This window comes from Anastrepha ludens, chromosome 3 (genome assembly GCF_028408465.1).
Source record: "Anastrepha ludens isolate Willacy chromosome 3, idAnaLude1.1, whole genome shotgun sequence".
In the NCBI taxonomy this organism is placed as follows: Eukaryota; Metazoa; Arthropoda; class Insecta; order Diptera; family Tephritidae; genus Anastrepha; species Anastrepha ludens.
In genome coordinates, this window is record NC_071499.1 from 115,887,975 (window position 1) to 116,176,332 (window position 288,358).

At 36.5% G+C, this 288,358-nt stretch overlaps 1 protein-coding gene across 1 annotated transcript; it reads right to left on the bottom strand.

Annotated features, from left to right (window-relative positions):
* Positions 1-16,526: 16,526 nt before the first annotated feature.
* On the bottom strand, positions 16,527-182,953 carry LOC128857694 (uncharacterized). Its single transcript, XM_054093440.1, has 8 exons — positions 182,901-182,953; positions 146,120-146,677; positions 105,366-105,563; positions 102,892-103,012; positions 91,684-91,831; positions 81,313-81,806; positions 76,194-76,517; positions 16,527-18,149 (listed from the first exon to the last, which is right to left on the bottom strand). The coding sequence occupies exons 1-8, from the start codon at positions 182,951-182,953 to the stop codon at positions 17,007-17,009; spliced, it is 3,039 nt and encodes a 1,012-aa protein (XP_053949415.1). The 3' UTR covers positions 16,527-17,006.
* Positions 182,954-288,358: the final 105,405 nt, after the last annotated feature.

A 288,358-nucleotide genomic window follows, 5' to 3' on the forward strand; every position in this document is an offset into this window, starting at 1 on the left:
TTTCCAAAGTTCTAAATCGTCAAGAACGCATAGTACAGAATTTTTGGCATCTAAAGCAGGGCAAGGATTTTGGTACTCCACCCAGAGCTGTTTATATGAATCATAAATCTGAAGTCCTGTGATTCAAAAAATAAAGATTTAAAGAAGGCTCCAAATGAGGAAAAGGACCCTCCTGCTAAATAAGAACGTTCGAATAATCTCAGATAAAAATAAACCAGATCACTTCCAATAGATCGCTGGCTCAGAGTCATTTTTCCAGAAGATTGGTTTGTTACTTTCAATATGTGTAGAAAGACAAAAGTTTGATGGTTTTCGCTTCGACCTTTGTTGCTGCAGGAAGACACCTCCTAGCTAAGAGAGTACCTATCCGATTTGATTGAACTTTCCTGAAAAGACCTGTGGCTACTTTTTCGGGAATGTATGAATCAGATCAGTCCAAGCAGATTACCAAGTCGACGTTGCAAAATGTTGTGCTAGCACCAGACCCGGAGCACCTGTCCCTCGAAGGACAAGCGGGTTCGATGAATGGTACAATGGCAAAGACTTCACAAAAATATGTTTATGGTTCGCTCAAGACGAAGACAGTGGCTGACCCTACACCACAGTAGTCGAGTACCCACGACAGTTCGTTCTACATTACTGGCACGGACAGGGGCTGTCACTCCAGCAGCATTCCCCAAACATTTAGTGTAGGCATCTGTTGAAGCAACAACAACAACTCTTGTCGAGTGAGCTTGTGCATGGCTACCATTCTGCTGGTCACAGTTTCGATGCCTATTGTAGGCATGGAACATAAAATGACCCTCGGCAGTAAATATTAAATTCCATTTCTGATATGACATAACTTCCAATAAAAACAATATACCAGACGGAGGCGGCATAAAAGTGGACTCCACATATCCATTCATAGAAACGAATGCTAAGCTGCTCATCCCAAATCAGAGCCGAAGCTCGTCTAATCACTTATTGAATATACTTTCCATGGAGCTCCTAGTTTCACTTTTAAATGAGAAGCTGAGAAATATGTAAGCCTTTAGGTCGGACTCTGGCTGCCTTTTGCGCCTACCTGCCGCGTATTACAGTAACTTATGAGTGATTGACTTACGAGTATTTCATAGATAAGAGGCTCTCTCTCTTTTTTGAACGGAAGGGAGGTATCCCTCTATCTTAAAAGGGATAAATTTTCAGTAAATTAGTAAATATGGGCTTTGACTTCTTTTGGAACTCGTTTCTGGGCTCTGAACTCTGGCTCTTTTTCGAACGGCTGGGAAGTAGTTTCCAAGTATCTTATGAAGGATAGACATTCAAGAATTCGGTAAATATGTACAACTTAGAGATCTTAGTTCGGACTTTGACTACTTTTGGTTGGGAAGTATCCAAGTTTCTCATGAAGTATGGACCTTCGAGAATTCAGTAAACATGTAAAAGAGAGATCTTAGTTCGTTTCTAGGACTTTATAGTTATAGTTCAGTACCATATGTTCTGGCCAGTTTGTCTATCATTTGCGTAATTTGAAACAAGGCATCCCAAATAGAACTTCGAGTAATTTTTTCGAAATAAATTTCGGGGAAACTTAGCATGTACATATAGGTGTATTATTCAAATTCTTGATTTTGAGGAATCTTGCGGATTTTGTAACCACACGAGGTGCTATTTTCGGTAAATCCACAATAGGACGAGTTCTCACGAGTTCTCATTTTCCAATACGGCTTTCTCAAGAGTTGAACCATCATTCACGCTTTTCATGAGTGGTAAGCAGAGCTACCTGCGACATAAGACCTTTCAAGTCGGATGTCAGATTTAACCTTATTGAGGATGCAGAATCGTATCACCTCAGTGGATTGCGTTTCTTTATTAGCAAACAAAAGAACTCAATTTTATTATTTGTCAATTAATTATTTAAAATTCAAATCATGATTGATTATTCGTTTGTTTAATTATTTAATTTCACAGAAAAAACTAAAGTTTCTAAACAACCGAAATCTTCGAAATGTTTCGCCTTTGGTTTTATAATCAACGAAAATATCTCCTCAACACAACTTCCTTAAAATTTGTAGATTTTTTCTAGTGTATTTATAAGACTAAACCTTAATGTTAAAGCAAAATATTACAAATGATTACTTAAAACACCAATTTTGCATAAATTAATTATATTGTAAATTCAAATCAAAGAATATTTAAATGTAATATATCTTAATTTTCACTAAAATAATATAAAAAATATATAAAAAAATTATATTTCAAGCGAAAACATTCGCGCTGTGTAATAAAAAAAAAAAATTGTAGCTTAAATTAAAAAAAAAGTATGACTCTTGAAAATGGCAGCAAATGTTTTTGGTAACGAGAAAATTAAAGTTAAAAAAAATTGAAGTTTAACACCGAAAATATTACAAAGAATTTGTTTTAGATTGTAGTGCCTTTTTTGCCCACTTAAATACCCTTAAAAATCAAGCCACTTGTTAAACATACCTATTTACATAAATAAAAAATAATAATAAGTTAAAAAATACTCTTACTTTATTTAAAAAAATTAAAAAAAAATGGTTTACAAATATTTCGCTAATTTGATTTAAATTTGTATTAAAAACTTATCTATTCATATGGCAGCACTTTTATTTAATGATGGATTTTTATAATACTTGACAAGACAAAAGGGGAGTGGGAATAAATATTTTGGATTTCTTGAGAGTTTTGAAATGTTGATAATAAAAAGAGTAAGGATATAAATGAATGAGTTAAAAATTGTGTTTTTTATTCAACAGTAAAATGGTGAAAGGGAGTAATAAAAGTATAGTAAGAGAAAGTTTATAAATCAAATCATAAAAAAACTACGTAATGTAAAAAAATTTAATAAAAGAAAATATTTATTAAAAAAAAATTAATTTTTTTGATTAAAAAAAAATTTATTTAAATAAAAAAAAAATTATTTTTAACATTTTTATATTCAAATTCTTATTTGTTATTTGTTATATTTTTATTTATTATTATTTAAATTTTTTATTAATCTTTTTTTTATTTATATCTTTTTTTTAATTTTTTATTTCAATTTTTTATTGTATTAAAAATTATTTTTTCTTTTAATTTATTAAAAAAAATGTAAATAAAAAAATTGTATGAAAAAATTATTTTATTATTTTATTTTCTTAATTTAATTAATTTAAGAATTTAACTGATATCTTCCATAAAAAAATGTGAATAAAACTATTTGGTATCGGACGAGTGGTAGTTAAGATTCCTATTCGAAATATTGAATTATATGATTTAGAATATTTATTTTCTTAAGTGGTTTGCTGCTAAGCAATAGTTGCGTAGGCGCACTATGCACCCAGTGATCGGCGCGATAGCAAATAATTGTTATCTTACTCAATAGCTGCCCAGAACTATATTTTCATTTATAAATTGGCCTACACGGTTTTCGTCATGTATTTCGTCGTAAATTGGAAAGTAATTTTTTTTCGCACCAATGCATTGCAGTGCCTTGAAAAATTGTGGGAATCAACAAAAATATATTCCGCCGTTTTTCCTTAAAAATATGGTACTAAGTGTTTTATATATAATACTATATTATTTTTATTAGTTTTTTCGTATTTAAAAATCTCTAAGATTCTGTAGAAAAATGGTTTGTTTCGTAGTTTTCATAATATTACAATAAAATATATATTTTTTGAATAGGCATATTTTTTGAGTTCAAATATCTTAAAGATTTTAACTAAATTTTAAAAATTTTTGCTTCTCCTTCTGGCTTGTCGAGTATGCAGTGAAATTCATCATGAAACTAAGACATCATCACCAAGAATGCTTACCTTGTTTCGCCTTGTATAGGTATATTAAAAAAAATTTGTATGAAACTATAAAATTTTGAAAATTATCATAATGGCTGACAAAGTTTAAAATTAATAGAAATCGAGGAAAACGAACTATGTTTAAATAAAAAAATTAATTTAAATTTAATAATAAAAACATTCGAGGAAAACGAACTATGTTTAAATAAAAAAATTAATTTAAATTTAATAATAAAAAACTTATATTAAATTATAAAAAATAACAACAATAAAAAATAAAGCAAACATAATATTAAAAAAACATTATAATAACAAACAAGCAATGGAGAACTTTTAGATAAAATTATTCTTGCAAAATTCGGGAAACAAAAAAATGTAAGTTAAAAAAAATATATTGTAATAAAATTCATAAATAATGGGCAAGAAAAAGTTTTAGTTCAAAAAGATATTTTAATGGAAAAGAAGAGTAAAAGAAGACGCAAAAGTTTACTGCATTAGTAACAGAAAAAAAAACTATGACAGATGAAGTGAAATAGAGAAATTTTCATGTAGTGATAATGATGATGAATTAAATTTATATATTGTATATTTTTTTGTAACACTTGGTTTTTAATGTTTAACAATATTCTTATTGTTAACTCAAAGTATAACTCCAGTCAATTAATTTTTTTTATCAAAAAGAAATTTACACAAACGTAAAACATTTAGCCTTATTAGTTTTTCAACGATGAAGAAAGAAAGAAGAAAAAGATATTAACCCGTAAAAGAAAGTTATGAAATTATACCATGTTTCTACAAATGTAGGTATACGAAGCCACACTAATTTTTGACAATTCTGTATTTGAATAAAAAACACGCGAGGAACAAATAAATTGCTGCAAAAAGAAAAATAATAATAAAAATCGTTCCATATAAAAAAATTAGGAACCAAAAAGTAAAAGCTTTAAACATTTATTTATTATATTTTTAAATTTGTTTTATTTTTTGTTTATTTCGTTAATTTTTTTTTTTCCAATAGAACAGAGTTACTAAGACCAATTGGAAGCTGAGTTACATTTTTTTTCACAATTTTTGTATTTTTCATTTATGGGTTTTTGCTATTTTTTTTGTAATAATTTTAAAAAGCTATGCATTTTAAAGAATCACTAACGAAAACATTTTAGCACAATAGGAAAAGTCAGGTTATTAAGGGGGGGCTAGGGTTAATTCCACTAAAAATATGCACTTATTTATGAATTTTTTTTGGAAAGATGATTCATGTAAATTTATTTATCCAATTAGTATACTGTAAACTCATATTTCAAAAATATTTGCAAACATTTTCACAAGAAAATATACAAAATTGAGCCGTTGACAGCAGATCTATGCAGACGTCTCGAAAAAAAGGCAATTTGCCGTGGACAGTTTTTCTCAGCATTGGATCATCTGAAATCAAAAAATCAAATAGTTTTCATTAGGTAATCAATTGTCCGAGGTAACCCTGTCGAGTTTTTATTAAAAAAAAATTTGTTTTCAATTTTTTTTAACATTTGAAGTAGAAGTGCGATTTTTAGACGATAAATCGCACAATATTGTTTATTGTAAAATAAATAAAAATTGAAAAAAAAACCTCCCAGAGTTACCTCGGTAATTATGTAGAGAAAGTGTGTACAAAATTTCAGGAAGATCGGTGGAGTAGATTCAGAGAAAAAGTGTCCACCGACTTGAAAAACGTCGTTTTCCAGAAAATCGATTTAAAGTTTTCTATAGGAAACACGTGGTGTTCGACCATAGCAGGTAGCCGAGTCGGAGCGGCCAACGGTTATAATGCTCTAACTTTGTGAGTTTTGCACCGATTGACTTAAAATTTGGACACAGCATTCTTGAGATTATGTACATTCATTTTCTCAAATAAACCAAAATCGATTTTTTTTTACCCTAAAAACCCTAGCCCCCCCTTAAGTTAGTTAATGGGCCTGTAGGCAAGGGTAGTGAATGAAGTAAATCGGAGGTTCTAAGTGAGCTCGTGAGCTCATGAAATCTAAAAAATCAGTGATCCCGAAAAATCTCGTTAGTCCCGAAAAATTTTGTTACAATAAAATAAGTGGGGTACTGGGAATAAGCTCGGAAGTGCTCATGCTATATAGTTTGAGTGAGCTCGTGTGCTTATTATTATTAATTTAAAAATGTCAGGCTGATCCCGATAAAATCCCGCTAGTTCCGAAAAATTCAGTGCCAATCGAAACTCGCGAGGATAATGGAACAAGACCAAAAGTGCTCGCAACACTTTTATTTTAATGAGTTCGTTTGTTATTATCATGAATTCTAAAAAATCAGTGATCCCGAAAAATGTCGTTAGTCCCAAAAAAATTTTGTTACAATAGAAATAAGTGGAGTGCAGAGAATAACCTCGGAAGTGCTCATAGAATACAATTTGAGTGAACTCGTGTGCTTATTATTATTCATTTAAAAATATCAGGCTAATCCCGAAAAATTTAGTAGCAATAGAAACTCGCGGATGAATGATTTGAATAAGCTCGAATGTTTATTATTATGAATTGAAAAAAATCACACCGGGCCCGACAAATCCCTTTAGTCCCGAAAAATTCCATCCATATTTGAGCTATTATTAAGACACTAAGAATAAAAAGTAATTTATTACACCCAAAGAGATATCTGGTCTTTCCACAAGCAAACGAAAAATCCGAAAAATAATAGCGGGATCGGGCTGGATCATCACACCTTGTGAGCTAATGGGTTTTAAGGCGATCCTGATGCATTCAAATTGAAGATAGCGCAATCGAGCACATAATTTTGTCTCAGGCTCATTCCATAGGAGTGATAGGAGACGATATAAGAAATATTGGACGAAGAGAATCAGCGCAGGAAATGGGTGTAATATTTAAATTATCTCGCGCCCGTCGCTAATTGTAGGTAGTTCTGGCTTCAAAAGCAAAACGCACGTAATAAGCAGGCAAAAAACAAGAATTCCGTTACTTCTTTCCAGGGCTTAAATATTTTTTTTTTTTAATTTAGTTTTTAATAAATGGTTTCCTTTTATTTATTTCCATCAAACAACATATATGCATACATATATACATACATATAAGACGAAAGAATTTCACTATAAAAACATTTAGTAAAAATCAGTACACACTGACGGTATACTATTAAACAGTGAGTTTAGAAATTAAAGTAAAGTCATAAACTATAATACAGAGCGTTTAGAAATGTGTGAAGTAACAACAACAGAAACTACAATACAAAAACCAAAACAAAAAAAAAAACTAAAAATTAAGAAAAAAAATGAGTAAGCATTACAAAAATCGAAAACAATATTTATGAAAAAACGTACATATTTACAAATAGTAATTATAAATTACCTATGGATGAATAATAAAAATTATAACAATTGAATTTCAACTAAAAAAATTTTACTTTCGATTATTTGGATAAATGAAGAATTTCAGAAATATTGCAGTTAGAGGATGCGATACCCTTTTATGTCATCAGCCTCAAGTGCTTGGAATGAATTTTTGTTAGTATGTTTTCGAAATTGAGCAGATTGTTTCTAGTCGAGTGTACCGAGTCTGTCGAGGAAGAATGTATTTTGAGGAAACTCTCCTCTACGGCTCTCTCACACTTTTGGTTATGGTGCTCTGGATACGGGTTGGTGAGGCTTTGATACTTTGAAACCTTCACATCACTTTCAGTACCTTTTCGCGCAATTTCTAGTTTCGTCGTCTGGAAATACTTCTACTTGAAGATTATCGCATTCATAAATACCTAACTAACAAATTGGTGGATTACAGCAACCTCTTTGCTAACAGCAGAGCGACGACCATTGTGAAAAATATTTCGTAACGCTTCACTGAGCCAGGCTGTAGATGGCAGTTTTAGAGGATGAATAGGCCACATGCTGGATAACAGAATTGTTCAGGCAACTAATGGGACGAGTCTTTTAACTTCCTACAGGGCAAAAACAGACACTCCTCGTGCAGGTGTCCCATTCTCGCTATAATGCATAATCATACTCTAAAAACTAAAAAGAAAGAGGTTAAAGTAGTGATCGATTACCGAAGACTTCTGGCTTTTGAAATATATAAGTAGTAAGTGACGCCCACTTCAAAACGAGCATGTAACTTTTCTCAGATGGTGAATCTCTCGTGTCTTTCACATCCGAATCCGAACTGGTTAAACAACACAGAACTAACATTTGCAACCCGATTGCCGTAGACCCAATTTTGGATCTTGGGATCTGGGAAGAAAGTCGCCGATTAGTGAGCCAGATATGATTCTTTGATGACCTTAAACCAGGATCGATCAGCGCAAGAGCTTTTCCCCATCACACTCAGGCGGCATTGCAATGGACCGTATTTTGGCTTATTTGTGCTTCTTTGCGTGCCGCAGAAAACGACAGCTTCCGAAACCAAAACTACCCAATCATTTTCAGAAATTGGCGTTCCTGCTTGGAGCATTAAGCTCTTAGCCGCCAGTGTGACTTAGTCGAACCTAGCACTTACAAGAAAATTTACCTCCACTATCAGCTAAATTTTATGCGGAGCACGAGTTGGAGCTTTTGTAAGTAGCCTAAAGGAGTTGCTACTATTCACAAATGCACTTAGAGACAAGATATCGTATTCAAGATTCCGCTTTGGACGGTAACTCGATTTTTTCCTAACACGAATTAAGCAGTGGTCTTGTTGGGGAGTTCGCTAAGTAGAGTCATTGTGGTCGAGAAATGTAAAGAGAGAGCTCATATCAACTAAATTATTTGTAACAGAACTTGTCGACTCTGGGATGAGACGACAAACATCAGGTAGGCAGAGAACGTCTCGGTCAAAGGCCGATTATTAATAGTTTACAGACATCGAATAAAGCTAAAGATGTTAAGGTATAAAGTATAAGCTGAAATTTGCTGAGACTGCAAATGTAAGTGAGATCAGCTATCATGATATCACTAAATTCATCAAATTCGCATATAAGTTCAGAATTGAACTGGACGACAAGTTAAACTGGAGTAGACCTGCATTTGAAAGGAAATTCCAGCAGTGTACCCTGCGTCGGTACACAGATTGCTCAATATATGGAATATATAGCGTCAGAACCAAGCATTCTAGGTCGATGGGTAGTTTTGCAAGAAGCTTCCAAGTGAGATGTATATCTGTCTATGGGCAGAGATAAACCTAGACAGAAATTTCCGAAATGAGCGAATTGCCATTCTGAGTGACAGTCAGATGGCACACAAGGCACTGTCGTCCTGTGAGGTTAAGTTCTCACTGGTCCTTGAGTGTATCGAGAAACTGAATCTGTTAGGAACGCACAATCGCATCCAGCTAATTTGGATTCCAGGACACAGGGGTATAACTGGGAGCGAAGCAGCGGATGCAAAAGAGGCTGCGGCTTCGTTATTAATAGGATCGGAGCTCTTCCTAGCTATGGAACAACATACTATTAAGGAGAAACTTAGGAGCAAAGAGCTAAGGCTAAGGGTTGGTTATGAAAACGATAAGAGGTTTAGGAAACTCATAACCCTCTCAGAAGATAAATTGAGAATACTCACGAGAATTCTCGCAGGCTTTGAAGACTGCGCAGTCATCTGCACATGATCGGGATATGGCCTACTGATTCTTGTTATTTCTGCGACCAATCCTAGGAGACTGAAATTCACCTTTTCCTTAAATGCAGCGCCATAGCGCAGAGAAGATTGCGACATCTCGGCCACTTGCAGCCAAAAGAAAGGCACATACGCTCAGTCCAACCGTGATCTATCTTAAGTTTAATAAGAGAACGTGGTCAGGATGAGGTACTGTGATGAGTAGAGGGCATAAAAAATAATGAGGTCGAAGTGCAAACCTCAGATAAAACTAATCTAATCGAATTATCTTATCTCAGACATTCATTACATATTCACACTTATATTTCTCTTGCAGTATGGACTGAAGCAGTGGTTCAACCACAGAACAGCTCGAATTATTCATTGAGTTTGGTCGAAATATTTTATTTTTCTTGCAAGGCAAATAAAATTGTCGAATCGGGTGATCGGAAAAGCTGCACGTAATTATTAGGAATATATGTATATACAGGAACCGACGCTTTCATGCCAATTTTGGAGGAGTGGCATTAGTGGCCCATTCTTAAAACAAAAAATTCTGAGTACGTGATTTTAATCATCAATGGACTTCTAGATATGAATATATGTAGGCGAGGCTTGATTTCAGCGGACAGACACTCCGCCGCACAGCTTATCGAACAACGGATTTTCCTACGAATTTTTGTTCTAACATTCCAAACAATACTTCATTCGACTGGAATGTCTTCTATCTCATTTTTAAGTTATTTAACTATAACTGCATATTTGAATGTTGAGCCTCTTTACGAACCTTTATAGAGCTTTTTACGCATTCAGTCAGGACAGTTATATTGAAACGAAGGCTTGCAACTAAATTTACTCAGAAAGTGCTTTAGAGCTTTTACGTGGGCTTTTCGGAGCTTTCTACTACTTGCCCACTTTAAAGCGTCTTTTTAAGCTTTTGAAGTTTAAAGCTACTTAAATCCTCTTCTTTTATTTATATAGTTTCTCAAATAATATCTTCCCTTTTAGCTTCCATGTTGCTTGCTGAATGCTGACCGGCACTGTGCTTAGAGTTCTGCTGAAATAATTTTTTGTTTTGATACTCATCCGTTTCGGCCAGAATGCATTAAAAATTCGGGAACCTTTTTTTCGCTTATTTATTGATTTATTTCATATTCACACACATTTGTTGTTATTTTTATTTTATTTATACACCTTTTTACTTTATTTGTAAACACAAGTTTCACATTAAGCTATCATTTACACTTGAAATTGGCCTCTCGTTAATAGTCACTTCCTTTTATCCATTAATTTAATTATTTTTCACAAGCTGCTTATAAAAAATGAAACTCATCGTTAATTCTAAAACATTTCAAACATCAATAAATATTTATTAGTGCCTGCACAGCTTTGTGTTTAATGTTCTTATCAGCTGTATGCCTGCTGTAAGAGTTGTTGGAGTAAGACACCTCAAAAGTATGCTACACTTTTTGATTAGTACAATCCAGCTATCTGCAGCTTGTATGTATGTATATGGTATATGTATAACGTTGGTTTTGGTTTTCATGCAGCTTAAGCTAATTGCATTTTGGGGGCTTGAATTTAAAAGTTGCTTTTGCATTACTTGAATAAATTCTATTGTACTGAGTGTCTTAACTAATAATTTCTACTACCTTTTAATCTTCTTTTCAAACTTTGATATCTTTTTTAGTTTTAATATTAAAAATCCCATATCCAGTGTAACTAGACTTACAACAAATCTTCAGAAGACCAGCTTCTTGTGTTAACAAATACATTTCTATACAAATCACTTACATAATAGGACTCTATATACAAATATGTACATATATGTATAAATATATGTATATAGTTTATTCCAGTACATTTAAGCTTGCAAGTAATCCTAACACATACAGGTAAAATACTAGGCATTTATATTTAATTCTTGTATTTATGTATAGTTTTCTCTTTGATTTTGCATTTTATTTCATCATTATTTTTAATTTTGTGGTTTTTATTTTCCAATTTAAAGTTTTTAACTTTTAACTTTTAAATTTTGATTTTTAATTTGAAATTTTTTAGTTTTGAATTTTAATTTCCAATTTTTAATTTTCAGTTTTTAATTTTAGGCCCTTAATTTTTTAGTTTTTATTTTGAAATTTAATTTTTAATTTTCCACTTTTAACTTTTAATTTAAAATTAAGAATTTTTATTTTTTAATTTTTATTATAGGTTATTTCTTAATTTTAAATTTAAAATTTTTAGTTTTTAAATTTCAGCTTTTAATTTAAAATTTTTAGGTTTTAATTTTTACTTTCTAATTTTAAATTTTTTAGGTTTAATGTATAATTTTTAATTTTTAACTTTTAGTTTCAGTAACATTTTTTATATCATATTTTTAGTCTTTAGTCGTTAGTTTGTAGTTTTTAAGTTTTAGTTTAGAGCTTTTAGTTTTTGGTAAAATTTTTTAGTCTTTTCTTTTTAACTTGTAGTTGTTAGCTTTTAATTATTAGTTTTTAGTTTTTAATTTGTAATTTTTAATTTTTGGTTTTCAATTTTTAATTTTAGTTTTTAATTAACATTTTTTTATTATTCATTTCATGATTTTTATTTTAAATTTTTAATTTTTATTTCTCAATTTTAATTTTTGATTGTTAATTTTTATCTTTTATTCAAATATATAGTTCTTAATTTTTATTTTTGGCTATATTTTTATGTGATTGATTTTTAGTTTTTATTTTTATTTTTATCTTATAATTTAATTTTTATTTTTGGATAAAATTTTATGTTTTTAAATTTTAGCTTTTAAGTTTCAAATTTATGTTAGTTTTAAAGTTTTCTCTTTTACTTTAATTATAACTTTTAGTTTTTAATTTTTAATTTCTGATATTTAATTTTTTATTTTAGTTTTTTGTAATTTTATTTTTTTTTCCTTTCATGATTTTAATTTTTAAATTTTTGGGTTTTAATTTTTAATTTATAGCTTTTATTTTTAATTTATAGTTTTTACTTTGTAGCTTTTAGTTTTTTATTTTTTAATTTTTATTTTCATTTTTAAATATTTGTTTTTTAATTTCATTTCTAAATTTATAGTTTTGTAATTTTTAATTTATAGTTTTTGATTTTTAATTTATAGTTTTTACTTTGTAGATTTAGTTTTTAATTATTAATTTTTGATATTAGTTTTTAATTTAATTTCTTTTATTTTTCATTTCATTTCAAATTTTGGGCTTTTAATTTTTAATTTATAATATTTATATTTATAGTTTTATTTTATAATTTCTAGTTCTTAATTTTTTTAGTTTTAATTTTAAATATTTAATTCTTATAATTTTTTTTTATTTATTATAATTTTTCATTTTTCAAATAATAGTTTTTCATTTTTTAGTTATTATTTCTTAATTTTTCAATCATAATATTCATTTTTCAATTTTAAGGTACTGTTTTTAAGTTACAGTTTTTTAATTACTTCTTTAAAATTTTAACATTAATTCTTAATTTTTTTTTTTCCTCTTAATACTTAGTGCCAAATTTCCTAGACTTTTGATATATGCATATAAAAAAACATCTTTATATATTATGTTCCACGAAGCGAAAACCTAAACAAGCATTTTTAGTTTTGTGTCTACCTGTTTGCCCTTCTGTGAGTTTGTCAGGATTAATTTTAGAAATCGCTGAACTGGTTTTCATGGAACTTTAACTGACTGATTGATGATTTTCTTCTGACTTGATCAGACTGAAACTGAGTATATACAGTAAATATAATATAACTCCAGGTAAAGTGGGACTAAGGAATTACTAAAATTTGCTGTTGCGAAGATCCGAAATAAGCAAAACATCAAGGACCTCATTTGAAAACTGCGTACCACATGATGTGATCAGATGAACATCCAGCCACCAGTTGAAGTTTAATCTAGTGGTGGTAAAACATATTTCAGCTTGGACTTTCTGTACGGGTTGTTATACCCGTAGTTGTGGATTCTATGTGAGCTATGGTTTCAAGTTTATAATAAGGTGAATATAACAGTTCATGACGAAATCTGAAGCGAATTGAAATTTGCTGACACTACAGTAACAACAACAATCTGGAATTCTCTATGCCTTTACTAACTTTGTCTTGTACCTGAAATATCTTCTTTTTTACCCTTCACTTTCCGATCTCATCCGTTGCATCAAAAATGGTAAGGAAATTGGGTACACAAAACTGAAAACTGCTACAAGAGGCAAGTGATTTGTCTTTGGTAACTTAACTTAACTTTGGTAACATTGTTATAACTTAACCTAACCCTATGTAGACAAGTCTTAATTATTTTGTACTTAAACTAATAATAGGTAACTGACAAATATGTCATAGTAGTAAAGTGCATCTGGCTACTTTGGCAACGACGACTTCTGTATCTACGCATTTTCTGAACTTTAGGTTACTAGTTGAATAAAGGTCAATTTAGTCTACACTTAATTGCTGTAACTTAACTTAATTTTTGTGCAAATCCGCTCTATATAAAAAGCTGCGTAAATGTTTGAAAAAACTGAACTTAATTTAATGTAAGAATTTAAGAATCTGTAGATTTTAGATTCTTAAGAAAGTCTGTATATTCTAAGATCTACAGCTCTTTAGGTATTAATAAGCTTCTCAGATCACGTCTTTACGTAAATTGAGAGCGATACAGGTTGCCAGATTTTCGTTCTTATAAATTTCCAAAAAGTGAAGTCAAGTCAAGTCAAGTCAAGTCAAGTCAAGTCAGGTCAGGTCAGGTCAAGTCAAGTCAAGTCAAGTCAAGTCAAGTCAAGTCAAGTCAAGTCAAGTCAAGTCAAGTCAAGTCAAGTCAAGTCAAGTCAAGTCAAGTCAAGTCAAGTCAAGTCAAGTCAAGTCAAGTCAAGTCAAGTCAAGTCAAGTCAAGTCAAGTCAAGTCAAGTCAAGTCAAGTCAAGTCAAGTCAAGTCAAGTCAAGTCAAGTCAAGTCAAGTCAAGTCAAGTCAAGTCAAGTCAAGTCAAGTCAAGTCAAGTCAAGTCAAGTCAAGTCAAGTCAAGTCAAGTCAAATCAAGTCAAGTCAAGTCAAGTCAAGTCAAGTCAAGTCAAGTCAAATCAAGTCAAGTCAAGTCAAGTCAAGTCAAGTCAAGTCAAGTCAAGTCAAGTCAAGTCAAGTCAAGTCAAGTCAAGTCAAGTCAAGTCAAGTCAAGTCAAGTCAAGTCAAGTCAAGTCAAGTCAAGTCAAGTCAAGTCAAGTCAAGTCAAGTCAAGTCAAGTCAAGTCAAGTCAAGTCAAGTCAAGTCAAGTCAAGTCAAGTCAAGTCAAGTCAAGTCAAGTCAAGTCAAGTCAAGTCAAGTCAAGTCAAGTCAAGTCAAGTCAAGTCAAGTTAAGTTAAATTAAGTTATGTTACGTTAAGTTAAGTCAAGTCTAGACTAACTAGGACTTAATTATTTTCTTAATCTCTTTGGAAATACTTATCTTATATTTTTTTATTATTTCTAGGTCAGTTGTTTTATTTTCCGGTTAGCTTATTTTTTCTTTTTTATTTGTAGGTTAGTTTCCTATGCCTGTTTTTGCGAAAAATCATTACAGTACTTTCACGATATGTATATTTTTCAGGCAATTGGATCATTGAAACCGTATTTCATAACTACTTTTCAAAATTAGTTTTCAATAACAACAAAATTACACTTAGTAAAAAGTTTGCATTTTTGTTTTGCTTACAAATTTGCATATTTCAAATACTTTGGTCATGCAATGTTTCTAATTTCTAAATATTACACTTTTAAGCACTGCTAAAGCATTCTGAAATTTGAAATTCGAAATTTCATGCATTTTGAATTCCTCTTACTGTTTACGGTTATGACACTAGTTTTATTAATATCTTATCGCAGGGGTTTTCTATTTGGATGCAAGTATTTTTGTATATAATCATTTTACTGTGCAGGAATTTTTTATAATTTGGCGGTGTCTCACTCCACAAATTCTTTATAATATTTTTTTGTTGTTGTTTCTCAACGAACAATAAATTCTAATCTTTGGTGCGCTGTATTTCATCATAAATTCGCTAAGTTAAAAAATCAATTTTCTATCAAATACATCTACCATACAAATTTCAAAAATTCGCATCAACTGAATCAACTTCATTGCATTATATTTTAAGTACACAAATGTGAGTTTTTTTGTTCTTTTTTTTTAACAATCATTTGCGAAAAAATTTTTATGCAGTTTTTTATTACCATTATATCTACAAACTCAATTTATCAAAAGTGATTTCAGTGCAAATCCTTTCCACATGTCTTGCTTCGAGAGAGGTGTCTCGTAAATGTTGAGAATTTTTGGGAGTTAGTCTGAGCTCCTTGGTGAGCAGGTTGACTATTTGTTGTTGGAGGAGCTCAATGGCTTTGTGTTGCGGAAGGGTCTTGCAGCTATTGATAACAGTCTCCTTCGTTTCCAAGCAATCGCTTTGTCTGGAAGCGGACCAGCCCGCACTTTGTTAAAAAATGCTAAAGCTGGTAGTCCCCCAAAAGGCAACGGAGACAGTAACACTAGTATTCAGAGGAAGGATACTTCCAGTACCAGCAATGGAGGGCTGCAGCCAGAGCAGTATACGCCAACCAGCCATCTTGCAGCGGCAGAGGTGCTCGCCACTTCCACCACAGCAAATGGCAATACAGTAACGATCGACGAGATGGACAACGAAATTCATTCCAATAATACGCAAATGGGTTCAAAGGAACTCCGAGGAAGTGAACTGTTTCATGACTCAGTTCCTCTCGGGCCACTGATATTTCGGAAATACTTGTACCGCATGGGTGAGGTGCGACCTAGGTGCATATATATTGCGAAGCATCGAGCGATGACGCCGAACACACGTAATTTAGTTGTGACAGTTGGCTCGTGGAAAGCTCATGGATGCCATTCCAAGCTCTCCCGAAGTAATGCAGAAGTGGTTTCGAGAAGGGAACCCCCCCCCAGAAGAAGAGGAGGGATTGTTTTAGTGGTCCCACCATTCAACGCAGTAGACGACGGTCGCTGTTAGTGCGAAGGCATTTAGAACCCTACCTCACCCCTCCTGCTGTCATTCACGCGAAGTTTCTAGCCTTCTAGCTTTAGTTCTTGTGAACAACAGAGGAACTGTACTTTACTCAAAGATTTCGAGTAAATTTTGCTGCTCTCGATATATGTTCTAGAGAGTAGTCAAATCCTGAATTGATAGTCTACGCGGTGACATCTTTCAGCAAGACTCTATTCCTTCACAGAAAGCAATGGCGGTACAAGTGTGAAATGGTTGAAAACAAAAACTCAAGAAACATAAATAACCTTTGGATTTATCACATCGATTTTGGACTAGACTGCTTGCTTCACTGTAAAAAACCTATTTATAGCTTGTCTTGTACTTTCTTAGCCACAAAAGGTGAAATAGTTTTATTTTTAATTGTTTTTATTTACTACAACTTTGTTCCATTTGAAACATTCTTAACGATCCAGAAACATACAGCTAACATTGATACTTTATTTTTTTTCATAATTACTGCCTTGCGAGATTCACCCGCGCGCTTTGTTTCCAAATGATCTCACATCTCTTAAAAAACCAAATATAATCGCTCTGTCTATAGGAGTATTTTTCAATGAGCAGCTTAAATCTAAATCTACTTTGTGTGTCGTTTCTTGTGGAACATTCCGCGTAGAAATGAGAATCACACATTAGTTGCTTGTGGGTTGAGACCATCGACGTTAGGCGTTTCGGCCATAGTTGTGGAACCTATTTCCACATTTGCATACACTATCTCTTTAGTGATGGGGGCGGTGGGTTCATCGACTGTTCGCTGCTGTTTATCAACAACCGAGGGGGTATTTTCCAATACCACATCTTCTTTCGCTTCTGTATCCATCATTTGTTGCTTGGCCTCCTCCGACTGAGCTTCTTTGCCCACCGTCTCATGTGCGTGTATTTGCACTACATGTACTTGTTCCAACTCTGCGTCTTCTTTTGTAACACTGTTCTCTGCACTGGTAAGAATAGATTTCCTAGCTTCTATTGCTACCTGCTCTTCTATTTCCTCCTCCAAGTCTTTAGCTAGCGTTTCGCTGCGCACAAGTTTACGCTTGTTATTGTTGCTTGATATAGTAGTTGGCGTATCTGGTTCTGGTATCGGCAAGCGTATCTCATCGTCCACAGATTCGATGCGATCGAGGTGTTGTGCAAGCCCACTCAATCGTCCATTTCCATCTTTGCGTGCCGACGCTCCTATTATACCCGCTGCTGTTGTAGTAGCGCCACTTTCCACTTTATTATCACTTCTCTTACCCGCTGGCACATCGTCTAGCGCTAGCCTCTCAACTATGTGATGCATACGCGGCTCTTCCACATGCACCAAAACGAATGGCAACTTCAGCGAGAGTTCGCCACCCATACTGCTCAATGTTAGCTTCACCTTCACATAGTAGGACACATAAATGGCGAAGACGTTACGGTCATCACCCACATTGCCCGAAACGCCGTGTCCATGGTAGCCTGTTGGTTGTGGTATGCCCACGGCGGGACTGTGACAAGGGTTCATCGCTTGTCCGGGCGCTAGTATAAGATTTGGTGAACGTATCGCTGAGGCAGCGATGACACCGTTGACCTCTTCGAATTCAGTGGCGTGCTGTAGTGTGTCTTCGAGTGCAATCCAGTTTTTGGTTTGGCCGCGTTGGGGTTTGAGTATGACTGTGGTGTTCAGCGTGCCACCAGGAGGGACTGTGCGATCCACGGGCGAGCTGGTGTCGGAGTCGGCGACAACATTTTTGAATTTGCCGTTGTTGAACATGCAGACGTCGACATGTTGGATGGCGTTCACCTGGAAATGGAAGAAGGTTAAAGTGGGAGATAAGTAAATGTGAGGAATATGCGCAGAAATTATAAGAATTAATTGAAAATCAGAGAAGAAAAGCTCACTGTACAGCAGCGAGATAAGTTTGTATGCATTGAAAGACCCCACCAGTGGGAAGGAACGTTACATAATTCAAAAGGAACTTGTTCTTGAAATAATCTTTTGAAACAGGGATACATTTATGTTCCGGTAGTTGCTAAGAAGAAAAAGAAGTTGCTTACATTCTTGGATTTGATTTCTGCGCATCTTAAGCTTTGCATCGTTTGGAAATTGTTTTTGCGTGTCGGTTTCAAGCCCGAAATATGGTTGATCATTTCTTGGAATGTTTAAGTCAAATAGGTGCTTGCCCATCGCACCTTAACCCAAGGTCTAGCCAATACTCGCCTGTTCTCTTTAGCTCGCCTCCAAATGGTGTTTTTGTTGGTTTCCAAGAAATGGAGCTCCATCTTTTTTGTGCTTTTAACAATAGTCAGGGGGATGCCGATGACCGGGTAAGAGGTCACTGAGACTAATTCAGTCCTCTTCCTGGCAAGCTCATCAGCAATTTAATTTCCCAGACTAGAGAAATATTATTTGCAGACCCAAGATATTTGATCTCCTCCTTGCAGGAGTTGACTAGTTTGGATCTGCAGCATGGCGTCGTCAGAGCCTCGACTCCTTTTTACTTGAATCAACTCTACCTCAGGTTTTACCACAACGGACGAGTTCAGGTGTCATGTCACAGAGGGATCTCTCTTATTCTTGGTGGTAACCGTCTTACCAAACCTACTACAAATTTTAATTTAATTCCCCTCACAGGATTAAGCTAACGAAAGAGGAAATTGGCGCCTATGACGTGCATGTCTCCCTGAAGGCGTGCTATGCTGATTTTGGAGGTATTCAATAAAGACCAGAACTTTTGCGTTTTCTGGGGCGCTGTGCATATGATGGCTTATAACACGGCTGAGATAAGCTAATGATGGTCTCTTTGTAATCGGAATCTTTCATTTCTTGCCAATTTTAGACGTTCCTCTTCTAGAAGAAGTTCTCCCGATTGTTTGTACGCCGATAGTTGTAACGGGAGGATCCATATTGAAATATGTTCAAGGACTGTCACTTCAGCCAGATTCCCCAAAAATGTATAGGAAATGTCTTATGCCATTACAACAAAATCTCTTAGAAGATTTACATAACCAAGCACAACCATGGCTTCCTTGCTTTAAATTGATTTTTTGATAGACTCGCCAGGAGTTTAACTACCGCTATTGCATAAGAGCCATCGAAAGAGTCAAAGGAAAATTTTATATTGATTTTTGAAATTTTGATTCTATTAAAATATGGAAATTATTGGAAATGCTTTACTTTCAATCCAATTTTTACCTGTCGACGGAGAAAAAAAGTGCCAGTAAAAATTCAAATTTCAATCCCTTTAAAATCCATTTTCTCTTTGTTGCCACTTCCGGAGAAGATGCAAAAAATCTTACTTGTCCTTGGTGAAGCTTTATACCACCGAAATTTGCTGGTTTTAAATTAAAAATCAAATAATCCTCTTATCATTGATGATTGTCATCTGTCACCAAATCAACCTCAATGTTTGTTATTACAGTGACACAAATGATATGCTATAAGCCAGTATGGCAAAAAGCACGTGGAAAAGCAAAGTCGTAAACGTGCGCATAAGTCAACAAACAAATCAACAAAATCCGATAATGAACGAAAGAGCATTAAAAGCGGGCAAGTAAAAAGAAAAAGAAAAACAAAAACAAATAGAGGCACAAAAAAAAGGCGCAGTAGAGTGTGCCACTCAAATAGTTGGTACAAAATCACTAACAGAGGCTATAAAATAGTCAAAGCAGTGCGCTATAAAAAAAAACGCCTGTAAATATGTAAGTGAAGTTGTATAATAAAAAAGTCGGAAAAGACAAATTTAAAAATTGAATCAAACATGCCACCAAATGTGTCTAAAGCCGTAGCGCGTGGTGAGCCTTATAAAAAATGGTGGCCAGCTAAGAGAATTTTTAGTAGAATTTTATGCACCAATAAACTTTGCTCTATTCATATGTGTGTGTCTAAAAGCACGTGTTTGTGTAAAAGCTGTAAATATTGAAACGTGAAGGTATGTAATAAAAAGGTGAAACAAAATAAAATACCTTGAAATCAATAAATGCCAACGAAAAGTTCAATATTCGGTAACTGATTTTTTCTGTGGATTTTCGAACAACTCAATAAATAATCTATTACGTGCAACGATATATGTGTAGGTACCTACACTAGCAAAGCTATAGTAACAATACCCTGCATGGAAATCTTTTGGTTCCCAGCCAGTGTGCTCTCTGTGATTTTTAGAGCCATTTATAAATTTTGGTTCAACACTAGTACTAATTTCACCAGCTGCGAACCAGTTCCTTAGTGACTAAATTGTGTCAGTTCAAAATTGGAGTAAGAAAACTTTTATTGCTATTTGTCGAGATTATAGTTTAGCACAATAGAAGTAAATTTTTAGTTTGACACTAGTACCAATTTAACCAGTTGCGAACCAGTTAAATTGGGACTAAATTGTAACTAGTTCAGAAATAGACAAAATGGGTTGCCATTAGAAACATTTTTGATGCAAGCTTTTTATTTAAATATTAGCACATTTGATTAACTTTTTTGTATAGACTATGACCACCGTAACCACACCGAAGAAAAATTCCGAAAAGATTTGAACTTATTGAAATAAATTTTTAGTTTGGCGCTAGTACCAATGTCACCAGTTGCGAACCAGTTCGTTGGTGAGTAAAAAGTAAGTATTACAAAAAATTTACTAAATGGATTGCTATCAGAAACATGTTTAAAACAAACTTGACATTTTTAGTTTAGCATTAGTACCAATGTAACCAGTTGTGAAGCAGTTCGCAAGGTATTGAGCGGTACCTAGCGATTAAATGAGGTACTATTAGAAAGATTTTTAAAATAAACTTCTAACTTTTAAGTTTGTCATCAAGACCAATTCCACCAATTGCGAACCAGTTCTTTAGTGACTAAATTGCAACTAGTTCAAAAATGGCCTGAATGGAGTGCAATTAGAGGCTTTTTTAATAAAACATTTTTTATATAATATAAATATAAGCGCACGTAAACACACCGAAGAGAAATTCCGAAATAATTTGAATTTATTGAAAGATACTTTTAGTTTAGCACTAGTACGAATGTCACTAGTTCGTAAGTTACAAATTGGAACTAGTTCAGAAATGGACTAAATGGGGTGCTATTAAAAATGTGTTTAATACAAGCTTAAAATTTTTAGCTTAGCACTAGTACGAAATTACCCAGTTACCAACCAGTTCGTTAGTGGCTAAATTGTCACTAGTACAAAAATGGACCCATCTATTAATAATCATTCTTAATACAAGCGTTTTTAATTAAGTATTAGCAAACTTCATTAATACTTCTGGGTAGCCAGTGGCCGCTGTAACTACACCGCAGAGAAATTCTGAAATAAGTTCCACTTGGTGAAATAAACTTTTGATTAGCATCAATTTCGATAATTGCGGCCAGTTCCCTAGTGACTATATGGTAACTAACTAAAACAGAAATAGGCTTAGGGCGTTACTTTATAAAAATATATTCTTTACTATTTTTTAAATATATTTTAGCTCAGATGAACCATTTTTTGATTAGCCTGAGGCCACTGTAACTTCACTGCAGAGAAGTTCTAAAATTAATGAAATACATTTTTGATTCAGTACTAGTACTTATTTGACCAGTTACAACCAGTTCAGTAGTAACTAGATTGTAACTTGTTGAAAAATGTACTAACTGCAATAGTATTGAAAACATTCTTCCTATTATTTTTTGAAACTAACTATTTGCACAATGGTTGACTGTAAGCGCCATAGTATAGTGGATTTCCGCATGACTATTATACCAATAATACCGGGTTCTCTATCCCTTGTGAACGCGCAACTTCAAAAATCGCAGAAACCATTTCTTTACTTCAGTTTCTTCTTCATACTCATTCGCTCAAGTCAATATTGGGTGAGTGTCTAACATTTGGCGGAACGGAACGGCGAATTTATCGACGCATGGTTCATAATTGTGTGGAAGAGTGGGAGGTATTTCGTAACGGATAGGAAATCTGTACTGATCTTAAGTATAGACCTCGCTATGGGTTTAGGTTGGATTAAGTTATTTTGAGGTGGCTGCTAAAGATTCTCTCTCTAAGATGGGCTCTTTGTGATACCAACTTCGATTAAAAACCTGTACTTTCTCTTATACTAAACTGTAAAGTCAACGAACCTGATCCGAATTCTTTACACATCTACAAGCCAACCCGTAGGGTCAATGAACTTAAGCAATTGTCACATTTATAATTCTGATAGGGCTCTCAGGTTTGTTTAAAATAATGTGCCTAAAATGTTTAATTTCTTCTACAAGATGGCGAACGGTCGCAAAGACTTCTTAAGTCGTGTGGCTCATCTTCATCTTAGCAGCTCCTGCAAAGGTTAATGAGGGGAACTCTACTTGTACTGTTTGTTTTCGAGGAAATATGTCCCATAAACTGGCTCATGATTATGGCTATTTCTGTTTTACTTTTCCCAATTTTCTAGTATTCTACTCAGCCTTAATGTGGTTTGCTAGGTCTGTGCAATTTTTAACTTTAACACTCTTCTTTCGGTAAGTATTTCCCAATCCCGAGCTTCTAGAAAGCGATCAGAATATCTGAACCCCTTCTTTTAAGATCGACTTTTCGTTGCCTGGCGACGCAAGAGCTAGCGGCTTTCTCTGCTGGGCAAATCTAAATGTATGGTGTTTATATGTATCCAGATATTTATTGCTTGCGCCGTGTAGCTACATTTATTGTATTGCATGCACGATTTGGCTTCTTTTATTGCTTTCATGCCCTTACCAATACCCAGCTTTTACATACGTGTATGTCTCCCAAAGATATTGATTTGATTTGATTTGTGTTTCGGCTTGTGTGCCGCCTGCAGGATATGATACGTTGTGATAGTTACAGCAGTCATACATGGAAATCAACTCAGATAATGTCCCCGCAAAATTCATATTTCGCTGGTGCTTGTTTATTTAAGTGAGTCGAAAAAAGTTGAAAAAAGCATGAATGCAAAAATTTGTTTAGAACCAAGATCGCCAAAATTAATGGAAATTGAGGTGAGTTTTATATTTAGGGTGGTACAACTATGAGTGGAAGAGGAAATGCGACTTCAGAGTAGGATGGGTTAGGTCAGATGGTTCATAAAAGAACTCACATAGGCCTCTAAGGTTTATTGTGTTACCAGTGCTATGTATTTGGAGTCGAATATATTACTTTATGTAATTCTTAATGCACGTCTTCGCGGTTTTAAGAAGTCATTTAGCTTTTTGTCAGCAATATCCTTCAAGGATGAAAAGTATGCTGATCCTAGGCACATATGTCGAGTTCTACAAAGAGCAGGTCAGTAGAGAAGTAAGTGATCCAAAATACCTTAGCACTCGCTTCGTTGCATGTGTTATGCGCATCGCTCTGGAATAAACCCATTCAGCTGCGTGATGTGGAGTGAGACAGTGTCCCGTTAGTACTCCAACTATTTGTTTTGTCAGTCTTTTCTAGAAAGTGAAAAAATAAAGTTTGTATTTTTCGTATTCCAAGACCTTGTCATAATTTTGGCAGTTTTGACGAGTTTCCAGAGTTAATTCCTCATTTGGTTCCATTTTCAGAAACAATGTTGATGGGTATGTGTCTGACCTGCTCAATCTCGGCGAACGAATACCTGCCTTAGTGAGCTCAAGAGTTCTCTTATTTTCTTCTATTCCTCTGTGTTCTGGTGTTCAGTAAATAGTGACCTGTCCATTTCCGTTTCAATGGATGAACTCTGCATTTCGGATCTCCGTTGTTGAACACATTCCGAGTGAGTCCAAGGAGCCATAATTGCTTTAATAGCCGCTTGGCTTTCAATGAAAATGTTTGTCCGAGCATTAAGAGGAGTTAATTCTAGTGCCAATACAGCTGCCATTGTTGTGTAATAAGAAATGTTGCTGACCAGTTTTTAATTACACAACTCTCCTTTCAATGCCTTGAACTAGTGAAGCCCAGAGGCTGAATCTGCAGACATGCCAAAATACTGCACTCAAAACAGCCACGAGATGCCTCTTCAAGTCGCTTATCAAACATCTTCACAGTAGGGTCTGTAAACTGCTTATTAAGGAGCATAATACTATGCACAGCAAGTAATTTCCTAGGAACTACTTGGACAGGCACTTGCTGGAGATGGAACCACCTCTTAGGTACATTTGAAGGCATATCCATCAACTTTCTCACCACAGTCGGTTCTACGTTTCCTCCAGCAGCATTCTCGGTATATGTGTGGGGAGTGTTTATGCTGCTACAACAATAACAACAAAATAATCTCCATTAATTGACTGAAGAGATCCAGATGTAATCAAATGAACGATATATCACCAGCTCTGGTCCTATGGCGTCATTGAAGACCAATCATTTATTGGCTACAAAAAAATTCAGCTGCCTAGTAACACAATGGCATACTAGATATTGCAGCTCTAAATATCCATAATTGACTTCGACATATTTCACATTTGCCATAACATCAGCTATATCTTAATTTTGCCCCTTAAACCAAGCCATCTAGCACGAAATTTACCTTTAATCTGACCACGTCGATGCAGTTTATGCTATAAGACCTTCTCTTTCGTAAGACTTAAACTTACACTTGTTGAAGCGGCCCCTGCATTAATCATAGATTTCTTTCTGAAAGATTCAGTCAGCAGAAATGAAAATGCTGAGATGGTCAACATGGGTCAAAATATGTTGACAAAGTATCAAGTCGATACATTTGTGGAAACCTTAAAATGGAGCCGATTGAGCAAAAAGTACAAGAGAGCCGTCTTCGCTGGTATGGCCATGTCCATTGGAAATCTGAATCCGATATGACAAAAAAAGGTTCTAAACAGAGTTGCGGCTCTGAAGAAGCGAGGGGACCAGCAGATCGAAGAGAATTTAAACACCAAGGCGAGCCGAGATCGAAAAATTTGGTGATTACGAACGAGAACTGACCCTAAGAAAACGGAACAAAGGCAAGGAAGAAGACTTCAACGATTGAAAGCTTTGCATTTAGTACTGGAGTGTAAAGTAGACAGCATCGCATAAACAAAAAAAAAAAAAAAAAAATTTGCATTTTTTGAGCTCCCCGCTAACACAGTGTGTCACGCGCGAGTTAAATACACTTTAATCACCCCAGCTAAATATTTTCTACCGCAGACATTTATGTTCGTTTACTTTTCTCATAATCTGATTATTCCATTTTCGTTTTATTGTCGACTCTTGAGCAAATGTAAATACGTACTCGTACTTGTGTGTTATTTCGATTGCTTTTTGCTGTTCTTCATTTGTGCCAATCAATGAATTGGAAAATATTGTTTTGTTGTGACATGTCCACTCTACTATATTTCATTTCACATAACTACTTCCACTTAACGTTTGGTAGAATGTGGTGGTGAGAAGTCAAATGGTGTTTGTTATCATAAATATTTTGCTTTTGCGCCTGAAGGTATACTAAACATGCGATTTTTATGATGGTTTGTCAATAATTGAATTGCGCGATATTCTTAGTGGTCGTGAGGTAGCGCAAAATGTCGCGTGACCTTTTCATAGTGGGAATTCTCTTTAGATGACAATTGAAGAAAATTGCTGTTGGTCAAAACTCGATGGCAGTGAAAGCGAAATATAAGAAAAATACTAGAGGAAAATAAATTTTTAATGTTTATTTATTTTGAAAAAGTCAAGAAAACATGCTTTTAAAGTGATTACTAATAATAAAGAATAATGAAAATAAATACATGCAAGTAATTCAATTACCAACTTACATCTAAGTAAACTAAAAGAGTTCAATTGTACAGAAATGAGCAATCAATGCCACCTTTAATAACATTGAAAACAAACGGAAGAGCAAGAATCGTTCTTCTATAATATTTTCGTAAGGCTTCAAGTTGATGTGTAAGATGGGATACAAAATTTTACTGATCTTAGTACAAATTTCGTATGTAGAGCTTGCCTTAGTGTTGCCCTGAATGCGGTTTTGCACTTACTTCCCATAGACTTTTACACTGTTTCCATCGCTGCTCAAAGTGCAAATAGGTTCAAGGAGGTTGGCCTCTAGAGGCTATCTTTCAAGGGTCATGTTAGAATTTTTAGGGAGTTAACACCGTATTTCTGTGAACTTCGGACAGATCTCTCTATCCACAAACTGGAATTGGCGCATCCTTCCAATTGGGCAATCTTTCCAAGAAGGTAGGATTGGAACGACGAGAAAACCTGCAACGAAGCTGGTACCTCTGTCTTCAGTAAATCAACCAATTTATCCATTACCTTAAAATTTCCGAATACTGCTAATGTTTTTCAGATAGAAGTCTTTGCGATTTCGCAGGCATCGAAAATGCTATAGTCAAGCCGCGATCAAGGCTGATGATGAGGGAAGATGAATTCAAATATCTTGGGTGCGCAGGTGACATTGCTCTGCTCTGGGTTCCAGACCCTAGGAACATAGAGGGAAATGAAATTGCTGATGAGCTTGTTAGGAAGGGGAGTGAATTAGCCCCAGTGACCTCTTATCCGGTCATCGCCACCCCCTGATTGTTGTTAACGGGACAGAACTTATTTCTCAGTAAAGCGCAGAAAAGATGGACCTTTGTTTCCTCATGTGCTATTTCAAAAACCCTTTGGCGCCAGCACAATAGATGGAGGACTCCGAAAGTCCCGGGGACTCCGCGCCATGCAATTCCCAAACTTGTAGTTGTGTTAATCAGTAATCGGACGATCGGCATACACGCGAAAAAGCAAGGTTTACCATTTAACCCGCATTGCAGAAACTGTCGTTACTTTTCTAGAAATATACTTTTGAGCACTCTTTCCGTAATTGTCCGGGTTTGGCACATAGTCGATTAAGGTCACGGGGTGCTCCTTTCTTTGGCAGCCTGGGGCATCAGGCCATCAAATTTCTTCATACAGCATTGGTGGGCTATAGATATCTATAGAGATCTGTTGGAGAAATGGTATAAGATGTGTTAAAAATGGACGCACGCCTCGAAAATGTTAAATTAATTTTTTTAATATTCACAGACAGACACGATCTCATGTACCATCGATAAAGATTGTTCAAGTCGAGTTGAAGTTTCTGAGTATTCACTGAGTACTTAATAGATGAGAAAATTTTTATATCATCCTCGGAGAGGAATAAATTCGCAAAGGAAAAACATTTCCTTATGTAATTTGCTTATTTCGACGTATTTAGTTTTTAACGAAGCATTTAATTACAGCGCGGTACTGGAAATTTTTGCGTCATCGTTATGCATCTTAGAATGGAATAGAATTTTATATAGCAAGAAATGTTTTTCCAAACACCCAGGTGTTATTGCCCATGGCACTTAACGTCAAGAGAGAGGATTTTATTCGATGGGGAAGGACATCTGGGTTGGCACGTGACTACCATTCGGAATTCAGAGAGAACGTAGGTTCAAATCTCGGTGAAAGACCAAAATAAAGAAAAAGATTTTTCTAATAGCCGTCGCCCCTCGGCAGGCAATGGCAAACCTCCGAGTGTAATTCTGCCACGAAAAAGCTCCTTATAAAAAATATCTGCTGCTCGGAGTCGGCTTGAAACTGTAGGTTCCTCCCTTTGTGGAACAACATCAAGACGCACATCACAAATAGGAGGAGGAGCTCGGCCAAACATTCAAAAAGGGTGTACACGCCAATTATATATAATATATATATTAGGCCGGGTCGATTTGTGCGGAGGCAAAAAAAATCGCCCATTGCTCTGTGAAAATCATATTCTAGTGATCAAAATAAGAAACTTTGCCGAAGGAACCATACCTCTAAAACAAATTCTGATGTCCCCCAATTTGGGTCGAACTTTTTAGTTTCTTTTCTCATGTAAAGGCCAAAAATGGTGATATTTTGAAATGATTGTATGGGGAACTACTCAGGGGAGTTCCAGGGGGTGTGCCACTGGCATGGGTGGATCGGCCGTCCAAAGATTGTGGGGGTCGGTCATACATTTGGACTCGATTGGAGCACTCTAAATGGGTCAAAGGAGGATTTTTCGTTCGTAGTAATATCAGCCCCAACTCGTACTCAATGGCTTATATATATAGCATTCTCCATATTAAAAAAATTTGAATCTTAAGTCAGTTTGCGATATACATTAGACATGTAATGGAAAGTGAGCACGCTGTGAAATTAAAAACAAAAACAAGCTAATATAAAAGAAAAAAAATGCGTCACAACAGCGTAACAGCAGAATATAATTAAAAACTGTGTTTCGCGGTAAGCAGCTAAAAGTTTGTACAAAGGAAATGCTTGTATGGAAATGTAATTCATACAAGAAAAAAAGAAAAAATCAACAAAAACCACAACCCAATAAGACTTCTGAGTATATAAACATTTGTATATGAAAAGGGTCATCAGATTGGAGGTACTTTCCCCAATGGGGTTTTTAGACTACTGTCAGCCTGAATACATACTTTTTCTCAGTATTCATTGACATTTCGTCAGGGAAAGATTTACGCCTCAAAACGCCGTTTACATATTGCTCAATTGAATTATGAAAAGGGTTCATCGCGCGCTCACGTCAACTTATGGTGAACAGCGATGAAGCCCATTTTTGGCTAAATGATTGAGTTAATAACGAAAATTGCCGTATTTGGACTAAAGAGCAACCGGAAGCCCTGTACGAACAGTCATTACAACCATTGAAAACAACCGTTTGGTGCGGCTTGTGGGCTGGAGCATTCATCGGCCCACATTTCTTCGAGGACGAGGCGGGCGCCAATGTAACAGTGACTGGCGAACGCTAATGAGCCATGATAAACGACCTTTTGATGCCGAAAATTGAAGCCCGTGATCTCCAAAAGATTTGGTATCAACAAGACGGCGCTACTTGCCACACAGTCCACAAAACAATGTATTTACTGCGTTGTTTTTTCGGTGAACAATTAATCTCTCATCTCGGATCAGTGGATTGGCCACTAAGGTCGTGTGATATCACACCGTTATACTTTTATTTGTGGGGTTTTGGAAACCTAAATGCTTTATGGATGAACCAACTTCGATTGAGACATTACTAAAATTTTTCACTAGATACCGACCGAAGTCCTTCAGTGAGTCATGTTTATGGATAGCCGAGTCACGGCGCGGTTGCGGCCTACATTTGATGGGGATTATCTTAAGAAAATAGTGTCGTGAATGGTTCTACATAAAAATAATAAAGATTGCGCAATAAAATTGTATTTTCGTTGCTTTATTTTAATTTAAAATCCGCTACCTCTAAAATTATCACCCTTTGTATATACACGCTCTTTGCGCAAATAATACTGGTTTTTAGTAAACCATATATGGATGTGAGTAAATATTTATGTTTATGTCAAGTTTTTATCCACCGTTACATTGTTCTGCACATTCCATAACATCCGTATGGCTTTTAATTTTTGTAGCAAAATCAGGAAGCGTGAAAATTTAGCAAAATTTTATGGTGAGGAACAAAAAAATTCAACACACAATACGTAATTTGACGCACAACAAGAAAGTCGTTTGTTTTGACTACATTGTTGCATACTTTTGAACCGTTCAAAGCACACTTCGGCAAACGAAGTACTAAGTGAGAGCGAAAGTGTACAAAAGTATGCAACAAACTGACCCAAAATTTGTGCTGTGCAAGACAGTGTCGGAAAACTTCTCCTTGGGAGCAACCAGCTCACCCAACATAACACAAAATAAGTGTAAGAAGGTAGCATAAAAACATGCTTTGCAATGAAAAAACTTTTTAGTCAAAAATAAAAAATAAAGTTCAGGCGCCAAATTTTATGTAATTTGTGGATGCTTTGCTGGCGAAAAGTTTTAATTTCTTTGGGCAGACTGTTTTGCTGTGCAGTGGGTGCTGTTTAACGAAAACAAAAAAATGGGGGAAAGAATAAAGTAAAACAAAAATTAAAAAAATTTAAAAATATAACAGAAAGAGGAACAGAAATATATGAAAACTTTACACCGTTTTTAGGTAAATGATATTTTAATATTAATGCCATAATTGAAAAATAATAATCACAACCTGTCCAAACAATGTGGCGCAAAGAAAAATTGAAATATTAAAAATATATATAAAAAACTCGTAGGCGGTCGTTTATTCAAGTTACGGGCGCTTTTCTTCATAAATACTTCATTGCCTAGCAAAAAAAAAAAAAACAAAACGTTTTAAAAACCTTTGCCGTGCGCTTTTAGTGCTGCCTTTAAGAGTGAGGTGCCTATAATAAGAATGAGAATTGTAGGCTTTGTTTGCCTATTCACGAAAATATTTCAGAAATGTACTGGGAAATGGGAATAAGTTTCCGCACTAGTTGACATTCGTTTGAAGCGTAAAGATCCTTTTTTATCCGACGATGAAAATCTCTACGTTCGTCACGAAAATACAGTATTTGCGGCAAGTCATGCTTCATTAGTACCTTTTAAAGAAAAGTTCACCGGAAACGTGTCATATATTAATCAAAATATACGATAGTCACGCTCCATCCAATACAAGTTGTAAAGAGTGATTTCGGCGCTTCCAAAGTGGCAATGGCAATTTCGACGTGAGTATTAAAAGTTGCGAAGCGGCACCGAAAAAGTTCGAAGATTCTCAACTAGAACAATTATTGGATGAAGACGCATGTCGAACCCTTGATGACATGTCTAAAGAGTTGGATGTTGACAGATCAACCGTCGGTAAACGTTTGCACGCGATGGGAATGCTCCAGAAAGCAGGTAACTGGGTGCCACATCAATTTGGAGGAGAGGGATATCGAGAGACGTTTGGTGACGTGTGAGATGCTTCTTGAACGGCAGAAAAGAAAAGGTTTTCGCTTCATCACTGATGATGAAAAACGGATCTATTTGATAGCCCTAAGCGTCGAGAATGTTGGAGTCAGCCAGGTGAACCAGGTCTATCGACAGCGAAAAAAAAATATTCATGCTTCAAAGCTTATGTTGTGCATCTGGTGTGATCAGAAGGATGTCATCTATTATGATCTGCTTAAACCATCTGAAACCATCACTGGCGATCGTTACCAACTACAGCTAATGCGTTTGAATCGAGCTCTCAAAAAAAAAGGCGACCGGAATGGGACGTTAGACATGACAAACTGATTTTGCTGCATGACAACGCCAGGCCAGACGTTGTTAAATCGGTCCAAAAATAGTTAGAGGGACTGAATTGGGAAATCTTGCCCTACCCATCGCATTCTCCCGACATCGCACTTACGGATAACCATCTGTTCCGATCAATGCAGTCAGTCTTTATTGGGGAGCGATTCACTTCTTACGAGAGCATCGCAAATTGGCTCTATGAATGGATCAAGTCAAAAGAGCTCGAATTTTCCGTATGCTACCTGAAAGATGGTGTAAAATTCTAGCTTCCAATGACAAATATTTCAAATAAATCAAAAAATAGTTCGTAACTTTGGCTAAGAAAGGACGGAAACTTGTTTCCTCACCAAATATTTTCGAAACTAATTTTATTTATATATTTGGAATCGTTTTAAAATTAGTCCAGTCTACACTAGGTTTTAAAAATTTGTTTTCGTCACGTTATTGTGCATTTCCTCCATTAAAGGCCTACCCCACACTTTCTTTATATGGAAGAAAACGTTTAACACTGTCAGCAGAAAAATTTTACTTAAATGAAAAAATATAGTGTAAAAAGGGCGGCATATTAAGGAAATGACTTTCCAAATACAAACAAAGAACTCCATTTAATTTCATATAAATTTAAAAATTTTCTCTAAGCTCCTTTTGGTATTAATTTCGTAAGAGAAAAGTACATCTCAATGTCCTCAAAATCGCCAAATAGACGTCTACCGAACCGTTTTGCCGCTTAAATAGCAAATAAAAATATATAAAGCGGATAGAGTGCGGCTACTAGCTGAAGACCATTTAATAGTCAGCTTGGCAGCAAATGAAATTTCCTCTCTTTAAATGCGTTTAAAGTGCGAAAAAACGGCCAGCGTGCCAAGAGCTCCGAAGGGTCTATTGGCTACACTTTGCGGATTTGACCAACATCCTGCTGACACGCACTGTCTATCTAATGATAAGTTAAGTGCAGTAACGCGTGCGTTCATTTAAAGTTTTGCAAAACGCTGCAAAAGTTCTTGAAACCAGTGGTGCGTGAAAAGTTTCAAACGTGCACGCAATTTTGAACATACCTTCAGGCGTTGGCACATAAGCGAAAGCCAAATGCGTTAGATAAAGTAAGTTTTAGTTAGTGTTTAATTAAAATTTCAAAGTAAAATATTAGCTTAGCGAATGCTTGGGCGCCTGTACATAGATATGTTTTTCTTTCATTTTTTAACCACACGAATGAGTAGTAATCTTTTACCTTTTTTTATTGTAAGCATACACGCACGTGAGCGTGCCACATATAACAGTTTATACTGAATTGTGTTGCATTGAAAACCTGATTGTACACCGATTTATATTGAAAAACGAGGCATATTTCTAGGCGTGCTCACTTATGCTGCTTGTTTGCTATATTGTGTTGTCTAAATTGCTGCGGTCAAAGTAAACTTGCTCTGTCCAGCCCTCTTTTGCTAAAAAAGTATTATTTCACGCCGAAAAATATGCAACAAAAATAAAATTTTATAGCTATTGTGAAGTGGTGTGAATAATTGTGGTTCTGTGGTTGGTTTTATAAATTAAATTTGGATTTCGTCAGATATTTTACATTAATTTGTGCCCTGAATTAGGTATTGCATACTTTTTGGTGCGCGAATTATTTTCCAAAATATGTTTAACTTTTTAGGAGAGTTTGACTACACAAATTAAACTTCCTTTTCTCTAAGGTTGTAAACTAATTTGTGCCTTCCGTTGCTTATTTTTTTACGCACAAAATATTTTTTTATTTTTATTCTTTTTTTCAACTGTCTCTGGCACTCTTGGTTAAGCTATCAGCATTAACTACTACATTTTACACCGATATAATTTAGTAGTGTGCCGGAAAGTATGCAAAGCAAATTATATGCTTCAAGAGTAAATGCTATAATACACATACGTAAACGGCTGAGCAACAGTTTATACCAGTTTTCATATCCGAAACTCACATGTATCTACAATTTGGTTCAAATTCCTTTATGTTTTTTTTCCTTTTTAACTTTCTGCCGCTTCAGGCGTTAAATATGAAATTGGATTGCTAGTCTAATTCATTACTCGCTCCAATTTGCGGTAGTATGACGGAAAGTATGCAAAGCAATTTGTAACTTTATCAAACCTAGCTGCCAAATTTAAAATCCACAGGGTGCTACTCCGGAGGGAGCTTACAGCAATACTACACCTACACCATTTCACTTAATTAGAACGTGCTTTTATATAGTAAAGCAAACGATTTACTTTATATTATCAGGTCAGTCCATAAATTCGTGCGTTTTTTAAAGGTGGTTTTAAAATTAATAAAAAGATGTTCAAAGTATTTATTAATCATTACAAAATTTTCCTTCATTATTTACAATGTCTTCCCAACGTCTAGGCAAATTTTTAATTTCCTGCTCAAAAAATTTTTTGTTCTTGGAGCCAAAATACGCTTCCATATCCCTTTTTATAGCTTCTTTTGAGGAGTAGTTCTTGTTACTCATTTGGGATTGAAGTCCACGAAAAAGGTGCTAATCACAAGAAGCAGAATCCGGAGAGTATGGTGGATGCGGCATTAGTTCCCATCCGAGCTCGTTAAGCTTGCCTAATGTTTGCCTTACGGTATGAAGTCTTGCGTTGTCGTGGTGAAACAAAACTTTGCGTCTATTCACTAAAGACGGCCGATTTTTTAAAGTGCCTCATTCAGGTTTGATAGCTGATGGGAATAATAATCAGCAGTTATCGTCTGGTTTGGTTCTAGAAGTTCGTAATAAACAATACCGGCCATATCCCACCAAATAGACAGGAGAATCTTCTTGGGGTGAAGGCCATCTCTAGGGGGCGGTTCTGGTGTTTCATCTTTATCTAACCATTGGCATTAGCGAACAGGGTTATTATAAAGGACCCATTTCTCATCACCAGTAACGATACGGTTCAGAATACTTTCATTTTCAAGCCGTTGCAGCAGCTGAGAACACACATTCACTCTCTGCTGAAGGTTGGCGACGGAAAGTCTATGCGGAACCCATTTTCCCAGCTTTGAAACCTTTTCCAACTGAACCAGGTGTCTGTGAACTGTTCCATGCGATGAATTTAACCTCTGAGCTATCATATCGACTATCAAATTTGGCTCAGCTTCCACGAGTTCGAGCAAGGCGTCGGAGTTAAAGACTTCAGGACGACCAGCGCGCGGGGCATCCTCCACGCTGCAGTTACCACTTCGGAAGTTTGAAAACCACTTTTGCGCAGCCTTTACACTCACGGAATCCTCTCCGTGAACAGTGTTTATTTCTGCAGCAGCAGTTGTTGCATTTTTACCACTTTTATAAAAAAGATACAAAATATGCTTCTTATACGCGTTCGAAGATTCCATTTTATTTTTTAACAACATGTGCTTCTATCCGCGATTATAATCACTTGTTGAATGTAGAATATATCAAAAAAATATAAAGAATTCCGTTATATTCCGCGAATAATTTTTTGTATGCAAATATCGTACAAAAGTAAAATTATGGGTAAAATACGCACGAACTTATGGACTGACCTGATACTACTCGTTAAAATAATTTGGTGCCAAGCTGAAAAGTATGCAATAGTAATTTTAACCTCATAACGGTTGTGTGTTTTTCTTGTTTGAATTTATTTAAATCAATTAATTAATAAAATTGAGAGCTTCTTTCAATTGATGTATATTAGGTTTTCATTAATTCGGTAGTAGCCAAAAAGTATGCTAACAGAATTTAAATGCTCCGAGTGCTGTCTAGTTTTAGGCACTAGCTTGTTCTTGAATTTTCCTTCCGAAGTATTGTGTAGTGTCAGATAACCAACTTAATTTTAAAAACTATTAATAATCTGGAAAGTATGGAAGCCGATTTAAATTTACTCAATATGTTGCTTACTTTCGGGTCCTGGATTTTTTTGATTTTTCTCTGTAAAAGAACTGTGAGTACCCATTGTCAAATAAATAACTTAATTTAGTAATACTCCGAAAAGTATGCAAGGTGATTTAGATTCCTTGAAGTGTTGCCTACTTTTGGGTATTGAACTGTTTTTTAGATTTTTCTTTGTAAAAGAATTGTGGGTGCGTATGGCCAGATAAATAATTTAATTCGAAAATTTATTAGTAATCTGAAAAGTATGCAGGCCGATTTAGATTCACTCAAGGTGTTGCCTACTTTTGGGTGCTGAATTTTTTTTAGATTTTTCTCTGTAAAAGAACTTTGAGTACGTATTGCCAAATAAATAACTTAATATAAACATTTTTATAATACTCCGAAAAGTATGCAAGGCGATTTAGATTCCCTTAAAGTGTTGCCTACTTTTGGGTATTGCACTTTGATTTAGATTTTTCTCTGTACAAACTAAAAATTTGCCTTGTGAGATAAATTCATCAATTTAAATAATTTGTTGGTAATCCAAAAAGTGAAACGAAACGTTCAGAGTATTTCTCCATTTTGAGTGCTAGACTAGATTAGATTTTGCTCATTAAAGCCCATATACAGCTACTCGTTTCCAGTTTAATAACTTAATTTGCAAACTTTAGTAGCTATCGAAAAAGTATGCAAAGTGAACCTTAGTACTGATGGTATGGTTTACTTTTGGGTAGCACACTGTTTATGCATTTTTCTCGTTAGTAATTATTATCAATCATTGCCAGTTGAATACCTTAATTTATGTAATATGGTAGTAGTCCGAAAAGTAGGCAGGCTGAATTAGATTATCTTGAAGTTTTGTCTACTTTTGCGTACAGTTCTGTTTTTGGATTTTCAGTACTTAATTTTTTTTTTAAGATTTTTTGTTTTGAGGGCTATAAGCAGCACACATTGTGAGATAAAAAATAATTAAAATAATGTAATTTAAATAATTTGGTAGTGGTCCAAAAAATTATGCAAGGCGAAATTAAATGCCTAAAGTATTGTCAGCTTTCGGGTACTAGGCTTATATTTCATTTCTTTGTTTTGAAGAACTAGAAACGATCAGTGTACGTTGACAAATTTAATTAAAACAATGTGGTAGCACTCCGAAAAATAGGCTATGCATTCGAAAAACGAAATTCGTCGCTCAAAATATTGCACACTTTTGGGGTTCGGGTTACGATTGTAGATTTTTCTCTAACTAAATGTAAAGAATTTGGTAGCAATCCGGAAAGTATGCTAAGTATCGGAAAAGGGAACAGCAAAGCTCACAATATTGCATACTTTTGAGATTTGGGATATGATCTTTGGTTCTAACTTCATTTAAAGAATTTGTTAGCAATCCGAAAAGTGTGCTATGTATCTGAAAAGCGAACATCGTTGCTTAAAATATTGCATACTTTTGGGGATCGGCATATGATTTTGGGTTCTAACTTAATTTAAATAATTTGGTAGCAATCCGAAAATTATGCTATGTATCCGCAAAGCGAACCCCATTGCTCAAAATATTGCATACTTTTGGGTGTTGGGATATGATTTTTGATTTTGCTCTTTATTAAAAACAATCACTCAATATCAATTGGCCAATTTAATGATTGGCTCACCGTGAGGATTACAGCTCACCGTGCAAAGCATACAAAGGCTTTATACCACCTTCAGTGTTCCTACCCTCTTACTTACTAATATATTAAAAAAGTAATATAAATAAAGACTTGTGTCAATATAGATACGTAGATGTGTGTGTGGAAGCCAAAAAAGTAATAAAGATTAAATTAAAAAAGTACGCATTCAATTTATAAACACATTTAAAAGGAATGCCTACAAACACACTTTGCGGCGCAACCACATTTTTCTTTAAGTTTGCGAGCACTTCGTAACTCACAAATAAGCACGAAATGAATATTGAATATAGCATTGGAAAGTAAAATGTTTTATTGAAAATCAAATGACACTCGTGGAATTTCGATGAAGCTTTTGTGATGTTTGATATGCTTGTGTGGGGTATATTTATAGGCAGCCATAAAAATATTCGGTGGCAATAAAGTTACCGGCAGCAAATAGTTGTGTGCTTCGTTCCTGCATTTGATGCGATTTGCGATTCAAAGAAGAAAAGAAATAAAATAATAAAAGTGTATCCATAAAAAGGGGCATAAACTACAGAAATTTGTAAGTAGTAAAAGGAAAGCCGAAAGGTATGCAATGCTGGTGGAGAAAATATGTAGTAAAAATTACAGAGAGAAAAAGAGAAAAAAAAAAAATGAGCGGTAAAGAGCGACATAGCGGCCGGGGGATAGTCAGCTAAACTATATAAAGGGTGATCAATTTAGCGTTATCAGATTTTAAAATGAAATAAAACAATGAAAATGCAAATTGATTGGGCAATATCTATTTTTATTATAATTTTTGTGTAGATCCATTCATGATATGCATTTTTTTTAGAGATAATCCCTTTCAAATGTTGTCCGCAACTGCCCCGTAACTCGGCTATCCGTAAACACCAATGACTCGGTAACTCATGAATAATTTTAGTAATGTTTGCTTCCAATGCCTCAATCGCAGCTGGTTTATCCACGCAGTATTCAGACTTTACACAGCCCTACAAATAAAAGTTTAAGTCGAAAGAGCCCTATTGGAAAGAGTACCTCGAATTTGATCACCCTTTGCAATGAAATCCGGTGGGTGTGATGCAGAAATATGTGCGAACTTCGCATTTAGTTTAAGTCTTTATAACAGTAAAAATCTAAGCAGCCTACTTAGCGACGCATTATATGATAAACTTTTAAGTTGAACAACGAAAACTTAAAAATTTTGCGACTGGAGAAACTGTTTACCAAGCACGGATGACGGAAAGGCAATGGATTGCCCACAGTGAGAGGGAGAAAGAACAGGAAAGGTTTCAGTACCCACGGAAGTGTGGTTGCTGGAGCTAGGGAAGGAGAAGAGCGGGAAGAAAAGCATGATAGAGAGGGGTATGGGGCAAGAGAGAACTGCAGAGAATGAAAAAGAAAGGTTTCAGTACAAACAAAGACATATTGGCGGCAATAAAGTGCGATGGGAGGGAGAGAGTGAAGGAACAAACAAGAAACAACTGCTGAGGCATTAAAACTTGAGCTATGAAACACGCCCCTAAACACAACGAAGTAGTTGTTCCAGCGTGTTTACGACTTTCTAAGCACAAATTTTAGTAAATTTTTGCAACATCACCGTTTTCGCTTGAGAAATCACCGGATTGACAAACTACGCTTGAACTTTATGACCTCAGCAGCGGCCAACTACAAACTATAATATTAACGAAATTCGATTGATAGCAGCTATAAAAAGAAAGTAGGAAGCTAAAGTTAAATTAAAGCATACTTTTAGGCGGTTAAACGGAAAACTCACAAAAATTTAAATTTGTACACAGATGCCGACAGCAATAGAAATGCGTGTGCAGCAAAAAACAGTCACACACACACTCATACATACATATATACATACATACATACATACATATGTATGTACCGCATTCCTTGAAAAACAAAAAATCTTCACACGCTTCCTCCAGCTACTAATCATTATAAAACTTTAAGTGGCCATAAAATAGCGCACGGCTTTTCACCAACATGGAAGCGTTGCAAGTAAGTACGCGTGACGGGATTTAAACGATTTGTTTTTTGTTCTTTGTTTCATTTTTGATATGGGCCAGCGGCAACTAAAGTTTCACCTACTCTTATGAGGCTGCGTGTGATGCGGCTTAACCGTGAAAAGTTTTTCGCTTACACTTCCTTGTTTGTGTAGGAGGCGCGCCTGCCCACTGAAATAGTTGTGGCTAAGCATACTTTTGCGGGCGTTGGGTAGTTAGCTGAATTTTAAAGAAAAATTAAGTAAATTTCCTATTACATTAAAAGAAGACTCTGTAACCATCTGAGTTCAGCGACCACTTTTGGTGACAACTTCTAGGGTCAGCCTTTTACCGACCAGTTTTTCATTCCAGATTTATTTATTTATTTATCTAAGATAAGTGGGATACTTTTTAAAAAAAAAAAAATTCGCTTTGATGGAAAGTTAGGTTATGTTAAGCTGTGTTAAGTTATGTTAAGTTAAGCGGTTGTGCCGAAAAGAAGGAGAGATACACATTTATATATATTGGGTTGGATAATAAGTTCATAGCGTCATATTTTCTTTTATTTTACAACGGTTCGCTTGCTGTTTGGCAAAAGGTAAGCATTCATTCGAAAAACTCTTTTTGCTCTACAAAACTATCTTAATTGTATTTTTGAGTTATTTAATTTTTTACTCGTTTTGAGGCTTAGAAAAGGTATTCCCAGGAGGCAAAAATAAACATTTTCGACAATTGCTCTTCTTTGCTTTTCATCGAGGTCAAAAAGCTGCCGTAGCAGCCCGGGACATTTGCGATGTGTATGGAGAAGGTGTTATAGATGAGTCTACATCACGGACATAGTTTGCAAAATTCAAAAATGGTGACTTTAACATCGATGACACGTTCCACAGCGTAAGTCATTCTGAATTCGATAAAGAACATCTCAAAGCATTTTTGAAGAGAAATGTTCGCCAAACAGTCGTGAATCGGCAAAAAAATTGAACTGCGACCATAAAACGATTCTCAGTCCCTTTCATTCAATGGGATTTATCGAAAAATTGGGAGCCGGGATGCTTCACGAGTTCAACAAAACAAACAAAGAAAGGCGCCTTCAAGTTGCTTCTCAGCGTCTCGCCCGCCGTCGAGTAACACGCGGTCATAAACAGCGCTTTTTCTATCGAGTTGTCACGGGAGGTGAGAAATGGTGCCTATGCATCAATATGAAGCAAAGAAAGTAGTGGGTAGTTCCAAGAGATACGCTGAAACTGAGTCTCAATGATAAAACTGTGAGGGCAAGGGCTACTGGGAAATGCTCGAAAGGTATGCCATGCCCAACAAAGAGCTCTACAGTACCCAGCTACACCGCGTGAATGAAGATATTCGACCGAAAATAACTTATCGAAATGGTCTTACCATACTCCTTCACGACACCGTCAGGCCCGATGTTGTACAAATCGTCAAAGCGGCACTCCATGAGCTCGAATGGCGAGTCTTTCAGCATCTGCCGTATTCTTCAGACCTTGCACCTACCGATTATCATCTCTTCTGCTCCCAGCCAATCTATATGAAGGGCGTTACCTTCGATAACAAAGAGGTCCTTAAAAACTGGCTCAACAAATTCTTTGACACCGGAACAGGCGATTTTTGGCGGAACGGCATTAACGAATTGGTTGAGAGGTGGGAATAGGTTGCAAACAGTAATAGCGGTAAAACGCTACGAACTAATTCCCCTACCCAATATATATAAATGACGCTTACACGCATTTCGGGTGTTAGGCCGAGCTCCTCCTCCTATTTGTTTTACGCCGACTCCGTACGGCCGATATATTTCTTATCTTATTTTTTATTAGGAGCTTAGCTTGTTTTTATAGGAAAGTCAGCCGGGGGGTGACCGCTATTACGAAAACAACTTTTTTCTGCCATTTTGCTGCACGGAGATTCAAACCGACACAATCCCGAATGGTAGTCACGTACTCACTCATTCAGCTACGGCGGTTGAATAATACTTTGTGCGTATGTTGTGGAAGTAATCGACTACAAAGCAACCGCGCTTGGCTTGATAACTGTTCGAGCGTCCATATTTGTTAACATTTGAGTTTTTGCTTAACTCCTGCCCAAACATTTTCAATAGAGTTGGCCATTTGTTGTTTCCAATCTACACAACTTTGGCTTCGATACTTGGGATCTTTGTCCTCTTGCAAAGTCTAAGGTTGGCTAGTTCTTCCAAATATTATCGTAGCTGATGTCAATGATGATTTTTCGTAAATTTCATTCATCAAAACTTCACTCGAATTGGCGGTAAACACAAATAAACGGGCTTAAGAAAATCTTAAATAACCAAACCTTGTCGTCGCCAGTTTTTTTTGTCGCAGTTAACAACACACCTCAATTCCACTAATTCCGTTTATTTTAAATTTTAAATTTGTATGCCGACCTTTTAAGCAGAAACTCATCTATCATCTGCGGTTAGGTTAGGTTAGGTTAATATGGTTGCCCAAAGAAAGGGTACACTTGGACGAAGAAATCTAGTTCATTCCTTGTGAGACCATTGCAAAGGAAATAAGGTGGAGAAAGGACGGCCTGCGGAGAAAATTATTTGTGAAGCCCAAATTAATTTATAAAAAACTCGGTGCTTAGAGATATTTTCCGCAACATTACTACGGAAGTCTTGGTATGTAATAGTTTTAATAATTCCGGTGGAAATTTCGTATTTTTTTTGGTAAGGCCCCCTAATGTATAGGGTGGGCCAAGTAAAATTTGCTTTTTGAATCGGCTATACAAAAAACTAATCAATATTTCTTCAAACTTTTTTTTTTTATTTTGAAGATTGAACATTGGCATTTATGAATGAAAAATAATATCGTTCAAATTACTGCCAGGGCTGGCTTTACAGAGGCCATTCGACTAACCCAATTTTTAAGCACATTTTCGATTGTTTGGGCTCCAATTTCAATATGGCAACTTCGATTTCGTATTTTAAAGCATCAATCGTCTCTGGATGGTTCGCATAGCATTTATTCTTAACGGCTCCCCACAAAAAATAGTCCAATGGGCTTAAATCACAGCTCCGCAGCGGCCAATTGATATCGGAATTTCGGTTGATTATTCGGTTTTCAAAAACGGTAGCCAAAAGTTCGAGTGTAACTTTGGCAGTGTGACAAGTTTCACCGTCCTGTTGAAACCAAATGTCGTCCATGTCATCAATTTTCAATTCTTCAATTTTTGGAAACAAAAACTCGATGAGCATGTCACTGTAACGCTCGCCATTTACTGTAAGCGCGGAAGAAGAAGAAGACTCACCACTTTGGAAATAGGTTTTCAATATTTCCCAATTTTGTTCAAGCGTATAGCGTCCCATTTCGTAAATGTCAAACCTTTAAGTAAATTATGAACACATTTGACATGTCATTTGTGTTACCATTCTCAAAAAATAGGTTGTTCAAAAAGCAAACGCTATATGGCCCACCCTGTATATATACGAGTAAGTACATATTTATGCACATTTTGTATGCCCTTTGTTTTCATTTATCTAACTAGCCTTCCAATAATCTTTTACTTAATTTCGTTTTACCTTATTTTAAATAGTAGCCGTCCATTGGTCATAGTGTGGAATTGTCAATCCAGCTAATTACCTATATTCATGTTCAAATTAAGGTGTTGATTCTAATAGCTAGCGCATGTGGTACGCTTGAATTCTCTTCTACGTTTTAGCTGTCAAAGTTTCTACACAAAAGAAGTGAATTTAGATCTAGGATACCCTTCACTGATACCACTCGTTTGCCCTCCCTTTACATACATTGCGTGAAAAGTATTTCTTTGCCTCCCACAAATTTAACGAATTTGTTTTGATTTATCTGCGTAAAAGTTTTCCACTTTACTTGATTAAAATCTGCTCGAATCTTCTTAACTTAAAGACATTTCTTGCTACTAAATTTGATTTCGATTTCACTGCCAATCCCTTCTCATTTTTTTACTCCTTCATTACATTTCATGTGTTTGACTTTAATTTCAATTCGTTTAACCTTCGGTTGTGTGAGCTTCATTTCCTCAATACACTTTGGCATACGCTCAAATATTAAGCGAGCGCATTGCTCAAGTGCTGCCAGTAATACTGTAGTAAGTGGAGAGGAAATGTTACGTATACGACACAGGTGTCTCGACATACTTGGATTGTTATTGGCTTGAGCAAGTTCAATGGGGCGTAAAACTTGAGATGTTTTACGATTGTGGCAGTTGTCATTGTCAGTTGTCATTATCTTGCAGGACAGGTGGAGTGCTCGCACCAGGCCTGCAAGTGAAGCAACACATACTTACAAGTACTCGGACGTAGTGCAATATACACGTGTGAGTTCCTTACCCATGTCCATGTACGTTAGCCATTTTTTTTGTTTGCTTGTGCGTTTTCTGCATTTTCAACTATACGAAAAGTCCAATCCCTTGTTTAAAATCAAAAGTGATATTCGATTGTGCTGAATGGGTAAATGAAAGGAGTAGGACACTACTCAGATTTTATATCGCTGTAGTTTGGCCGTAAAAGTTAACAACTTTTTGAAAGAAAGTAGGTGCACGAAAGTTTTGCGGTGCGTATCAATAAATATTTGGCAACAATTTTTCGGACAGATACTAAGTTTCATGAGCGTTAAGTTTAGCTTCGATTGCGGTGGTGTAGTGCAAAGTGACACATTTAGGCCGATGGACGCCTTTTGGAAGAACTTGAATAAGTTCTTGCTGCATTTAGTGCCAACTTTGTGCTTGCTTGAGCGATAGCTTTGTCGGAGGTCAGTCAGAACGAAGCAATGGCGACAAAAGTCATTCAAAAGGGAAACCGTCCCGTTTATTCGAAGGTTCTATGGCAGCCTATTGGGCAGTGCTCAGTAGACACTAAGCTATCGAAAATGATCAAATGGCTAAGATATAGAAAATAAAAATTTAAATTTCATTAAAACAGTACATCCCACTCTACTTTAATGCACTCATTACAAAGATATACCAGTAATTTTATATTATCCCTCCGAGAAATGCTGTAAATTAGTGTTCACTGCGTTTTGATGAATTATTAACGAAAGCCGTACTAACTTTCCGAACAGCTTTTCTATTATATAATTCTTCAGAATATGGAGTACTCATTCTTCGGTGATGCCTGTAGTATCAGCAATTCTGTATATTTTCAAACTTGGATCTACACAAACAATGCCATGCACTTACCCAATGATTTCTGGGCACCTTAAGATTTGAACATTTATTTCCTAAACCTGTAAGATCACAGATTAATGAGTCAATTGCTCTAACACTTTCGCCTTTTTTTCTATACATTTCTGTTATTGTTAATCCTTTCAAGGAATAGAATCTTTCCACAACATGATATTCAGTTCCTTATATTAAAAAAATGCAAATGGCTTGTCAACGAAAAGTGAATCGACAGATCAGATAAATTTTTCTGTGGGCTTGTGATCTGTTCTGGCCAAGATGAAGTATTAAAATGAAGTATAAATTTTGATTCCTCTATTTTTGAACCAGACTCTAATTGTGTACTTTTAATACGAACTTCCTGCAGCTCTAATTGTGTACCTCCTTTATCAATGCCAAGCCCAAATGAGTTTGGTTTTTCTTTTTCAAAAAAAAAAAATAGTAATAAGGGAACGGAGTTAACAGAAAAGAAAATATGCATTTCAGATATTATTTTCATCCACTGCCAAACCATCTTTCCAGGAAATCCCTAAGCCATGGCACCAAAACTTGTATATTCACTGAAAGCCTGTAGGCACTGTCGCGTATATACCGTAATTAATTATTGTATCAATTGTTATAAATAAATAAATATTCAGATTAACACTGTGGGACTTGCTTTTTCGGAACTTTTCCGAATACAAATGCTACTCCACCGTAGATCCAGTTGTAATGGAGATTTTTTTATTTACAAAGCAGAAGACCTTCATTGAGTGGATACACATATTTAAATTCAGCAAAATTATAAATTACGTGGGATAAGTTTATTTTTGAGAGCAAAGTTCAAAGCATTCATTAAAGCTCTAATGCTGACATTATATTGTAATTTTTCTAATTTATCCCGCGCTATGTGAATAGATGCAAGATGCTGGTGGCTTGGAAATATAAGATTTATATTTTATAGTGTATATTTGTATTATCATTTTGTGCGGTTGGTACATTGGGTTTACTTTTCATAAAAAGTAATAATAATTTTTTAATTTAAAATTGGTAATAGGCAGACTTTGTTTTTGAAACACTAATTAGAAAAGAAATTATAAATTTATGACCGGGCGGTTATCCTGGTCCACTACTTGTCAGCTAAATTTTGTCAATTTAGCTACATAAAATAGTGTGTGCTAGAATCCTAATATAATGAACACGCAGTGCCACGCGTTATGTTTCACCTATGCAGGTATAGAAAAAAGGCAACGATGTACTTATACGCCACGTAGCACCAAAAGCAGCGGCCACCGAGCTAGGAATGTACAACTTGAGATTAAGATATGCATACAATTGTAAACAGGTTGCCGAAGTCGGGAGAGTTTATGGCAGACTAGCTCATCGGTTGGTCGCCGGTTTGAAGCCCACTAAGGGGCTTGTGAAAAGTCAAGTGATACATATTTTATTTCTGATGGTACTAGCCTTACGCTGGCAGATAAAGGCAAACCTTTGAGCGCGGTTTTTTTTAATGAAAAGAGGCTCATAAATACACATTTGCTGCACGGAAGTTGCATTATGTGGGAGATTCCGCCATTTGTAGAATAATATGAAGTTGTAGAGTCAGCGTCAAAATAAATAGTACACCACATATTGACAAGTTTTGAATATTTATTTGTTCATTTCATAATTTCAAATCTCTTTTTATAAAAACACAGTTCGTTTTACAACAACTACCATATAAAACAAAGTTTCGAACTGTGTGTAACATTTGTAAAAACTTCAAAAATTTTCAAGTTTTTATTCAGAATTTAAAAAAAAAATTTTGAGTATGCAGTTTTATAGATAAATAAATTTTGGTAAAGTGCAAGTTTCAAGTAGAAGAAAAATTACAGTGATTTTTGAGAATTTTTCGCGGAGCCGGTCTTGTACATTTTCTTCATTTGACGTCTACTCCACATTTTTTTATATGAAAGAAAACACTCAACATCGTCAGCAAAAACAATTGTCAAAAATCAATGCGATTTTTGAACAACTTGAAACTTGCATTTTATTTTAATAGAATTTAATAATCTATAAAACTGCATACCCGAATTTTTTTTTTTAATTCTAAGTAAAAAATTTTAAATTTGAATGGAAATTTGCCGAATTTTTAGAAATTTTATACAAAGTTTCGCACTTTGCTTTATATGGTAGTTGTTGTAGAATGAACTGCGTTTTTATAGAAAAATAATTAAAATTATGAAGCAAATAAATGAATAGTTAAAATTTATCAATATGTGGTGCACATAATATTTTGACGCTGTCTCTACATCTTCATATAATAATAAAAATGGAGGAATCTCCCACATAATGTCATTTTCGCGCAGCAAATGTATTTTTATGAACCACTTTTCAGCCTTTATGTACCGGCGAGAGTTTACCACCATCAGAAATAAAATATCTATCGCTTGACTTTTCATGCCCTTAGTGAACTTCGAACCAGCGACCAACTCATACGGTTGGCTTCCATAAGCTCTCCCAACTCGGCGGCCTCCTTTTGCTTATATTTATATCAGCTTATATATTTGACGCTGACGGTATACAACTAATTGGTGGAGAAGCTCGGCCAAACAGCTGATGAAGACTGCAATCACCAATTTTTATATAATCCATACATATATTTATATATATATATGTATATAAGTATATATATATTTATATGTACAACAAATCTTGTGCCTTGAAAGTTGGTTGTATAAGGCCATTTGTTGGTGGCGAAAGTTTAATTAAGTTAATTATGTACTTCAGTATATGCATGCGCATACACCTATATGAACCAGGAACTACCTGTGTAAGTGTGCTAGCTTTGCTAAGGTTAACTTATCTACGCTCAACAAAGTTTACTATTTCCCTAACTTATTTGCCTTCACCACCCTTTTCTCATGCATACCCGCAAGCACATTAACCATTCATGCATATGAAAGTATGCATATTTATATGTCAACTCTGTATCTATATGCAAGTGTATTGATTTTCAATTTCTGATACACTTTTATTGCGTTTAACGCCAAATAGCCAATAATATGCTTAGGTGTACCTCTGTTCGTAAGCTCACATGCATGCATATATATTCTTAGGTGCCTCTCTGCTCGCACATTTCTGCGAAATTGAAAGGTTATTCGATAAAATGCGTAAAGCCACACACACAAATGCTCGCCTGCATACATACTCGTATTTGTATATACAAGTATTTGTGTAACTTGTGCAAACAAATCAACTTGTCACTCTCCTCTTCGTTGAAAGCTCGTAATGTAATTTTCTATCTACATACATACATATATACATACAAGTATTTGCTGTTTTTGTCTCCATTATCCTGCAATACAGAGCTGTGGTTCATACTTAAATGCGTATGTACACTTACACATGAATAACATAGCTTTGTGCTCCCTTACTGATACGCAACTACAAGTGTGTGTGTAGGTACGCACCACAGGGTAGTTAATGCGGGCTGATGGTAAGCAGACACGCACCAAAAGGGCCATTTGTGTGGGTTTACATATCTACAAATGTAAAACATCTATGATTGCGTGTAAGTTTTGTAGTGGTTTTCTCTTTCATTTATAAAGTTCTTCACAATTTTTTTTTTGACGATGACAAATATAAATTGCTCTAGTGGTTAAAGTGTAATCGATAAGTGGCTAACCAAGGCTAACCAATAGTTTGCTTGTAAGCAGTATAAAAGTGAGAATGTGTAGGTGAGCAACTCACTCCAGAAAAGAAGGGCTGAGATTTGAGGCCTTGTATTTTTAAAGCGATAAAAAGATTTTTGTCGACATTATTTTTTGTCTTTGCTATGCCCCTGAAAGTGGATAGTCATTAGATATTTCAAAGGATGCAAGTTGCTTCAAATCCAGTACCGTAAAGTGGTCTCTGGATGGCAATGAATTATAATCTGGATCCAGTTCATTGCAAAATGGGTGAGCTCGCTGGTGGGATACCTCGCCGTATGCGGCTGGAAGCGTATTAGAATTTGCAGCGTAGGTTCAATAGAAGTTACAGCTGCAAGTGAGACTGTGCAGAGAGCTGATAGTAGGAAACGCAGATTACGTGATTTCTTCGTGTGTAAGCTGTCTAATTATATATTAATAGATGATTAAGTTCTGAACTGCATGGGAACATTTGGAAGACTAAATATATTACATAGAACGGTATTGTAAAAGCGGTGAGGAAAGCGGTGAATTAAAGAGTGCATTTATAAAACTTTATAAAGAAAAAAATAATACGTAATACTGGGCTAAAAGTTAACACAGAGAAAACGAAGTTTACGGTCCGAGCCAGCTCCAGTTTCTAGGTATGATGACCTGTTGATCGAAGACAATGCATTCGAGGATACATAAATAGGGATACCTAGAAATGATGGAGTTTTAGCAGCAAATACGTTTTACCCTTCTGAGTTTAAGCTCATATCTCTTCACCAAAAGTTTAGGACATACACAACCTTGATCCACCCGTGCTTACTATGGTTGTGAACAGACATTAATCAGCAAATGCTATTTGAAAGAAAAGTATTGCGAAAAATGTGAGTATATGGACCTGTAAGATTGCAAGACGGTGCTGTCTATCGAATGAGATATAATCATTAGCTGGAACTATTTGCATAAAACGCACCTGTGATAAGATTTATAAAATTTCAGAGTATAAGAGGGCGTGTAGACGTGTGTAGAATGCCCAAGAGGAAAACAACTCGAAAGGCAGTTGAAATACGCCCTGTTTGCAGGCCGAAGAAGAAGATGCGCCAGAAAGAGATGGCTCGAAGTCGTGGAAGTTGATCTTGAAGAGAAGGCATTGACGTTGGCAGTTTATTAAGTGGGTAGAAGAACAGGAAACAAACTCACTTCAATGCGAACTTCAGTTAATCCAAAATTAGTGTCTATTCACAACCTTCAGTCCCAAAGAAGAAAAACCAAAAAAAAGTCAATGAAATAAAAATAATGAGTACACGCAGGCTTCGTAAATACAATCAATAATTATTAGGCATTCCACTAAATGCGTTGATAGTCATCACGTCAGTTATATTAATTTTGGAAATTATGCTATAATTGAGCAAGTCATCGTGAAAATGTATTCTACATGAACACCTCGTACAAATTATGCAAAATGACTATTAAAATGATTGTTTGATTTGAGTAATTTTCCAAAAAACACGAAGGTTGAACGCGCTGTTGAATTGATGAAAGAATAACTGGAATAATGTTTTTTTTCTCAAGAAACAAACCACAGCAAGAAGAGGTGCTGAAAGGTGATGTTTGCAGAAGGAAATTTTGTTGTGAGTGGAATATTAACGGAAGCAGTTAAACCAAGTATAGATATAGACTCCATTCTTTGATAGATGGATATAAAAAAATTAAAATTTAGACAGTGGACTTCCAGCAAGAACGTAGGGGTCACAAGCGGGAACCCGTTTATGGTAGGTAGGAGGCCGCAGGCGGAACTGATTGCGTCTCCTAATCTAGCAGTACTGGACGGGGTGGCCAGTACCAGCAAGAGGTCCTCCATCAGTTTTCCGGGGGCTTCGGGGTTGCCTCTTCGGGGACCCCCTGTTAAGCTTAAATGGCAGATAGGGCAAAGCAAACAGTCCTTCTCCGACCTCCGTCTCGCGACCAAAATCCTGGAGCGCTACGGCGACCAAAATGCTTCTCAGCTATCTGAGAAACATTCCCAGACGCTTGAGTGGGCCAGGAAGGTTCTACGGGGGGCGGAAGAGGGCAGAGGAAACGGAGTGTGTGCGCCACAAGTGGATTCGGGGGTAAAAAGACAACGATCCCAGGAGGTGGATGTTTCCCTCGAAAAGAGACCCAGAACTGATGGCGGCATACACAAATCATTTAGCGAAGTCGCTAAACAGGCAGGCCGCATCACTCTTGGAGTCATGGACAGCGCTAGGGAGGACGGCGCTATTTCAAGGGAGGAATGGAAGAGAGTAGCGTCCGCCATCTCCGCTGGCTTCATGAGGGTAGTAAGGGAAAACCCTGCAAAAAAGGATCTAAGGCGGCGTCCGCCAATCTACTGCTCCATCTTGAACAAGGTGGAGTTGATATAGTTTGATCCAGGAACCGTGGCTGAGCAGCAGCGGCATTTCTGGACTCAGGACGAAAAGATACAAACTGATGGCGTATAGCGGGTTAGGTAAAGTAAGATCTTGTATGCTCATCAGGAAGGAACTTAATGCATTTATTTTGCCTAATTTTAGCAATGAAGACATTGTGACTGTGAGCCTAGAGGGCCCTGCGGGGAAGCTATGGCTGATGTCGGCCTATATGGCGCATGAGGACGAGGTGGAGCCACCTCCGATGATGCTGAGGGAAGCCCTGGCAGAAGCGAGGCGCAGGAAAACCGGCGTTATTGTAGGGACGGAAGCAAACTCCCACCATACCTGTTGGGGAAGTTCCAACATAAATGCAAGAGGTGAGTCACTTTTTGATTTTACGATTTTACGAAACGAAGACTTGTTTATTTGGAACAGGGATAAGGACCCCACTTTCATTACCGCAATCAGGGAGGAGGTGCTGGATCGTACTCTGGCCTCCCCCTCACTGTTAAACCGAATTTCCGATTGGAGGGTGCTTAACACCCACTCCTTCTCGGATCACAGGCATATTCAATTCTCTATCACTGAAACTCGTCCAAAAAGACCCTCCTACAGGAATCTGAGGAGAACGGGCTGGGCTATTTACGGCAGGAATCTGCTAAACCTTTTCCCCGAAGCACCCAGGGAAAACTTAGATCTCTCGGAGGGAGCGATCGATGATCTGGTGGAGATCTCCACCTCAGCTTGTAATAAGGCTCTTGAAATCTCCTGTCCACTTAGAACGCTCCCTAAGAAGGAGAAACCACCTTGGTGGACAGCAGAGCTCTCTGAGCTTAGGGCCTCGTGCAGGCGCCTCTTTAATAGGGCTAAAAGAATTAAGTCTCCCTCAGGATGGGATCTGTATAAAGTAGGACTTGGAATCTACAAGTCCGAAATTAGGAAGGCCAAGAGGGACTCTTGGAGGAACTTCTGTGGAAGCGCGGAGGGCTGTCATGATTCTTCAAGATTCAGACGAATACTCACGAGGAGCTCGGCTCCCTTGGGATACCTGAGGGATGAATCGGGACGCTGGGCGATGAGCGGCGAGGAATCACTAAAAATGCTTCTTGACGCTCATTTTCCAACGAATCCGGTATCCAGCAGCACCAGCTTGGGAAGTACACCAATCTGTCTTCAGAACCGGGGCTGGCTGCAGGATGAACACCGCTTGGCCTGGGCCATTGGCTCCTTCGGGCCCTTCAAGTCACCTGGTCCTGACTGCATACCTGCCCAACTGCAGAAATCTGTAGTGGTGTCATGCCGTTGGCTGAGCCCTATCTATGCGAGCTGCATAGCCAGGGGCTATATACCGGGATCTTGGAGGGCTGTGAGGGTTGTGTTCATACCCAAGGCTGGCAAGAGCTCACATGTCTCCCCTAAGGATTTTAGGCCAATCAGTCTCTCATCTTCCTTGCTGAAAACCCTTGAGAGGTTGATTGACCTACACATAAGAAGCGAAATTCCTCGCGGGCGTTTGTCGCATACCCAACATGCTTACTGTAAAGGCAGATCAGTGGAATCTGCTCTGCACACAATTGTTAAAGATATTGAGGAATCTCTATATCAGAAAGAACTCGCAGTTGGCGCCTTCCTCGACATTGAGGGGGCTTTTAATAACGTTCTCCCGGAGGCAATCACGAAAGCTCTGGGTAGGCTGGGGGTCGGAGCCGACCTTTCCAGATTTATCTACAGAATGCTCAGCGACAGAATGGCCGTGGCAGAGTGGGGCGGCGTCTCTCTCCGCTGGCAGGTGAGCAGAGGCACGCCGCAAGGCGGGGTTCTCTCACCATTCCTCTGGATCATTGTTATCAATGACTTGCTGGAGGAGCTGGTGAGGAGGGGCTGTAGGGTGATTGCCTACGCGGATGATGTGGCATTAATTGTTAGAGGAAAGTTTATAGATACCCTGTATGATTTAATGCAGGGATATCTGAACGTAGTTGTTCGATGGGCAGCAGATTGCGGCTTATCGGTGAATCCTCTTAAGACGGAGCTCGTCCTTTTCACGAGGAAATATAAAATACCCAGAGCTCAGCTCCCCACGATGGGGGGCGCTCCACTGGTGCTTTCTGACAAGGTGAAGTACCTAGGTCTAATCCTTGACAGTAAGCTGACGTGGAAGTCCAACATTGAGGAGAGAGTAAGGAAGGCAACAATCGCCTTGTATGGGTGCAAAGGCGCAATTGGCAAAAGGTGGGGCCTCTCGCCCAGAGTTGTATTCTGGCTCTACAATACCATAATAAAGCCAATTCTGTTATATGGAGTCACTGTCTGGTGGAACTCACTGGAGAGGACGACATCAGTTAAAAAGCTAGAGAGAGTCCAGAGGTCTGCACTCATTGGATTCAGTGGGGCGCTTCGAACTACTCCTACTCTGGCGCTTAATGTAATGTTAAATGTGGTACCTATAGACATCGCAGGCAGAGTTGCCGCTGCTGGTACCGCAATCAGACTGAGGGGCTTGGGCTATAAGCTCAACCTCACATATGGGCACTCAAGCATCCTCAGAAACTTTGAGTTCATCCCCTCGTCGACGGACCAGTGTGTGCCTTCTCTAAGTCCAAGCGGAACTTTCTCCACCCATATTCCACCAAGGGAGGAGTGGACCGGGGGCAACACCTGGGGACAGGACCTCGTTAACCTGTTCACGGATGGCTCGAAGTTGGACGGTAGGGTTGGAGGAGGAGTATTTTGCAAAGAGCTCCCCATCAAGCTCAAATTCAGGCTACCGGATCACCGCAATGTGTTCCAAGCAGAGGTGGCCGCAATTAAAGAAGTAGCTGGCTGGCTACTTACTTGCGTAATAACTGTTAAGAAGGTAAATATTTACTCCGATAGCCAAGCGGCCATTAGGGCCCTAGGCTCTATTATGGTGCATTCGAAGCTGGTCAGAGAATGCCTGGTCTCACTCTCGATTGCATCAGAATTCTTCGACATAAAGATAATTTGGGTACCTGGTCACAGTGACATTGCAGGAAACTGCGAAGCCGACGAGCTGGCCAGACAGGGGACCTGTGAGGCAATGTGCCCGCGAAAGGAGAGGATCGGAATCCCCTTGACAACCTGCGCTCTACTCCTGGAAGGATGGGCTATGCGCCAACTCAGCGAACGCTGGGCAAGTATATCCTGGGAATGACAAAATGTCATCTCTCAAATTTCGTGGGCATCATCACGGGGCACTGTCCGCGAGGTACACATGAAGTGAGACTCGGAATTACTTCGAGTCCTTTTTGCGTCAGCTGCATGGAGGATGAGGTGCAATCATCTCAGCACCTGCTCCTTAGCTGCCCAGCCTTCGCGGGACTAAGATTCAAGTATCTTGGTTCTCATTTCTTTTCTGCGCCTGCTGATATAGCAGGTGTTGATAACAAAAGTCTGATGAACTACATCAGCAGCATAATGAGGTTAACACAACCGCGGACTAATCACCGTTCGTAGTCCACAAACACTCACCACTCCCCCATCCCTTCCCTTCCTCTCCCTTTTCTGTCCTTAAATGGTATCACAAAGGACGAACCGAACTATTTCGTCCAAGTGGGCCCCTACTCTCTGGGCAACCATTATAACCTAACCTAGACAGTGGACGATTCCGATAAAGTTCATCAATCAGAAAAACTGAACTATGGCGATTTCAAGGTATATTTTCTTATATGTGTTTCTGTTGAAAATTTTGAATACAGATGATTAAAAATTTCCCTAAGCTGATAGGTTAGAATGCCAGTAATAGATAATATAAAATGTCGATGGAAAAATGGAACTTTTGACATGAAAATTCTCTTGAAAACTTGCCTTGAATTATCTCGAATAAAAGTGGCGAGGGCAAAGATCTGATGTAGAATATGGGGAGTCGAGTACTGGGAATCCTAATCTTATTTTCTTATTTATTTCTTAGCTTATCGAAGTAAAAATTAGGCAACAAACACAAATTGCCTTACATACTAATAAAGATATTTCAACAAAAAATATAATAATAACACAGGCCGACAAAATTTAACCAACATTCAGACCCAGAAAGCAGACTATATATTTCCGAAGGTTTATGATGCGCTGAATCCAAATCTGGCCTCAGAATTGCTCTATAAGCGCTGGTTTTCGAGATATCCTAACCTAAAAGTGCAAAAAACCCCATTTTTGCCCATATTTGAGGTTATGTAGCCTTGCAGATGTTTTCTTTCACCAAAATTAAAGGATGTCATCTTTAAATACAATCCTTCTTTTTTCAAATGGCGTTTTGTTTGCTCAAATATCATTTTTTTTCGCAGAGATATCGCATTTTGAAATTTTCATGTTTCGAAATTTTCCTACACCTGAAAATCGATTAAGATAACATAGACATGATATATTCGATTACTAATTTTCTTGAATTGAGTCTTATTTTTCTTAAAATTTTGTCTCACACCATAAGTGTGCTGACTCACCACATCCCTACACTATCTAACCTTTGGGTACCGAGTCACACACAGCCCTAACCCCTAGAAACCACCCCTATCATACCGCGAGCAGGCTAACCCACATAACCGCAAGCAGGCTTTCCCACAAACTCCAAATTTACATACTATTAATCCATATATTTCAGGCCCTCAAACCCAAGAAAATTAGTAAGCGACTATATCATGTCTATGTTATCTTAATCGATTTTCAGGTGTAGGAAAATTTCGAAACATGAAAATTTCAAAATGCGATATCTCTGCGAAAAAAAATGATATTTGAGCAAACAAAACGCCATTTGAAAAAAGAAGGATTGTGTTTAAAGATGCCATCCTTTAATTTTGGTGAAAGAAAACATCTGCAAGGCTACATAACCTCAAATATGGGCAAAAATGGTGTTTTTTGCACTTTTAGGTTAGGATATCTCGAAAACCAGAGCTGATAGAGCAATTCTGAGGCCAGATTTGGATTCAGCGCATCATAAACCTTCGGAAATATATAGTCTGGTTTCTGGGTCTGAATGTTGGTTAAATTTTGTCGGCCTAGTTCCATTAAACACGAAAGATACGATTATCGTAAAAACTCAAACTAATAAATTAATTTTAGTTATCAATCCGAATTTTGCATGGACAGAGAAGCAGATATTAGTTTAAATTATTTCGGATACTTTTCCTTGTAGACTAGTGTAATTTTAATCCGTAAGAAAAAATAAAACAATACTTGTATATCCTAATAAAATTATTTATAAGCATAAGCATATAAGCATGTTTAGGAGAAGCAAAACTAATTCCAATAAATTTGTAAATGGTATTGAACGCGATGAATTTCTAGCATACAGAGTTCTTATAAAGCCAATATGGAAAAATATACAATAAATTACGAAGCCTTCTAGTTGGGATATTAAGGTAGGTTCGTTTCAGAAGGGGATGCCATTCCACAACACCTTGATTAATACCAAATATCAGATTGATCGCCGAGGCTGCTGACATTTCATATACATTAGTAGGTATTTGGCATAGTATGGAATACCCATACCCTTCATGAAAACGAAGGGAACGTAGAGCAAAGACAATGCAAACTTTTTGGATACGTTCAATTCGAGTTATGTGACAGGCATACTAAATCTCCAAATGAAGGATGCGCATTCCACTTTAGAACAAATAAATTATATGTAGAGCAATTGAAGTGTACGAGGACTTGTAAATTATGTCCTGTTGAGCCTTACAAACGCTAATACAGATACAATATTGACCTGAAAATCTTTCTAAAAAGCTGATTTAATATCTTATGAGAAAGCAGCCCGATTTGAAACAGTCAATATACCACGGATAGAGCTGTGCTGATTGGCACAAATTTAGCTTTTTACAGCGAATAACGTCTTATCTGGCAACTTAGTAATATTTGAAAAAAAAAAACTTGGAAATAAGCATATAATTGCTCCCATCGCTCTTGTTTTCGCTTTCAAAAATTGGTGTAATAAGAGTCAAGTTCCACTCATCGATAGTACTAGAGAGGATAGGTCAGCAAGAAACAATTACTTAACTAAAATATCTCGCATTTTGCCGGCTTTGATATACTGCCAACCTTCTATTCCTTAACGTTAGAAGATTTATTGACATCTAGCAAAAGAAGACAGGACATGCTCGGTGCCGTAGAAAATGCAATTAAGATTTAGAAGTTATGGTACCGCTTATGGCCTGGTTAATCAGGCGAGAGTTGTTGTCTCCACGCATTTCATCATAATCCAATCCATTACGATGTATGCGCAGCGTTACGCAGTGTAATCAAATATTCCTGTCTAGAAAACACTTTTGGAATTTTGGAGTCGTTCATGTTTAATGAAAGCTTCAGCCAAGCATGACATATTTTCTATCCCACATTTTCTATGAAATCTCAAAGGAGAATGGAGAGATAGCTGAAGTACTGATCGTAGGAGCAAATAACACACGGGGTGTTATTAAGAACAAATTCACGAAAATATAGATTTAAATAGTCATGTGAAAATATAGATTTTATATAGGAAAGCTGCATATTTAGTTTTCCATTTCCTCTGAAATTTATTTTTTAAAGGACTTTAAAATTTCGAAGGACTAAATTTTCAAAAAATTATTTTAAATATTTATACCTTCTCATGATATTAATATTGATATGATAAGATATACCCTCTATCTAGCTATAAAAATGAGGTTTTGTTTAATAAATAAAGTGCAATAGTGTCGTTTGAAAAATTTATGTTGTAGTATATTTCAAATTTTTTAATGAATTTTTTTTAAACAAATATTTGTTAATGGTGAAAAATGTGAAGATAGTTAAGGGTTAATATAACACAATAATATACCTCTGCTTCGTTCTCCTTGCTTTTTTATAATAACGTAAAAAATTAATTGACCTTTCTTTCTATGAAATAAAGTATACGCAGTGGCAACCTATGCTCAAGTTATCCCTTTGAAACTTTATATTATTTAAAAAAATTAAAATAATGAGAAAAGGAGAATGGAGAGATAGCTGAAGTACTAATCGTAGGAGCAAATAACACACGGGGTGTTATTAAGAACAAATTCACGAAAATATAGATTTTATATAGTCACGTGAAAATATAGATTTTATATAGGAAAGCTTTTGGAATTTTGGAGTCGTTCATGTTTAATGAAAGCTTCAGCCAAGCATGACATATTTTCTATCCCACATTTTCTATGAAATCTCAAAGGAGAATGGAGAGATAGCTGAAGTACTGATCGTAGGAGCAAATAACACACGGGGTGTTATTAAGAACAAATTCACGAAAATATAGATTTAAATAGTCATGTGAAAATATAGATTTTATATAGGAAAGCTGCATATTTAGTTTTCCATTTCCTCTGAAATTTATTTTTTAAAGGACTTTAAAATTTCGAAGGACTAAATTTTCAAAAAATTATTTTAAATATTTATACCTTCTCATGATATTAATATTGATATGATAAGATATACCCTCTATCTAGCTATAAAAATGAGGTTTTGTTTAATAAATAAAGTGCAATAGTGTCGTTTGAAAAATTTATGTTGTAGTATATTTCAAATTTTTTAATGAATTTTTTTTAAACAAATATTTGTTAATGGTGAAAAATGTGAAGATAGTTAAGGGTTAATATAACACAATAATATACCTCTGCTTCGTTCTCCTTGCTTTTTTATAATAACGTAAAAAATTAATTGACCTTTCTTTCTATGAAATAAAGTATACGCAGTGGCAACCTATGCTCAAGTTATCCCTTTGAAACTTTATATTATTTAAAAAAATTAAAATAATGAGAAAAGGAGAATGGAGAGATAGCTGAAGTACTAATCGTAGGAGCAAATAACACACGGGGTGTTATTAAGAACAAATTCACGAAAATATAGATTTTATATAGTCACGTGAAAATATAGATTTTATATAGGAAAGCTGCAATTATAATGCAGCATTACTATATAAAATCTATGGTTTTATGTGCATATACAATTTTTTCCGAATAACCAAAAAACAGTAAATTTTTCTTACACGGTGTAATGACTATTTGGCCCTATAATGGTGGCTAAGGTCGAAACAGTCAGATAGTAATCCTTATGTTTTTTCTTGCTTACGCTTTTAAATGATTTTGGTCGCGTTAAAGGTGGAATTGATGTAAGAATCTTATTTTCTCATACTGCTAGTACTTTTGTACCTTGATAAGTTTGCTCTTTGTAGTTGATTTATAAAACATATTTTGGGGCTGCGCTACTAGGCCACACAGCCCAAACGGAATTTGAAGAGTAAGTTTGCACTAATAATTTTCTTGATTGTGCTGCCATTCAAGTTTCATAAGAACATTTTTTATAATATATATGCATAAGAAGTTGAAGTCACTCTAATGGAAACCTCTTTCAATTTACCAAACATATATGAATGAACAAACTAATGCTAACTCAGCAACTTCCTTTATAAACAAAGTATGTAAAGATTGCTATCGGTGAGCAACACTTTATAAATAACTAAGCTACTCAGTCATTCATGAGTGCAAATCGAAATTTTCTCAGCAATTTTCAAGCACTTATGCAAATAATATCACCTCCTAAGCACAAAATTTATTTTCCTTAAATGCTTTGAAGACGTTTCAGCTTCATCAATATTAATAGAATACTTCCAATACCAACCAGCATTTTTCTGCTTGACAGCAAGACGATAGAGAGATTATGAGATTTTTTTCTGAAGCTTACAGGTGAATAAGTATAACACTGTACTAATATAGAGGCATAAAATAAACGTAAAAGGATAAAATATTTATAAGCATAAATGTGTATATAAGTATGCAGATATGTGCTAATATTTAACTCGGAAAGAAGTATGAATATTGAAAAAAAAAAAAACATTTAGATGCTAACACTATTGAAAATATTCCATTATATGATAAGCAAGCACGAGCGTCATACTGGTAAGTGCACACATTGTAACATTCACAATCATTCCGCATCGCTGCACAGCGTTTGACATTCCACAGCGCTGCATTAGTGTTGTCAATGAATGTTAAAGATTATAAGGAAAAAATTCTCGCAAAAAAACCAAAATAAGAATGTGTGCTGATGAAACTCTTTCACGACAGAAGCAATTGAGCAGCTGTAATACGTGGCGTATGAGTGACATTAATTCGAATTTGTGATGCGTATGTGCACGTACTTAGATGTACGTGGTTGCTGATTTGATGTAGTTCAATTGCTGCAATCGTATAAATAAATCATTGTGGTGTGGATTGGTTTGTGGTTCTAAGAATTGCTTTTGCTGAGTTTGCAGAAAAATTACTCATACGCACTGTACTATGAGGGTTGAAAATTGGTATTATCTGTATATTTATATATATAGGAGATTGTGTGTTACATACATTTGCAACTTCAAAAGGTTCAAGTTCGTAAGTAGCAGAATGTTGCTACCCGCTTAATGCGCTAGATTAGTTTTATGAGTACTTTGGCCACTTATGACTCTGAAGCTTCTGCAATATTACGATCTCTCTAAAGCAGAGAATCAGCAAGGAAACAGGTCAGTTGGTATGAAAAGTCTCTTATAGCGGAAATTAGTTCCGCCTGGAGTAGCAACGATTTCTTGGTGACGCGTTAGGTGATATGAAACAATGACTTCATTCAGGTCTGTTTTGATGAATGGTGAAAAAGTATGGTAATCGAGTGAAGATCTTTCAAACCTCGAACAATATAAAGCTACCTCTCTTCCTCTATATTGCAAAAAAATATAGTTACTGTAGCACAAGCGGAACACACTAACGTAAGTTAACACTGCACTATAGGTGTTAATTTCAATTTTAAATAATTTAAAAATATGTGGCAATTTTATGCAAAAATATCTTTAAGCTGAAATGACTTTGAGGACTATTTATACCCATATTTTATATATTATTTTATTTATTTTTCAAATAATTCAAAATTAAGTAGCAACCTTTCATCAGAAATATCTCAGAATTAAAATAGTTTTTAAAACGAATAATTTGACTTCATTACTTTCTGATACCTCACTTATTTTTTAATTAATTTGAAATATATTACATAAAAATATATTTTTTTGATTTAATAGGACTATGAATAAGTTCGTGCGGTTTTTTTTCGAAATTTGAAACTTTATTGACGTAAAATGGTTACAAATTTAATATTCAAAATATTGTCCATCGCTTACTTCTACTTTTTCCCATCTTTCTGGCAATTCACGGATTCCCTTTGTGAAAAATTCGGTCGGTTTTGCCGCAATCCACGAATCGATCCATTTTTTGACTTCATCGTAATTACGGAAGTGCTGGTCAGCCAGGCCATGTTGCATCGATCGGAAGAGATAGTAATCGGATGGCGCAAGGTCTGGACTATACGGCGGGTGGGGTAGGACATCCCATTTGAGCGTTTCTAAGTATGTTTTGACCACTTGTGCAACATGTGGCCGAGCATTGTCATGTTGCAAAATAACTTTGTCGTGTCTATCGGCGTATTGCGGCCGTTTTTCTCGCAGTGCTCGGCTCAAACGCATCAATTGTCGTCGGTAGACATCCCCCGTAATCGTTTCATTCGGTTTCAGTAGCTCATAATACACAACACCCAGCTGGTCCCACCAGATACACAGCATAACCTTCAGGCCATGAATATTCTGCGCCGACGTCGATGTTGAAGCATGGCCAGGGTATCCATACGTTGCCCGACGTTTTGGATTGTCGTAATGGACCCACTTTTCATCGCCAGTCACAATTCGATGCAAAAAACCCTTTCTTTTGTGCCGTTGAAGCAGTTGTTCGCATGCCATAAAACGGCGTTCAACGTCTCTTGGCTTCAATTCATACGGCACCCAATGGCCTACCTTTCGGATCATTCCCATGGCTTTTAAACGTTTGGAAATGGTTGATTGATCAACTCCCAAAGTTTTTGCAACCTCTTCTTGCGTTTGAGCCGGATCTTGATCGAGCAATTCCTCCAATTCGGTATCCATGAACTTTGGCGGCGCACCCTCGCGTTCTTCGTCTTCCAAGCCAAAATCACCACTTTTAAAGCGTGCAAACCACTTCTGGCACGTTCGCTCAGATAGAGCATGCTCACCATAAACTTCCACCAAGATACGATGACTTTCGGCTGCTTTTTTCTTCATATTAAAATAATGAAGAAGAATTCCCCGCAAAAACACATTATTTGGCACGAAATTCGACATTTTCAAGTGTGGTAAAAATATTGTTGTTTACGCTTCAAATAAAAAACTTATACTGACGTTTGTGCCTTACGACAGTAGCTCTCCAATGAATGTTTGGAAATGTGGCTCGATGGAATAATAATCAAGTTACGCCATCTGTTGTAAAACCGCACGAACTTATTCATATATTACATAAAAATATATATTTTTTAAAATGGTTTTTATTAAGATCTATACATTTGCCGATTTTACTTTTATAATCATTTGAAAATAGGTGGCAACTTTGTTCAAAAATATTGTAAAGGTGAAATTATTTTAAGTTCTATTCATATCCATATTACATAATTAAATTTTTTTTTAATAATTGAAAATTAAGTGGCAACCTTCGATCAACAATATCTCAGAATTAAAATTGTTTTTAAGACCATTAATTTAACTTCTTTGCTTTGTAATACTTCATTTATTTTTTAATTACAATAATTTAAAAAGGTGGCAGCTTTGTTAAAAAATATCTTGCGCATATTACATAAAAATATATTTTCTAAAATTAGTTTTTTAAAAACTATTAATTTGTCGATTTTACTTTTATAATCATTTCAAAATAGGTGGCATCTTTAAAGCTAAAACTATTTTAAGGTCTATTCATATCCATATTTTATATTTTATTCAAATTGAAAATTAAGTGGAAACCTTGGTTGAAAAATATCGCAGAATTAAAATTGTTTTTAAAACCATTAATTTAACTTCATTATTTCTGATACTTCATTTAATTTTTAATTACAATAATTTAAAAGGTTGCAGCTTTGTTAAAAAATATATTGAGTATATAAAAAATATTTTTTGTGAAATTGGTTTTTTAAAAACAATTCATTTTATAATTAATTTAATAATTTAAAATCATTTCAAAATTAGTGTTCAAAAATATTTTAAAGCTGAAACCATTTCAAGTTCTATTTACATCCATATTTTAATTTTTATCTATTTTTTAAATGATTGAAGACTTAAACATGTATTAAGACTCTTAATTCGACTTGATTTTATTTATTTTTTAATTAATTTAAAATAGGTGGCAACTTTGTTCAAAAATATTTTACGACTAAATCGCATACGAACATATATTTTCAGGAATAATAGTTTTCAGGCAGACCGTGTTTTGAGTTTTTTATTTGAACTGTACTCATTCTCACACCTGTGGTCATAATAATAGCTGTGCCCCAATTTTTTTGTTGGCGGTTTTTTACATTTTCTCTATATAAAAAAATAGAGTATTCCTTATATGGAAGAAAATGCATACCACCCTCGTTTGGAGAAGTCAAAAATCAAGTCGATGCTCATTTGTTTTTACGATTCTAAGGGAATTGCCCACAAGGAGTTCCAGCCAACGGGTCAAACCTTTAATGGCATTTTGAAGCGTTTGTTGCCACGCATTCGTTGAACTCGCCCTGAATACCGCGTAGGAGGAAGCTGGCGCTTATTGCATGATAATGCACCATCTCATCCAACCACTCTTCTGACCGTATTTGCCTGATATGGAGCTCTGTGACTTCTATCTATTCGAAAAATTGCATTTGGCCAAGAAAGGAAAACGTTTTGCGTATCGACATCCTGAAGGCCACTCCGTTTAATGACCTGAAACACTCTTTTGAAAAGCTTTTAGATCGCGCAAAACAGTGTATGGAGGCCAGAGGGGACTATTTTGAATAAATAAACTCGAAGTTATCAGAACAAAGCTCTTGTCGTTTCTGTTTTAGCTCAGTCTTGTTTGTTCACCTTGTAGAATGTTTCTGAAGATTCTCACTAAAAAATTGGAAATTTTGGTAAATTTTGTAGAACTTCTTCAGATTTTATGCAAGGTATATGATTTACATAGTTTTTGATTTCGTATCCAACCAACTAAAAGATACAAATATAAGTGAAAATACCAGTTCACACTCAGCGCACTTACTTGAAGTATATAAAGAAAATACTTAGTTAACTGAAAATTGTATTGAAATATTCGCGAAGAGTTCGCACGCAAGTAGTACGCAGTCAAGGGTGAATTATGATAGTATTGATTTCTTATTTTAACCCATTGAATACATTTGAAAATTTGTATACGTTCGCATATCACATTGCAGCTTCAACAGCGTGAATATTTTCGAAGAAATACAACACAAGAAACTGGAATTAAAAATCAGCATAGGGAAATTCGTAAACGTGAAAGCGAAATTACTTGCGCAACAATAATAAAGTAAAAAGTATCTTTTGCAACTACCTGCTAACAATAATACATAAAATACCAGGAAGAACAAAACCTCAAGCAAAAAGAGCCGCAGCTGACAGGCAACAGGCGGCACGTCATTGCCAACCTTCGGTACTGAAGCCACATCGCTGTAACATCAGTAAATTGCATAGTTGCTTAATATCCCAGAAGGAGAGGTAAGCAGCGAGCGAATTTGTTGGCGGGATGAAACCAACTCACATAACAGCAATGCAATTACCCATCCTGTAGGTAAGAATATTTTAGCTTTTACGAGTATATACAAGCGACCAGCAACCGTTGCAATGAAGTTAGCACGGCAAGTAATGATGAAGGGCAGGAGGACGAAACTAGCAATCTGCTCCAACCATCAGGTAACAGATTGGAAGGTATGCTGGAATGCCTCAGATTACGTACGTAATAATTTGGGGCTGTGATTGTTGCATTTTCTCATATTGGTTTGTCCCCTTTGGCGAAGCAAATACTGCGTTTGTGGCAGTGCTACCACGCACATGACTGTTGCTATGGTTGCATCGCAAGAATTTAGTTAATGGAATAGCTGACAGCAGGAGATTAACGTGAGAGTGAGAAAAACAAATTCATTTTGCTTAGGGATCAGCTGGTGGTAGCAGATGACAGTTCAATATGTTCGTTATAAGCTATGGCTAAAAGCTATGGAATTCAAACGTTATAGTGTGATTGCGTTATATTTGGCTGGAAAATCACAACCAGCCATTGTTCGTGAGCTCATTCACCTCAAAGTGAATGAAATGTTTGTGTACCGCACTATAAAACGTTACAATGATACTGATAGCATTGCAAAACGCTATGGAGGTGGACCAAAAAAAAAACCGCAACAACGCCAGAAATGGTTCGGAAAGTGAAGGCACGACTTGAGAACGAAATCCACGTCGAAGTGGAAGCAAAATGGCCAAAGAACTGAAAATATCGCAAGACAGCATTCGACGCATATTGAAAAATGAGCTCAAGGTCAAGGCTTACAAGTTCCAAAAAGCACACGATCTTTCACCCCAGCGAAAAAAAATCGGTGCGAAAGAGCAAAGGCGTTGTTGTGCTTGCACGAACGTGGCGAATTTTCTAACATTGTGTTTTCTGATGAAAAAAAATTTCCTAATTGCGCAGTTCATAAACACTCAAAACGATCGTGTTTTCTTGACCGAACGCTCATACGAGAATTTGAGCCTACGTTGGCCACTCGAAGCAATTTCCCATCGCGAGTAATGGTTTGTGCCGTAGTGACCGCTGATGGACGCTCTCCAATCGTTTTTATCGAGTCTGGTGTCAAAGTGAATGCGACTAATTATCGGGAAAATGTTTTAGAAGCTGCTTTAGAGCCGTGGACACGCAAACATTTCGGTCGTAGGCCATGGGTGCTCCAATAGGACTCGGCACGGTCTCATAAAGCTCGTCTGAATCAAGAATGGTTAAAAAATCATGTTCCACACTTTCGTCCACACAATGGCTTTCGAATTCGCCAGACGCAAATCCGATGGACTATTCCATCTGGTCCATTTTGGAACGCAAGGGGAGGACTAAAAAATATGCCAGTATGGATGCGCTGAAAAAAGCGATTATACGAGAATGGGCCAAAATACCTCAGGATCACATTCGTGCAGCATGCAACTCATTTTCTGACCGTTTGAAGGCTATACTCAAGGCAAAAGGTGGCCATATCGAGCTAACGTGAATATATGTTAAAATTGTAATCATTTTTGAACAACTTTTTCTTTGAAATCAATAAAAGCTAATTTCACACAAAAAAAAGAGGTTGTCTGTAAAGTCGGTTTACTGACGATAGTTTAACGTGACAACGTCATAAGAAAATATTGATGGAATGGTTGCAATTTTCAAAACAAAATTTTAATTTTATTTGTTTGATAGATATTTTGTATGGATATAGAGGAGGAGGTAAATGGAATTGCAATGGAATAGGTCAAGTTACATTTACACAAACGTGAAAAATGACGAAACATTTATCAAATTCATGAAAGATATCTTCAATTTCGATTGTGCATCAGACGTTAATAAGTTAACAACACTAAGAGGCACCATCATCGATTTGCCTTTTTCAAGACACTTTACGCTCGAAACACTCCCTTTCATTTCCTACTTTTTCTATCATCGTCCTATTCTCAACAGAGAAATGTTTCATTACCATGCACACAGGAAGAAGGCATATGCAAAGTATGTGAATTTATATACCTACATATGCGCATATACATACATATACATACATATATATGCTCACTCAAGTAGGACAGAGCCAGATGTCGAACGTTGCCGAACGCGGGGGCCGATTGTGCTCTTTGTCGTTCGTTCCGCGCTCTCGCTTGCAGTTCAAGCACATTAGCTTACATTTGCTTGCATACGGAATAGATTCGTATATTTGATATGTCCATATGATTTGTATGCACTTTACATATGGATTTGTTCTTTTTGAAAATTGCGTGAAATTGTATATGTATATGCATGTTTATATACATATATTAGTATACAACATATCTTATAAGGTATATGGTAAATATTATATTACCATACATTTTTTCCTTCATATATAATGAAACAATTAATAATAATAACATTAAAACAACAGGTATTATTAACAAACTTGGTTTTAACATGACTATGAATAAGTTCGTGCGGTTTTTTTCGAAATTTGAAACTTTATTGACGTAAAATGGTTACAAATTTAATATTCAAAATATTGTCCATCGCTTACTACTACTTTTTCCCATCTTTCTGGCAATTCACGGATTCCCTTTGTGAAAAATTCGGTCGGTTTTGCCGCAATCCACGAATCGATCCATTTTTTGACTTCATCGTAATTACGGAAGTGCTGGTCAGCCAGGCCATGTTGCATCGATCGGAAGAGATAGTAATCGGATGGCGCAAGGTCTGGACTATACGGCGGGTGGGGTAGGACATCCCATTTGAGCGTTTCTAAGTATGTTTTGACCACTTGTGCAACATGTGGCCGAGCATTGTCATGTTGCAAAATAACTTTGTCGTGTCTATCGGCGTATTGCGGCCGTTTTTCTCGCAGTGCTCGGCTCAAACGCATCAATTGTCGTCGGTAGACATCCCCCGTAATCGTTTCATTCGGTTTCAGTAGCTCATAATACACAGCACCCAGCTGGTCCCACCAGATACACAGCATAACCTTCAGGCCATGAATATTCTGCGCCGACGTCGATGTTGAAGCATGGCCAGGGTATCCATACGTTGCCCGACGTTTTGGATTGTCGTAATGGACCCACTTTTCATCGCCAGTCACAATTCGATGCAAAAAACCCTTTCTTTTGTGCCGTTGAAGCAGTTGTTCGCATGCCATAAAACGGCGTTCAACGTCTCTTGGCTTCAATTCATACGGCACCCAATGGCCTACCTTTCGGATCATTCCCATGGCTTTTAAACGTTTGGAAATGGTTGATTGATCAACTCCCAAAGTTTTTGCAACCTCTTCTTGCGTTTGAGCCGGATCTTGATCGAGCAATTCCTCCAATTCGGTATCCATGAACTTTGGCGGCGCACCCTCGCGTTCTTCGTCTTCCAAGCCAAAATCACCACTTTTAAAGCGTGCAAACCACTTCTGGCACGTTCGCTCAGATAGAGCATGCTCACCATAAACTTCCACCAAGATACGATGACTTTCGGCTGCTTTTTTCTTCATATTAAAATAATGAAGAAGAATTCCCCGCAAAAACACATTATTTGGCACGAAATTCGACATTTTCAAGTGTGGTAAAAATATTGTTGTTTACGCTTCAAATAAAAAACTTATACGTTTGTGCCTTACGACAGTAGCTCTCCAATGAATGTTTGGAAATGTGGATCGATGGAATAATAATCAAGTTACGCCATCTGTTGTAAAACCGCACGAACTTATTCATAGTCCTATTATTTTAAATTCTTCAAGTAAATCAAATTAATAATAATCAATAAGAAGGCATATGCAAATACAAATACGTGAATTTATATATGTACATATGCGCATATACATACATATATACGCTCACTTAAGTAGGAGAGAGCAAGATGTCGAACGTTGCCGTTCGTTTGCTTTGTTCGTTCCGCGCTTTCGCTTGCAGTTCATTCAAGGTAACGGCAATGAGTAAGGTAACGACAAATGAGCAAGGTAACGGCAATGAGCAAGGTAACGACAAATGAGCAAGGTAACACTAATGAGCAAGGTAACGACACATTTTTTCGTGCGTGCAGCCGTCTAAATCGAATTATAAGACGTTATCACGTCAAAAATATTGCGTCGTTCGCCCTCCCTATTGGAAAAAAGTTGAAGCGCACCTATTGAAAAACGCCTTACAAGTATGTGAATTTATATACAAATGCGCATATACATACATATATATGCTCACTTAAGTAGGAGAGAGCAAGATGTCGAACGTTGCCGTTCGTTTGCTTTGTTTGCTTTGTCGTTCATTCCGCGCTTTCGCTTGCAGTTCATTCAAGGTAACGGCAATGAGTAAGGTAACGACAAATGAGCAAGGTAACGGCAATGAGCAAGGTAACGACACATTTTTTCGTGCGTGCAGCCTGTTAAATCGAATTATAATACGTTATCACGTCAAAAAGTTATGGTGTTTTGTTCGCATCGTTCACCCTGTAAAGAAGAAATACTCTCCCTGGCATATGACATTATTTTCTAAAAGCTTAATTTTTCAGTAACTGCTGAGTCGCAACTCAACTTACTAAGCTAAGCAAATTTGTGAGCTTATGACATAGCCACTCGTACACCCATAAACGTTAAACAAATTTTCATGCGCAGTGGTACTAGCCAACGTCTCTTCACTGTCATTCATTCAATTTTCAATTTCCTCCAACAAATGCGAGCGATTTTCTTAGAAAGTTTGGTGCTTGTCTTATGTACTTGGCATACTCTTCACGGTTGCATACTTTTCATGGTTTTTTGTTTTGTTTTACAAGTACAACTTGCAACAATACGAGCTCTTGAAGTTACCTCGATAATTCTTTATTTTCATTTCTCTAGACTGTTTTATTTTCATTTTCTTTTCTTCTTCACATTTTCGAACTTGTGTGAGTGTGTGTGTGACTGAGGTACAAAGTACACAATCGCCAACTTTATGAAAGAAAATATCGAACTCTACAAAGATAACTACGAACACTTGAAACAAAGAAAACAGAAACTGTTGAATGTGGCAAGTCAGGAGGGAAGAGCAAAGAATAATCGTACAAAACGAATGTCGTTTAACTGTCAGGTATACCTTGTAAGTGTGTCAAAGTAAGTGAAGGGAAATTAAGGATGATGTAAGTGAAATTGACGATAAAAGCAGCATATTAGTTAGGATGAGAGGTTGAAGCTGTGCTGAGTTACTAGCAATTTAAACTACAATACATTTTGGCAAAAACAAAAAATTATACAATAGTTGCGCTGATATGTATAAGAATATCCTCAAGAGCTCAAGGAGAATTAGCGGTGGTGTGAGACATTGCAAGAAATGTGGAGGTTTTCAAAACCAGTAGTTTTTTCCAAATATTAAATACCACCGTGACTAAAAAGTAAAGATAAATAACTTGTAGCTTTAAAAATCTACAATTATGTTTAAAAATATACTTTAGCATATTCAAAGCACTCCCCATACCTCTGTACAATACGCGTGTCACACTGGCTTTCCGATTTTAAAAGTAGTCGATGTAAATGAAGTCGATTTCCGCAAAGGACTACCTGAATGATCCTCAAAGCGCACAGCCACTTGGTTTCTAGCCCCTTAATCGTATCGGAACGTTGTCTCCAGATCAGACTGTATAGTTTAGTAAATAGCCAGAAGCCAATAACAAATACGGTAGTTATAATTTGCTGAATTTTAAGCAAATTTTAAATAAGAGCAAATGCTCTTGAAGAGGCAGTGTGTGCCAGTGAATTGTAACTTTATGGCACCAAACGAAATTGCTCTTTTTAAAGGCAAAACAAGTTGTTCAAAATATAATGCGGCATGAATGATAATTCAAGATCAACGCGGTCTTTCTTTGTCAACCGATGATTACGGAGCACCAAATCCTTGGTTTCGTTGATCTTTTGTCCAGTAGTCGTCCATTAGTTTGAGCTCCATATTCAATGCACATGCCACCTTGTTGAATTGTTTTTAACACTGACAAGTATGTTTTTGTTATTTTTGTTACATCACCCCGAAAATCACTTTTTCAACATTCCTAAATTAATAAATTCACTTTGGATTCTTCACTTTCGCTACTTTGCTCAAATGCTAATATTGACTTAATGTTTTAAGCCGACTACAAACGGCAGATTGTTTTAATGAGGAACTTTTTCATGGTAGAAATACACTCGGAGCTATGCCATTGCCTGCTATTAGAAACAACTTTTTTTTTATCAATTGATGTTTCATGCCCGGAGAATCGAAACAAACCCATTCGCCTACAATGGCCGTTCGGCCATTTCCTCGGCCTGAAATTCGCTTAAGTAGACAGGCAATGGTATGACAGGTATGGCGGCCGCCGTAGTCGAATGGGTTGGTGCGTGACTACCTTTCGGAATTCACAGAGAGAACGTCGGTTCGAATTTCGGTGAAATACCAAAATTAAGAAAAAGAAAAGCGGTCGTCCCTTGGCAGGCAATGGCAAACCTCCGAGTGTATTTCTGCAATGAAAAAGCTCCTCATAAAAATATGTGCCGTTCGGAGTCGGCTTGAAACTGTAGGTCCCACCATATTTGGAACAACATCAGGACGCACACCACAAATAGAAGGAGGAGCTCGGCCAAACACCCAAAAAGGGTGTACGCGCCAATTATATATATATTATATATGTATATAGACAGGCAAAGAAAAGCTAAAATATATAGTTAAGTGATACGAGTAAACACTATTATGGATCTTCCCTTCAAGTCCTAATTCATTGCTATATAAGTTGATGGTCGCACTTGTACTAACCCTATCCGATAGCCACTCAACTTTTATCGGTATTCATGGTGGTTCCCAGATAAAAGAAGTCTCTTAGAACCTAGATATCATAACTGTCCACCGTGAAGCAAGTGCGGCTTACTTTTCCCCCTTAAGAAAACCTTACTATTCTCTTTGTATAAATTATTGCGGTAATTGAACAGTTTTAAATCTCAACGTTTAAGAAACTACTGCATTGACCCAGCGCCAATGTAAAAATGATCCCTGTCTTATAGACAGAGCTCCTCGAGTGGATTATGCGGGAGGAAAGCAAGGAGGATGCGCTGCTTGAGACGCAGTTTACATATCTGGTGGCCAGACAACTGAAGTAAGGGAACGCAAGTGGAGATGTTTTGGCTATACCCTAGGGAGAGGTGGCACTGAAATCAGCAAACAAGCGCTGGATTGGAATCCCCAACGCTGTTTATAAGAGAGAAACATCGAAGTACCGCGGAAAGGTTGTGGAGTCCGCGAAGGAGTTTTGAGAGGAGTAGACCAAGTTGTGTTGGTAGCCGCTGGCCACCTTTGATTTTCTTTCCTATTTTTCTGTGCTTTATTGAGCTGTCCCGAATTTCTTTGACACATCTTTCACTGCCTTTGACTGACTTGGAACTGCAGATATCGAACATTTTTTCTGTTGACTTTGTTCATTCGACACATAATTTTAAGCCTCTGAGCACATTTATTTCATGAAAAGGCTTTTTATAAAAACATCTGGTAAAAAAAGCTGTAGTGCTCTCCAGTTGGCTGATTGAGTTTCCTTTGCCTGTGTATACGATTCTTGGTTGGATCGTGATCCACTTGCGAGTACACTGTGAGTACAATTGAGTGAGAGTTTGAGGTGTCTCGCTGTGTGTGAATTGTAGCGAGACGCTTGCCCACCGGAAGGAGACCTCTTTGTTAGTCTAGAAATCTTGCTTCTTTCGCAATAGTGTTCGATTTGTTGTTTCCATAGAAATAATAGGACTATGAATAAGTTCGTGCGGTTTTACAACAGATGGCGTAACTTGATTATTATTCCATCGATCCACATTTCCAAACATTCATTGGAGAGCTACTGTCGTAAGGCACAAACGTCAGTATAAGTTTTTTATTTGAAGCGTAAACAACAATATTTTTACCACACTTGAAAATGTCGAATTTCGTGCCAAATAATGTGTTTTTGCGGGGAATTCTTCTTCATTATTTTAATATGAAGAAAAAAGCAGCCGAAAGTCATCGTATCTTGGTGGAAGTTTATGGTGAGCATGCTCTATCTGAGCGAACGTGCCAGAAGTGGTTTGCACGCTTTAAAAGTGGTGATTTTGGCTTGGAAGACGAAGAACGCGAGGGTGCGCCGCCAAAGTTCATGGATACCGAATTGGAGGAATTGCTCGATCAAGATCCGGCTCAAACGCAAGAAGAGGTTGCAAAAACTTTGGGAGTTGATCAATCAACCATTTCCAAACGTTTAAAAGCCATGGGAATGATCCGAAAGGTAGGCCATTGGGTGCCGTTTGAATTGAAGCCAAGAGACGTTGAACGCCGTTTTATGGCATGCGAACAACTGCTTCAACGGCACAAAAGAAAGGGTTTTTTGCATCGAATTGTGACTGGCGATGAAAAGTGGGTCCATTACGACAATCCAAAACGTCGGGCAACGTATGGATACCCTGGCCATGCTTCAACATCGACGTCGGCGCAGAATATTCATGGCCTGAAGGTTATGCTGTGTATCTGGTGGGACCAGCTGGGTGTTGTGTATTATGAGCTACTGAAACCGAATGAAACGATTACGGGGGATGTCTACCGACGACAATTGATGCGTTTGAGCCGAGCACTGCGAGAAAAACGGCCGCAATACGCCGATAGACACGACAAAGTTATTTTGCAACATGACAATGCTCGGCCACATGTTGCACAAGTGGTCAAAACATACTTAGAAGCGCTCAAATGGGATGTCCTACCCCACCCGCCGTATAGTCCAGACCTTGCGCCATCCGATTACTATCTCTTCCGATCGATGCAACATGGCCTGGCTGACCAGCACTTCCGTAATTACGATGAAGTCAAAAAATGGATCGATTCGTGGATTGCGGCAAAACCGACCGAATTTTTCACAAAGGGAATCCGTGAATTGCCAGAAAGATGGGAAAAAGTAGTAGTAAGCGATGGACAATATTTTGAATATTAAATTTGTAACCATTTTACGTCAATAAAGTTTCAAATTTCGAAAAAAATCGCACGAACTTATTCATAGTCCTATTACAAAATATCTTTTCAGCTTTTGTAGCGCGCCTGTTTCGGTATAAAAAATTCCTAATAATAACCATTTTCGAAAAATTTCTAAAATAATATCCATGAGTGTCCCTTTCACCATCGCATCACTGATCATCTAAATTTTGCGTGTTTTGCATTTCAGCACTTTTCCTCAAGCCTCATTCATCCAAATGAGTTTCAATAATTTTCTTAATGCGATTATCCTCACAGCCAACAGCGACCACTTAAAAGTTTAAGCTGTAAAACGGCTTGAATGAAGACAGAGTGGATTTTCAAAAAACAACAACAGAAACAGATGGAATTTGAAAAGTGAAAACAGTGATAAAAAGTTTTGCTGAAACTGCAAACGGAAGCAAACTACGGCAAGCAAGGAAAACTGAATTGAAGGAAAAGTAAAAGTTAAAAAATAGTTTGAGTAGCACTAAAGTGCAAAATGAGGCAAATGAAGATGAGTTACGAATAACAGGAATATATAACTTTTTGTTAAACGAACAAAATCTGTAGAGAGGGAAATACTTTGTAAATATTTTGGAAGCAGGTAGTCATAATTATATTAATGAAAATTGTGGCAGTAATACTGGAAGATGGTGTTAAAATATGTAATGGAAATTGAGGCGTTGGTACCAAAATTAGTATTTTACAAATAAAGTGTTGGATAGGGCTCCATAGTTCTCAAATGGCAAAAATCAAAAAAGTAGTAGAAATAAAATTTTAGGAGCAATAAGAAATGCTAAGCAAAGTAGAAAGGTAGTAGCAAGTTTTAAGCTTAGAAGTAAAATATATTGGAATCGAAAACAGCACTTTACATTTTTTCTTCGACTATCAACAGCAAACAGAACTTGCATAGCTCTCTAAATAATAATTAAAAAAGTAGTATAAATATAATTTTGGAAGTAATAAAAATTGTTAAAAAATAATGTCTCACAAACTACTCTTCTACAAGAATCAAAAAAAAATTAAAAACGTAGTAATTTTTGTAAAAAAATAATGCTTTTTCCACTAAGTGAAACAGAAAAATGAAAATTTTTAGTTTGCATTTCAAAAAGTTAAAAAGGGAATAGAAATACAATTTTCAGAGCAAAACCAAATCGGGGCCATAAATGCCACTTAAATGTTAAGTACCAGCATAAAAAGTATCACAAATCTTAAATAAAAAAAAAATTAAAAATGTAACAGAAATAGAATTTGAGAAGAAAATAATACTTTTCTCATTAATTATTGGCCAAAACAGAGAAAGGAAAATTTTTAGTTTTCATATTAAAAACGTTAAAAGGTAGTAGAAATATAATTTTCGAAGCAAGACAGAAAAAAATAATATTTTTATTCTTCATATTAATAAGTGAAAAAGGTAGTAGAAATAAAAATTTAGGAACCAAATTAAATCAGTGCTACAAATCGTATTTTAGATGTTAAGCACCAACGAAAAAACTATTCACAAATCTTAAATCGAAAAATTTAAAAAGTAGTCGAGAATTAAAGTAGAAATATTAAGAAGGGCACAAAAAAATTATGAAAAAAAAGAGCGATAGAAAATGGTATTAAAATAAAGCGATATTGAAAATAAGAATCAGCAGCAAAAAAGACGAAGAATTAGTAGTAAAAATAAAAATGAAGAAGACTATGAAATTACGTATTAAACAGAAAGTAAATAATAAGGGTGAAAAATTGGCACTAAAATGTGTCATTGTAGTAGAAAATATAAATAGGGGAAAAATCAATGAAAATGTGAATAGTAGTAGATTTCCTAAAAACAAATTGTTGGGGAAAACAGCTGTGAAGAAATTCCAAACTATTCTACAATAAATAAATAACACTAAAATGGACAATTTTAGTCTTAAATATTTTGTACTAAAATAAGATTAGTATAAGATCTCGTAGATAAAAAAGCTATCGGAAAATAGCAATTAAGGAGATCCGTATCGTTTTTATGACACTAAAATGTGTAAAGTTAGTACGAAATATATAGTAGTCGCAAAAGTACTAAAAATCCGAATAGTAGATGTTATACAAGAAAATATTGGGGAAAACAGTAGTGGAGGAGATTAGAATCTTTCTTATTGACATTAAATGGGCAATTTCAGTAGTAGTAGTAGTAAAAATACAAATAGTAGTAGATTTCTTAGAGGAAAAAATTCGGAAAAAAGTAGTAAACCACTGAAGCAGCACAAAGGTTCAAAATCATCATTAAAGGTACTAAAATGCGCACTTTAAATATATTAGTCACAAAAGCACAAAAATATCTGAATAGTAGTAGATTTATTGCAAGAATATATTGGCAAAAAATAGCAGTAAAGGAACTCGAAATCATTGTAAATGACACTAAAATGACTACTTTTATTTCGAAATTGGTCATAAAGGTAGTAAAATACAAATAGTAGTGGATTTCGTACAAGAAAATTTTCGGATAAAATGGTAGTGAAAGAATTCCAAATCATTTTAATGTTACTAAAATGTGCAATTTTAGTACGAAATGTGCAGTAGTTCCAAACGGACTAAAACTAGAATAGTAATATAGTAGGTTTTCTATAAGAAAATATGTGGAAGAAGTTAACCACTTAAGTTAAAATTCATTCGTAGAGACACTAAAATGTGCGCTTTTAATACATTAGTCACAAAAGTACTAAATAAATGAGTAGTAGTAGATTTCCTCAAGAAAATATTGGGCGAAAATAACGGTAAAATATCTCCAAATCATTCTAAATGACACTAAAATGGGAAATTGTAGTTACAAATATATAGTCATAAAAGTGGTAAAAATACGAATAGTAGTAAATTTGGTAAAAGAAAACGTAGGCGAAAAATAGTAGTGGAAGAATTCCAAATCATTTTTGACGGCACTATGTATAATGTGCAATTTTAGTAGAAAATATATATAATGAGTAGTAAAAAAACCAATAGTAGTGGATTTCGGATTTAAATAGGTGGTAGAATTCAGAATCATTCTCAATGATAGTAAAATGCGCAGTTTTAAAGCGAAGTAAGTAGTAGTCATAAAAGTAATAAAAGTTAAAATAGTAGTAGATTTTGTATAAGAAATTATTAGGAAGAAATAGCAGTAATAAAATTCAGAAGAAAATTCAGAAACATACAGTAGTCACGAAAGTAGTATAAATGAGAATAGTAAATAGTACATTTCGTATAAGAAATTTTTTATTAATATGCCATTTTTTATGACACTTAAATACGTACAAAATATATAGCAGTCGCAAAAGTATTAAAACTATTAGGAATAAATAGCAGTAATAAAATTCAGAATCCTTGTCAATAAATAGCAGCACAAAATTCTAAATCATTCCCAATGCCAGCTAAGTGAGCAATGCTGCTTATAATATTTGATTTACTCATAAAAGTTACCCCTTCAAGTGGTGTTGAAAAGATTATTCCTGACAAATTTCATACCAATTTTCCTGCAATGAACACTTTCATTATTAACTTGTCCGTCTCTCGGCAATAAACTTTCGCATTAGAGCAAACAAATAACAAACACTGCTGACGGCAGAAATTAGCTGAAAATTCTATACATACAAACACTCGCCATATACCACCACCGCCAACACACAGCCACAGCATTTTATAGTATCTTTTAATACTCACCCGCACTTTTCGCACCGTCTTGCGGCTGTCATTCTTGATATTCACCGTCACATAGATTTCCTCACCATGTGTATACCAGGCCTTATCGAGGCTCGCCTGCAAGCCAACACGCCCATCCTGTAATAGAAATGGCTTGTCCACCGCACCCTGTGGTCCACCGCCACAGCTAAGCGCACCCGCCATGGCGGTGGCTGCATTGCCACCAATCACACCGCCAACCGCGCAACCACCAGCAAGCGATGCGGAGTGAGGTGGTGGTACATTGGCAATACCAACACCGACACCGGCACCACCACCACCACCGCCAGCAGCAGTGGAATCGTACTGTGCGCAGTGGAAGATGTAAACGTCGGTGATAATGAAGGTGAAGATGATGAGGATGTAGTTGAAGCAGGATTTTCAAGATTTTATTGTTGTTGTTATTTGTTTGTGATGGACATTTGTAGTGGCATTCCCGGAGTAGTGCGCGAGACATGGAAAACAAGAGAGGAAACGGAAATTCGATTAGTTGTCAAGTATTAGTGTGCCTCGCCTGTCGTTTATTTATTTATTAGCTTTCATTTTTCAATTTGCTCCCTAGCTCACACTGTCTGGCCTTTGCTTACAATGGGTTAATATGTGTTTGCCGACAATAGATAAATATAAGTTTGCTTTTATTGGCTGCCATTCTTCCGTCTGCAAGCAAATATTGACTCGATTTTATATTGATTGACATTTTTGCTGCTCTCCTGCCTCTGCGATTTTCTACGTTTACGCTTTGGTCATTTCGCTTGCAGTTTTTTATTACATTTTTTACATTATTATTCCATTATTTTTTTGTGCTTTATTGAGCAAATATTAAACGCCGCTGCAAAATTAAAGAACCACCAAAAGTCATATTAAAAAAACTTTATAGTAATTTTCAGATTAATTTAACGCTGGAAATTTTGGTAGAGTTTTTAAAGTAAAATATCTGCCATTCTTTTTACAATAATATTTTTTTTTAATTTTTTTGGATTCAATATACCTTAAAGTACTTAGCAGGAAATGAAATGTCGAAGAACGGGTAAGGAAAGCAGAAATTGCTTTATATGCCTGTAAACGTATGCTTGGAAGAAGATGGGGTCTTCAACCTAAGCATACATTATGGCTGTATAAGGCGGTTTACGACTTATTTTATCGTATGGTTCGGTAGTTTGGGGGAAAGCTGTAGGGAGAGAGTACAATACCAAATTACTCGGCAGAATACAAAGATCAGCCTGCAACTCTCTTTCATTCTAGGGAAGAATGGAATAAGGGATTTTCCCTAAACAACTTCGACACTACAGTCTATACGAATGGCAGTAAAATAGACTGCGGTGTTGGAGCTGGTACATATTCTCACAGACTTATAATTGAGAAATCTGTGCGTCTCCCTAATACCAGCAGCGTCTTCCAGGCGGAAGTACTGGCAATTGGGGAAGCTTGTAGGCTACTAATCACAGATTTCTCTTTTAAGGGCAATATTGCTATTCTTTCGGATAGCCAAACTGCAATGCATGCACTGGGTTCGGCTACTACAACCTCTAAAGTGGTGGCACAAAATAGGAATAGCCTCACCACCTTGAGTGAAAATCATAAAGTTACCATAATCTGGGTCCCGGGACATCGGAACATTGAAGGTAACGAAAAAGCAGATGAACTGGCAAGAGGGGCATCTGCCATGAATAACGCTTTTGCAGAATCGGTATTTACACCAGTCAAGAGTACAATTGTTGGCGTATGCCGATGATATCGATATCATCGGCCTTAACAACCGCGCTGTTAGTTCTGCCTTCTCCAAACTGGATAAAGAGGCAAAGCGAATGGGTCTGATGGGGAACGAGGACAAAACGAAGTACCTCCTGTCATCAAACAAACAGTAGGCGCACTCGCGTATCGGCACCCACGTCACTGTAGACGGTTATAATTTCGAGGTTGTAAAATACTTCGTTTATTTAGGAAACAGCATTGACACCGATAACAATGTCCGCCTTGAAATCCAACGTAGAATCTCTCTTGCCAACAAGTGCTACTTTGGACTAAGTAGGCAACTTTGGACTAAGTAGGCAAAACTAACAGGCTAACAAGGCTCTCATCATGCCTGTCCTAATGTATGGCGCAGAAGCTTGGACATCCGATGAAGCGTCGCTTGGAGTCTTTGAGAGAAAGATTCTGCGTAAGATTTTTGGACCTTTGCGCGTTGGCAACGGCGAATATCGCAGGCGAGGGAACGAAGAGCTGTATGAGCTTTAAGACGACATAGACATATATATATATGTATATAATTGGCGTGTACACCCTTTTTGGGTGTTTGGCCGAGCTCCTCCTTCTATTTGTGGTGTGCGTCTTGATGTTGTTCCACAAATGGAGGGACCTACAGTTTTAAGCCGATTCCGAACGGCAGATATTTTTATGAGGAGCTTTTTCATGGCAGAAATACACTCGGAGGTTTGCCATTGCCTGCCGAGGGGCGACCGCTTATAGAAAAATGTTTTTCTGAATTTTGGTGTTTCACCGAGACTCGAACCGACGTTCTCTCTGTGAATTCCGAATGGTAGTTACGCACCAACCCATTCGGCTACGGCGGCCGCCGACATAGACATAGCGCAGCGAATAAAGATCCAGCGGCTACGTTGGCTAGGTCATGTTGTCCGAATGGATACAAACTGAAAGTATTCAATGCGGTACCACCTGGTGGTAGCAGAGGAAGAGGAAGGCATCCTCTGCGTTGAAAAGATCAGGTGATTGGCTTCACTTGGTGTGTCCAATTGGCGCCGGTTAGCACGAGAAAGAAACGACTGTTACGCTTTATTAAACTCGGCCAAAATCGCGTAAACGGTTATCGCGCCAATTAAAAAGAAGAAGAAGAGTACAATTTCCCAAAAATACCTCTTCGCGAATTGTAAGTGGAAAGTCCAGACGAAATGCAAAATTAGCAGAACGTTATGGCCCACCTACAACCTCAAACAATCGTCGGCATTAATAAGCATGAAACGACGGGACGCCTGGAGACTAACGGCAGTCATAACTGGCTTTTAGTCTATCGCAGAACATGCAGCCAATAAGGGCCTTCCTCACAATACATATTGTCACAGTTGTAAACAGAAAAAGAAAACAATCTTCCGTTTCCTCTGTGAATGCCCTGCCCTATGGAAGGACAGAATGTTAACCCTGGGCCAACCGTTGTTCGAGAATCTTAAGGTTCTTAAACCGCACAGACTGGATATAGTCATACTGTGAATATCCGTTAAACAAGTTGGTAACGAGGATGTGGCAACAAAATGGTGCGGGAGCGCTAGTTGGATTCTGAAAGAGTTACCACTTTAACCAACCAACCAACCATACCTTTTAAATAACGTTTGTTTCAAAAAAGTCTTTGTCAAAGGGTTTTCGGAAAGAACTTTTTTCTGTAATTTTTGAAAAATAAAATTGAAGGAATTTTTCATTGATAGCGGTAATCCCTGATAGTTTCAAGGTAGGACTCCATTAACTTTTCGAAGTTGGAAGAAGTGAAAAAATGCAAACGGACGTTACATGCGAATGCCTTTGCTAGTGCTTTCCTAGAGCAGTATTTTGCACTGAATCTGTACTGTACCTCTTTCAATATAATTCGAAACGTTAATGGAGCTCTACTAAATTGCCAACATTGAATAAATCTCAAAATAATTTTTTTTTTACATTTTCTCGGTTTATTTCTTGTTGTATTCAAACCCATGTCGTGCTCAAACCTACAAATACACAACTTATCAGAATAACCAAAAGAGTTGAAAAGACTAAGTCCAAAAAGCTTGGATCACATTATATGGAACTGCTCTCCTTAAATTGTTAGTATGCGCCTTGATGCTGTTCCACAAATGGGGAACCTACAGTTTTATACTGCCTACGAGCACCAGACGAGCTTTTACGAGAAGTTTTTTATGGCAGAAATACATTCGGTGGTTTGTCAAGGCCTGCCGAGGGACGAACGTTATTAGAAAAATTGTTCTCTATGACTTGGTGCTTCAGGCTCGTGGTGGGTTTCAAACCTGGTTACATCGAAGATATATTGATATATTTATTACTTTCTGGGGAACTTGAAAAACAGCATACGAGCTACATATATAGCGGCGTAAAATAGGGGTGAAAGATATATAAGAAAGATAGATAAAAAGATTTGGAAATGTGCTAACCTCGTTTTGCCTGACGTTTTGCGGACTTGCTCGTGCCTAGTTTGAGATATGTGCGGCCTAGAGTTGCTTTCTGCAACACAACACTCTGTCTATTCGCCAATTCCGGTCGCCTTCTGATCGATAACTTGCATCCATCTGGCCTTCTTGACCGTTAGTATGGGCTTTGTGATGAATTGGGCTGGTTCGCCACAATTTGACTAAAATCGGCCAATCACTTTTCATCGCGGGTTGTCATCCTGTTCAGAAATGGATTGACTTCGTTAAATTTCGAAAAATTGTCGCAGGTGTAAATTCAGTCCTAAGTTTGTTTTTGCGTCAATTCATGTAACTTCTTCTTGAGACCTACCGAATGCAAATAAGTGTAAATGGTTTTTTTGCTAATAGCTAATTCTTGGGAAATGGAAGAAGTAACTTCCCGATTTGCATGATTTTATCCACATTTTCGATAGTTAGCTTAGCAGAGCTTTTCTCATCTAATGCGAATATTCGATTCTGTGTTAGGTCCGTAGCACATTTTTTTGACTACTTGCTCTTATTTGCCCTTTGGTCCTGGTGGTACCAAAGACCGAATCGATCGTACTATTCGGAGTATGTAGGTTCGAACCTTTGTGCATGAAACACCAAAATGAAAGAAACGTTCATCTTTTGGCAGGTCTTCGAGTGAATTTCTGCCAGGAAAATAAAAATAAAATATTTGCGATTCGCAGTTTCCTTAAAACTACATATGGGCCCCTTCGTTTGTGGAACAACATCAAGACGCCGCCACAAATAGGAGGAGGAGTTCGGCCAAACATCTAACAGAAGTGTATGCGCCAATTATTTGTTTGTTTGTTTTAATATTTTCCTTTTTTCTCTGCACTATTTTTAGTTTCCACGCTTCTTGCCCATCGGGCATCATTTGTAATTATTTTAATCTCATCACTATAATTCCTCTACCATCGAATACTTACCTCCTGAAACGATTTACTATAGTTGTAGAACGGATCGCTCGGACACTTCTCAATCTCACTTTTACTGCGTCCAAAGCGGCCGCTAAAGCGAAAGGACTTCGGCGAAAGACGCAGCTTAGGGAACGAGTCACCACGTTCCGATTTGCGTGGCTTGGCGTGGCTTTGTGTGGTCGGCTGTGTTGACTGCGTGCGATCGCTGCCAGAGGTACCCTCAAAACTAGTATTGCTTTCGGCGCTACAGCTGCCACCCAGCGCCGAGGCTAAGGCGGGTGTAGTGCTGCCGCTTTGAGTGTGTGCAGGAGAGTTGACAGTATTAGTGAGCGTCGATGGGGGTGAGGTCAAAGCAGCAGTGGACGGTGGTGAGGTGACCTGGCTGCTGAAAGCGCCGAAATTGTCCGGTCCATTGGCATGGTGGTAGACATCGGTGCGATAAATGACGCGTACACCCATTTTGACAGCGGTGCGCCTATGGAATTTTTCATCCGTTTTGTCGGCTGGAAAGAGAAAAAGAAACGAAAGCAGTAGGCATTATAAATAGCTTAAGCGCGCAGAGAGTGTGACTGCAGTTTAAATGAATCGATAAACGTAAATCAATCCGTGTAAATTGAAGTCCTGTAGAGATGGAGATAGCGAGAGAGAGAGAGAAAGAGGAAGAGAGAGAGAGAGGGGGAGGTAGAGGATTAGTAAGTGTGTGTGCCTGCGTGTCATTTGAAAAGCGCTGGATGGGCATTAAAAAATTGGCTGTTGAATGCGGCAGTTGCGTGCACCTAACGAGGCATTCAAATGGCTTTTAGCGTTTAATGGGCTTATAAGAGGCTTACGGCTACATAGTACATACAAACATTTTTAAGGTATTTTTTGCTCGCCTTTAATCCGCTTCTGCACGTGCATATGCACATAGCTGCATAAAATGAATGGATGGCAGTCTAATAGCAGCCACAATAAGTTACAGGAACCACAAAGGGCAATGAATCATAAGCGCACACGCATACCTCTGTATGCTTTATGCTGTGTATGCTTTTCGGTCACCTGAGTAGCCGTTGTTGGTGTTGTTAGCACACACCGCACTCAAAGCGGCTGTGTCATTTTAGGATTTTTGTGTTATTCCGTTATCAACCCTTTTTTGCTAAATTGGTAGACTGTCCTTTAAGCTGACCCTCCGCGAAAATGTACGAACAAACGAATCACTAAGCACTGCGGGACGATGGTGGAATATGTGTTTGTAAGTATGTGCGTAACTGTGTGGTATGCATGCGCATGTGTTGCTTAATTGCCAGAAACATGGTAGCATACCTTCGGGTGAGAAACATTTAGATCGCTTTTGACTGGATTCTTTTTTTTAATTACGCAACTTAATTGTGGTTAGTGTGTGAGATAATCAAAGGGAAAACGTGCCTTTGAAGCATCAAGAAAATAAAACTTAATAAAGGAAAGAAGAAACACGATTTTGAGTTTGTTAGAACTTTGGACTTGTAGAAATTAAGTATAAAAGTCACAATTTATGAAAAATTCCAGATAAATTTGTGTTTTAGTTTTTTTCAGTTCTTATTAAAATGAGTGAAAACATTACTTAATTCTTCAAACCGTTTAAGGGAATTTACTGGGGTTAATAATTTAGTTTTCTTACTGAGAGAAAAACACATATGATTTTTTTTTATATTTCAATGATTTATGAAATGATGGCCTATACGTAGATATTCATCTGTACTAAGAATTTTTGTATGTACATTTATTTTTTTCACAAAATTGCTTAGAGGTAAACTTGTGTCTAATAGTACGTTTTTAAGGGATTAGGGGCAGTCAGAATTTTCAAAATATTGGATTGTTTTTTGCGTTTTTTAAAGTATAATACCTTAAAAATATTGTGTGAAAATTTGAAGTGAATCCAACAAATACTTTTTGAGTTATTCAACAATTAACAAAGGGCGCTATATAAATACATAAATCGATAGCAAAAATTTAAATGCGTTTTTCTCAAAACTATGTTTTTTGATCACTGTAACTTAGAAACCGCTTGGTAGATTTCAATAAAATGTATACTGTTTTCAAAAACATAAAAGAATTGTGTTTGATCGAAAGATTTTTTTTTTTAAATTTCGAATTTTTTAAACAATTAATTGTCGGGTTTTTTCTCGAAAATCTGAAATATATTTCCTTAGTCCGAAATATTGTTAACTTTCAAAAAAAAGCTTCGATCAGGTAAAATATTATTTATTAATAAAACGAATATCTCTTGTCCGATTGATTTAAGATGAATCTCCAAGGAGTTGTGATGACCACCGCAAGGGACTTCGGGAGAAACGGGCTCCAAACAACCAGCGATAACTTTTACAATTATTAATTTTTTTTGAAATTTTGCTGATGTCAATTTGAAACGTGATGCATTAAAGCTATGTTTTTATATTTGTAAAATATTTGGAAATTATTGAAAATAATCATTTTTTCGGGCCTCTGACTATCCCTAATCATTGACTAATTTAACTACTAAGTGGGACCTGGTGAATTTTTCAAGTTAAACGAAAAAGTTGATGGAGAAGCTCAAGCTCAAGCTCACTGTGAAAGGGTTTCTTACTTGTGTAACTACTATCAAGGAGGTTAATAAATACACTCGCAGTCAGGTGGCGTTTAAGGCGATGGACTCATTGATGGGGCGCTTGCAATTACTCAGGGAATGATGGACTTCATTCGCGACCGCATTTGAATACTTTGATATTAGTCTAATAATGGATCCTTTGTCGCAGAGACATTGTGGGAAACTGCTGGGCTCATGAACTAGCTAGACGGGATACCCTCATGGCGGTTTCCCCGCGAAACGGAAGGATTGGGATTCTTTGCAAACCTATAGTCTGCTTCATGGGTGCTATAAGCTTCGTCTCAACTGAGCGAGTCATGGATTAGTGTGCGTACGTAAAATGTCGCAAGATCCTCAGAGCATGGCTAGATCGGTGGTGCTCGAGAGAAATTCTAAGATTAATTTGTGGGTGTTTGGAGGATGAGATGGAATTAACTCAGCGTCTTTTGCTCAGCTGCCCTGTTCTCGCTGGACTGAGATTCAGACATCTTTGCTCTAAATTGTTTGCTACACCTGCAGATACGGCAGGTCTAGATACACACACCTATTGAATTTGATCAGTAGTAAGAAGCGGTTAATGCTACCGACCTTTGTTCCCGGGACAGTCGGCTCTACATAATCGGAATGACCCGGATTTTTATCCGACCAAGGACTGTCACTTCAGCAGCACTCCCTGTATATCTAAGAGGAATGCTCATGCTGGTACAACAACAAGAACAATAACAGCGAAAGCCATGATTCAATCTTCTTCTCCATAACCATTAAACATTACCACTTCTCCCTTATATTTTCTTTCCTGTGTTTCTCCCCTCACAATGATGTCAACGTACGATGTTTTGTATATTCGTCCTAGTGAGTAGGTTCTCGCATGGGCAACCATCTTAGCTAAACTAACCTAACTACTAAGTGGGATATTTTTGATCTAAATATCTGCTTCTAATGGGGAGTGATCACGTGATTGCAGGAGCGATATGCCGATTGGGTGTGCGAGAGTAGTAGGAGCAGTATTTTGCAACTGTTTTCAGATAATTTTTTCTGCAATTTTGTTTTTTCACTGACCACAGGTATTTAAAGATCTCTGTGCAAGCCCCAATTTTTAACCAAACCAATAATTATTTTCATCAAGAATCATTTTCATACTAGATACCACACTTAAGTCTGATAAATTTATCTGTCTACTTACTGACAACTCCTCTTCTACCTTCTGCCATTCATAGAAAAAAGAATTTGCGATCACTTTGATATCGATTCAGCTGCTTGCCAAAGGAATGCTATACAACTCCTCCATCAGCCCAAATCAAAAAATCTCCTTAAAGGTGGTGAGTTAGAAAGCTATATCTACACCCTTGCAGCTTTTTTGTGGTTTTTATTGTTTCGTCAGCTGATAAAGTATTCCTAGTATTTCCAGCTTTCATTTTTACTCAATTCCATTTCCATTGAAAGCTTCCTAAGCATTCTTTTTGTTTCTTACTACGTAAATTCATGTATGAGTATGAATAGCTGCGCATATTTGAAACTATATTTAATAAAATTTTCTTCCCTACCTTGCACCGATTTTCGTATTTGATTGATATGCTGCTTTATCAATGATCCCGCGCGCTATTAAATGGCAAGTGCACGCAGTGGGTGGGTACGTTTGACGTTAGTTATAGTTAAGCTGACTATTTGGTTGGAAACTGCGAGCAATTTATGCACTTATAAATATTTTTGTTTGTATCAGAATTTTTTGTGGTAGTAGTGAGTCGATAGATTTTGCAGAATTCAATGCTTTGGATTTGTGGAGCGAGACTTCCATGTGTTATTGCATAAATATTGTTGTGGATTTTTGAAAATTCAATACAGAAAAGAATGAAATGAAAAATGCATGAGTATTTTCTGAGAGAAGCTACGTTATGTTTTTATTTATATTAAATTTTCAGTTTTCACTTGATTTTGGTGTTTTGTTATGTGTTATGTGAAATTTTGTTTGGAAGGCTAAGGTTATATTGAATTTAGGTAGTAAAAAGGTGCCTAAAGTCGAAGTGCAAATCTTCATTTTTTTTTATGCTAAGTAACCTTAGTTATGCTATAGTTTCTTTTTATTTGTCAATTCTCATTTCTCATTTGTCAATTGTCATTTCTCACATTTACTTTAAAATGACAAGACTATCGCTTATTCATAAGATGTGACTATATATTTTTAAATTCATTCAATTATATTTTTTTTTAATATTACATTCCATAACAAAAACTATATAAATCTGATTCTCATCCAAATTCCATGAAAATTGCACACTTTTATTCAGAATGAAAAAAAAAATTAGGATATGCAGTTTCACGGCTTAATAAATTTTAGTTCCATAAGGTGCAAGTTTTAAGTAGCTCAAAATTTTCGTTGATTTCTGATTTTATTTTTCTTGATGGTGTTGCGCATTTTCTCCATATAACGAGTGGGAATTTTTTTAAATGCAGAAAATGTGTCATCAGGAGAAACAATTAAAAATCAGAAATCAACGAAAGCCACTTAATATGTTGCACTTTTTTATGCTGAAACATAAAACTGAGGGCGTAATTTTTTTTCTATTTGGCTTAAAAAGTTTTAAATTTTATCGATTTTTTATAAATTCTGTACAAAAATTGAAACTTGGATTCAAATGTTGTTTGTTGCAAAATGAATTATATTTTTTATAAAAAAATGATAATAAAAAAGAAAGAAATAAATAAAAAAAAAAATTAACAAATAAGTAAAGAAATGAACCAAAAATATTATTGTTTTTATAATTTATTAACAAAATTAAATAAATTAACTTGCTAAAAATTGACTACGGAGCAATAGCTGCCAGGGCTATCACTAAAAAATAAAACAATATTTTTATAAAACAAAAAGTTAAAAAAAATATATTAAAAAATATTTAATTAAAACAATTTTTTTTAATACTTGTAAATATATCTAGATATATTAGATTTTATAATTTTATCTTTATCTGTTTTGAGTCAGCATGTATTTTCTACATTATTTGTAAATAAGCAATAAAATCTGATCAATTTGTGTCATGTGTCAGCTGTCAGCTATTGGGCGCCAAATTTCTCTTTGATTTTATTTTATTTTTTTTATTTTTTTTATTTTAACCCTTCCAATGTTGCCGAGCTTAAATAATCAAATTAATTGCATCCGACCTTTTTATTCATTCGAGAGGATTTTTTATATGTCATCTATCAGCTGTCAACTGTCAGCTTTCATTTGTAAAATTTCATTTGAAATGTAGAAGTTTGAACGTGTTGAAGTAAGTGGAATTATGGCATCTGTCAATTTCATTCGTCATTTGTCATTTTCTGTGTGTCATGTGTCAGCTGTTAGGTTAAAAGTATATATATTTTTTCTAAAATGACAAAGTGTGATCGAACACACTATCATCGATCAGCTGTCAGCTGTCAGCTTTCATTTGTAAAATTGTATTTGAAATTTAGAAGTTTGAACGTGTTGAAGTAAGTGGAATTATGGCATCTGTCAATTTCATTCGTCATTTGTCATTTTCTGTGTGTTTATGTCAGCTGTTAGGTTAAAGGTATATATATTTTTTCTAAAATGACAAAGTGTGATCGAACATCTTATGACAGCTTTTCTTTTTGTTTATTATCAGTCATTTGTTATTGGTCATGTATCACCTATCATGCGCCAGCCGTCGGATTTCATTTGTAAAATTTTATTTAAAATACAGAGGTGTCAAAAAACTTAGGCAGTGGGCTTATGGCATCTGCTTATTTCATTAGTCATTAGTCATCTGTCATTAATCATTAGTCATAAGTCATTAATCATTAGTCATTAATCATTGGTTATTTGTCATTTGGTACGTGTCATGTGTTAGCTGGCAGATTTAAAGTTTTTTTCCTAAAAGTCGTAGTGGAAACGAACATATTATGACAGCTTTTCTCTTTTTTAATTTATATATTATCGGCCATTTGTTATTGGTCATGTGTCACTTGTCATGTGTCAGCCATCCTATTTCATTTCTAAAATTTTGTTTGAAATGCCAAAAGCAAATAAATTTAAGTAAGTGGACTAATAACATCTGCGGTTTTTATTTATCCTAAGTCATTTAATATTTATCACTTCTTATATGTCTTGTGTCATGTGGCAGTTGTCAGTTGTTATTTGCGAAGTTTCTTTTGAAGTACTGAAATGTACCACCGAGCTTAAGTAATTATCGATATTTCATATGTATTGGAAAATTTTCACGTTTTATTTTTTAAATGTCGCACACCAGTTGTCATTGTACAAAAGTATCCAAATTAATACCATCTAGTCATCTTATTTTTTAATGATTATTACGTAACTTATTGCTTGATCTTAAGTTCCTTGCTCTAGGCTTTTATGTGTTATATATGAGGTGCCCGCTGTCAGTTGAGAGCTGTACGATTTCTTTTACACAGTTTGGTTTGAAATGCAGAAGTGTCAACTTATTTATTCTTTCATAATAATAATAATAATCACTTAATATACGTAACCTATACGATTTGCGCTTTCATCGAGCTCACTATTGCTAATATAGGGTGGGCCATGTAAAATTTGCCTTTTGAATTGGCTATAAAAAAAAACTAATCAATATTTTTCCAAACTTTTTTTTTAATTTGAGGATTGAACATTGTGATTTATGAATGAAAAATAATATCGTTCAAATGACTGCCACGACTGGCTTTACAGAAGGCCATTCGATCAACCTAATTTTTACCCACATTTTCGATTGTTTGGGCTCCAATTTCATGAATGGCAATTTCGATTTCGTGTTTTAAAACATCAATCGCATCTGGATGGTTCGCATAGCATTTGTCCTTAATGGCTCCCCACAGAAAATAGTCCAACGGGCTTAAATCACAGCTCTGAGGCGGCCAATTGATATCGGAATTTCGGCTGATTATTCGGTTTTCAAAAACGGTAGCCAAAAGTTCGAGTGTAACTTTGGCAGTGTGACAAGTTGCACCGTCCTGTTGAAACCAAATGCCGTCCATGTCAGCCTCTTCAATTTTTGGAAACAACTCGTTGAGGATGTCACGGTAACGCTCACCATTTACTGTAACCGCGGAAGAAGAAGAAGACTCACCACTTTGGAAATAGGTTTTCAATATTTCCCAATTTTGTTCAAGCGTATAGCGTCCCATTTCGTAAATGTCAAACGTTTAAGTAAATTATGAACACATTTGACATGTCATTTGTGTTACTATTCTCAAAAAAATAGGTGGTGCAAAAAGCAAACGCTATATGGCCCACCCTGTATATATACTATGTGACAGCTGTCTGTTGACAGCTTAAGTTTGTAAAATTTTGCAAAATTATAACTTAATTTAAATAAACATACCCATGATATCTGCGCTTTTGTCATGCTCATTGCATACATTTAATTGGTAATTTGTCAGATGTCAGCTTTCATTTGTAAAATTTTCCTAAAGCTTGATCAACTTTAATAATCGGATCATCTACTCCTCATCTTGTTCATTACATATTTATTGTTGGCCATTTGTCATAGAGTTAGCTGACAGCTGTCAGATTTCCTGTATCAAATTTTATCGAAAAATCAAATCTTTCAAGAAATCAGTGTCATGCTTTCTCTCTTCTGTCATTTGTTATATGTCATATATGTGCTTTTGTCCGCTGTCATCTATCATCTGTCACCTGCTAAATTTATATGGCGAATTCGGAGCTTATATTTAACATATTACTACCTTTTAGGATAGGCTTCCTAAATACATGTGAACAATATTTTTGTTTTGGGTTGAACATTTTGATATCATCAAATAACTCTGTGCGACAGTGATATTATACTCTTATGGAGACCTAGCACAACTTGGAGGTATAGAAATGCTAAGAACAATGACATGGGGGAAATTTCCAATACACCCACAAAATCTCACTTTATGGCCAAAAAACCGTTTTTCAGTAGGTTGATGTTAACAATCACTCCTAACTTCGCCAATTTCCATCCGATTTCTAATTTTGTTTTTTAGTTCGAAAGAACAAAAACAAGCTTTTTGACAGTGTGTTCATAATTTTTTAAATTGAAAACTGACGAGATTGTAACTTGACGAGTTGTAACTTTTTGAAATTTTTGGTTTTTTTCTCCATTTTTGCAACTTTGACATCATTTTTACGATATTATCCGATATTGAGGACTTTTTTTAGTATACTATTATTGTAGTAAATTTAATTTTGCTTTAAATAAGCTATATTATATTGTAATTGGAGGAAAATTCATAGAGTTGTGTGAGTTTTAAGATTTGTTTTTTGTTTTTTTACTAATTTGGTATGTATGTAGGTATAACTGACGCTGAATAGGAATTAGGGAGTGCTTTGATGCGTTATTATAGATGCATGATATTTATGGGAGTAGATATGTATACATAAGAGTACGTACTCGTATACCACCTTTGACCTTTACTACGAACCGCAAATCACGGGAGCCAATTGTTCTGCAAAAATGATGAAATGAAAATGAAATGTTTTTGTTCTTTCGAACTAAAAAACAAAATTAGAAATCGGATGGAAATTGGCGAAGCTAGGAGTGATTGTTCACATAAACCTACTGAAAAACGGTTTTTTGGCCATAAAATGAGATTTTGTGGGTGTATTGGAAATTTCCCCCATGTCATTGTTCTTAGTTTTTCTATACCTACAAGTTGTGCTAGGTCTATAAAAGTATATATAGTTTTTTTTTGTTACACAGTGTAATTTCTTAGATTTACTATAAAATCTTTTTATAGTTCTAGTTTTGCTTTTGCGAAATATACTTATTTCCAAAAACTAGCATTAAACGCTTTATAAATTGAAATACATTTTACAAATATTTCCAAATGATTATGCGCATTTAGCAGAGCCATCAACTTGTCTGTTGCTGTGTGCGTGAGTAGTATTGCTGCTTCTACACTGCAAAGTTGTAACGATTTTCGTGAACGAGCAAAGGGAATAGGTAAATTCCATTATGATAGTGACGGCCTTGACGTGAGTGTCACATATCGCGCACCAACACAACCACAATCACATTTGTAAGTGCGTTAAGGGGTGCAAAAATATGTGCGTCGATATAGTAAAACGGATTTCCGTTTATCAACTGTGGTGGCGGTGGCAGCGTGTTGAGTGATGTGTTACCTGCGCACAGGATATTCAATTTCCGGTTTAATAAAATTGCGCGAAGGTAAAACTAATAGAAAAATGTTATGCATATATGCGGATGACAAATGCAATAGTAAATAGTATGCGTGTGAGTGTGAGTGTGAGGTGGAAAAAAGTAAATATCAATGATTTTAGCAGCACTGAGATCTTTCCACTACCGGCTATGGCAAAGCGCGAACATATTCTCACTTGTGCATTTTTAATTCATGTTTTCCCTTGGACCTCGCATCCTTTGATTCGTTTAGTGCTTTGCGCGCAGTTCTAATACGGTTAGTATCTTCCACGAAGGATATATTTATGTGTCCTTGTATTCATTAGAGCCCTTTTTGTGCAATGAGTGTTCAAAGGGGTTTTTTTTTTTTATTTCGCACTTTTTTTCTCAGAATACGTTTTACTATAATTACTTTTGATGTCCAAGAAGTGTTGGTATTTCAAATTTTTTTTTTTTTAATTTTTAAACCTATTGCGTTCAATTTTCTTTGAAATTTTAATTTTTTCTAACTGCCTCCCTGAAAGTTAAGGTTTTCCTTTACTTATTAGATCCAATTTGCTCTGTCTTTCTCTGTTCGCTCGATATGTTTATTATTTTAAATTTTTTTGCAATTCAGTTTCTAGAATCCTCCATTCTATTTTTCAATTGTTTTTACTCTCCACTTACCTATAAAGCAACGCACATCGTAGCTGGTGCCTATTGGTGCGCCAAAGTAACGTTTTGCCGGCACTAATTGTACGCTTGGTGGCGCTTGTGGGGTTAAGGTGAGTGTGAATGGGTGCGCACCATCGCCGAGACGCTTGACTAAGGCTTCCTGTAATGGAGTGAAAAAAGTGTTGCATTGAGTTGATGCTTTTCAATGAATTAAAATTATTCAACAGTAAAAGGTAGAGAACAAAAGAAATTAAACAGGAAGTAAATATTTGATAAAAGCAGTTGAAAAATATAAAATAAACAATGGCGTTTTCGTGTAATTTTCATCGAGTTCCTAACAAAGAACTTAAATTATGGTTATGTTCCCTTTCGTTAGGGAAGTGGGTGTGCAACTACAAGGCCGGACCGGCGTTAACCTGGAAATGCCCAGCATGATCCTTGAAAGTACATATCAAGCAGCTCACGGCCTCCTAGACTAGCTCAGGCACTCCCTGGATACTGGGACTCTAGCAGCCACTGGATACCTGATAACGTGAGAGGGTCGCTGATTGCTGCAGTATTCTGAGACCTTAGTAAACAAGAGTGACATCTTGCTGAAATGGCTCCCGGGGTAATATTGTAGCGCCCACGTCCTGTTAAAACTTTGGCAAGTCTTCAGGTACGTTCGTCCTACTTCACCATTAAATTGCTGGTGAAGGCTCAGTTGAAAAATCCTTACAAGTTCCTGTTTTGCCTCTGAACTCTATTGCCAATGAAGTATAAAGTCAATCCTTGCATGGCATTTCTACACGCATAGACAACCATGGGGTTTTTTAGGGAAATTGCATTTTCATCGGAAGATAGCGGCTTGAAGTTGGCACCCAATCAAAATGAATAACTTAAAACAATAGATGAAGGAAGCAAAGATAGACGAAATGAGACCGACGTAGGTCCAAGAGCCTTTAGAAGAAGCAGCCTGCTATTAAGATCTCCACCGGTAAAGAATGCACGAATTTTGAATGCATCTGGAAGCGGATCAGGTCGAACTAAGCTCCAAAACGTCATAGCTTATCAGGAGTATCGTCCCAATAGCTGATAGTCAGTATCAACATTGGAAGGCCATAATCAGGGCTGCAAATGCCAACCAGCACTCATGCAGCCGTAGAATAGCGCATCACTCCCACCCAGCAATTGGCCTGTAGAAACGCCCGCTACCAGAAAGAGCGTGTCAATGACGCAATTGAAAAACCTCGTCGACTCGATCTGATCACACAAATGAGGAGGATGGAGATAGGACATGCTGGTCATAAGTGCTATATATATATAATTGGCGCGTACACCCTTTTTGGGTGTTTGGCCGAGCTCCTCCTCCTATTTGTGGTGTGCGTTTTGATGTTGTTCCACAAATGGAGGGACCTACAGTTTCAAGCCGACTCCGAACGGCAGATATTTTTATAAGGAGCTTTTTCATGGCAGAAATACACTCGGAGGTTTGCCATTGCCTGCCGAGGGGAAAATGTTTTTCTTAATTTTGGTGTTTCACCGAGATTCGAACCGACATTCTCTCAGTGCATTGCGAATGGTAGTCACGCACCAACCCATTCGGCTACGGCGGCCACTATACGGTGCTATACAACATAAAAACAAGAACAACGAAATCAAAGTTGGAGTATCCAAAATGGCTGAACTGTAAGATGTAACGCTGACCTACAGGCATTCGTGGAAGGCTGCAGAAGACGAAATGACAATCTCAAATCACCGCAAGAGCAGTGCCACTCAACCAACAGAAGTGAGCGGCAACACAAGGCGAGCGACAAGCAGTGGAGCTTCTTCCGATAGCTGTAAGAAATCCAAGTCAAAAGAATCTAGTGAAAACAAAAATGGGCTCCTAGAGAAAAAAGATGAGGACTGGTAGAAAGTTATTCAGAAAAATAAACAAACCCAGAAAGATAAGCCAGTCCAGTCAAGCAAAAAGAATAAGGCTAAAGGAATAAGACATATGCTGACAGTGTTAACTCATTTTTTGTGATTTACACAATTTTTTGATACCTTGCCCTGAAGTTTATAGTGTCACTATACTCAAATCGGACCTGACGTTTCCAAAGCCTCTGATACGCAACCAAGAGAACGTCGATTTTGTAAAATAAAGAAAGTCCATCAAGAAGAGCTTCGTGGGATCGGAGTCCGTGTGGATCGTCTCTTCGAAAGACGTGTCTCCCGTACTCATCCGAAGACGGGATATTCACACATGTCATAGAACGCAGTCTTGTCTCTTCTAGGCCTAGTTTACATAACTCTAAGTCCCTTGCCTCTATTATGCTGAGGAACTTATTTAAGAGTATTAATCTCGTGATCAGGCCGAAAATACTCCAAACACGTTTCTCCAACATTGGACGGTAGAGGTTTAGACCGCCGGTGGATGCTAAGACTAGGCCAATAGTACAAGTATTTCTGTGAGAAATGTCGTTACAATCAAATTGTCTCTAACAATCACTTTGTCTCTGTCCGATGAGGGTAGATGAACCCTCAGATCAGGGTAGATGAAACCAAATCATTAACTCGGCAGGTTGGGTATCAACATCTACCCCCTTCACTCCCCATTTTTTCGGTGGTATCCTGCAAATAGCAGCTCTTTTTCAAGCTCCTCTCACCCCAGTACTGAGAATTAGTTGTTTCTTGAGCAACATATAATTTATTGTATTCTGCCCTCTTTATGAATTCTGCTCAGTCAGGTGAAGTAAAAGGGCGTCACGGTGGCTTTTGCGGTTACTTAGCTCCTATCATGGCATGGAAGTTGCTGCCACTTTTTTAGTTAAAAGCTGTTTACTTCATGAGTCTAGCACAAAACTGTCTTGTATTTTCGTGACTCCGACTCGAGGTAGACATCTCTGTACTTTTACTAAATATTTCTGGTAATTGCTTTGTTGAATTGTCCCGCAGTACATAAGGCGTGCCACAAGGGGCCGCTAGTGACGGACAGTGGATCTCGCTCGAATAAAACATAAATTATTTTACCATTTTTCGTTCATGAGGAGCGGCCTAGAATGCTACGGAAACTTCTTTTGCTTGAACAAAAAACATTCCTCCGTTCGCTCTAACCTTTAGAGGTCACAGGTATTTCACGTGCCAACAGTAGGAACCTATAACCTTCAGAAATGACGACCAACCACATGCGGTTGGTGTGCTAATGAAGGGAGTTTATTATTCAATTGAGCGCGTATACGCACAGTGTAACGTCGCCATGTAATCTGTGGGCAAAAATAGTGAACCTGCTCAGATTTTGCTGAAACTTAGTACGAGGTGTAATTTTACTTAGGAAAAAAGATTTAGGAGAAGAGATTTAAAAGAAAAACATGTTTTTATGGTTTGAAATATATTTTATTATTCAGTATAACCTCCCCGAACATGAACATGAAACAGTACTTTACAATAAACCTGCTCTGGTTGCCGCATCACAGCGACATAGCAGGTAACTGCAAAGCAGATGAACTAGCGAGATTGGGTATCACATTACCGATCCAACAAAACAAAGCGAACAACTTGTATGATGCTTATAGGCAAACACACTATCAGAGCTGCCAACGGGCTATGGTCTCAGTTCCTGACCTGGGCAACAAGCAGAATGACGTGACCAGAAAGGAACATGGACCGCACAAACCGACTGTTGAAACTGAACAGAATGAACATGAGAAATCTTCTTGGCGTGTTCTAATAGGGAATTGTCTGATTCGCCGGCATGCCAGTATAGACTATAGAACACTTTCTATGCGGGTGCATGGCTGTGGATAGAAGAAGGTTCAATATTTTAGGAAACAGCTCTTTGAATAACTTGGCAGAAATAGGCAATATAAAAATAACAAGCCTTGTTAGATATATTAAAGCCATAGGTTGGATCAATGAGGACAATGTAGAGTGGGGAGAGGGGACAGCCCAGGTGGTATCACAATGGGCTTACATCAGGCCTAGGTGTGTCAATTCACTATACCTACCTACCTACCTCCCTGAACATCAATATACTTGTGCCAACGAGATTTCAATTTATGAATTCTATCCTCCTGAAGTGAGAATTTCAAATATACCCTCCACAGTTGTTATGACCTCATCATTGGATGAAAAACACTTACCACGCATGCATTTTTTTAGGTTTGGAAACAGATAGAAATCGCGAGTGGCCAACTCTGATGAATTTGGTGGATGTTCCAACAATTCGAAATAAAATTTTCTGGATTTTTGCCATTGGTAAAATGCGTTTATACCACGGTGGATAGTTCTGAGGAAAACTAATTTTTTTCTCTTGCAAATTGAGTCTTTGTTCACGATTTTTTTCCTTCAACTGGCCTAAAGGGTTACAATAATATTCAAAATTTATTGTTTTACCAATTTTAATAAAAAATCTCTTTTCTTTCTTAAATTCAAGCATGAATTTTTTTCTACTTTTATCCCACTGTGACTAGCCTCCACTACATTATAATTTCGTTGGCAAAATTCTTACCGAGTACATTAATGAGTATACCCATAATTGAATACGTCTCTATATGTTTATATGTATGTACATATGTTTGCTATGTATAGAATACATAATACACACATACACATACACACTGCACAATACAACTGATATCATTCATCATTAATTGCCTATCAGTTACCAGCAACTCAACGCCCATGCTAAATATTTGTAACACTATCGCCGCGCTGTTAATGATAGCTACGCATACATACATACAAATAAAATCCGCATACTCACATAGGCGTCTAGCTCATCTCAAGCATTCAAAACATTCATAATTATATTCAATGCAATCACACCTCCTACTTAAGCACCGCCCATCATCATCTTAGCTTGCGATTGTCTTCGAGTTCATTTAAACAATCAGTAAGCAGCACCCTCGTAATATTGCAATGATGCTGAACGGCACAAATCAACAGTTGTGCCAGTTGATTCTAAAAGTCAGAAATGTTAATGCTTTTCTCCAACGAGTAACTAATTAAGCAAATATGAACATAGATTTATTAGAATTGACACAAATGAATTTCGATACAAATACACACACACCCCCACACATTCACCCTCACTATTTATAAATTTTTCGCTCATCCTGCTGGTGTCGCTGTCAGCATTGCTTTAATGCTTTGTTTGCTTGTTTCTGGTGTTCTGCTTCGGGACGTAGAATTTGTTGAATGAAGTTCGTAGAAACTCGTATGAAATGGATATCATTTCGCTTCCGAGCCGTAGCTGAATTACTGCGTAGGCGTTAATGCCCGCTTGTGTGTTGCTGTTAAGTTGAGCTGTTTGACGCCTACTCTGTCCTGTATTGTTAAAGAGAAACTCATAAGATAATAATTAATAATTTTAATTGTTTTTTCCAATTCACTCTTTTACGCTTGCTGTATGCATTTCCGTACATTTCCTATAATTGTCTAAAATAATGAATAAAATGTGAAGTCTCTTGATTGTATGTGACTGGCGGCAGTGACTTGTGGGTGCTGTATATATGCGCTTATGTAAAGCTAATAATTAAATATTTAATTGCAATAAGGCAAGCTGTGGCATGCGGCTTAAACCTCCACTTTATTGAAGCTTCAACTTCCATATTAGAAATAGAAGTAGTGACAAAGAATATTGTGCCGACAAAGTGGTATGACCCCAAGTACTAGTATACTTCGTGATATCTTAGATCACTAAACTTTTTTTATTATCATCCGCTAAAGATCACCATTGTCAGTGAGCGCAGTGAACTCCTTACGCTTCCTCGAATAAATAAAGATCGATGATATTGCTGGGCCAAAACTTACGCTAAACAGTGACTTGTTTGGAATGTAAGGGAGTTGATGGATCTCTCGTGCATTTTTCCGTTTCACTCTCAAGTATTTTTGCTTTTTTACGAAGTCAATTGACAAGTCAAATGAGTCAGGAATGGCCACGAAGGCGCATGCAACTTTTAACCAGGCACTGATTTTGATAACCTTTTTATCACAATTTCAATGCGCTGTAGAAGCTTATGAATAAATGTCAAATCAAAGGTATTTCCGTCAAATTCGCTAGCTGACAAACTTTGCGTACACATAAGAAAAATCGTCTGTGTAGTTATGAACTCGCCCATATTGCTTTGTTTAATCTTAGCATCATAATCTTCTCCGCCGTCTGTCGTGATAGCGCAGCCGAGGTAGCGGAAGCTTTCGACAAATTCCAGCGAGCACACGTCAGCCATTATATGCCTTGCTTTGTTGTGGTTGACTCTCATAGCCTTCGTGACTAGTCTGTCCGCATTCGCTTGCATTTCAAGCTGTCTGGTGAAGCTGCATACGATGATTCATTTGTGTAGGGCCAATTGGCTTATGAAGTCGTCTAGGACGATGGCGAAGAGAAGGGGCGACAGGGGACAACCTTGCCTTACGCTCTTCGATTTGTCAGTAAATGCTAAATAGAGACAACTGCGCATGCCACCGAGAATGTAAAGATACCGATAGCCCAGTCTTTGACGACGAGACAGTCGCTCCGCTACCCGACCATGATGAGGTAAGAATAGCGGCAATGACGTTGTTCAATACTTGCAGCACCGTCAGAATTGGGAAGCAACTCTCCATGCCGTTTGATACCAAACGAAGTTTCAGACAGGGTGACTCTCTATCGTGTGACTTCTTTAACCTGATGCTGGAAAGATGATATTGATATCATCGGCCTTAACTACCTCGCTGATAGCTCTGGCTTTTCGAAACTGGATAAAAAAGGAAAGTGAATGGGTCAGTTGGTGAACGAGGACAAAACGAAGTACTTTCTGTTATTAAACAAATAGTGGGCACACCTACATCACAGTTATCATTTCGAGGTTGTAAGACACTTCGACTATAACAATGTCAGCTTAGAAATCCAACGTAGAATATCTCTTGCCAACAAGTGCTACTTTGGACTAAGTAGGCAATTGAGTAGTAAAGTCCTCTCTCGACGAACAAAACAAACACTCACAAGACTCTCATCATGTCCGTCCTAACGTATGGCGCAGAAGCTTGAACGATGACAACATCCGATGAGGTGTCCCTTGGAGTGTTTGAGAGAAAGAATCGGCGGAAGATTTGTGGACCTTTGCACGTTGGCGACGGCAAGTATCGCAGGGGATGGAACGATGAGCTGTATGAGCTTTACGACGACATAGATATAGCGCAGCGAATAAAGATCCGGCGGCTTCGTTGTCATCCGAATGGATAGGAACGCTCCGGCTCTGAAAGTATTCGATGCGGTATCAGCTGGTGGTAGCAGAGGAAGAGGCCGTGTTGGAAAGATCAAGTGGAGAAGGACTTGGCTTCACTTGGTGCCGGTTAGCACGAGACAGAAAGGTCTGTTGCGCTTTATTTAACACGGCAAAAATCACGTAAACGGTTATCGCGCCAATTAAGAAGAAGCGTAGAAAATGTTGGAGCCTGCCAGGTGAACCAGGTCCATCGACAGTGAAAGGAAATATTCATGGTTAAATGGTTATGTTGTGCATCTGGTGGGATCAGAAGGGTGTCATCTATTATGAACTCCTTAAACCATCGTTACTGACTACAGCTAATGCGTTTGAATCGAGCTCTCAAAGAAAAGCGGGCAGAAAGGGACGGTAGATAGGACCAACTGATTTTGCTGCACGACAACGCCAGGCCACACGTTGCTATTTTTTGTTTTTTATTTTTTTTGTCGGGACAACTGGCAACTGCAGCACTCAGACATTAATTAAGTCCATTGTACTACACTTGGATTCCCTTTTAATTTTCTTTAAATCTACCCGATCTCCGAAGAAATCTGAGTATATCTTGTGGTGCCAAGATGCCAAGATGGTCGCTTCTTAACACATCAGTGCCAAAGACCTCAAACCTGATTCGAGCGAAGGCGGGGCAGACACACAGGAAGTGGTCCGCCGTCTCATCCTCCTCTTCACAAGCTGGGCAGAGTACACTGTCTGAGATGCCCAGCCTTTCCATGTGCTTCGCCCACAGAAAGTGGCCCGTCATCAGTCCAACCAGCCGTCTGCACTCCCCTCTGCTTAATGACAGAAGGGTTTGCGACTGTCGATCGGACATGACAGGTAACATCAGTTTAGTCCATCTGCAGCCTCTCTCAGCCTGCCAAGCTCGCTTGTGGGTGTAAGTTACCCATTTGCTAACCGTGGCTGTGATGACCGCAGAAGGGAGTGGCAAAACGGGCTCTGGGCCAAAGAAATTGGCCTCAGAGCCCATCTTAGCTAAGGAGTCAGAGGCCTCGTTACCCGCGATACCCATGTGTCCCGGGACACATGTTAGCATCAGGCTATTATGTGTACCGACATAGTTCAGCCTGGATTTACAGGACTTCACTACCCCTGATGTGGTTGGAGGGCTGTTTTAGGCCATAAGCGCAGCTTAGCTGTCGCTGCGGACATATATAGATCTGCCTCTCCATCGTTTTTCCACAAAAAATTTCATCGCTTCTTGAACTTCATACACCTCCGCTTGAAACACAGACGCATGCATTCCAAGAGCAAAGTGCAGTTTTGTCCCGCTGGATTCCACGTAGACTCCAGAGCCGGAGCCATGCTCGGTCCTGGAGCCATCCGTAAAAATGCGAAAACAGTGTTTGCCGGGCTCATTTTCTGAGTCTTCCCACAACTGAGCCTTCCCACTACACTGTATCTATTTTCAAGTACGACTCTTGATGGCATGGAGTCAAGGGGCATGGAGAGAAGCGTTGGATCGATGCCCATGCCTTCTCTGTGTTCCAATGCCGGACAAGGGCCGTACCAGTTCGCATTGTGTTTCGGTCTGCAGATGGCCTTCAAGGCCTTTCCTTGGATGAAAGCATCAAGTGGTAGTAAGCCAATCAGAGCATCTAGTGCCGGGCCTGAAGTAGTCGGAAAAGCTCCGGTGCAACAGATGGCCACAGTGCGTTGTAGTCGCGATAAGGTCCTCCTGACTCCCACTAGAGAGAGTCTACTCATCCAGACCACTGATGCATAGGTGATAATGGGTCTTATCATAGCCGTGTAGATCCATAGAACCTTGCTAGGAGAAAGACCCCACGTTTTCCCAAAGACACCTTTGCACTGCCAGAAAGCTGTCAGTGCTTTGGATGTCTTTGTTTCAACGTGTGATTTCCATAGGAGCTTACTATCGAAGATTACTCCAAGATATTTAATTTCCTTGGATAGCTGGATTGTGACTCCTTTTAGCTTTGGCAGAACGAGTCCATCAAGCTTCCTCATTCTGGTAAAGAGGACAATACCAGTCTTGGCGGGATTTGCCGATAGCTCATTCGCACAGCACCAAGTGTCAATCCGATCCAGAGTTTTCTGCACTTTCTTGCAGATGTTCATAAGCGAAGGGCCTGTTACCAAACAAGCAACATCGTCCGCATATGCTTGTGCGTAGAGGATCGATTACCATGCACCAGATCAATGGAGATAGCACACCGCCTTGGGGGCAGTTTCTATTAACCCCAGATGACACCAGCAGATCTTCCTCTGCTCGCACCGAAACGATTCTTTGGGCCAGCATCGAACGAATCCAATTTACTAGCACCCGGTCTACGCCGTGCCTACTAGCAGAGTTACACATACTGTCAAAAGTGGTATTATCAAACGCCCCCTCTATGTCTAAAAAGATGCCCATAGCGTAGTCCCTCCTGTCGATGGCCAGCTCTACCCTAGCAACAAGGTTTTGCAGTGCCGACTCGCGGGATTTTCCACGTTGCTAAATCGGTCTAGAAATATTTAGAGGGACCGATTTGGGAAATCTTGCCCCATCCGCCGTATTCCACAGACACTGCACCTTCGGATTACCTTCTATTTCGATCAATGCAGTCAGCTCTTATTGGAGAGCGGTTCATTTCTTACGAGAACATCAGAAACTGGCTCAATGAATGGATCAAGTTAAAAGTACTCAAATAATCCGTATGCTGCCTGAAAGATGGAGTAAAGTTGTAGCTTCCAATGGGACATACTTCACATACTATCTTGTATTATTTAGTTGTTTAAATAATTCGTGGCTTTGGGTATGAAAGGACGGAAACTTATTCCCATGCCCAATAATTATATTGCAGCTAGTAAATTTTTAAACGTAATGCGCGTTTATTTCACTGTTGCAAACAATTAGATGAAATGGTAATAATTCCTTACAGCAAACGATTTGTCTTTGAAAATAGTACCGCTAGTTTGAAGCCGACGGCTTGCGCAATGTCTTCATGTTCGCCTCTCTCTTCGCTTGCACTCTGACTGCAAATTTGTCGTAAATTGTGTGTGTCGTCTGTCTGTATAGTAAATTCAAAATTTAGCAAGCCGGCATTTTGAACTGTCAGGGCTTGGGTTAAATTTGATCGACTCTTTTTATTAATTCATATATCCTTTCACTAAATAAATTTCAAAATCGAATATCTCAAACACGCTTAAGTTTTGCTTAGCTTTATCTATATAAGGTTCCAAATTTATCAAAAATTACAATACATAAATAATAATCTTCTCAAGCATCTAGTAAGAGTCTCTTGGCTACCCTGCATATATTTCTCGCAGTGCTATTAATACAGTATAATTCCTAAAATTGTATAATAAATGTTTTATGTTGCATGTCAATACGTATGCTATTTTTGTTGCTGTAGCTGGTTATTAAGCCCTGCCAGTAGTGTAGTGACCGGTCGTCATCGTATATCTCATCCAACGGCAGGCCAAGGAGACATTTTGTTTGAACGGGTTGGGTTCAAAGCGAGCGTGGTGTTAGGGGAGTTGGTTGAATGGGCCATGGAATAGGTGCTTAGTATCGTGCCTTCATGCCTTCATATGCCAACAAGTCAGTATCTACCACACTAGCTCCTATTTCGACTTCCACTAAGCAACACAAGACGGATTGTGAGTCAGCAACAGCAAAATCGAAAGCTTGAAGAAAACAATTTTCTGTAATACTACCCAAATGCAAATATTATGGGAATAAATTATGCAAGAAGCAAATTGCCATCCCTTTCAAACCACAAGTCAACGTGCATATATTCAGCACAAAACAATTTGAAAAAAATGCGCATTTTAAATAATATACAAATTACGAATTAATTTGTACGGCACCAAGGACAAGAAAAATCAAAACAAAGAAAATTGAAAAATACCGCAACTGAAAAGATTGCATTGACGTAAATAATTCACTTAACAACAACATACATACTCGTACACAGCAAGTAGCTATGTAACTGTTGTTGTGTGTGGCTAAAACAAAAATACAAAAAAAACTGTTGCTGTGTGGACTCACCTGCATTGGGCTGAGCGACTCAAGCGCAGGCTCCTCATTCCTCGGCCAGACTTGATGCAGCGACATGATGGCCTCATTGCAGAAACGCAAACCCATCACCTCCTCATCCTCGCGTCCATAACTGCAGAATATTGATTGAAAAGAAAGAACATAAACAATTTGTGAATTATTTAATTGAGATGGATTAAGCTGAAGATGGAAGACTGAAGCAATGAAAAATGTTGTTAAGGAAAAGTGGAAATATAGTGGAGTAAAGATGGAAAATTGAAATATGAAAAAAGTATGAAGCGTAGATAACTTTGAATAAAACATATATGCAAATTATCAATACAACAAGGAGTAAGTTGAAAGAAGTATTGGGTAAATATTGATACCAGAAAAGTGATAATGGGATTGACTGAGCCATTGGCTCACTTATACTCGTACGAGTAGTCTGAGTGCAAATATAATGTGGGCATTTATATACATGAATGTATTATTTTACTGAATATTAGATGAATTATTTCGGTAGACAAGTGCAAATGAATGATGAGATCTTGTGCAATGCAGACGAGTTTAGTAAATATTGAATTTAGCAAATTTTGCACTAAATTTCGCAGCGCGCCAAGGGGCTGAACTTATGAGTATATTTGGGCGGATACATTTTTTCGACATTGTTTTAAGCAGATTTGGATTCTATAAGTATATAAAATTATAAGACAAGAATAGAACCAGAGCATAGCTACAAAGTCAATTTCGAGCCGCGCAAACTATTGGGCTGCAGTTTTATGTAGCCTACGAAAGGCAGGTGACTATTCCCGTTATTCCCGTAAAATACCAATGATTTCGATGCTTGTGTGGCACGTAGCGCCGTCTTGTTGAATAGATCGACACCATCCAATTCCGGCCATAAAAAATCGTTAATCATCTCTCGATAGCGCAATCCATTCACCGTAACTGTTGCTCCAGTTTCATTTTCGAAACACTAAGGTCCAATTACTCCGCCGGACTATAAACCGCACCAAACAGTCACACGTTAAGGATAGAGAGGCTTTTCAACAATAATTCTTGGATTTTCTGAGCCCCAGATCCGACAATTTTGTTTGCGTATAACAAAAGTGTTGCGTGAGGAAGAGGGGCCCGAAAGGTGGACTTCAGACAACAACAACTGACGCAGCTGACGGTAAGGATATCTCGAGTTCTAATAGACCGATTTACTTCAAATTTGGCGGGGTAAGATCTTTATAAGTTCCTACATCGGATGACCCTAGCTCGAAACTATAACTTTTCATTTAGTATTAAAAAAATTCCGATTGCTGAAAAAATATGCAAACAAAAAAAATCATTTTCAAATAGCAGCCATATTGTGAAAAAATTTTCGCTAACTTGTTCAATAATTAAGAATCCGTTCGATTCAGATCACCAGGAGGATTGGAATCATGCACGCTAGGCCACCTTCTATTTTTTGGACCCCTACTTTGATGCGCATAATTTTGTAATTTTTATTTTTTTTCCGGTTAGTTTTTAATGTAATAATTAATAATAAGTAAACAAATGGTAAACAAATGGGTAGTACACATTTTTTTGTTTCCCTTCTGCAGTGCTTCAAAAACCGGGCGAAATTCATGGCTCTACACTAGAAGACCGTTTTAAAGCCCCACACCGACGGCCAACTGGCCAAGTCGACTTTTCACGAGAACTAGAAAAAAACTTCTAGTTCTGTGCTTGGCAATCGTTTCTGTTGGCTTACTTTACTACAATCTTTTCAAGCTATTTTTGTTGTATTTTTATCCATCGTCAGTTACCATTTCCTTCAAAAAGAATGTTTCTATAAATAATCGCTAGCCACAATACGGTCCAACAGGTTCTTTTTCTTTGTTCTACACGATTTACTGACTATTCTTAAGTTTTTGTACTATGGAATAAGTGGTCATATGGCGGTCCACTTCCACGATTTGCAGGACTTCATTGATGTTTTCAATGATCATCCTCCTGTATAATGCGTGTCTCATCTTCAACGTCCATATCATCAACTGCATTCGATACTGTATTGGGTTCATGAATAACAGACATTTTGTTTGGTCGTCTGCTCTGACTTTTCGCCTGGGCTTAGTGGATCTGAAGAATAAATCGAAGTTTCTCGTTTCTCTTTTAGCTCCTTTATGGAGCGCTATGGCATCCCAGTGGCTTCACTAGGCAAAAAGCTGTCCAGAAACGTCTTGCATAATGCATAATATGATCCGATGCAATGTATATATAATGAGATATTGCTCACTTGCTGAGACATTGCTTATCAGCGCTGTGAACTTCTTATCCAAATTATTATATTTTCTGATTGATTATTATGCAAGTGGTACTTTTTGTTACATGAGAAAATTCGGGTAAGGTGAAAGTTTATTTACTTAGGTGAAAGCTAATTTAAGGTGAAAGCTTTCTTTCTGAGGTTAAAGCTCATTTAAGCTGAAAGCTTATGCCCATTCACAATCAATACTCACCGAAACGTTAATGTCAACTGTGCATACACTCGATAACCCTGTATTGCTTTCGGATCCACATAGATAATGCCGTGTACTATGGCTGGATTATTTCCAGAGAGGGTAATCTCGCGTGTTGGCAAATAAAGGGTGAGCACACAATTTGGTGAGGTCTTCTTGTACACGCGTTGTGTGCCTAAATCATCCTTGATGGTGCTTCTGCTGAGGGAGAGAAAAGAAATGTTGTTTAATGGAAAATGTGCGATTTCTTGGAATTAAATATTTATGAATAAATTTTTTTTCGAAGAGAATTTATATAAATAGACACAAATAATTTACAGTATTAACCTGTGTGTTTTTGTGATAATATCAACTTTTCCTAGACATTTTAAATTTATGGTAAGGGACGACTCTGAATAATTAATAAAATTTTTTATTTTCTCATTCCAATTTCTTTTTCTTTCTCTTGTTCTATAATAAATAAATATTTAATTTTTTTCTCTCTTTGCCACAAAAGCTCTCGCACTTCCCTGAGTGCGCTTGTAATTAAATCCGAAGAATGTTTAATTACGCGAAAATAAAAAGAAATAGCGAAAAAGTAAATATGTACATAAATACTATAAGTAGAACAGTGTGCAATGAAATGCTTGCGTGCGTAAGTGGGCAGTGGTCACAGCAGTTGCAGAGGCATAGAGCTAGCGCGAAAAATAATTGCCTGTCAGCAGCGCAAAATACACTTAAACCAACAACCGATTTGGCATGAGCGGACGAGTGGTAGGGGTGTACGATTGTCATTTTCGCAATTTAACACGCATTCACCCCTCCTCCACTGCCTACTCTGTGCAAACAACCTCAATTGCCTCATTATCCACTCACTTAATTATTCGCTCAAGTTCTGCACACTTGCCATACACCTTTTGTGTACAATATAATATATTTACATATTATATTATATTTAAAGTAATCACAGTACTTATATGTGAGTGTAGAGATATTCCACACTTTAGTCTAGGTATTCAGTGGAAAAAGTCATACTAGTGTGAGAGTGCCTAGAATTGGTCCAGTTGCAATATAGACAGTTAGAGCTGCATACACCTCCGCAAATATATTTGATTAGAAAAATTAAGAATTATTCGAACTTTAAGAATGCAGGCCATGCGTATTAGATGAGTATAAATATTGAAGGAGCCAATAACCTGTTGTTCTGGTGCGCTACCTGGTGGTTAAGTAGTTCCGAACTGGTATGCTTGGTACTAGTTGAGCTGCAAAGCTAACTGGTGGGTAAGTAGTTCCGAACTAGTTTGATTGGTACTAGCTGAGCTGCAAAGCAAAGTGGTGGTTAAATAGTTCCCAACTAGTATATTTGGAACTGGTTGGGCTTCAAAGCAAAGTGGTAGTGAAGTAGTTTAGAACTAGTATGTTTGGTACTAGTTGAGTGTCAAAATAAACTGCTGGTTAAGTAGTTCAGAACTAGTATGTATAGTACTAGTTGAGCTGCAAAGCAAACTGATAGTGAAGTATTTGAGCTGTGAAGAAAACTGATTGTGAAGTAGTTCTGAAATAGTATATTTGGAACTGGTTGAGCTGCAAAACAAACTGATAGTGAAGTAGTTCAGAACTAGTATGCTTGGAACTAGTATGTTTGGAACTAGTTGAGCTGCAAAGCAAACAGGTAGTGAAACAGTTCAAGAATAGTATGGTTGGAACTATTTGAGCTGCAAAACAACCTTGTGAAGAAGTAGATCACAACTAGTCTATTTGGAGCTAGTCGAGCTGCAAAACAAACTGGTAGTTAAGTAGTTCCGAATCTACTAGATTTAATTGCAGGGTTCATAGCATTTGGCATACATGTGTGCTTGTGTATATATTTGTGCGTCAAGGAATGATTAATGAAATCTTAAATGAAGCAGTAATTCAGTAATTGGAAAATTAATTTATACTGTTAACTGTCCGCTTAAGGAGCTTTAATGAGTAAATTTGCATGATTTATGGATTTATATGGCGAAAAAGAGACAACGAGGGGTGCGTGTGATGCTAATTTTTAAATCAAAAGTCAAATTATTATTAAGCAAGCGATTTGAACGAACTGATGCCCTCGCTTTTTAATATTTTTCCAGCACAACTTTTTTTAGTTTTTTTGTTTGAATTGAGTCAATTTAAAAAACAACACCCTTCATTTAATTGAAAAATATGTGAAAACATAGGAAGAAAAAAATTTATTCGTGCGCGGGTTATTGCAAGCCATTAATTTTGGGATCATCGGCACATTTTATGTTATTGATTAGTTCGCTCTTAAATTTTACTCCCCAGTTGACTGATGCCAAACCTTCTTCCGAGTAAATATTGAGGAGCATTGGAGATAAAATACATCCTTGATTGTAATATTACTCGTTAAAACATTTTCTAGTCAAGGCGCGCAGTTTGCTCCAATACAAGTTGGAAATATCCATTTGTCTTAGTATGTCAAATAGCTTTGGGTGCAGTACTTTATGCTCGTTGTTAATTCTGATAAAACTGATTCGCCTGCCCTTCTTAGTAGAGTTAATTTTAATACTCCCAGTAAGAGCCTTCGCAGCCTTGAAGTTGTTAGTATTGGCTTAAGTAACGACTGCTAGTTAAACATCTTCTTTAATTCCTTTGACAAAGATTTTATAAAAAAATATAAAATTTGTGCCATAGTTGAGAGACTTAATTTTGCATTGAATGAATATTTCGTTGCTAAATTTAGAAGTTCATGTTTATTAAAAATTTCAGCAATGATAACAAAATGGTAATACTGTGCCGAAAATGAAATAAGTCTTTGAGACTGCACACTTAGAGAGGCACATTTATCTAAATTTTATTTTGTTTCTTCTCTTATCTTGTTTCGATTGGCAGACTCAACTGTCCACTGTACTGCTCCGTGAATTTGTTATAAAATGTTTACAGATCAATATTAGTTATAAATCTATATAAATTCTTACACTAAATGCTAATAATTTCATACAAATTTCACCAAAATTTTCCACACTACCCCTTTCACTATTTGTGTAAAGCAATAATTTGCCCAACTCAAATAGTGCGAATGAACTTTAATTTGTTTGGAAAATTAGTTGAATAAATACGATTAGCATTTAATTTACTTCTGAGCATACAAGTTACCACAGTCAATTTGCTATTTGCATTGTACAATTTGGCATTTCCAGTGGCTGCACCTACTCAAAGCCAAACGAAATTCAAGAAAAAACCCCAAGTCAAACAGTCCTTTAAAGTTGTGCTAATATTATTTTAATTTCGTCAGCAAAACGCCCCGAATTTTGCGCAAACACAAACTCACACACACACGCACACTCGCTGAGATATGTATTTTAATGAAGTGGTTTGGCGAAATGCATACAGATAGGCGACAAAGCGAAACCCAAACTGTGTTGACAAGCTGTTGAATGGCTGCATGCGTGGGTGGTCGTCTGTCGCTTTGTGTTTTTCGGACAGAGATTTTGTGCACCTATTTGAGGTCACAACGCATACATACAGCGGGGCATACATGACGGCATGCACCCTTTCATGAAAGCAGAACCGAAAAGGACACACAAAACAAGGCTAGGCCAACGACTTAGTTAGTCAAAGGGCGTTCAATGCCATTGCGTTTATTTGAAGGAAAATAATAATGAAAAAAAAAAAAATGAATAAAAATGCAAAAGTTTGTGGCACAATGAAAAATTATGAAAGAAGAGATAAGATTTAAAATTAAAGATATTAAAAATTTGCATTTTTGTAAAAAGTGCGAGTGATAAAGTTAGGTTAGGTTGGATTGTCTTGACTGATGAAGAGTGATTTCAAAACAGGACCAGTACTGGTCGGCAATCCTAAAACATAGTAATAGGCGCACGTTGTTTGACAGTTTGTTTCTTTGTAGCAAAATTCAATAAAAATATTTTTTCTTCGAATTTTATTTTCCGAAAATGAAATACGTTTAAGGTGGTATTCTGGTCTAGAAATTTCAAAAAATCGATGTTTTTGCATATTTTCAAAGTTTAAACCTTCAAAAATATGCCCGAATTTTTCAAAATCGAACTATTTTCAGAAATACAGCAGATTTTGTGACGTGGCGTATAAGCCGGCCGAGTGGAGCGAATCGCACAATGAACGGCAGATGTTACCGAACGACTTGAGGACTCGTTCTTTCCAGAAAATATTTTTTATCCCACACAACCTTTATTTATTCTATACATATATACATATGTACTTCATACTTCTATAATATATACCTGGAAATATATATATAATAATCCAGAGTGAGTAGTGAATATTATGATCTAAGTTATTCTATTGGAGTTGTTGCTCAAACTTCAAAAGCGATTTTCTCAAAACTACTCTTTTTAAGATGGTAGTCATGAGATATCAAGTTCTACTTGACCGATTGCTTTGCAGTTTGATAAGGATTTTTTATTATACATTATATAAAAAGAAAAAAAAAAATAAATAATTGGCGCGTACACTTCTGTTAGGTGTTTGGCCGAGCTCCTCCTCCTATTTGTGGTGTGCGTCTTGATGTTGTTCCACAAATGGAGGGACCTACAGTTTCAAGCCGACTCCGAACGGCAGATATTTTTATGAGGAGCTTTTTCATGGCAGAAATACACTCGGAGGTTTGCCATTGCCTGCCGAGGGGCGACCGCTATTAGAAAAATGTTTTTATTAATTTTGCTTTCACCGAGATTCGAACCAACGACCTCTCGGTGAATTCCGAATGGTAATCACGCACCAACCCATTCGGCTACGGCGGCCGCCCTTTATTATATAATATCTAAAATTATATTATATAATATCTAAAATTAAGGCGTCTAGACCAGAATATCTATCCCCTTAGTATGTTTCCAAGCAGATTTTCAGATAGTTTTTAGCTTAAATCAGTAAGATATTTTTTTTTCCTGAAAATAATATTTTTTGAAAATCAAAAAATTTTTATATTATAAGTTTTTCAATGCCACTTCATTCAGAGAGGTTGCGCTCAAATCAGCGAAATAGTTTTCGTTACGTAAAATATTTTTTTGCAAAAATCAAAAATATTTATGTAACTTTTTTTCAAAATTATTAAAACATTTTTCTTTAGATTTTTTATTTTTTGTTGGCAAAAAATTTACGTATAGTTTTTTAAAGTTAACGTTCGGGAGTTTGTGGCCAAATTAACCAATCGGAAATTATTTTTGTGAAAAGTAAAACAAAAAAATTGAAAATTTTTTAATACTTACAGTTTTGAGCCAAATAAGTAAAATATTTTTGTTTTTTGGGATTTTGTTTAAAACTAAAAATCAAGAAAAAAATGTGTGCATTTTTCTAATGCAGGTATTGAAAGATTTTTTAGCCACAACTTGTAAAACATTTGATGTTTTTGTTATTAGAAGTCAAGAAAGAAAAATTGTGTAGGTTTTTTAATGCAGGCACTCAGATGATTTCTTTAAATTTTTTTGTTAACAGAAAAAAAAAAAAATTTGGCAAATGCAAAAAATGCAGGCTCCTGAGAATTCGGAGCCAAGTCAATAAAATACTTTTTTTTACTTGTTTGTTATCAGAAATCAAGAAAAAAATTCGGTTTAAAATTCAAATGAAGAAAGAAAATGTTGTAAGATTTTCTAATGCTGACAGTTTTGAGCCAAAATTTGTAAAATATTTTTTTTTTGGATTTTTCGAATCAGAATCAGAAATCAAGAAAAAAATTTGTAAATTTTTCTAGGCATTCAAAAAGTTTTGAGCCAAAACTGGTAAAATACTTTTTTTATATGTTTTTGTTATTAGATATCATGAAAGAAAAATTGTGGAAATTTTTTTTAGGCACTCGGACAGTTTGGATCCAAGTCGGTAAAACTTCTGTTTTTGAATTTTTTTGTTATCGAAATCAAGAAATTAAAACACACAAACTGTTTTGAAGCGAAATAGAAAAATATGTTTTTTGAGATTTTTTTCTTTGAAAAAAAAATAAGATTTTCTAATGCTGACATTCAGACGGGTTTGAGTCCAAAATTAGTAAAATATTTTTTCTTTGTATTTTTTTTAATGAAAAATCAAGAAACTAAATTTTATTAATTTTTTTAATGCAGGCCCTCAGACAGTTTTGAGCTAAAATCTGTAAAATATTGTTTTTCGGAATTTTTTGAATCAGAATGAAATAAAAAAATTATATAGATTTTTAATTTAGTTATTTTAATGCTTTTTAGTCTAAATTAGTGAAATATTTTTCTTCAGAATAATTATTATTTTTGAAAGAAATAAAGAAATATTAACTTTCGGTATTTAGATTTTTGTAAGTTGAAATGGAAAGTTGAACCAAGTTGGTGAAATATTGTCTTTGGGAGAGAATTTTTATTATAAAACTTCAATTTATTTTAAAAAAATTTTCATTGCTGGCGTATATTGAGCTTTTTATTCATAGCAATATCTACTATAAATAGCAATATGCTAAATAATTTTTTCTTACAGTTTTTTTTCTCACTAGGAAAGTATCTACTGAGAATAGAATAATATTAATAATATTTTTCTTTCTGCACGTTTTCTGGAACCTTTAAAATTTTTTTTTGCTTTTACTTTTTGTAAGAGTATAAATTTATTCACCAATTGTGCTAAACAATATCTTCTTAGTTCATCGCAGAAGTAAAAAATGCTATCATAAATAATCGTAAAAGTTGCATGCCGATTCCAGCAGATTTTGCGCTTGTAAAGAAATGTATTTTAGATGAAGAAATGAACACAATGAACAAAAGTTTTTCAGTACTTTACAAAAATAAACTTACCTTTACATATTTTATGCATAAGGGAATAAAACCCAAGCAACACGTGCAGACAGGGCAAATGTAAAAATTTTGCTGTGCCATTTACAAAATTGATTTATTTCACTTTCCTTCATTTACTGGAATCAAAAAACAGAAAAAAAACCAAACATAACACACAAAAATGAATGATATGAGTGCATAAGGCAAGCGAGCATGTTTTCTTGAAGGCATTAGGGAATTATGCATGTGTGCACACACGCACCCATATCACACAAATGCATTGCGCATCAAAGTTTGTTTATGTAAAGCAAATCTGAAAAATATATAGTAACTTTTCTACAACAATAACAGGCGCTGGCGTATTACCCCATCTCTCACAGCTACAGACTTCTGCTCTCTGCCTTGCATACCTCCACGCTGACAGCCCCAAAGTTTGCAGTGCTACCCACTTATGAATGAAATTCCAACTAAATCAATTTAAAAACGCCACAAGTCATTTGTGTTGCTAAAAAAACAAAAGCAAAAACTTTTTCACAAAGCAAATATTTGTTGAAGAGAAATTTCAGGAACTGCAAATGGTACAAATGCGCACAAAGGTATGCTATAAAAGATTGGCATGCCACAAAAAGCATACGTGGTTTTACAGAAGATGAGCTGAAAAAAAGTAAATAAAAATATGTTTACACTTTTAGCCAAATACAGCCCACATATCGTAAGACACACACACAAATAAATGAGTAGTCGTGACAAAATAATCCAAGTAAAAAAAAACACAAATTTCGAATAACATTCCTCGCATCACTGTTAAGTATGCACACCGTAAGAAATGTGTGCTAATTTGCGCTCACAGAAGTATGCAAGGTATTTCGGTGATAATGATGATTGCGCATTGCAGTTGCTCCACGTGCGTATATTCGCTTTATTACATTCCCGGCCGCTGGCCATCTCACCCACATCATTATCACAAAATGGGCATTCCTGTTTGGAAACCGCAAATCATTTGTGAATGATGGATATTTAGGTGAAATTTCGTTTAAGCGCCTAAAAGCGTGCCATTGGCAATTTAACTCTATTTGCGTTAATATTTCAGGCACTCACAAACTGCTAATAGAGGAGTGAGATGTAGCCAATGGAATTTTTCATTGACATTTTCCAATTTCGATTTATTGTTTGGTGATTTACAGAAATAAGCACTTTTTAGGTGTGACTAAAGTGCTTTTGAGGTGAGAAGCGGCAGTAGAAATCAAATAATGACTGTTAATTACGTAGCTGTGGGCACCCTTCTGTTAGTAGGAAGAGCGCCCAATTGCTAGATAGTGTGGCAAAAAGGTACTCACTGGATGGCTTAGCCAGGCAGAAATCGGCAGTGAATTTGCGAATTTCTGAAGATCCTATAACAATTCCTATTCCTTCCTGAAATGCAATATACCAAGTAATGAATATGTTAACGAGCTTGCATGAATAGGCTCCTCTGTACTACTCGCTTGCTTCCTGGAAGCTTACAAATGTAAAATTTTTTCTCAAAGTAACTCGTATGTGGAGGAAAAACGTTAGTACTGGCCGACAGCCCAATTCACGTGGTCAGAGTAGAATATAAAAAATCGTTGGGCGTACTCACTTCAAATTTTTATGCAAAGCTAAGGTATTGTATTAGTAAATGCTATATTCTTATCGAGAGGTATGTAGAATGACCACGCGTCCTCTACGACGACTTTTATGGCAGCTGCTATGAAGAAGATGAGTTAGAAGTGGACAGTCACGTACTGTCTGTCCGCTTCGCTCTACTCGAGACAGTTAAATGAGAAGCTGCTCAGGTTTGTTGGCCACACAAAATAGTTTAAAGGGGAGTCCGTGTTTTCGATTCATGTTGTATCACATGTTGCTGAGCGTGAAATATTATCTAAGCAGAAGTTATGAGAAAGGATTGATCATAATTATAGTATTTATTATTTTAATTTAATAAAACAAAATATTAATGACAACCCTGGAAAAATTTCTAAGCAGAAAATATGAGAAGCGCCTGATTTGAATTATGGTATTTATTATTCTAACTTTATAAAAAAAATATTAATGGCAACTCTGGAAATATTTCCAGGTAGGATTAATGAAAAACGCTAGATATTAATTATTTCAACAATATTATAAAACTATTATATGGCTACTGTAGAAAAAATTGAAGTTACTTAAAAATAACTTCAGTTTTGTTTATTGTAGTTTATTTTGCAATTATTACAAGGCAACCCTGGAAAAGTTTTTAAGCGTAGCATATGAAAATCGGTTGATAAAAGTTAAGGTTTTGACTATTTTAACTTTATTGTAAAATTATTAGCTGGTAATACTCGAATTTGCTTACAAATTTTTTATATAGAAACCCTAGCCAAATATACCCTAGACAAGTATTTCGAAATAAATTTATTAAAATTGTTTACCCGAATTATTTCAGTCTTATTTTTATTTCAGTTTACTGAAAAATTATTTGGTAATATTCCAGAATTATTAGATAATGAATAATGGAAGATAAGTAATGAGATAATTCCAGAAAAATATTAGAATCAAAATATGAAAATCACTTCTCTCAATCTAAGGCATTCAATAGGCTAACTTTATTTTAGATTTATTAGACTGATACTCGTATCCTAGAGATTTTATTGCAAAGACTACTTGACCAAAATTTAAGTAACTATAATTTTAACTTTATTGTAAAAATTATTAGATGGTAATCTTAAAAAAAAAAATTTCAATAAAATATTATGGCAAATATTATTTTTCATGAATAGGTGGCGACGCTTAAAAATAAAAAAAATATATCATTTACATATATATAAATATAAATAAATAAGTAAAATATAAATATAAATAAAAAATAGAACATAAAAATATAAAACAGAACATAAATATAAATAAAAAAATTAAATATAAAAAAAACTCTAGAAAAATATAAGAATAACTTGACGAATCGGTAAGACAGATCATTTTAGAAGCAACGGTAAATGGTTGCTGGTAACTCCAGCAAATTATAGGTGGGAGTATATACGGAAATCATGTCACTATTACTGCTATCACTCTTACGATCACATTTTATTACTTATATATTTTTTTCTAACTTTCTTGTAAAACTAAATATTAGACGACCGTTTTAGAAAAATACCAAAATCAATAAGGTTAAAGTTTTGTTACATATTAAAATTTTTTTTTGTAAAATTATTAGATGGCAACTCTATCTAAAATTATTTTCTATTAAAATTTTAGCAAATATAATTATTTAGAACCCAATGCTTGCGCTCCTTAAGGGGTTATACGCAGTTATGAAGCAAATAAAAGACGGGTTGTCAAGGATTTATCCTGAAGAAACTTCAGAATATTTTAATTTGAAAATTTTTGGCGGTTATAAAAGCATCCTTCAAGAACGTAACAAAATTTTTTATTTATGAAAATGTTGATTATAGAGCGCGCTGCAGGCGATTTCTGGAACCTCCTTTAAAAAAAGACGATTTACGGTGTACATCGTAACTCAGGATTGGATTATCTGAAATCAAAAAACCAAACAAATTTTGTTAATATATTAGATTATCTAGTAATTAATCGTTTGGTTAATCAAAATAGTGAATTTTCACAAAATGGCAGCTTTTAAAAGAAATGATTTCGATTTTTACGTTAAAATTTGGCCGTAAATTGATTATAAAATGGAAAATAAGTATCAAATTTACAAAAGGAACGATTAATTACTAGAAAATGTATCTTCAAAGATTGAGTTAAAACGGTTGACCGATCAAACAAGCCGTTTTCGAGATATCGTGTACACCGACTTGAAAAATGCCGTTTTGAAAAAAACACGTTTAAAGTTTCAATACCTACCTTAAAACGTGCCGAGGCATCTCTACATATTTAGGTATAACTCCGAAAGTATTGCTTAGATCTACTTCAAATTTCGTGCGTATACTTTTGAATATATGTACATTACAAAAATGCAATAAAAAAAAATCGTTTTTTTTGAAAGTCATAACTGCGTATAACCCCTTAAGCCGTAAGTTAGATTATTTATTTATGTTTAGTATTCCCCACAATCTGTGTTAACCCAGTTTTTCAAAGTTGTAAGGTTAAAAGGTTATGAAATGTTATCAAAAAATACCCTATGGAGTTGAAATTGAAATTATAAATAGTTTTGATTAAAATTTTACATAGCTGACTCTTTATTTATTAGAAATTTGGCTTCAAAAAAGCTAAGGAATACCCAGTGTTCTAATCCCTTATGCGCCTACATCGACAATTTTTCCAAGTTCTCTCTCTTTGCCTATATCTCAAGTTGTAATAATGAAAAAGGGCAATATATTTGGAAATTGAGACTTTTATTTATTCACTTCCTTCTCTCTATGCAAAATTTATTAACTTCAACGTTTCTTCGATTACTTGCCGCTCTTCCATTCACATTCATAACTCTCATTCTGGTAATACTCAGTGAACTTTCTGCCCCACAAATACTTATGTGAACGAATATCATGTGCATGAGTGGTTGTCTATGAGCTATAAAATACCAAAACACACACATATGCACGCAATTAAGTCACATTTTAATGGCATTACAACTCTCAATTAATATCAATTAAGCGCCGCAAACCTAAATAGCTTCCACAAATTATGTAAACAAAGTACTTGTAAGGGCTTGTGTGTGTGTGTGTGCAAGAAGACAAAGAAGCAGGGAGTAGAGGACCGCGTTAAATGAAATGAGAGATGAGAAGGTGATCGTAAGCGAAATGAAGCTTCATTATGAAGGACGGCAGAAAGCGACATAGAGTGACGTGATATGCTGGCGGGCAACAAAGTAAACAGAAAAAAAAAAATAATAATAAAAGCGGAAAAGAAAATGAGCAAGCGAAAGAAATTAGACGATAGATATCAGGATGATGACAAAAGGCTGATGCACAAATTAGAAAATAATACAAATTAGATTAAAATTAAATTACTTGGTCAGTGCTCGGAGTCGTTGCTAGTACTGTGGCCCCCAGCGAATTAGCTGGAGTTAAGAGACGTCTGAAAAGTAGAGGCAACTAAGGAAATTGTTGAACGATGCTATTGATACTAAATTGCTAGATAAAAAAAAATAAATAAAATAAACAGGAAACAATTAATTGGCGTATAAAGCAACTATGTGTAGTCGCAAACAGGCCACCAGTCACATTTACTTTGTTGGCGTCCCTTGACAAGCAGGAAGTCCTTCTGCTCTATTGTCATGGCTGGCCTTCGCCTGCCTAATAATATGAAGTGATAATCCGATTAAGGCGCAATAAATTCTAGTGAAGTGCTAGTGACAGTGGATAAGCATTAAACATGAACATGCACTCACATAGGCACACATAAACGCGATTATCAATGCCACGCTGTACACTTTAGGTTGCCCAGATGCCGCTAAATAAATCAACAATTGGAAGCATATAGTATAGTAGTTCATTGGGATTAGTTAATGCTGACAAGCAGTCATGAGACATCAAATATCACAGTTCCACCACATTGGCATACATCAATAACCCTAAAGTCAAACCTGATAGCTCTGAACTAAGTTATTCGTAGATGGTTTTGCAATTGAACTAGTACGTTTTCTATCTTTTATCCATGGCAACAACTGATACATTTACTTGGAAAAGTACTGCGAAATGCCAATTTTCAGATCATTCATCAACATTATTCCAGTTAATGAACTCATGCACCAGTTTTATACCTGATCGTAAATTAATTCAGAATGGGCAAAAAATGACCTCATGAACATTTTTATTCATTTAATCCTCTTTTCGTGCGTCCTCTTCGGTTTGAATTATAGGAAAAATAATACTTGTTTTGTAAGTAGTCCAATTCTAGGCCGTTTCGACCTAGAACGATTTCTTCCCCCGAATACCATTGAATTATAAAAAAAATAATATTTGTTTTGCATGAATGCTTCGCTTGCAACTAGTCACCTACTAGTCCGTCTCGAACTAGTACGATTTCTTTCAGCAAATACTACTGTATGAACTAGAATGTGTGCTAAAAAGTGCAAATATTTGTTTTACATGAATGTTCATCTTGCAACTAGTCACATTCTAGGCCGTCTCGACCTAGTGCGACTTCTTCCACCAAATCAAAATTCATGAACTACATAGAATGTGTGCTTAATAGCTTGGCTTTTCACTGCAGATAATTTTCGCTTCGTTTCACCACAAACAAACACGCAGTTGTGGGTGTATGTGACAACTCATATTGGCAACTCATTTGTCGTAAACTTAGTTAGCCGACTTTACGTCCCCATAAAATGGCAATGGTATGCAGAGGCTGTCGCCTGCACTTACGCTGTGTAAAGACTTGACAAATTAACAGTTTTACAAACAACAACTTAATATAAACAGAGCGAGTATTAGTGGTGTAATTGCAGATTAGAACGAATTTTGACGATTCGTGGATAGTTTGAGCAGTTTTGCTTTTAAATTTGTTGGTTTGTTAGCTGGTTTTCTTTAGTAATATATAAAAAGTTTCTGACAGTTAAATTAGTGGCATTAAAAAGTTGTACCACTAAAAGTTTATTCCTGCCAAAAAATATAATTATAAGAATCTGAAGTTAGTTTGCTTTTTAAATAGGTAACTGGGTGACCATTGCAGTCCAATAGGATACCCGGTAAATATTAATTATTCAAACGCAGTCCATTTCTTTTCTTCTGTTTGGCTCTACATTTTAGTGCGAACCCAAGAAACTTCGTAGACTGTTTCACTTTTATTAGACAACCTTTTATTAGGCAACCCTAGTGAAATATACAATATCAAAATGCCTGTCAAACTCTGGCAAAATTCTTTCAAAGTGAAAAAAAGAATTGACCAAAGCTTTGGAGTTTGATTAAACGGCATCCCTAAAAAACCGTATGAAAAAGAACATGTGAAAGTCATTTTGCCAAACTTTTATTCAATTTTTTCTTGAGCATTTTTGAAAAATGTTTAGTAACAATCCTAGAAAAATATGCAATATCACAACGAACACATGCAGGTTCTTTGGCCAAAATCTTTGCAAAACTTTGAGATTTCAACCCTTGAAAAATATTTCGAAATTAATTTGCGAACATTTTTGGACCAAATTACAGTACTGATTATTTCAACTTTCTGGTAAAATTATAATTTTAAGGCGGCAACGCTAGAAAATTATTTGAAAATGTAAATATAAAAATTGCTTGACCAAACTATAGTAGGGGATTGACACCAACAAAAGTGTACGAAAATCTAATTTATTTTTTTTTTCAATTGTTTTGAAAATATATTAGCTGGAAACGCGAAAAATATTATCAATGCGCTTGACTTTGTTAGCCTTTTTGTAAATTTATTAGTTGGCAACCCTAAAAGTTTTTAAATTTGCCTGAATTTAGTTTTTCTTTATTTAAAATTGGACTAAATTATCCAATTTTTTACTTAAAATATTTTTGTTGTTAAGTTTTTGTACATTTATTATATGGCTACCCTACAAGTATTTATAGTACACTTCAAAGATTTTATTTTAATTTGCCTGCATTTTAGTTTTGTTTATTTTAAGCTTATTATAAAATTATTAGGTGGAAATTCAAGAAAATTATATCGAAATGGAAATATAAAAATACGAAATTGTAGTCTGGAGTTTACACCAAAAATTCATTTTACAAAATAAATATTTCTAATTTTTATTCTTAATGTATTAGCTGGCAACACTATTTAAAATTATTTAATATTTCATTGTACAACTGCAGTAATTAACAATATTTTGAGTCCAGCAGCCGCAAGCTGCAAATATTTGTTAATATTGTTCGCCAAAATCAGTGATAGCCCAATTCATGCAAGCTCGAATGCTAAGAAAATATTTAATGTTAATAAGCAATACCCAGTTGAGTTCAAAAATTTTATTGCGGCTCATAAAACGCGTTTACTAATCTAAAATTAATTATTTATACATCAAGTAAAATTAATTACCCAACGGAGCGTAGAGCGGAAATTTTTAATACATAGATCGCTATGCGTTAAAATAATAAATTCCATAAATAATAGAATTACATCGGACTTTGGGATGGATGGCCACGAAATATTTACCCGCTTCATGGCTTATATGAACACAATTCAAAATATGCGCAAAATGCATTGCTTGGCTTTGCTTCATTGATTAGTTAGATAGGAGGCCATATTTTTAATTTGTTGTTGTTGTGTAGCACAACAAGTATTTTGCTATGTTTCACTAATTGTAGCGATTAATAATTTAATCAATGGATTTAAATAATAGGTATTTGCCGATTTACTGGAGTGCGCGGCATGCAATATGAAGCCTCGTGGGATGAGGCGTATGAGTAATTTTAGTATTACCTCGTTTGTATGCGATTTTGCAATAGACGCTGAGGAAATTATTTATATAACAATATAATTTATAAAAAAATTAGGAAATTAATCATGGATAATTTCTAAAAAAAAGTTAGGAAATGAATTACGTAAAATTCAAATATCTTTAGCGTGACAGATAAAACACGAAATCATCCGTGGATTGAGTGATACATTTTTTATAAGTGCCTTGCGTTGCTAGAATTAAATATTTAAGCTGATGTGGTGTGATACTGGACAAACCCTTGCATCAGGTCAGTTCGTTTTTTAAAGGTGGTTTTAAAATTAATAAAAAAGATGTCTAAAGTATTTATTAATCAATAATAAATTTTCCTTCATTATGTATAATGTCTTCCCAACATTTAGGCTAATTTTTAATTCCCTGCTCAAAAAATTGGTTGTCCTTGGAGCCAAAATACGCTTCGATATGCCTTTTTACAGCTTCTTTTGAGGAGTAGTTCTTGTTATTCATATGGGATTGAAGTCCACGGAAAAGGTGATAATCACAAGGTGCAATATCCGGAGAGTATGGTAGATGCGGCATTATATGGTCTTGCGTTGTCGTGGTTAAACAAAACTTTGCGTCTATTCACTAAAGGCGGTCGATTTTTTTAAGTGCCTCATTCAAGTTTGATAGCTGATGGGAATAATAATCAACAGTTATCGTCTGGTTTGGTTCTAGAAGTTCATAATACACAATACCGGCCATATCCCATCAAATAGACAGAAGAATCTTCTAGGGGTGAAGGCCATCTCTAGGGGTCGGTTCTGGTTTATCTAACCATTGGCGATTGCGAACAGAATTATTGTAAAGGACCCATTTTTCATCACCAGTAACGATACGGTTCAAAAAACTTTCATTTTCAAGCTGTTGCATTCACTCTCTGCTGAAGGTTGGCGACGAAAAGTCTATGCGGAACCCATTTTCCCAGCTTTGAAACCTTTTCCAACTGAACCAGGTGCCTGTGAACTGTTCCATTCGATGAATTTAACCTCTGAGTTATCATATCGACTGTCAAATTTGGCTCAGCTTCCACGAGTTCGAGCAAGGCGTCGGAGTTAAAGACTTCAGGACGACCAGCGCGCGGGGCATCCTCCACGCTGCAGTTACCACTTCGGAAGTTTAAAAACCACTTTTGCGTAGCCTTTACACTCACGGAATCCTCTCCGTGAACAGTGTTTATTTCTACAAAAGCAGTTGTTGCCTTTTTACCACTTTTATAAAAAAAACACAAAATATGCTTCTTATACGCGTTCGAAGATTCCATTTTATTTTTTAACAGCACGTGCTTCTATCCACGATTATAATCACTTGTAATCACAATATATCAAAAAATATATAAATAGTTCCGTTATATTCCGCCTATAATTTTTTCTATGCAAATATCGTACAAAAGTGAAATTATGGGTAAAATACGCCCGAACTTATGGACTGACCTGATATATACGATACATTGCAAGCAAGTTTGACTTCGAACTTGAATTATTTTATTTTATTACAATTGATTGAACTACTTTCTTAGAGAGCTCTGGGTTACTAAAATTTCTTGTTGTCATATCCTACTCTATTTAGTCGACGCTGGTAAAATTATTCGATGTACATGGAGAGGGTTAAATAACTGTAGCACATGCTCTTATTGACAAATTTGAACTATTTATTTGTTTGTTATTTAATTTTTGTACGAAAATTTAGTTCATTCCCGGACAAAAACCATATAAACCGAAACCTTCAAACTTTGTGAAAATTTAAACAAGAATTAATTAAAAAATTTCATCAAAATTTTTCGAAAAACTTCGAGTATGCAGTTTTATAACCAATGGGATTTTGTTATAAAAAACTGCAAGTTGGAAGTGGTTCAAATATCGGGTGGAATTTTGAAGTTTGTTTTGCTTCCTTTTTCCTATGATATGCGAGCGACTGACGCCTACTGACAGCACAAATTCTATTTTGTGAAATTGCTGGTCATGAGTGTTTGGCCTGAAAAGCGTATCCAAAGCAAAAGACCAGGCGGGGCTAGGCGGTGCTAGGCGGAAGAAATAGTAATTTTTTAGAATTTTTTTTCCATTATTTTTTAAAATGAAAAAAGGTGCAGCTCCCTATTCTTTGATGGAGTTATTTTTTCCTCTCTTGCGTGGACACTCATCGTCAATCAGCTTCTTTCTGTCCAAGAGAGGTATACACTCAAAATAGGGTAACTTTTGCCGATACGTAAGATTTTGTATAGAAAAAATTTATGCTCAAGGAAGGGGTCCGGTTAATAGAGGTGTCCATTAGGAGAAGTTACAGAATATTAAGAAATTTTTTCTAAAAAAAACAAAAAAAAACTAAGGTTTTTACAGTAGTTTAATTCTGAAAAAGAAAAAAAGCTCGAGACCTCGAGCCTTAAAAGCAAAGTTCTGCTTCATAAACCAATCGCGGCCATATTCGCTGACTATTGTCTGTTTGTTGAAGCACACAGCTATATTTCGAAGGGTTACCCCGCTGTAGGAACGTTACCAGTGACAGATCCCCTGTTCTTGCCAGATCGTTCATTTCCATCTATTCCTGTTTTTGTTTTTCCTTGTTCACTCCTCTCGGGAGCATAGGGTCTCGACAAGACTCAGTCTTGCATTGGTTTCGTTAATCTATTTTGATTTCTGACAGGGTAGGTGATTATCCTGCCGCTACCAGTCTTAAATATTAGGAATGCCCACCTGTTGTTGCTTAGAAGCAACGCCTTTTTACTGCTTGGAGCGCCATCTGTGTTTCGAACTTTTCTGGCAGAAGGATCGCACAGATGGTTGAGGATTTCGCTAAAGTTCGTGTGTCTGCGCTCTTACCGCGGTTGTTCGCTTCCTCTTGTTGGCGCCACTGATGCAATGTGTAACTGTGTCTTTTTCTTTGTTTTTGCTTGCTTTAGCCGCCATAATTCCAAATAATGCGCTGATTATTTTGCCCCGCACCTAAGAATAGAAAGGCGGCCGCCGTAGCTGAATAGGTTGGTGCGTGACTACCATTCGGAATGCACAGAGAGAACGTTGGTTCGAATCTCGGTGAAACATCAAAATTAAGAAAAAAAAAAAACATTTTTCTAATAGCGGTCGCCCTTCGGCAGGCAATGGCAAACCTCTGAGAGTATTTCTGCCATGAAAAAGCTACTCATAAAAATATCTGCCGTTCGGAGTCGGCTTGAAACTGTAGGTCCCTCCATTTGTGGAACTACATCAAATACCCAAAAAGGGCGAACGCGCCAATTATATATATATATATATATAAGTATGGAAAGGATAAGTTGTTGGGGTGGAGGAATAAGATTTTTATGTTTTTTTCTCCATCCTCCAATATGATTTTTTATCTACTAATTTAATTGTAATTGAGATTCCTTCAGTGTATCACAGTTGGTATCCTTTGTTCATATTCATTTCTTATCGTCTTACCCATAAATTGGCGAACTAAAGCCATAAAGGAGCTGTGGATATTAATGTTGGTAATGTAAAAATGTATGCAATTTCAAAATAATACCTCACAGTGTGAATTGCGTTACTTAATAGCTGCACCGTGTTGATGCACTCAAAATTCGCCATCCGTGCAAGGAAGTGTTTTATATAAAAAAATCGAATGAATTCGCCTAGTTATTTTAACACTTTCTTAAAAATTTAAATTAAGAGCTCTCGCTTCTCACGCAAAAACTATTTCCATTGGAGTATTCTAATTTCTTAAACACTCCGAAAGCTCATCACTGCTGTACCCTCTTCTAAATGAACTAAATTTGAGTCGCTTTAATATGCACTCGTCTGCAAGACAATCGCTCTTTTCCATTTTCATCGCTATCCCTGCTTTCTTTTGTTTGATTGCTGCCACGAAGCCGAGCATAACTTTGCTTTTAACTCATTTAACCTTCACTTCACTTAAGTAATTAACACTTCTTAGCTTCTAAATACACATACAATCACACCATTGCTATGCACGCGTATGAGTGGAAACTAAAGCCAAAGCAACGCAAACCATTTCTTAGCTATTTTCCTACTTAGTGGTAGTGAATGTATATATATTTGTATATTTTGAATTGCATATATGTATGCATGTATAGGAAAAAAATCGATACAATTTAAAGGACTCCAAGCAAGTGCAATACAAGCGCATTTCACAAGGGCTCCTTCAAGGATTCTACTAACTTTAAGTGAATTGCGTCGTGTAAGAGATACTGGTAGGCAATTAAAGCAGCAACAGTTTCAGAGAAAACTCGTTTTTGAGGAAGAACTTGGAAGGCTAGAGTTTTATTTAAGTTGACCATAAGCAAATTCTAAGTCTTTGGTACGATGCAAGTTGCGCGGAGCTGGAAATCATAGGAAGCAGCTAAATATTCCCTCATCTTATATGATATATTAAATTGTTAGTCATTTTGCATTAGTGTTGATTGACAAAAATGATAACGATAAAATTTTGCTAAACATTTTTAACAAAAAAATTAAATTTTCTTCCGAAAGAAAAGAAATAAATAAACTTTCTTCCGAAAAAAAAAAAAAATAATTTTCTTCCGAATTTAAAAAAAAAAAATTATTTTCTTTCGAATGTGCTTTTTTTTAAATTCGGAAGAAAACAATTTTTTTTAATTTGGAAGAAAATTTAATTAAAAAAAAACCAAAAAACTATTTCCATTTTTATAACAAAAAAATTAAAATGTCTCCCGAATTTAAAAAAAACCCATATTCCTTTTTTTATTTCTTTAAAAATTCGGACGAAAATTTGTTGTTTTTTTTTTAGTTTCGGAAGAAAATTTAATTTTTTTGTTAAAAGTGTTTAGCAAAGTTGTATCGTTATCATAAAATTTTCCTCCGAATGTTGTGTTTTTTTAATTTATATTATATTAAGATTGAAAAAAGTTACACAAATGTTAAATACATAGAACCGAAGATATTTCACTTAAAAAAGTCTATACCAAATTGAACTCTAAAATTTTTTTAATAATTAATTATTAATTTTCATTATTTTAATAAATCAATTGCATAGATCTCGAAATTACTAAGTGTTTTCAAAAAATTTGCCAATTTAGTTCTTTTTTTACTCAAGCTTCCAAATAAACCTGAGGACGCAGAGCGCAAATTGGAGGAGTTGCTCGGCTGAACACCCAACAAAGGGTGACTCAGAATCGCTCAATAGAGACAGGTTCATGGTTTATAAATATATTATAATGTTTGGCGACTGAATTTGAATTACAAAAAAAGAAACAAAATTGACTGATTCAGCACACATTTTTATGAAAACAAAAAAAAGTTTGTTGAAATCGAAAAACTGGTTAATTTATCTATTCCTTATAAGCTTATTTTTCCGATTAATATTTTTTACCAGTCTAAAATTTTTTCAGACTTTGAACATAAAAATCTCTTCTTTAGAAAATTTATCCTTTTAGTGGAATTCGAGAAACTTATGAATATTTTCTCAGCTTTACTTATTTTAAAAAGTTGCTTTCTTCAATGTGAAGCCTTTTGGGCATAGCAACAAAAATAATATTTTTCTCAAATACTTTACATAAAAGTGACTGTTTTGAGAAGACAAGTTTTCTTAAAAAATTAATTCTTTCAGTGTAAATCCTAAATCATGCGAAAAATAATGCTATCTATACTTTAAGGATTTCTTAGACTGCATCGAAGATGACTTCAAAAAATTGGAGTGAGAAATTGGCGGTCTTTAGCAAATGGCAAGGAAGTCTGGAAGCGAATGGTGGGATAAGCCAAAACCCACCCAGGGTTGTAGTATTGACTGATGATGATGATATTTTTATTTATTTTTGTTTTTTTATGAAAATAATTTTTTTGGACTGATGCTTTTTTGGTTTAGAAATTCAATCAATGTAATTTTTATACTGTGCGTATCGGACGTGTTTTACTGTCGATCCGTGTTAATAAAAGTTTTCTCAACAAACCCAAAGTGCATTATTGCTAACAAGAGATAGGACTCATAGCAAACTGCATAGAAAGTGCAAAGTGCATTATCAAACTCGATAAGCCAACAAACATTTTAATTAAAAAAAACAAAAAAAAACAAAAACCAAGCCAAGCAGCTGGCAAAATAAATAAAAAATAAATATGAGTGTGTTACGTTCTCCCCCTTGGGAGAGAACAGAATCCAAAAGTGAGACGAAAGTTCTTACTCCGCAAAAAATGCCGCTACATACCAAAAACTCGTTCTCAACGCCGCGCACGAATTTAGCACAGAGCGGATCAAACGCAAACGGGTCAACACAATCAGCTCCCATAAGCTGCAACAACAATATGCGCTCTACATTATCGTCATGGAGCGCAGAGAGCATAAGTTCTCATATCAGCAGTCCCGTATTCTCTGCATCATGCGTGAGCACAACTGGTATGCCTACAACTACGACTACAAATACATCTACAACTTGTTCAACCGTCTCTTTAAATTCTACAACAACAACAACTGCATCAACAGAATTACTGCTAGCGACCCATTTGTCAGCGTCTACACAATCAGCTGCACTAAAAAAGCAACCTGTGGTTAAAAGAGCACGAAACTCACCCACAAAGGTCTCAACATTGACTGGTAGTAACAAAAAAATAAAAGCAACATCAACCCTCAATCAAAGTAAACTGCCAAACTACTGGTTGAGTGGAACTTCTTCTGCAAACAAATTCGCAGCTTTAGATGTGGATGATGGAGAAGAAATTACTCAAACTGCAAACAGTGGGCAATTTAAAGATTCACAGTCACAAAATTTAAACAAAGACGAAAAAGAAAAAATAATAAGCCACCGCCAATATATGTCCAAGGTGTAGAATGCATAAAAACATTAAAGAGTGCTTTAAATGAAATAGCAAATAACAGCTTCACTCTAAAAATTTTAGCAAATAATGAAGTTCGCGTTCAAGCAGAAAATTTAGAAATATATAACAGATTACACCACATGCTAAAAGAAAAAGGTACGAAACTGTATACATTTAGGCCAAAAAGTGAAAGAGGATTTAAAGTAGTCTTACGAAATATGCACCACTCTACAGACCAAGAAGAAATTAAAAAAGAACTAAACGAAAAAGGCCACAAAGTACTTAACATTACTAATATAATACAAAGATCAACAAAAAAACCACTACCATTATTTTTCATCGAACTACAAGCAAGTGATAACAACAAAGACATTTACAATATAAACAAGCTAATGAACTGCATAGTCATTTTTGAAGCACCTCACCATAAGCGCACCATTTCACAGTGCACGAAATGCCAGAAATATGGGCACACAAAAAATTATTGTACAAGGGATCCAGTTTGCGTGAAATGCGCTGGTAGACATCTTACAATGGAATGCAAAAACCAAAAAAAGGAAGTTAAATGCGCTTTGTGTGGAGGTAAGCATACCGCCAACTACAAAGGATGCGAAATTTATAAAGCACTTAAAATGCAAAGATTTCCACCTCTGCGTAATAAAGACCAACTTTAAATACAAATAAAAATAATACACCAATAACAACAGCCGTAACAAACATAATTCCCGGAGTAAGCTATGCTGATGTAGCATCTTCTTCAAGGGAACATAAAGCAGAGCAGGAACTGATTAAAAGATCTGAAAAAAACAATGATATTGAAGAGCTTAAAGACATGGTAAAATCCCTAGTCAACCAAATGACAAATATGATGAATATACAATAATTACAATGCTTTTAAAGAATATGAATGGACAAAAGTGAAAAAAGTAAAATTCTAAATAATTTGGAATGCAAATGGACTAACACAGCACTATTTAGAACTGAAACAATTTTTAGTTGAAAAAGATATTGACATAGCATTAATTGCAGAAATACACTTCACTGATAAAAGTCTTCTGAAATTTCCTAAATACAAAGTGTATGTGACAAACCATCCTGATGGAAGAGCCCACGGAGGGACTGCTATAATTATTAAATCAAGCATAACGCACAATGAACAACTCCAATATTCGACGCCTTATCTTCAATCCACGACAGTACAAATCTATGACAAAAATGGACCAGTATCTATCTCCTCCATATACCGTCCACCTAGACACATAATAAACTCGGATCAATATGACAAATACATAAAGACGCTTAACAATAGATTTATTGCAGCTGGAGATCTCAATGCAAAACACATTGATTGGGGCTCAAGACTCACCAACAAAAAGGGGCGTATTCTTATTAACGCAATTAACAAAAACAATTGCAGATTTATAAGTACCGGAGAACCTACCTATTGGCCAACTGACGTAAAGAAAATTCCAGACTTGATCGATTTCTGCATAACCAAAAACATAAGCCATAACCAATTGACAATTCAGTCGTGCTATGAACTTTCTTCTGACCACTCGCCGATATTACTTGAATATGTAAGTCATATAAAATCTATAGATACATCTTTTCGCATACTTAATGACAGAACCAACTGGGAAAAATTCCGCCACCATATTGACGATCAACTTATACCAAATGTGATATTAAAAACGCAACTTGACATTGAACATGCCATTATCCATTTTAATGACGTAGTACTAGAAGCAGGGATCAGATCGGCTCCAAAGCAAGCAAATAGAACAAATACACCAACAACTGACATTACTATTAAAAAGCAAATTATAGAAAAAAGAAAGTTAAGAAAAAGATGGCAAAAAACTAGATCACCTGACGACAAGAGAAAACTAAACTTAGCTACAAAAATTCTTAAGGATAACTTAAATAAGAGAAATAACAAAGAAATCGAAAACTATTTGAAGAATCTGACTCCCTATCAAGATACAAACTACTCCTTATGGAAATGTACTAAAAAATTAAAAACTCAAATAAAACATCAACCACCACTAAAAAAAGATGACAATTGATGGGCTGTTACAAAAGAGGAAAAAGCGAAAACATTGGCAAATTACTTCGAAAAAGTTCTGTCAAATGACGAAAATCAACAACCAAAACAACTTCCACTATGATTTTACAAAAATAAAAAGGACGAATACACACGAAATAATAGCTTGCATCAAAAAAGGAATAAAACATAAAAAAGCTCCCGGATATGACATGATAACAGGAAAAGCATTAGCGGAGCTACCAACCAAGGCATATGTATACTTGCGAAACGTTTTTAATGCAATGTTTCGCTTACAATACTTTCCGAAGCTCTGGAAAGTGGCAGAGACTATTGCATTGCCAAAACCGGGTAAAGATCCAACTACCGTGTCATCATATAGACCAATAAGCTTATTACCGACAATATCTAAAATTGCTGAAAAATTACTGCATGGTCGGATAAGCCAACTTCTAGACCAAAAACGTATAATACCGGATCATCAATTTGGATTTAGAAAAAAAACATTCGACTATTCAACAGATCCATAGAATTACAAATAAAATCCAATCAGACCTTCAAAACAATCGATACTGTGCCGCAGTATTTTTGGACGTAGCTAAAGCGTTTGACAAAGTGTGGCATGAAGGCTTACTCCACAAAATAAAAAGAATGCTACCTTTTGACTACTATCTCATCATAAAAAGCTATCTAACCGACCGAAGCATCTACATTAAATATGACAATCAATGTTCAGATATTCATCAAATAACTGCTGGAGTTCCGCAAGGAAGCGTTCTTGGCCCTCTACTATATGTTTTATTCACCGCAGATATACCACCTCCTGACGAAACTAATTCTTCAATTGCTACGTTCGCAGACGATATAATACTATTAGCATCAGACAAAAGCTTAATTATCGCTACTGAAAAACTGCAGCGATATACAAACGCAGTTAAGGAATGGTTTGATAACTGGTGCCTAAAAATAAATGAAGACAAAACCGTACAGGTTATATTTACTAACAAAACAAAATTTACCGCAGTTTCAATTAAAATAAATGATAAAGCAATTACAATAGAATCAACTACTAAATATCTGGGAATTCACTTGGACTCCAAACTAAATTGGAGTCACCACATAAAGCAAAAGGTCAAACAAATAAAAGAAAAACTTCGACAACTTCATTGGTTAGTCTGCTCCAAATCCAGACTCACTATACAGAACAAGCTGTTAGTGTACAAAACTATGATTAAACCAATCTGGCTATATGGATTACAGGTGTGGGGAACGGCTAAAAAAACTCATATAGAAAAAATCCAACGACAGCAATCAAAGATTCTTCGAATTTTGACCATGTCTGACAGGTACACAAAAAATGTTGACATCCACAGGACTTTTAATATAGCAAGAGTAGACGAAGAAATCAAAAAAATAACAACAAGGCACTTTGAAAAAATACACACACACAGTAATGCAGAAATCAACAAACTTCTTGAAAGGGAAAGAAACGGGAAAAGGCGTTTAAAGAGAACCCGACCAAGCGACCTAGTATGATAAATGCTAAAAAACCATAAATATGTAAAAAAAAAATAAAATAATTAAAAATAGTTGTAAAATGTAATCATGTAAAGTGAAACTTGTATTGGATTATTGTATATTATTTAATCGCTATTATTTCGTTTATTTTAATTTTATCGCTTTTTGACACTGGCCATTAAGCGATGTATATAAATCCTGACCAAATTGTTAAACAACATACGTAATGTCAAAGGACAGATATATAAAATAAAATGGGGAATAACAAAAAAAAAAAAAAACAAAAAAAGAAATTGAAAACCTTTTTCTAATGCCATTTATTTGTTTAGGTTCTTATTATTTTAAATAAACGTATTTTTTTTTTGAGTGAAACTTTTTTGAAATAGAAATAGGAAATACAATTTTCCTGAAAAAGCTTTCTTTTGTATTCAATATTGAAAAGCAGTCCAAAGTAGTGTCGTAAATAAAAAAATACATTGTTTTTTGAGTTAAGTTTGTTTTCTAGGAATGTAAAAACATTTCTAAGACATTTCTAAGAAATTTTTTTCTGAAAAATGTTTTTTTTTGTTTTTGTTATTAGCAATCGGTAAACTAGCGGAAAGTAATGCCATGAGTAGTTTTTGTTTTTATTTTATTTTAAATAACATACATTTTTCTGTGTACAACTTTTTTGGTTTCGGAATAGAAAATAAAATGTTCTTTATTGCAGAGATTTGCGAAAAATAATACCATGTATATTTTTAGGTTTTTATTATTTTTAATAAAAGTATTTTATTTTTAAGTAAAACTTTCTTGGAAAAGTAATTGGAAAGACATTGAGTATTGAAAAGCTAGCAAAATAATGCCGCAAATTAAAAAAAAAATACATTTTTTTTAAATAAAACTAATTTTGTAGCAATGGAGGAAAAAGTTTCTAAGAAATTTCTAAGAAATATTTTTCTTCAAAAATGCTCCTTTTGTTGTTAGATATTGGAAAACGAGCGGAAAGTAATGCCATCAATAGTTTTTATTTTTTTTTTGTGTTTTTAGTTTGGAAACTAGAATTTTCCTTATTGAATTTCTATTTCATATATCTATATTTTTAAACTTCATCTATATTTTAAGGCTTTTATTACAACTTTTGTGTGCACAACTTTTTTGGTTTCAGAATAGATAGTAAAACTTTCCTTCAAATTGTTTTTTATTAAATTTCGAACGGCAAGCAAAAACTAATATCATTTATGTTTTAAGTTCTTTTTAATTTGAATACAGTTTTTTTTCAGTGTTAAAGCTTTAACTATAGAAACGAAAAAAAGTCTGTTTTAAAAAATGTATTTTTTCAGAGAAAATCGAAAAACTTACGAAAATCAATGCGCTCAATATTTTTAGGTTTTTATTACTGTAAATAAAAATAATTTTTTTTAGTGCAGAAATTTTGGGGTTTAGCAATGGAAAATGAAATTTTCCGTACAAGAAAGCTTACGAAAAGCATGCGTAAAATAATATCATTTATATTTCAATTTCTTACCATTTTTTTCAATGTTAAGTTTTCTGGTCTTGGGGATTGGGAAAAAATTCTCTCTCAATAATTTAATTTTTTCGTGAAAATCGAAAAACTTGCGAAAAATAATGCAATGTTTTTTAGGTTTTTATTAGGAAAAGTAAGCAACAACTCATGCCATTTATATTTTAAGTTCTTATTATTGTAAATACAGTTTCTTTCGCTGTAAAATTTCTAGGAATCTCGGAATATATCTGGTGTAGGAAAGGAAAAAATTCTTGCGTAAAAATTAATTTTTTTTAGTGAATATCGAAAAGTAGAACAAAATAATGTAATAAATATTTTTTAAGTTTTTAATATTTTAAATAAAATAATGTTTTTGATTGTAAAGCTGTTTTTGGTTATTAATAAAAAATAAAATCCCCTTAAAAAAATTATGTTTTTAAAGAAATTCGGATGCCATTTATATATTTGGATTATTATTGTCCTAAATAAAAATTAATTTTTTTTCAGTGTACAATTTTAGGTATAGGAATGGGAAACAAATTTTCTCGCAAGATTTACTTTCTGTATGATAATCGAAAAACTGGCGAAAAATAATGGTTCTAAATTTTGAGAGAGAAAGAATATATATCTAAATAAATTCTTAACATTTGCAGGGAATACAAATAGACAAAATTTACAAAAATAAAATAATGTTTTAAGATAAATCAACACTTGTTTTATGTTGTACTTCTATTTATAGTTTATGTATTCGACGGAAAATTACATATGTATGTATGTACATTTGTATATGAAAAACAATAATGCACTAACACAAGAACCTCATCTTCCTTTCATATGTATAGGGTGGGCTATATAGCGTTTGCTTTTTGAACCACCTATTTGTTTGAGAATGGTACCACAGATGACATGTCATATGTGTTCATAATTTACTTAAAGGTTTGACATTTACGAAATGGGACGCTATACGCTTGAACAAAATTGTGAAACATTGAAAACCTATTTCCAAAGTGGTGAGTCTTCTTCTTGTTTTCTGATTTTCATATCGGTGACTACGTCACTAAGCAAAATTGTCGGATTTGGGACTCAGAAAATCCACACGTTACTGTAGAGAAGCAAATGCATCCACAACGAGTCACTGTTTGGTGCGGTTTTTGGTCTGGCGGCGTCATCGGGCCATTTTTTTTCGAAAATGAGCGAGGAGCCGCGGTTACAGTAAATGGCGAGCGTTACCGTGACATGCTCAACGAGTTGTTTCTAAAAATTGAAGAGGATGACATGGACGACATTTGGTTTCAACAGGACGGTGCAACTTGTAACACTGCCAAAGTTACACTCGAACTTTTGGCAACCGTTTTTGAAAACCGAATAATCAGCCGAAATTCCGATATCAATTGGCCGCCTCGGAGCTGTGATTTAAGCCCGTTGGGCTATTTTTTGTGGGGAGCCGTTAAGGAAAAATGCCATGCGAACCATCCAGAGACGATTGATGCTTTAAAACACGAAATCGAAGTTGCCATTCATGAAATTGGAGCCCAAACAATCGAAAATGTGCTTAAAAATTGGGTTGATCGAATGGCCTTCTGTAAAGCCAGTCGTGGCAGTTATTTGAACAATATTATTTTTCATTCATAAATGACAATGTTCAATTTTCAAAATAAAAAAAAAAGTTTGAAAAAATATTGATCAGTTTTTTTTTTATAGCCGATTCAAAAAGCAAATTTCACATGGCCCACCCTATTCATATGCATGTATGGCCAAATAACCTTGATTTATTTATTCACATGTCACAGCACATCACATTCCTATAAGAAAGCAGATAGTGAACGAGTTTCTTCCTAAGAAGTGCAAAAACAATTCTGCTCTAAAGCCTATGAAGGTGTGTGTATACATACCCACTTTAAATCCTAGCATGCATACATACACACATACCTACTTGCCTTCTAAACTTCCTACAAAATAATTTTATTCATATGTAACTAAATCTATTTACGTTCAAACATACATTTGTATATGCGCGAGCACAGCGCTCCCTTCTTGTTTCCGTGTACTTTTGTCTTCCACCAGTCGATATTCCGAATATTGTACTTACAAAAACAAAACAACGCGAAGGACGCTTTGGCACCACGCATTCCAAAATGTTCTACAACACAACAAAAATACGGCGCATTCACTTTATGCCTCAATATGCGTATGTCGTCCAAGCTCAAAATCTAAGCCTAGTGAGTACAAAAACAAAATACATTCGTAGACGCAGTCGCAGCGACCATGATTCTTTTAGTCGCGACGGCCCTGAACAATTTAGAGTGTTATATGGTACAAAAACAAAAAAAGGGAGACGTGTATAGCCTAAAGTGTATCTAAGATATATATAAGGTATAGCTCTCTCTCTCCATTTCCTCTACGTTATATCTTTTTTCTCGCTCGCGGAACGAAAATGCCCAAAACGTTGCATGGCCTTGAAATTTTACGCTCCATTCTCGCTCGTCCATCGACGCCTAAGAAGTTTCACTTGAAAATATGATATTGTTTTTAGTAAAAATCGAAAGTATGGCAAGAAATAAAAACATATATTTACTTGTAACTTTTATCGAAATATTTAGCTAAGTTTCAAATGAAGTCACAAAAAATTTGTAGAGAAAATGTTTCTTAAAATAACTTATTTTTCTAAGAAATTTCTAAATTGGTCCCAAAACCAAAAAGAATTTTTTTCAGTGTTAAGCTTATTTTGGTCGGCGCAAACTACTTTCAAACTTCACGACCCCGAGCGGTTTCAAATTCGTGTCCGAAAGAAAAAGTGTCAAATTACTGCACCCAGGGCGATTACCACACATTGGAAAAGTGGCTTAAACTTTTAAGTTTGGATGCGGCATACTGCCGTAATAAATATCTCTTCAAGTGCGTACTTACACTAACAAATAGGTTTTATATACACATCTATGCATGAGAGGATCTTAGATCTCTTAGAAAACTACCCACGCCTCCACTAGTTCCTTTTGCACCTACTGAAGAATAGCAAACCATACCACCAATAGCACAAATACATACATAGAACTAGTCTATGTATGTGTGTTTGTGCATTCACTTACCTGTCAAATGACTTGGTAGCCGCCAGCCAATTTGGCCTTGTTGCCAAGCGCTCGCTTCAACCATTTTAGAAAATAAGTTTTGTAAGTATGGCTATCCGTCTCTCAACTTCACTTGTGCTTGATGACAGCTAAAGAGTTGGAACGTTAAAAATAACTGGGTAAGAAAGTTTCTAAAAATAGGTAAAACAAACGGGTAATAATCGCCGAGGAAGTGGGGTGAGAATAATTCGAAAGGTACGGCACAGCTGACGCAGCTAGAAAGGAGATTTGTTTGCTATTGCCTTAGGAGTTAGTGATGCTGACGTGTTGATTGCTCGATGCTTCATTGGGATTTTGTTTTTATGCGCTATTTTTTTGTGTTTCTACACTTTTCCTCCCATTTTATACTGTTGATGTTTGCAAGTATTGGTGTTTATTTTGCTGGCCCGGCATATCGATTTTATGCTGATGCTGGCGGCAATTTACGTCAACTTTAATGAAATTTTACGAATATTTTTTTAAGCGAAAAAGTGTAACGCACAAACAATAAAATCCAAATAAGAAACTATGAATAAAAATGGAAGACAATTTCAGTTTATTTAATTTATTGTGACTTCGCTAGTGAATATGGAAATTGAAATACAGTTAAATGTGCGCTTTGCGAAATTTCTTGTTGAAAATTTTTAATATCTTTAAGTGGCAGTTGTTCTACTAAAATAATTTTATATGCCGTAAATGTTACTCTTACGCCATGGTCCTAGTGAAAGTAGGCGTTAGGTGTATAATTTATTATTTTCAAAGTAATAAATGTAAAAAATAGAGATGAATAACTTTTTCCAACGAAGTTTGTTTTTTGGTGGTTGCGCATACGTACAAACAGCGGCCGTAATATTCAATTTACAGTTAACATGCATTTTTTTTTGCCTGATTGTACCCCTGAATAGCTATAGGGGTGTACAGGAAGTTTTTTATACACCGATATTTATACGAAAGTTGATTGTAAGCAAAAGGCTAAAGGTTAAAAAAAAATCATTCCAAAAAATTTGTTAGACTATACAAATTCACGCGTAGTTTCATACAGTATTAGTTTTTGAAAATAAATTGCAAATTAAAATTTCGAGAACGCGTAGCAATTTTTACGAGGATCACACAAAAAAAACTTTTTTCTAATAATATTGAGGAAAGCTAGGGACAGACAACAGGGAGACTGATGGAGACAAATTTTTTGTAAAATTTGTTTTTGTAATTTTCATAAAGTTTTTAAAATTAAAAAAAAAAACCGTTAACTGAAATAGTTCACAACTGACATATAATCATAATTGAGTAGCCTAACCCCTGAAAAAAAAGGGCATCTATTACTCAGCAGGAAATGTTTCCTTTATTTTGCACATTGCTGTATGTAGTTGTAACAATTTAATTTTTGTATTTTATGCGTATACTTAGACCAAAAAATATGCAACTGCGACAACTTGCTCGGACAATTAAAAAAAAAATATTTCTTCTGGTTACTCATACGCCCCGTAGCACGCAAATGCGCTAACAGCCTGTGCAAAAAATCAATTTAATTGCAAAATCAATTTAATTGTATCTCCAGGAAAAGTTTCGAAGCAAACATGGTAATAATATAAATAATATGAAAAAATATGTGTTCATTTGATTTGCTGCGAGTTTAATTTCGCAATTGGCTACATAATTTTTCACTTAAACGCGCATCCCTTGATTTTCCCGTTTTTTCCCTTTCTCTCTCTCGCTCTTCAATTAATTTTATCACTTAACACTTTATTTGCCAAATTCTTACCCGTATCTGATTAAAAATAGCATTAACTGTGAATGAAGTGCTACAAATGTGGCGATGAATGTCAGTAAGTGGTCCGGCGAGAAAACGCTACGCTAGCGTTGACGTCGAAAGGTTTCGAAAAACAGCACATAAAAGGATGTGCGCGGCAAGTAACAAAAATTTATAAAATTACAAGAGCCTCTGTTGAAAAGTGAAAAGGAAAAATAAACTGAGAAATAAGCGCAAGAACAGAAAAATTTCATTGGCGACTGAGACGGCAACTGACTGGCTGACTGTTCTACTACAGCCTTGTGCCAACATATTAAGCGCTTTATAGCGTAACGTAATCAGCTTGAATGTGCGCTTTTTCATTTTGAGTCACGAAAAGGCTACCCACTTAGTGGTAATTATTTTAATTATTTAATTTTGCTGTCCACTAATTCGTGCCAGACTGCATTCAAGTGGGTTATCATAGAATATTTTGTTTGTGTATAAATAATTTTGTAAATGTAAGTGTCAGCAACAACTTTTTTGTGAGTGAAACGTAAATTAGCATGAAATTACGTCAAAAAGTGAGCGAAATGCAAGTATTGTTTCGAGGTGTACTAAAAACTTAAATTCACACAGAGGAGTACTGTAAAGCCAGCCGTGCCAGAGATTTGAATGAAATTTTATTGTACTCCGTGTTTAATGACAGAGTTTGCACTTTTCAATCAGAACAATTTATGCGTCATTTATCTAAAAATTTAAATAAAATTCTGGTGTCCGTAACAAAACGCGTCAGCCAAATCAAAAATGTGTTGCTGAGAGTGGTGTTTGGTCAATTCGGTTCCTCGTGTCAGCCACATGTAATGAATGTTTAAACTATAATTTTTTGTTCCAAAGTGACTTTAGAGTACACCTTCTATGCTTCTGAATTCAAGACCTATTTTTTAGTTGACAAATACTCATTAATATTAGGCCTGGGAAATTTCAATCAAAAAAAGGGATGTCAAAATTTTTTTGAAGGAGTGCTTCCCAGTGTAATTATTTACTAAAAAAGGGAAATACGCAGTAAATCATTGGTTGTTACTTATTATAGTTTAAAAAATGGTCTTTAGGTGTTAGTAAAATTTTTACGCAGCAACAACTATTTTGTTTTGAAATTTTCACAAAAAAATGGAGAATTTTTTTTTCTAATTTATTTAATTTTTAGCATCAAATGTGCATATATATGGAGTTTAGCTAAAAATGAAATATTTTTGGCTCAGTTTGGCTTGATATTGAAAAGTTAAAAGTCAAATTGAAATACAACGACAAAGATAAAAGTGTAAACGCAGTACATATTTACAAATTGTGACTATTTATTATTTATTTTATTCCCATCTTAATTTCAATTCCTTTTTATGAAAATATATTTCATTCTACATATAATAAATACATCATGAATACCAGTTTCAAACCCTGTACAAGATTTATTAAAATTCTAAAATTTTTCAGGAAATTTTTAAACATTAAAACATAATTAAATAAACAAAATGTGGGTACGAGTTTTATAGCCCATTCAATTCTAGTATAAAAGAGTGATTTTTAAAATTTTTTATTCTCAGGGAGGGTTGCGCATTTTCTCCATATAAAAAACTCGTGGATTCATTATATGCAGAAAATGCCTAACACCTTATCGGGGAAAAGTTATCAAAACTCAACTAGAACTTTCAGTCACTTGAACTTACACTTCTTTCTACCAGAATTAAATGAAATATAAAACTACGTACTCAAAAATTTCCCGAAATTTCTCATTAAAAAATATGAAAGTTTTATCTTTTCTTTAAATTCTGTCTATTCTATAATAAAAACCATATGAATCCCAGTTGAAAACCTTTTGTACAAGATTTATTAAAATTTTACAATTTACATTTCAGGAAATTTTTTAACTTTGTAAACCGAACTTAAACGTAATGTTCCACAAAAAACGTTCCCACGACAGTCGGTTCTACGTAACCGGAACGGCCCGGATTTATATGCGGCCAAGGTCTCACTTCAGTAGCATTCCTCGTTTATGCACGGGGAATGTTTATGCTGCTACAACAACAACATAATGCCCCACAAATGAAGGCACCTATCGTTTTAAGCCGATTTCGAAGGGCAAATAACTTTTTATGAGAGGTTTTTTTATGGCAAAAATATACCCGAAGGTTTGCAACTGCCTGCCGAGGGCTGACCGCTAGTAAAAAACATTTTATCGCTTTGTTTCATGCATGGAAACTTCTGAAACGTAGTCACGCACCAACCCATTCGGCTACGGTGGTCGGCGTTATATCCCATTTAATTCTAGTATAAAGAAGTGCAAGTTTAACAGCCTGAAAGTTATCACTGATTTTTAAAATTTTGTATCCTTAACAGTGTTACACATTTTCTCCATATAAAAAATAAGAAGAATGAGACAGAACATATGAAAAGAATGCCTAACACCTTATAGGTATACTACTGTGGGCAAAAAGTAAGGTGAATTTATTTGTCAAACTTCGCGGGATTAAAATTACGCTCTAGTTATTTTTTCATGAGTTGGCAGCACTGTTAATAACATCTGGGCCAACTTTCATGTGAATGTCATTATCAGTAATATATTTACGCTTGTGTTTACCAAACGACCAAAAGTGCATTTTTCGATTTTTACAATGTCTGATTTGATTGAGCAGAGAAGTGCCATAAAATTTTGTTTGCGGAATGAAATTTCGGCTGCGGAAACGCTTAGCATGTTGCAGAGGGCATTTGGTGATTCGACCATGTCGCAGAAAAATGTTTATAAATGGTACAAAGACTTCAAAGAGGGTTGAGAACGTGTTGATGACTTGGAGCGCTCCGGACGACCATCGACGTCAACAGATGACCAACACGTCAATAAAGTGAAGGAGTTAGTGCTCAAAAATCGTCGGTTGACTGTTAAAGACCTTACTGATATGATCGGAATATCAGAAGGATCTGTGAAAACCATTTTGAAAGACCATTTGGGCCTACGAAAAGTCAAATCTCGTTTGGTGCCAAAAACTCTCAATTTCTTGGAAAAAAGTCGTCGCGTTGACTATCAGGACAAGCTCAAATGAACCATTACGGGAAATGAGACTTGGATTTATGCTTACGACCCTGAAACAACCGACCAATCAAGCGAATATCGTGCTAAAGGCGAGGCCAGACCGAAAAGAGCACGTCAAAGTCGTTCAAAAATAAAGGTCATGATGACAGTTTTTTTCGATTTTCGTGGTGTGGTGCACTATGAATTCCTTCCACCTGGCCAAACTGTTAATAAGGAATATTATTTGAGCGTTATACGTCGTTTATGTGAAGCAATTCGTCTAAAAAGACCAGAATTATGGGCCAACAACTCTTGGTTTTTGCATCACGATAATGCACCGTCTCACACTGCACTCGTTCTTCGTGACCATTTCGCCCAAAATTCCACGCATATCGTTCCGCAACCACCGTATTCGCCTGATTTGGCTCCGTGTGACTTCTGGCCATTCCCAAAACTCAAGAGACCACTCCGGGGAACGCGTTTCGAGTCGATTGAAGAGATAAAAGCTGAATCGAAGAAGGTGCTGATGGCTATACCGGAAATGGACTATTTGGCATGTTTCGGAGATTGGAAAAATCGTTGGCGTAAGTGTACTTCATCGAGAGGGGATTATTTTGAAGGGGATGAAATTGATTTACAAGAATAAATAAAGATTTTTCATTTTACTCGTACAACCAAATTCACCTTACTTTTAGCCCACAGTAGTATATCATGGAAGAAATACACTCGGAAGTTTGCCATTGCCTGCCGAGGGGCGCCCGCTATTAGAAATATGTTTTTCTTAATTTTGGTGTTTCACCACGTTTCGAACCTACGTTCTCTCTGTGAATTCCGAATGGTAGTCACGCACCAACCCATTCGGTTATGGCGGCCTAACGCCTTATGGGACTAAAATTATCAAAATTTAACAAGAATTTTGAATCATTTGAGACTGCACTTTTTTATACTAAGATTAAATGAAGTATAAAACTGCGTACCTAAAACTTTTCTAAAATTTATGAATAAAAAAGTGTGAAAGTTTAATTGGAGTTGAATGAATATTTAAACATTAAAGCATAAAACTTTGTTTTCTGTTGGCTTTGTAAAAGAATTAGATATAATTTTATATAAAAAAAAACATCTAAAATTCATTTGAAATAAAATAAACTGAACACTTATCAATAGGGGCCTTATCATTACGACGCTGAGTTCATGATATACAGTCTCGACTAGCATTCGCAACAATATAGAAGAACGGTAACTTCATAAAATGTAATAACACAGTTGTATCAACGTGAGCTATCCGTTATGATCAGTAAAAAAACATTGACCCATTTAGTGGGAAAATATTTTGAATGCAAGCGATGTAAAAAAAAGATTAAAAATAATTGAATCAAAAGTGAAACAAATTTTTTGAATATGTCGAGCAGATTGGCTTCAATTTCTCTCTCAGAATCTTATGTTTTTAACTGTTGTTTTATTTTTGTTATTATTCTTTAACTTCAATCTCTAGAGCGCTTATGAAATTTTTTATGATCTTAAGGGGCATTGATAAGGAATTTTCTTCCCCAAGATGTTTATCTAAGTCCATGCATGAATCGTGCCTTTCTTAAGCTAAGTCATTGAGTAATTCTCTAATTTTGCATGTGAGATCTTATTTTACCATACACAGAAGTAAAGTTGAAATAAAGTACAAAAATTAACCGAATATGTCAAAATTTGCCATTCAAGCATATTGCACGTGGCGGCCCATGCGCCAAGTGGTCATTTGCAAATATGTGTGCTACTGATTTTGATTCTTATTTTCAATAGCGTTCTACTTCACCAGAAAAGAACAAAAAAAAAAAACATCCACACCAGCAAAATCGGGTCTACTTGTCTTTCATGTACTTCGTAAAAGTGCCTTTTATGCTTCGTAATGCTAAGTTACACATCTACTCAGCTTATGTATATATGAATATTTGATGCTTACAAGTTTTTTTACAACCCCTCATTTGTGTCGCGTTTCTCGACCTTCTTCAAACTTTTTGCTCAGGCCGGCCAACTTTCTAATATTCAACTCATACATGGGCGCCTACAACTTTTTTGTGAATGTAGCGTTTTTTTTGTTTGTTAAGAAAAGCAGTGTCATAAAAATGAAATATTATCTTGCGCTTTTCAATAAATTTTTTCTTCGTTATTGTATAACAAAAAAAAAGAAAAGAAATTTTGAATAGCGTCACACATAAAAATATGGTCGAGACGCGCCCTACTCTTTACTCGTTTTTATCGGTTTTTTACAATGCACTTTTTACTGAATATTTAGTTAAATTCTTCTCTTTTACTGTCAAGTTGCTACACTCTTCCTTGTAAGGCCTGCGTTTTTATTCGTTTTTTTTGTGACTCACTGGCTAGTGCCCTATCGGAGGCTGTTAGCCGCACTTGGCTGCCGTTTATTCTGAAAGCGCTTTTAAGTTTATCTCAATTGTGCTTTGCTCTCTTCAATTTGCACTTAAATTTTTTTGCGCATACAAACATACATATCTACATAAACATATGTATATATAAATATATACATTTTTTCTCAATACATTCTTGACTTTCTTATTGTTCATTCAGTCTCCGTTATCACCATTGATTATCCATTCAAGCAGTGTCGCGATTTTATTTTGGCTGCGCCGTCTGGTCGTTGCGCGTTGTCACATATTCGTCTTGAGTTCTTATTATTTATGATAGTATACAGTCTGGCAGATATGTAGTCGTATATTTATATAATTGGCGCTACATCCTTCGCTGGTTATTTGGCCGAGCTCTTCTGACCTTGTAAATGCATGAAGAAAATCGCGATTGATTTTTCACGAGTGAAAGAAGTAAAATACATTTTTAAATTAAATAAATAAATAATTGGCGCGTACACTTCTGTTAGGTGTTTGGCTGAGCTCTTTTTTTTATTTGTGGTGTGGGTGTTAATGTTTTTCCACAAATGGAGGGACCTACAGTTTAAAGCAGCCTCCGAATAGCAGATGTGTTTTAAGAGAAGCTTTTTCATGGCAGAAACACACTTGGATGCTTGCCTTCATTAGACAAGATACGTCCGCTCTTAGGCAATTTTTTTCTATCATTTAATATTTTATGTTTTTTTTTTGCTCAGAGGAGGCTAAAATCGTTAATGTTAGAAATATCATCAAAGGCGCCGTGACACCAGTGGTATGTGGGACATGGTTTCACTACTGGTTAGGTTGAAGCGGTGGTTTTGTGGGACACACTCAGGCTCATAGCCCATTGTGATGACGCATGGCCGGCTTTCACTATCTTTCCTAAAACAGTGTGTGCTTTTTAAAAATTTTATAACATCTCCTATTTCTGCAGAACTGAGATCTTCCGATTTATTAAAAAATTATCTGGCCAGAATAGCATATCTCCGTCTGGATAGAGCAGGACAATGGCGCAGAAGGTGCAAGATTGACTCTACCTCTTCCTCATCACCCTTGGGTTAGATAGTAATCTGTTTCGCTGTGCTTTCTGTTTATCCATTCACCTAGTTTGGTGATCAACTTATGTGTCCATCGATCTTTGTAGGGGTGATTCCATCAGTTATCTTAGCTTCAGGTGTTGGTTTGGGTCCACGTGAGTGATACAGTCGCTTAAGCTCCCCTGCTCAGAAGAAGCACGTCGAGCAGAAGGTCTATCGAACACTAAAAGTCTTCTGGCAGTGTAAGAAAACCTTTGGCAAGACATGGAGTCTAAGACCGGCGATAGTACACTGGGTGATGCCCTTAATGCCTTTCTGAATTTGTAACCTCTAGATCTTCAAATTCAAAAGAAAGCGATGAAAGCGGCGTACAGGCTCAAGTTAAACGGAGTCTGGAGAAATTAAGTAATCACTAGCCACTGTCAGATACACCACCAGTTGTCGGAGTGGTGTACACTATTCTCGATGTCAGTGGACAATCGGGTGCCTTTCGTTAGGTTCGTTAGCTTAGGTACGAAGTATGATCTTTTGTTCCCAGATAGAGATCAATGGTTAAGTCCAGAGAAACTATTAACGGAATATCAGCACACTTCCTACACCAACGGATCCAAAACCAGAGATGGCAGCAGATCTGGATGGAACTTAGATGAAGACACTAAGTACTCCTATGATACAGGACAGATGGCCTTGGTACTGTTTACGGAAGTCTATGCCATCTTGAACGTGGCGGGTAGCAGTATTGGAATTTTTAGTGACAGTCAAGCTGCACTGAAAGCCCTTGAATGTAAGACAAAATTTAACAGTGTTGCGAAACACAACAAAGTTAGCTTTGTTTGGGTGCTTGTACGTTGTGGTATTACAGGGAACGAGTTAGCTCATAAACTGGGCCCTGAACCCTTTCTAGGAGTCACTTCTGCATCGATTCAACTATGGATTGACGAATTTACGTTGGTCTGGGTTGAATTCGTGCAAGGTAGCCAAGTGTTTTGTGAAAGAACCAAACCGGGAAATACCGACCTTTCTCATAAAACTCAGCAGTACCTGAGAGTACTGGTGGGTGTTATCACAGGCCACAACGCCTGTGGTCAGCATATGGCTGTCATGAGGGTCGTCGACAGCCCGATATGCCTATTCTGTTTTGAGGATGACGACACTGCAGACCTTTTTTTCGCTCCTACAAATCTAATCTAATCTAATCCTCTGCTCGTATATAAAAAGGAACTTTATTCGAAATAACGCAGTTGGCATACGGATGCGTGCGTTATTCACTCTGATTACCTTGCCACTGGGTATTTTTAGATGCTCCTTGAATGTTAACTTCTCATCGATGTGTACTCCAAGATACTTTACCCATACTTGGGATGCAATGTTATATCCCTCAACCGAAATAGTGAGGCCTTCGCTCCGCCTAAGGACCAGCTCAGATTTTTGCGCTGCATGCTCTAGATTAGCGTTGCTCAGCCACCTTTGGATTCTCGCAACGGCATCATTGCACATAGGCTTCAAGCAGGCGTTACGTTTAACAGTTATCACCAAGGCAATATCATCTGCGTAACCCACCGCAGACACAATTTGCTGGCATCACAATCTTGAGAATCCCGTCTTACATTGCATTCCACATTTTGTGCTGTCAATGGGTTTCGAACCCGGGCAGTACCGAATGGAAGTTACTTGCCAAGCATTTTGGCAGCCACCCGTCTATAGTACCATCTCCTTAAATATAATATTTTTTATTTTTTAGATAATACATATTACGCTTTAGAAGTAAACAACTACAAAAGTTGTTTTTTAAAGATTAGAGTAAAATAGAACTAAAAATTTTGAAATTACCTTGAAATTGCCAGAATTGTCGAAACACAAGAGAATTGTCGGAGGGACAGTTAAGTATTTAACCAAGGTTGTTGGGACATTAGTGAAGAACCTGCTTGTCATGGGGTCCGACAGCGATTACAAATAAGTTTACAGCAAATCGGCCAGATCGCTTAACAGATCGGCTCGCAGAAATTAAAGTGATCAAATAACTAAGTTGAGTGTCGAAATTTACTATTCTGGATATTTCATTTAAAAAAAAAAAAAGAAATATAATTTTATGAAATAACTTTTATTTAAGTATTATTTCATTTAAGTAATAGCTACCAATGCTCGCTGCATACATTTCATGGCAGCCCATTAACCAAATGCTCTGGGCGCTTTGCTGAGTAACTGCCACACGCGCCATAAGACTTTGTTGCATTTAAATAATTGAAAAACATTGTTTGCATGAACATTCCATTTATGCCGGCACGTATGTGTCTCTGAGCCTTGACATACTTACGGGCACATTTACGTACGCGCTTTTGTTTTATCATTTCCCCGTTCAGTGCAAGAAGTCTGAATTCAATTGCTTCCAAATGCGCTTAAATATTTTATAGCCTATTTATGGGCGCAATCAGAGTGCAACGGCGCGCAGACATCCTATCTTGTCACATATGTGTACCTTGATATAAACAAACACACACACGAACACATATACACATGTACAACGGCACATGCATCTTGCCTGCTCTGACCTTTCATTGTAGTCGCTTATTTCGCCCGTGTCCATGTCCAGCAGTAAAATTGCGCTTTGAAAGCTGGCGCAAACCGTGCGATAGAAAGTATTGCGTCGCAACTCCTCGCTGGTTAGCAATTGCTGCTGTTGTTGTTGCAGTTGTTGTTGCAATTGTTGGTGATGCATGACAGACGACGGTGTTGTAATAGTGGCCGCCACCGAAGCGGATGAAGAAGAGGCCGACGATGCAACAGAGGGTGTTGGTGTTGTGGCCGATGTGGCGGGCAGGAATGTTACACTACTGGTGCCGGTGGCAAGCGGCATAATGGGAGTGGTCGCCAGAGGCGTTGCTGTGGGTGGTGTCACCGACGGTGAGGGTGAAGTTGAGTGTGTCGACGTTGGATGTAGCCAGTGACGCGCATTAATTTTGGCCATCATGCCACCACCGCCGCTAGTTGAAGTGGCTTCACTTTTAGTGCCATCACTACTCGCTGCTGCCGTTGCTGTTGCTGCTGCTGTATGATGTGTGTGATGCGTTGCCCATTTATCCGTTAGCAAGCGTGTCAGGCGCCTGATTCTGTGTGTGGAATTTAATATGCATTGAAATGAAATGAAATATTTCAGTAGACATTCTCAATTGAAGTGAGTCTTTTGTGTGTGCCTATGCATGCATATTTTTGTATGTGAGCGGCTTGTAGACCTTCATGCTAGTGTGGCACTTTTTAATTTACAATTCAACCACCTGCATTCCATGCAACTGCCTTCAAGACTTCGAGCTGTGTTCTTATTTGTGCATGTTTTACAAATTTCTCTTTTGAAACGATTTAATGATACGAATTTCTATTTTATTTTAATTTTATTTTCATGCCGTATAAGAACTCAAAATAAAAATCGTGCTGAAATTTTCGTTGAATATATATATTATATGTGATGTATTAGAGCGAGTTGAAAAAACAATGAGAAACTTAAAAAAAAAAGTTTTTTAACCATCCTAAAAATTATTTCTTTTCATAACTTTGGCTTTGTTTTGAATACTCGAAATTATATTATGTAGTCTGATAAACATATCTGATAAAATAGATAGTGGATCGAAAACAGGCTTGTAAAAACTAACTCGAAAATAAAATAATATAAAATTTTTTGGACCACCCTAAAAATCTTTAACATATTTTTTTTTTTTACAAATTTGTAATTTACTGCCTTATTTCTAAGGTGTTATTTAAGGTAGTAGTCTGGTAACTTATTTTGAAAATTTCGAATTTCGGGTTTTTACATATTTTGAAAGTGCGATATATTGGTAATATACTGTACAAATTTTAGACCGAAATTTGAAATATTGACGAAATTATAGCCCATACATGAGAGCGGCTCGTACTTGCATGCGCTAAGCCGCTAAAACTTTAAACGCGTTTTTCTCAAAACAACGTTTTTCCGGATGGCCGTCGTGAAAACAAATTTTCTATCTAACGGATTGAGCTGAAATTTAGATATGTTTTTCTACACATCAATAGTTCTGGCGGGTAGTAGATTTAATTTATTTCGTCCCTAACTTTCCATTTTTTAGTCCGATTTCCACTTTAAAAAAAGGCAATTTTATTACGAAGTCCGCCATTTTGTTATTTTTTGTCAAAATCATTTGATCTTACTACCGGCCAGAACGACAAGCACACTGATTAATAAGCCATTTTTTTCTGTTTCAGATGACCACAAGTGACGAAATCACGCCGGCCAGCCACTGTACCTCTTTTTTTACCGCTTGCTGCAGTGTACAAAAATAGTATCAAAACATTAAAAAAAAATTTTTTTTTGTACACCTTCTGATACCTTTAATAACATATCAGAAAATCAAACCGATTGAATTTTATTTTCCCTTCCAAAAAATGTCCCAAACATGGCCTCAAAAAACGTGTAAGTTACCACCTTAACTCTGAAGGCAAATTTCAAATGAAGTTTGGTTTTCAAAGTTGTACCCCTCTAAATGCCAACTTTTTCTTTTGAACATAAATTGAAAAATGTGTTTTTAAATAAATGATATTACATTCTGTAGTCCGATGAGAACTGCATATAGTGGATCGAAAAAAGGATTGAAAAAACCACCTCGAAACCAAAACAAAGTTTATAATGAAAAAATATTAAAAAAAAGAAAAATTTCAACTACCATACAAATCTTTCTAATAATTTTTTTCATAAGTTTATAATTTTCTGCATGATTTCTAAGGTCTTATTCATCTCCCAAGCCACATTTCAATTGAAGTCTTATTTCAGAAATGCAAACTTTGTTCTTTAAGAATCTATTTGAAATATTGATTTTCTATAATTTAAACTGAATTGTATAATCCGATGAAAGCATTTTTGTTATAAAAAAAAATCGCAGAATTTTGTATAAAATTTGTGTATTTATTTTCTAAAAAAAAGAGTTCGCAAAACTCAACTCAAGTAAACCAAAATTTTTTTTGGACCACCCTTAAAGTTTTATATTTCGATAATAAAAGTTCGCAAAAAATCTGCTCAAGCAAAAAAAGTTTTTTTGGACTACCCTAAAAATTGTATATTCCGGTGAGAGAATTTATGTTATAAAAAAAGTCCAGAAATCAACTCAAATAAAAAAATTGTTTGGACCACCCTAAAAATTGTACATATATTCTAGTGAAAGCACATATGTTATAAAAAAATTCGCAGAAATCAACTCAAGAAAAAAAAAAATATTTTTGGACCACCCTAAAACTTTTATAATTCGATAATAGTATATATTTTAACAAAAAAAGTTCGCAAAAAATCAACTCAAGTGAAAAAAAATATTTTTGGACTACCCTAAAAATTGTATATTCCGATGAAAGCTAACATAAATGCTAAAAAAGACTTCGCAGAAATCGACTCAAGTTAAAGTTTTTTTGGACCACCCTAAAAATTGCATATTTCGATAAAAGCATTGATTTTATCAAAAAACAAAATTCGCAAAAAATCAACTTAAGTAAAAAAAAAATTTTTTGGACCACCCTAAAAATTTTATATTTCGATAATAGTATATATTTTATCAAAACAAAAAGTTCGTAGAAATCAACTCAATCAAAAGCAAATTTTGTTTGGACCCCCCTTAAAATTGTGAAAATGATCTTTGTGTTGTAACATTGAGATTTTCTGCCCAATTCAAAGTTTCGATTGTAGCTTAACGCTCACAAAAATTGACTTGTCTTTCCATTCTTTTCTGCCCGAATTTTTTGTGCTAAACTTACGCCAAGGAACTAGGATTAGAGCACACCGATCTGTGTTTGTTGGAAGAAAACTAGGCACAAGTGAAGGAGGATATCATGAAACCACAGAGATGTATATTTCCAAGGCAGAAAGGTAAGAACGGCAGAATGATATCTCTAGAAGAAGATTCAAAATATTGTTTAAACTTCACTTGGTGTGGTTCTGGGCGGGATTTTACAACAAATTATACCAGTGTTTTGCACTCTAAAACATAGATTTAGATTACTTGTCTTACCCTAAGCTGTTCGCCACAAAATCTTTTCATGATGTGGAACTGGTTTAATAACCGCTGCATAGGTTTCGTGGCATTCAGTTTTAGCTCTCACTTACGCATGGCTTGCCTATGTCTCTTTTACAGGTGCAGACTACGAGTATAAGCAGTGCTCCTGTATCGCAACCTGATTGTGTTCTTCTAATTTAGATTTTTACCCAAAACAAGCAGCAGAATTTAGCTTTTCTTCTGAATTTCAGGCACAAATCATTCAACTCTGCTAGAGTTCCAGATATTATTTTCAGCATGGCTAAGAAATATGGAAAAATTTTCACACAACGACGCTGAGATTGGCTTACATACCAAGCTTTTGGGGAGTATTTGTCATGCCCTTCACATGCCCTACAGATCTCTTACAATGTTGCCATTCATACTGAATCACCTGTAGAGACGATTGTGCTTTGTATTCAAAGTGGCTTGCTTTCATCACATAGCCCCCATCTACATTTTTGCATGCTTAATCGATAGAATGGCTTTGTTTAATCTGGTTGGCAGAATGGAGCTTTGGTTGCCAATTAGTGAAAATGTTGTGCGCCATGTACAAGTAGTTTGCTACTGGTCGTACAGAATGCTTTTGACAATGCCATTTTCGTTCGACATTTTAGGGCGTCATCTACATTGTTGGACAACTTTTCGCATTAAGAAGATTTCAAGTGCTTTGCAGTGCCTCAGATGTTAGCCGCATGCTAAAATTTTCGTGTGTTTATTTTTAGTATGTGTGAATATTTATGAGTGGGTCGCTTATGGCATTTGTGGCAACCATTGAGCAACGCATAATATACACATACAAGTAAAAGTCATTGGTGTGTATATATCTTAATGAATAAATTTAGAAACATAGATGAATGCGAATGTCAAATAATATTAGATATGTGCAAGCAAAAATAGTGAAGATATTTCGCAAAATTAAGATATAACTAATTTTGTGGTCCGCAAGCATATTTATGTGTCTAATTACACTTTGTGCATATGCCAATGTATAAGCACATAACAAACAGTTGATCAAGAAAATATGTTGACACACTAAAGTATTCAAGCCATTTCTTATTGAATTCAGTAACTTACATCCAGTACTTCGTAACGATAAACTTTTTGAGTCCACCAAAGCAAGCAAACACAAAAATACAAAAAACAAAAAAAAATGCCTCTCTTGGTTGTCAAGAAAGTGATATCTATTTTCGGCATCATTTGCTACGGTGATTTGATACACCGTTATCTCACTGAGTTCTTACACATGCGTTGGTCATCCATCCAGTCATAAAGTGATCGTAGGTGTGATTTGTTGATCCCGATATTTTGATCAACAATCAATGTTAGGTTAGGTTTACCTGGCTGGCTGACAGCCATCACAGACCTATTGGCCCTCACTGGTACTGAAATTTGAATAGGTCGAGCCAAGGAGCACCAGTAGATTTGGTGGCTCCTAAAACCCTCAGGCTAAAAAGCTCATTGTATTTAGAGCTCTGGAAAGAGGGTAGATAGTCAAGGAAAGAGATAGGAAAGAATAGAGACAGAGGCAAAGGTAGGTAGTACTGTGAGAACTTTCCAGATTCTTTGGTAAATCTGTAAATATCCTCCATTTTTAGAGAACGAGCATTACTCATTCTCACGACATCGGAACCCAAAATTCGGAGCCTTGCTTTAGCAAAGGTAGGACACTCACAAAGGAAATGCTCAGTACTATCCGCCTCCTCCAAGGAAGGCAGGCACATTGGTTTCTCAATGATTCCAATGGTGGTCATATGCTGACCCCATGGGTTGTATCCTGTAATAATACCGAGCATCAACCGAACGTCTTTCCTTCCAAGTTTTAGTAAAAAGTTTGTTAGTTTTCTGTTCGGATTTGTCACAAAACACTTTGTAGTTCTGCAGCGTTCTAGATCGGACCATCGCTCTTTATGTAAATTGCATACATAATAGCTGATCTCACTCATAATTCCTGGGGAACTGATTCCGATTATTGGCTTTGGTCCCTGTGGGAGAACCGCTGATCCACATTTGGCCGATTCATTGGCAATCTCTTTTCCTGGAAACGATATAGTTACAAGCCTGTTCTGTCTTGCGACAGAATGAAGCTTATTCTTACATTCTTGATTAATCTTCGAAGATTGCTTCGCGTTCTCTAAGGCCTTTACTGCAGCCTGACTGCCACTGAAAGCTCCAATCTGTTTCCCGCTGCATCTCCTTTCGATTATCCATTCGGTTATTTTCAAGATAGCAAAAAAAATTTGCTTTTATCTTAAGATCCAATGTGAGCAAATCAAGCATAGCATTTAGAGAAGAAAAGTTCTACTTAGCCAAGAAAACAAAGAATGAATTTGCTTTGTTTCATTCTGGGCTAACATCCACATGGACACGGCGAAAGAAAAAAATTAAGCAGCTGATTTACCGATACCATCTTTAATAGATTCGCCTTGGCTTAGGAATTATTTATATTATTCGAATAAAATAAAAGATGGAAAGGAAATCAAGAAAAAATATATACAATATTTTCTTAAACCACATGTCTGAATTTCGCTCGAGTAGTAGTTGTCAAAAGACTTCCTTGACAAACTGTATGCGTTGTATATAGCCACGTGCCATATATTCATATGCAATTTGTGATTTTTCTTTTATGATTTCCATTAAATGATAGCTTCACATTCATTCAATTACTATCATTCTTAATAATATAATATAATTTGCCCAATTGAAATGCAAACAATGTATAGAAAAGTACACATACACAGTTATATTTATTGCCTCGTTGTAATCAGTGTATGCTGCATGCAGTTTGGAATAAATTAACTCCAATCACTCGCATTATCACTAAACAGATCTAAGCCCAAATGGCATAATATTATATGATGGTTATAAAAAAAGAATTAATGTAATCAAATTTGGGATAATCTCTAAAAGTATGCTACGTTCAATTAATAGCTACAAGCACTTCAAAACAGACATCAACAATAACACTGAAGTTGGTCATTGTAATGCGACACATGCAAGAAAGATTATTTGCGGTGAAGCAGTAGCATGCAGAGAGAGATGCTCCATACAAATATTTAACATAGGCGCATACACATTCATGCATGAAACACGTTTGCAAATGCGTATTTGTAAATTAATATGCACATTAGGGTGGACTTAATTCGGTGGCAGAGAATTTGTGTGTAATGAATACGAAAGTAAATTATTCGGAGAAAAATCTGATAAATAATTAAAAAAGGAGTTAGCTGTCGTAGCTTAAATATTTACTAAAGAAAACAAAATTAAAAACAAAAATATTTACAATTTCTATGTAGATATTTCAAATAGAAGGTTAGTTGGTTGACTACACGTACACACGCAGCAAATCATAAGAATCGATTAAAATTTCAGCCGAACGCCGTGTGTGCGGCGTGGTTTGCAACAGATTGAAAGTTCACAGGAATTTTGGTTTTTCTTGCAATCGGTTGCATATGTGCGGCGAAGTTGGCGATTTTTTTCTATTTCTTTTGAGATTTCGAAGTGTATACATGCGCGAAAAAATGGCAACATTTCTAATAAACACCCACATACATGGCCGTTATTTTCTTTCCGTGTTCGATGTTTACTCGGTGGCGAACATGAAATGAACGTGAAATGAAAATTGTCAACAGTGGGCGCTGAAATGAATTTCAACCGGTTGTTATGGGTTTTTGCAATATACAATGAAATGGACGACTACATGAAGAGGCGAGTGGTAGCTAGGTGGACTAATCTGACCACATGCAAAACAGCAAAAGTCATGTGTAGAACTAACGACAAAAAACTGACTCAATTCGTACTTACGCTCTCGCGAAAGGACTGCAGAACTATCATAGGTATGCTAATCGGTCATAATCTATTGGTTGCACATGCGTACAAGATAGGAACTCCTAACCCGGACAAATGCAGGAAATGCATAGAGGATGTTGAGGAAATTTTAGAACACCTTCTGTGCGTTTGTCCGGCGTTATTAAAAATGCGTTTAAAATGCCTGGGAGCCCCATTGTTTGAGGGTCTTGAGAACGTCTCAAAAGCGGATCTCCCAGCGCTGCTTAGATTCGCCAAAAGCGCTGACATCCTACATGATGTCTACTTTCGGTATTGATAGAGGTCGGTCTCCATCTGGTATCGCTAGGGACCACAAGGCCTATGCGTGGCTTGTTGCCAACCAGGCTAACCCCATGGGTTGTATCCTGTAATAATACCGAGCATCAACCGAACGTCTTTCCTTCCAAGTTTTAGTAAAAAGTTTGTTAGTTTTCTGTTCGGACTTGTCACAAAACACTTTGCAGTTTTGCAGCGTTTTAGATCGGACCATCGCTCTTTATGTAAATTGCATACATAATAGCTCATCCCACTCATAATTCCTGCGGAACTGATTCCGATTATTGGCTTTGGTCCCTGTGGGAGAACCGCTGATCCACAGTTGGCCGATTCATCGGCAATCTCTTTTCCTCGAAACGATATAAGGACATGCCGGTTCAGTCTTGCGACAAAATTAAGCTTATTCTTACATTCTTGAATAATCTTCGAGGATTGCTTCGCGTTCCCTACGGCCTTTACTGCAGCCTGACTGTCACTGAAAGCTCCAATCTGTTTCCCGCTGCATCTCCTTCCGATTATCCATTCGGTTATTTTCAAGATGGCAAAAATTTCCATTTGGAAAACAGTTGCCATTTCCCCCATAGCATAGTGATACTTATTATCGTTTAAGTACCATCCGGCTCTAGATCCTATTTCATTCTTGGATCCATCGGTAAAGAAAAAATCCGCCAACACCTCCCTGCATGCATTCTGGATTGCTCCATTGCTCATGCAACCTAACCTATGGGTTTTTGCGTGTTTGTGGCTTGCGCTCGTGTCGTTTGGGTGCTTAGTCTAGGCGAGCGATATAAGTAATCATATGCGTCAGAATACATTAGAGCGGCTATGCTTTTTCTTAACCTGTTTAACAGAAAGAATACCAAATTGATGGGTGGGGCAGAAATTTACGCTTAGGAGCTCCAGCAAAAAGTTCCCGGTGGCAGACAACTATTCAAGTTAATAAAACGAAGAAAAACTTGATATTTGGGGCATATCCTGTGGAATCCGAAATTTGAACTGTTGCAACTTATGTTGCAGGGGAAGATTGAAGGAAGAAGAGGTATCGGGGTATTTTGGTTGAGGAACATAAGGCAGTAGACCGGAACACAACGTGTGGGTCCACTCTAGGAAGCAGCTAGAGATCACGAATTATTTTCAAATAGGTATAGTTAAAAACTTGTAAAAAAACCAAAAAAAATTTGTTTGCTTATATTGATTAAGAGTAGCAAATAAAGAAGAAGTAGTTACCTGCTGATCACATTCGGGTTACTTATTAATTATCTACATGTCGGTTCTTTATTGATTATTACTGGCTACTTGCCTTTATGATCTCTGTGACCATGCCCTTGAACCCAGCGGCGAAGCTAGCGTTAGCTCAGAGTGTGAAAACGGTAGTTGGAGACAGATGATGACCACCTTTCCTTTTTCCTATTCTCAGCTTCTTTAACATATTTGAAGATGAGGTTCGGATAGGTACTAAGTGCTACACCAGGGTCTTTGGCCATGTAGAAATGGCGACGGATGAGCCCTTGAGGATCAACGGTGGCGTTCCAAGCCCCAGAAGAGGGTTGCTGATAAAATAAGTCAGTTACAAGGCAACGTGTCTGACTGCCTTTAACGTGGCAAAGGCCAAACGCCAGAATCATCCTTGTAAACGCACTAAAGGCCACTCACAACCTCCACGGGGCGTCCTATGGGCAGCGGGGTTTTGACATCTGCCAAACTCTAAACTTATGTTAGGCAGGCGATAGTGCATAGGCCAACATGGGTAAGGCGACCCTTAGGAAGCTTCTCAGGAAACGGAGCATAAGATAAATCCCGCCTACAATCTGTAATAAGACGCATGATATCGGTAGGGGGACCCCATTAAGGTCGAGACCAGCAAGATTTTATTTATGGCATACTAGCGATCGGAGAGGAATTAAGTTTAACATGGGCTGGTTATTGTGGTATTCTAGGACCTTAGTAGGCAAGGGTGGTAACTTTCTGAAATGGCTCTCGGGTTAATGTCACGAAAGCCTCCGTCCCATTAAAACCGAGGCAGGCCTCATATAACGCTCTCTGATCGTCACGACTGACCAGGTAAGTAGGTCTAGTAGAACTTTTCCTGGTTAGTGTTGACCATAGTTTTCAGTACATGCACTCATATAGTCATGTGTCCCTCGAATGTTCTCTCTACATAGTATAGCCAATTGTGGGGTTACCAAGCAACTACTCCACGATTAGAGATAACCGACCTGAGTGGGGAGCATAGAAGAATGGAGAATAAAAAGTAGAACATAAAAGACAAATCAAACCAAGATGCGAGCAACACCGATAAGTAGTGACAACTATTGCGATGATAGAGTGGCAGCAATATCAACGGCAGGAATCTTAACGATAACGAATTCGGAGTGGTGGAAGCCAATGCATTTCGAAGGAAGCCAAAGGCTCTGAGATTCCCAGATCTGAGTGCGGCGCTGTCCCAGGAGGCTAGAGCGTAAAGTCGTGGAAGGAAAAAAGTGAGAATAGACCAGATGAAGGCGCAATCCTCGCCTCCAAGCAAAAAGCGAGACTAGGCGAGAAAATACGAGCCTAGTGGAACGCTACAAGATGAAAAAAGGCGATCCATCTATCATCGTATGAGAGATGCAATCCAGAGTAGCGAAGCGTTATATGAAATGGCAACCATTGAGCAGGGAGACGAAAAGGCAAAGAGCGTTATAAGAAAGAGCTGCTGTTCTTAAACATTGCCTTGGCTAAAGCACAAGCCAGATCCCAAAACGAAACGGGTCGCTGACATTTCAACGCCCAAATCAAAGCGGAGTAATTCGGTCAAAAACGTAAAAGGCGTAAAACAGAGCCGCCCGCCCAACTAAAAGAGTCTGAGAATGTGGATGTAACTCAGTGGCGAACAGCGGTTAGAAAAACTAAACATAAAGATAATAGACAAATCTCGGTGAAAGACCAAAATGAAAAAAAGAGGTTTTTTCTAATAGCGGTCGCGTCGGCAGGCAATGGCAAATCTCCGAGCGTATTTTTACCATGAAAAAGCTTCTCATAAAAAATATCTGCCATTCGGAGTCGGCTTGAAACTCTTGGTTCTTCCATTTGTGGAACAACATCAAGACGCACACCACAAATAGGAGGAGGAGCTCGGCCAAACACCCAGAAAGGGTGTACGCGCCAATTATTTATATATATAAAGATAATAGATCAAGGAGGGTAGGGCCTGACGCAATAGTGGCACAGTATGAATCGTGACTGCCGTTTATGTTGACGGTTTCTATGTAAGAGAAAAAAAAAAACATTTACCCACGCATGCGATTTCGTACAGCAGATGTCTTCATCACTACATGCCATATCTCTCACTCATTTTTACTCACAAACTCCTCTTCCTCAACACATTGCAGCAAATTTCATTTATCATCGCTGATTTTTACACGCCTAGAAGCAAGAAATCAAAAAGCGCACCATTTGGCCTTTCATTTATCTACAATAATAAAAGGTTAAGCACCAAAAATAAGTGCAAACAAAGGCGAGATTGTCTATTTTGCCACAAGAAAAAGTTAAATAAAAAACAATTCGTAGTAAAAGTGGTTTTAAAACTTGCTTTAAGGCGCTGCGCATTAATGAATATTGCACAGCATGTGGCCGTGGCTAAACGAAATTGTTCTTCTCTACTTTACTGCCAAGCAGCTGCGTTATTTCAAAGCCTTTCAAAATTTTATGGTTGACTAATTTAAAGAACAGCGTTTTTTATTGAAATTTCCCTCCCAACAGACTTGAAGTATTTTTCCACTTGGCTGACATCAAATACATACACAAGCATAGCAAAATATTTCTGGAGCTTGTAACGCCAACACATACATCTACAAGCATATGCTGCGATATGTAAGAATATTTGCTTTTACTGCTTTCTTGGCCGTCATGCTGATAGCAGCAACAGCGACGGCAGCATTAAAATTTAAATACAGGCCATAAAACGCCTATGGATATGTTTTGTTTGAGGTGATTCTCATATTGCGCGTAAGGTCATATTTATTATGAAATATAATAAAGCATGCGAAAGATAGGTGAAACACAAAATATACCCACACACATACGCGATGATGTGTAAAGATGCTCGGGAAAATTTATGAAAAACCAAGCAACTGGATAAGAGGAACATTTTTTTGGAAACAGGCTAGAATTTACTTTCCTGACAGCAAGAGTTTTTCACGCTGTCTTACGTCAAATATATTTATCTGTTTGTATGTAAGAGTTATTATGTAGAGTGTAAACTCTTTTAATGGATTCCTGCCATAAGCGGATACTTTTTTCAGCGCTACAAAAAGCTTTAGGGATTTTTTTAATTTTTATCATTTTCTTAAATTATCCTCTCATAATCCTGAGCTCTTTCCTACTAGAAGATGAAAACTTGCAATTGCTCCCTTCTAAGCAGCTGGTTGGATTCCTTGCAATACTAAATAAATGAAAAAATGGGGTCTCCAACCAAAACTACCCAATTGGTCCTACACAGCCATTGTAAGGCCAATACTAACATATGCGGCACTAGTCTGGTGGCCCGCAATAGAAAAGAAATACAACCAAACCAAGCTGAACAAGATACAAAGAACAGCGTGTATCTTAACTACAGGAGCGCTTAGCATCAGTCTCACTGAAGCGCTCAATATACTAACTAATTTATTACCATTACACTTACATATAAAAACAATCGCTATTTGTAGCGCGGTGAGACTGAGAGACATAGAAAGCAGGACAATAAGGTCGTACGGTTGCATTAAGAGAATCCTACAGGGACCCTCGCTATTCAAAAACAGATCAGACTTCACAGTTCCCAACCTCAACTTCAAGAAAGACTTTACGGTACGTTTTCCACCGAGAGCCGAATGGAGCAAAGGGAAGGTGATTGAAAGATACGATATTGAGACCTTCTCTGACGGTTTTAAGATAAACTGTGGTGTGGGAGCTGGCTTTCAACCTATCTCAGTCAATTTGACTTCTTGATTACGCCAGCGTGTTCCAGGCAGAACTTTTAGCGATCAGAGTAGCATGCAAATCAGTAAAACTCTACAAGTCAGTTGGTGCAAGAGTAGCTATCTTTTCAGACAGTCAAGCTGCTATCAAGGGCCTTAGACTCCAACTCCATTTCATCCAAACTAGTCTTACAGTGTAGAGAAGAACTTGAATTACTTAGTCATTGGCTTGACATTACTCTGATATGGGTTTCCGGTCATAAGAACATACGGGGTAATGAGATAGCGAATGATCTCGAGAGGCGGTGGCAGTCTCCACCCCACTGAACACAATAAAAGCATTCATTGCTTTACACTATCATGCTTTAGCCGAAAGAAGATGGAATCAATTAACTACATGTATCACAACAAAAACTCATGGCCCTCGTACAAAATACAAAGGACGAATCAGCTCTTAGGATGTTCTCGACCAAACATTTCACGCATTACTGCAACGCTTACAGGTCATTGGAAAGTAGGGTATCATGCAGCAAGACTTAACCTCCCTTCAATCCCATCTGTGGAAGCTGTCAAGCGGAAAGGGTGAAGGAAAGTCTTTTCCATGTAGAAAACATCAGTATTGAAATGGTAATTGTTTCTCAAGAATCGCTGACTAACTCTTCTGAAGACGAAATAGAGGTTAAGTCAGGCTATAAACAGAAATCATTTTGGTCCAGGCATACCAGTTCAGACTATTATTTTTAGTGAAAATATGCATCACTCAAGATGCGCATACTGTTCGCGAATTTTAGGAGTCGCCCAATCTCCACTTCAGGGATACATTCTAGTCTTTCAAAACTGAGAGCATCCAGATAGCATAGTCTAGTTTTGAGAGAGCCGGACAGCAGCATAGGAGATGCTACATGGTTGTTGTTGTAGCAGCTTAGCAGTAAGCTCCAGGGTTTCTTTTGCAGCCGACTCATTACATTTCCTGCAATTCATTTCCTAAAATTCTACAGTTTGCTATCGAACGATATAACTGATTTAGTATACCTATCATAAAAGTCTGCGATTACAAGCACATTTTTTAAGTTTTTTAATTGCTTTCTTGCATTCGTGGGCATTTTTGGATGATAGCAGGTATGATTTGATCATTTTTATAGCCACTTGTCTACCCACGTAGAAGTTCACTGCTCAATTAATTGTCGCTTCTGCTCTTTCTACTCAAGCTCTGCTGCTTTTTTACAGCAAAGATCTCAGCTTGAAATACGTTGCAATAGTTAGGGAGTGTACAGAACTTTTTCATACTTAGTGCCAGCGCCAACTCCCTTTTCCAATTTTGATCCATCGGTAAATGCATTAATAGTGCTACTTCTTGGAACTAAGCCCTTGCGCCATCCATTGTCTTCGACAATGGTCTTTAGCGGTTTTCCAAGAAGATGAGAAAGAGATTTACGAGAAAATAAGATTGACGGAAAGTTATCTTCTTATAAAGAAGATGATTTAGCTAGAAGCTAAAACCTGTATCTTTATATCACATTGACTTCAAAGGCGCTGATTTGACATACATATACATATTGTATAAGCGGCGCAAAATTAATCATAAATGAAATAAATATATTAATTTATTAACATTTTTTTCTGAAATGAATATATAAAAATCAAATTTTTTTTTAAATATATTAATTTTAAGAACATTTTTTTTTCTAAAACGTATATTAAAAAACAATTTTTTTTGTTTAAAACCATACTAATTTTAAGAAAATTTAAGAACATGTTTTTTCCTAAAAACTATTTTAAAAAAAAAAAAAAATGTTTGTTTACAAATATATTCATTTTAAGAAAATTTAAGAACGTATCTTTTTATAAAAAGTATATAAACAAAAACAAACAAAACATTTTTTTTTTCAAAAACGTATATTTAAAAAAAAATTTGTTGTTTAAAAATATATAAATTTTGAAATAATTTAAGAACATGTTTTTTCTAAAAAGTATATTAAAAAAAATGTTATAAAAAGTATACTAGAAACAAATTTTTTTGTTTAAAAATGTACTAATTTTAAGAAAATTTAAGACCCTTTTTTTCTGAAAAAAAAAAATATTTTGTTTAAAAGGTAAATTGAAGAACTTTTTTTTTTCTAAAAAGTATACTTACGAAAATAAATTTTATAGAAAGTCTATAAGAAAAAATTTGTTTGTTTAAAAATATGCTAATCTTAACAAAATTTATGACCATTTTTTACAATTTAAGGAAAAAAAATATTTGTTTAAAAATATACTAACTTTAAGAAAATTTAGGAACATTTGTTTTCTGAAAACTACATAGGTATATTCAAAAAAACAAACATGTTTTGTTTAAAAATATATAAAAACATATTAATTTTAAGAACATTTATGACCATTTTTTAAATATATTTAAACTTTGCAATAATCTCAAAATTATTAAGTATATAGGCCTACAACTAAATAAACTTTCAATGCCAATGTGCATAATACTTAGATCGCTTGACACAGAATCACTCACCTTGCTTACTAAGCTTCACTTACGTAATCGATAAATATATTTAAATAACCCTTTAAAGGTGGTTATTTAAGTGGCTCGAAATTATTGGATCAAGTATTTTTGATTAGGTACAACCAAGTGCCGCTAGTTAGTGAAAACTAATAGAAATTTATTTCAAAATGTAAACCATTTTTTGCATGCTATTTTTTTAACTACCCACAAAGAGCACGGCAAATGTGTAGTCTGCCATCAGTTACCTGTTTCAAGCATCACCGATCAATCGTCTATTTGCTACAGAATAGCTTTGATCTGTTGTCTCTGATTGATATGTGCATTCTCTAGTAGATTTGTTAAATACCAGTTTAATCTGCTGCCTCTGAATGGTCAACTGTCAGTTGTAAGCCCTCGCATACGTCAAATGTAAAATCTGTCGTCCTTTACTTATTTTCACTCAATGCATTCGGTCACCCATTTGGTACAGGCCAGTTATAATCTGTTGCCTCTTATTTGACATTTGTAATCAATCAGCTGTCAGTTGTAATTTCTCATTTCTTTCTTTTCACTATCGAGAAATCGCATATCTCTCGTTAGTCTCTTGTCATTATATTGTGCATGCACCTTTATGAAAAGCCGTCTGTCATTGAAATACCCCTACTCTCTAGTTTTCCAGCCATCAATCGCTTTTTTCTAACCATTCACTGATTAAATTTTTTAAATGTCCTGTTGACTGGCAAATGGCACTTTCGTTAAGTAAAGGACGGCCAACAAGTAATTTACAAATTGAAAGTTCTCATCCTAAAAGTATGCTCGGAAAATATTTATGCAAGTATAAAACATCCATTACATAAATTCTTCAGTCTGACGCAGTTTTAGAAATCAAAAATCGTTAGTCATCCTGCTTGCCGACGGCCTTTTGATGTATTTGAAGTGTAATTAAATTTTGTTAGTGTGCCATTCAACAACCTATAAGTATGCAAAGTGACGCGCGGCAACGGCTTTTTAATTTATGACTAGCGGATATAAGACGAAGTGGCTGAAGCTTTGACAAGTCAACTCAAAGACATATTCCCATTTACTTATTGCTTAGGTTGAACGGCATGGTTGGACAAAGGCAACTCGATAGCGGTGGCATGTAGACATCTGCCTAATGTTGCGCCTTTACATAGGCAATGCTCGCCGATATTCTATGGAACCTAATTTATAACGCTCCTTTATTTGCAGGTATCAGTGAGCGCAAGCTGTCAAACGCAATCCATTTGAAGTGTTTAATCAAGGCGACAGGGCAGTTAGTAAGCTGTTGACTTTTTGACTGCGACACTCCACAGCAGGCCATGATTGCCAACAAAAATGCGGGAACTGATTAAGTTTCAGAAATATTTTATTTTTCTTGCCAACAGTGGGTGAAGTGCTGTAAAGTGAAGGAAGAAATGGGCAGCAAAAACATTTCCTTGATTGCATTGTTATTTCATTTTCAATTTTACTGCACCTAAAAGCAGACTATTAATTTAAAATAAATTTCTTTTTTCAACTCAATGAAAAATAAATAAACAGCTGCCGCTTTCCGTGGCGCTTACTGTTCACACTTACTTAAAACATTATATATTTATTTACGTATGTATGTATTAGTGACATTGAAAGACGACGACCCGAAAATAATGAGTTTGCCAGGAAATCAATAAAATTCCCATTACCGTTGCCAGTGGCAGTACTAAAGTGCGACAAGGCATTTCAAATTTTTCTATTTTCCAGTTGCTTTTGAACTTCATAAAACTTAATATTTATCGGAAATTTATAAATAACTTGGGCGCTAACAGCTGCGAAATCGTGAAGAGGTTGTTAGCGCGCCTTAAGTTAGACAGCGTTTAATGGCGGTTGAACGCCCTTGAGGTGTGGATGTGTGTGTGTATGTGTGTGTGTGTAGGTTAAAGGAGGCGATTGAAGCGTGAGTAAATAGTGAGTGTGAAGTGTTTCAGGTGAGCTTCTTGAAAAAAATGTAAAAAAATATATATTTATTTAGCTAACTATACAAACAAATATGGTAAATTATTTGGTGGAGGGCGTGAGAGATAACAAAGAAATAAATTTAAAAGTCAAATAAAAAAAATAAATATAAATTCCTTAAAAGCCAAATTTGTAGGCTTGTATTCAGATGTGCTCAGAAATCATTAAAATTTCATTTCCAGATATTGAAATAAAAACATTATTATTAACAGAGCCTTCAATCTATCAAAATTGAGGGTTCATATTTAGGAGTGTCATAATCGAACTATCACTTCCTTTTCAGCAAAATAATATAACATTTTCAGTTATAAGTTCCATTTTACTTCCGTGTGCCACTGGTGACGAGCGGCTATTGATAGATGACAGGTGACATGTGACAAGCGAGAGTAAACGATTTTAAAGGTAAATAACCTAAAAGAAATGTAATTTATAGCGACAAGTAACAATTAAATATTTAAATGGGAACTTGAACTTGACAGATGATAGATGACATTTGGCAGTCGACAGCCAACGCAGATATAAATTGTTTATATACATATTTTGGATTTTGCAATTAAGGTACTGTTCGCTTTCCAGATACCACGGCTAACAAGTTTACGGTGCCTAGCTGGTGATTGAAAGCATTTGGCACATGATAGCTGACATATGACAAACAGTTAGAGGCGTTTACTAATTAAAAGGATTGCGATAAATACAACTCATGACAAAAAGGAACAATCAACATCTAAAATATTTTAAATGATTCTTGACAGATGACAGAATGCGGTTCATAATTCATACAGATGTACGAGTCATGCCAAGACTAATTAGAGATGATCGCCACATGAAAGACTTCCGTTGCTCAACTGGAATATTAATGGAAACCGTGCGTGCTGCAAGAACCGAATGGCCTAACCGTTTGAAGGCTTGTCTAAAAGCAAGTGGTGAGCGTTTATAAAATTCAAAACAATACAAAAAATACAAATAATACATAAAACTACCTTCATTAAAAAATATTCTAAATAATTCGGTATCTATAACGGACTTAACTTGTTACAGAACTTATGGCAGAACTAAGTACATTTCGCCCAACGCTGCTCTAGTTTGTTGACCGCTTGCGAATAATAGGATTTGTCTGAGTCTGAAAAGTAGCCATTCGTTTCTGCAATCACCTACACGTTTGAATAAAATATTTTTCACGCTAGCCATTTTTGCAGATTTAGGAACAAATAGTAGTCCGACGCATCCGAGGGAGCCAAGTCTGGAGAATAGGAGGGATGTGAAACGAGTTGGAACCCTGTTTCCATAAATTTTGCGACCAGAACTGCTGAGACGTAAGTTGGTGCGTTGACGTGATGGAAAAAAACTCTTTTGGAAATCACTCGACTTCCTTGATTCAAGCAAATACCAAACATAAGGAAACAGACCGCTCGGGCTGAAACTTGGTGTGCGTTCGTCCAAGTGATGGCTACTAAGCATAACTTTGATAGGCGCCAGTAGTGCCAACTCTCTGACTTTGCACGAACTTTTCAAATAACCTTCGTTAACTGAAAGAGGCCAGAAGATGATGGGCCGGTTGAAAAGTGGCGAACGAGAGATTGTGAAAACATATAAAATATTTGACAAAATACGACACATGAGAAAAATCTCTGGAGTATTAGTGGTATACTTTGAGAGTACTTACATTTTCCGATATTGAGGACGTATTGATTTTCATGAAGGCCGGTAGAGCAAAAGTAGTTCTCGGAAGCTGTCACTTGTTACCTAATCTGAGAGATTTAAAATGTATACTAAGCTTTAGTCATCCAATTGTGGGACATACTCTGACCACTATTTCAGAGTCTGTCATGTTGGCTTGCACCGTTTTGTTGGCTTGTAAGAGATAAGATTAAAACCTAAACTTTTGAAGGAAAAACTTTGATTACAAATACTCAGTGTTAGTCGGTCGACAGGGTTTCGTAATCTGTCAGCTGTCATTTGTCACTTTTTAAAGGTTACCAATTAAATATTGGGTTAAAAATTTTGCTTAGCACATACTCAAGCTGTATAATTCATCTTAGTAGGAAAATTGTGACACAATATCTGCCAGCTGTCGCTTATTGTTATTGTTATTGCCATTCGTCACTTCTTCAAGTTTAAACCTTAAATTTTAAAAAGAAACAAATATTCAAGCATTATAACTCATCAAGCTGTCTAGATGAGGAAGAAGAAGTGACGATTCACCATTTAAGGTATGAATTGGGAGCTCTCAGTTCTGAGGAAATCAGGAATCTTCTAAAATTTTTGAATAGTGCGCACTAGTTTAAGGGGGCTCAGGACAAGTTCCCCACGCGGCATCACAATGGACTATGAGCTTGTCTCATAAGGGATAACATCTTCAACTTAACCTAACCTATAACTCATCATAGTTGGCAAATTATCTGGAAATAAAAATGTTGCATGTTTAAAAAATGTCATAGCCCTATAACTATGCCTTGTTAGCCCACTGTGTTTCGGATGCTGTCAGCTGTCCCCTTCCACTTTTCATTTCTGAAGCATTAAAAATAAACTCCGATGTTGAATGAAAATACTTGGTTTACAAATTTCTAAACATTAAATAAAAATCCTAACTATGGCTCGGAATGTATAAGCTGTCATTAGTGATGATTTCTGATTTATAAGTGGAATATAATGAGTGTGAAGTAAAACACTTGTTACCTGTAGAGCTGTCCAAAACAAAGAAGGACGCATTTATTATTATAATACTCAAAGTTGGCTGCGGTTAACATATGCATATTAAACACGTCTAATGTGTGGTGATTAAGTCTCGTTCACATTTACAATTAAGTCTCGTTAACATTTACAACAATTAGCCACTTGTTACGTTTTAAAGATTGAAGTTTAACTTGAATTTTGAAATAGAAACCTTGTTTAAAAAAATTCCCAGCCTTATAGGTATTCCTTATTGGTCTACTCTGTTTGGGATGTGTCAGCTGTCATCTGTCAACTAAACTCAGATGTTGAACGGAAATTGTTACTTTATAAATTCCCAAAAGTTAAACAAAAAAACCTTAGCTGTGGTACAGAATATGTAAGCGTCATTTGTCACTTGTCATCTTTTAAAGATTGCAGCTGAACTTGAATTTTGAAATGAAAACCATGCTTAGCAAATGCCATAGCCTTATAACTATGCCTTATTCGTCGACTGTGTTTGGGATGCTGTCGGCTGTCAGCTGTCATTTGTCACTCATTCCGAAGCATTAAAAGTAAACTCAGATCGAAAATGTTTGCTTTATAAATTTATAATAATTAGAAAAAAAATCCTAATTGTGCCTCGTAAGATATAAGCTGGTACTTGCCACTCGTCACCTTTTAAAATTTGCCATTTAACTTGAATTCTTAAATATAAATCTATGTTGAGCCTGTGTTTTGGATGCTGTCATCTGTCACTACACACGTCTGAAATATTAGAAGTACATTTGAAAACAAGAATACATCTCTAAGGGTTATGCAAGTTTTATAATTATTTTTAACATTTTTAAATAATTTTAAAAGTGACTGTACTTGACTTAGTGTGCCAACAATTTTTGAGAATTCTTTACAAAAATTTTAACAAATAAAAATACTAATTAATTTCAGTTTCATACACATTCCCATTCATTGTTCTCAAATCCAGTTGTTATAGCACATGAAAGTTGGTCGAGAGGGCTGATTATGTGACAGCTTGTCAATTTACGTGTGCCAATTTTCAAATTCACACATCCACATGTGAATATCTATACGATATGCTTGAGGGAAAATCAAATACTCGTATAGCCAAAAACTATCGAAATTTGTGTTGAAAGAGGGAATGTGTTCGACAAGACAACTAACACATTTGAAAAGGCAGGAGACATGCCACCATATAAATCAAGAGTATACGGTACACTCCCACACATGAGCACACACCCATGTCTATATCAAGAACATACACATACCTACACGTGGTACATATACGAGTATGCTGATGTATTTATAATTTCCATAATGAAATTTCCAGCCTTGAAGACGTCAAAGCCGACAAAACCAATTTGACAAAACGGATCTCTGTGGTGGTGTAATATTTCGGGTGTGTGGATGCACTAACACACATATATAAGTATGTATTTATATTAGCGACATGTAAATATGAGAAGTAATGAGCAAAAGCGTGCTTTTGATTGTATTCCTGACAATTACAAAGGCGGCAGCTGTCAGATGAGCGGTGACAGGCGCACAAAAACTGCTGAAGTGGGGAGTAAATATATGGTAGTTCATATATTTTGTGTGTGTATGTCTTCGTTTGCATGAATATACATGCATATACACGTATACAAATGTTTTAGTTCACTAGTTGGTATTTTATGGCAGAAATCAAAGTAGTACGAAAGAGACTAGAATTGTACTAGTTTCAATAGATACAATTAAGTACATCAGCTACCATTTAATGGCATACTAGCCATACTAGAACAAAAGCGACTTGAATTGGACTAGTTGCAAAAGGGCCAATTAAGTTCGTCAGCTGGTATTTGGAGGCAGAAGTCATACCAGTACGAAAGCGGCTAGATTTTGACTAGTTGCAAGAGGACCAATTAAGTTCATCAGCTGGTATTTGGAGGCAGAAGTCATACCAGTACGAAAGCGGCTAGTATTTGACTAGTTGCAAAAGGGCCAATTGGGTGGCCCGATAAATAAATGTTCTTATTTATGTTGCTAAAAAGGATAGGGGTGCATGCAATGACGTATACAAGAATATAAATATTGATGGTGACAATTATTTGTTTTTTCTGTCCGATATGGTTCAGTTCATTAACTGGTGCAACACTGAAGCAATGGTTTATTAGTTCTTTAACTGTTATAATACCGATGTATACATAGCCTGGCAATTGATATTTCGCAAACACCGGTCTGCTAATAATATTGAAAAAATGTATTATCAAACTGCTTCAGCTGCAAACTGAACTGGAGGTAGGGTAGTTCGTTCAGAACTAGTAAGTTCGACTGTTGGGTAATTGCATGCATATTATCCAGCAACTTGTCATGCTCACAGCGCTACAAGCGGCTTACTAGCTTACAAAATTGTCAAATTGTCAAATACACGCGAATGTACTCATCCCACAGTGGCCAAAAGTGGCGAGTGAAGGGAGCGGAGTGGCGCACAAGGATGGCCAATGTCGGCAGATACAAATTGATTAGTCTGATAGATTTTCCGGTGCAGATATATGGCGGCTTGACTGGTGATATGTAAGCGATAGAATTTACGAATTACGAAACTTGCATGTTTGGAGCAAAAAATATAAACTTTGTAGGAAAAGAAAGGAAATGTGCGAGTGTAATATATCCTGTTTGTTAAATTTATAGTCGATTTACATGCAAACTCGGAATAGGAAGACGAATATACATATCTACCAGTCATATCTGCTCAGCAATAGCTTTTGTGAGGAGACACTCATTAAGTGCGCGAAATAAGAGTCCGAAATAAAATAAAGTTGCGTTTTTAGTTTTTTTCAAAGAATGCCTGAACTTTTTTTAAAGGACCATACAAGCAATTTTTCCCAGTGAACTTCAAGTAAAGAATTATCAATGCGTGAAAAATCACATTTGTTGTAGCTAAAGGCGAATTTTTCTTTAGGAATACTAGTAACGAATTCATAAAAATTTAATTTAAGTACCAACGAAAATTGATGATTGTCTGTGGGTGAAAATGGTCTGAGACACTCCGAAATATTAAAATCAATATTGTCGCTGATAAAAATGAGATCTCGAGTTCTATTGATCTTGTTTCAAAACAATTAACTTGCATTAAATTAGGACTTAAAATATTATCAACGACATAGAAATCGATCTTCGAATTAGCTTTCATTGGTAAACAACCCAGTTTGGTTAAATTATTAGACCAGCTAATATTTCGAAGATCAGAACTACTAAATAAACATAAGTGATTTTTTTTCTAACTGATTTTGGACCAGTGATGAAATATTGTCCGTATGAGCCATATAAATATCAAAACTATCATACTTCCAGGAGGGATGTATGATGCCAGTAAATATGGGGAACATACAGCTACCTAACCCTTAATACATAAACATAATTGATCTAAGATTATATCAGCATTGCTTAAGGAAACGTGGAAAGCACTAAGATACCGCCGAGATGCAATAAGAACTCCTCGGCCACAAGTAAAACCTGTTTTGTTAATCGGAATACGTTAAATAATATAATTTAGGATTAAAAAATTCGCTATCAAAGAAGCTTGAATTCAGCCATGTTTCCACAAAGAATATTACGTCAAACTCTGAGATTGCACTACGAAGACAAATCTCATTCGACTTAGCACGTATACCGCTCATATTTGGAAGTAAAGGGTTTTCCAATAAAAAGTGTTATTTTGATAAAAAATCAATGGTTTCGTTGCTTGTGTGGCACGTAGCGCCATCTTGTTGCAAATAAACGCTGTTCAGATCAATACTATCCAATTCCGGCCATAAAAAATCGTTGATCATCTCTCGATAGCGCAATCCATTCACCATAACTGTTGCTCCAGCTTCATTTCAGAAAAAGTAAGGTCCAATGATCTGACAATTTTGCTTGTTGACGAAGCCACCGAGGAGGAAATGGGCCTCATCACTCAAGATGATTTTTCGATGGAATTCCGGATTATTTTCATGCATTTCAACGACCTAATCAGCAAAGACTCGCCATTGTTTATGAGTTCTTGTGTTAACTGGACTTTATAAACCTTAAGACCCAAATCTATATTCTAAATACGGTGTAATGCCGTTTGTGGAATGCCTAATTGCAAAGAACGACGAGGAATGGACAATCCTGGGTGTTCTTCAACACTTTCAGCTACAACAGCAATATTTTCGTCTGTTCTTGAGCGACATGCACGGGTTTTATTCTTCACATCACTAACTTGTCCCAACAGCGCGAACTTTTCATCAATTTCTGTATTGCGGTCCGACAAGGTGCTTCATGATGACCCAAAAATGTTCGAGTTTTACGAAAGTTTTACCAAATTTTGACCAGTTTTATAGTGAATTTTAACAATTTCAATGTGTTGTTTAAGCGTGTATCGTTCCATTAATGGCGTAGTTTCTACTTGTCACATATCAAAAAATTACAGCTCCAAAAGTGACATCTACGAAAATAGCGGACTATTCAAAATAACACCTGTTATTGGAAAAACCTTTAAATAATCAGATTCTTGGATGTTGTCGTAGAGTTGGTAGATTTTAGCTAATTAAGCTCCAACCTATCTAAAATCCATCCCAATATACTCAACATATGTCCGACATATATTATAAAGGTAGCCCCTGGTAATCACATAACTGTAACTAAGCGGACTATGATCACTTCTTCACATGCCTGAATAAATCGACTCAGATAACATCTTCTTCTCACTGCTTTCACCCTAACGAAGCTATTCGTTTCCCATTTCTCGTGAGCAAATGGTCGTATTGCTCTAAGCAATAGTGATAAATAATTTATTTTTTCCATAACTGCAGTCGGTATAGACTGTGGACTTAATAGTATTTCTTCTAGCCTTTAATAATAGTGATGTAATTTTTTTAGACTTTTACGATCCCTTTTTCCGGTTATTAGAAATACGGGACCCCAGTGCTAGCCTCGATATTAAATTATTGTATTAAAAATATTATTTGCGATAGTTTAACTCTGAAGAAATTCTATCGATATTGCTCTTCTTGCTTAGCGCTCCTACCATCCTTTTTTATTTAAATGAAAATTATTTCATTAGTAACAGAACAAAAGACAGTGGTTAATTTTTTCGCATTTAATAATATATATATATATATATAATTGGCGCGTACACCCTTTTTGGGTGTTTGGCCGAGCTCCTCCTTCTATTTGTGGTGTGCGTCTTGATGTTGTTCCACAAATCGAGGGACCTACAGTTTCAAGCCGACTCCGAACGGCAGATATTTTTTTTATGAGGAGGTTTTTCATGGCAGAAATACACTCGGAGGTTTGCCATTGCCTGCCGAGGGGCGACCGCTATTAGAAAAATGTTTTTATTAATTTTGCTTTTACCGAGATTCGAACCAAAGTTCTCTCTGTGAATTCCGAATGGTAATCACGCACCAATCCATTCGGCTACGGCGGCCGCATTTACTAATACTTCATACTTATATATATAGGTATTAACACTTTACTTTACTTTAATCACTTTCGATCGGCTCATCTGGGTACCTGGTCATGGCGACATTGCTGGAAACTGCGAGGTGTACGAGCTAGCTAGAGAGGAGACCTGTGAGGTAGTTTTACCGCAAAACGAGCGGATTGAGATCCTGCGTTGACTATTTACGGTCTGTTTCTAGAGAGGTGGGCCTTGCGTCAACTCAGCGAACGCTGGAACGTGTAAGGACGCGAAATGTTTTTGCCCAAGAGTGGATCGGAGGAGCTTGAGGAATCTTCTGAGGTTAACCGAATCTCAGCTTTGGAATTTCGTGGGTGCTATTATAGAACATTGGCATTGGCAAGGCATACATGCTGTGTGTCCTTTTTGCGTCACAGTTGTATGGAGGATGATGTAAGGGGCTAAGAATTAAATATCTGGGCTCTCATCTCGTTGCTAGGCCTGCTGATATACTCATCGTTCGATCGTTCGATCAATTTCAACAAATGTACATCCCCCTTTTTTACCTCCTTCTTCGTTTCTTCCTAATCTTCTTATATTCTTCACAATGGTATCACAACGAAGGAATTTTGGATTCATTTAAGTTAAAAAAGAAATTCGGAAACTTTTAAAGTGGTAACTTTTTCAAACAGAGGCATACATTTTATATATAACTTTTTTTTTATAATAAAAGAAAACAAAAATATTCAGACAATACCCACATGTTGCGCATTCGTTTAGGATTTGGCGTAAAATCACTTTCGTCACTTGAGGAAATGTACACGTCTGATCTAGATGGTTATGCAGGCGGTTCCATACTTGTAGGGTTAGCATTTCTGATGTAATCTGTGATGAGTTTTTGCTTAGCTGGTTTAGTATCTTGTTTATATGTACAATTCCCGATAGGTCGATATGCATTTTTTAATTTAAAAAAAAAACCGCACTATTTAAAAACCGCATAAAAAAAGCCGCATAAAAACAGAACCTACTGTATTGCCTTTTTGCTGTAAGAGAGAAGTTTTCCATCTCCAATTCATATGATTCATAAGAAATGGCAAATAATCCCATGATTTTCGGGACTTAAGAAAAACTGCGATCCCGAATTTCGGGACAGATATCCCTAATATATGCCTGTTATTTTATCATAATGCTTGTCTTGAAGCTTTTAATAGTAACTGTTGTCTTCTATAAAGCCTTTACTCCGAAAACAAAAAAAAAAATAAAAACAACAATGGAAAAAAATAAACCAATAGTTGACCTTTCCTAATCCCTCTAACAATGTTTTGTTGCTTTTATGAATTAAAAAAAATGTAATGCATCGCCCCTGAAATCCTATGCGCTATGAAGTAAAAAGCAGCGCTTACATTAATCATAAACAAATGTTAAGAAAGGAAACCGGATAACAGTTTTCGTACCAAAGTCGCATGTGGCAGATACCTACATTTTCATATCCTTATACATACATATACGTATGCCACATGGCTATATAAAAGCAATTGCAGGAAATGTACAACACTTTGCGCCATAAATTATGCAACACTTTTCGTTTGCGCCAGCAGGCAGAGACTGTCATACAGCAAAGGCGATTAAGGCATGCCTTCAAAGGGCGGAACAGCTGGTGGACTCTTTGAGTCATGCAGGAAAATAACTTGACCAACACACCGTCACTGTTTCCTTACTTCCACGATTCAACCCCTCACTGTCGCACCACAACCAGCAAACGATCAAGGGAAAAAGGCACTGCCGGACGAAGTGTGTGTAAAGCGCACGTACGCAAGTGGTAGTAGTAGTGTTTGTGTATGAGCGCGTTTGTGTGTGTTTATGTCTGTGAATCACGTACATATACGTGAACGTATCAACGTTGACCTACGAAAGGAGCACATGAAGCGCATTAAATGACGCCACAGCCACAAAGCAAAGTGTGGCTAAGCCCAGCAAAAAGGATTCGAGCAAAATTGCCGCATATGTGGGTCAAATGTTTGGCCAAAATCAATATATGTAAGTGGCAAAAAGCGTAAGAGTGGCAAGTAGCTGGAGAGAGTCGCAATTTATGGCAGTGCGGGAAGTAGAAAGAAAAGTGGCCAATGAAGCCAAATAAGCCAATGTGGCTGGTGGAGCCATTAGATGAATGTCATTAGCCATATTGCCTAACGACTAAGAGACGTGGAAGAACTTTGCGGCTCCCCAAGTGGTGGTGAGAGGAAATGAGAAGCGGGAAGTAAAGCTTAAGTAGCCTTTTGACTTTGGTGGCGTATGTGAAATATTCTACCGAAAACAAAATTCGAAATCCAATGAAGAAGTAAAGCAGTGAGTGGGAGAAACTGTAGGCAAATGTAAATGTAAATGGTAATCATAGATGAAATGAGATAATCATTTATGCATTGGGCAATATTTATGCTTGATCGAACGAAATCGATGCGTCGTTTTCATGGCATCAGACGATAATTAATTGTCGTGCGCGCTACAGAAAATAAAGAAGAAATGTGAAAAAGAAGCAAATAATTTTTAATAAAAAAGAAAAGAAAATCATATTCTCATACCCTACATTTGGTGAAATAAAAAATGCTGTGCGTTCTTTCGCTTTAAATCGACAATGATATTAGCATCAATTGATTCTACCGATTTTTACGTAAATAAACGTATAGGGTGGGCCAATTTGCTATTTGAATCAGCTATAAAAAAAACTAATCAATATTTTTTCAAACTTTTTCTTTTTATTTTGAAGATTGAACATTCTCATATATGAATAAAAAATAATATCGTTCAAATGACTGCCACGAATGGCTTTACAGTAGGCCATTCGATCAACCACATTTTTTAAGCACATTTTCGATTGTTTGGGCTCCAATTTCATGAATGGCAACTTCGATTTCGTGTTTTAAAGCATCAATCGTTTCTGGATAGTTCGCATAGCATTTGTCCTTAACGGCTTTCCACAAAAAAAAGTCCAACGGGCTTAAATCACAGCTCCGAGGCGGCCAATTGATATCGGAATTTAAAAACGGTAGCCAAAAGTTCGAGTGTAACTTTGGCAGTGTACAAGTTGCACCGTCCTTTTGAAACCAAATGTCGTCCATGTCATCCTCTTCAATTTTTGGAAACAAAAACCCGTTGAGCATGTCACGGTAATGCTCGCCATTTACTGTAACCGCGGAAGAGGAAGAAGACTCACCACTTTGGAAATAGGTTTTCAATATTTCCTAATTTTGTTCAAGCGTATAGCGTCCCATTTCGTAAATGTCAAACCATTAAGTAAAGTACACATTTGACATGTCATTTGTGTTCAAAAAGCAAACGCTATATGGCCCACTCGTTACTTGTGCCCAAGAGTCTTAATATTTAAATTTTTTTGGTTTCTCAACAATTACTGGCTCACATACCGCCCTAACTGCATAGATTTTGTGTGTGATTAACATTCGGAAGTGCCCGTGTTTGACACCCCCAGGGGCATGAATAACCAAAATTATATAAAAATTGTTCCTCATATTTGCAGAGCGGGCAACGGCAAACCTCCGAGGGCATTTATACTTCTCATAAAGAATCATCTACCATTCATAGCGGCATCGGTGATAACGAATTCGGACTCAGCAACCCCGAAATCGAGTATATAGTACATTTTTTGAAAATTTTCCGGTGAATATTCGACGCTTATCCTTGAAAAAATTAGTTTTTAAGTTTTTAGATAGTTAGGGAATTATTTCAGCTCTTAAGAGGGCATTTTAATAATTGCCTTATTTAGGATTTAAGAACCAAATTTATCGAAAAATCCCCATTGTGCACCGCCAAGAAAAAAAAAATTATGAAAAAGTAACGAGAATTTTGAGCCAGGTCACTCTTTCACTTTATTATTATAAAATTTAACGGGCTGTAAAACTGCATTGGTTAGTTGCTTTAAGCGGTAACTCTCCATGAATCCAATTAGCGCTTCCGCACTATTTTGCTGTCACTTCCCCGCATCCAATAGGTTATACGGGTTATATTCACGACTATATCCAATCTGTGCGTTTGAGAAACCTGATAAGGTTTTTTACGTCGATACCAGCCAGCTCTTCGGTTTGCCAAGGGCCATAGAGTAAAGCATTCACAGATGAAGTGGAATATATCACGCTTTTTCTCCGGATGATTACAACTATGCCATGCGAGTATTTTGTAAGTGGTACCCATTTTGGCTGCTTGCTCTGCTATGGGCCAGAAGCAAGTTAGGATTGTCATAAGTCTGCAGGCATCCCTTCCCACATAAAACTGCGAATTAAGCTTCCTTTTTAAATTTCCGTTTAAAAAGTTTAAAATTTTAATGAAAATTGGTTGAAATTTTATAGATGTTGCACAAAATCTGAAATTTTGGTGAGTCATATTTTTATAAAAAATTATAACATAAAAATTAAAAAAGCAAAAGAAATCCCAAAACAATTGATCAAAATATCGCAATACTATTATTTGGTCGATAAGCGTGTATAAAGGCCGGCGATGTTGTCCTAGATATTAAGGACATTATTATTTGTGTCACTTCTGATTATTTTTTGTTTAAATGACAAGAAGGCTTAAACGTGTTCGAGATATTTGATTTTAAAAATCATTGCACAAAACAAAAAAAAAAACAAAAAAAAATTCACGATATTTTCGATTTTAAAAATTATTAAAAATTAAATATTTCTGTTTTGCCTGTACGTCCACTTTTTTTAATGTTAGTTCAAAGTTTCTATTATTTCCTCTCAAAGAAAAATAAATATTTTTTCCGAGATATTCGGTTTTAAAAATTATTACAAAGAAAAATATATTTTTTCCGAAATATTTGATTTAAAAACTTATTACAAAAAAAATATTGTTTCCCACATATTTGATTTTAAAAATTATTCCAAAAAAAAATATTACTTCAGAGACATTTGATTTTAAAAATTATTCAAAAAAAAATATTTTTTTCGAGATATTTGATTTTAAAAATTATTACAAAAAAAGACATTTTTTCCGAAATATTTGATTTAAAAAATTATTACAAAAAAAATAGTGTTTCCGAGATATTTGATTTTAAAAATTATAACAAAGAAAAAAATATTTTTTCTGAATCATTCGATTTTAAAAATTACTAAAAGAAATATTTATTTTTTGCCTGCACGCCCAATTTTTCTAAATGCTAGTTCAAAGTTTCTAGTGTTTTGCTGTTTTTAGTTGAACGGTATGCCAATTAACAAAATCAGTAAATTTTACACCAAGCCCTACCGGTTAGAAGTGGTTGCTTGATAAAGTTTTGAATTTATGATTTTTCACTGAGTATTTCTTAATTCGCAACATTAAAAAAGAAAACAATTTGTATACAAACTATTTGCACACACGGCTCTAATTTCCAATTTGAGGGCTATAGGATTTCACGGCAGTCTTTTAAAATGAATTAAATAATATCTCTTCTCTCAGAAATTCTCTTTTATTGCGTCCTCTGGTGTAACCCAGGGAAGTGTACTGGCTTTTTTACTTTTTTATAGTTTTCGCTAAAGATATTTCCAGTTGTTTTGATGAATTAAAGATAAACTCGGCGATCGCAAGTACAGCGGACTCTATAAATCCTCAATCTGATTTAGATAACGTCGCTTTTTGGTGTAAAAGAAAAAGGTTAAATTTAAATATAAGCAAATATTTGTATGTCTCTTATTCTAAATCTTAACTATAGTGGACATCGCACCAGGTTCCAACTAAAGGTTAGTAGTGCAGAAGTCCTCTCTGCTATCTGAGCTGCCTTGAAACGTACACTTGCATTTCCATTTTTGCTGTCTGTAATTTATTTTTATGACTTTTTTATTACTCACTTTACGATAGTCTTTATTGCATTTTGTTATAATTTATTTTTTATCTGTTTTTCTCTATATTTTTTTATTTAATTTTATTTTCCTTCCATTTCATTTAATTTTGAATGCCACATTTCCTTTCACTGCAAGTAAATTAGCTACGTCGAAAATCCCATTTCTCCCCTTCGGCTGCCAAGTGCCCGAGAAATGCCACAAATCACAAGCAACAACTGCAAATACCTGACGCGTCAACGCCGCAGCACCTCTGCCAGTGCCGGGTCGTAAAACCAAACAACATAAATGTGCAGAGCAACTATTGCAACATGGAGAATGTGCATGGCATGCAACTGGGTGCGAAGGAACTCTTGGCATTCCTTAATTCCATAAGCAGATATTACACTGCGCCACCTTCCACTCAAGCAAGGGAGGGCGTGTGCGTGTGTGGATGGGTATGCGTTTATTTGCAATGTGAATTCCTGCCGCGCTTAAGTGCTATCTGTGTGTGTGAGTCATTATATTTATGTACGCATTTACAAAAGCAACTAAACAAATAGCAAATATTTACGTTGTTAAGCTGCAGTTGCAGACGAGTAGCTAAGCGAAATGCACAACTGCCAGAGACGGCATTGAAATGCAAGCTCGTAGGTGTGGATGTATGTAGGCGAGTACTCACATTCATATACATAACTTTGTATACTTTTGTAATAATTTTGTTGAATGGCTTGCAATTTCACACACAACATTTACGAGTTCACGCTCCGGCTGCTCGAAGATTATTATGATAGAAATTTGCAGTTTCAAGACTTTGACACCTCCAGGTAGGCGAGCTGTAATGCTGGTATGTACACTAGGCGGAAAAAGTCTGCGTTTCGTTTTTCTTTGTAAAATATTCTTATTAAATCTTTTTTACTAATTTTGTATAATATTATAGTCTTTAGTTCGAATTTCACAAAAATTCAAGAAAATCCAGAAAATCATAATGAATATTTAAAAAATTTTAATTAGAATTTCTAGGTACTTTTTGGGTATCCAGTTTTGTAGTTTATTGCATTTTAGTTGTATAATAAAGTGCAAGGTTGGAGACGCTTAAAAAACGTCCATTTTTTCATAATTTATAATGGCTTTCGTGGCTGAACATTTGCTTTCATATAAAACACTAATAAAAGAAAATTCTCAGCATCGCATGCAAAAAAAAAAAAAAATTGTCAAAAATCAACGCAATTTTTATGCGCTATCAGACTTGCACTTTGTTATTGAAAAATTTAAAAAGCTACAAAACTATGTACTTAAAAATTTTCTAAAAAGATAAACACAAATGAAAAAAAGTGAAAAACCACAAAAGTCGTCATCAAAAAGAAAAAATTAACTTTTTTGAAAAATCAACGCAATTGATGATTTGATGGACTTCAAGCTTGTTTTTTGGTATATACCTAAGTTTAATAAGCTTCAAAACTGCGTACTTAAAAAAATTCTAAATAAAATAGACAACAAAAATGAAAAATCACGAAAACCTCCATCAAAACATAATAAAAAAAAAATTGTTAAAAATCAAAAATATTAGAGGTTCTATCTTGAACTTTATTATACCAACAATTATTACACTACAAGACTGCATACCTAAAAAAAAAGGTTTGTAAAAATGAATAATCCCAAGAACTGTCATCTAAAAAACAAAAAAGAGATAAGAAATATCTTAAAATCAAAACGTTTATTTAGCCTATTAAATTAACATTTTGTTATACTAGAATTCATTGGGCTGTAAAACAGCTTACTCGGACTTTTTTTTATTTCAGTTTAAAAATTTTTAATTTTATATGCAAATTTGTCGACTTTTTTCTAAATTTTGTATGAAGTTTATATAAAGTTTGAATGTTTAATTTACATGATTTGATTAAATAGTGAATAATATTTAACAAAAAAATTAACAGAAAAGTTTTAACTCGAAAAACACTGTAAATAAAATTTTTTTTTTTTTGAAAAATCGACTAGAATTTTGAGCGACTTTAAACTTGCAATTTATTATACTTAATTTTAAACTGCATACTTAAAAAACGTCTAAAAATGCGAACCTAAATAAAAAATAAGCAAAAATGAAAAAAAAATAATAATTAAATTGTGAAAAATCAACGCGATTTTTGAGCTCCTTCAAACTTGCACGAAAAATTTCAAAAAGTAAAAACAGCAAGCGCCGTCATCCAACAAAAGAAAACATAAAAAACTCTAAAAACGAAGCGTTTATTTAGCCTCTTAAAACGTACACCTTTTTATACCAAAATCAATAGGCTATAAAACTGCATACTCCAAATTAAAAAAAAAAAAAATCAGTTAAAAAATTTTTAAATTTATAAGCAAATTTGTTGAAATGAGCTAAATTTGGTATTTATAAAGTTCGAAAGCGGCATTTACAAGGTTTTGGTTAAATAATGAATAATATTAAAAAAAATTAACAGAAAAACTTTTACTCAAAAAACATTGTAAATATTGCAAAAGAAAAAAAAAATACAAAAAAAAATCACCATGCACGCAATTACGCTCGCCGCTGTACCTATATCGCCATGTAAGCCCAAATATGTAAGTAATAACTATAGAGTGCAGCTATAAATTTCGAATGGGTGTTGGGCGTGGATATTTGTGTATGCAACGTTCTTTTGTAACTATTATTACTGTGCCCACTATGACATTAACAGCACGTCCTTTCAGTTGCAAGCACTCACCCACAAGCTTTAATGCTTCGCACCTTCATAAACATCCCACTGAATGTCGACTTTGTTGCTTGTTTGCTTGCTTGCTTCCTTTCGGCTTACCTCGCCTACTTCATTCTCGGTTTTTTATGCAGGATTCCAGGATATCATAATTTTAATGTGACATCTCCGAATGAAATATGAAAATAGTAAAAAATAGGTTCTGCCCTGTAGCAGTTTTTTTTAGATTAAAAAAAAAAAAACGTTCTTCTTTTGCGGTTCGAAAAGAGGGAGCGTTGCTATTAGCCTAACTGCTTTTTGTCAATTTGGCACACTCCTCATATAAACGTATGTGAAATTTCCTTTCTGATAAGTCCCAGGCCTAACACATAGCATATTTTCAACAACAGAAAAAATCAACTATGGTGCAGTGATTGAACTTTTATTTTACGAAGGTTTAAAATCAGAGGAAATTTATGATCGAATGTTGAAAGTGTAAAAGGACTTTTCGCCATGAATTAGTGCAGTAGAAAATGGCTTTCTGAATTGAAACGTGGTACGACACCTTGAAGACGATCCACATTAAAGACGTCTAAAAACTGCAACAACAACAGAAATCGTAGAAAAATATAGAAATATTGGAAAATCGTCAAGTGTCTGAAAGAGATTTAGTGGAAGCCCTTGTGACTAAAGTATTTGCTTACAGAAAGCTGTGCGCACAATGGCTGCCGCATTCGTTAACAATAGAACAAAAACACATTCGAATGTGACTTTATCAGCAGCATTTAGAGCGTTTTCGAAAGGATAAAGTGGATTTTGTGCATCGAAATCAAAACAAAAGGCTAAAGAGTGGTGTAAACCTTGCCCTTCGGTTTCGAAACGAGTTCGCGTCGACAAATCGGCCAAGAAGATGTTACTATCAGTTTGTTTGGATGCGAAAGGATCTGTCGATTATATGCAAACTGGTAAAACCATAATTTCCGAATATTCTTGTAACCTTTTAGACCAAATGAATATAAAAATCCATATTTTGCTGGACCGATTCAGATTGACAGCTCGTATTACGCTTTCCAGCATCAGCTTGAGGAAGTTGCCCAAAGAGAGTCGCTTCAGAAGAAAAAGAAGCAAACAGGTGGAAAAAAGGAAGAAGAGATTGGATTAGTGGGTGCCGACCAATAGTCGTAAATTATGTTTGTATTAACCGATTCAAGCTACTGATGAAATTCACCAGGTGTGTCATAGTTCAACCCGCAATATCCGCAGGTGTAACAAAAAAGTAAGAGGCCAGATGAGAGCCCGACGAGAGCAGGGTAGGTGAGAAAAAAGTGTTGAGATGATTCCACCTCGTCCTCCAGACAGCTTCTGCGGAGAGGACGTGCTCCACGGATTTTCAAGGGAACCAAGGGAGCCCCAATCCTCTGTGATATTTAAATCCGTAATATTCACAGAAATAGCAAAAAAGTGAGAGCCCAAGTCTTTGCCCGAATAGAGCAGGGTGGGCGAGAAGCAAGTGCTGAGATGATTCCACCTCGTCCTACAGACAGCCTTAGCTGAAAGGACGTGCTCCACAGGTTTTCAAGGGAACCCCAATCCTCTGTGATATTTAAATCCATAATATTCGCAGAAATAGCAAAAAAGGGAGAGCCCAGATATCTAAGTCTTTGCCCGACTAGAGCAGGGTTGGCGAGAAGAAAGTGCTGAGATGATTCCGCCTCATCCTCCAGGCAGCTTCTGTGGAAAGGACGTGCTCCATAGGTCCTCAAGGAAATCCCTATCGCCATCGTTTTGCGATGAAACCGTATCCATGGTCCCCTCTCTGGCCAGCTCATCAGCGCAGCAGTTTCCCTCTATGCCGCTGTGACCGGGGATCCAGATGAGCCTACTATTGAAGTATTCGGATGCTGGCGAGAGAGAAGTTAGGCATTCCCAGACTAATTTTGAACGCGCAAACAATGACCACAAGGCTCTACCTTATCCTGAAGGAACAAAAAAAAGTGTTTAATGGTAAAAAGAACCGGAGAGATTTTACTTTAGAAAAATCTATACCAAAACTTTTAATACTGAATAAATCTGAAAATTATTAATTATTTTTAAGAATTTTAACAAGAATCGAAGAGATTTTACTTTGGAAAAATCTGTACTAAAATTATCGACATTGAATAAATCTCAAAATCATAAATTTTATTTAAGAATTGTTTCAGCCTATTTCTCACTATACTCAAGCCTAAAAGTAAACCCATTTTCGGAAAAATTGGAGACAGTGTCCAAAATATGTGGATCTCTTGACATGGTGAAGGCCTGTAGATCCGATAATAGATCTAGCATGAGCTTAATGTTAGTCACAGAGCATACGAATAGAACTTTTTTTGTGCAGTTTGAAGGGAGTTGAGATTTATAGGCTCATCGCAAATATGATAGAATACAAGGTTGCGCCTTCCGAATTCTCTGTGTCGTCAGGCTCCATGAATAAACAAACAAAAAGGAAGAGAATTATTTGTTTATGAAGAAGAAGATTAGGCGAATGCAATAGAAGTTACCAAACACAGGAAACGAATATGTAATTTCTCTTCCTTGTGCTTGTTAATTTTATATTGGAAAGGAGCCTGCCATCAAACTTGTCAAAATTGCGAAAAATAAAGTAACTGTTTTGGGAAGACGCCACCTTCAGTATTCAATTCCCCTTCGGTTTATCATGATGTTCGTGTCTTATTTAAACCAATTGCATACTTTTTAGCGCGCTTACAAATAAGAAGTTGAAAGGAAATCGAAGATAACGAACTTTCTCATTGTGAACCGTTAAAGTAATATGCACTATATTTTACACTCCAAAGTAAATTCGACATGACTTTAAAGTACCAGTTTAGGAGGTTAACTCTTTAACTGTTGTTGGCTATACAAATTATGAGCCAAATATTTGTGGAAACATTCAGATAGCCTAATTATGAATTTAAAGTCACGCCTCATATTCGCTCAAAGTCATAAAATGAAAAACTAATAAGGAAGCGAGAATCTATGGCTTAGTAAAAAATTAAAGAAGCACTGGCGACTCTGCTATAGCACTCGATCATTTCAGGGGATTTCTTTCATCGCAGCGCTAAATGTTTACATTTTAACCGCTTTTACTTATATTCACTTCTTCTTGCTCCGTGCACGCTTCACCTTTGCGATAGTACTTTCATATTTTTTCAGCTTACCTGTCTATGTATTTGTGTATTGTGTACATTTGCACACGTGCAAGAGCGCCCATCTACGCATTAATGTATACCTGTCTGCCTGCCTGCTTTGATGAGCGGCCATTTGTGTGGTGTGCCACATAACCACATTCACAAGCATACAGGGAAAATAAATAAAGATGAGTAAACAAAACATGAACATCAGGAACAAATAGAGATACCAAATAGCGGCAAATAAGGTGGGCGGCAGAAGAAATAAATGACATCTCGAATGAATAGGAAAGAAGCAACATAAAATACAATGAAGCATACTTTAAGGAGTGAAGCATAAACAAATACGCATTTCAACGCAAGGTCGTGGCTACAAATAGACCACATATGAATACATAATGTGTGTGCATGAAGTTGTGTCCACAGCTCAAGGAAATTTCCCCTCATAAAATAAGAATCCTTTACAACTTGAAAACATTGCGGAAACTTAAGTTGATGTTAAGTTGCATTACTTTTGAATGTCAGCTGTTTTATGAGTACTTGGGAATATCGAGTAATTTCTTAGCGGAATTGTATACCTTGGGCCTTGCACAACATTGAGGTAGGCAGTGGAACTCTGTGGATGGGTTAGTGGCAAATATTTTCTTGGGAACTACACCGTAGATGAGCTGATAAGGGTGTAAACTGACTTTCATTCAATGAGTTATATTTAAAGTGTGGGCGATCTCTGCAAAATAAGGGTATTTCATATGGTTTAAATAATCCACATGCTCGTACCAGCGCAGTTCTGACCAAAGATTAATAGATAAAAGTACTTATCTAGTAAATAAGATTCGTCTACAAATGTATAAGTTTCGTTGCAGCCCCAGACACAAACAGATGGTAAAAAGTATCGAATGCTAACTAAATATTGACATATTTATGATGGAATTGGCTCAAAGACTGCCTTGAAATATAATTTTTTTAAGTGATCTAAACCAATGGGGAAGTAAGAGAGGAAGAAAAGTGAGCCCCAATTATATGGCAGTGAATCAATAGGAGAAGGAGCTTGGCTATACGTTCCAAAAGGGTGTAAGCTCCAATTATATATATTTTTTTGTCCTTGGTCACCCCTTTCGGGAGCATAAGACCTCGAGAAGACTCAGCCTTGCGTTGGTTTCGTTAATCTGTTTTGATTTCTGACAGGGTAGGTGATTGACCTGCCGCTACTTGTCCTAAGTAGTGGGAATGCCCATTTGTCGCTGCTTAGGAACAACGCCTTCTTGCTGCTTGGAGCGCTATCTGTGTTTCACATTTTTCTGTCGGAAGGATCGTACAGATGGTTGAGGACTTCGCGAAATTTCGTGAGATTTTTTTTTTTGGAAACAGGGAAAGTAGGTGTATTTGGAAAAGTGCGAGGACCGTGCTTTACGTGTGCCAATTATATATTGATTATTTAATACTATTAATATTCGGAGGGGTGGCCGCCGTAGCCGAATGGATTGGTGCGTGACTACCATTGGGAGTCATTCGGAGGACGTAGGTTTGAATCTACGTTAAACACCAAAATTAAGAAAACGTGTTTTCTAATAGCGATCGCGGCTCGGGAGGCAATGGCAAGCCACCGAGTGTATTTCTGCCATGAAAAAGCTCCTCATAAAAAATATCTGCCGTTCGGAGTCGGCTTAAACTGTAGGTCCCTCCATTTGTGTAACAACATCAAGACGAATGCCACGAATAGGAGGACTAGCTGGGCCAAACACCCAAGAAGGGTGTAGGCGCCAGTTATATTTTAAATAATTATTCGACTAAATTAGAGCTCACTACACCGAAGGGAGTCTGGCTGCCATACTAAAATCTTTTCATATATTTTCAGTTTTTTTTTGGAAATTTTATTATATTTTGGCCATCATTTTACTTATATTAGTATGTTATAGAAAGTTATACCGTTTTATGATTTTTTTGTATGTCGTTTTGCATTGTGCTGTTTATTTATGCTAAGGTTTTGGTAAAAATAGCTATTTATGCTTTGCTGTGATGTTATGTTGTGCTTGTTATGCTGTGTTGTTTTATTTTATTTTATTTTGTTTTATATTAAATATGCTTTAGAGAATAGCTTTGGGGGCGTCCATAAATTACGTGAGGTATTTAAGGGGGGAGGGAGTCGAGTCAAATCTCATCTAATCTTACGTTGGAGAGAGGGGGCGGTCTCGGCAAATATCACGCAATTTTTTTTCTGATTAAAACAAATAAAAATTATACTATTTTGGTCCATTATCCAGATTGTACATGCTTAAGATTTAATCTTAAGCGTAATCGTAGTATGATTAAGATCATTCACTAATTCGTTCGAAAGAAAATAATTTCATTCATACTTCGACATTATACATTACTGCTGTCAAACCACCATATTTGTTTTATACCAAATAGCTCAATTTAATCTGAATTTACGGTACAGTGTAGCCCGTCGTTTGTTTTCGCGCCACTATCAGGCGAACGTGCGACTCGATGAACAGGAGCGTACGAGCTGAGGGGCAGCGACACACGAACAGGTTCCAACCTTCTTTGTTTACAGAGAGCCAATATTTACTCCAGGTACATTGCAGTTGATTCATATCAAATTTTTATGCGTGCCTATTTTTTTTTTTTTAGTTTTTTAACGAGCGTGAATGTCAACAAATTTTTATTAAGAGTTACAAAGGGGAATTGTTTTTAATTTTTGTTTAGGTTGTGAAATGCGATGATCAGAACTGCTGCAGCCCACGCCGGAGTGCATATGATTCTTCACGACCGTTTTCTGCCACCTCCATACCCTATCACTTACTTAGGTTGATTGACGTTTGATAATTCCGGACTTTAAAGAACATGGCCGAAAGTCATTTGCTCCATTTCTAATACGCCTACCGATTCAACCGCTGAATGCCTTTATCAGCACGCCTTATGATCTCTTTTGCTCAAGTATACGTGATGATTTAGAGAAAATATGCTGCATCTATCACAAGAGCTGCAGAGCACAGGCGAGCAGCTCACATTGCACCAGCTAGGCAAGCGCGTATGTACCGCAAAGTGCGACCCTCACGGATTGTCGAAAGACGAGCTTATGAGTTACTGTGCGGAAGCGTCAACGGCTTAGAGTGAATAGATCAGAACGAAGTTGAAGGAGGAGATGATTTTACTGAAAATCATATGGACATGTTGGTCCCAATAGTCTCTCTTGAAACCGCGCATGATTCTCCATGGACTGAATTAGAGTAGATATTCTTTTTTTAATCGCAGTAGTTACGATTTAAGTCTTCTATTGTTAAATTTTTATTACACTTATAACTCTCAGCAATATTGATTACTAGTCTTAACTAGTCGTAAATAAAAGCACGAATCAACTTTTTTTTCTTTTTACAATAACAATCTAACGCGTTTACATAAGAAACCCACATTTTGAAAAATCTCACGTGAGATTGGGGAATGGGGAGGGGGTTGAATAAAATCTCACGACATCTCATCAGGGGGGGAGGGAGGTACAGAAAATTGAAAAAAAACACCTCACATAATTTATGGACGCCCCCTTTATTATGTTATTTTTTCATGTTATGTTATTTCTTGTTATGCTTGTTATGCTATGTTATGTTCCAAAAAGTTATGCCATCTTTTTATGTTATGTTTTGTTATTTCGTGTTATGCTTGTTATGTTATATTTTTATGTTATGTTGTGTCATTTCATGTTAAGTTTGTTATGCTACGTTATAGTTTTATGTTACAATATGTTACTTCATGTTATGTTTGTTATGCTAATATATGTTATAATTTTATGCTATGATTTGTTATTTCATGTTATGCTATGTTTTTTGATTATATATTAACTTTTTAATTTTTATTTAATTTTGATTTTATTTCAACTTTATTCCGGTTTATTTTATTATATTTCAGTTTATTGTATTTTATTTTGTTGAATTGTGCGTTTTTAGTTGTGTTATGTTTTTGTTAGCTTTGTGACGTTATGTTATGCTATGCTATGTTAAGTTGTGTTATGTTTTGTTATGTGTGATTATGGGAAGGGGGTCTCCCCAGAAGAGGCGGAGGGATTGTTACTGACTACACCATTCGACGCAGTTGACGACGGTCGCTATAAGTGCGAAGGCATTTTGAACCCTAACTAACAACAAAAAAAAAAACATTTTTTTTGTTATGTTATATCATATTATGCTCTGTTTTGCTTTTTTATATTTGTCATTTTATTTCATTTATTTAAGTTTGCTTTGTTTAATTTATTTTATTTGGTTGAGTTGATCACTTCTACTTATGCTATGCTTTTGTTATGAAATTCTGTTTATGCTTTGTTAAGTTCTATTATATTTTTTATGTTATGTTATGTTTTGTTAAATTTTACGATTTTTTTAATGTTATGGTATGCTAAGTTTTGTTTTGTTATGTTATTTTTGTTGTGCTATGTTAGATATGTCATGCAACGTTTTAATTTATTTTTTTTTCCAACTTTATTGCACTTTTTATTATTTTATTTAACTTTACTTCATTTTCTTTTATTTCGTATTGTTTCATTTTATTTTATTTTATTTTATTTCGTTTCATTTTATTATTTCGAATTGTTCATTTTTAGTTTTGGTATGTTTTTGTTAAGTTTGTGATGATGTGTTATGTTATTTTAAGTTATGTTTGCTTATGTTATGTTTTATTATCTTAAGTAATATTTTGTTATGCTTTGCTTTTCTATATATATATTTATAATTTTATTTTAATATTTTTTTAAATTTTTATTTTATTCTGTTTTTGTTCCTTCTTTATTTCGTTTGATTTGATTTACTTTGTTTAATTTTATTTTACTTCATTTTATTTTAATATATTTCGTTTTATTTTATCTTGCTTTAGTTTATTGAACTGCATAGTTTTAGTTATGCTTTGTTTTTGTTATTAATTTCTGTTCATGTTTTTATGTTATTGTTAAAAATTGCACAAGAAAGTATGGCAACACTTATACATTTTCGACTTTCGAACTTAGAATACTTCCTATATGTAAATATGTATAATATATCCTTTTATACTTTTGAATTGAGTCGCTAATAAACTGTGAAACTAATCGGTCGGCTTTTAATTAAAGCGGAATTTAATTCAACAGGTTATGGGCCCAGGCCAGCGCTTGGTTGGGCAGTAAATTCCGGGAAAAATGAATTTTAATATAGAGAAGTTGGACGCGAGCAATTATGACACTTGGTGTCTACAAATGCGCAGTGTGCTCGTGCACCAAGATTTGTGACCGGTAGTTTCGGGTGAGCTGGAAGATACAGCCGAAAAACCGACAGAATGGTTAGTGAAAAATAATAAAGCAATCGCAACCATAGTGCTATGTGTAAAGGCAACGGGCCTGAATCACATAAAAAAGTGTACCACGGCTTCGCAAGTGTGGAAAGTGCTCAAAGATTTAAACAAAACTAGTGGTCCAGTGAGAAAAGTCTCATTGCTTAAAAGGCTGTTGGGTCTTCGTATGAAAGAGGGCGATGATGTCCGTGAGCACATGAACAATTTTTCTAAAATTGTAGACGAGTTGGCAGAAGTGGCCATTGAACTTCAGGAGGAGCTATTGGTGATCATGCTGTTGGCGAGCTTACCTGGAAGCTACGAAAATCTTATCGTGGCATTAGAAGCAAGAGATAGCCAACCAAAATTGGATGCATTGAAGGTTAAAATAATGGAAGAAGGCGAGCGTCGTAAGGACAACTGTACCAACGCCGACCATAATGGTATCGAAAATGCACAAGCATGCGCGGTACGCGAGAATTCGTATAAAAAATACGAAAAGAGCAAATCATACAGTAACGGTATAGAAGGGGAAAGAACAAGTGTAGCAAACGACAGCGGTAAAAATAGGGGAAAGCGAAACTTCAAGTGCTTTAACTGTGGAAAGAAAGGGCACTAAGCAGCACAGTGTAAAGAAGAAAAAGGAAAGCAGAAGTCGTTGGCAGTTTTTGCGGAGAAGGGCAGCAGCGCAGTTCTTGTGTATGGTGCGTTGACAGTGGCGCGACGTCGCATATGTGTATTGACAAAAGCTTATTCGTCAGAATAAAAGCGCATAGTGAAAAAATTGAGTTAGCGGGAAAATATTACGTAGAAGCGAAAGGTATTGCCGACGTTGTGATTAGATCAGCCAAAATGAATTTCAAATTAACGGACTGCTTGTACGTACCAGATTTGCATATGAATTTTATTTCAATTCCGAAAATTGATGAAAAAGGTTTTCTGACAACATTTGATAATGGTTTTGTAGTAGTGAAAGACAAGGTGGATAAATCTATTGTATTTAAAGCTTTTAAAGAAAACAATTTATATGTAATAAAAGAAGATGCACAATGGTGTAATTTATCGCGAGCTCAAAACACAATAAACTGGCATAACAGATTTGGGCATATTAATTTTCAGAGCCTAAGTGAACTTTCAAATAAAAACCTTGTGAGTGGAATAGATCCAATACTAAATTATAAAGATATTTTTTGTGTATCATGTATGAAGAGCAAGATATGTTCTCAACCTTTCGTTGCTTCAGAAAATTGTGCCTAAAATATTTTAGACTTAATACATTCGGATGTATGTGGTCCATTTAATACGCAATCACACGGTGGTTCGCGATATTTTCTAACATTTATCGATGACAAGTCGAAGTCAATTTTTGTTTATTTTTTGCGATCCAAAGACCAAGTATTTCAAAAATTTAAATTGTTTAAAGCAAAGGTCGAGTTACAGACGGCTAACAAAATAAAGACATTACGCACGGATAATGGTCGTGAATATGTCAATAAAGATTTTAAAAGTTTTTTGGAAGAATGTGGCATAAAGCATCAGTTAACAGTACCATATACACCACAGCAGAATGGTGTAGCCGAACGCGCTAACAGAACTCTTGTAGAAATGGCGCAGTGTATGTTGGTACATTCAGGGCTAAGTGAGGGCTATTGGGCTGAAGCTATAAACTGTGCCGCGTATATTCGAAATCGAGCGCCATCAAAGGCGCTCGATGGTGTTACCCCATACGAATTGTGGGTGGGAAGAAATCCTGTGGTAAAGCATCTTAAAGTGTTTGGGTGTCTTGCGATAGCCTTGGAGAAAACGCAACGTAATAAGTTCAGGCAAAAGGGTAACGAGTACATCATGGTGGGTTATGATATCGATTCGAAAGCATATCGGCTTTCTGATACCCAAAAACGAAAAGTAGTGATAAAACGCGATGTCAAGTTCGACGAATCCATTATGATGGGTATAAATAAAAACAACGAGTTTTCACCTATGGAGATAACAAGTTTCTCAATTGATTCAAATCAAGGTGTTACTGAACCGGAAGTGCAGTCTGATTATGAAGATGCCATAGATACAGTGGATCAGCGTGTTGAGAGCAGTAGTTCCGCTGATAAAGAAATATGCACGAGTACCGAACAGCAGCAAGATCAGCGTGGTAGACCACGAATAATAAGAACTGGTTTACCTGGCAGACCAAGAAAACAGCAAAATGCAGCGAATTTGGCGTATGGTCTAAGCTGCAAAGTACCAGTATCAGTTAAAGAAGCGATGAACAGTAGGCAGGCGTCTGATTGGTGGAGCGCCATGCAGGAGGAGTACAATGCCTTGGTACTCAACGAGACATGGGAGCAGGTAAAGCTACCGAAGGGTCAGAAGGCAATCGGATGCAAGTGGGTGTTTGCAGTAAAAACAAATGCTAATGGTGAAATAGAGCGATACAAAGCAAGATTGGTGGCAAAAGGTTGAAGCCAAACATATGGCGTTAACTACAACGAAATTTTCTCACCTGTCGTGAGATATGCTACAATAAGAATGGTGCTGGCTATAGCGGCAGAATACGAGTTATACGTGCATCAGCTTGACGTGTCAACGGCGTACCTGAACGGGAAGCTCGAAGAGGACATATACATGAGTCAACCTGAGATGTTTCAACAAGACAACGGCTATGTGTTAAAGCTGAGAAAGTCATTGTATGGCCTAAAGCAGTCGGGCAGAGTTTGGAACTCAAGACTTAATGAGGTACTGAAAAGCATAGGATTTTCTCCATGCAGCAGAGAGCCATGTTTGTACACCAAAAACCAAGGGCGTGAACTAAACATAATTGCAGTTTACGTAGATGATCTGATGATTGCGTGTTCAGATCTTGGTGAGTTAAACCAGATAAAACAACAAATTTCTAGTATTTTTCAGATAGTTGACAAGGGTCCTATAAATAAATTTTTGGGTATGGAAGTCGAGTGAGATGGTCCAATTGGGGCGGTATCAATTTGCCAAAAACAGCAGATTTTGGAGCTTTTAAACAAGTTTGGCATGGATGAGTGTCGCCCAGTGCATACACCAATAATTGAACTGGGCTTTCAAGTAAATTGCAACAAAGAAGATTGTCGAAAAGTCGACGCAGTCGAGTACCAATCACTGATAGGTTCACTGATGTTTATAGCCGTGAACACGAGGCCAGACATATTGCATTCTGTATGCAAATTGGCGCAAAGAAACTCCGACCCACATTCCGAACATCTAGCAGCGGCAAAACACATCTTGAGGTATCTCAAAGCGACAGTTAGTTTGAAACTACGATACAGAAAAACAGGCGAGTGGATGATGGGTTATGTGGATGCAGATTGGGGTGGTGACGCAACTGACCGTAAATCATATACAGGATATGCATTCTTCTTCGCCGGCAGCGTTTTCAGCTGGGAGTCTAAGAAACAAAGTACAGTGGCGTTAAGCAGCACAGAAGCCGAATATATGGCACTTTCGGCGGCAGCAAAGGAAGCAGTTTATTTAATGATCAACGGAGATAACATGAGTGCGATGAGCTTAGTAAAAAATCCCGTTTATCATGCTCGAAGCAAGCACATAGATATTAAGTTTCATTATATACGAGATGTTTATAATAATCAAGAAATTGAATTAAATTATTGCCCAAGTAGTGCTATGATAGCTGATATATTAACAAAAAATTTAAAAAAGATAAGCCACTGTAATTTCACTGAAGAAATGGGCTTAAAAGTTTACAATTTAAAATATAATTGTACGAGTAATAATTAGTAAATATATAAGTGTTGAGGAGGAGTGTTAAAAATTACACAAGAAAGTATGGCAACACTTATACATTTTCGACTTTCGAACTTAGAACCCTTCCTATATGTAAATATGTATAATATATACTTTTATACTTTTGAATAGAGTCGCTAATAAACTGTGAAACTAATCGGTCGGCTTTTAATTAAAGCGGAATTTAATTCAACAGTTATGTTATGTTGTGCCATGTTTTGTTAAATTTTATTATTTTCTATGTGATGTTATGTTATGCAGTATTTTGTTATTATACCATATGTTATTTTTTGGTAATATTTTTCTTGTTTTTTATGACATGTTATGCTATGTTTTGCTAATTTTTTCGTTATTTTATATTATACTATGTTATGTTATGTTTTGTTATAATATATATTTATCATTTAATTCTTATATTTTTCATATTTCTATTTTATTTTGTTGTTCTTTCAATTTTACAGCACTTTATTTCAGTTTGTTTAATTTTATTTTGTTCAGGCAGTAGAAATTCACCAATTATTTTTTCCAAAAATGTTTGATGCAAAATATGAATTATATATAAATAAAATATAAAACATGCATATATTTATGTCTATTCATATACTTTTATATCCAAAATATATTTTATATTTTAACAACTAGAAATAAAGTAGTCAATCGCATTTATCGAGAAAGCAAGAAGCAGCTTTGATGGTACATTTTTCATGATAATGACTTTCGCTGTAATGTAAACATATCGGAATAATATTGAAACGAATTCACAGATATGTATATATATGTATGTCATTGCGTACATGCTTAGCATACATACATAAATACGTGTTTGATTGCTTTGAACCGCATATGGTGCTGACAGATGCTTCCATGAATCTCTCTACGTTGCGTGAAATGGAAAGTTTGCAAGAGCCAATTGCTCGAACGTGGGCAAATACAATAAATATTTATATTTGTGTAAATATATGTACATATGCACAGATGCTGTTCTCTGCAACAAATTATTTGGCGTCTATTTTTCTACGAATAATTAAAGCTTTTTAATATTTATTTGGAAAAAGTTAACGAGGAGAATCGAAATCAAACTGAAAGTTCATATGTGCAGTGATTGATGGCCCCCAACACCATTCATTTATTCATTTAAAACAGTCATCGGTAGTTTTAATGGATGATGAATTAATTTGAATATTTAACAACAACAATGCTTTTGAAACTTTTGCACTTGAAATTTTGTTCCTTTTTTCCGTAGGTGTTGAATATTTAGGCTTCCATTTGAAGTCGATTATTGAAAGTTTTAGCAATTAGTGAGCTTTTTGCCCGCCTATATGAATATTTGTAAGCATAAATATTTCTGAAAATAATTATTTAGTAATTTTTATAACAAAAAACTGCAAAATATACAAAATTACTCTGCTGAGTAATATATAATAAATAAATAAACCAACATAATTGACGTTATTTCTCATTGCTTGCTAATTTGCTGATGAATCGGTGAATTGAGTATCTGCAATTCACTCAGTACCATCAAAGCTAATTTACTGATTTTTGAAAAAGTCGAAATTGACGGCCGGAATACCTTATCTTGCTGAAATGGAAGGAGGTACTGCTGGGTGAAATATTTTTTTGGTAAAAATATTGCTTTTTATTTTCCTCAAATTAAATAAAAGGCAGCGTTCTGTAGTTGCAAATTTTTAAAACCAAAAATATGAGTCCGCATTTTACATAAGAATCAAACAAACAAAATTAATATTCTTCATAACAGCAAATTTGTGCGCTAATACAACAAAATTACTGTTTTTAAATGTTCGAGTTGGTTTGGCTAAGCAAATATTTGCCTGAGTGCATGCTGCGTAAATATGTGGGTGAAACAAATTCCCTGCATGCGTGGCGAAATAAGCGAATATGGCGAAAAGTGAAGCACGCGCGCGAGCATTAGATGTGGGGCATATCTACATATGTATGCATGTTTTTAAGCCAACTACCCGCAGGCAGTGAGCAGGAAAAACATCGTTGCTCTCAACAATTTCATATGAAATTTCGAATATCTACACATAAACCTTCACCTACACACACACACACTTAGCCCTTTCAGCCCGCCGCAAGTGATAACTGAATTTTAATCAAAAAAACGAAATCACGCTCAGTCAATACACATACACGCATAAGTATGCAGTTGGTTGTCATGCGCGGCAGCATTTATTGACATTACGAACATTTGGAAATTCTAGTACGTGATGCTTTGCCCGAAGCAAAGATTAATATTTCTGCTCTCCCTCGAATGTTTTCGTAGAATTCCATGTAGTTGCAATGTAGAAAATAATGAAATAGAATTTCAGCTTATTAAAATTTTAAAATGCATTTTTTTCTGCAATGACTTATGTGGGATGTCATAAAAAGCCGAAGGTAAACAGAAATTTCACCAGAGGAGGACTTATTAATATAAAGGATTCAGTGGAAATTAATAAGTGGAATTTGTTACACTGTCCTAAATGATTGGCTTCGGTATGAAAATTGGCTTAAATATGAAAAATTGAATTGCTAATAGCATCGTACGATCTCATCGCATGATCTCATATATCTGATATTTTTCATATGAAGCATATTTATTGATTTGATATCGATATAAGTCGATTAAGTGGCTCTTCCGTTTGAATCCGAAACAAAAACCAAAAAAAAAAAAAAGTTCCTAAAAAATAATAATAAAAATACAAATAAAAAAAATAATATTTGCAAAAAAATTAAATAATCAAATCAATACTTCTGCTAAATGAAAATGGCGGCTTTTGGCTCATTTAAGAAGTAAGACTTGTAGAAGTAGAATTGTATTCTTGAGAGCATCATATGATCTCATCGCATGATCTCATATATCTGATATTTTTCATATGAAACATATTTATTAACTTGGTACTGACATAAGTCGATCAAAACGCTTTTCTTATTGTAGCCGACATAAAATAAAAATCTTTTTAAAAACAAAAAAAAAACAAAATAAATAAAATTTGCAAAAAATCATAATATATATTTACTTAAGTCATTACTTTTTTTTATTTTTTTGGTAAAATATCTTCTATTGAAGGCTATTCTTACAAAATAACAAATTGTCTGTTGGTTCACATCGAAATTTTATATAAAATATTGAGATCATGCCTGGAGTCACACGTCGTTATCATATGATGACATCATACGATAAGATCACATAATGACATCATTCTGTAATATCATGTGATGAACTCACATGATGTCATCTAATGATCATTACATTTCGTACGTAATCCAGTAAACTAAAAGCAATTGCAATAAACACGAAGCAGATAAGTAAGAAAACTCGTAGAGTGAAGCTCATAAATAAGCAGATAAACTATTTTAGTAAAGAGTTGTATTTAAATTTATCTTGTACTTATATAAGAAATTCCTTAAAGGACAAAGCGGCGCAGAGATGGCTGAAAGGTTTTGAATGATTGATAGCCTCTGTTGCTTGTTGGCTTGGTTTTGCTGTAAGACTATTTATAATTAAATCTTGAGTAAAATTTAAAATAAATAAAAATAATTAATAAATAATTAAAATATTTTTTATTAAAAAATAAAATGAAAACAAGGCCTTTCACAAGGCAAAGGAGCAATTTTATTCTACACACACAAGGGGACTGTGATGAACTTCAGGTCTGTAACTGAAAATTCGTCAGATACCGAGATACCACAAACGCGATCTGTGTTTGACACTATGGCCCTAAGATCGGCATCAAAATATTATCCACTTTCTAAGCAGGATTAGCTGGTCGATCGCCATGAGATCTAACTCCCTGAGTGATCATAAGCAAAGCTGAGCTGCGAAATAGTTGCAGACAGAGCGACTGGAAAATTAATATTAAGCTGCTCTAAAAGACAAGAAACTATAAAATCATGCTGCATCAAGCAGGTAAATTCAAAAATAGTTTGCTAGGCTATATGTTGACTGAATGAGCTCCTTTTGTGAAATATCGACATATATAATCATCAGAGAGCTGACTGAAGACTTGGATATTGCTTATAGATCCGTTCAGGACATTGTAATTGATGATTTAGGTTTGCGCCGTGTTGCTGTAAAGTTGGTCTGAAAGGACCTGAATTTCATGCAAAAAAGAAGACCGCATTGATATCGCCAAATACATGATTTCCTAGTTTGAATCCCTAAATTTATCAAACATATCATTACAGGAGTTAAAAAGACTATTATTTGGGCATTATGAGACGTTTACGTGAAGCAATTCGCCAAAAAAGAAAGTATTTGGGGGAAAACAATTCGTAGTTTCTGCACCATGATAACGTAAATTCCGTAAATTTTTGTCCAAGAATGAAACGTATACCATACCACAGCCATCGAATTCGCCTAATATGGCTCCCTGTGATATTTTTCTGTTTGATCGAGTAAAAAAAATACTACATTTTAACAGCGAAGGATTAAAGAAGTTAGAGACGTTATGAATTAAAGACGTCTTTGATGGCCAACCGAAAATAGCGTACCGGAATATTTTTAGAGTTGAATCAAACGCTGGCATATGTGCGTTGCAGTTCATGGGGAGTACTTTGAAGGCGATAATATCATATTACTTTTGAGAAATAAACTTGTATTGCAATAGGCGGCCGCCGTAGCCGAATGGGTTGGTGCGTGACTACCATTCGCAATTCATAGAAAGAACGCCGGTTCGAATCTCGGTGAAACACCAAAATTAAGAAACACATTTTTCAAATAGCGGTCGCCCATCGGCAGGCAATGGCAAACCTCCGAATGTATTTCTGCCATGAAAAAGCTCCTCATAAAAATATCTGCCGTTCGGAGTCGGCTTAAAACTGTAGATCCCTCCATTTGTGGAACAACATCAACACGCACACCACAAATAGGAGGAGGAGCTCGGCCAAACACCCAAAAAGGGTGTACGCTCCAATTATACATATATATATACATATATATGCAATAAAAAAGGACGTAACATTGAGTGTTTTCGGTAAAGCTAAGATGCGATTAATCTTTCTCGTTTGAAATGGCATACTTTAGGCCTTTAATTTCTGATAATACTTAAGGGGTTATATATCTTGTGAGCCCGAAAAAATGGACGATGGCCATCATTTTTCTTAAATATGTTTTAGAACTTTTATTCAAATGAGGCATATATCATACTGAAGGGTAACTCTAGAAGAGCAACTTTTGCTGTTTTTATTTTAAAAATTTTATTATTTATTGTTGATATCGCCAATCCCCCGAAACGCCGTTTTTTAGAAGAGGCTTGCGGTGATCACAGTAGCTCATGAGCAGCTCAACTGAAATCAAAAAAATTAAATGATTGTTGTAGAAAAATGTTTTTTAGTGAATCCGAACGGTTTATTTACCAAAAAAAAATTTTCTCGAAATGAAAACAGCTTTTCACCAAAAAAAAAAAAAACGATTTTTGAGGAGTTGAAAAAAAAAAAATTAATTCCAGCGAACTATGCAAATATTTATGAAAAGATTCACGAGGTTGTAACTTCGAATAATTAAAAAAAAGTTTATGCAAATCGGTCAAATAGTTTTTGATAAATAATGATCACCGCGACGGAAATTTTCAAAAAAACTCGACTTCGAGATAATCGCGGCTAAAGTTTTGCGTGCACTTCAATTATGGATAATTTGCGAGCTTCCACGGTCTGTAACTTTTGTTCTAGTACTCCAATCTTTATGATTTTTTGAATTTATGTTTTTAAGATGATGCACTTTTAGAATATGCCATACAAAGTTTTTCTCAAATTCTTTATCCATCCCTTTTGGCTACTAAGATTTTTCCAAAATTCCCAAAAGCGATCTGTGTTCGGGTCCAGTGCGAAAATTCCTTTCGGAAGCACTTGGTTGCATTCTCTCGACAGAGACAAAGTTGAAAATTTCAGGCCTAACACTCAATATTACATTTAAATCTATATAAGAATTACTTTTAAACATAAATGTACTTTTATTATACAAGGTGGCGCATAATTAATCAGCCTATTGGAAGATTTATAATTTTTGCAAATGGCGACTTGCGAGTCAATTTGCATCGAGTTATAGGTACAATCATGATGGAAAGAAAAATGAGATGGCGCCTATCGTGGTCCCGTTATTTGGCTCTCAGCGAATTTGACAACGAGTTACGTGATTTTAGCTGCAGTATGGCCAGATTACCATTTTCGTTACTTGATTTAGCATTTTTTTTGTTACTTAGTCTCGGAGTTTCCTTTCTTCATGACATTTTTCTGTTCTAATTAAAATGTAATGTTTATAATTTTGTAAAATATACATTTTTTAATAATTATTTAAATAATTCACTTAGTTTTATTTAGCTTTACTTTTTTTAACATCTGGTGGCATTGCCCGCGATTGCAGGTATTGTTGGTGTTCTTCTGCTTTCGGCCGTCAAATCTTTCTCTCGTTACTGCAGTGTTGCCTAGCTTTGGATATAAAAACGCACTAAAATGCCCATTTAAAGAAATGTGTTATGCTTTTTTTAAATAAATGTGTTATGCTTATGTACAATTTAATTTCTGAGTTTTTTTATTAAGCGAGACTTTTTTTGTTAAGGGAACGACTTATTTGCTATATTTGATTTATATTTGCTATATTTGATATATTTCTTTAGTATTTTCTGGTAGTTTGTGGCTTATTTTTACAATGAATACACCTCTTGATGCCCTATGTCTCACTAAGGATTGATGGCCGGAAGAAACGATTACACCTCTATGGTTTTAATTCGCATTCAGTAAGTTCAAACGCTTTTTAAAATGTGTAAAAAGGTTTTCAAAATTACGAAGAGTTGAGTGAAGGACATTTAATATTTTTGCTTAACCTTAAAAGGAGCAAAATATTCAATTCACACTTTCAAAATATCAAATTTTATAAGAACCAACTAATTTTCATTAGGACTAAAATCTTCTCAGAGTGGCCTTTTTTAACATTCTTTTGTATAATTCAGTTTTGTTTTTTAACTTAAAGCTTCGGTAGCTTTAAATTAAAAAAAAGAAACAAACACGAAACTTCAAAATGTTCGCATTTTCTGTATAAAAAAGCACTAAATTTATTGCGAAGAGCAAGTGGTTGGCAATACTGCACAACTTGGAAAAACGTGAATTCACTACTCTCTGATGGGCGCAATTTTCTTTCTATCATTCTTGAGTATAATGAACCACAAAAGCAAACATGTCTCTCTCTCTCTTTAGTGCGGTGTAGTGAGGTGCGCTCTCGCTCTCGCTCTTTGTTTTTATTCTCTTTCCGTCAGATAGTGAGTTAGTGTAGTGTAGATTATGTAGGGAGTTTTATGCGAGTGGCTTAAAATGCCAAGGGCATGAACTGAACTGTTGCAGATGTTTAATAACTATACGTAGGGGAAAAAATGGTGATCGAGCCAATCTAATACTAGTACCTATGATTTTTACTGGGCTTCACTTTTTTAGTTTTTTTAATTTACAATTACAATGTCCTTAATGGTTTAGTAAACTATGGTGAAATTTACCATTTGTTAAATATTCATTATCCTAAATGTGAATTGAGGCAGGTTGGAATGCTAACGGTCGCTGTACATAAATCTAATTATACATATAAATAGCCGATATCTAGATGCATCGGACTATGCAACACTTACTCCCTAGTTATAAATATTAATTTAAATGTATTTAACATTTACCATAAAACAACTAATATGTTTAACTGATCTAGTAGTCTGTAAGATCCTCTGTAGAAGATTAAATAAATAAGTAAATAAATAAAAATAAATCTATAATCCTTGTAAGCATGCAGAAATGATCATTAGCTCCTCTTCTTTGCTGTATAAACAAACTTCGTGGCGATATCTACTAACTGTGCCTAGTTCATGAAATGAAAATATGTCTTGACTTTTACTTAGAGGGGTATAGTAAATTAAAAACTTTTAAGCCATTATTCTCGACATTTTTGATTTTGGGAGTATGACTTTCTTTCTCTGACTTTGAAAGAATCAGCTGACTCGCTAGCGTAACCGGGATCATAACAGCGGTTTGTTTACGAAAAAACCGATATTGTGTTGGTGACATAAAAAATTGCAAAACAGTCTTCGTTTATGTTGCCCCGTTGCCATCTGAACAACGATAGATTGGGCGAGTGTATGAGTACGCATGAAAGTGGGCAGAGTTCCGCTGTCGAGTACCCTGTAACGTGGCAATAGAAATTACTCGTTCAATTTTATTTTGCACCACAGCTGAAGAACAAACCTGGCAATCTATCACCCTTGTGGCTGCTAGGCAAGAAAGATCCACTAAATAGTGCTGGTGGATAATACAAAAAAAAAAAAAACCAAACAAAAAAACAAAAAAAAAACAGGCAACGCACAACCCTTTCTATGCGAGAATTTTTAAATGAAGGGCTTAGTGTTGGATTTGTTTAGAAAATATGCAAAAAACACAAAAAAAAACACAATGAAAAACGAAAAATGGTTACACTTCAGAACAATCGCCCAACACAAGTTAGTTAACTGATAATCTTAGCTGTCAGCTACATATACACACTATCACTCTTCCTCACATGCACCCACTTATGGCCGTTTTTTTTTGTGTTTATCTCATATGCGCTTACGCGCCACTCGAATGCACTTCAAGCACAACCAACCAACCACTTGACAAGTTGACGCGGCTAACGTGTCAACGACAGTGCGAATACAAGCCAAAGACAAACTGGCACTAGACGACAAAAGTAGTGTACGCAGTGTAGAGGAGTACAATCAGGCACAGTGGTGAACCTCAAATACAATGGCATGAAAGAAGGCAATTTTTTTACCAGCCAACCCTATGGCGCCTAAATAACACGACACATTTTTTATGTATTTTGGTGATTGCTCTACATAGTTTATTTTGTTTTGTTGACCCTTTCATTTAGTACTGTAAAAGCGTGGAGAAGTAATGCGAAAATCGGATGCGTGCAGCAAAGGATGTTAGTCTGATGAAATCTTGTTGGCAACGGAAATGAAAAAGTGTTGCCGTATTTGTTATTTTTTAGGTTTCGAAGAGGAAACGTTGAAGCTGAAAAATATTAAGTAACGAAAAATGGTTGAAGAAACGAAAAAATAAAGGCAGAGAAAATGATTTTGGTATGGTGAAGTATATATTCTTACAGTTGGAGTACTAGCTAATGGAGGTACTGGCGAGGAACTGTGAGCAAACAATTACGAAAAGCTATGAGAGCTCTGAACTTTATAGCATCTTCTTCTTCTCCGGCTTCGCCATGGTCTCTTGGTTGCGGTCGGCCATTCCGTACGCAATCTCCAGGGTACACAGTTCTGGGTTGTCCCTTCGTTGACTTCGCTGCATATCATTTTTGATATTGTTTAGCCAGGATTTAAAGGATCGGCCACGTCCCATTGGTGGTAGCGAACAATAACTTTCTTGCATGCTGTTCCGGTCTTCTCATAATGTGCGCATACCAGCACAAACGATTTTCTCCCAATTTCTGATTTATTAGAGCCACATGACAGCTACCTCTGATGTGTTTATTTCTTATCTTATCCAGTTTTGCTACACTCGATGCCCATCGCAGCATTCTTATCTCCACCACATGGATTCTTTGTTCCTGTTTAACACACAGCGGCATTCTGAGGCACACGCTATTGCAGGTCTAACCACAGCTTTTTTTTTTTTTTGTTTTGCCTTTTAAATTTATTGACACTTTTTTTCGCACAAGTATCTTGACACTGCGCCCCAACTTTGTCAGGCAGAATCGTCGCTTACAATGGAGCCAAAATGTTTTAAACCCTCAGACGTGAGTACCGTTACAGTATCGATATGCAATTTTAGAATCTGGTCGCTATCTTTAAAAGCGAAAGTGAAGTGCTCTGTTTTCTGTTTGCTTTCGAAAATGGGTTTCTAATCTTTGGCGGCTGATTGTAGATCGCTATTGAAAAAAATCACAATCTGGTGGTCGAAATTGTCAATACCGGCGGCAGCTGAAGAAAACCGCTAGAAGAGATTTCTGTTCCATATAGACATAGATTTAGTTGTTAAAAAAAGCAAATAAATAAAAAAAAATAGTGATACAAGAATGAGCTTCAGCTTAAAAGTTAGTTACTATATGTAGGTTTCCCGATCTTATTATTATTTTTTTTCTCCTGATTAGAGCTTCGAGCTTCCACTGCACGCGTATAGATGCTATCGTCTTTGCATTGTCCCAACTTGTGGGACATCTGTTATTGACATCTTCCTCTGCTCCGCCGTTCATCCGATCTTATATCGCTCTCTATTATTCTTTTTTTATTTTATAAGCCGATTCCTTTGGTTCCTAATTGAACGTTTTCATCGCGTACGGTCCTTCGCAATGACTTTAGTTTCTTTAAATGACCTTCCGAAAGCACTTATCTCCTCTTCAATTAAATAAATAAACGCTTTTTTCTCTTCGCATCTTAAATTTACTTTTGAAATTCAGACCAAAAACAAAGTTTATATTTCCAAGTGATTTCTGACGCCATCAAACACAATGGCCTGCCCTTAAGTGGTTAAGCGAGCTTTAAATATAGATAATGTTCGATGATACTGAGTGCAAATGATTTAGCTCCAGACTTGGTGAGCTCAAGTAAAGGGTCTTCCAATAACAGGTGTCATTGGTGAATGGATTGCACTATCGAGAGATGATTAACAATTTTTTATGGCCGGAATTGGATGGTATTGATCTGGACAACGTTTATTTTCAACGAAAGACGCTACATGTCACACAAGCAACGAAACCATTGATCTTTTACGAGAAAAGTTTTCGGACCGTCTTATCTCTCGAAGAGGTGATGACAATTGGCCACCGAAATCTTGCGATTAAACACCTTGCGATTAAACACCTTGCGACCTTTTTCTTTGGGGCCATGTGAAAGAGTAGGTCTACGCAAACAGCCCAGAGTCGATTCAAGACCTCAAAGATGGAATTCGTGAGGCTATCGAGGACATAGGTCAGCCACTTTGCAATTCAGTTATGGAAAATTTCATGAAAAGGATATTGTCCTGTAAGCGTGGTCGTGGTGGTCATCTGTCTGATGTTATTTTCCACTATTAACGGTATACCTCCCTCTTTATAATGAAATAAACATCTGATCATTTATATTAAAAAATAACATTTTTCTTTGAATATCAAAATAACACCTCTGTTTGGAAAACCCTATACTTCTTCGTCTCTTTGATATGAGCGCACAGTCTTCATAGAAACAAGTGTTCTCAAGTCTGTGATTTTTAAATCACAAAAGCGGCTTGAACCATCTGCTCTTATACTCAATCTGGGCGAATGATTTCTTATTTAGTTTCCGGTGAACTATCAAAATACCTGTTTTCTCATTAGGTTTTAAGCGGTTACTATTTTTGGAATTCTTTGTTGTTGGGGAGGGTATCCATCCAGTGGCTTATTTAAATAATATTAGTAAAATTGCTAGGTTTCTCTCTTATTCTCTGAGCATTGCTTTCTATTTACTGCTCGTACGTGACAAGTCAAGATCAAACAAGTAATGCAAGAATTGTGCCGCCGCCCGTGGACGAAGTTGGGAAGCAAGCAACGGCCACAACGATCAGGCAGTCGAGTTCGGGATGGGTTACTTTGCATCCTTGATTAACTTGTATTTTCTTTTGGGTGGCTGGCCCATTAATAGTTTCAAGTGTAACTGCTTGAAAACCCGTAACTTAGGTATATGTATAATTGACCCTTACATCCATTATTGAGTATTTTCTATATTGGATCAATGTACAGTTTTGTCAAAAATAGATGCCAGGATCCGTCTGCTAGTTGCTCTTTCCATGAAATACATCCTACATCCTAAGCCGGCGCTAGCGGGGAAAAGTGTGCGATGTCTGTATTACAAGTAAAGTGCGAGAGTAGATCACTACATTTTTCGCTAGCTCGTTCGCCGTGGACCTTATTGAGATGTTGGGGGCTCATGATGTATATGATTACTAGTTCTATGGCTTAGCTCTGAGACATTATTAAAAATGACATTGACATTAAAAAATAAATAAGTAATTGGCGCGTACACTTCTGTTAGGTATCTGGCTGAGCTCCTCCTCCTATTTCTGGCGTGCGTCTTGTTATTGTTTCACAAATGGGGGGACTTACAGTTTTCAACTGACTTCGAACGGCAAAAGCTTTTTCTGAGGATCTTTTTCATGGTGTTAATGTACGCAGATTCGAACCTACGTTCTCCGAGTTCCGAATGGTAGTCACCCACCAACCCATTCGGCTACAGCGGCCGCTCTTACCCACATTGAATTTGAATTTGAAAAGGTCGAGCCAAGGAGCACCAGGAGATTTGGTGGCTCCTAAAACACTCAGGCTAAAAAGCCCATTGTATTTAAAGCTCTGCAAAGGGGGTAGATAGTTAAGGAGGGAGGGAGAAAAGTATCAGAGAAAGAGATAGGAAAGAATAGAGACAGAGATAGAGATAGTTAGTCCTGTGAGAATTTTCCAGATTCTTTGGCAAATCTGTAAATATCCTCCAGTTTTAGAGAACGAATATTACTCATTCTCATGACATCGGAACCCAATACTCGTAGTCGCGCTCTAGCAAAGGCAGGACACTCACAGAGAAAGTGCTCAGTGCTATCCGCCTCCTCCAAGCATGACAGGCATACCGGGTCCTCGATGATTCCAATGGTGGTCATATGCTGACCCCATGGGTTGTGCCCTGTAATAATATCGACTATCAACCGAAAGTCGCTCCTTCTAAGTTTTAGTAGAAAGTTTGACAGTTTTCTGTTCGGACTTGTCTCAAAACACTTTGCAGTTCTGCAGCGTTCTAGACCGGACCATCGCTCTTTATGTAGATTGCCTACATAATCGTTGATCCAATTCTTGATTCCTGCGGGACTGATTCCGATTATTGGCTCTGGCCCCTGTGGGGGCACCGCTGATCCACGGTTGGCCAATTCGTCGGCAATTTCGTTTCCTTGAACACCGGAGTGTCCCGGAACCCATATAAGTACAAGCCTGTTTTGTCTTGCGACAGAATTAAGCTTCTTCTTACATTCTTGAACAATCTTTGAGGTTTGCTTCGCGTTCTCCAGGGCCTTCAATGCAGCCTGACTGTCACTGAAGACTCCAATCTGTTTCCCGCTCCATCTCCTCTCGATTATCCATTCGGCTACTTTTAGGATGGCAAAAACTTCTGTTTGGAAAACAGTTACCATTCCCCCCATAGCATAGTGATATTTATTACTATCGTTTAAGTACCATCCGGCTCCAGACCCTATTTCAGTCTTGGACCCATCGGTAAAGAAAATATCCGTCAAACCTCCCTGCATGCATTCTGGATTGCTCCATTGCTCACGCAATGGAAATCTGACATCAAATTTCCTTCCAAATGAAACTGTGGGTATCAGGTCATCTTTAGGTGCCAAAAACAGTGGATACTGCTCCGACAGCAACTTAAAGATTTCTCTGTGTTCCGAAGTTCCATCTTCGTGCCAGAAACCATATTTATGGAGTCTACACATTGCTTTTTTTATTTTTATTTTATTTTATTTATTTATTTATTTATTGTCTTTGAATGGATACATTCTTACAGACTATATTAAGCTAATGTACAATAGTTTATTAGTTACTAAGAAAAGAACGATTTAAGATGATTGACTAAGATGCCATACGGCCATGTAAAATCAGCACCAGAAGAATTGAAAAACATATTTAAATCTGAACATGCCCTAGGAATCGGAGCATTCATCCCATAGTTGGTTCTCGAGAAGCCAATTTTAAAGGTTTCGTACTGTCGGAGCCTCATATTGGGTATATTAAATTGAATTTTACTTAAGAGGGAAGGACAATCAATAGATCCAGAAATAATACGAATAATAAATGAGCACGATAGAATAGGAAGCTTTTATTGCTTCCTGTTGTATCTTAAGATCCAGGGGGAGCAAATTAAGCATAGCATTTAGGGCATCACCAGAGGTTGTACTCATGGTACCCGTGATGCATAAACATACACTTCCTTGCAGCCTGTATAGTTCCCGGATTGTGGACTTAACCATGCTCCGTCGCCACCAGACCACAGAAGCGTAAGTGATGATTGGTCTGATAAGTGCTGTGTATATCCATAGGACCACAGCAGGTTTCAGACCCCAAGTTTTGCCAAAGGCTCTACGGCATTGCTGAAAAATCTTCAATGCACGATTCACCTTCAGTGAAACGTGTGTCTCCCAAGTCAGCTTCTTATCCAAGATTACTCCTAGATATTTAACTTCGTTGGAAAGACCAAGTGTCACACCTTTTAGTGTTGGAAGACTGAGTCCATCCAATTTCCGTTTTCTCGAAAACAAGACTATGGTTGTTTTGTTCGGGTTAACGGAAAGACCCACATTAATATTCAGTGATTTTTGTGAAAAAGTGTTTTAAAATTTCAAGAAAAGAGTATAGTAGTATACAGTTTATTATATGTATTAATTTAGTAAAACTTATTTCTGTCCACATCTAAGCTAATTTTATAGCTGAGCAGCATTTAGACATACCGCAACTAGCCTAGTGTCATGAAGGCTCACTGATCAAGGATTAGGGCTAAATGTTTTGCTATGGGAACATAGCTTTTCTCATAATTCTGATTATCGATAGACATTTTCTACTGGTAAACGGAGAGGTGGCTGCGTTTGATGGATTTAAATAGACTCAATTTTTTGTTTAGCACAGTTTCATTCATGTTTTCCCAAACAGTGTTCCTATAACTTCCTTTATTTTCATTACTTTAGCTGTGATAAATATTTGTGAATATGGTAAGTGTTGCGTATAAATGTTTATAAAAGTTCATCCACTACCACCTGCCTGCAAAGTAGGGGTGTTAGGATGCCCGCTTGTTAGCAGCCTTTCCTGGTGCTACCGTTAAGCACTCCTGCTACTCCGCCACCCTGGGCCTGTGGAGCTGTTAACTATTATAATGCGGAATAGTGATTCCGACCGTTTGTGGATAGATATCTGCATGTGTTCTTTCCCCAATGACTTGCGAACTTCTCTGGAGGTTAATTAAATTGAGCAAAACAGACACAACTACTAACATATATTTCCATACATACAGAAAATACAACGATTGTACGCTTCCCTCGCATGCATAATGTTTGTCTCCATGGAGCCATTGTTTAGCCAGCAAAATGTTATTTTTAATCAAGTTTTCTAATTTACGGCAATTTTTAATAAAGGCTTGCCTGAATATAGACGTGTTTATTTTTCAGCAATTTTATGAGCTAAACTCAACTTTACCCCCCACCACGACAGGCAGATTATTCTCTTTTACTTAACATGCAAATTACATTGTTAGCTTTGGTAATGTCTGAAAATGGGAAAAATAAACGAAGGATATGTTTCCTTGAATTTCGGGTGGGTGGATGCATGTGAATGGATGTATCACTCGGGCTGCGTATAACTTTTTGTAGAAGAACGTATACATACTCATATGTATGTTTGGCCTTGTGTGACTTGCGATGCGATAACTCAACGCTAATACGATAAAATGCTTAGGACTAGCGCCGTTGGTGGCTGGAGGTCTTGAAAGCATAACAACTCGTTATGAGCCGCTAAGAACTTGTGGAGGAGGTGGCATTGCATGCTGGTGGCTGTGATTGCATGTGTATGCATATATATGACTAAGCTTCGGTTGGCCTTTCATGTTACCATTCATGGATTTTCTTTTACATTGCTTCCTTTGACTTGCCTGCTGTGGTCTTGCGTGTGTGTGTAAACATGCAAATCGAAATGTAATCGCATCGAATTTGAAAAACGTGCTCCTCTACGTATGAGTATACCAAAGCATGTTAAAATTGATATACACAGACTAACGCACATTCGCCGAATTTACGAGACATAGTAGAAATGCATAAAATACGAGCATACTCAAGCACAGTTGCGGTAAGAAAAATAGCATGCCGATTTTCTTAATGCTATAGAAATTACAGCATAAGTTTCCAACATGGCCAGACTAATTGGCAACACTTCTAGAGCTTGAAATTAGTGTTTGTAGAGATTAGAGCGTACTTTTTGGCCATATCGCTTCACAACAGCTGAATTCAGTTCTTTCGGATTAGTACTTTGACCTAAATGATCTTCTGGTTCCGATCGTTTAGGTCTAATTGTCGGCCAATGGGTACATCACAAAAACTAAATTATTATCAATTTTTTCGTGGAACCAACTAATGTTGCTTAGGCTCTACCTTCAGAACTCCATATTGCAGAAGCAAAAATCAATTCTTGCTACTGTACTTAACTACTTACTATAATGAGAAAATGTGCAAAAAAACTAAAAAAATGAATATGGAAACGAAACATCCGACTATTATTTATCGTATTTTTGTAAATTTGTTTATATTTTTTGGCGGTGAGATGGATTTAAAAATGCCTGCGCACTATAAACTAACCGTATCTACTTCATGTGCGCTGGCTCCACTAAAAACATCCCACCTCTTTTCTCGGCATCTTCCCTCAATCCCGGGACTATTTCCCCATTACTTCGAGTTAGAGGTACAAGACGGCGTCTTAAGAAGGACACATTTCGCTTACTCACAATGCGTCTAGGGTCGGTTGTTTAAAAAAGTATATGTTTAATGCTCTTCAGCATAAGTTTCCATTTCACTCCTCTTTTTTGCTCATAATATCCTTAATGAAATAAGCAACGGCATTCCTGTTTTCTTCGCCAATCATCATTTCCGCGATTATTTCTTCAGGTGTATATACACCAATATCTCGTGGCAGAGCTGTTCTCTCTGTGTTCCACGTCTCGAATTTGAAGAAAGTATTCTCCTCCATAAATGCAATTTGGTAAGTTCACCTTCCTAATCGCCACAATCACTTGCGAAAGGACCCTTGTCTGGAAAAAAACTGTGTCAGTTTATAGTTAACTTTACCGTGCTTCCTTTCTACCCACATTTTTAAATCGGGTATAAGTCTCGCTGTACATTTACTGTACTTGCTCAGAGCTGCATCTTGTTTGCCAAAGTGTGAGCGTTTGAATACTAATGTCGAAGAAGTAAGGTCCTGCAATTCCTGGAATTTTTGCCTCCCATCTCAGTTTCCGCTCTTGTGCTAAAAGATCTATAGGGGGGGTTCCGTTGATAACTAAAATCGATGCTCCTGATACTGTTCTGTATGAAGAAGTCCCTCTGAGAGTGCAGGTGCCTTGCACTATATATAAAGTCGGCATTTCACCTTTCAGCGAATCTGCCCATATTTCACATCCATATAGAAGAGTAGTAAATTTATATTAAGAAGGACTTGGTTGCTTGTTTGCAGCCGGTAATCTTTGGAAAAAGTAAAATAATCCTAATAATTCTTTCACTTAAAAGAAGGTAAAATATTTCTGAGTGCCACTTCCCATACAACGATAATTTTCAAAAAATTTAAATAAAGAAAAATTACTCAAATTTGATGAAAGAGATTAACCCAAACACAGAAATACGACATAAATAAAATTTTGAAGAAACAGCCGACTTGGGAATCCTAAAATTGTTGCTCCTCGACAGGATGAAAATGAGAGACCACACGTATTAAATAAAAGGTATTTAGGTTTACTCCTTTGCAGAAGTACTTTGAGCAGGGTTGCCAAATATTTACCTATTTATTAGTGATTAATTAGTGCAAAGGTAAAGACAGACTCCCGATTTGGTTATAAAGCCGCTCCTATTTCCTACTTTTCGCTTCCTCTGTGCATAGTAGTATAATTTTTCTCACCACTGTACATCTGCACGCATATGCAAACGTGTCGCTGGCAGCGTTAAAATCGAATTTGTGGCAGCTTACATTTGACTTTTAGCATTTTCGTTTTATTCTGTTTGCTAAGACAATCACGTTCGTTTACTGCCGCGTGTTTGCGCTGTGTTGGCAGCTGTATGGCAAATATGCATATGAGTTTAGCTTGTATGTTTGTGTGTATAACCATCTTTCAGTGACAAGCCAAACTACTCGGCAAATCATCTAGTTCACGAACTGGTAAGTGGTGAAAAATTGATGTAAGTACTAGTCCGAGAGTGACTAGAATTGTCTCAGTTGCAAAGTGAACAATTGTTTTTTATTGTTGCTATACGGCGGTCGCCGTAGCCGAATGGGTTGGTGCATGATTACCATTCGGAATTCACAGAGAGGTCGTTGGTTCGAATCTCGGTGAAAGCAAAATTAATAAAAAAAAAACATTTTTCTAATAGCGGTCGCTCCTCGGCAGGCAATGGGAAACCTCCGAGTGTATTTCTGCCATTAAAAAGCTCCTCATAAAAAATATCTGCCGTTCGGAGTCGGTTTGAAACTGTAGATCCCTCCATTTGTGGAGCAACATCAACACGCACACCACAAATAGGAGGAGGAGCTCGGCCAAACACCTAACAGAAGTGTACGCGCCAATTATTTATTTTCTTTTTTTATATTTTTTAATAGCAATATTTATACAGTTTTGCATTTAGTTTTAGAATAAATACAATTTGGAAAATGTAATTTTCGATGGAAGAGGTTATAAAGCGTTTTTCAGTAAGAGCGTTTCAACTTTTTTTTTGAATAAAACACAAACGGTTTGACTTTTTTAACTAATTTCCTTTTTTATTATCGAGTTTGAACACATACATTTAAGTATGAAATTCGATTTCTTTTGCATGACCACCGCGTGCACGTTTTACGAAGTCCAATCGTTGAACCCAATTTTCGACCACTCTTTTGCATAAATCGGCCGAAATTCCAGCAATTTCGCGTTCAATATTGGCTCTGAGCTCACAAATCGTCGCCGGCTTGTTACTGTAGACCAATGACTTCACATAACCCCAAAGAAAATAGTCTAGAGGCGTCAAATTACACGAGCGCGGCGGCCATTCGACCGGTCCATTTCTGGAAATAATGCGCTCATCGAACTTACTCTTCAACAAATCAGTTGTGGCATGTGCTGTGTGGCTTGTGGCCCCGTCCTGTTGAAACCACATGTCCATACCATTCAATTGCGGCCAAAAATAATCGTTTATCATGTCGCGGTATCGATTTCCATTCACAGTAACGTGGCCATCGTTCTCGTCAACGAAAAAATATGGGCCAATTACGCCGCCGGCATGTAAACCGCACCAAACAGTGATTTTTTCGAGATGCAACGGTGCCTCATGAATCACGTGTGGATTGCTTTCTGCCCAGTAACGCATATTTTGCTTGTTGACAGAGGCATTGAGCCAAAAGTGAGCTTCATCACTGAAGATGATTTTTTGGAAAAAATGTTCTTAAAGTAGCAGCAACAGAACGATTATTTTCATAAAAAATTTGCACGATTTGCAATCGTTGTTCAAGTGTGTAGCGTTCCATGATGTAATGTATACTAATGAAGTTTACAAATGGCAAGCGAAAAATAAAAAATATTGCGTCGTTCGCCCTCCCTATCGGAAAAAAGTTGAAGAGCACCTATTGAAAAACGCCTTACAAGCACTTGTCTGAAAGTGAATCGAAATATACTAGTTGCAAAAGGGCAAATTAAAACAAAATTTTGTAAAAGGCAATTTTTGATGAAGGAAGTTAAATATGTACTAGTCCGAGATTGACTAGAATTGAACTAGTTTCAAAATGACCACTTAAAAATGTTTTTTTTTTTATTGTTGTTATAGTTTTAAATAGCAATAATTATAAATTTTTGCATTTAGTCTCAGAATAAATTAAATTTTGGACAATGTATTTTTTAATGAGAGAAGTTATATAAGAACTGGTCCTATAGCGACTAGAAATGTACTAGTTGCATAAATACCAATTCAAAGTTTTATTGCTATTATTGTGGTATGTGAATAGTATTACTTAATAATAAAAAAGTTTTATAATAAATAGAATTATATGTAATTAAATTATCATTAAATAAATTCTATTATAAAGGGTTTTCAAATAGGTGTTATTTTGCTATTCAAAGCAAAATACTATTTTTTAATATAAGTGATCGGATGTTTATTTCATTATAAAGAGGAAGGTATGCCCTTAATAGTGGAAATGACCATCACGACCACGCTTACGATTGCCTCACGAATTCCATCTTTGAGGTCTTGAATAGACCCTGGGCTGTTGACGTAGACCTTCTCTTTCACGAGGCCCCAAAGAAAACAGTCCCAAGGTGCTAAATCACAAGAACTCGGTAGCCAATTGTGACCAGCTCTCCGAGAGATAACACGGTCCGGAAACTTTTCCCGTAAAATATCAATGGTTTCGTTGCTTGTGTGGCACGTAGCACCGTTTTGTTGAAAATAAACGTTGTCCAGATCAATACCATCCAATTCCGGCCATAAAAAATCGTTAATCATCTCTCGATAGCGCAATCACATTCAAAATAACACCTGTTATTGGAAAACCCTATATATTATAGAAGTTAAAAAAAGCCTTGTAAGCCAAAAACAATTTTAAAGTTGAAAGAAAAAAAGTTGTATTACATTTTACTTCTTAATAAAAATAATTTTAATTGATTCTCTAACTCATCCGAAATTTGATTTGATGATTTTCACCACAAAATTGACTAGTACTTTTGTTGTCAATTATGAACTAGTTCGTCGACTGGAATAATGCTGATATAGAGACTGACAACTGACATTTCGTGGGGCATCTCCTTGTTAAAAATACTACTTGCTAGCCTTGAAAAACGGTCGAATATGAAATAATTGGGCTGCAAAGCAAGTTGGTAGCTAACCAGTTCAAAGCTAGTAGGCTTCTATGCAGGGTACATAAGCGCATATACTGAAAATCCAGTACAGACACATATCGTTGAATTTTGTGGTGTCTCTTGAATTTTTAGAATATTTTCATTACAGCTGTACTAGGAAAAAATGTGAAAAACTAAATTAAGTTAACAAGACACTGACATTACTATGTGGCAAGGATAATCCATTTCTATAACAAGAAGAGAGCAACAGAATTCACATAATGCATATAAATAAAACCCACATTTTTCAATATATGTAGACACATGGCAGAAAATTAAATGAAAAAGTGCATTACCGGCTGAGTTGAGCAATGGCAGCTGGAAGGATTTTTTAAAGGTATGTATGTATGCTTGCAAATACAAACTGTTATTTGTAGCAGATGGCAAGACGAATATTTGTCCGATATATGCAATCTTTGTATGTTTTTCGGTTTCTTTATAGCTGGCGAATCTGCCATAGACCAAAATTATGCACTGGTAGCTGGCAATACTATAAAAAAACCTCGATAAAAATTCAACGTACAGTCCTTTTCGTCAACTTTAAAGTTGGTAACCCTGCACAGTTCCACAGCGGCTCTGTAATTGTTGGGAAGTTTCTCTTCAAGTCTTTTGAAACCAAACGATGTTTTAGGAAAATTGACTTATTTTCACACAATTTCTTACATTTGATGTCAGAGAGTCCAATCTTCAACAAGTTCATCCTGCCTGCGTTATGAACAAATTAGTCCTACTTGGCCTCAAGAGTACGATCATCAGCGCGCTTACGAATCCAAAAAATGATGCTCGAGCCCAAGTACAATAGTTGTTACTGTTGTAGCAGTTTATCAAGCCTTGTCGGTCGTCATTGTCAATCTTATCTAACTGTAGATCCAAGAATCTTGCTGTTTCGTCAAGGTGGATACAAAGGGATATGGCTACTAAGTGAATGAGTTTAAGGGGGCACGTGCATAGGTGATTAGTATCGTGTGGGGTGGACATATCGGACATAAGTTGAGTATGTTGGGGTCGATTGAGGACAGGTAGGAGTTTAACTTAAGCCAATATCCTGAACGAAATGGGTGCAACGATGACGCGGGTGTCACTTCTGCAATGGCTTGTGGTTGGATTTCGATAACGGCATTTGGGTGGCAGGAGTTTAAAAAGGTGATAGAAGACTCCCTCGAAAGCCATGTATTGCCTGTTCCTATACTAAAAATACCAGTGAGTGTTGTGTAAAGTCCTGGATCTCGTCAGCAAAGTCAAAGAGATGCCTCCTGATGGGTCTGGGAGGTGGCTCAGCCGGTAATATCCAGTAACTTTGGGTTATTGTCAGCCAGCATTGTTATACCATCGACCTTAAACTCCAGTTGTCAAACTGCTTCGCACAGCCTGTGAAAGGATCGCCGTGGATTTAGTACCGGAAGGTTGGAGGTTTCTTGCAGTGCTAAAGCGAGAAAGTCTGGAAAGATTGCCGTGCTCTTTGGAACACAAGCACTCCGCGACACTTTATAACAGATGAGGACTTCTTCAAATACGGAACTATAAAATTGCCTTAAAAGTGGACATTAGTTCTCGAACATGAATGGATTTAATGGTCGAAATAAACCGGAAATATACTCAAAACTTCTATCTTTACCTATGTAGAGAAATAAAATTACTTGCAATGAGAAGTTGAGTTAGGCTAGATGTATCTTTTAGTACACGAATTTTTGAGAAACTAGTTTGTAGGTGGAGTCAAGCATGACAATCGGTGTAAGGTTTTACTAAATCTTGTTCTTATTAATTGGCACAATTTGGTAGGACGATTTGGCGACTTTGCGAGTTTAACAAAGCGCACCAGTCGTTTATTTCTCGTGCTAACCGGTTCCAGTTGAACACACCAAGTGAAGCCAAGTCAGTTTCCATCTGAGATTTCCAATGCAGAGGAGGCCTTTTTATTCCTCTGCTATCACTAGAGAGTACCACATCGAGTACTTTCAGAGTCGGTCGCTTGTTCCCATTCGAACGCCATGACCTAGCTAGCGGAGCCCAGGGTAGCTCTGTCAGAATTGAGAAATACCACTCCGAGGTATTTGATACCGAACGAGGGTGACTCCTTGTCGTTTGAATTCTATAACCTGTTGAGGGAAAAGATTCTGAAGCCGCAGAACTTAATCGTTCAGACACCATTTATTTTCAGAGTGCACAATCGATTGCGAATGCCGCTGATATTCTTTTCCTCTGCCCTAACAACCGCGCTGTTAGTTCTGCCTTACCTTAGCTGGATAAAGAAGTTAAGCGAAGGAGTCTGTTGGTGAAAGAGGACAAAATGAAGTATCTCCTGTCATCAAACGAATAGTCGGTGCACTTGCGTATCGGTATCCATGTCGCTGTTGACGGTTATGATTTTGAAGTAGGAAGTGACCTCGCAGCCGCCGTAGCCGAATGGTTTGGTGTGCGACTGCCATTCGTGTCGCGTTAAAGAAGTGTGCGCTTCAATTATTTATTTATTTTCAAGAGACCTCGTTTATTTAGGAACCAGCATTAACAGGGACAAGAATTCCAGCCGTGAAAGCCAGAAGCCGTGTCAGAAATCACGACATATAGACAACTCATTTTCGCCTAGTTAAAAGCGGCTTGGAAATCGACGAAAATATGGTGTGTGTCGATTATCCTTTCATGCATTTTTTCCAAAACTTGAGTTATTGCAAATACATATCTGGTCAAGTGCGGGTTTTCCAGGTCTAAAGTCACACTAGAAAGCTGCAATCAGTTGGTGGCTGGTGAACTTCAGTCTTTTGCGCGATATGCTTGCTACTCCAGTTGTAAGGATTTCGAAGAGAATTAGGCTTATTTTTTTGACAGCGTAAGCAGTGCTCCAAAACAGACCTTCTCCGTTACATCAAGAGCTCTAGTTGACTGTAGACATCTGCCCGTTGGAGGCCTTAAAATGGTATCAAAACGACGCTTTAGTGCTACTTGAGGAGAGCCAGACTGGTACGTCAAGTATCATACCTACCTGCTTACCTACATTTTAATGCTCTTCAATGTATATTCCGACTGCTTGTAATTGAATATGGATTATTATGGAGCATACAAATTTATTCATAAGTAATTTCTCAGCATGGGAGGCAGTGCCTCAGACTACCGTCACCTGTTAGCCCCTACACAAATGCAAGTGCACGGTTTACACATTCTTGCTATTTGCAATTCTCGGAAGGAATTAGTAGAACGAATATATTCCAACGGAATTTTTCCGCTTTTGGCAGTGTCTTCGTTTTTTCACATTTCCGGTGCGCATACAAATTCTGTGTTCTGTGTGTGCTCATATTCATACATGCATATGTGTAAGTTTGTATATATGAAAATTTGAGAACAGCATGCATCTGAAAGTTCAGTTGTATGTGTAAACTGTTACAAAAACTAAGGACAGTTGTATGCTGGCACACAAAGTGTTACTATTTTATTTCCCAGTGGGATGAGACTAATAGGTGAGCCAAAATTGCATGCATACATATCTACATAGCTACATACCTTTATACATCTACTAGTAGGTAGGTAGGTAGATGTATGAATAATATTTACAAATGTATGCATATGTGTGCACTGGGGTATCTGATATCACATAGCTGTATTTTAATATTTTAATGCTAATATACGTACATAGTCGGGTTCGTATTTTTCGAGGTACTGCAAAAATGGAGGGAAATTTCAGCACCAAATGTAAAAATATAATGAATATGTAAAATGTGGAAATAAGAGGATCGTGGTGCCCTTTTCCTTGTACTCAGAATGCTAATGTGATGAAATTTAATTAAAAGAAAAAATGAGCAAAAATTTAAGTAGCTCTGATGGCTACTGAAAAGAGCGAATACCGGCACAAATTTCGGTTCTAATTAGCAAAAAATATTCCATATTGTATTAAGTTGATTTGAAAATTTGTAGTCTAGGTGGGTATCGGCCAACGTATATAGAACTTGAAATAGTAAAACTAAGCGTTATAGACAAAGCTGGTGCTGAAGGTAAATAAAACGGTAGACTTAGTAAGATGGCTGGTTCGAAAGCATGAAGAGATCGAATTACAGAACAATTAGTTTTGGTACCATCATCACAAGAAAAGGAAGAAAGAAATATAGATACATAAATGAGGCTTCCATACTCCCGGTCAAGGAGTACAGCAAAATGCTTAGCAAGCAATTTATGCTTGTGTTAGCATAGGAATCACCCCTGGATGCTTTTGTTAGAGCTTAAGCCACCTACCAGCCGAATCATAAAACATCTGTTCGTTTACACCAAACACAACTGGAACTATTGGACTGGACAATAATGTAGGCAGACTTTAAACGGCATTCATCGGGAGACTCTCACATCCATCTTAAATTCCCGAACCCTGAATACCGATATTAGAGTCCAACCGCTATCCATTGCAGATGAAGAGATTCAACTCCGTTTGAATATAACTCAAAAAGTGCATGGAATCTCACTCTGAAACTTTCAGATGTTATCGAGCTCAGCTATTAATGAAAAATAAAAAAAAATAAAAATAATATTTCGTTTTTTACATATATGTATGTGAAACAAAAAATATAAAATTTTTTTGACAAATATTTTTAACAAAAAAAATTGTTTTTCAAATATTAAAAAAAAAAAAAAATAAAATAACTTTGGCTCAATTATCATTTAAATATTGTAGCACGTTAAACTCCTATTTATCTAGAATCGACCCCGTCATACGCAATACCAATATGCCCGGTATATGAAAGTACACCTCACGATATTAACCACCTATTCAGATGTCTTCTTGAACCCTGTCATCTAACAGCCCTCTTCCTCTGCGGCCAACCTGTGGAAAGAGCACTTTTCCTAGGCCTTCAGTTAGATGAGTTAGAGGATGACGATCGGTGACTACACCGCACTAGCGGTAACTAGGTCTAGTGAACTACAACACCAACAACAACAACATAGATTAATAGGTAAATGGTTAGAAGTTTATAGTTCGGTATTGAGTTATTTTATCCCAAAGATGTATAGAAAGAAAGGAAATGATTTTTCGAAAAACTGAAAGTGGAGTGTTTGCTGAGTGCTCAGTTACAGAGTCAAAATGCAAAGTCTCCAGTAGGTTCAATGAACAGGACATGCACATTTATAATAAATGGATTGGAGTTATTGTAATATCTCGCGGAGGTGATGCGAATTGACCACGCCGATAGAGCGATTTTATCTCGCTAAACGTTTTCTTTTAGCGTTTTCTCAAGACACAGACAGCGAAAAGTGTCTTGAGGTTCAGGTCGTCTAATACATTGCGCTTTACACACGAAAATCATGTCTACAACTTAAACAGCGTAGGTGTGCAGCATAGAAGCTGTTACTATCAGAGCATAGACATCGATTTTTGCCAGAACTTCAATGTTTACTTCCTGCAAAGAAGCTATTGCTCATGCCATTCCGAGCGATGATGAAACATCTATCTCCACTGTTGGTTCCGAAATGGACATCGAGATAGAGACTGGTATCTACTCCCAGCAACTTTCATTGGCATAAGCTAATAGACTTCCACGCCACTACCATGTTTATAAGCCGAAATTGCCACTACCGGTTTGGTTGCAAAGCTGCTAAACTTGATGGACCCTACTGCATAAAAGTTCGTAATCTTTGTACACCCTTCAGATGCAGGCGATACCTTTGGACTGATAACAGCCAGCTCGAAATGTCTTCAAGATTGCCAAAGAGTGCTACAATCTTTGTGACAGATCGCTATGATATCTTCTAAAACACAACAGGAGTCTGTACGGAAGCTTTAATTTGACAGCATGTAAGCCACGCTTGGTTGAGGAGATGGCTCCGGTAGCTATTAAAAGTAAGTGAATAAATCTGAAAATCTACATAGCATAGCGTGCACTCTGGGCAACGCTCGATTAGCGAAAAACTCACTAAGGCACTCAATTAGGTATGTACGGCTTCTCACGGGAATGCTATTATGAAACAGGTATTTTGGTCATATGGAAACCACGTTGGAATATGTGGAGAAGAGGAAAATGTAGATTCCGTATTTCTTTGACAGTCTGAAAAAATAGACACAATCCCGCTAGAGGCTCCAAGTATATTTGCCAAAAAAGTGGCATAAATTAAGGATGCATAAGTCTTTCCTGCATTCCCCAAAGGGGTCTTTATGATCTCTAAGTGAACTATTTTAAATATAAGCAACCCATCTAAGCTCACCTAAATGGAATTTGAGACTCATCGCATGAATTTCCATAGAAAGTGTGATCGCATGAATTTTCTGGATAAAACTGCCTTCATTAACGAGAGTCGCGTCGATGCTCTTCAATGCCTCTAATCTATATATAATCAGAAAGAGCTCGCAACCTAACATGAGAGGGTGCTCGGCTTGCATTTCATGAACTAACTGGTTGCACACTAGTCCAAGAGTAGATCATCACTATTCAAAGGAGTCCTTGAACCCACTCAAGTCCTTAATGAGTCCTTAAATCTCCTAAGTGTCCTTCCTTTGCTGGGTGTAAAAAGTATTCGGTCTGCAAGTGTGTACTGCACAATTTTTTAAATTGAATTGATCTAAAATACTGGAGATTTTACTCAGGGAAAACAAGAGAATATCAGATATGGCGAAGATAAACCTGTAGTAAATCACTCATACGCCTAGTAAATCCTCACTGGGTTTAAGTTCATTCTCTTCCATTTAATTTATTATATATTTCACTTAATTAGTAAGCCTTAAAAATGGAAAACACTTTTTGTTAAATAATTTTCATTTCATTTCATTAAATAGCGCATAATCGGTGAATTTAAAATTTACTCATTACTGGCGTACACAATCATACATACATACATACATGGCAGCACCCTTAATGCCTGTTAGCGTAGCACCACAGTAGCAGCATTTCAGTTAAGCAGGCAAAAAACCACAACAAAAAAGAATAACAGCGAAGCTCATTTTAAAATGAAATATAAACAAAAACAGCAGCTGTCGCACATAAGAAGTATTTTTTGTATATTTTCGTTCGTTACGCTCTGCACAATTCATCGTTACTCCCAAGGCACTGTTTACCACCATTTGGCATCAACTTAAGCTGAATAAAAATTAAAAGAAAGGTTTGTTAAAAAATCATTAAATTAATTTTCAAACTGAAATAAATCAAAAATGACTTACGATTGGAGTACTGGAATAATAAAAAAAAAATGTTTTTTTTGGGCAAGGGAGAATTAAAATGTCAAAAACATTTCGATTGATGCCGTCGCACCAAGTGAGCCACTTGCAAGGGCAGCCATTTATCCTACCGTCTTATTGACGGAGCGCCTGTAATTGCCGTCGGTACGTCTGAGTCGACTTCCTCTGGAACACTGTTTCATTTGCAATTCAGCACTTGTCGGGAAGCTCGGTGTGGTCAGACTTAGCTAAATCAGCTCTATTGTTCGCCTTTCTTTGTTCTAAAACACTTGCTTTGAAAGCTTGTATGTAGCATCCCAGCAAAGTTTTGAATTGCATAAACCGCCAGTTTAAATTGGCTCACTTGGCTGCTCTTCAAACATCGTGGCTAATATTTCGCGTTTTCTTGCGATCCTTGGACAGTAGAAGTGTACATGTAGCGCGTCTTCAACCTTCCCTGGGCAGGTGGGAAGCAGCCATATCCACTAAGCATCTGAGACAGGAAGTACTCCACTTTTCCGTGTCTTCATCGTAGCAACGTAGCAAGGTTAGGGATGAGTTGGTATGCCTAGCGGCCATTGGAGGAATTATTCCATCTTCGCTGCCATTTCTTAAGTGACGCTCTTCGCTGTTCCCACTTTTGGCCTCTTCTTTGTTTTGCACATTGCCTTGGATAGAGGTGCTTCAGTTCACGTGCTCGGATATCCAGTGGGAGTTTTTCCGCAATTACGGAAATTTTAACCTCCGATACGGCGCGGTAAGCAAAGGCTACATGCAAAACGCTCACTCTATAAAGCTTCGTGGCGTCTGATAGGTGTATTTCTTGGGCCTGGGATCCTTGTTTGAGCATATGCAACTTCGGCGTTTTTTGTGCTGTCTTTCATGGCGTGCTCATGGTCATGGTCGCGATCGTGAAAGTCATGCGCGAGTCAATCAAAACCCCTAAGTACTGTATAGCCGGTTTAGACTGGATGTTGAGACCTCCGACATTTACCGTAAAGCTCTATCTCTTCTTCCTTTTGCTCAACAAAACTTATTCTACTTTTTGCGCTGCCAGCTGGTTGGCATTATAGAACCAGCGCTCTAAACTTGCGATCGCATCGTTGCAGGTGAGTTGCACATCAATGACATGTTTTCCCGTTATAACCAGCGCAATATCGTTTGCGTATCCCACCAGTGTCGCATCCACGGGCAGCTCCATTTTCAGGATGCCAGCGTACATTGCATTCCACGGACCAAGAACCGATCTTTGCGGAACACCACCTGACATTCTGTATTTCTGAGGTCTGTCATCGGAGGCGTATTCACGAATCCTGTCATTGCAATATCTTCGGATAATCCGAAGCAGGTACAAAGGCACTCCAAGACCACTCAGTGAGGAAAGAATAAGCGTCCAATTTCCTGAGTTGAAAGCGTTCTTTATGCTCTGAGTTATAACAGCCTCGCTCGCTATTTCGGTCACAGTCGACAGTGGATCTTTGCTCGCCTGAAGCCAAATTGTCGCTACGTAAGTCCTGTTTGCCCCTTTAGGTATATCTGCAAATGCTCGCAGCTTATTCGATCTAGTACAGCGAAGAGACAGTGGAGAGTGTCTCTAACAGACATAAGGAAGTGTGCTTTATGCTAATGGACCATTTGGCAATTTTCTCGATTTTAACAGCAGCACTAGACGCTGTCGCTTCCATCTCCTGGGAAATATACCAGACTTGATGCACTCACTATAGAGTTCAGTAAAAATATCTGGACTTGCTTGGACCGCTGCTTTGAAAGCAATGTTAGGGACACCATTCGGGCCTAGAGCTTTTGCGTCGCTGATTCTTGAAAACGTGGTCAACACTTCTTCTTTTGAGATCGTATATTTTTCTGACTTAGGGGGTGAAGGATGTAAATCTGTTACCTTTACAGGGCTCGGGGGTGCAAATAGTTGAGGGACCGCCTTTCCAGCATGGGTGTTGGGAGTTTTTTAGTCCTTTCACTGTCTTTAAAACCATTATATATGCTTTACCCCCAGATAGCATCACGAGAATGGCACTGGACTGGAAACAGCAAGGGACCAGAGGTCGCGGTCGACCAAAAAACACGTGGAGAAGGTCGATGCTGCGCGAACTAGAAGATGCTGACATCGGTGCAAAAACAACAGCACAGAACCGTGTACGATGGAAGAGTCTTGTCGAGGCCCTATGCTCCCGTGAGGAGTGAACAAGGAAAAAAAGAATGCTTTACCCCAGAGGTCCGTAACTGCGGAGTTTCTTAACTCAACAAAGCAGGGGAATTTGTGCTAAATTTTTTTATGAGAAGCTTTTTCATGGCAGAAATACATTTGCTTTGCATATACAAAGGTTTGCCATTGCCTGCCGAGAGGCGACCGCTTTAAAAAAAGTCTTTCTTCACTTTGGTCTTTAACCGAGACTCTAACCTACGTTCTTTCTCTGAAATCCGAATGGCAGTCGCGCACCAAACCATTCGACTACCGCAGCCGCATTTAAAAAAAATACTAAAATTGATAAGAAAAATGTTTGCTCTAAAACAGCCCTAACTCATGACTCCCGCCGCATCAGTTTGGGGAATCGCATAACTTCAAAATTCATTCATTATTTACAATCACCAAAAACATAACCATCAACCCATCTCACTCCACAAAAATATTCGTCACTCATACATATTTTAGCGTACGCACTGCTGTTTGCGTTGATGTTTAATTTTTCATGAATAATCACCAACCCAGCGGGAATAAGATTTACTATTTCCCAACGCTGCTACATTTGGCGAAGCAAATGCAAAAAGGTACAAAAAGGACTAAATAAAAATAAAAACGAAATGAATGCTATCTAACAATGTTCACTCACGTACGAGTGGAACGAGTGGTGAAAAGAAAAAAACAACTACTACAATCGAGAGTTAACTAAGGCATCAAAATCACTGCACGCAGCGGAAATCAAGCAAAACAGTAACTGTGACAGCAACAGTTCACTTGTTCAACAGCTACGGCTTGCCCATTTGCTCCCACACTTCAGCGCTTCGTCATACACTCACGCGCTCAGTCACTGTACTCACTATGCAGTGCATACTCGCATTATGTAAAAGTGCAGAGTAATCATACGCCCTGCTGAGCCACGTAGGCATTTAGTAACGGTTGGTAGCGTGTACGAATTACTACTACTACACTATTAAAAAGGTTTGTTTTTGTGTTTTGATTGGATAGTAGTGCTGATGATAGGGGATGGGAGTTACAAATGTGCTTGCATATATTGAATTGAAAAAAAGCGCTTACAATCTAGTTGGATTCCTTACTTTCAGGAGACGTGCTTAACTTGTCTCAATTTTCGGTAACCTACGTTTAGATAAAATAAAAAATTCGCTAATAGATTCCTCTAGAACTTATTAAATTAATGCAGGTTTTTACAGAAATATCAAATCAATGTGTGATAATAATGTGCACCACAACTAATGAGCTGCTTCAAGGATCCATGTAAGAATTTTATTTATCCGTGAGACCTACCATATTAACTTAAGGGGTTACATAAGTCCAGAATGTTAAAAAAATCGATTTTTTTACAGATTATTATTCTTTGTAGTTTTACGTGTATTTCTGTGGAAGTTGATTGCCAAAATTCCCCATAGACTCAAAGTTATGGCAGAAAATGTAACTCCCCGACGCGTCGCGACGAGAGTTTGATGCGCACAGGTAGCTGTCCTTCGTTTGGGGCATTCGGCATAGCTACCAGTGTTGCTGTATCTACTTTTAATGACGGAACAGAGAGTTTATTAAGAATGGGAAGATTACTTGGAATACAAATTGGATATGAGGGATATCAATATTGTCTCGGAGAACCGGATAAAACACGCACGAATCAAGGCTGTGAAAACAACAAAAGATGCAGAACATCTAGTCGACAGGAAAAAAATAAACAACAACAATTGCTTACTGATCAGGAAGGCATGCAAAATGAAATTGGAATGGGAGACTAGACGTAGGTTAACAAAAAAAGTTTAAACTCGTTTTTCTCGAAACTATTGTACTTTTTTCGTCACGGGCTGGATGACAACTCATACAGTTTTTGATATTTTTTGATGCTGTTTTTTTTTAATATTCAAAAGTGTTTCCTCTATTGATTTTATTTTTAATATTTTTATGACGTAAAACGCATATTTTTTTTAGATGCCGTAAATTGCAAAATTTTTCGACATTCAAAAATCTGGCTCGACGACTATAACTACAACTTTATTTTACAATAATTTTTTTAGTTTTTACAGATCAATCAACATTTCAAGGAGAAATGATGCACACTGTGGAGCAACTTTCTTTCATTGTACTTTGGGTCACGTGATTTTTTATACACTAATTTTTGTAAAGAAAAATTCAAATAAATTTGTTTATAAAGTTTAAGTACTAATAAACAATGCACACAATTTTTTTATAATATATTTATTTCTATTGTTATCGCTTCTAAAAATTGTTTTCCTTTTAGCGCATTTTTGGTGCTGCTGGGCGTACATATGTAACCCCTTAAAAAGTACGCAATAATTCGGAAATCATAACAACCACATACATTTAGTGGTTATGCAGGAAATCATATGTTTTAAAAACAATCCCGAAGTAGTCCCGAAACAATCTCGAAATAGTCCCGACCCAGTCCCGATGTTTTTTTGGTACTAAAAGTGACGGAATAATTTTTAATACCTATAGTAATTTAAATCATCGGGGAAAAAATTCGCGAACGACATTTACTTGGCTAAAAATTAGATCCAATTTGATTCCTATTGACACCAATTCACCAAATTTAGTACACGAACTGCAACTTCTCTCCATCGGGACTTATGCGAAGCAGATAATAAACGAAAGATAGTACAGAAAATAATTCGTTTTAGAAAAATTCGAAAATTTGCGGTGACTACAAAGCTGAAAGAATCTTACTCGAGTCTTACCATGCATGAACTTTTTTCTTGTAGAAATAAAAGGTGATCAGATTGGAGATATGGTACTTTTTCCAATAGGACATTTTAACAGATCACGCATGAGTACGGTCAAACTAAATACATAATTTTTTTCAGTATTAAATGACATTTCATCATCAAATGACCTAAAAAATCTGACGCCTCAACAAGGTTTACAAGTCGTACAATTGCATTACGAAAACCGACGCTCCGTTAAAAGTGCTCATCGTGCGCTCAGGCCAACTTATGGTGTACATAACCGTTCTACCGAATGCACTATTCGGCAAAATTGTGAATAATTTTATGTTCTGAGAAGATACTCCACCGATTAGACCACGCACAGCCCGAAATGAAGCGAATATTGCGGCTGTAAATGAAAGTTTTGCCGAAGAGCCCGAACACAACAACTTGGTCAATCTTATGGCACTATTTGAGCGAAGGACTCGAATAAGGTTCCGATAAGATGCCGTTTTTTGCCATACAGCCCGTAAAACAATGGATTTACTGCGTCGTCGTTTCGGTGAGCAAGATCGGGTGATATGACCTTTTGTACTTTTATTTGCGGGGATATGTAAAGTCTATGTGAATAACCAGCTTTGATTGATACTTTGGGAAGGGAATTCATTACTAAAGTTGTTCACGGAATACCAACCGAAGTCCTCCAGCGAGTCATTAAAAATTGGTGTTTACGGATGGCCGAAACACGGCGCAGTTGCGGCCAACATTTTAAAGGCCGTGAATAATAATGAATGAAAATAATAAATATTTCCCAATAAATTTTAATTTTCGTTGCTTTAATTCAATTTAAAATCCGATACCTCTAAATTGAACACCCTTTATATGCGAGTTTAAATAAGGCGTATTAGTAAATATTTCACTCAATCTAAAGAAACAATAAGAAATATAAATTATCAATGCTTTCGTATTCCTTATTTCGCATACTTCCCTCCTTTACACATATAAAAATTCTTACAGTTGCTCAAGTGCATTACTCCGTCGTTATATTTCTCACCTTAGCACATCTTTGCGCCTTCTCCCATTGTTCAAGGCAATTTATCACTTTTAAGTGCAATCAATTTTTGAACGCAATGCCGTCAAGCGCCATAAAGTATGCTACAACCGAAACAAATTTATTATACGCTTAACAACTACTTCTACAACAACTGTGAAAATGCAATGCTGTATTGCAAAAATAAGCGGGAGAGAGAGGCAGCACAGAGAGAAGAAGGCAGAACGTTGTACCTAAACCAACAACAACAAAGAAGGACTAGTTGAATGGCAACAGATGCACTTAAGAAAGATGATTTGCAAATACACGATTGCTTGGGGCACAGCTAACAGTGTGAAGTGAAGTGTTCAATGATGGCAGCCATAAGTAAGGAAATAAATTCCAAATAAAATAAAATACAATAATGAAATTGAGTATTATTTCTAGACTATAGAGGATTTTGCGAGAAATGCGAAAAATTAAAAAAAGAGCAAACAGAGCATGCAGGTATGCTGTGTTAGATAGATGACAGTATAAATTATGCAACAACGCATTTTTATATAGATTGTTGTTTTTTTTTCATTCCAAGGGGGATACCTAAGATCCCAGAACAAATATGCATATTCTAAAGTAACCATTGCTAATACTTAATTTCACTATTGTCACTATTTCTTCTACATTTTTATAATACAGCAAGAGAAACGAAATTAGAAATAGGAAAATAAAAAATTTTTAATAGCAGTTTTCATTTAAGAGTAAGAGAGAAATTTCTCCTACTAAAATTTTGCAGAAAATCTACCTTAAAACCTTAATGTTTTTCAAAGTAAAAAAAAGAGTAAAAATTACATACAAGCATAAGAAATATTCGGCCAAATTGATCCATAAAAATATGCGCCATTAAATTATATCAGAGACTCTTCACACATATTATGCGCGTAATGCTCCTATTGTCCGCGCACTAAGAGAATTCAGTTAGAACTCAAGTTCTATTCCATGTAAATAGAACTATTTATGAATTTATTTTAGGAGTTTTATGAACTATTTAAACACTTTTTTTATTTATTTTATTATCTTTAGATAATTTCATATTAAGCAAGCTTTAAGAGGTCTGTAAAAAATAAATTAAATGAATTGAAAAATGAAGTGATCATATTAAGGAGCTAGGGATAGTCAGAACTTACGAAAATTTGATTTTTTTTGCATTTTCTTAAAGTATAGTATGATATCTTAAAAATATTGTGTGAAAATTTTAAATGAATCCGACAAGTACTTTTCGAATTATTCAATAATTAACAAAGGGCGCTTGGACGCTCCGGAGTGTTCCAGAGCAAGTAGCAAAACTTGAAATGCGTTTTTCTCAAAACTATGTTTTTTGAACTGGTGGTCACTGTAACTTAAAAATCGATTGATAGATTTCAATAAAATTTGTATTTGTTTTAAAAAAACATATAAAATTTGTGCCTGATCGCAGTATTTCCCTTTTCAAAAATTTCGATTTTTTTAAACAATTAATTGTCGGTTTTTTCTCGAAAACCTGAAAAATATTTCCCATGGCTGCCATATTGTTAATTTTGAAAAAAAAAACTTCGATCAGGCACAAGATTATCTATTAATAAAACTAATTTAGTCAGTATTGATATGCTGCATTCGTGTATTTTTTTGGCTGCTGTGCAATTATTGATGCTGTTTTCGAAAAGTGATGTGTACTGAGGATACATGAGAAAAATATTGCTCAATTTTTTTCGGGAGCTATAAGCCGCCATAGCCGAATGGATTATTTTGTGACTTCCATTCGGAATTCACAGAGAGAACGTAAGTTCAAATCTCGGTGAAACACCAACATTAAAGAAAAACTTTTTTCTAATAGCGGTCGCCCCTCGGGAGGCAATGGCAAACCTCCGAGTGTATTTCTGCCATGAAAAAGCGCCTCATAAAAAATATCTGCCGTTCGGAGTCGGCTTAAAAGTGTAGGTCCCTCCAGTTCTGGAACAACATCAAGACGCACACCACAAATAGGAGAAGGGTGCGCGCCAATTATATATGCATATATGTATAAAAAAAAGGAAAAGGGCAGGAAACGAAAGGTAAGGAAAGAAAAGAGAATGAAAGAAAGATATAAAAAATGGTAAAGTATAATAACATAAATAAAGGAAAGGGACACTCAATAAAGGGCTTATATATAGGAGCTCGGCTAACACCCAAAACGGGTGTGCGTGCCACCCCGGCGGTATATATTATACCATTTTTTTATATATTACCATTTTTTATATCTTTCTTTCATTCTCTTTTCTTTCCTTACCTTTCGTTTCCTGCCCTTTTCCTTTTTTTTGCTTCCTTTTCTTTCTTTTCCTTATCTTACCTTACATTTTCTTGTCTTAATTTAATTTTAATTTCCCTTTCTTTCATTTTCTTTGCTTATCTTTCCTTTCTTTCCCTTTCCTTTCCTTCCCTTCCCTTTTCTTATCTTTCCTTGCTCTTAATTTCCTTTCATTCCTTTGGTCTAGTTTCTATCCCACCAGTTTTCTCCTTTTCTTTCCTTTCCTCCCCTAAACTTATATTTCCCTTCTCTTCTTTTCCTTACTTTCCTAAACTTACCTTACCATTTCTCTCATTATATTTTCCTTTTCTTTTCGTTTTTCTTTCGGTCTCCTCCCTTTCCTTTTACTTATTTTACGTTCTTTTCCTTTCCTTACCTTACTTTACCTTAAATTATTTACCGTTTCTTTGCTTCTTTTTTTCCGTTCCTTTCCTTTGCTTTCATATGCTTTCCTTTCCTTTCCTTGCCTTTCCTTTCCTCTCTTTTCTTTTGCTTTCCTTTCCTTTCCTTTTTTTCCTTTCCTTTCCTTTCCTTTCCTTTCCTTTCCTTTCCTTTCCTTTCCTTTCCTTTCCTTTCCTTTTCTTTCCCGTCTTTACTTTTCCTTCCTTTGCCTTTACGTACCATTTCTCTAATTTTCTTTTAATCGGCTTTTATTTGTCTTTCTACCTTTTCGCTCCCTTTATTTTGGTTTCCTTTCCTTATCTCACTTTATCTCACCCTACTTTATTTTTTCTTGCAGCACCCTTTACGTTCCTTCCTTTACTTTCCCTCCTTTTCCTTTTGCTTTCCTTTCCTTTCCGCTTCTTAATTATCTTCATTTAGTCAATCAAAAAAACAAAAAACCAAAACCAAAATTAATAATGAAAGCATCATTAACTCATCATTTTTCTCTAACTTTTTGAGTGCCTGAAATTATTCCTACAGTTGGGCTGGAAATAAACTACCCAGAAAAAGTTAACTTAATGAACGTAACTTGAGCCGGAGTGATAATTCAATTAGAAACGATAACTAAATACATAAAATATAAGAAAAAACACATTATTCTTCTTCTTCTTCAAAAATAAACAAGAAACTGAATAAATAACCGAGAACACGAAGAGCCGAAAACGAAAGTGAAAGCAAATAAAAGTGTCAAATTGAAAGGGGCCGCAAACAAATAAAAATTGTCAGAAATGTTGCACGCAATCAAGCGATATCAGCGCTCCCCTCTGCCACCACAAAATTTATACACAGTCACATTCACTTTAGATATAAATTTCCCCCACCTCACTAAGAAGGCATCGTCCATCAACAGCCGCCGCAATCCGTTTTCGTATTTATTCTATCCTTTCAATGACGCTAACAAGCTAATTAAATTTGATTAAATATTTTTGCCCGCAACACATCTATTAACAATCGTGTCGGCTTGTCAGCCAACGCCAGGACCTTTGTCAATTTTCTTATCTGTTCGTATGCCTACATGCCAAAGGCAGACGAAGGGAATGTTTGAGCTCAAGTTGTCTGCGCATCATTCATTTGTATGCCTGCCTCGCATGTCAGCGTAGACAGCGCCTTTTGAGCTGGGCAAAACAATTGCTACTTATCACTACATGCTTAGTCTTTTCTTTTTGACTTGCCTTTTGTGCAAACGAAATCCTTTTTTTCAACTTTCATTGACACTAAAGAATTGCCCCAACCAAGACAATTTGTCCCAAAAGGTGCTCCTATCCCAAAAGGTGCTCCTATCCTTGGCGACAAAATGATTTTTGAAGTGGATGCGTTGCGCCAGCTGAGGTTGAAAGACGGAGGAAGGATATTCCGTGTCGCTATTCAATTTTCAATTTTCCGCATGACAATAATTCATGCCTGCTTTATTCTCAGCTTTTCAAGTCATTGATTTGCTTAGCGCGGCCTATTTGGCTGCTGGTATATTTACTATGTGCGACTGCTTTTCTCTGGCCATTGTTTCTCTCCGCAGCAGTCCCTTCAACTTTTGCCTTGTATTATCACCTCCTTTGACCTTTTGCCCATAGCTTCTTGTTTAGCACAGCAATAGAAATTCCTTAAGTATGCTTTATTATTATTTTTTTTTTTACTTTGCTTTGCTTTTGGACCTTCCGTACTCTTTCGATTTCTTCGGAATTTTATGCTAATATTTTTTCAACCGTTTGTTCTATTTTCTTCGCCCATACGCTGTGTGCATTTACAATCGCTTTTGTTAGCATTTGTGATATCCTCATCTATTTATCGAGAACTCAGCAAATTTGACAATATCATTAACATAGTTTTGGGACACCATCAACACTTCAGCACTGGTTGATGGTGCGATGTTAAGCGCCGTGATTTGCTCTATTTGCAGTTGTCCATTTCGTTATATGACATAGAGGCACTTGAGTTCCTTTTGTTACTGCCTTTTTACTATGTATCTTCATCATTCTTTATGGGTTATTTTAAAATCTAGTCACTTACTACCCACACGAGATGCATTTAATAAATTCAGCCTTATTTGTATTCTGTTCTCTCTGTTTTTTTTCTTTTTGTATATTTTTATTTATTTTTTCTTATTTTTTTGATTTTATTAATTTTTTCTTGAATGTCACATATCAACAGTTTTAACATTCTCAATTTTTGCTCTCCAATTGCTACTGTTAATTAATATTCCATAAGCATCGCCATGGGTTTTTTTTAGCTCTTAAGTTCTATTTCAAAATGTATCCTTATTTATTTTTATTTTTCTATGAGATTTGTTATTGGACCCTTAAATTATAAATTCTACTCATTTCTTGCTAAGCACTTGCTCCTTCCACCTCACCTGCATTGTGACATTCAAGCAAAAGGTAGCATTTGCTATTTGCTCAAGCAAATATTTAGTCCCGTCGACCCATTCCGAGACACTTAATAGCTTTCGCTTCCCTTTTTATGATGCCAGTCAGTCTTAGCTCGCTGCTATTTCTTACAGTGGCCAGCAAGTCGTGTAGAACTCTAATAAATTAGTTGAAATGGAAGAAATAGTCTTCCTATTAAAAAACTCGCAAAATAAAAAAGGATACAAAAATCGATTAAAGAAGTACCTGTTCTCCCTGCTAAAAGCTACTGGATTCATCACTTAGAGCATAAATAAAATCCCTATCCGTGCATTCAAAATCTCTAAATCGTCTAAAATATAAAGCTTTGGAAACTTTTCTTTCGGACAGCTTACACGCAATCCACGCCTTCTTAGGAAATAAAAGTTTAAACACGCAAACTTACGAAGCTTTCGGACTTAACGCGATTATATCCGTGCAGCTTACCAAAACACCAGAGTCTCAGCAGAGGTTGTCAACGAAATAATATAGATGTTGACAATTTTCGAAATCTTTTATAAGTTTAATCCCATTCCGCTTCTTTGAGAAATATTTCAATTGTTTTTATTCCTAAGATTCGTGAGTACTCGCATACAAGCCCTGCCACTATTTTCTTCTTTGCACATATCACAAAAACCTCCGAAGCCTGCCCAGCTTTTCCGCTTAGACACTGAAGGCGCTTCCAACAATCTATGAAACTCCAGAAGCCATGACTAATGCCATTTAAGTAATTATAATGGATGACTCTCTAGTGAAGTTCACTAGTCAGCCCCTCAAATGCAGTAGATTGCTTGCAACAGCAGAAAGACGTAGCTCGATCGCCCACTAGTAAGACCAATGTAGCAGTTCACGTAAGGGTAGATGGACTCGTGAGTTAATAGCCATCCTTATGACGCAATTAGAAAGGAGCCACAGCAGCACAAACCAGCACCTAACTCAATTACTTTCAGGACAGTTCACCAAACTGCCCAATCTGCACGGAGAGGGAAGAAGATGTTGATCACGCTTGTTCCAATGTCCACGCTATGCTTCCGAAACTTTTAAAATCTTAAGCGGAGAAAATATTGAAGTTTTTTAGATGCTGAAATTAGCTGATAATCGGAAGGAGATCTTCGCGTATATAAAATATGTTCACAATGATCTAAGAGGCGCGGAGTTTCGTTGACGTCAACAATAACTAGGAGCCTTTGAGCTAACCAACCCTTAGAGGCAATATCTTTTTGTCAGTTCTGCAGGGAGAGTGGTAGATTGTAGAGAGGTATTTAGTACGTAGGTGCAGCTGCGAAACTACAAGTCATATAAGGTACTATGCCAGTGCTCATGAGAGTATCTTCTTCATGGAAGTCATCCCAAAAAAAAGAGATTAGGCTGGATGAATCACAAACCGCAGATATTTTCGACTGGCTCTACACAGTTATCGTCGGATCTATTCGTCTAAGAAGAGTGGAGGTGTGGTGGTCTACTTTAGGTAAGGCGGTTAACTCCAATCTGTTTTCAAAAACGCGAACATTTGGAACGATTGGCATAAGTGAGGCGCTCACAACTACTCTAAGTTAAGCTCTGCTTTGCGTGTGACAAAAAATGACGCTGTAAATCATGAACAATTAGGGCGCCCACAATTATCAAAAACTTTGTTCGCGCAACAGATATCGCTTGCCCGGATCACCGTTCGTGATAGCAATTCTCCTTTAAAGATTCCAAGAAAATACAGAGCTACAATACATCGCTGGATAGTGTAGCCATTTATGAAGATGGTTCTAACCTTTCTAACAGTTTGGAAGGTGACGTCTTCTTACGAAACTCATCCAAGAACTTTTTCATTCGAACACTGCTGCTTTTTTCAGACTGAGGTATCACAGCCTGTATGAACGTCGCGGAATAGTTTTGAAGCGAATCTGTAATGAATGACAGTCTGATGACAATTTCAGCTCTGAGTTTAGTCACATTCAATTTTAAACTTACGGCACACTGCCAACCATTTCCAGAATGGATAGCTAAACACGTTTCCACCTTCCATCTGAAGAGAATATTCTTAGATAGTCCAAATCAGGTAGCAGACGTCGATTCAAAAGTTGGTTAAAATCCAACAGCGACTCTGGAAGGTTTTGCAAATGTGACACCACAGGCTTGTGTCATAATGGTGCCCTTCTTCGGCCTAAGTATACAGCAGTCACTACAAGGTCACCAATACTTATTAACGTATCGGTCTGGGGAATAATTTTTGCAGGATTATTGGACGCTATTATTTTGAAACAAAGTTTTCTCCACAACATCCTCTGAAATTATAGCTGGCCTTCTGTTCATCATACCTTGTCCGCACTTTTCTATAGAATCCACGAAAAATAGGGCATCTCACATCAAGATTTTCAATACTCCAAGCTCTCTCTCAAAGTCGTTATACGCGTTCATAACTTCCGATAGCCTTCAGCAAAAATATGGTATCTCACCACAAGCCTCCCAATAATCTTCATTGAAAATTGAAGCGTCCACTTGCAACCGCACAGCGTCGCACGCTGCTAATAGTAAATCCTTAAATCGCACGTTTTATGTGGTCTTCCTCTACTTCAGTCACAGAGCTTCTTACGCTATCTCAGCTGCACGAGTGTGGTTGCTCCACGTGAATTTAATTCAAAATTACCACGAGGTGCAAAAGGAATGCTGATTAATTAAAAAAATAACTTTTAATCCGAAATATTCATCCCTACTGTCGTTAAGCTTAGCAAGAAAATTGTTTTCCAATTATGCTCGGATTCCATAAAACCAGTTCAATCAACTGCGCTCTGCGCTAACTTTGCAATTAAATTTTTTATATTAACTGCACAACTCAATACCGAGAAGAGTTCCTCGTCCGTTTTTCTTCCTTGGCTTTTATACCGTGCCCATTTTGTGCCCATTAAAAATTTGTTAGTTTTCTTCTTTCATACATTTTATCGTTCGTTCGTCCTTCACATATAAGCGCATATTTTTGTCTTTAAATAACCCCGTCGGGAAATTTATCGGTACCGGTTGATGCCTTCTAAAATATTTTTTACTCCTAAATTAATATTAACATTACACCGAAAGTGAATGAACAGTTTTTATACTTTCATGTCCAAGGCACTTCCAAAGGCTCCACCTACTATGTATTAGTGGCAACTCAAGTTTTTGTTGAAATATGATACTTTGAATATCAACCCTACAAATGTAACAATGCGTATGTCAGTTAATCACATCTCTGGTAAATATGTCATCACTATTTTGATAATTCGAAATTAAACGTTGAGTATCACACATCGTGTTTTTTATTCGTCTTCGGAAAACTCAATTTAATTTATCAGGTTATGGGACCAGATCGCGCGTGTTCAATTTAGAGTGAAGTTGAAGATTTATTTCGGCATGAGTTCCATGTACCAAATCGAGAAGCTGGACGAAAATAATTATGATTCTTGGAGCGTTCAGATGCGTAGCGTGTTGGTGCATTCGGAATTATGGAAATATACGTCTGGGGAATGCAAGAGAGAGGATATAGCAGATGAAGGCGAAGTGGCGCAGTGGATTGCTCGCGATGAGAAGGCTTTGGCCATGATTCACTTAAGTGTAAGGCCAACGCAACTGAATTACTTGCGGCATTGCAAAACATCGACGGAAGCGTGGAAAAAACTGAAGGAGGTTTATCAACCAAGTGGTCCGGTAAGAAAAGTTTCGCTTTACAAAAAGTTGTTGAGCCTAAGAATGACAGAGGGCGAAAACGTTGCGACGTACTTAAATGTGTTTACGACAATAATGGACAAATTAGCTGAGGTGGGCTTAGAGCTAAATCAAGAGTTAGTTGCCATCATATTATTGTCTAGTCTTCCAAAAGAATTCGAGAATTTCGTGATAGCGATGGAGACTAGGGACAATCTTCCAGCGGTTGATGTGTTGAAATTAAAAGTTCTAGAAGAAGGTGAGCGTCGTGGTAACGTGAATGAGCATGCATCAAACGAAATTAACATACAGCAAGCATTTGCAGCGAAGTCGACGCAGGGTAGCGACAGAGAAAAGAAAAACGGTAATTTCAAAAATGTTACATGCTATCGCTGTGGGCAGAAGGGCCACATAAAAAGCAATTGTCCGAAATCAAACAAGTTCGTGAATTCAACGAAAGAAGATTCAGCGAAGAAGCGTCAACCACAATGTTCGTTCACTGCTTTAGGTGCAACAGACTTCGACACGTTCGGCAGAGGAAATTGGTGCTTAGACAGTGGTGCGACTGCGCATATGTGTTGTGACCGTACGTTGTTTTCGAACTTCGTGAATCATACAGAATCGATCGCATTGGCAGGGGACAACAGCATTCGTGCCGAGGGTAAAGGCGATGTTAAAATACAAACTGGCATGTGTGATTTGACATTGAACGATGTTTTGTACGTTCCTTGTATGAGAGGCAATTTTATATCAGTTGGCCGTGCCGTCGAAATGGGTTGCGAAGTAAGCTTCAACAAAAAATATGCAACGGTGAAAAAGAACGGTGATGATATTTTACGACTCAAACAAAGCAACAACTTGTTCATGTTTGAAGATAAGCGCAGCAGTTGTTTTGGTGCCATGCAAAAGCAAGCAATCATATGGCATAATAGATATGGGCACTTAAATTATACCAGCTTGAACGAACTGGCACACAAATCTTTAGTTCATGGGATGGAAAAAATAAGTTTCTCGGAAAAGCCAGTGTGTAGGACATGTATGTTATACAAAATTCATACACAACCGTTTCCAAATACAAATGAGCATAAATCAAAGAATTTGCTAGATTTGGTGCATACGGATGTATGTGGGCCTTTTGATACACCATCGCTAGGTGGATCAAAATATTTTTTGACATTCATAGACGATATGTCAAGAAGGATATTTGTCTATTTCATAAAATCAAAAGCTGAGGTGTTCAACAAGTTTGTCGCATTTTGTACTATGGTTGAGCGACAAACAGGAAATCGTATTAAGGCGGTAAGAAGCGACAACGGCGGTGAATATATAAATAAACAGTTGAATGATTTTTTCGAGAGTCGAGGCATTATACGTCAGTTGTCAGTTCCCTACACTCCGCAGCAAAACGGGGTAGCGGAAAGGGCCAACCGCACGTTGGTTGAAATGTCCAGAAGTTTGCTGGTGCATTCGGGTATGCCCGATTCGTTGTGGGCAGAAGCGGTAGCGACGGCAGCGTATTTGCGCAATCGTGCGCCGACCAGAGCGCTCAGCAATGAAACGCCTTATGAGGCGTGGTATGGCAAGAAACCATCAGTGCAGCACTTAAAAGTATTTGGTTCTGTGGCAGTGGCATTGGACAAAACGCATCATAAGAAATTCCAACAAAAAGGTAAGCAGTATGTAATGGTTGGATATTCTCTGGTGTCAAAAGCATATAGGCTATATGATGCAGAAATGCGGCAAGTAGTCGAAAAGCGGGATGTGTTATTTGATGAATCCAATAGCGTTGGAAGGTGTAATGAAGAGCAAATTACATTTGATCTGGTAGATACGAATTCAATTCAAGTTAGCACTGATACAGCTGGCCATGTAGATGACGATATCATTAATTGCGATGGCGATGGTAATGTAAGCGACGAGTATGTAAGTGCTGAAGAAGATGTTGAACGCATTGGACGTGGTAGGCCTAAGCTTTTGCGAAATGGCCAAAGAGGGCGGCCACGAAAAATATTTAATGTTTTAAGTGCTATGAGTACAAAAGATGTGTATGTGCCTCAAACATACGAAGACGCAATTGATAGCAATGAAGCAGATTTATGGAAAACAGCTATGAAACACGAGTTTGACTCTTTAGTCACAAACAATACGTGGTCTGTGGTCGATTTACCGAAAGATCAATCAGTAATTGGCTGCAAGTGGGTATATACGTTGAAGCGCAATGAACGCGGCGAAATAGAGCGGTACAAGGCACGTTTGGTGGCCAAGGGTTGTTCACAGAAATATGGCGTTAACTATTTAGACACTTTTTCGCCAGTGTGTCGATTCGAAACTATACGGCTGATACTGGCATTAGCAGCAGAGTTAAAATTACATTTACATCAAATGGATGTATGCACAGCATATTTAAACAGCGAACTTAAAGAAGTAGTGTATATGAAACAGCCACAAGGTTTCACTGAAAATGATAAACCCACAAAAGTTTTAAGGTTGAACAAGGCCATATACGGATTGAAGCAGTCTGGAAGAGCTTGGAATTTTAAGCTAGACGAAGCGCTAAAAGGTCTAGGTTTTACTCAGTGTGAGAGTGAACCTTGTTTGTATAAACAGGATGTAGAAGGTAACCTATTTTTAATCCTTGTTTATGTTGATGATCTACTTTTAGCATGCCAGTCAAAGAGCGTCATGACTAAGGTTAAAGAACAAATATGTAAGACATTTGAGTGTATTGACAAGGGCCCTCTGCGTTTATTTCTGGGCATGCAAATCGATCGCGAAGGTGAACTAGGCGATATTACCCTTGGGCAATCACAATATATTAAAGAATTGTTGACACAACATGGTATTGAGGCATGTAGACCAGCATCAACACCATTGGATGCAGGTTTTCAGGTGGCATGCAATAACGAACAATGCGAGAAAGTTGATCAGATTTCTTATCAATCTACGATTGGTGCCTTGATGTGGTTAGCGATATCAACAAGACCTGACATATTTCATTCGGTAGCAAAGCTAGCACAACGAAACAAGGACCCACACCACGAACATTCGGCAGGAATTAAGCATATATTAAGGTACCTCGCATCGACCATAAACACAAAGCTTCGATATAAGGCAAGTGGTCAAGCATTAATAGGTTACGCCGATGCAGATTGGGGCGGTAACAGAATTGACAGACGTTCATACACGGGCTATGTATTCTTCTTGGCAGGAGGGGCAATTTCGTGGAAGTCAGAAAAACAAAATTGTGTAGCGTTAAGCAGCACAGAGGCTGAGTACATGGCAATGTCATCGGCAACAAAAGAAGCATTACATCTAAGGCGAGTTATAATTGAAATTGGGTGTGGTGATGGTCGAACTCCAACGATATTGTACGGAGACAATATAAGTGCACAAAATTTGGCAAAGAACCCTGTGCATCATGCAAGAACGAAGCACATAGATATAAGATATCATTTTGTCAGAGAGATTGTTCAAAAGGGTGACATAAAGTTAGAGTATGTATCAACAGATAGTATGATAGCCGATATTTTAACAAAAAATTTGTCAAAAAAGAAACATACAGATTTAATGAAATTGTTAAGTTTAGAATAATGACATTCGCATTGAGAAGGGCTGTTGAAATATGATACTTTGAATATCAACCCTACAAATGTAACAATGCGTATGTCAGTTAATCACATCTCTGGTAAATATGTCATCACTATTTTGATAATTCGAAATTAAACGTTGAGTATCACACATCGTGTTTTTTATTCGTCTTCGGAAAACTCAATTTAATTTATCAGTTTTCTCTGAAACCAAAACCATTCCTGCATTTCTCTGTTCCTCTACGCCGGTCTTAAAATATTAGATCGCGCAACTCTATGATTTCTCATTTGCCGAAATACTATTATATGTCAGGATGCTGAAAACACTAACGGGGAGCTGTCGAAAATACTATGGGTGGCTGTCAGAAAGAATCATTATGCTTCAACACATTTCCAGTTAGTCGTTACAACACAACTTAAAGGCGCAGCTGGTTTGTTTAACAAGAACGGGAATTTTGACGAAGCGAGGTACTTCATGCTTACTACATTTGTTGTTGTATTACATAATTGCACGAAATCATTTTGTGAAACGTTAGAGTCGTCTATAAGTAGAAGTCGATAAGTTGCGCTCAGTGTGTAATGCTGGTGGGTGATGGAAGATAAGAATATCTCAGTGTAAATGGTGGTAGAAGATAACATATAAGAATCTCATCAGAGCTTGGCAGTTTATGTCGGTCTAAATTCCTCTTTCGCTGCTTTACTTTTCTCTCTCGAGTTTCGTTGTCAAGCTGATTTGTCCACAAAAGTGGGATTCAAATGTTTCCAACAAATGTTATCGGTCTGATCTTCGCAGTTCCCCTCCACACAACATGTCTTTTTCGTTCCTTTGCTTTTCTGTATAAGAGGGCAGCCCTTATTACATTGCGCACTTTTCAGCTGTATGTGAAAATAGGAATCCCGCCTAAGCTTCGCCGTTCCTCTCGGTCCAAAAACTTCGCTTCGCGCCTTTGCTTTTCTGTAGAACCTCTTCTTGAGCTTGCATTGCAAACCAACGCATTTACTCACCAAATAGATCTGCCTAATTCGAATTTTCCCTACAGGGCTTTCATTGAAATTTGCGCGCGAATTTCACTGGCTGTCGAAGCACGAAAGCTAACAAACTTCTGCAGATTAAGATTAATCACACAGCTGATTTGCGAAAGAAAAGTTCTTCTACCCCTCAGCCTGAAGTTTGTGTTTAAAGTGAAATGCTTCAATAGTTTCAGTTCGTTGCCAATTACGGCTATCCGCGCATTTCCAGCAAATTTCCCTCCTTCGGCATAATCTTTTGCTAATAGCAGCGCTGTTGCTTCACGTTTGCTGCGACTATAAATAAAACTAACATAAATTGTGTACGGATGTATGAGTTAAGCAACGCAATGAGCAACTGAATCTATTTAGAGAGTGCCTTGAGTCCTTTGCAGTTTAAAGCACTTTGAATCAGCTGGTTAGTTTCAGGATTTTATGGAATTAAATTAGAGAATGGGGTTTAAAGGTATGATGGTGCTCACATTCATATACATTAGGGTGGGTAAATTTGCATGGAATGACTTTTTTGCACGTCATTCCTAAAATATTCGGATTCTAAAATTCTAAAGAAAAGGTTCTAAGAAAAAGGTTGATTAGAGCATAGTTCTGAAATCAATATTGAGGCTCCCAAAACTTTGAAAGAAGGTAGACATATTTTATTAATAAAAGAATAGAAAGGCTTTTATGGCTATGCAGATAGAAATAGAAAAATGGCGCCTCATTTCGAAAGTAAAAAGCACCTAAAACTAAAAGGTTTGTAAATATTAAAAACAAAAATTGATGATTTATTATTTTTCGGTTCTTTTTTGCAAGTTTTAGTTTGATTTGCATTTGAATACATTGCAATACGAGGGCCGTTTGAAAAGTCCTTGCAAAAATAAAAACCATCTAATTGCCGCATATAAAAATTTATTTAAACTAATACCCTACTACGCCCAATTTTAACATACGTCTATGAAGTATGGACGATGAAAATGAATGACGTGAACCAAATAGCAACATTCGAAAGGAAAATTTTGAGGAAAATATATGGCCGAATCAAGGTGGCGTGGCAGAACTTTAGCACGTTATAAAGGGGCAAATCATCTTAAATTATATAAAAATCCACCGAATAGGCTGGCTTGGACTCGGTAGAAAGAATGCCAGAGCAAAGAGCACCAAAACGAGCCTTCAAGAAGCAACCGTATGGGAAGCGAACTAAAGAAAGGCCAAAGAAAAGATGGATAGGTTCGGTTATCGATGACCATGCAAAACTGATGACGATTGGCAGCGGCTCGAGAAATCTGGACAACTGCGAAAGCAGTGGTCTACCCAATAAACTTTGTTTTATTTTTCTACAAAGTCTCCTTTTAGGCTTATACATTTCTTCAAACGCTGTTCTAGTTTGTTGATCGCTTTCGAATAATAGGATTTGTGTTAGTCTGAAAAACAACCATTTGTTTCTGCAATTACCTCCTCGCCTGAATAAAACCTTTTTGCCGCCAGTGAGTTCTCTAAATTACGGGAACAAATAGTAGTCCGACGCCTCCGAGGTAGCCAAGTCTGGAGAATAGGGCAATGTGAAATGAATTGGAACCTTATTTCCATTGATTTTCCAACTACAGAGGCGTGAAATTTCACACACGAAATTCTTTTCGTCTATTATTTGAAAATTACTCGACTTCCTCGATTCCAACGAATGCCAAACACAAAGAATAAGGTCAACTTGGCTGAAACTTGGTGTGTAAATTAATTTTTTTAATAAAACACCATTTATTTTCGATGTTATTTTTATTAACCTTTCTATGCAAGGGCAGCCGTAACGCTGAGCGAGTTAACATAAACTATTAATTCGGTGACTGCACCTGAATACCTAACTTTGAAATTAAGCTATTGCATGTGGACAATGCGAGACTTGAAGTTGCTGATAGAGCGTCTGCCGTATGTTGGTGATATCGGCTTACGCTGGCTGCTTGAACGTGGGAACCACTGAAGATCGCTGCCTAACTGCTTGCTGCATTGCTTGTTCTGCGGATATGGTGGATATTGTTACATTTATTGTTGCGACTACTTTGTTATTAGAGCCGCAACATGGGTTATTGCTGGTGTTGTTGTCATGTGCCAAACATTATTATGTGTTAACTTGTATTCTTCCAAGTGATGCAACTAACTAAGCCTAACCTCGACACCCGCCATTTGTGCCATCTTTTTGAATTTGCATGAACTTTTCAAACGACTCTCGTAATTTGCTGGCGCTGGATTTTTAAATAAAAACATATTTATAATATCTTGGTTAATGTAAGGCGGCGCAAAATTATTCAGTCTATCGGAAGACTATTTTTTTTAGCAAATCGCGTAGTAATATACATTAATCAGAATTTACACTTCTGAGTTCGATAGCTGCAGTACAAACAAAAACAAAGCATTTTTTTAACTAGTAAAAAAATTACAATATTAAAAAATAAAATTGGTTGATTAAATTTTTACAACAACCCACATACTAACTTTGTTTTAACTAAAGATAGCTTCCCTTAAAATTTTGTAGTTTGGAATTAACTTTATGTAGAATCCGTATCTGCCGAAAAAAAATGTACCAGCCCTAAAATACAGGGTGCGTACAGTATTTGAGAATAACTTAAAAGTAAAACTAATTTGATAATAATACAACTTTTGAAAATAATTGTATGGAACTTCATGAATTGTTTACCAATATTAACTTATATATATAGGTTAAGTTGAAGCGGAATGGAAAAAAAGTGCGGGATCGTTTCTTTCTTATTTAGACAACCATCTTCCCGGCGTACCTGTCGAGTAGACAATGCCCTGTTATAAATCAGTGTGCTAGGACTGTGCTTATTTCGTCTTAGCAGAAGTTCCGTGCGCTTAGCATTGTGAGTCGGCCACAGCTATCGGGCGATTCCGCAAGTGATTTTATTACGTCATCTTTCATTTGCTGCTCTTACAATTTCCTCAAAGATAAGCTGTTTATATGTTTGCAAGGGTATGCCTATATCATTGTCTATGTAATATGTCTTATTATTTATAATATAAAAATGAATCGCAAAATGTGTTGGTAAGCGCATAACTCAACAACGCATGGACCAATCTTAACAATTATTTTTTTAAAATGTTGCTTGAAGTCCAAGGATGGTTTGTGCGGCGAGAAAAAATCGAATAATTTCCGGGCAACCCCTAAAACGGAATAACAAAAGACAAACATATTTTACAAGATCTACGGAGCAATCATAACCCATTTGGTGGTGCAATGATTTTATTAGCAAGAGATTTTCATCAAACATTGCCAGTGATTCCACGATCAACGCCAGCTGTGGAACTCAATGCATGTTTAAAGCCCTCCAATTTGTGGAAACATGTCAAGGTATTACGCTTAAGCAAGAATATGCGTGTCTAGTTGCAAAATGATCAATATGGAGACATATTCTCTAAACAACTTATTGACATTGGTAATGGCGAATTTCCTATAGACACCTTGCCTGGTTGCATTAACTTTCCTCAAAGTTTTTGTCAGTTAACTCGATCAAAAGATGAACTTATTTAAAAGGTGTTTCCAGATGTTGCTCAAAATTACAGAAACCATGATTGGTTGAGCGAACGGACTATATTGGCTGCAAAAAACATTGATGTAAATGAATTAAATTTCAAAATTCAAGAAAAAATTAGAGGCGAATTGAGGATATATAAATCAGTTGATTCGGCTACAAACCAAGATGATGTCAACTATCCGCCTGAATTTTTAAACTCGCTGGATTTACCAGGATTGCCACCTCACAATCTTCAATTAAAGGTTGGCTCGGTAGTTGTAATGTTGAGAAATATCAAACAACCGCGTCTTTGCAACGGCACACGGTAAGCGATAAAAAAAATTATTGAACAACGCGAAAGGCAACTATACTGAAAGGAAAGTATAAAGGAGAAGGCGGTTTGATACCACGCATTCCAATGATTCTGACTGATGTGCCATTTGAATTTAAACGACTACAGTTTCCAGTGCGGCTTGGTTTTGCTATGACCACAAATAAGTCCCAGGGACAATCATTAGGTGTTTGTGGTATTCATCTAGAAAACCCATGTTTCTCACATGTTCAATTGTATGTTGCCTGTTCCCGTGTTGATTCACTTGATTTACAATAAGCCGATTACTGAAAATACTTATGTACATACGTTTTATTTCATTATTCTTTATTATATCGGTTATTAACCCTATGTTAATAACAATAAAAATTTAATTATCTCTATGTTTGGTCATTGAAGCACCCACTTTATAAATATTTGTCACCTTTAGGTTCCCCCTATCCCATTAGATTATTTTTCAATCAGGTTTGAACCTTAAGTTCCCCTCTTAGTTTGAAGCCTTCTGGCAAACATCCCAGTCGGAGTCTTTAGTGGGTCCCAAAAGGGTGGCCGAAGTTCGTGGAGGCGAAGCTACTTAGGTCATCCGAGGTGACGCTTTTCTTTAATTCAGCAGAGTAAAAACATCTTAAGGTCGAAACATAAACTGCCACATTCAAAATCTATTTGACAGAAGGAAGTCTGTCGGGTCCGCTAGTATATCTAAACAATCGTTTAATAAAATTTCCATCAGCTGAAAAAACCTCCTCGCACCAGGTCCGGAAACCATTGCATGCCCGAATCAAATCATCCTTATTCATATTGACCATAACGGTATTAATTGCAATTATCAGCCATCCAATCTTGTGTCGCCATCGCTTTGTGTGAGAGAACAGAGTCTTGCTAAAAGATGTATGGGCTTGTCAACTCGTAGACTATCAATTCAGGGGTTCATTATTGTCTCTGGAACCTCAAATATATGCAGCAAAACTCAAATGGAAATCCTTGAGTAAAGATGTATGGTGGCATGACATGCCCTAAAACCTAAAACAGCGGCTGGAAACTTCGTGTGCATGACAGCAGGGACTTCTGTAGGAGGTTTTGACCAAGACCAGAAGACCAACTGCAAAATGCAGTTGAAATGACAGTTGGTCTTCTTGTCTTTATCAACATTTCTTTCGTCAGACAAAATCCATAACATTTCAGGCTCTTTAGGGTGTTTAATTTTGTTTAGAAGGTCTTTTGATCTGATATCTCGTTGTTTTCATGTTTGCTTCGATATAAACTGTCTTCTGCGCATAACGTATTTATATGTACTGGAGATTTTTATGGATAACTCGACGGATACATACATATAATCCCACATTCTATAGAAGTATCATATTAAGCTCACTCGCAAAGACCCTCATGGATTTTGAGGCTCCCCGTCAATGATCGCTTGCATTTGTTGAATAAATTCTGCCGATCGGACAGTGTCACAACGTTTCTCGTACTTTGTTCGTTTTACAACAGATTCTGCATTGCCACTTGATGCTTCGAGTTCATGGCGAACCTATTGAACGAATGAACTGGTGCACGTTTGAAAGTTAAATATTTCTAAATCGGTGTGATTTGCAAATGTTTTTTCATCTTTTGAGTTAAGTTGTAGTCCTCTGTGTTTTGTGCTAGAAACGGAGGGTCCAATAGTTTTTTGCCGACTTTGAATGCCAGCTGACTTTTATAAGTAGAATTTTCATCAACGAACTGTGCTTGAATTTTTTTCATTAGACTGCCACTTATTGTGTCATTAAACGCTCTATGTATCCAATGTGCCACGAACTTGGAGCCAATGAAATGTTAGTCACGCACAAACTCGCTCGTTTACATCGGCTACACTTATTTAAGTCTGCCTTTGTATGAGAAAATCCTATAAAATCGTTCTTCTGCATTCATAAATATTAATTTAATATTATTTTGCTGTACTTATAAAGGAATTATGTGGAAAATATCTTTTATCTTCCGATTCGGTAGTGAGTTTGGCCTACAAAAGAGAATATCTAATGTTAATTTTTTTTCTTTTTTCTGATGAAAGAGCTGGCAGTATAAATGAAAGTGAATATTCAATGTCATTAATAAAGTGAGCAACATTGTTGCTGTACTCAGCTAGGCACGAAAAGATTTACATGCATATCTACATTATGCTGGATGAAATAATACACAGGCTTAGTAAGCTGAGTTATCCTCAAGGAATAATAAAAGAAAATCCCAAATCACATTGATTGAAAGTGTATTTAGTTCTCTTGTAAGTTCGAAAAGATGGAGGCAGCAAGGGAAACGCACCGTGAAATTAAATTACAGTGAACAGTGAATAGTTTGAGTGGAACCAGATGGCACGCCAAGTGGTAGATGCGGGATTGCTGGGAAAAGTGATTGCTAAATGAAAATAGTAATAGGACTATGAATAAGTTCGTGCGGTTTTTTTCGAAATTTGAAACTTTATTGACGTAAAATGGTTACAAATTTAATATTCAAAATATTGTCCATCGCTTACTACTACTTTTTCCCATCTTTCTGGCAATTCACGGATTCCCTTTGTGAAAAATTCGGTCGGTTTTGCCGCAATCCACGAATCGATCCATTTTTTGACTTCATCGTAATTACGGAAGTGCTGGTCAGCCAGGCCATGTTGCATCGATCGGAAGAGATAGTAATCGGATGGCGCAAGGTCTGGACTATACGGCGGGTGGGGTAGGACATCCCATTTGAGCGTTTCTAAGTATGTTTTGACCACTTGTGCAACATGTGGCCGAGCATTGTCATGTTGCAAAATAACTTTGTCGTATCTATCGGCGTATTGCGGCCGTTTTTCTCGCAGTGCTCGGCTCAAACGCATCAATTGTCGTCGGTAGACATCCCCCGTAATCGTTTCATTCGGTTTCAGTAGCTCATAATACACAACACCCAGCTGGTCCCACCAGATACACAGCATAACCTTCAGGCCATGAATATTCTGCGCCGACGTCGATGTTGAAGCATGGCCAGGGTATCCATACGTTGCCCGACGTTTTGGATTGTCGTAATGGACCCACTTTTCATCGCCAGTCACAATTCGATGCAAAAAACCCTTTCTTTTGTGCCGTTGAAGCAGTTGTTCGCATGCCATAAAACGGCGTTCAACGTCTCTTGGCTTCAATTCATACGGCACCCAATGGCCTACCTTTCGGATCATTCCCATGGCTTTTAAACGTTTGGAAATGGTTGATTGATCAACTCCCAAAGTTTTTGCAACCTCTTCTTGCGTTTGAGCCGGATCTTGATCGAGCAATTCCTCCAATTCGGTATCCATGAACTTTGGCGGCGCACCCTCGCGTTCTTCGTCTTCCAAGCCAAAATCACCACTTTTAAAGCGTGCAAACCACTTCTGGCACGTTCGCTCAGATAGAGCATGCTCACCATAAACCTCCACCAAGATACGATGACTTTCGGCTGCTTTTTTCTTCATATTAAAATAATGAAGAAGAATTCCCCGCAAAAACACATTATTTGGCACGAAATTCGACATTTTCAAGTGTGGTAAAAATATTGTTGTTTACGCTTCAAATAAAAAACTTATACTGACGTTTGTGCCTTACGACAGTAGCTCTCCAATGAATGTTTGGAAATGTGGATCGATGGAATAATAATCAAGTTACGCCATCTGTTGTAAAACCGCACGAACTTATTCATAGTCCTATTATTTCATAAATAAAAAACAGGGAGCTATTTAGTGAAACTGCTATACAGTGAAGCTGTTATTGAAAAAAGTGAACAAGTAAAAAATACCCAGGGTCTGTGGCAAAATTAGCCAGATTGTCTTCACTTCTCTACAAGCAGTGACACTGTCTTTTAGATCATTTATATATATTTTTCCCCGTGCTTTCTAGGCTGAACATTGGATCTCAAACCAGACCTCAGACCACTTGGGTGTTCCGTTCTCCCTCCATCATGAATGTTGGGTCAAAATTTTATGGTATGCAATGTAATAGAAGCTGAGCAATGACGTCTAATTTGATTTAGCTTTTGTACCATCGATCGAAAATTGAATTTTGAACAAAGAGCAAATAGCGCCGGTCCATATGAGAAGGAAATGGTGTGTTATAAATTTTTCTTAAACTCGGCAGTTTTTTTAGTACGTTGAGTGCTAATAGTTGTGCTAAGCCATTTGCAAACAAAAATAAAACAACAACTATATTTTCCAAGATATTTCAAATTTGAAAATTTGGTATTTGAAAGAAAGCTGTTAAAAGGAAAGCATGAAAAAGTTATTTAACTAAATTAAAAGGAAAACGTAAAATGTTTATATTACAAGATGGCGCAAAAGTAATCATGCAATTATATTTTTGAATAGCTTTTTTGCTGATCGAAAAAAGAAAAAAAATATTCTGAGTAATGGAGATCTTAATTTTGTCATTTATAAGTATCAAATATGATTGACGTACAACGCCATTTGCAAGAAATATATATATTTGTGTACTAATTTTTTTGAAATGATAAATCTTCCGATAGGGTGATTAATTTTGCGCCACATTGTTTTAAAAATTAAATTAAAAAAATATATATTTGTTTACTTTTTTTTTTAAATGAAAAATCTTCCGACACTGAAAAATCTTCAAACTGTTTACTATCCAAAAATCCTAATAGAAACAGCACAGATTTTCCCAAAAACAAAAAAAAAATATATTTTTAGAAAATTAGAAAAAAATATTTTTATTAAAAATTTATTTCTAAAATATATATTTTTTTTAACTTAAATCCTCCTTGAAAAGTAGTGTAATTTTCAAGAGGAAGTTATTTTTTATAATTTCTGAGAAAAAATTTTGTGAAGTTAACTCCAGGATTTCTCTTCCTCTAAGAACTGCCTAACATAAGATCTTGTTTTAAAACCGGTAAAGAGACATCTGGTTACATCAAATGATGCAAGCAGCTTATGGCGATGCCATTTTATCTCGCGATTCTACTATCAGTTGGGCTAATATGATTTAAAGAAGGCCAGGAATTTAGGAATTATTGCCCAAAAATCGTAATAGAAACAACGCAAATTTTCCCATAAATACAAAAAAAAATATATATAAATTTTTTTTAATTTGAATCTTAATTAAAAATAGTGGAATTTTCAAAGAGATGTTTTTCGTAATTTCTCCCTATTTTCTTAGAACTGCTCAGAAAGATTTTAGACTTTGTTTTAAACTCGGTAAAACCGGCATCCGATACGCATAAAATGATGCAAGAAGCTTATGGTGATGAGGTTTTATCTCGCACCTCCGTTTTGAGTGGTTTATGCGACTTAAAGAAGGCCATTAAGTTTAGGCATACGACGAGCGTGCTAGCCGTCCAAAAACTGTAGTGATTTTCCTGAAAAAAAATTCTTGATGTTATGCAAGAATTCACTTAAAACGAGTAGAGATTTTTATTGAAAATGGAACTAAAGCTAACGCATGACTCGATTCAACGCATTTGTGCATTAAAGAGATAAGTGCACGATTTTCTTCATACAAAATGACGGTTGTAAAAAACTGATTCGAATTCACCATTGCCAGAAAATGATTAGGGAAGAAAACAATCACACATCATGACAATTGACCAGGTGTTTCCACTGATCGTCAAATCGAACGGTAAGTGCTGAGTGAAAGCATTAAGGTATATACAGTCTGTGTAAGAAGAAAATAACCGGGTTTTTCTTGTAACTTCAAGATATATTTCGTTCTGCGTTTTTTTCATGACTTTTCCGAGCGCGGCTTGAAGCGTGTGACGACAAAAAAGCAGGATAAAGTGATGGTCTAACTTTTTAAGCGGGACCCTTCTTTGTGACTACGCCAAGCCCGATAAATTCTTGCTAAAAAGGGAATAGATGTAAGTATCAACACCATCGAACGTCGTCTTAAAGGAGCGGACTTATCCTACTGTCCCACATTATCAAAACCATTGCAAGAAAACCAAAACAAACCAAAACAAGAAAATGGCGTCACAGTATTGTACTGGCCTTCCCAGTACACACATGCTAACCCCTTTGAAAATGTGTAGTGCATTATGAAAACTCATTTTGCCGGAAGGCCATCCCATGATTTAAAGCAACTCGTGCGTCAAGTTCTCAAAATCTAGTCCTATTTGTCGACGAGCTACGCAGAAAAGCTGGTTCAAAGAATAAAGAAGATGCCAGGCTATACTCGACAACGATAAAGACTACACAGCTTATTGAGTAATTGCGACTTGTAGTTTTGTACATATGTACATTAATGTATTTTCATTTCTTTTATACTTCGGTTCCTTTTTTCTGACACAGACTGTAAAACTCTGAAATGCTTGCCATCACTTTGCAGTAATCAACTTTATCAATTATTTTCTATTAGTATTAAAATTTTCCAAATAAAAGGACGATTTTTTCAATTTTTCAAAAAAAAAAATTTCATTGTGTGTCAGACTGCACTAAGCTGGTATTAGCAGGCAAAGCAGAGATGAAAAATGTATCCTTTCTGATTTCTAAATCTGCTGATTTGCTATTGTGTTGCTCACCACAATTTCCGACATATTTTCATATGATATTTTGCACTAACAGCAGTGCAGCGCATGCCGGATATTTGCTAGTGTAGGCATTCATGTAAATATGTGCAATGTGAATGTATGTGGAATGTAGTGCAAATACTTACCTACTATATGTGAAATATGAAATTATGCAAGTATATGTGTATGCTTGAATGTGTGTATTTATGCACATTTACACGCGGGTATACGGAGAACTTTTGGCTTCCTCCTAATAAAAGCTATTCATTCTCATTAAACAATCACTAATCCCCATACAATTAGGCGCCGAATAACAGGTAAATATATTTGTTTAAAGCACACACACATAACGGTAATATTACACACACCATTTACATGGGGATATATTTAAATATGTCATATGAATTTACAATTAAATATACCCACCCCTAGCACCACATTTACCACAGGCTCATTAAGCTAAATTTAAAATCAAAAGCATATAAATGTATAGGTGTGTGTGTGTGTGTAAGCATATCCGTGCTCAATACACATATGTGTATATGTGTGTGTGAAGAGCATAACTGCAATAATCGGCATTAATTTGTACCAGATTAAATGCAAACATTTCATAAAAGACATTTGACAAAGGATTTCTAATGAAAGCAGCTGTGGATTGTGTATCGCTGCCCACACACACAAGCAAACGTAAATATATCATTTCGTATAATTCCATAAGTAAATATAGGCTAATATGCACAATATTTATTTGCATGATAAAACGAAATATGCAACTTTAATGTGTTTGTTGAATTGAACTTTTAATTTCCACTGAAATGCAACACTTCCATGACGAAAAGAATTGAAAGCATTTTATTGGGTAGTCATTAGAGAGAAACAGGTCAATAATTTATATTGAAACACTTGGTTGTGTAAAGCAGGAATAAATTGCATTTTAAAATTTTCGGAGCGAATGTCAACGCAACAAAAATATTTGCATTAAAGCTTAATGCAGATTTGACTAAGCTTCTGGAATTTGTTTTTTCTTGCATTTTTGGAATATTTTATTTTTTTCATTAAAAATATGTGGTAATAAATTGGTGTTTTGGGCATCAAATTCTCACTCGTGTACATTTTCTGCATTTTTATTGCATCAAAATCTAGCTTTTAAAATTAAAACACAAATTGTTCAAGCGTTTATAAGTTGGCAGAAATTTTTGATTTTTACGGTAAAAATTCTCGCTTTCAAAAGTACGAAAATACTAAAATACTTCAGCCGCATTTTGATGTTTATTTGATTAAATTTTAAATATTTTTCTAATCAAATTCTTACTATTGAATATTTTTTATTATTATCCTATATTAAGACAACAAAAATTGTAAATTTCGAAAAATCAAATTTTAGATATTTTTCTAATCAATTTCTAGCTTTTGAAATTTTTTTATTTCCCTCTCATAAATGTTGTCTTTTTGTTTTGTTTTTTGTTTTAAGACAACAAAAATTGTAAATTGCAAAAAATTAAATTGCATCAAATTTTAGATATCTTTCTAATCAAATTCTAGCTTTTCAGTTTTTTGTTATTCGACTCCATAAATGGGTTTTGCTTTTTATGTTAAGACAGCAAAAATTGTAAATTGCATTGGCATAAAGTTTTCCAAAAGCCTGTCATAAGTTTCGGGCATATCAGTAAATTCTCCCTTTTAAAAGTTCACAACAAAATTTTATATCTTTTCATTAATTTTCATAAAATTGTATATAAAGGGTTTCCTAATAACAGGTGTTAGGTATTAAACAGGAGAGATGATTAACGATATTTTATGGCCGGAATTGGATGGTATTGATCTGGACAACGTTTATTTTCAGCAAGACGGCGCTACGTGCCACACAAGCAACGAAACCATTCATCTTTTACGGGAAAAGCTTCCAACCCGTGATATTTCTGGAAGAGGTGGTCACAAATGGCCACCGAGATCTTGTGATTTAACACCTTGTGACTTTTTTTGGGGGCCATGTGAAAGAGAATACGCTAATAGCCCAGGGTCGATTCAAGACCTCAAAGATGGAATTCGTGAGGCTATCGAAAACATTTGGCAGCCCCTTTGCAATTCGGTTATGGAAAATTTCATGAAAAGGATATTGTACTGCAAGCGTGATCGTGGTGGTAATTTGTCTGACGTTATTTTCTACTATTAACGGTATACCTTCCTCTTTATAATGAAATAAACATCCGATCATTTATATTAAAAAATAGCTTTTTTCTTTGAATATCTAAATAACAACCCTTATTGGAAAACCCTTTATTTTATGCTCATCAAATATTAGTCTTTGAACAACCAAAAAAATTTCGGTATTTTGTCTAAATAAAATTCAGCATTTTACAGTTTATGTATTATTTTGAAACCAAATGTTCAGCAGAAAAAAATATTGTCATCATTTTTTTTCTTTCCAAGCCCTAACGAAATTTTTGCTTTTTCATCAAATTTTCAGTGCCTTGCTTCACTTTTAACATCTTTAGAAAAGTGCAGAGAACTTCGGATATGATTGACACTTGGTGCTGTGCGAATGGGCTATCGGCAACCTCTACCAAGACTGCTATTGTCCTCTTCATCAGAAGGAGGAAGCTTGATAGACTCGTCCTACCTAAGCTTAATGGAGTCACAATCCAGCTATCCAAAGAAATCAAATACCTTGGAGTAGTCCTCGATGGTAAATTCCTTTGGAAGTCATACGTTAAAACAAAGACATCCAAAGCCCGACAGCCTTCTGGCAGTGCAAATATCACTTTGGTAAAATGTGGGCTATGATAAGCCCTATTATCACCTATGCATCAGTGGTCTGGATGAGTCAGGAGGACCTTATCGGGCAAAAAAAAGCATGGACTTCGATACAACGATCCTCTCCCTGCCCCTTTACTCCATGCCGTTAAAAAACGTACTTGACAAGAGATATAGTACAGTGTGGTGATGAGCCTGGCAAACAATGCTTTCACATTACGGACCGAGCTCCAGGACCGAGTACGGTCCGGCTCTGGCATCTATGTACGTGGAATTTAACGGGAAAAAACTACACTTTGCTCTTGGAATGCACGCATCTGTGTTTCAAGCGGAGGTGTATGCTATTCAAAAAGCGATGATCTTTGTTGTGGAAAACAGATGGAGAGGCAGATCTGTATGTATCTGCAGCGACAGGAAAGCTGCGCTCATGGCCTTAGACAGCCCCCCAACCACTTCAAGGGTAGTCGAGTCTTGTAAATCCAGGCTGAACTAACATGAGTCCCGAGATGCGTGGATATCGCGGGTAACAAGATCTCTGACTCTTTAGCTGGATGGGCTCTGAGCCAAACTTCTGTGGCCCGAAGCCCGTTCTGCCACTCTCTTCTGTAGCTATCAAAGCCACGGTTAGCAAACGGTTTACTTTAACCCACAAGCGAGTTTGGCAGGCGGAGAGGAATTGAAAATGGACAAAATTGATGTTACTTGTCATGTCCGATCGACTGTCGCAGACCCTCCTGTCATTAAGCAGAAGAGACTGTTGGTAGCTGGTTGGACTAATGACGGGCCACTTGCGATGGGCGAAGCACATGGAAAAGGTGGGCATCTCAGACCCTCTGTACTCTGCCCAACATGCGGAGAGGAGGATGAGACGACGGACCACTTTCTGTGCGTCTGCCCGGCCTTCACGCGAATCAGGCTTGAGGTCTTTGGCCCTGAGGTGTTAAGAAGCGACCATCTTAAATCTCTGGCACCACAATATCTACTCAGATTTCTTCGAAGATCGAGTAGACTTGCTAGTTTATCCCGCCAAAGCTAAAAACAAAGTATTTTGAACTAATTCTAAAAATTCGAAAAATTTTAAATTTAAATTAATTGTTACTATTTCTCTCTTAAAATTTTTAAAATGAAAATTTCTAAATAAAGTTTTCGTAAAATAAAAAAACAAAAATTTTGTTATTTCTGACAACAAAGTCCCGTTTTTAAAAGCCTGAATGAAAAGTCGGTAATTTTTAACAAAATTCTAGTTTTTCAAATATCTAAAACAATATTTTTGCTCCTTATTTATCAAATTTTCAGTATTTCTTACCCATAAAATTCTGGTTTCGGAAAGTCCAAAAATAGTTTTGATTTTGAATAAAATTCTCATCACCAAATTATTTTTTTTAAGTAATTCTTGTTTTTAAGAATTGGTAATTTTCCAATAAAATTTTAGTTTTGAAAAGTTTAGCTTTTTTTGGTTGCTTGACCAGTTCTTCTACAAGCGAAAATATTAATTTATTTTTTCTCATTCAATTCCAGCTTCAAAACATCTGAACAAATAAATTTGTGTTCTTTTTTTATATAAGATTCTGGCTTTTAATACTCCAAGCAAATTTTAAAACACTAAATAAACTACTGGCATTTTTTTCTCTTCAAATTTGCAAATTTTTGATAAACTTTTGAATTTTTTCTTTACCAAATTTTCATATTTCAAAGTACAAATAAAGAACGATGTTTTTACATCAAAGTTGCGTTTTGCTTGCTCAAGAAATCTAGGTTTTAAAAGTTCGAAAAAATGTGTTGTATTTTTCTCAGCAAATTTTCGATATTTAAAATTCGTAAATATTGTTAGTATTTTTTTTTTGTAATTAAAAATCTAAATTATTCTAAATTTTTGAAGATCTCAAGCCAGAAATCGTTGCCCTAAATTAATATTTAGAGTAGAATGGGGTAAGATAGGTATGGGGGCACAATAGGTAGGTGGGGTTTTCGTCGCACTGTTTTTGCAGAGGTCACTCGTCTTATGTGAATTGAATACGTGGTGGGGAACAACGTTCGCGACTGTCATTTCGGCCGTCACCATTGATTAGTTATCCTAGTTCTGGCGTCGTTTAGTTTTTTGTGAGCTTTTCTCCGACAAAGCATTTTTTTTATTCTACGGAGCAGTGCGTTTAATGTATGTAAATATTTGTCAGGTGAGTTTTATTTTACGTAGAAAATAATGCTGAACACGAATAATGTGTTAGTTTTTTGATATTTTTGTTTTTAAAAAAAATATCGACACTAACATAAAACATGTGCTTGGGGGCACTATAGGTCAGCCGTCTGGGGGCATTATAGGTCACTACTTTTAATTGAATAAAATAAATTTTAAATGTTTTTGCAGCAAAATGGTGCGTAATTATGTGCGAAAAACGCCGAAACGAAGTGAAGAGGACGTAAAAAACGCAATCGCGGAAGTCCGAGATGGCGCTAGTGTTCGATCAGCCTCTAAACAATTTAAAATTCCGTTCGAAACATTACGTGCTCGCGTGATGAATTAAAGAAAAATTCCTAACTTTTATAACATGTGCAGTGTTCATATTCTATAAATAAAAGTTAAAACGTTACTTTCCAAGCCATGTACATTGTTATTTTCCCCTCACATATAGTGACCTATCGTGCCCCCCGATCTTAAAAATATCGAAAAAAAAGTACCTTTGTCTTATTGAATGCAGCTTCCAAAATATTTAGCCAAACATAGGTCAGTATAACCAAAATGTTAGCAGATAAATAACCTTTCAAAATCTTGCTTATTTTTCAAAATCAATGCAAAAACACCGTAGCAAGAGCTCTCCAAAAAAAAATGACCTATCTTACCCCATTCTACTCTACTATAAATTATTAAACAAAGTATCGAAAATTAAAAAGCCTTATTATGACTCTTGCTTTGAAGCCTTCCCCACTCATTAAGCTTAACGTAATTTTTGCATTTTGTTTTTATTTATATTTTTTAAGTTTTAATGGGTAAGCAGCATTGTAATATTTGCCTTAACAAGCCTTTCAACTGTGGTTTGTTAATTAAATCACCGAGTGTACATATCGGTACTTTTTGTACTTGTAATTAACAACTACAGTTTTTTATAATTGAACGCAATTGTGTACGACAACTAAGTTATTAAATTTTTTTGAACTCTAATAAGTACTTAAATCTGTGCATATGAAGTGAATATTTTAATTGACTGAAGATTTTTTTTAGTCAGCAAATATGCAGAAATGTGTTCGCAAGTGGTTTAAAAATGTGGGGAATTGTTCATTTAAAAAGTGCGCGTTACACAAATGTCTAATTTTTTTTTTTTTTGGAATATTGGCACAACTATCCTCCATAGCGTCGCAGAGTCTGAGCGTGATCTGTCAATTAGCTAATTTTTGGCATTTAACTATATCGGTCAACCGTAAGTGTGCTCTGCGATTTTCACCATGGATAAAAATATCGAACAAAGAATTTGTCTTCAATTTTGTGTTTTGAACGGAATTTCGTGTGCGAAATCGTGGAAAATATTGCAGAAAGCCTATGGCGAGGGGTATAAGGCCTTTGCAGAGGGCCGAGAAGTCGTGGAAGATTTGCCCCGATCTGGTCGCCCATCAACGTTTCCAACGGATGAAAACGTCGACAAAGTCAACGTGAAAACCCATCATTTAAGTTTGAGGGAGGTAGCTGGTGACCTTAGCGGCTCTCACGAACGAAGCATGAGACGCGCGGCTGCTCGACTCATTCCAAGAGAGTTCAATTTCTTTCAAAAAACTCATCGGAAGAAGGGGGCTGAGGACATGCTGGAGCAAGTGAATTTGGACCCAACGTTAGCCAACGCATCATAACAGGTGATGGATCAGATGTGAGTATATGAGTTTGACATGCAAACCAGTCATCCAGTCAACAGGCGACTGAATGGCGCTATCCACATGAGCCGAAACCTAAAAAACCACGTCAAAGTCGGTCAAAAGTGAAAGTTATGCTACTCGTTTTCTTTGGTTATCGTGGTAGTGTGCACTCGGAGTTCGTTCCAAATGGTTCTACGGTAATTAAAGAATATTATTTGGAAGTTATACGACGTTTGAGAGAGAATGTGCGTTCAAAACGCCCCAATTTGTGGAAAGAAAACTCATGGGTCTTGCATCATGATAACGCACCGTCTCACAAGGCTCATATTGTGAACACTTTTTTGACCAAAAACTGGACAAATATCATCGAACCACCTCTACATTTAGCAGATTTAGCCCGCTGTTGTACAAAATCTCAAAAAAAGCTTAAAAAGGATAGTGCAGCTTATTTGCGACAAAGAGAAAAGGCGAATGCTAGAAGAAGAAAGTTTTTGGATAAGATGACTGAAGAGCAGAAAGAAATTAAACGGGCTAAGGACAGAGAAATTATAGAAAAAAAGGCGAGGTTGGTCATGGTAAAGGCCCAATGGATGGTGTAGGAGGATACCTAAAAAGAACAGCTGACAGACATGTCTTGATGGGTAATGATGTTAGAACAGCCTTAGAATTCGCCGATTTGTTCAAAAATGCTGCTATCGAAGTAAAAGTAATCCCAGAAGACAACGTGATTGAGGAGAAAAACCGCGTTCCAAAGTCTCTGGATGCTATTCCAGGTATAATGGACATCACAAAAGTGTACTGGAAAAAAAGACTAGACGTTTTAATACAATTATATCGATACGAATATTTTCACAAAGAGCTAAAACTATCGAGGCTTTCTAGCCTTTGTAATATGAGTGCAGTTGAACCTGAGGAAGTTTTTATGCCTGCAATTGAATCTCCTGTTGTCGAAGAGCCCATGATCACAGATAACGATTTGAGATTTAAAAATAGAGTAAGCATTTATAAATCTGTATACTGGTCATCTTCCTCGGACAATGAAGATTTAGAGACAATATTTCGTCGTCAGCAGATTAAAGTTTAACAGATTGGTGTTGAAGCAAATACGTCGTATTGCAAAGAAAACATACATCCAAATCTCGTATCCCCTGGGACATTCTTGCTTGTTAAAGTTCCTACTGAGAAGTCAAATATTTGCTTCAGATATGTTGCTACCTGCCAGACATGTGTCGATGACGATGATGAAGAAATCTTAGTACCCTTTTTGATATCTGTGCGTAACAATATTAGAAAATTTAAGTTGGAATCTAAGGATATATCATGTATTGATTTTGAGCAAATAATCAGTATTATTTCAACACCGACGCTAAAAAAAGAAAAAAGTCAAGAATATTATTATTTTGATAATAATATTGATGTTTTTGAAAAATAATAAGTTTTGTAAAAAAATAAATAAATAAATAACTTAGTTCTTTAAAGGTTGTTTATAATTTAAATATTTCCTTATTTCTACCTAATTATATCAATATCATCATTTCGAGAACATTTTTGTCATTCCGGGAACGGTTGATCATTTTCGGGAACATTACAATATTTCAATAAAATACGCATAAATGGAGGTATTCAATATTATATATATAGATGCATACCCATGTTTTTAAACAAAGCTCAAATTATGCGCTTTGTTTGGTTTTTGCGGATTTTATGAAACTTAGGAAAACGTTGCCGAATTGATGGTTTTCTGCAAGATATTTACTACAATATTACTAAAAAAATAAAGAATTCTGTGTGCTGCCCTGTAAAAGTTTAAAAATATACAAATTAAGCAACAGTATAAACTAATAGTCATGTTTTTAAACAAAGCTCAAATTATGCGCTTTGTTTGGTTTTTGCGGATTTTATGAAACTTAGGAAAACGTTGCCGAATTGATGGTTTTCTGCAAGATATTTACTACAATATTACTAAAAAAATAAAGAATTCTGTGTGCTGCCCTGTAAAAGTTTAAAAATATACAAATTAAGCAACAGTATAAACTAATAGTCATCATTATAGCTTGCAATTTTTTTTGCCATAAAACCGATTTTGAAATTCGCAACCTTGAATAAGCTTCATATACAAGTTTGGACTTTGACAACCGGTTTTTTTTTTGTATGCGGACAAACCCAATCTAACATTTACTCGTATAGCCAGCTAGCGTAATCTGTGTACATTCTGGTTTCATAGGTATATACCTCATATATTTACATTTATACACACTCCATCGCCTAATATATAATATTAGTATTGCAGTATCTATTTTTTACTTCTACCTATTCGCACTTGCCTGTGTGTGCTTTTGCTTTTGTTTATTTGCGCTGGCAATTCTTAATATTAAGAAAGTTAACTCCACTGGCGTGCAAAGTAAATTTCTATACAATTTCGAAAGTCAATGAAGGTGAAAAAGAAATGAAATAAAATAAAATCGAAGTATATATATACAAATATCTACAAATTGTATGTATGTACAGGTGTACATATGTACAAAAACAAATTCATATGCCCAACGCAGTTTATTAAAACGTATCACTTGGCTTAACCTGACAGTCATTTGTCTTTTTAGCGTGCACACGCACATACACAAACACACTCACACAGAACTTTTTATATCCGCAGGAAAAAAAACAAACAATTTTCCCCCATTTGAGTTGACACAAACGTGCAGCCAGGCGTCAGGCTTACACACACACCTTTTACTTGTTTGTTGTTAGTAGGAACACAGAGCAACAATTTTACTTAAAAACATTCATGTAGCTTTGTACATATTTTGTATGCCTTTTATACAATACACACATTTCTACAAGCTGCGCTTTGATATTATTTATATACGTGTGTGCGTGTCCCTCTTTCACTTTCATTCGCTCGCTTACTCACCTGTCACTCGGCTCTTTATCCTTTTCTCGTTCATGTTGCGCATCCGTTGGCGCAACTGTCCCGTCGATGTCATTTTTCTTATCCTTCGGCCCGCCAATGTTGCTGCTGCCGGCGGCGGTGGTGCTTTGGCCTTGTGCGTTGCTATTGTTGCTGCCTGCAATTTCAGCGCCGCCACCGCCAGTAGCGTGTTTATCCTTGTTTTCAGTCATGTTGCCGATTGCTGTGTAACACTGGCCAATTTTGTTCAATGCTGCCGCTGTTGTTGTTGTTCAAGGTATTTGCTTTGGTTGTCTGTAGACCGTTTTTTTTATTTTTTTTTATCTTTTTTTCCCACGCTTTACTCTTTTCTCACTTTAATAAATTGGCTTCATTTAATTAGTTATGTTGTTGTTGTTGTTGTTGCGCTTATATAATCACTTCATTAATTCGCTATTACACTTTCACTCACTTTCTTCTACGCCAATGTTGCAGCTTTTATTGGCCTTTCACAGCTACACCTCGCATTCAGTGCCGTTTTGCCGTTGCCTTTAGTTTCTATGCTTTTAGTAGCTTATTATAAAAAATGCCGCTGGCTCACCGGGGCGTATGAGCAACTCGGTTGATTGAAATTTGTGTACGTATTTTATTTATTTTATTTGTTGGTTCGTTTTTTTATTAATTTCCTGAAACTTAAATTTTTGGAATATATATTTTTATTTAGTTATATATTTAAACAATTTTTTTTTATTTTTTTTAAATATTTTTATTCAAAATACATTTTTTTTTAATATTTAGTTTTAACTTCGCTTTTTTAATTTCTAATTTACAATACATCCATACATACATACTATAGATCGAGATATATATTTATATATAATCTATAAAAGCAATAGTGAAAATCAAATATTGTAATATTTTAAAGGGAGAGGCATTGGCTGCTTTCTTATTAAATTTGATATTATGTATAATATTTCGAAACCCTCAGCTTTTCGTCCTCAAAAAAAGTATCAGAAACTTAGTATTCCATAGCTACGGTACTAAATGGATTCTTTTGCATTATTAATGACCAATTTTTAGAGTGCATTCTGTGCTGTTGAAAAAATGATAATTAAAAAAAAACATCTCCACCTACGCCTTGTCTGCGTAAATTTGTGAACAAAGTTCGAAAAATGGATATATTAATTGACATAACAAGCTCACCCTCTGTTCATTCAATTCACTCAGTCGAGGAGTCTGCTAATGTTCCTTATCTCAGCAGCTTAAATTAAAGCAAGCCTTTCATTGGTTTTCAACTCTCAAAATTTAGGCGACAAATACATCTAATGGAACAGTCCTGTATACTATTCTCCTTAAAAATCTCAGTCTTAGCTCAAAAGCTGCAATTATTTCTGCAGTTTCGATATCACATCTCTGTATAAACTTTGGGGCAGTTGGTAAATGGGAGCAAATTTCGCTCATATTTTCGTAGATAAGGCACATTTTCATGTATCCTAAGCAATGACGTAAAAAAGTGACAATTAATCGTAGAATAGCCAATACATTAGGAACGTGTGACTGTTTGGTAGTGGTAGCCGTTTGGTTCGGTTTGGTTACTTAACTGATTTTTCTTCAAAAATTTCGAGGGTTAAAACGCTTTGATGACTAGAAATATGTACTATATACTTGTACACAGCCGTGCTAACCAGTTTTTTTAGCCTAACATTGACGAATGGGGTGTGGGTTCTGGTGAGTTGGGGTTTCACAAATTTTATGCTATGTGCAACAGAAGTTCTTCCATAATAGATTTTCCGACTGCTAAGCTTGAAAATCATCTAATCATCTATTGTAGTGATGCTACTTGGCTTCTATGGAGCTGCCAGCTAAGACCACTGAGCTGCTTTGGTGGGATGCCTTTAAGCGTTGATGCCATCTTGGCAATCCAGAAACGATTAAGGCCATTAACTGTGGGGGATTGAGATATGCTACAAATTTGTTTTTTTATCGCTGGATAAATCATATCAGCTATTTAAGAGAAGTTATTTTCTACAATCCTTTTAATTTTTTTGGTGTATATTTAAATAAATATTACATATAAATATGAATAAATAAATTCACTTTCTAATAAGGTAATGAATGGAAATACTGGAAATATTTACTTTGGAAACCGAGTTACCAAGTTTGAATAGATAAGGTAGGGAAAATGGTTGAAGTATCACTCTGGCACTCCACAAGTAGCACTAAAATGCCGTTTTGATACTATTATGATTGTATAGACAAACTTAAATCTCCCAGCGGGAGGGGGGAAAGAATACATCCGCGGTAAGGCATGCCTGTCGTAAGAGGCGACTAAAATCCGGCAGGGGAGGAGGAGGCTCCGGTCGAAAGGCCTCATATACCCCGAGTACCTCCAGCGTCAGGGATGTAAATCTCATCAGGATCGAGACCAGTAAGATCCTGATTACGGTATACTGGAAAATATTCTTAGACTAGGAAGTCTATGGGTTGGTGAGAGTAGTATTCTATCACCGCAGTATAGGAGGGTTATACCTCACCAAAATGGCTGATAGGATAATGCTACAATCACCTCCGTCCCGTTAAAGCAGTGGCAAGCCTTCGGGTACGTTCCTTACACATCACCGTTTAGTTGGTGGTGCAGGCTCAGTTGAGAAATCCTGACTAGTTCCTGTCTTGGCTCTGAACTCTATTGGCCATGAATCGTAGAGTCAATTCTCACATGGCCTCCCTGCTCGCATAGATAACCATGGGGACACTTAGGGAAACTGCACTTTCGTATAAGGATAGCGGCCCGAAGTCGGGACTCAAAATCGAAAACAAAAGAACAGAAACTAGAGATGGTCTAAATGACAACGTAGATTCAAGAGCAGCCTTCTGAAGAAGTAGCTTACTGCTAAGATACCTGACGGCATAGAGCGCACCAATCCTGAATGCAGCTGGAAGCGGACTAGTCCACACTGCGCTCAGAAATGTCAAAGGGCACAGTAATATCAACATTCAGATGCAGGATGTCTCCAATATCGCCATTGGAGGGCTATAACCAGCGTAGTATACGCCAACCAGTACTCTTGCATTGCCAGAACGGCTCGTCGCTCCCATTCCAGCGAGTGGCAACACAGAAACGATCCCCACAAAAGAGAGTGCTTCAATCGACGTAACGACGAGCTAGTAAAAAACATGAGGAGGATGGAGGAAGGTGCGATCTCCTAATGTAAGCTGGTGATAAGGTCTATGCAGCAGACATTCAGGCGTCAAAAGAACACAAGCAACGAAGTCAAAGCTGGAGTATCCGAAATGGCTGAGCTGCTGGATGTAACGCTGAACACAAAGGCGGTCTCGAACCCCCGAAAGAACACTTCGACCAACAAATAACAGATACTCCCACCTCTGTGACGTCAAACGCAAAGCGAAAGGCAACCAGTCCAGCTGCCCCTGAAAGTTGTAAGATAGCCAGGGAAAATGGACCCACAGGGAACAAAAAAGGACCCCCTGAGAAAACGGATGAAGGCTGGCAGACAGTTACTAGGAGGGGCAACCAAAAAAAGCCGAAGAATAAGCTAGCCGAGCCAAACAAAAGAAGCAAGCCGCGAACACAACACGTAAAGCCAGAAGCTGTTGTGATAAAATGCGCAGAAGGCCATAGTTATGCAGTCAAAATAAGGTCTGTCAGGAAAACGAAGGCGGGGCCATACTTTTGGAGTCTGGTAGGGGAGAAAAAGTCTCGCCAGAGTTCGTGCAACAGCTGAAAAGCACTTTGCAGGACACGGGCTGAATTCTTCCTGCAGTTCAACAGTTTTATGTATCAACGCCCAATAGTATCCTGCCTTTTTGGTCCCATTGCCATAACAAAAAACATGCGTGCAACATGCGAAGTGCAACGCTCATGAGGGAGGGTAATTACTGGATGTCTTATTATTAGCCAAAAGGCATTTTTTATGGAAAATAGTCATATACTCGCCTACCATAAGAGGGATTTAAACTTATTTACCACTGAAATAAACATTCGATGGTCGCATGAAATATCGCGCAGAACAAATGCAACGATGAGAATGCTAGGGGTACTTTGGAACACCTACTTTTCCACTGCTCTGCTCTTTATAGGGCTCGACAAATGTGCCTAGGATCAACATATTCTTCATCCTGGAAGAATATTGCTGAGAAGAGGCTGAACGGTTTGTTAAAACTCTGGAGGACGTGCATTAATAATTACATAAAATAATATCTTCGACTCCAAATACAAAGCACTGGTAACATTGGCTTCTAGAGGCCCAAGTGAGATCTTTTTACAGATCAGCCAGCACTGCCTACCTAACCTTGCATTAGTCATCAAATATGTTTCGCTCCGTGGCAAAAACTGTATTCTGAAATTGAACTAAAATGGAACATAAATACAATTTTTCGAGAAATATCCGTTCGCTCACCTTCTAGGTAGTACATTTTTGGCAGAAGTTTTTCCGTTCCGCGAAATTGAACTAAAATAGACAAGAAACTTTTAGAAATATTTCGATACGAGCGCCACCGTGGGAACAAAAGCTTTTGTTCTTACTTAGTCAAAATGTTTTTTGAATATAGTCCGGATCTGACTATAAACAGAAAATCAATATCAGCGACACTTAGCGAGTAATGTTTTCTGGATAAAAAACTGCATACGAGTAAATATAACCTGCCCAAAAAATGTGTTTATCTGCCAGTAAATGTTCTGTGTAACTCAGTTCCTCTGTTTTGAAAATTTTCAATTTCAAACAGGCAGTTAAAGATTTCCAAATATTTACTTTTATTAATTATAATTTAGTTAAAATTAATTCGTAGTAAATATTATAACACACGAGCAACTAAGGCTTAACACATGGGCTGAAAAGTCCCGAGCCTAACCCAAAGATAGCACCTCTTTTTCAGTTAGTACTAGCCTTAAAATTTCATGATATTCTATTCATTAGGTCGTGACTTATTGTGCTAAGAGTGACACTACTTTTGTTATTTTCAAAAATAATGAATCAAAAAAAATTTCGTGTTTTAATTTTGCACTATTTTTGGATGAAACAAATTTCATTTAAGCAAAGCAATGACTTGAAAAGTGTTATGGGAACTCCGCTGCATCAGAAATAACAATAAAACGATGGTTCCCTGACTTCAAACGTGGTCGTAGAGACATCGATGATGCTCAACGTAGTGGACGTCCAAATGAGGAGGTAACACCAGAAAACACCAAACAAAAAAATTCACAAAATCGTTTTGTATGATCGAAAAGTAAAGTTGCGAGAGTTAGTTGGCATTGTAAAGATATCAAAAAAACGTGTGGGCTTTATAGGGTTAAGGATAGTCCGAATTTTCAAAAACTCGATTTTTTTGCATTTTCTTAAGGTAATTATAATATCTTAAAAATATTGTGTGAATATACGAAGTGAATCCGACAAATACTTTTCGAGTTATTGAACAAGTAACAAAGAGCACCGGGCGCTTCGGAGCGTTCGAGAGCAAGTAGCCAAACTTCAAATGCGTTTTTCTCAAAACTATGTTTTTTGAACTGGTTACCACTGTAACTTAAAAACCGATTGATAGATTTGAATAAAATTTATATTTCTTTTGAAAAACATAAAAAACTCGTGACTGATCGTAAGCTTTTTTTTTCAAAAATTTCGATTCTTTTTAACCATTAATTGTCTATTTTTTTCTCGAAAATTTAAAAAATATTGCTTGAGACCGTCATATTGTTAATTTTGAAAAAAAAGCTTTGATCAAGCACAAGATTATCTATAGGGTGGGCCATGTAAAATTTGCTTTTTGAATCGGCTATAAAAAAAAAACTAATCAATACTTTTTCAAGCTTTTTATTTTATTTTGAAGATTGAACATTGTGATTTATGAATGAAAAATAATATCGTTCAAATGACTGCCACGACTGGCTTTACAGTAGGCCATTCGATCAACTTAATTTTTAAGCACATTTTCGATTGTTTGGGCTCCAATTTCATGAATGACAACTTCGATTTCGTGTTTTAAAGCATCAATTGTCTCTGGATGGTTCGTATAGCATTTGTCCTTAACGGCTTCCCACAAAAAATAGTCCAACGGGCTTAAATCACAGCTCCGAGGCGGCCAATTGATATCGGAATTTCGGCTGATTATTCGGTTTTCAAAAACGGTAGCCAAAAGTTCAAGTGTAACTTTGGCAGTGTGACAAATTGCACCGTCCTGTTGAAACCAAATGTCATCCATGTCATCCTTTTCAATTTTTAGAAATAACTCGTTGAGCATGTCACGGTAACGCTCGCCATTTACTGTAACCGCGGCTCCTCGCTCATTTTCGAAAAAAAATGGCCCGATGATGCCGCCAGACCAAAAACCGCACCAAACAGTGACTCGTTGTGGATGCATTTGCTTCTCTACAGTAACGTGTGGATTTTCTGAGTCCCAAATCCGACAATTTTGCTTATTGACGTAACCACCGATGTGAAAATCAGAAAAGAAGAAGAAGACTCACCACTTTGGAAATAGGTTTTCAATATTTCCCAATTTTGTTCAAGCGTATAGCGTACCATTTCGTAAATGTCAAACCTTTAAGTAAATTATGAACACATTAGACATGTCATTTGTGTTACCATTCTCAAAAAAATAGGTGGTTCAAAGAGCAAACGCTATATGGCCCACCCTGTATTAATAAAACCAATTTCTCTTGTCCGATTGATTTTTGATGAATCTCCAAGGACTTGTGATGATCACCGCAAGGGACTTCTGGAGAAACGGGTTCCACACAAACAGCGATAACTTTTGCAATTACTATTTTTTTTTTTTTTTGAAACTCGGCTAAACTCAAGTCGAAACAAGATGAATTACTACTATGTTTTTATTTTTGTAAAATAAATCAATAGACTAGCAAAATAAAATTATTGAAAATCATCATTTTTTCGGGCCTTTGACTACCCCTAACCCCTTATATTGCATGAGCATTTTACTATAAGAAGTTTCTGTTCAAAGTGGGTGCCACGTTTGCCTACTGTTTTCTGTTTCATCAAGACAACGCACCGTTTCACAAGTCAATCTAAACAATGGCAGAACTACGCGAATTGAACTTCGAAGTGCTCCCACATCCACTGATTTGGTTGGCTCCCAGCGACTACTGGCTGTTCACAGACCTAAAAAAAATGTTCGCCGGTAAGAAATTATCGCTGAAACTGAGACCTATTTTGAGGCAAAAGATAAATCGTTCTACAAATTACTTTGATGGATAATTTTAAATAATAATAATAATTTTAAACAAAAACAAAAACGTGTTTTCTTTGTTATGCCCAAGACTTTTCAGCCCATGTGTTACGTTACAACATCTCTTATTATATTCTATCTATAAAAAGTAGCCAATAACCCACTCCAAAAATTATTCTATCTATCAGTGAAAATCTCATAAAATTCTGTTCTTTTGCTCTACAGATTAGACAGCTCATACAGACAGGCAAAGTTTATAAAAAATATCGTATTAAATTTATTCGTATTCCCTATATCATAAACAATATTTTTTTTTAATATGTGTATTGCTCAGCCACGAAGCAGTTATATTTATATAAATTTTTAAAGTTCATTTATTTTTACATTAAGTTTGCTTGCATTTTATTGTATTATATTAAATTTAAATAATAGTAATTGCATTACTTTGCTTTGCTTATACTTTATTGTGATTCTTGTAATTTGTTTTTGATTAAATATTCAATTCATTGCTGCGCAAATATATATTTAATTTTTTTTTTTTAATATTTTGCAAAACGCAAACAATTCAGGTTTTCATCTTCTCCTTTTTTTGCAGCGATTCATATGAATTTTTGTTGTATTTCTGAAAAAAAATAAAGCAAAATATTAATTTTCATTTTTTCAAGTGCTCTGGTTTTATTACATATTTGGTGGATGCTTAATATTAGGGTTGCCACAAAAGGTTGTGGCACGGAATATTTATAGCGGCTCTCTACAGATTTTTATTGATGTTTGAAGCGAAAAGAGGAGTATGTATGTTTCCTTCCAAAGTAGCACAATTCTGCGAACGTCGCAATAAATATAAATTACTTCGTTTTTTTGTGAACTACCCTACTAAAGATATTCAAACAACTTTCTACGAATTATTATTATTTATTTTTTTAGCTCTTATTGACTTCGAAAAGAAGTCGGCTAGTGAGACGCAGGAAAAGGCACACGCAGTCGAATTACAAAAAAAAGCGATTTTTGCTTTATTAGCTTAAATATAAAAAGCTTAATATTTTTTGTAGCTGAGTCGTATCATACGTAAGTGAGCTTGGGCGTCTCAGATTTCGTTGCTCTTTGATGATTTTATTGTATTTGTGGTGTATTTGCAGTGCGCCGAAATTTCAACTTTTGTGCAAGACATTGGTAATAAAACTGCCGAGTCATGCTTCTTTCACGAATTTTAAATTCGAAATCTATTGACTCTAGAAAAAATTTTGTTCACATGAATTAAAGAGGATGATTTTTTTTTTTAAGTAGAGGATGAATTAGTCTTTAAAAATATAGTTTTTAAAAATAACAGCTTAATTAAACATTTTTTTTTTTAATAATATTTTTTTATTACCCAAAGCAATAATCAAAGGTTACAAAATTATATTCTTATTAAAGTTGGAAGTGTCCTTAAGAAATTTTATAAGTATTAAAAATGTTTAGGCTTGAAAAATTAGTATTTAAATTTCTGGCTTTATGCGTCCTTCAACATCCGTTTTTAAAAACCACTATTGGTACGTAAGCACCTCCAAGTATGGCAAAGGTTTTAGGGGGTAATAATATTTTGCTATTTTTTCTGCTCCTTCTTCTTTGCATTTTTTATAGGCTTCATGGAAATATGAATTACATTTCATAACACGAGTAAGCCTAAAAAGATTCATCAAGGCCCTCCCCTAATTTTAAATGGTGTTTTTTGGGTGTTTCTTTAAAAGCGTGTAAAACGGAAACGAAAAAGGTATATTTTTACTTTTGTTCTCATTATTTAATTTCTTGCTTCATTATTAAAAACTAAAAATTTTCTTTTCGCCATACGAGGTTCCCTCAAAAAGTTTTCGGCCTTCAAAAAATGGTCTTCACATGGACAATGAACACAGATATAGCCGGTTCTACTGAACCGATTTTGTCGTTATCGTGTGACATACAACCATTTCAAAAAAACCTTTTTAGTATTTTTTTCGGAACTTTTTAGTCAAAAAAAGGGTCAGAAAACGGGTTTTCATCTGTGAACGTCCGCTATTTTGTGAAATATTTTTTTTAAGATCGTAGTTCACACGCTGGAGGATGGTTCCATGTGTAGAAGTCCACGCAAGTGGGGAAAGTTACTGATCGCCATTCACTTGGGAATGGCCAGGACGATTCTTCTGCATATGGTTCAAGCAGCTCACAACGGCCGGGATTAGCCCACGTATCCTCTGGGTAGCTTCCGAACACCCGTTCGGGAGTGAGCTAACGTGAGAAGGCGAAACATTCCAGGATAGCTGGTTGTGCGTTGGGTTTGGGACCCGCCACTTAAAAATCCCCCCCAATGAAAAGTTTGAAAAAGCCTCGGATGAGACCTCCCTATACTGATGACGACCCCTGCAATCGAAATAAGGAATATGATTTGAGGGCATGCACCTGGAATGTCCGGTCCCTTAATGGGGAAGGTGCCTCTGCCCGGCTGGTTGATGTCCTCGTGAGAGTAAAGGCTGACATCACTGCCATCCAAGAGATGCGATGGACGGGGCAAGGTAAGAAAACCATAGGCCCTTGCGACGTCTACTACAGCTGCCATGTAAAGGAGCGCAAATTCGGTGTCGGATTTGTTGTGGGAGAGAGACTTCGTCGCCAAGTACTGTCGTTCACTCCGGTGGACGAGCGTCTCGCAACAATCCGCATCAAAGCCCGTTTTTTTAACATATCGCTAATTTGCGCCCACGCCCCGACGGAAGAGAAGGGCGATGCGACCAAAGATTCTTTCTATGAGCGCCTGGAACGCTCCTATGAGCGCTGCCCCCGCCACGACATAAAAATCGTGCTTGGCGACTTCAACGCCAGGGTGGGCAAGGAGGGAATTTTTGGGCCCACAGTCGGAAAATTCAGCCTGCACAACGAAACATCCGGTAACGGACAGAGGCTGATCGACTTCGCCGGGGCCCGAAACATGGTAGTCTGCAGCACCAGATTCCAGCATAAGAAGATTCACCAAGCCACCTGGCTGTCTCCTGATCGAAAAACACGAAACCAGATCGATCATGTTGTGATAGATGGAAGACACGCTTCTAGTGTATTAGATGTACGTACGATTCGAGGACCCACCATCGACTCGAATCACTACCTTGTTGCAGCCAAACTGCGCACACGCCTCTGTGCAGCAAAAAACGTGCATCTACCTAAGCAAAGAATGTTCGACATCGAAAAGCTGCAATCACAACAGACAGCCAGAAGATTCGCCACTCGACTCTCACTCCTGCTCTCAGAGAGTACTGCCCAACAAACCGGCATCCACGAACAATGGAGCAACATTTCTCGTTCTCTACGTACCGCCGCCGAAGAAGAAATCGGATTCCGGCGAGCCCGAAAAAACAATTGGTACGACGAGGAATGTCATGCTGCCGCAGAAAGAAAGGATGCCGCCAGAGATCTGAACAAGGAAGAGAGACGTATTATCCGAAAGAAGAAACGAGAGGCCGAAATACGTGAGTGCGAAGAGCTTGAGATGCTGGCCAACAGGAACAACGCCCGAAAATTCTACCAGAAAGTTCGGCGGCTTACAGAAGGTTTTAAGACCGGGGCGTTTTCCTGTAAGAACAAAGACGGCGAACTGGTGACTGACGTACAGAGCATTCTTAAATTATGGAGGGAACACTTCTCTAACTTATTAAACAGTGACAGCTGCGCATGTCACCGAGAAAGTGAAGATCCCGATACCCCAATCGTTGACGACGGAATTGTCGTTCCGTTACCCGATCATGACGAGGTGAGAATAGCGATAACGCGGCTAAAGAACAACAAAGCCGCGGGCGCTGACGGACTGCCGGGTGAGCTATTCAAACATGGCGGCGAGGAGCTGGTAAGGTGCATGCATCAGCTTCTATGCAAAATATGGTCGGATGAAAGCATGCCTGCCGATTGGAATTTAAGTGTGCTCTGCCCAATCCATAAGAAGGGCGATCCTGCAATTTGTGCCAATTACCGCGGGATTAGTCTTCTAAATATCGCCTATAAGGTTCTAGCGAGCGTATTGTGTGAAAGGCTGAAGCCCACCGTCAACCAACTGATTGGACCTTATCAGTGTGGCTTCAGACCTGGAAAGTCTACCATCGACCAAATATTCTCAATACGCCAAATCTTGGAAAAGACCCATGAAAGGAGAATCGACACACACCATCTTTTCGTCGACTTCAAAGCTGCATTCGACAGTACGGAAAGGAGTTACCTGTATGCCGCGATGTCTGAATTTGGTATCCCCGCAAAACTAATACGGCTATGTTAGATGACGTTGCCCAACACCAGCAGCGCCGTCAGAATTAGGAAGGACCTCTCCGAGCCGTTTGATACCAAACGAGGTTTCAGACAGGGTGACTCGCTGTCGTGTGACTTCTTTAACCTGATGTTGGAGAGCATCGTACGAGCCGCAGAACTTAATCGCTCAGGCACAATTTTTTATAAGAGCGTACAATTGCTGGCGTACGCCGATGATATTGACATCATCGGCCTTAACAACCGCGCTGTTAGTTCTGCCTTCTCCAAACTGGACAAAGAGGCAAATCGAATGGGTCTGGTGGTGAACGAGGACAAAACGAAGTACCTCCTGTCTTCAAACAAACAGTCGACGCACTCGCGTATCGGCACCCACGTCACTGTAGACAGTTATAATTTCGAGGTTGTAAAAGACTTCGTCTATTTAGGAACCAGCATTAACACCGATAACAATGTCAGCCTTGAAATCCAACGTAGAATCTCTCTTGCCAACAAGTGCTGCTTTGGACCTAGTAGGCAATTGAGCAGTAAAGTCCTCTCTCGACGAACAAAACTAACCCTCTACAAGACTCTCATCATGCCCGTCTTAACGTATGGCGCAGAAGCTTGGACGATGACAACATCCGATGAAGCGACGCTTGGAGTGTTCGAGAGAAAGATTCTGCGTAAGATTTTTGGACCTTTGCACGTTAGCAATGGCGAATATCGCAGACGATGGGACGATGAGCTGTATGAGCTTTACGACGACATAGACATAGCACAGCGAATAAAGATCCAGCGGCTACGTTGGCTGGGTCATGTCGTCCGAATGGATACAAACGCTCTGGCTTTGAAAGTATTCGATGCGGTACCAGCTGGTGGTAGCGTTGGAGAGATCAGGTGGAGAAGGACTTGGCTTCACTTGGTGTGTCCAACTGGCGCCGGTTAGCACGAGAAAGAAACGACTGGCGCGCTTTGCTAAACTCGGCCAAAATCGCGTAAGCGGTTATAGCGCCAATTAAGGAGAAGAAGAAGTTCACACGCTAACGACAAACGCAAAATTAATCACCCTATCATAAGGCTTGAAATTTTTGCCAATGCCCACGTAGGTCAATCACTTACCAACTGGACAGCTGCAGTACAAGCAAACAGACAAGCAATGGAGCGCTTAAAGGTCAAAATAAATATTGCCATCACTTAAAAAATATATTTTTTTTAAATTAGTAAAAATAACTTTTTGTTCTAAACTAAATAAAAATCAATTAATTTAATTAAAATGTGTTACCTATTAAATGTGTTTATTTCTGAGAAAGCGTATCCCTGCAACCTCGCTTTAGCATACATTTGAATTGCCTTTGATTTTTGATTGTCCACCCATGCCAGTTTACGTTTTTCTTGTCTTCGCAAGCACATCCGCAATAACCCTTGACTCTCAGTTACCTTTGTACTCTCGGCTGTGTGGTTTTGCTACTTCTTACAGGGCCTTTGAGCTGCTTGTGTGCCGCTCGCCACTGATTCGATAGAAAGCGCATACAAAGAATTTAGTTTTAATTAATTTTCTCGAGTTCATCGCGCTAACAGCTTTGTGGCTTAAGCGAAAATGTTGTTGCATCAAAGTAAACACAGAATCCATGTGTATGTATATGTGCGTTTGAGTGGAATTATTTTCCTTTAATTTGAAGCAAATCGACTAAATCTGGATGAAAAATAAAAGGAATCTCTCTAAGCTGATTATAACTGACTGCAGATTGCTGCTCAACATGCAGTGTAGCTTGCTTTTTTATGCATACATGGTCTTTCATGTATGAGTTTCTTTTTTAAATTCAGGTACAGTCCCAGCTGGATGATTATAACATTAAAAATATTCACTATTTTGCGAAATTTTATATTCACATATTCACCGTTTTCATGATAAACCAAAAAGTGTTCAAAAAGTAAGTTGTAATGGCTTGTGACTTTCAAAATATTTACTAGAGTTGGTTGTGAACGACGAATTGAAAAGTTGGCTTGTTAATTTTTCAGCGAATAGCTGTCGAAGCGCCAATGCAGTGTGAATTGCCCGTATTGGGTGTTTTTAACGCCAAACGAGATTTCACTTTTTTCAGGCAGTCTTTACATTTTTTACTAGTATCAGCGAGGTATCTAATTGTCAATCGCAGCTTTGCGGGCACCTTTGATATCCGTAAATTTTTTTTTTGTAAAATAATCAGGTCTCTGAAGGACTTTTATAAAATTTTTAACCTTTCTGCAGTACAAACTTCACACCCATTTTTTTAATTTGATGCCTAGTTTGAGATGACTCCAATTTTTTCTGGCCTCGACTTCCATTAAGCCTATCTAAACAGATCCGAAATCACTGATAGTGGGACATATCCGTGCAATGACGTCATGTAACAGTTGAAATGGTTGAATTGATTGGATTAAGGATTGGTGAAATGGTTAAAGGATTTACCACGCTATGCCAAATTGAGCCGTACTCAAATTTTGAAGTAAGAATATCTGCAAATCTTTGCTCTCGATGTAAAAGCCTTTGCTACCCATCAAGAAAATATAGACATTTTTTATTCTTATTACTAAGTTTTTCAAAAGAGGTTTTTGTTTTAAAAAATTATTGTTGTTATTTAACCATAAACCTAGGGGTACTCCACAGCGGAGAGGACTATCTCCTCTTCTTTTGTTATGTGTGATTAGCAAAATCTTAATAAGACTTAATGGAGGTGGGGTAAAAGTGGTTGCGTTCGCTGATGATGTGGTGTTAATGGCAACAGGACTGTGTCCCAATATGCTCAGTGGGACCATTCAAAGGGCGCTAGGCGAGCTTAACTCTTGGGCTATAGGCTGTGGCCTAAGTTTAAACCAGCGTAAAACATAACTCATGCTATTTACGACCAGATATGAGGTACCAATTGTTACCCTACCAACGTACAAACCCTCTCAATTTCAACCATTGCAAAGTACATAGGGGTAATGCTGGACTCAAAACTTAGCTGAAAATTAAATATTGAAGAACGGGTAAAGAAGGCAGAAATCGCTTTATATGCCTGTAAATGTATGCTAGGAAGAAGATGGGGTCTTCCACCCAAGTATACATTATGGTTGCATAATTTGGTGGAAAGCTCTAAAGAGAGAATACAACATCAAATTACTTGGCAGAATACAAAGATCAGCCTGTGCAATAACGGTTAGTGCAATCAGATCATGCCCTAGGGAGGCCCTCAACACACTGACTCATGTTATTCCAATAGACCTACATATTAAAAAGGCGGCAATCATAAGTGTATTTAGGCTAAATAAAGCGGTTCGCTGGAAAGAAAAAACGCATGGCCATGCCAGTCTATTATTGCGACAAACTCAGTTAACCTCGGTGAGGACTGACTACATCTTCCCGACGGTAACATTTAAAAGGAATTCTGGCACTCTCTTCCATCTAAGGAGGAAAGGAATAAGGGATTAACACTAAACAACTTCGGAACTACAGTCTATGCAGACGGTTCTAAAATGGAGTATGGTGTTGGAGCTGGTATATATTCTCATAGACTTTAAATTGAAAAATCTGTGCGTCTCCCCAATGCCTGGAGAAGCTTGTAGGCTACTAATCGCAGATTTCTCCTTTAAGGGCAATACCGCTATTTTTTCGGATATCCAAGCCGCAATCCAGGCACTTGATTCAGCTACAACAACCTCTATGGTGGTGGAACAAAGTAGGAATAGCTTTTCCGCCTTGAGTGAAAACCATAATGTTACCTTAATCTTGGTCCCGGGACATCGGAGAATTGAAGGTAATGAAAATGCAGATGAACTTGCAAGAAGGGGATCTGCCACGAATAATGCACTTGCAGAATCGGTATTCACACCAATAGGTGCAGTCAAGAGTACGAGTACAATTTCCCTAAAATAGAATTAGATGGAAAGACCAGACAAAATGCAAAATTAGCAGAACGTTATGGCCCACCTACAATCTTAAGCAATCACGAACATTGATAAACATGAAACGACGGGAGACTGGAGACTATCGGCAGTCATAACCGGCTTTTGATCTGTGAAAGAACAAGCAACCAAAATGGGCATCCCTCACAACACATACTATTACAGTTGTAAATAACCGCAGAAAAAGGAAATAATCTTTCACTTCCTCTGTGAATGCCCTGCCCCATGGAAGACAGAATGTTAACCCTGGGTAAGCCGCTGTTCGAGGGCTTAGATGTGAACAACTTAATAAGGTTCTTAAACCGCACAGACTGGATGTAGTCATGCCGTAAATAACTGGTCAACAAGTTGGTAACGAGGATGTGGCAACAAAATGGTGCGGAAGCGCTAGTTGGATTCTGAATCGCCACTTTAACCAACCAACCAACCAAGAGCCTTGCAAAAACAAAATAAAACCTGAAAACGGTCTGGAGTCAAAATAGCACCGAGTGTCAGTTAAGGCTTAAATTTGAAATTTCGTCACATTTTTTGATACCAGCAAAACTTATTTTATTACCGTGGCACAGATCGGCATATAAAGGTAATTTTTTTTTTAGAAAATTTAAGGACTAAATTTAAAATTTGAACTTATTTTTGAGGGCAGTAAATTATTTTGGTACCGCTCTTAAGAAAAAATTTAACTAATTTTTGTAAAATACAAATTTTATAATTAACGTTAGTTATAAGTGGCGCCATTAAACTGTGACGGCTGCCAAACAAAAAAATTACATATAAAGAAACTAGCATTTTAAATACTCTGGTTTTTTCAGAGTGGTTTATGTGCGCTTCATGTTTCTCTTGTTTTTTGGTATTTATTTATTTTATTTCTCTTATTCTCATTTAATTAAGATTGTTTATTTTGAATATTGACTTTAAAATAAGCTGACACATTTTGAGCACAATTTTTATTTAATGAATTGCGATTTATTATTTAAATCAAGTTTGATGTTTTGTTTTTCTATATTTCTTTTTATTTTATTTTTTTTTCGTTCTGTGGTTCAGATTTTGTTTTGTTTTTGTTCACTTTAGTTTCCTTGTTTGCTTTTTGTTATGGCCAATAAAACTTTTTTATGAAATTAACCACAATTTTGTCGTCTCCTGTCTACTGCCACCAACTTTACAAAGGCGCACAATGACCTTCGTACTCGAAGCTTCCCACGCAGCCACAAGAAATTTCCGCTTTTTCTTTGAAGTAGTGAAATATACACACGAACAGTCGTGTATACTTTTATTTTTGTTTATATTGACTACTGCGTTTCAATGTGTGCGTATACGTCCCCTGTTTGTTTACTATTTTGCACGCATGCATACGCAAGGTCATGTCTACAGTCCGAGCTAAGCGAGGGCATATCAAAGTTTTTACCAGTTTTGACTACTTTTATTTTATTTTTTTTAATGCGCATTGATTTTTCATAAATATAAAATATATATATCTCGTTGTTTAACAAAAACCATATAAAACGAAATTTCAAACTTTATGCAAAAATTAAAAAAATAAATACCAATTTTTCATTACAGTTTTTTTTAGATTAGAATTTTTAATTAGAATTTCTGGAAAAATTTTGGGTATGCAGTTTTATAGTTTACTGAATTTTAGGATTATAAAGAGCTAGTTTCAAACTTCTAAAAAATTTCGTTGATTTTTTGTAATTTTTTTCCAGATGGTGTTGCGCATCTTCTCCATATAACAAATGCACGACTTTTTTTTTTAAGGAGAGGAAAAAAATTATAGAAAATTAACGGTATTTTTCAGCAAATTGAAATTTGCACTTTATTATGCTAAAACTCAATGAACTATAAAACTGCATATCAAAATTTTTTCTAGAAATTCTAATTAAAATCTAGAGCTGTAATCTAAAATGTGTGTACTATTTCAAATTTTCATATAAAATTTTAAAATTTGACTTGCAGGGTTTTTCTTAGGCTATAAGCTTTGTTTTTATAAAAACAATAATAAACGTTTAAAAAATGAGGGAGGAGTAGTCAATGTTGTTGTGCTATCGTTTTGTCGTTTGGTGTTTGTCCATATGTATGGCGCCATATAGATTATAAGCAGGTGTATATTTATGTATGTACATGCATTTATCTTTTATGGACTTTTAAACGGCTATCTAAAGAAATTAAATTTTTTCGCTCAAGCTGTGTGTGTGATTGGGCATGCTGATGTGTTCTTGGGTGTAGAAAAATGGGGCTGCGATTGTTGCTTAAAGGGGTTTACGGTTGAGTAACTTTTGTAGCTGATTGGTATGCGAGTTTGTTTCAGTGGTTTTTATTTAGGGTTATTGTTGCCTTTCGTTACTTGTATAATGTATATTTATGTAAGCAAGTATAAAAGTATAAAGGCATAAAAGTATAAAAGCATAAAAGTATAAAAGTATATACATATTTGCATTGTGAACTAAGAACCCTGAGTGAAGAAGGCCAAGCCGTTGGTTTCAAAGTGCACAAAAACCTATCAGGTGAAGTAAAAAGTGCACCTCGTTTTTCGCCTTATTTCGATGATGAAATTATCACAAACAACAAATCCCAATCAAATTTTTTTTTCTGATCCCAACTCTTGTTGGATAGATGCTCACATACCTATACGGGTATGATGATTTTTTCTATATTTTCAATGATTGGCTTACCAGAGCGTGCTTCATATTTGACGCTCATACTACCAGAACGGAATCTTTTGTGGCACTTTGCTATTGCATTCAATACTAAATTGAGTCCAGAAACAGCTGAACTGGTTTTGGCCGCCTGTTCCAACTCTTCACCTTGGTCTTAGTGGTACAGAACGTCCCCTTAGTATAATAATAGCCTATGTGCTCACAGGCTATTGAATTTTTGGTTTCTCCATCGTCGATTTTATATGTGGTCAAAATTTTGTCAAATTCTAGTTCCACAAAGTGGGTCAATCAGTCAAAAAATAATAAATATTTACATACATAACGAGATTTGAGTGAGAGCTACTTTCGACAAAAAGTTTGAAGTTCATTTTCTCAAAACATCAAAAAATTTATAGGCTATTTTAATACTAAGGGGACGAGAAGAATGATTCGAATTTTCCCTTTTCTCTCCGTATTTTAGAAAGCCGTAATACACAACTGGTTTCCCCGAATACAAAACAAATTCAAATCAAATAACTCCTTTTAAAACAACTTAATATCACCTTTAACTCGCCGTACAGTATGACCCGTTGCAATTCATACGCCGTGAGATATAACTCACTACAAACATCTAGCGGAAAATATTCAGAACTTTCTACTTCACCTAATATAAAATTAAATATATAATACATTATGAGTTAGACCGCGTTCTTGGGCAGTTGCGGATATATAACGTCAACTATCGCCTACGACTTCCAAATCGCAGTCAGCGTCGTAAGTGGGCTCGATAAGTTTTGAGAATGGACCCAAACAAAATCACAAAAAAGATCTAGAATAGTAACCTGCATGTGCCTTATAAAACGGGTCGCCTAAGTAAAACATGACATACAGTTAATGAAGACTCCAAGATTTTTAGCCTGAAAAACAGAAGGATGTCTGCAAAGAATCGAGTTGTTTGGTCGAAGTTATTGAGGGAGGCCAAGATCTCAACCCGGATCGTCGCGCCAACAATGATTATGATAATTATAGCTTGTTACAGAGCCAATTCAGAAGCAGAGCTCACAAAATTGGTAGCGACAAAACAAACAAACAATGAAACTATTTTTAATAAACGACACAAGCAAACCAGAAGATGCGATTGCATGGAACTGGAGTGTGTTCAAAACCAAATTGCTTATCGTAAGGCTATATGGGATCCTGCGTGTTCCTTTCTATCTGAAAAAAAGTGTTATGAAGTTATAAATACATTGACCGCCCGAGTATTTCTATATTAAATATTTAGGGATTGGTTGGTTGGTGTAGGTATTGTCTGAGCGACACAGCCCAGACTCCATTAGCACAAAAGATGCCATTTTGATACACCACGTGTAAAATCACTTCTTTTTGTTAGTCGAACCATCTTGATTTGACTATGAATCTGTCTATGTCGTCAACTTTCTTTTCTGCAATTTCTTTCAAGTTGACCATCGAGAATTTCCCCAGCGTTCTAGAGAGCGTTCTAGTAGAGCACTCAGGCTTGGACACTTCCACAGATAGGGAAAGACTGTTTCTTTAGATTCTTCTTGATTGCAGCCTCTACATCTAATATTATACGGGCAGGCCATTTTCCTGGCATGCCTCCGATATGCCAATGGCCGGTTATTGTTGACGTGAATCTGAAAATGTCTGCTCGTGGCTTTCTTAACAATTCGTCAGTTCTGGATTTGTTGAAATTGAGCCCCGTTTGTTTAAAGAGTCCATCTGTCAAAGACCTACTTCTGAAATAGCGAACCAGCTTATTCCTACAGTTTCTCATTATAGGAAGCCGCGTGTCTTGCCAGTTCATCAGCTTTCTCATTTCCTTTTATGTTTCTATGGCCTCGTACCCAGATGAGACTGAAGTCTGTCGCGTGCGTTAAAGTATTAAGATCTTCTTTGCATTGTCTGACGATTTTTGAATTAGTTATAGGCGACTTTAAGGCGAAACTAGCTGCTTGACTATCGGAAAAAATGCGTACTTCGGATAGTTGTTGCGGATGGTTTTTAAGTATCCTGCAAGCTTCTCTCATCCCGAGGAGTTCTGCTTACTACTACTTATACTATTCCCATTCCCCAGGCGAAAGAACTTGGAAGTTTCGAGGTTTTTCGCATATACACCGGCGCCGCTGCCGCGATCCATTTTGGATCCATCAGTGTAAAATGCAGTTGTATTCCCGTTGACCACTGAATTCAAATCCCACTCCTTTCGTCCGGAGAACTTTACCTTAAACTCTATTCTGAAATCTAGATTAGCAGTAGTAAAATCTGATGGGCTGTTAGTAAGCCTTTGGCTGTTTAAGATAACACTATGATCAAACGTCCTAGCATTCCAAAACCCACCTTCTTTTATCCTGAAGGCGGTTTAGGGATACACAAATTATATTAATATCAAACTCAACTCAATTAGCGAAATTTATCCGTGTGTTTGTTCTGCTCTCTTCATCCGATTTCCTGGCCTAGGTCCGAACCGCAATTGTCAAAAATGCCTAAGCCCTTGAATAATCATTTTTACTTTCAGCCTAACGATACTAGGACGCAAGGGTATAACGGGGAGCGAAGTAGCGGACACATTGATAAGAGAGTTGGTGGCCTCTTCATTAAAGGACCCGAGTCCTTCCTTGCTATGGGACAACACACCATCAAGGAAGCTGTTTTTTTTTTGCACTCAAGCAACATTAAGTCCATTGCGCTGCGCTCGGGTTCCCTCTTTTATTTTCTTTAAATCTAGCTGACCTTGTTGTGCCAAGGAGCCAAGGTGGTCGCTTAATACATCAGTACTAAAGACCTCAAACCCGATTCAAGCGAAGGCCGGACAGATGCTCAGAAAGTGGTCTCATTCTCCTCTCCGCATTGTGGGCAGAGTTCACTGTCTGAGATGTCCACCTTTTTCATGTGTTTTGCCCATCGAAAGTGGACCGTCATCAACCATCCAACCAGCTGCCTACAGTCCCTTTTGCTTAATGACAGGCGGGTATGCGGCAGTCGGTCGGACCTGACAGATTTGATAGCTGGGGAAGGAAGTGGCAGAACGGGCTCGGGGCCAAAAAAGTTGGCCTCAGAACCCATCCTAGTTAAAGAGTCAGAGATCTCGTTACTCACGGTACCCACGTCTCTCGAGACCCATTTAGCATCAGGATATTATGTCTACCGACATAGTTCAACCTGGATTTACAGGACTCAACTACTCTTGAAGTGGTTGGGGGCTGTCTAAGACCATGAGCGCAGTTTTGCTGTCGCTGCAGATACATACCGATCATCTGCGACTCAACAGTCATCATGCTTGGGATGCGGTCCACTAACTCCACTGTGACCAATCTCAGGAGTCTTAAATGCAGCGCTATAGTGCGGAGAAGGTTGACTCATGTCGTCCATTTGCAGCCAGAAGAAGGGCACATACGATCAGTCCAACCCAGCTCGTTTCCTAAGTTTAATAAGGTCTGGCTGAGGTACTGTGATGATTAGCGGGCACAAAATACCGCGAGGTCGAAGTGCAAACCTTCAATAAATCTAAATCTGATATCGTTTATTATCACAAATAATTCATGGAAATGAACTTCTGCTTCTTTCTTAACACAACTTTAATTCATTCACTAACGCTTGACCTTTTCAAATCTCATGAGGCCTTAATGGAGTTCTTCAATGTTCGGCTTGTACATATCCCACAAGGTTTTCTTTTTCCAAACTTCAATTTTACTACATTTAAATGTTTTCCATTCCTTTACTCTTCGCGTGCACTGTTTATTTACATGTCCCTTGGTGGGCGCTCTCGCACGTGTGTTACATTGTAAATATTGAAAAGTGTTTAATTTCAAGATAATCACTTGACATTAACGAGTTTGCCTTTGTTGAATGCCCACCCATACACGCACATGCATTTATTATCGCTACAAAATATTAATATAAATATTTCACGAGCGCACATTCAACAATTGTTCCCAGGTAACGCAGGAAGCATTGTCAATAGCACAACTACTAATATACTTTATTATATAAATATGTTTTGTAAATTACAAGTGGCTTTCATTTTAATAATCTCAGCTTTTGAGTGCACGCGTGGCATAAGCATACTTGTGTATATTTAGCAATGCGGAGAGATAGCAAGTAATGGAGGTATGGCAATCCATTGGGAGGTTTACAAATAGTGCCATGTGGATAAAGTTGGGTGGTTTGAGGTCAAAGGGGCACGCGCCTCTATTTGTGTACTAACAATAAAAAGTGGTTTCTTTAAAACTAGGCTAAGTTTCGCTTGCCTATCTAAAGTTTTAAACGTTAAGCGTAAGCAGAGGCGTACACTGCGTATACTTTATTTCAGAGGAGGAAAGTTGAACTATCTTTCTGACACAGGCACAATCTCGTTAGAAAATCTATTTGGATTGGCCAAAAGATTGGGTTAATTTAAAGATATGTAGAGAAAATATTTGAAAAAATGTTCGGTACGCTACCATGGGCCAGAATGCAGTGATGTGGTACCCTTAAAAGAGTATCAAATGCGGCTAGCTCGTGATGAGTAGCCCCATTCGGCTGTATTTGTCCAATGAGTACCGGAGCTTCTTCAAAATCTTTCTTACTCAAGTACATTACTCGAGAGTGTTTTTTTTTTCAACTATTTTAAATGGTAAATATATTCTTCTTCTTCTTATTTGACGCGATAACCGCTTAGGGCTGTTTTGGCCGAGTTTAACGAAGCACGTCAGTTGTTTCCTTCTCGTGTTAACTGACGCCAGTGGGACAAGTGAAGCTAAGTCTTTCTCCACCTGATCTTCCCACCGCAGAGGAGGACTTCCTCTTCCTCTGCCACCACTAGATGGTACCGCATCGAATACTTGCAGAGTCGGAGCGCTTGTACCCGATCAGAAAGTACCGGTAAGCATTCCCGGAACAGAGTTAAATTTCAAGCAAATTTATTTAATCCCCTTCAAAATATGACCCGTCCGCCAACGTTTAACCCAGTCCTCCAGGCACCCCTGGTAGGCCGACGAAGGGATGGCCAGGGGCCATATCAGGGGAATGCGGTGCTTGCACGATGGTATCTACTTAGTGTTTGATCAAAAAACTCAGCACAATTTGGGCTCGGTGTGATGACGATCTATCATCATGCAAAATCCAAGAATTGCTTAAAAACGGATAAATAATATTCTTTATTGACTGTTTGGCGCGATGGAAGGTACTCATGGTGCAATATGCCTTAAGAATCGTAGAAAACAGTCAACATCACCCTCCCGTTACTTTTTGAGATCTTTATTCGCTGCGATATGTCTATGTCGTCGTAAAGCTCATACACATCATCGTTCCAAAGGTCCAAAAAACTTCCGCAGATTCTTTCTCTCAAACACTCCAAGAGACGCTTCATCGTACACGCTTTTGCGCCATACGCTAGGACGGACAGGATGAGAGCCTTGTAGAGTGTTAGTTTTGCTCGGCAATAGATTACTTTACTACTCAATTGTCTACTTAGCCTAAAGTAGCGCTTGTTGGCTAGAGAGATTCTACGTTGGATTTCAAGCCTGACATTGTTATCGGTGTTAATGCTGGTTCCTAAATATACGAAGTCTTTTACAACCTTAAAATCATAACTGTCAACAGTGACGTGGGTGCCGATACGCGAGTGCGCCAACTGTTTGTTTAATGACAAGAGGTACTTCGTTTTGTCCTCCTTCACCGCCAGATCCTGAGGTAGGTAGGTTGGTGCAGTGGTTGAAGCACCTTCCCAAGTAGCACTAAAGCGCCATTTTGATACCATTGTGAGATCTCCAACAGGCAGATATCTACCGCCAGGAAGAGCAGTTAATGTAAATAAGCTTGATGGGATTTTGGTAGGAGCACTTCACCAGAATGTCGAAAAGAGCACCCAGTGACCTTAATCATCGAGCTGCCAAGCCCGGAAATTTATAGAAAAAGTGCATAAAGTGTTCTCCCTCTCTGCAAAGTCCGTACAGCTTCTGCGATGAGGATTTATAACAGTTCCTTAATTTATTATTGACTCACTACTCTGGGACTAGTCGAATAGGAAAATATGAGCACAGCCACATAGAGCTGAAGGAGGCAAATGGGTTCGCGAAAACCCATTATCGTCTAGACTGACTAATTTATAATATTTTGATTTTCCTTTTTGTGCATCTATGTAATCCCAGATGGGGCGCTATTAATTATAGATACAAAACAAAAAAAAGAAAAAGAAATACACAAAAGTAATATCCATAAAATCCTATAGCAAAAAAAATGAATTAATTAATGACGCCACCATAGAGAGTAAGCAGGATCAAACGCTGAAAGGTAAAACTTTTCCAATAACAACAAATATTCTTTCATATATTTCATTGTTTTAGTGCATATCATAACAAATACAATCGCGGTAAATTGAAATTCACTAAATCAAGCAAAAAAACAAAAGAAGAAAAAAACTAAAATAAAGCAAGTAAAATAATAATAAAAGTGCAATAACAATCAAAAACTAAAAAGAGTGGGAAGCAGAAAACACAAAATAACGAAAAACAATTACAACAACAAGCAATATTAACAAAAAAGCAGAAACAACAACAACCTTCGACGTAGATAAAAACATACACACACACACACGTACATACACAAACGAGTTCACACAAAGCACAGCACTTTTCACTTTCACTCGTTTGGAGTGGCCTTTCGACTGCTATGCTTTGCTATCCCCACGCAGCCATTGACCGGCGGCCGCAATACCGTACAGAATTTTATTTATTGCTGTGCTGTTGCCTAGTCTTTATTTATTGTCTATATTTTGGCTTTTATGGTTGTTTTGGTTTGTGCTAATTTTGGTGCTCCCTCCATCCTGCTTTCCTCACTTTTTGTGCGCGTACATCCTATTGTCTTTATTTCTTTATTTTATGATCATACGAAGGATATTTTAATTTTTTTATGCTACTTAAAGCTTTATTTCAATTCATTTCATTTAAACTATGGAAAAGCTTTTGACTTTACATACAATTTTTAAATTTTTTTACTCTTTTATTCAGAGAATGGCCGAAACACATTAGCTTAACCCTCTTTTGTACACCTTTTTTCAAAATCTTCGATTGGGCACCCGGGTCTTTTTTTGTCCAGTTCGAGGATTCTTTTGAAAAGGAAAGGTTTTATATATCCATAAATCGATAGAAAATAAAATTTGTTGAAGCTATCTGCGTCGAAACGTCGAAATAGTCGGACCAGAAAAGTGTGACTACATCCGGCTGCCCAACAGAAGGTTAAATAACAGAAAAGTCAGTTAATTCTGAAAAGCAGAATAAACCAGAAATATATACTTTAATAAATCTGTAGAAATTTCAACGCAAATATTAATAAGTAACTGCTTATAAATGTAGTAAGTACTAAAAGGTTAAATGAAGCGGGTCGCTAGTGAGAAACAACTTATGGTCATACTAGTCTATTATTGCGACAAACTCAGTTAATCTCGGTGAGAACTGACTACATCGTCCCGACGGTAACTTTCAATAGGAATTTTGCCACTCTCTTTCCAACTAAGGAAGAATGGAATAAGGGATTCTCTCTAAAAAACTTCGACACTACAGTCTATACGGATGGAAGTAAAATGGGCTGCGGTGTTGGAGCTGGTATATATTCTCACAGACTTAAAATTGAGAAATCTGTGCGTCTCCCTAATACCAGCCGTGTCTTCCAGGCGGAAGCACTGGCAATTGGGGAAGCCTGTAGGCTACTAATCGCAGATTTCTCTTTGAAGGGAAATATCGCTATTCTCTCGGATAGCCAAGCTGCAATCCAGGCACTGGGTTCGGCTACAACAGCCTCTAAAGTGGTGGAACAAAGTAGGAATAGCCTCACTATCTTGAGTGAAAACCATAAAGTTACCTTAATCTGGGTCCCGGGACATCGGAACATTGAAAAAGCAGATGAACTGGCAAGAGGGGGATCTGCCATGAATAACTCTCTTGCAGAATCGGTACTCACACCATTAGGTGCAGTCAAGAGTACAATTTCCCAAATGGAAAGTCCAGACGAAATGCAAAATTAGCAGAACGTTATGGCCCATCTACAACCTCAAGCAATCGTCGGCATTAATAAGAATGAAACGACGGGACGCCTGGAGACTAACGGCAGTCATAACTGGCTTTAGGTCTATCGGAGAACAAGCAGCCAAAATGGGTATCCCTTATAATACATACTGTCATAGTTGTAAACAACCGGAGAAAAAGGAGACAATCTTCCATTTCCTCTGTGAATGCCCTGCCCTATGGAAGGACAGAATGTTAACCCTGGGCCAACCGCTGTTCGAGAATCTCGAACAACTATCTGGCTTAGACGTTAACAACCTAATAAGGTTCCTTAACCGCACAGACTGGATATAGTTATGCTGTAAATAACCGTTAAACAAGTTGGTAACGAGGATGTGGCAACAAAATGGCGCGGAAGCGCTAGTTGGATTCTGGAAGAATCACCACTTTAACTAACCAACCAACTACAAGGCTATGCAATGCAACTTAAATGTGGTGGAATGTGGTGTAATGTGAAATTTAATAGCAGTGCACCGCTAAATCCCATTTGGGCATCAAAAATTAAGAGATTTAAGAAAACATAGTTCAAATTGTAAAAATAATGCCTTTCAATTGTAAAAATAATGCCTTTCATCGAAAAAATACTATTAGCAAACGAAGCCAATCTGTTACAATTTATACAAATGCTAATAGTAACATTATATTAATATAACAACCGATAATACGAGTAGTAACTCCAGTATTTTAGCCTCCATTATCGGCTCATTTCGTTTGATCGCAATACTATGAAAGTTTACAGTTTCATGTTAACACTTGCTGTTAAGCGCTTATAGGTGATTTAATAGCTTTAGTGATTACGAAATTCAAAGTGACTACGAGAACTACACTGAATCACTACTAATTATCTTTACTTGCATTTCATTTTAATTTTAGTCTTTCGTTTCATTGAACAAAGCATTACTGAAAGCTACCTGAATTTTTTTATGTTGATTTTTGCTTCAGGTTGTTGTTGAAAAGATCTTGAAATTTGTTGACTTAATGCAAAGTGACCGCATTTTATTTTTGGGGTTATATTTTTTTCCGTCCACTCAAATACTCTGCTCTGTTCTTTATTCGATTTTTCTCGCATGCACCACTGCTGGTTGAGCTTTTGTTTACCTCTTACATTTAAATGTAATTTAACATCAGGGATGGCTATTGTAATCACCGAATCACCAAATCACCAAATTTTAGTTTAAATTTTCAATAACTCGCAAATTCAAAAGGTACTGTTCACTGAGAAGAATAACGAAACTGCATGTTTTGATGAGAATTCTCTCTAATTTGTGATGTGATATTTATTTCATCTAAATCATCAGGCTTCTGTTTACAACAGTTGCTGTCCCTTTTACTACAGCATTATCACTCTAAGCAGAAAAAATGACACTGGAGCGGGTTGAATGATCCCTTAAAATGAGTAAGGAAATGGAACAGATTTTACCAATAAAATAACTATATACTATATATAATACTTATAGAATATAAAGTTGATTACAATTGCGTTATACCAAAATTTAGTGATACCAGCTAACCTCTGTTTGGTGGAACAAGCAAAGTTGCATAGTGTAATATTTTTATGCGCAAAATTTAACATTTTCCTGTTATCTAATAACTTATGGGAATTTACGGTTAGCAAGTGTTACCGGAAAGTATTGACTTTATGCCAGTACTCAATGTTATAAAAGAGTTTAACTAAGAGTTTATAAAATACAAAAAAAAACAATCAAAAAAACAACAACAAAAAAGCGAAATCAATATTTCTCCAAAGTCCGCCTACTCAAATTGGGCGTAGCCGATGACGAAATTCCATCGATTTCTACGTTTAACTCATTTAATTTAATTTTATCTTTTTGCTATTTTTAGTTTAAGTATTATCATATAATCCAGCTTTATTTTATTTCATTTAATATTATTTTTGATTTACCTCACTTTTCGTTCCATTGAGCCAAATGCCATTTCGATCTATTCACTTAATAAAGGGTTATCCAAAAACAGGTGTTATTTTGAATAGCCCGCTATTTCGGTAGATGCCACTTTTGAAGCTGTCATTTTTTGATATCTGACAAGTAGAAACTACACCATTTATAAAAATGGAACGATACACGCTTAAACAACACATTGAAATTATTAAAATTCACTATGAAAATGGTGAAAATTTGGTAAAACTTTCGTAAAACTAGAACATTTTTGTGCACGTGCACGTCGCTCAAGAACAGACGAAAATGTTGCTGTTGTAGCCGAAAGTGTTGAAGAAAACCCAGGTTTGTCCATTCCTCGTCGTTCTTTGGAATTAGACATTCCACAAACGTCATTACACCGCATTTTGCATAAATATTTGGGTCTTAAGGTTTATAAAGTCCAGTAAACACAAGAACTCAAGCCGGCCGACCATCAACAACATCGTGTCTTTGCTGATTGGGTCGTTGAAATGCATGAAAATGATACGGAATTCCATCGAAAAATCATCTTGAGTGATGAGGCCCATTTCCACCTCGGTGGCTTCGTCAGCAAGCAAAATTGTCAAATCTGGGGCTTAGAAAATCCAAGAGTTATTGATGAAAAGCCTCTCTATCCTCAACGTGTGACTGTTTGGTGCGGTTTATGGTCCGGCGGAGTCATTGGACCTTACTTTTTCGAAAATGAAGCTGCAGCAACAGTTACGGTGAATGAATTGCGCTATCGAGACATGATTAACGAATTGGAATTGGATGGTGTTGATCTGGACAACGTTTAATTAAAACAAGACGGCGCTATGTCCCACACATCGAAACCATTAATCTTTTACGGGAAAAGACCTCCAATAACACCTCTTATTGGAAAACTCTTTATAATTTGGTTACCACCCTACTTCTATTTTATGTATTGCTTATATTTTATTTTATTATTTCATTTGCTTTAATTTTGTTTTATTGTACTTTATTGTTTGAACATTTACTGAATTTATTGAATTTATTTATGTGTTTATTATTTTTATTTTATTTCATTTATTTTATTTTATATTGTATTATTTTACTATTATTATTATTATTTTTGTTTTGTTATTTTTATTTTATTTTATCGTCTGTTTTCATTTTATTTCCCTTTATATATTTTTTCCAATTTTTTATATTATTTTATTTTATTTAATTTTTGCTTGTTTTTTGGCTTGTAATCCATTTCAGTATACCAAGCAAAATTTTTACTTATATATAAAATAAATAAATATTTGGCGCGTACACTTCTGTTAGGTGTTTGGCCGAGCTCCTCCTCCTATTTGCGGTGTGCGTCTTGATGTTGTTCCACAAATGGAGGGACCTACAGTTTCAAGCCGACTCCGAACGGCAGATATTTTTATGAGGAGTTTTTTCATGGCAGAAATACACTCGAAGGCTTGCCATTGCCTGCCGAGGGGCGACCGCTATTAGAAAAATATTTTTATTAATTTTGCATTCATCGAGATTCGAACCAACGACCTCTCTGTGAATTCCGAATGGTAATCACGCACCAACCCATTCGGCTACGGCGGCCGAA

What these genes read in the sequence shown, in the direction of transcription:
- LOC128857694 (XM_054093440.1), bottom strand. Translation starts at nt 182,953, where the DNA reads ATGGGCGCTCTTGCACGTGTGCAAATGTACACAATACACAAATACATA. An exon ending in AGTCGCTCAGCCCAATGCAG is followed by an intron (nt 91,832 to 102,891) that starts GTGAGTCCACAC and finishes ACTCCATTACAG; the next exon opens with GAAGCCTTAGTCAAGCGTCT. An exon ending in ATAGTAAATCGTTTCAGGAG is followed by an intron (nt 76,518 to 81,312) that starts GTAAGTATTCGA and finishes CACTGCGCACAG; the next exon opens with TACGATTCCACTGCTGCTGG.